The following is a 288,358-nucleotide window of genomic DNA, read 5'->3' on the forward strand; positions in this document are numbered from 1 at the left end:
CAGCAACCATGAGGGACACACTGGGAGAGTGCAAAACCAGAGAAAATGGAGTATTAGTTGGAAAGACAACAATATCAGGGGATGAAAACTAAAGAAAGATCAGGCAGAATGGTAGTCTCTATTTTAAGGAATGAAAGCCAGAACACTCCAAGTATACAAGGACGAGGATGAACTAGACACTGGTGTGAGGATCTTTGGATGTGACCAGTGACTTTAAGCACTTCTATTCCTGAGTTTCCAAAGAAAATCACCTTTAGAAATGGGACAGCTCATACTATAAATCATTTCTTCTTAAGCTCAGCACCCAGCAGCCACCAATCAGTTCTTAAAATCTTGAGTGAAAAATAAACCACAAGGAACAATCTTGTACTCTGAGGGAATGGACAAGCTAATCTAATATATCTTTGTCATCTGTGGTTTCCATGACAGTTGCATAATCAGACATTTATGTAAGTAGAGGTTTCCTCCTTAAATAGCAGCCTATGATCTCATCTGCACCTACGGTATAACCCATTTGGATGGAAACGATGTGCCAGTCATGTGTACAACTAATTTTTTAATGCTTCTCTCTTATTTTTGTTTCTTTATTGTGGAACATAAGCCTGCAGAGTACTGCTCACACATGACTAACTCTTCTTGTTGTGGTCTTCTCGTGGTTTAGAAATAACTACAGTCCCCAGGTCCAATTAATGGCTGGGCTCACACTTGCTCAGCAATTCAATGTGGAAAGTGATGGTGTATTGACAAATCCCAGTGCAGTACCTAAGCCTTGTGATGGTGTATCCACAAACCCCAGCGCAGCCTCCTAGAAACACAGAAGGGTTTGGATTGGAAGGGACCTTGAAAACCATCCAGTTCCAAACCCAGAGGTAGGAACACCTTCCACCAGACCAGGTTCCTCAGAGCCACATTCAACCTGGCTTGGAACATTTCCAGGGATGGGACAGCCACACCTCCTCTGGGCAACCTGTGCCAAGGCCCCACCACCCTCACAGGGAAAAATTTCTTTCTGATATCTAAACTAAACCTTCCCTGTGTCAGTTTGAAGTCATTCTCCCTTGTTCTGCCACTCCAGGCCCTTGTCCATAGTCCCTCTCCCGGTCTCTGACACTGGAAGGGGTTCTAAGGTCTCCCCAGAGCCTTCTCTTTTCCACTCTGAACACCGCCAGCTCTCCCAGCCTGGCCCCAGAGGAGAGGGGCTCCAGACCTGATCATATCTGTGGCCTCCTCTGGATCTGCTTCAGCAGGTCCACAACCTCCTTATGGTGGGGACCCCAGGGACAAATTATTTTGGGTGGGTGATTCAACCGAGTCACCTTCCTTGACCTGCTGGTGAAGCTTCTTGTGATGCACCCAAGACGTGGTTGGCTTTTGGGGTTGCCAGTGCACATTTAGGGTCGTGTCCAGCAGCCCAAGTCCTTTTCACAGCTGCTCTCACAGCAGCTCTCTTCAAGCTGCTCAAACCTAGAGGTTATGGGATGCCCTCAGACCCTGTTGCAGATTTTCCAGGAAGTTGGGATTTCCAAGCCATATTTTTCCCCAAAGGGCTGGGGTGAGGACCACAGGAGAACTCCAGGGATTTGTCTTGGACAATCTCAGGGATGTCTCAGGGTTGGAGGAAAGCTCCCAGGACCACTCTACTCCTGCTGCAGAGACTGCCTGGGGACTCCTCTGAACTCATGCAGAGTATCCTAAAGCAATGCCAAAAATGCAGATCTCTTCTTATATGCCATATTAATTGAAATTAAGAAAAGCAGACCCAGTCCATGAAATCTCACTCCTACTCCCATCTAAGTTCATGTAACAAGAGTGAAGGCAAGCAAAAGTAACTGCACTTAAATCTGCATGCAGAAATTCTCAAAAACATCTAAAAAAAAAAAATCAGCTACCTAGAAGGAGTGACTTTTATCTAAAGGCTGCAGACATCAGCAGGCTAGGGAGCTGATTCCAGTAGGCAAATAGTTCTTAATATGGATGTCCAGGGGTATCAGAAACTCTTCAAAATCTGTCCAGAAGCTGAGAAGTGAGTTGATCCTGAGATGTAAGTGATTCCATTTAGACCATCTTCTTAGTGCTTTTTTGCATCACTCTGCATCAGCCACTGTGCACAAAAATATGCCCCGAAGCAGAGGAAAACAGGCAAGAACAGAAACCTAATCCAATCTGCCAGCCTTCGCAGCACCAAATTTGTAGGACTCTTTCCAGCCTTTGGATGTTGTAGCACCTTCTCTCAAAGATATCACTATTAAAACAACAAGTATCTTGTGCACTATTGTTTCCAACATCAAACAATCAGCAAAAATATCTCCTCTTGCTCTTCAGCCTGATCTCGCTTCTCCCACTGAAGCTGATTTAGTGACAAAGATAGAGAGAAATAGAGTGGATTGGGGTTTACGAATGATTGTCAATTGGATTTTGTGAGCCCAGTGGTATCTCAGAGTAGGTTACAATTTTCCCTGAACCCCCTGCAGCTCCCATTAGCCTCAATAACTGCTCCTAATTTTGGCTAGGACGTTTGCTCAGATTTTTGAAAGAGGGGGGTGTGGGGGGTGTCTTTCCCTGGTGCAGAGAGACTCCTGCCTCCATACAGCAAACATGGGCTTGGTAATCATTTAATTACAGCAAGAATTCGTGCCCTGTCCAGCCAGGCTCTGACACACGTTACGTAACTGGATTGTTAATGCTTTTTATATGTTGGTGGAACTGAAATTAAATGAGGAAATTATTCTCCTGATGCTCAACTCTAATCCCCATCTGTCTGTGTTTTTACTTTTCTGCACTTGCAAAGCTCCCTGATCAAAAGGTCTTGAATAGATTCCAGATTTCCAATTTAGTTCGCTTATGTAACCCAAAATATTACGGCAGTCTTTCCTTGGGGGCGATTAAGCATATATTTTCAGATCCTCCAATTCTCTCTGTTCCAAACGTGCTAAAAGTGGCATAAAGCTTTAGCTCGTTCCATACCATTAGCACCACAAACATTTTTCTTAAGACTTTTTTAGGAAGATAGGAATAGCCAAGAGCTTTACAGGGAAGGAATATATTCTAAAAAAAAAAAAAAGGGGGGGGACTTGTTAAATGTCCCCTATGCCTGAGTGAAAGCAAGCAGAGAGTCTGTACTGAGAGAGCTTTGCAGGGCATATAGAGGGAGACTAGACAGGTGAGGAGGGAGCTACATCTTCAGCCAGGGTAGATTCCTGATTCCAAAAAAACTCAAGAGCTCTCTGGATCCAGACTTTTTCTTTGTCCCATCCAAAGGATAAGCTTCAGGTGGACAACTGAGAATAGATCTGATCCTTCCTCTGGTACTTTGATCATTCCCATCTGAAAACTGACACCAATTTTTTTATCCATTGCTTTTCTTTTCCAGTCCCTCCCCTGGTGCTGGAGCTACATGATCAGCAGCTGGTTTTATTAGTGGAAACGAGGAGGCTCCTTATGTTGGAAAATGAAACTTTTACCCAAATCACCAGCAAATGAACAAAAAGTGCTGCTGTAACAGTTGTGTTTCATTGCCTCTTTGGTTTCTTAGTGCAGAATGGGAGGCAGCACCCCCAGTGCTCGCCTGGATCCTGATCACTGCGATACTGTCACACCAGAGAGAGCAGTGGAGAGAGCACTTGGGACCATTGGTGTTTGGCTCACTGTTCCTAAAGAGATTTTTTTTTTTTTGAATACAGAAAATTGAATAAAGAAAAAGTCTTTATTTACCCACAGCTGATGTGTGTCTGCTCACATGGAGCAGGCAGCAACACATAGGATGGGGCCACCCCTTCTGGCCACAGGCCACTGGTCCTGTGTTTGTGGCAGCTATGGGATGATGGCATCACTATAATAAAGCCTCTATTCTGGCCTTATTATCAAGCAGTGCAAGATAGCCCGGGAGCCCAGTCCTCAGGGACTAACCACGGGATGCCACGGGCTAACCCCCTTAGCAAGCTTGGTGATTATCAGCTCTTCAGTGATTGCAAGCTCTCTTAGGATCTCAGCTCTTGCTTGCTAGGTAGGGTGCCCTTGGCTGAGGCTGCAGCAGACTCGAGAGAGGAGAATGAGAGGCGCTGGCGGTTCCGGAGCGATGGTTTTATTGGGGGAGTCTGTAAAGGGTCCCAGCGACAGCTCTTCCTCTCTCGAATGGGCTAAAGTAGGCCTCTTTTATAGAGTTAGGGGGATCCAAACTTGACCAATAGTAAGGGTTAGGTAACATAGCCTATAGGGTTATAGAGATAAGCTTTGGGGCAGGGCTCAGACAGGAACTTAGGTTGCTGTCTGAGCACATCACAATGCAGCTCTGGGCCTAAAATCTAAATGACACTTTTTCCAAATTTGGATTAGGGAAGCTGTGATTTAAGACAATTGCTGAGTCCCAGAAAATACTATGTTCTGGCTCAGCCAAGGCTTGGAGCCTTTCTGCTTTCCAGGATAATTTGATTTGAGAGTCCAAAGGGTGTCAATCTCCCAGGTTTCAGAGAAACTCAGCACATAAACCAAACAGGTGATCCTGGTGGAAACCCTGCTGATCTCAACCTGACTGGTTTTCTTAAATTCAGTGGCAGATCATCTCTGCTGAATATTTTGACTAAGTGCCAAACCCTACCCTGAATATCTCCAGGCTGAGCTTTTCCTTCAGTAGGGTCCAGTTTTAAATACACCAACACACTTGAAGCCTGAGAGCAGAAAGGGTGTTGGAGAGCCCCCATCAGAGCCAGCCCATCCAGGAAAGGCCTTGGATGTACTCAGCAAAGTGCCTTCTGTCAAATCACAAGAGCCATTTATTATCTGAATTTCAGCAACACCCACAGGCTTCAGGCAGGGACCTGCACTGTGCCTGTATAGCAACATCCAAATATAGAGCAAGACAACAGCACAGCCACAAAGCTTCACTCATTCCAGAGCATCACCCCCCTCCCTGCTCTGACAAAAGCCCTTCCAGTCCCAAACTGGGGAGGAGCTGCTCTTTCTTTTACCAGAAATAGCATATTATAAAGTGTTTGGGTTTTTTCAATCTTTTTAGCAGTGTGACAGATCCACCAGTTCCAGAAAGGCAGGAGGATAATCATCTGCCAGAGCTGCTCAGGTTCCAGGTTTGAGGAATATTTAAGCATATGCTCAAATTCCCTTGTCTCTGGTTAAAGCAAAGCATGTGTTTAAATGCTCTGCTGAGTAGAGGTGGACTTAAGGACATACCTTGCTGTAGGCATGTGCTTAACTATTTTGTAAAATTAAACTGAAGATAATCAAGTGCTTTTGCTGAATCAGGCCCAAGTGCTCTGCAAACCCCCATCCTCTTAAGCAAGGCTGCTTTCAGCAATATTTAATTTGAGAATACACTCAGAAAATATCATTTAAAAATGTTAAAGAGCCAAGAGCTTTAGAGAGTGGAAATAAATAACTAAAAAGATATCTGAGGAAATAATTAAACTGCACAAACCAGGACTGGGCTTTAAAAAAAGAAACTTTGCCTTCTGTCAGTTCAGCATTTGCACATAGATGAGAGATGCTTCAGCTGCAGGGACCTGAATTGTGTTGGATTTTCCCCCCAGTTCATGACACCAACGCTGATACCAAATCAGGCAGATTCAGTCTCACACATTTGCCCTTCAGCCCAGGCCCAAAGGGGGTTATTTTGGAGAGGGTGGGAGAAAACCTGCTGGCAACAGACACACTGTGGGCCAGTCTGTGTGTATGTGTCCCTGGGTGCCAAGGATTCCATCCCAGAGAGGTCCCTGATCAAACATTGCTGCTCTCAGACATAAGCACCCCATGTATAAATAACCCCACATTCCATTTCTCCCTGACCTTGGTGTCTCAGCCCTGCCAAACCAGTTCTGTGCAAATCCAAACTTAAAACAGGCACACCTCTGTCCCAGACAGGCATCCCTGGGGGTTTTGGGCTTCCATCCCAGCTTGGGGTGATGGTGATGTCCCCTACATAGGGAACCAGCCCCCCACCAATGACAACATGGCAGAGTCATCCCCAGATGACTGCAGCTCAATTGGATTTGGCGTCAGCGCCTTTGGGGTGGTTTGCCAGGAGATTTTTCATTGAAAAAGAAGGGGTTTAATGGAAAAGGTTTGATAAAGGGGTTTGCACATTCTCAGATGTCTTAATACAAACCAGCAAAATTTGGGTAGAAATGGAATGGTAGGTAGAAATTTAGACAGAAATTAAATGTAGCTGTGCTTTGCAAAACTTTACCTGTTTTTAAGTGCACCTTTTGAATGCAAAACTCACTGCAGATAGAATTGTTGAAGCTCATAAAACACAGAGATCCTCTCCCCCTCCCCGGACTTCCATCAAGAGGAGATTTCTTGGTTAGACTTAGACTTGCAAGTCTTAGGCCAGATTGGCCCAAGTCAGTTTAGGCTGATTTGGAGCTTGGGTACATAAACTCAGTGACATGAAACAGGAGGAAATGTGGCTGTTCCTGCCTTGGTCCCAGCCTAAAACTACTGACTGAGCCATAGAGTTTTGCACCAAACTCACCCTGAATACACACCCAGGGCATCCCAAATACCAGCCCCACCCCCACCAAATACCTTCCTGAACACACACAGCCTTCTTGTCATTTATGGTTCATGCAGCATTCCTCAATGACTCAAAAATAAAATGTCATTTCTTTAGGACAGTTGCATTTTGTATTAACTCTAGTGGCCCAAATAAACCTCAGGTGTTTGCACATCTGATTTGGGCTTTTTTTCTTGCCATAAAGTGTCCATAACCAGGTGCTTTCCTCAAAGTTTGATTTTGAAATTTTATCAGCTGTGAAAAAGAATGACAAAGAATTCTTTCCTGAGTGATTTGGTATAAATATTTAAAGGGTTTAAAAAAAAATTAGAGTCACCACTGATAGTGCTGAAGCTCACAGTGCCCTGCTGCCCCACTGCTGGAGTGGCATAATCTGTTTTCTACAGGATTTTTTTGCACAGGTGCTTGGGGGAATGCAAATTTTTAGGATTTACTTGATGCCAGCATTCCCAGCCTCGGCTATAAAATTGCCAGCAGCACAAGGTTTTGCAGAAGGCAAGTGAGACATATGTCTCAATAAATAAATAAATATTTATTTATTTAAAATAAATGTCTCAAAAAAAAAAAATATATATTTTTAAAGTTAGTTCCTTCATGCAAACAAGTGGCCCTGTGCTGCCACTTCCCAACATACTCTGCAGTCATTATCCCTTCCTGCTGGGGCTGGTTGTCTCTATGAGCAGCAGAGCAAATGCTTGAGTGCATTTTGACATTTCCCACTGCAGGAAAACCCTATTTTGAAGTCTCAGTGGCGTCTCATGGAAAACCTTTTGAGACATGTGCTGGATGAAGGCAAACTTGCTTATTTTGGGATAATAGATCCATGCTTCAGTGGCTCTTTCTCTACAGGACATGAGCTTAAACATCAAGTCTCTGGTAAACCCACTAGCCATCAGCCCTTCAGCATCCAAATAAATAACAAATGTGTTGGGTAACAACCTTCTGAGTACATGGAGAAGTGAAATAGCCAAAAAATGGCCTTGAGAAGTTGATGGAATTACGGGTTTGTACCTCCAGACCCAAACTGTCAGGCACACGAGGAGCAGGTGTGTAACACAGGGCTGATCCAGGAGCAGGGATAAAGCCAGCTGGGCAAGGTGGGTATCTACACATCCTTCAGGGGGACTGAAATTAAACTCTCACACTAAAGACTGGGGGAAGAGCATATGCCAGTGTTTTCTCCCTCTCAGCTGTTCTTGAAGGCTTAAGAGCTTTGCTTTGGTTTTTAAATGCTTCTTTCAGCATTGACAATGCCCAGGGATGTTTTTTAATTTAAATAAATAAATAATATATTTTTAAAGTTAGTTCCTTCATGCAAACTTTTTAAATTTTATTTTATGCCATTTTTTAAATTTAATTTTTTCTTTTTTAATGAAATGCTCTAAGCACACCAAACTTTTCAGAGTCTGGTTGCTCACAGCCAGTTTTAAGGCTGGGCCTGTTTAAGAAACCAGAGCATTTGGATGAAGCCTGGGTTACTCCCTGTTTATTTGGAGAAGTAGGTTTCAAAACCAGGAATTTTGCAATTCTTTGTCACCATCGGTATAGGGCTGAAGCTGTGCTGTGGTTTTGCTGTACAAGAAGCACCAAATGGATCTGGGTAAACTCCAGAGGGATTTTAAACTCGAAATCATCTTTGTGGGGCTCTGAACTTCCTTATAATTGACAAAAACCTTTGATCCTGATAGCACTGAGCTGCAGCTGGATAAGGAACAGCCAGGGGGGCAGAATGGGTGTGTGCTCTGCAATGTCAAATTCGTTTTAAATAGTGCTATTTGGGATCTCAGAGGGAATTGCAGCTCATCCCAGAAATATTTCCATCATTGGCTCTTCCTGACCACCCTGTGAACCCATGAGATCTGGTAGTTCAGAGGGGTTTGTGCTGGTGCCAAAGCAGAGCAAACTCAGCTCTGTGATACCTTTGGTATCGGGCAGCAATATTTAGGAAAATATTGTCCCTTTTTTTCCCCTCCCTAGGTAGATAATAAAAGATCTACTAAATTGGAAGCTGTGACCATGCTTGCTGACTCAACTATTCTGGTTTTAAAACAGGACCATAATATTAATAATATTACATAAAACAGACAAACAAAATAATTTAATCCAAACTACTATTCAGTGTAACCTTCACTTTAGGGATTTTGCATCATTATTAAAAAGTGCAAAATAGTGATATCCCAGGTCAGACTGTGACTGCTGGAAATAGTGTACAACTGCATTTCAGGTATTTTAAAAATGCTTCCAAAAGTCAATATATAGGATACTGAAACAAGCTATGTAACTTCAGATCAAAAAACTTCCTTTGTTTTCCCTTTTGTCCTTGGTACCAGCACTGTCCCAAAACCACAGCTGTCAATGTGCCATGGGCACCTCTGCATTTCATAGGAGAGGTAACCTCATCACCTGGGGACCTGCCTTGGGAATTCTCTGTTTGAAATGGAGCCCTAAAGTAGTGCAACCCCTTGGGTAAATACAGTTGTGTAAAGTATTTTATTCCTCTCAAGAGTAAGAGAAGCTGCAGCTTCCCTGGGGACTTTTCAGGGATTTCAGCTCTGGATAAGCCCTGTGGATCTGGTTGGATGGAGCAGCACTTCAGTGCCTGAGGAAAATCTGTTATTTCCCGTAGGACCCCTCTAGGAGAAGCTGATCTCCTTCATACACACCTTTTCTATCACTAGAAACCATCAGAGCTGGACAAGAGATATTTGTCACTGGTTACAATGTAGATAAAACAAACAAAACAGATAAAACACCCTCCTATGCAGATAAAACAAATTCCACATTGTCCTTCCCTGCTGCAAAATCAATATGTTGCTAGAAGGTTCTCCACTTTCTCCCCATGCCCACTGCTATTTGCACACAGGGGTTAGCAAGAATAGCTAATATGGAAGAACAACAAACTTTCCCCTTCCTTTCTTCTGGAATTCATTTCCAATGAACTGGCATTTTAAATTTCTTGATAGCAAAGCCTAAAACAAGTATGTCTTCAGTATGGCCTCAGTGCAATCTAAGGGCATTGTAAATCTATCAAAACCTGTCACTTGTAATTTTCTGTGTTCACAGGAAAAAAATATTATCTAGTAAGATAAACTGAATGATTCTCTTTGAACTTTCCCTTTGTTTGAGTTAAACACTCTGGAAGCCACCACTAGTTAACCACGGAAGTTAACCACACTGCAAAACCCATCAGGTTTGCAAGCTTAGATTATTTTTTTTAATAAGCAAGTGTTCCTTGTGATAACTTGAATTATACTTTCTGAATGGTGGGAAAATACACAGTTGTGTCACATCCACCAAAATAAACACACTATTCAGGAAACACAATTAAAATTTAAAAACAGATAATTCTTCTTTGTTTCAGTACTGGAGAACTTCATTTGGGGATTATAAATCCTTTTGAAATGTTCCTTTTTTATGATATCACTCCTATTCATGTTCCTTTTACAGTATTTTCTGAATTGTTTTCAGTGTTTGGATCTGATTAGTTGACTTGAAAAATGTATTTTCCCCCTTCTAGAGTAACATTAGATCTAAAACTCTGTTCTGATGTTATGAAGTAGGTGCTTTTGAGATTGCAGTTTGTGATGCAATTAATCTTGTTTCATTTCCAAGGATAATTGCTATTTCTGCTACAGTAAATCACTCATTTCCACTGACTGGCAAGTCTTGGGGGAGTTGCTGGTTTCTGCTCTCCAGTCCTGCCTGCACAGTCCAAGGCCCAGCACCACAAAACTGGCTTCACATCCCCTGAGCTGTGCAAAAGGAGACCAGAACAGTGAGTCCTCTTCCAGTGCCTCTGCCTTTAGCTTGTACCCTCCAGGCAATTTGCTGCCAACAGAACTTTTTACTCCTTAAAATCTCAGGAATAATGTAAGGTACATATAATTTGATAATTGACAAGGACTGGGGCTTGAATGGGGCTGTGGGAAACAGCTGAGCATCTTCTGCAGAGCTCCCTGCACAGCAGCACCTTTGTTCAGCTTTGAATCTCTTGGATTAAACTTTGCAGCGAAATTTATTTTGATGAGTTTTTTTCCTGTTGCAACAAAAAGCCATGCCAGCTTCAGGAGAAGCCAGCCCACTACGATTGAAGGAGGAAGGAAAATAAACCAAAAACAAAAACAAAAAAAAACCCAAACCAAACCAAACAACCCAAAAAACCCCCCAAACAACAAACAAACAAAAAAAAACCAACCCACCCCCCCCCCCCCCAAAAAAAAGAGCCAAAACAAAACCAAAATAAAACCAAGTGCAAATTGCAAAACATGGCAAGTTTTCCAGGGTGGAATGAGCCCAGATGGATTCTCCCATTCCCTTTGCCAGAAGCAGAAGTGACTCAGAGCTTATGTGTTTCATGGTGGAGGCTCAGCATCCTGCAACTGCCCCAGGAACAAGCCAGGGACAAGAGTGAAGGCAGGTTCAAAAATCAGACACTTTTCAATTACAGGAGACCAAAGAATAGACCCCAAATATCCAAGCTGAAAGACGTGTATAGCGCTTGTTGCTTATTAGAAATGTCTGTGTTTTTCCCAGAAATTTGTCTCCTTGTTTCCTTAGTAACCCCTCTTGATAGAAGTTAAGAAAGAAGTAAATGCACCTGAGCATAGCTTAGCAGTTGGACTGTTCTCCATCCATTGCTGCATCCCTTTCCACCCCCACACAGTGTCTCTAGGAGCATCCATGTTGGCCCCACTGCGCACGGAGTACAGGCTGAATGCTGGAGGAGGAGCTGCACTTGGAGAGCAAGGAACCCACTAGCCAAAAAGTCTTAGCAAAGAACAAAAATAAACCCTCACCAGTCACTTCTTGCAAATGTTGCTCCCAAGGGATGGGGGGGAAAAAATGTGTACTCCAAGATGTACACGAAGGAGCTGCCTACGCTGTTGCGTGGGAAGGGGTTTAATAGGGAGCCGAGAAAGAGCCTGAGCGTAGGAGGAGAAAAGAGCAGATGTTAGCAGTGCCTTTTTGTTTTCCTGGATGGCATGGCAGGCAGGGAAGATGGAAAGAAAAGCTCCCCTTCTGCAGAAATAGAAGCTGAAGGTGGGTAAGCCTTTTTCCACTTGTCCAGGCTGGGCTCAGAGGTGGTTGCAACATCCATAAGAAGAGGATCCAGGGGCTCACTGCCAGCACCACCCACTGATCATCCTGAAGCACCATGAAAAGAAAGAGCCTTGTTGTGAGACACCAGACTTGGAAATTACACCACTGTGCTTATGAAAGCTGGAACAGGTCCCCTTTATCCTCCCCCAGGGACTCTGGAGTTGGAGACAGTCACAGGCTGCCAGGGGCATCTCCCATCAGGAACCTGCTGACAGGTTTCTGAATACACCAAGGATTCCAGTTCCACTACAAAATTTTTTGTGACTTTCTGAAGAATCATCTCTCTCCTCAAAATAGCCTTGTGGCATGCAAGTACATGTAATGTGATGTGTAACACTCCAAGGACAGGAGGGCTGGGTAATTCACCACATCAGACATCCATGTTCCGTTCCCAGACCATGGTATTGCGTTTACTATCTTAAATTTTTATACCAGGCTGTTTGATAATCTGCAATGCAAATTCCAAGTGAGTAACCATGCCTGCTGAGCTACTGGATACACACAAACCCTGCTCCTTGTGTGAGCAGAGAGGTTTCTTCTCAGAAGAAAGGACTTGCAGGTAAGATACAAAGTGCAAAATTAAACCAGAAGAGGAACAAACAGTGTCTACAGGTGCACAGGACAGGAGATTGAGAGGACCAAATGTCTCTACTTACTGTAGATACACTCTGTTACTTGGTTTGCACTGTCATAAGTTTTAAAAGCCCTGAAGTTAATCTCTGGCACTGTGCCGCTCTGAAGATGCCTTCTGTTCAAAAATCTTCTTCTTGGAAGATTTTTTATTCAAATATTTCACAGAATTTGTTCTTCTGTAACTCAGAGAAAGGCTGGGACTACATCGATCCTTCAGAAGTGCCTAGGCTCTGCATGCAGAGGCCATTTCAATGTCCAGTTGACTGCTCTGGGTGTGTTTTTATGTAGTTTTGTTCACTGGCAGAGACTGTACAGACTGCTCACCCCATCTTCCCACATCTCCCCATCTGAGCAGAGCACAGAGGCAAGGGCCCTTTAAAGCCTGCATGAATGAGGCTCTCATAAATTCCATATTTGAGAAACTCTGGCTGTATCCTTTGGTCATAAAAAGAAATTAAAATTGCATGTAACATACTGTACCCTGTAATCCTGCTGCACAAGCCTTGTGCCTGCATAAATCAGCCTCTCATGAATATTGCACTGTACCTGCAACTGCCTGACCTGGGAGTTTAAAAAGGATGAATCAAAGGGAAACAAAGCAACAGTCACAGAAAGGCTTCACAAACAGCACCTGCTTTCTGAGAGCCTTAAAGGTCACCAAAAGCAATCTGAGAAGTGCAGAGATTTCAGGGACCCAATCAAAGCTCTAAAAGGAGGAGAGAGTGGATATTTTGCCTTCTCTCTTGCCACAGTGAAGAAGGCCTTGGAATACACTGCAAATCTTCTGGCAGGAGTTTTGTGGTCATGGAGAGGAACAAGCTGTGGAACACCCAGAGTGTGGTGAGAGGCAAAGAAGAAAAGCGATTTTATAAAACTTGGAGGGGGAGGAGGACTATTATTATTGCTGCTTTTAATGAAGGGATGAGACTATCATTGGGTTAAGAACAATTTATTGCTCAGATAAACATCAGTCTCAGAGGCTGTGAGATCTATAAGAGCAAGCAGTCAGCCATAGCTCAAAGTAGTCACAAGTTCTTTGTTACAAGGCAATATATAACTTTCTAATCCAACAGATAGTTGCCAAAACATTCATTTTGTTTTTCTAATCTATCACCTTTACTTAATTTTCCTGCACTGTGGAAGCTTTTATCTAATGGGCTGCTGTCGCATGTACACCTATATGCTTCTGTTATAACTTCTAAACTCTTCACTTAATCTATGCAATTATGTTACTACATTATAAACCCTTCCGCATCTTATCTAGTACGGTTTCTTACTTACTTAAGGCATATTTTACTTACAACTATAGAAACATAAGTTTATTATTTTTCTGCTTAATGTCTGTGTATTGTATTTTTATATCAATCCAAGCTTCTTCCAAGGCTGTAAATTCAACACTCCTGTGTCTGTGGAAGTTTCTGTTTTTCCATTTCCCACACAGAACCTGAGCTTCAACAGTGCTTTTCTACCAGAAATAAGTCACAAAACTTAGGATTTCAAATTCTGTCTTGGTTAAATATAATGAACTCTCACTCACTCCATGTATTTTTTTTTTAATTCAAAAACTTAAAACAAGAAAAAGTCTATCTTGTCCAGCTCAAAAAACAGACAGCAGCAACAGCTCAGTGACCTAGAAACAACTTCCTCATAGACCTAGAAAACACATCACAGTGCTGAGGGAGAGGTTTTTATGTCTGAAATCTTCAGTAACAGGAAAGAAAAAATTCAGCCAAGACATCCCCCTCTGTTCCCTCCACCTTTCCCAGTTTATTTGCAGTGCAGCAGCTCATGCCTCACAGAATTTGTGCACAGGAACAGTGGCAGGAAAGGAAGTCCATCTTCTCTGAATAGATTCAGAGACCATGGGCTAAAATTGTCACTGCCTGGCCATTAACTTGCTTTGCAACCTTTGCTAAGTTAAGCACTCTGCCTCAGCTTCCCCACTTGGGAATAGTAAAGTTTTGTATTTCAAACTCCATGGTGTCCACCAAGCACCTTATGAGAAGTCACTTGAGCTTTGACCTGTAGAATTTTACGCAGGGCTTTGCACAGATTTGCTGTCTACCACCTTTCCTCCAAACTGTGGATTTTTTCTTCCACAGATGCACCCCCCTTTCAGCTCCTCAGTGCTAGTCTTGTCAGCCAGAAACACAAAATACTTCATGCTCTCTGTTCTTGTGTTTCAAAATCCTACATCTTAAGACACTTGGAAAAGGTTTGTATTGCAGCGAACAAACACCATTAAAGGGTATTGAAAGCTTCTTCCATTGCCATTAATTGAGTGAAGAGAAAATTAGTTCAGCTATAAATAGCTCAGCTTACTCACTGTTTTCTGTTCCTCTTTTGTAAGGTCAAGGCTGCAGCCAAAAGGAGTAGCAGCACATCCCAGAGGAGCATCCCTCTCTTCTGCTTGGATTTAGGTAAAACAGCAAGACAAGGAGTGCATCTCTAATCAATGATCCCAAGGCTACACAATTACATAATAATTAGAGAAATAATTAGTCTCATTTAGGTAAGAAGAGTATTAACAAGCCCACATACAGGCAAATTTACCTTAGCCTAATTAATGAGTATTTTCAAACCAACTTTAGCTAAACTGCCTTTGTTTCTGTTGGATGATGTTTCTGTATCGACTTGGCTTTATCTTTGATTATTTCTGCAGTAAGTAGAGCTTCTACATGAGAAAAGCCAATGAAACAAGCTGTGACACCAAGGTATTTTCTTCACCTTAATTAAGGACTTTCAAACTTGCCTTTATGCAAGCCCTGCTCTTGCATTTGCCGCAGTTGACCCCGTCCCATCTACTGCTTGTTAGAGGTGATAACCTGAATATCCAGGCACTCTGATAGCACTAGATCAAGATACTATAATGATCTGTAAGAATAAGCAGTTTTAGCAACTTGGATCCCAGTGCAGATCTGGTCAGCAGATCTACTCTGCCCCTAGATGTATATAATGGGCACTGCTTTAGAAAGATGCACATTGCTTGACAGAAACAGCAGCCACACCGTGTCCCTTCACCTTTCCTGCTGGATTAGCTTTGCCATAATTTCAGAATTGTCACTGTGTGTTTCAGCCAGTAACATCTTTGATATACAAGTAACATCTTTGGTATACAACAAATCAAATCTACACTAGATGAATATATTTCCTAGTTGCATTAATTAGAAGAGATCTCTGAAATTATACAAGAATGCTCTAAACAGAGCTGTTTGCATGAGGTTATTGCTATCCCCAGGGAATATTCCCCTGATGCTCAAGGATGCACTTAGGTATTTAGCTACTTTTGGGAGATGTTTATTTTGTGCAAGTCACAGCCTCAGTTCCAGACCATGAGCTGCACAATGATGTATTTAGATCTATCTCTAGCCACTGCATGAGACCTAAAATATTTCTTTTCTTCCTTCCTAACTTCCCAACTCTTTGCAACATCATCAATCACAGAACCCTCTTTTCCCATGCTTGCTCAGGGCTATGCAAGTGGGGACTGGAGTCTCTATCCACTGTTCAAAGCAAAAGAAGATTTTCTACAATTGTTGAGTTTTCATGGGAGGCAGTGGGAGTTAAATATCCAGCTTGAAAAATGTATTTGCACTAAGGCAGGTCTGGCAGGTCTTCAAGTGGATCCTGACCTACTCCTAGATATGTTTTCCTACCTAATCTCACATGCAACCATATTTTCCAGGTACAATTATCTACCTGTCACACACAGTGATGTAAAACCCTGAAGAAAGTAAAGCAGGTGATTTCCTTTCCCCAGTCAAGTGTAGCAGAAAGATCAGATTTAATATGAAGCTGGGGGGTGACAAAATGACACAGAAAATGTACAAAAATAGAGCGTAGCCATGCTGGGAGGTAAGCAGGTCTGCTTGTCCCCATCAAGCAACCAGCAGCTCAGACACACCATTCATCTCTGCACAGGCTCTTTATTTCCCCCTAGTCTTTGATTTGGGACTTGGTTTCACTATCATAGAAGATACATTTTTGGGAAAATGTGAATTAGGCAGGTGAATAATTTCCTTCTGCATAGCCTTCAGCCTCCTGTGGTGGCTGCCCAGGCTCTGTACAGAGCCACTAACATTCAGCATCCACCAACTCCTTGAGCCCTCCCAAAGGAATTGGATTGTTCCAGGCTTTTATGATGGAAAAGATATTTTTCCTCAATCCCACCCTTTCAATGGCTGGGGAGCTGCTAGGTGTTGTATCCACAGTCCTGCAGTTACTTATTTTAATCTTGGTACTCTCTTTGAGCATTGCTGGACTCCTACAAAATCAGCACCTAAATGGAAATAAATGCACAATGCTGCAGCTCCCTGCATTCAGAAGAATTCAGTGTAGCCCCCCATGTCCTAAATGCAATTGGATGTTTCACAACGTTTGCATCTAAATTAGGTATTTCCATGCACATTTTTTTCCTCTTAGTCCTGCCTAAATTCAGAGCAACTTCCAAGGAGAAATTCTTCTTGGACCACTCACTAGGGCTTGAACCCTACATCCAAAGCACTTAGACTGAAGATCAGCTGCAGAAAACCGCAGTTTCATAGTTTCACAGCTGAAAACAAGCTCCTGCTTTTACTCTCCCATGTAATTTTGAGTTCAGGATTCCAAGTGCCTTTCTGCACTCAGGTCTGTGAAGACCCATTTGGCATGAATGCCTTGAAGGTTATGGGTAAGACCTCAAACCTGGAAGTGGTTTTCCTCAAAGCTAAGAACGGAAAATTCCTGAAGGTCTTCATGATAAGTTGATAATAAATAATGTAGAATTGTTTAATTTAAACACAAACAACAATTCATAGCATCACTTATTCATCCATAAACCAACAATTCATCCATTATCACAACAATTCATCCATTGCATCACTTGTGATAAAGACATTGTGAAAGTTATCAGATGAAAGTCTGCATGCTAAATCTTTTTAATACTGAAGAGAAATGTAACAATTTACTGTCCATTATGAAACCTGGGCTTCCTAGAAGGAAGGGTAGAAGGGTACCTTGCCTTGCTGCTTCTTCATGTTCTTCAAGATTTAGCATGCAGATTAAAGTCTGCATGCTAAATCTTTTTAATATTGAAGAGAAATGTAACAATTTACTGTCCATTATGAAACCTGGGCTTCCTAGAAGGAAGGGTAGAAGGGTACCTTGCCTTGCTGCTTCTTCATCTTCCCCATGTCTGCCTCTGCCTTTCAAATGAGTGTCATGAATCACAGTCTAATAGCAATGTTTTAAAGAACTACTTTCCTAGGAAGTCAGATGAATCCCAATTACAAGTGAACTCTGTGAATGTGTCAAATATTTAGAGAATAAATTCCAAACCCAGGAATGATCTGCTTCCTTTATCTGCAGACCCTGGGTGTAATGCAGATACTAGCATGCCCAGCATCTCTTGCAGGCCCATGGTGTGAGTTCATGAGAGGAATTAGAAAAATTTACATAGAATCAAAAGTAGATTCAGAAAACCCCACTGACAGCTAATTCTGGCCAGCTAAAAATTCAGTATATCATCTAAATTAGTCACCTAGACTGTGACCGTGTTCACAGGGGTTCTTGGATGAGGGAAGAGACAAGAATGTTGACTCCATGTTCAGAAGGCTTGATTTATTATTTTATGATATATATATATATTACATTATAACTATACTAAAAAGAAAAAGAAGGGAAAGGTTTTCTCAGAAGCTAGCTAAGCTAAGAATAGAAAAGAAAAGAATGGTAACAAAGGCAGCTCTCTCGGACTCTGTCCGAGATAGCTCGGTCCTTGACTGGCCATTAATTATAAACATCCAAGATGGGCCAATCACAGGTGGACCTGTTGCATTCCACAGCAGCAGATAACCATTGTTTACATTCTGTCTCTGAGGCCTCTTAGCTTCTCAGAAGGAAAAATCCAAAAGAAAGGATTTTTAGTGAAAAGATGTCTGCGACACTAGACCTTTGCTTTTGGAAGTTAGCTTTCCTCACAAGGTGCCTTTGAACCACCCCCTCCATCTGAAGTGTAGTACCACCAACCGAAGAGCTGGTTTCAAACCTCTTTAAGACCCATATGAAAAGTCTATGCCCTGCAGCAAATTGGCAGTCAGCACTTATAAAATAAACTCAGATCCAGTATGATTGTTTGCATAGTGTATCGTGACTAAAATTAGCCTTGACTCCATTGCAGGAGGATATCTGAGTTGCCACCGCAGTTTCAGCTTTATTGGCTTTCAGAGAAATTTATAGCATCCAAGGAACACAGACGTGTCTTCTGTGCAGCTCTGCTCCTCTAAGCTGCCACTGGTCTCCCAAACTGCATCTCAAAGATGTCCTACAGCACCAGCAAAAGCTTTGTTCTTCCTCACATGGGAAACCAGAATGTGCTGAAACGTTTGAAAGTCTTTTTTTCAGTATGAAAATGTTTGGGAGATAAATTAGTAAGGAGAAAACGCACTGCAGGTCTATCATGGGTGTAGGAAGGGTAAAACCTCCTTGAGAGTTAATTACCACATGAGACAGAGGTTTCTCAAAGCAGAGGTGGGCTGGAAGGTGCTCTGCAGGAGACATACACCCTGTAAAGCTGGGTTAGGACTGGTAGTTTAACCTTCATAGCTGCTGGATGAAGGTGAGATCCCCAACTTGATTCTCAGCCATCACCCCACAATATCATTGTGTATCAGAGCTTGTGTTCCTCTGTCATAATTTAATACTGTGATTTGGCCAGCCAGAGAGCTCACATGCTCCCTTGGTCTCATTTTATTCTGCAGATGAACAGATGTCCATAGGAGGCCATACTAGCCTACCATGTTAAACCTGAATGATTCAAAAAGTCAGTCATCAGCTAAGTGATAAGCTATTGTGGTTTCTTGGGGTTAGTTTTTTGTTTATTTTTCAGCTTGAGATGTGGCTATAGCTTCTCTCCCCAGAATGCATAAATAATTCATGCAGTTATGAAGTGGAATCACTCAGGACCTGTGTGAAGAGTGCTGCTGGCTCAGATCCCCCTATCACCTACTGAACAAACCCAGGTCAGCTCCCTTCCTTCATCCATCCTCCACCTGGGGTCAGGCCGTGGGTCCTCAGGCCACATTTCACAGAGTTTTGGTTCCTCTATCCCTGCAAGGTCCCAGATACCTTTGAATCCAAGATCACAGCTACCAGAGGCTTGTAGCTTAATATTTGTAGTAAATTCATACCAAAAAAAATTGCTGTAGCAACAATCCAGTTAAGTACTTGTTTTTATATTTTTTATGAATGCAGGCCAGCAACTAATTTCATTTGCTGCTGAGGTGTAGAATTGAAAGGTAATGATTCACCCTTAAAATATACATGTAAAATTGTTTAGTAACTACTCTGATTATAGTAGATATCTTATGGAGGCAGCCCAGAGTAAAAGCTCAGTGATGTACAGTCCTGGCTGGATGCAATTAGGAAGAGAGCAGCCCCATGACATGAAATCTGATGGTATGTTGAACTTCTGACCTATAGGAGAAATCTGATCATCAGCATCCACCTTCTTCATTTCAGCTCTGTTCAGGAAAACAAAAGTCTTCATTCAGCATTCAATTTTCTCCACCCTTCACCACTGGAATTTTTATACGAGCTGAATTAAATATGCCAGACTTTGAGGTAAATGTCCTGAGTGGCTCAGTGATATCCATGGTGCCTTTCTGTTTCTTTAGCCATTGTCATTAAGCCTTGTTCTGTTCTGATGAGGCCCTACAGGAAAGTGAAGTGCTCCTGTGTCCAGCTTCACTGTGCTTTAAGCAGAATAAAATACTTGCTATAGTACTACTGGATTATTTTATGTCTGAACTGGAGACAATCAGTGGGTTTTGCCTACTTTAGCCGCATTCTCTGCTCTGAAGTTACTAAGTATTAACCCTGATGTCCTTATTCAGGATTCCCAACATCCAAGGCAAATTTTGAGGCAGACATAGACTACACAGAGCTTAATGACCATCCAGAGGTGGTGAGTTGGGGTGGAAGCACACAATAACCTGTGGTGTGTCACCACCATTGGGTGACACATCTGCAGTGTGATGTAGAGATAATTAGGCCTTAAAAGACATGGCACCATGGCTGGATGGAGGCCAGCTCAACAGTCCTTATCTCAGCTCCTGCTCAGCTTCAGGCACATTACTCTTTGCTCATCCACAGCTGAGCTCCCTGGGACCCGGGCATGCGTAAGAGGACAAGAGCTCTACCCACCCCTGCTCTGATAAGCTAAAAACAGAATGAAGGTCTAAGTCAACTACACTTAAGCATGTGATAAAATTCTTTGCTAAACTGGGGCCTAAGTCAGTGTGTTCTTAGGGTGGAACTCAAATAGCTGCTCTTGGAGGAGAAAGAACAGGCACACAAATGGAGCAAAGGTTCTCCTGGAGTGATGGGCTGGGGTGAGCGGCAAGAGCCAGAGCAAATGGGGAAACAGCCTGATGCAAATGGAGGAAGGATTGTTGTGACTGGCTGTGTGGCTATGGCTTGGAAGGAGGAATTTCCTCATGGGAATGTTGCCAGGAGGGTGAGGAAATTGCTTGCTTTTCTAAGCTGAAGCAACTAAAGAAGAAGGGGTGAGAGCAAAGGTTATGTGCTGTGGGCAGTGTCACTGAGACACAGCAGGAGTGATGATTTGGGTTGTGGAGTCCAAAATAGCACACTGGCTTCAGACCTCAAAAACTCTGAAAGAGTAAAGTTATAGAGATCTTCATCCCAGATTAATATCTGTGGTAACTGTCGGGGGATAGACTATAAGAAAATAAAGATAGTGTAGAAAGTAATCTTACCCCTAAGGAGTTGCAGCTGTGCCAATTATCAAAGATTAGGAACAGGCCTGAATTTAACAGGCCACAGCTGTAACCAATGAGAAGAAGAGTGCTATAAAAGAATGGGTTGGGTGGTTGAGAAGGGAACTGGATTTTGTTGGCTACTTTGTGAAGAAGAAAGAGTTAGTGCTTAGAGGAGATGCCTATGAGAAAACACCAAAAAGGTATGAAACTTTTGCAATAGACGACAACAATATGGAACCCCCGCAATAAGATGGCAACAGGTGACCATTTGGGAGGTCTAGGACAATGGTTTGTGTAGTTAAGGATAAAAATAACCCAAATTTAAGATACCAGCCCCAGATTTCATGCAAAGTTTTGGAGACCAACTGTTAGCTGAGTCCCTGGAGCACCTCAATGTGCCAAGCTGCTACTGCTGGACTGCCTGTACTCTCTGTTTGTGCTTTCTTTGGGGCTTTTGGGCCACCTAACAGTTCCTTGTTCTAAAATATACTGAAACTTCTTCATTGTGTAATAGGGGAGAGCTTCTGTCCTTCCAAAGGAATTTGTGCAAAAGGCATGGAAGGACTAGAAAGAAATGGTTCAGGTTTTTGTCTCTTTTGGAAAAAAGGTAAACTGCAATATGGGTGGAGGGGACCATAACTTCCCAGGAAAACACTTCAATGCATCAGGAACTACACTCTGAAATTGTTAGAGCTATGTGTGCAAGAACACAGCTTCTCCACTCACAAAGACACTTCAGCCACAGCCAAAAAATCTGTGAAAGACAGAACCAACCAACCTCCCAAAATTGCGTTCCCCCTAAGGGGAGTTTTGGGCACTGTGCTGGCTCACAAGAGGCTTGGAGCTGTGCAGAAAAGTTGTTTCTGGAGATATTCTTACTACACAGAGGGAAAGAAGATTTCATGCCTAAAGGATCTCCTTGATTACATCTCCATTTTGTAGGCACCATCTACAACTGGTTAGAGCCTAAAAGCATCAATTTCTTCTGCTCAGAAGAGACAGCAGCCTCTTTTCTCTTCTTATACGAGAAAAAAAATTGTTTTGAACTGACTCTTCTAGATAAATAGCACTTAAAGTGTAGTGCTCATGATGAATCTCATGTAGGGATTTGCAGTTGCTTTTCATGCCACAGATCACGAATTAATTAAGAAAATCTTGTCTCTTGGAAACTCTTCTATTCACAGTCGCATCAAGTCACTGTAGCAGTAACTTGCATGGAAAAATAACACTAGGGATATTTTTATTTTTAGCTGTCTTAATGAAATATAGCAGATGGAAATGAAGAGGAGAAGCCCATCCTATGTGACTAGCCATCTGTCTGGGGATCAGAAACAAGTGTTTCAAGGATCACAGCTAGAAAATTAGTAGGTAATTAATGTCAGTCCAAGCTACCCTACAACTCTTCACACTCATTATTCTACTCTATAGAGTGACTTTCAAACACTGCCCAGAGCTTACCCAGCTGTGAGGGAAGTGCTCCTATCACCACCCCTGGCTTTAGAGCACTAAACCTTGGGCTGAACACCAGTAGTTCCCTCCCATCCTTCCTGCCCTCTCACACAAAGCTGACAGTGACCACATAAAATCCACACTCCCAACTCCCAAGATCCCAAAGACTATTCCAGTCATTTACCTTTTCCTAAATTTGCCTTTAAGATGTTCCTATCCCACCCTCAGTTCTCCAGCACATCAAGCACTGGGATTTGCACTGGGCATGCCATGGGAACCAGGTTACCAACATGAACATGGGGTAAAGAGCTATTATACAAAACTAGTTTTTGTGTTGGGTTTATTTCTGGCATGTGGCTTTTCCAAGTCCATTGAGTAGCTGGTCTGGAATCTCACTCTCAAAACCCATTCCAATGACTTCTACACACTGCTCTGCTGGAGGAAGCCTGCCTTGTTTAATGACATCCTAAACAGACAATCCCGAGCACTGATAAAGGTCAGGCAGCCTGAGCTTTTGGAGATGAGATACTTGCTCAGTTTTGTCATTGTTATACCCTCTTGGTGCCCACACATGCTGCATTACATCTCTGGGTTGCTTCCCCTTCCTTTCTTGGAAAATCAATGCCTTCTCATGAGAAAGGTTTTGTATTTCACCATTAGAAAGTAACGGCTATTCTTCTTTGGTAACAGGATATTGTTATCAGGCTGTTTTAACTTTGTTTATTACCTCCATTCCTCCGATTGCTACAATTCACTTGATACAGGTTTGGTTATTTTTATGCTTTGATTTAAGAACAGTGTGCTCCAAGGCTGCACTTAAAGAAATGCCCAAGGAGTGGAGTCAAGGGCGTTATCAACTTACTTACTGGACTGAGCTGAGCCCAACACAATGCCTTAGGAAATAACCACTCTTCCTGGAAATCCATGGATAACTGTTAAACTCTACTGTATGGCATCAACATAATTAGTTTTCATAATACCCTGGGCATGCAACATCTGAACATGACATAGCAGTTGGAAATTGTGTTATTCTTCATACAGGGAAAGTGGCCCCACTGACAGAGCTTAAATCTAGGGAATCCTCTTTGTAGACCTACTTGAGTTTTGGCTGTGTCTATTACTTTTATGGCCCTCCCCCCCCCCCCCCCCCCTTCTGAATGAGTAAGCAATCACAGTTTGCTGTCAAATGCCCAATATTTGCAAACATGTTTCAGTCTGCCCTTTCCAAGATTGAAGGTAGATTTATAAGTCATGGAAAGTTTCCCTCCACTCTGCATCAATGCCTTCACCATCTCCCAGATGTAGGAGTCAGGGCTGGGATGGGATTGGGATGTCATTAGAGGGATGCCATCAATCAGCCTGTCCCTTCCCACCTTCCTCTGAAAAAGGAGAAACATTACCTGTAAGGAAATCATTGATATACATCCTAGCTCATCCCACCCGGGCTCATCTACTGAGGTGTAAATTAGCAGAGCAGATGTGAGGGTTGAGTGCATGCTGCCTTTCCAGATGAGCCATCCACCCGGAGCCGTGTCCCTTGTGGGATGGTGGGGCTCACCCTCCTGTGCTCCTGGCTGGTGGGACGTATGAGTGGGTGGTTTCCTTTGATAGAGTTGATCTGCCTAAAAATTTGGAGCTGTAGAGCTTCCCCTCTCTGTAAAGACACCATGAGGATGATCCAGTTAACAGACAAGGGGTTGCTAGAGAGCTGCAAAGGGAGAGCTTATGAGACGTAAAATGCCAATTGGTTTTTAATGAAAAAAGGATCAAGAGATTATCTTAAAAACAAACACAGACGCATGTGCCTTCTGGGCATTCTTTGCTGTGGCCTAGTTTCTGTTTCAGTTGCCTGTGCACATCTGGACATGCACATCTGGAAGCTTCTTCTGCTTTTTTACTGCCTGGAAGCTGAATAGACTCAAGGGCAAGTGTGCAGAGGTACTGCTGCCCAGAGAGAGGTGATCCCTACTTTCCCTTCTTTGCTGCAGTCTTAGCTACACTCTAATGTACATCCAGAAGATTGAATTCCCTGGTACTTTATACCCAAATTAAGGTTTTAGAGACAGCAGGGTTGTTCCAGATGTCTCACCCATTTCTTCTTCTAGAGTTTTGAGCAGCCAGAAGGATCCCCAGAGACCAAGACAAAGGGAATTTCCTCATGAGCTTTACCTAAGCCAAATTCCCCAGCAGCGAACCTGAAAGTCATTTTGGAAAAGCTCTTGGCTCTTTGCTGTGGTTTCTGTTTCAACCCAGGAGCAAGGCTGAGCCTTTTGCAAGGCAGGCAGCTTCCTCTTCTCAAGAGGGCTCTAACAAGGAGGCCAAGCTCAGATCTGGCCACAAATCCTGTCCATGTGGTAGAGTCGCCACACCAGGGCAAAAGCCTGAATCCACTGGTTTGAAGCTATCTGGGGATTTGGGCAGGCGCACACTTGGGGCTCTATGGTGTGCACATCCTCAATTTTCCTTCCAAGGACCATGAGAATCCTTTGCCAGGTCTTACTCTACCTTCTTTTTTCCACCCATTCTGGCCTGTTGTCAGTACTTGTAGCAGCAGAGAACACAGAGCTCATTTCAAAATCCTCCTCTGCTCTCATGGCTGAATTAACCTCTGTTACAATCCAATTTAAACATGAAGAGCAGAGGGAACAAAGCCTCTGTGAATAAAATGGATCAAACCCAGAAAGGTTCAAAATACACCCAAAAAACATGATTAAAACAAAACAAGGTTAGATGTTGGTGCCAAAACTTTGATACATTTAGTTTAACAGTAGAGGATGCAAAGAGAAAAAATGAGAAAAGAAAGAAATAGAGAAAGAAGTGCACAGTGCGGCACTGAGCGGTGAGGCCATGGTGGCAGCAGGGGACCCTCACCATCCAGAAGACCAGATGGAGGGGGGGGCAATGAGACGTCGTTAGGACCCCCAGAAGGGTTAATATGTTTCTACCTAACCCTGGTCACTCTCTCCCTGTCCCCCCAGCCCCCACGCACACTTCTTTCTTTTACTTTCTTTCTCTTTGTCTCTTTTAATATTAAACAAAATATATCAAATTTTGGCACCAACATCTAACCCCGTTTGGTTTTAATCTTTTTTCTTGGGTATATTTCAAACCTTTCTTGGATTGATTTTCTTTATTCGGAGAGGCTTCATTTCCTCTGCTCTTCTCTGTTTAAACTGGATTGTAACGATCTCACAGCTATCCAGGAACTGGTAACCAAGCCTGGTGTCTTCGGGAGCTCAATGACACATGACACAACCATCCTCCCTCTCCACACTGCCATCCTACACAGAAAAACCCAAGCTTTTTCAGGATATATTCAACCTGCAGCTCTATCTCCTGTAGGGATAGGGCTGGGATTTTTCAAATTACACCACTGGGAATTTGTTGCTCAGTTCCAATTGTGTTTCCAGGGATTTGGCAAATAACTCACAGCCTTTTTTAAGGCTCTCGCACAAAACAGCAATGAACTTGAATTTGCAGGTTGTCCACAGAGGCAGACTGCTGGTTCATTATAGCACCAGTTAAATGTTATTTATCTCATTCATTGTCTCATTCTAGTTATTCATTTCCCCTGGAAACTCAAAGAGTTGGACGCATGAGATGGCTGGACAAAGTTCTTTGTTCAACTGTCATTCTCTGTTTAGGAATAATACCTAGAAATATCTTTTCCTGCAGAGTCATAAGCCTCCAGCCAGGGCAAATGACTGCTTATTACAGGAGCTCAGATCCAAAGTTTGCCACTGTTCATGGGGAGCCAGATCCAATGTTTCGGTTTGGCTGATGGTAAAGAAAGGCGAGCAAAGCTGAGTAAATCCAGATCTGACCCACTCCCAGTGTCCATTGCCGGGGACTGGGCTATTTTCATTTCATCTTCAGGGAAGCCCATGGCCTGAGCTGCAAAATCAATTGTGGTGCACCAGAAGGGTTTGAGTAAAAATACATTGCTGTTACTCACACTAAATAAATACATGAAGTAAGACCTGCTGTGGTGAAGAAAGCTGCATCTAAGTCAGGACATTTGAATTGCTGAGCTGCACCCTTGGGATTTGTATCCTGGGTTTGCTGAGGGGCTGTTTCCCCGGGCAGGCAGCCCACATCATTCTGGGCTCCTTGGAAAGCTGCGAGCGTTTCCCGGGCTGTAACATGGCCTAAAGGGCTCCGGTCCCTGCTCTAGGTGATGAACAACACAGCTGCTGGGGGCGCTGAGAGAGGCTGGAGGGGTGCAGACAGCTTGTATCATGCCATTTGATCTGAGGAATCCCAGCCAAGGCACTGGCAAGTCCCGGCAGGATCACTCTGCAGGCTGTAATGGGCAGGGAAAGAGCTCGGATGCAGGAAGTGACCTGGCGCTTTCGGTAGGATGCTCCCACAGTGACAGCACAGCTGATCCCCCCTTCCCAAACCAAATCCTCCCCCTGATCCCTCATCTCACTGCTCAACACAAACACCAATTGCCCTTTGGAGCTGAAGGAAAAGGACAACCAGATTTCTTGCCTCTGTCGATCCTATATCCTGTTCTAGTGTTGGAAGCTCAAGATCCCCATCATTTTTTGAAGCCTGAATGCTGCTGAAGTGCAAATGCTTCCCTGCCTTTATCTTTTAATGATAGTGTTTGAGTACTGTTTTCATTGCATGGTAAGAAACTATGAAGGAAAAAATAAACCACAAGGCAACCCTCAGACTTTTACTCACAAATGGACGGAGGCAGATATAGAAAAGTGACTACGAGCCCTTGCCCAATTTAAAATTACAGAGCAGAAAACTCCATCCTACTCTTCAGCACCGAAGGTCTCTTCTCCAGTAAAGCGTACCTCCTGAGCTGGGGTGTCTCCCAAATGAAAACAAGCTTCAGAGTCATGGTTTTGGACACCATTTCAGTGGGCACATGCATGAATGCTCTTCTGAACCTCTGCCTCCCTAATTACCCCTCAGCTAAATACCTGGCAGCTGCTGGAGCTGACAGCACTGGGGATCCTTATGGAACAGATTGTTCATAACCCCCTTGAAAATAAAAATATAAGCAAGCCAGTTCCTGCTGGTGTTGGTTTTACCTGCCCTTGCCAAAACATCACCTTCAATTTCCAAACTTGCGGCCCTCTTTCTTAGGACCAGGATGATCACTAGGCTTGTTGGGCTAGAGGATCAGGAAATTCAGGCTCTTATCCTTCTACCTCAATATTTGGGAATTTTATTCCATTGTCTATTTTAGTCACACATTAAATAACAGAGGTGGCACATGAAAAAGGGAATAAAAACAATATCCTTATCCAAATACCCTGTGCCTACTGAGGCACCAGGTATGCCATATACTCTGGTGTTTGGGGTTTGGTTGCTGTTCTTCTGGAGCTGGGGGTTGCAGTGAGTGCCCTCAGTCACCCACCCCATCCTGAGTGACAGGCTTGAGCAGCAGTGCCTGCTGCCTGTCAGGACATGCATTTTGATCTTACTCATAGCTCAAGTTTGAAAGGTTTTAGGGAAAAAAGTCTTATGGGGTGAGAGAAAATAATCCAGGAGAAACTTGCTGCTGCTTCAAGCCACAGCTCAGGCATGACCCATCATGAACATAACCCTTTCTTCCTAATCTTTTGTCTAGCCCATGGGCCCAAGTTGAAGGTGTGTTTCCAGCCTAGAGGAGGCATGTGGAGTCAGTGCTCTCCACAGCAGAGCTCCAGATCATCTCACCCACCTGTTTGAGCCTGCTTATCTTATAGAGATTAGGTGTTCAGGGGCATAGGGACATTGTTATTGGCAGTCCTCAGAATGCCTTGCCCAGAGGACCTGATGAACCTTCTCATACTGACTGAATACACACAGAAAGACCTTGCTACTGCCACCCAAATTAGTGAGGGGGAAAGGCAGTGTGTGTATTAAATAATACGTACCAGTACAAAGGACTAATTGTCCTGTTCATGTGAGGGAAAGAAAAAAGTAAAAAGTAGAGAAAAAGGAGCTTTCTAAAAGCTTAAGTAATAGCTCTAAAAGCCTATTACTTTGCTGAGCAGCTGGGCCTCCCACAGTCTGGTTTGAAGTGAATCTCTCACACAAAGACTCTGTGTGCTCAGAGCCCCCACTATCCACAGGCAGATACGTGTGTGTGTGTGTGTGTGTGTGTGTGTGTGTGTGTGTGTGTGTGAGTGCTACACACCACCAGCTCACAGGTTCCAGCTAAGTAGCAGAAATACTCTGCTATTACATTTGGTCGTCGAGTCAGTCAAGGAGAATCCCATGGTCCTGCCTGATGTCCATCCCAGGACTGCAGCCATCCACTATTTGCTACTAAAATCTAAGTTCACAAAGGCCCATGGAAGCATCCAGCTGGTAACACCTCACACCAAAGCCCTAGACTTGGGCTCAGCCCTGGCTGCAGCAGAAACATGCAGCAGGGGGGATACAGCAGAAAAACAGCACTAAATAAACCCAATCTTAGCACCAAGATTGGGATACAGCAATAAGAAAATGAAAATAAAAACCTGCAATAATAAAAAAGAAAAAATGCATGGCAAAAAACAAAGTTCAGATGCTGACATAAAGGTGGTTGGTTTGGACCAGGCTCCCTAAAATTCTCTCTCCTGAAGCTGTGGTGGTTTGACAGGAAATGTGTTTTTTGGGATGCTGTGTTTTTGGCCAATGGATATTCAGACTTTAATATTGGCATTTAACCTGGCCATTGGGACATGGACACGCCTCTGAGAACACGGGGTTAAAAGCAGAGCTCTCCCCTGGGAGGGCTCTCTTGGGTTTCCGGCGGGAAAGAGTTCGGGTCTCTCCCCCGGCCCAGCTGCTGGCTGAGCAGGGGGAGGGGAAAGCCATGTGGCCGGGAGAGGTAGGCCTGAGCCCCGGGGTGGAAGGGTGGAAGAGAGAAAGAGAGAGACACTGGGAGCCATCGGGCAGCCCCCCCGAGAGACACAGAGAGAGAGAGAGAGAGAGCCGCTGCCTGGGACTGTAACCTTGAAACTTGATAAACATGGGCCTGTGCCGGCAGCACGGCTGGGACGGAGAAGAAGAGGGGGTGCAACCGGCCGCTTGTAGGAGCTTTTAACCCCTTTTTGGAGAATGAGAACTTTACAGAACATTGACCTCTCCTAGAAGATAGAGTGGAAGATGAGGAAGGAAATGTGCAAGTGTGAGAGAGGTCTGGGCGAGTGAGGAATAGTGGAAGAGTAGAGAAGAATCCTAGTGGGAAGAGATGATGGAGTGGCTTTTGCTGGACTCTTTTTGTATAGCCATGGACAGAACCATGTTCCTTGTGATACAGAGACTGCAGCTAGGGGGAGGCAATGGCCACAGAACCAAGAGGGTTCAGTGTTGATGCCCCTCGGCCCCAGGGGGTGAAAAAATATGGGGGGGACAGGTGTCCCAAAGGGGAGATTGTGGGGATAGGTGTCCCAAAGGAGAGACTGTGCCTTTTTTGGATTGGGACAGAGCATCCTTAAAAGACAACCCTAGAAGCAGCTCTGGTCCATGTTCAGTGGTGAGAGCACTGGACATGAAACGAAGAGGTCACGACGGCAGATGTACTCCGGGCGGTGCCACGAGTGACACAGAAACACACGAGGCTTCGACTGTGTTTCCAGGAGAAGCCCATGGCACAAGAAGGACTCCTCTCCTCTTGATGAACTGAGGATTGATTGTTTGAAGAGTGGTGCTGGATTAAGAGTTGGTGATTTAAGGAATAGATGTATTGTGTTGGAAATTTGGTGGGGGGAGGAGGAAATGTTTTTCTAAGGTTTTCATTTTCCCTGTGTGTGTTCCTTTTTATCTGTAGTTGTAGTGTAGTTAATAAAGTTTTGTTTTCTTTCTTCCCTAAGTAGGAGCCTGCTTTGCTTATTCCTGGTCACATCTCACAGCAGCTACCAGGGAGAGGGTATCTTCATGGGGGCGCTGGCATTGTGCCAGTGTCAAACCTGACAGAAGCCTATCACATGTCTTGTCCTAGCAGGATTATGGCTTGCACACACCAGCACACGTCAGCTTGTATTCATAGTCCTAAAGTTATACGCTCCACAAATGACAGCAAGATCTGAGATGCTGCTTCCCCCTGGCCCTACCCACCCCTGTTGCTGTTTCAGCTGCCTGTTCCATCCATCATCATCCCATCCCCAGCTCCACCTCAGCATATATTGCAAGACAAGAAATATAATTCAGTTCAGAAGATTCACTTTGAGGTAACCAGCTGTCTTGCACCACCTTGGAAATGTTTCCCATGTCTCAATTAGCAGAGGGAAAATGGCAGCACTGATGGTGGAGGTCTGGAAACCCTTGCTTCACTGCAAAGCAAACTGGATTCACATTGACATAGAGAAGCATCCTCTCGAGGAACAGGCCCTGCAAAGGCTCTCGAAGTGCTGCTATGGACTTGGAGAGGACTCAATTCCTGGTGCTCTTCACCTGCTCACATCCTGATTGCCTGTAGACAGGATTAAGCTGTGACTTCCCTTTGTTTTGCTTTAGGGCTGCAGGCTTGGTTTATTATGGTCAGACAAATAAATAGAGGTTGTGAGTCAGTGCTGTCACTTCTGGATGCTGGCTGGGGGATGTGGTGGTGGCAGTAACACACGTACCGGAGCAATGAGGGTACAGGAGCTGCACACACAAGCCAGAATTAGCTGAATGCTGACGGCACAGACATCCACCAAGACTTTGTGACAATGGCATTTCCAGATTGCTGCTTTACAAGGAAATGTAAAGCATTTTAAGAAGGAAATACCTTGATATTCCATAAAATAACAAGACAGAACACCCCAGCCTGTCAGTCAGGGCCCAGACACGCAGCCCAACAGTTCACGCAGGTCAGTAGGGCTGGTTTAGTTCTCTCCAAAACCCCTTTACTCCTCTCCTCTCTTAAATCCCTCTGATGGCCTTCAGGTGAACTCTTGACCTGCAGAAAGGGAAGGATTATACAGAGGGGATGGGTGATGCTGGTAAACCAGCAAGCAGCAGCTGGGAGAAGCAGCACTGATGGGAGGAAGCCAGACACTGTCTGGGGGTCACTGCTCCAGGGGAGGTTTTCCCTATGGATGTCCATGCTGTGTAGGGATGTCCATAAGCCACAGTTCCTTTCCAGGGAACTGTGTGTGGCTATTTCTGTCCCCCTGGGAGCCCCGGGGTGTTCTTCTTCCAGCCCTGCATTTCCCCCAGGGCCAGGTGTCCTCCTTCTGTCCCATCCAGCTTGCTGGGTCCCTGCCAGAGGCCCTGGTGCCAAGGGAGGGGTGACAACTCCCGTCTCCCTGAATGGAGCTGAGAGGGACAGGGGAGGGACTCAGAGTTATCTGACTCATGCGCCTGTCACCCTGCTGCTCCCTCACCTCTGGATGATCCCACTGTGCTGGGAGGACCACTTTGGTGTGGGATGTGCAGCAGAGACGTGTCTTACCTTGCTGAGACCTCACCAAGCTCACACCTCAGTGCTGCAAACCACAAAACAAGACCCCCAAACCAACACAACACCCCATTTCTGTACACTCAGCTGTGTTTGGAAACAGCTGAGACAGACCCACTATGGGTTGGGTTTCCAGCAGGAGTAGTCATGCCTGAAGTGCAGGTCCTGCCCTGGGATGGGGCTTTGATTTGGGGCTCAGCTGCCACACCTGCAGACCTGGCTGGGTGTCAGCTGCTGGACAACCAGAACTGTGCCTGTCCTCCCACACCAGCAGGTCCTGTTGCCTCGGAGCATCTCATTGCACTGCCTGCAGACAAATATAGTTCCCCAGCTGCTGCCCACCTGGTGCTGGAGACGAGTTTAGGATACAGCAATAAGAAACTGAAAATAAAAGGCTGAAAAGAGAGAGATACAGGGCTCATACCAGAAGTGAGAGTGCTAAAAATAGTGGTGATACAGTCCATCAGTTACAGGACATCATTAAGCACTTGAGTGTCTTTGGGCATCAAGCAACTGCCTCTTCAGCAATAGGAAACTTACAGAGGTTTAACAGGAGAGATGGTGTGTCCCAGGCTCCCAGCACATCCAGGGCTCCCAGCTGAAGACTGCCAAAAATAGAGGATGTATGGACAGTGCTCTGAGGGGCTAATGCCAGGCACCAGTGGGGCATTGCCCCTCTGCTCTGCTCTAGGCTCCACCACACTACTTTCACCCTCAGCCATGGAAATGTGTGGTTTTCCAGGGGATGAAACAACCACTCCTGCTGGGACAGTAAAGGGCAGGGAGGAGCAGCATGGCCACCCCTTGGGGCACAAGCCCACTGCTTGTGGGCTTGTATCTCCAGTAGTTCTCAGGAGCTGCTGGGATATGGATACACCACAAAGATGCAGGAGCAGCTTGTGTGAGGCTCGGGCACATCAGCCAGCATCGCCTTCATGGTAGTTTCGAAGGAGAAGCCACAGCTCTGAGCCATCTTCCAGTCTGGAGATGATCCCTGCTTGCTGGACTGCTTGCTGGACTGCTGGACTTGCTGCTTAAACTAGGCAGCTGCATCTTCCATGGGGAGTTCCCAGCCCCTGAGAGGCTGGTTTGATTGCAATCAAAATCTATCAAAACTCTAGTTGGTGCTCAAGTGACTAAAATGATCAAGGCAAGACACATGGATGTGCCCTTTCCTCATTGATGAAGCCTCAACTCCACCCCTCCCAACACAGTTGTGCAGAGCATGGCAGAGTCCCCCTGGCCAGCAGGGACTGCCCATTCCTGGGGTGCCCCATTTCCCCAAGAAAAGGTGTTTTTGTGCCAGTAAACCTCACCAGGGGATAAGCAAGAGTGGCCCATCAGGTTTCGTTCCCTGCTGCTGTGCCCATCCCAGTGCCTGTGGGTCTAGTGTCTGGCTGAGTGTCCACACCAGTGATATCATGGTCAGCTAAAAGATGCCTCTCAAGTCTATTTATGCTGCTCTTTAGATTCTGTATAGAATATCATGCATGAGATTGAGTGGAAAATGTCTTCTTTAACTCCTCCAGTTACAGCATTCTTTAACTGAGCTACTGTTCCCTAGAAACTTTTGACTCAAGCATTACAACATTGCAATACAGGAGAAATTAATACCACAACAGCCTTTGGCTAATCCCTTTTCTCTTCTGGGACCTGGAAAGCTCAGACTGGAATAAAGAAATTTAAAACCGGTCCAGCTCTAAGAATAAATGGTAGTTAAAACCAGCATGAAATAGGCGAGGATTTTGAAAACAAATGCATGGCTTAATCAAACATGATCCTCAAAGAAGTTAAAGCAACTTTAACACCAGTGCTGCTCCTGCTTGGTGTGTACAGAGTATGTGAAGAGGCTGAAGGATACGGCAGCCAGCAGGGGCTGACACTAAAGCGAACTTCGTGGCACAGACTTGACCACCAGAAGCACAGCACTGTGACTAGGAAGAGGAGACTGATGCCCACTGTGTGGCCATGGCTAAGGGTGCCAGCCCCAAGGGTATCCCATGCACCTGCAGCTGCACAGCTAGACTGTGTTTGAGTCAGAAGAGCTTGAAAGTCATAATTTTATTTTCTCTCATTCTCCCTATTTTTGGCTTCAGATTCTTGGATGTCTCCTGCCTACTCCCCAGATAAGTGACAAGGAGTAGGTTTGAGATAGTAACAATATGAAAATGAGTCAAAGCACAGATTGAGCTGAAAGTTAGCACAAAGGCAGGATAAAAACCTCTCAGCAAAAAATAAGAGCCAGGTAGGCAGAAGATCCTCAGGAAAAGACTGGGGAGCAAGGGAGTACTGCAGGTTCAGTGGGGTCCCCAGTGCCACATGGTTTAGGAAATCTCACAGGGACGGTCACACTTCAGACACACCCTGCTCAGCACTGTCCAGGCTGAACCAAGGAGGCAAAAATCCAGAGAGGAATGGGAATGATCCCAGAATACAGGCTATGAGGAGAGAGAGGGAGATAGCAAATAAACAAACTCCAAGATATTAAAGGCCAATAAGATCTTGCACCCTCCACAGCCATAAAACATGCAGAAATAAAGATGACAAATACTGACACCATTTAAAGGGAGGGCACAATATTGTGTCACTATATGGTGATGTGGCCCTGGCCAAGACCCTCAATTACAGTACACATACACCTGGCAGTGGCTAATTTTTTGTCTACGCCCGTCTTTCTTTCCTCTGGGGACATCCCCTGGCTTCCTGCAGGGTACATCCTCATGGGATGGGGAGCTTTCCTCAGCAAAGAATTTATGTCAAGAAATTATTAGCTGGCTTATTCCAATCACAAAGTATTTTTACATTTTTAACCAGAAGCTATAAAAATCCAGGAAACATGGTGTCATGGTTTGACACTGGCACAATGCCAGTGCCCCCATGAAGATACCTTCTCCCTGGTTTCTGCTGTGAGATGTGACCAGGAATAAGCAAAGCAGGCTCCTACTTAGGGAAAAAAAAAGGAACCAGAACTTTATTAACTACTCTACAACTACAGATAAAAAGGAACACACACACAAGGAAAATGAAAACTTCACAAATGCATTTCCTCCTCCCCCCACCAAATTTCCAACACAATACATTTATTCTTCAAATCACCAACTCTCGGTCCAGCACCACCTTTTAGACAATCAATCCTCAGTTCATCAAGAGGAGAGGAGTCCTTCTTGTGCCATGGGCTTCCCCTGGAAACACAGTCGAAGCCTCGTGTGTTTCTGTGTCACTCGTGGCACCACCCGGAGTACATCTGCCGTTGTGACCTCTTCCTTTTCATGTCCAGTGCTCTCACCACTGAACACGGACCAGAGCTGCTTCTAGGGTTGTCTTTTAAGGATGCTCTGTCCCGATCCAAAAAAGGCACAGTCTCTCCTTTGGGACACCTGTCCCCACAATCTCTCCTTTGGGACACCTGTCCCCCCCATATTTTTTCACCCCCTGGGGCCGAGGGGCATCAACACTGAACCCTCTTGGTTCTGAGGCCATTGCCTCCCCCTAGAATGCAGTCTCTGTATCACAAGGAACATGGTTCTGTCCATGGCTATACAAAAAGAGTCCAGCAAAAGCTACTCCATCATCTCTTCCCACTAGGATTCTTCTCTATTCTTCTACTATCTCTCACTCGCCCAGACCTCTCTCACACTGGCCCATTTCCTTCCTCATCTTCCACTCTATCTTCTAGGAGAGGTCAATGTTCTGTAAAGTTCTCATTCTCCAAAAAGGGGTTAAAAGCTCCTACAAGCGGCCGGCTGAACCCCCCCTCTTCTCCGTCCCAGCCGTGCTGCTGGCAGAGGCCCATGTTTATCAAGCTTCAAGGTTACAGTCCCAGGCAGCGGCTCTCTCTCTCTCTCTCTCTGTGTCTCTCAGGGGGGGCTGCCCGGTAGCTCCCAGTCTCTCTCTCTCTCTCTTCCACCCTTCCACCCCGGGGCTCAGGCCTACCTCTCCCGGCCACATGGCTTTCCCCTCCCCCTGCCCAGCCAGCAGCTGGGCCGGGGGAGAGACCCGAACTCTTTCCCGCCGAAAACCCAAGAGGACCCTCCCAGGGGAGAGCTCTGCTTTTAACTCCGTGTTCTCAGAGGCGTGTCCATGTCCCAATGGCCAGGTTAAATGCCAATATTAAAGTCTGAATATCCATTGGCCAAAAACACAGCATCCCAAAAAACACATTTCCTGTCAAACCACCACACATGGATTTATGGCCTGTAAAGGGTTCAGCTTGAGCTATGACCTATGATCTATGGTTTTATGTAATTTACTACTGGCCTTAGAGTGGACTCCAATTCCAGCACCCCAGTGAGCTCTTTTTGGAGCATTTCTTGATTTGGGCTCTTTTACAGCACAGCTGGGCAGTCAATCAGATATGGGACCTTGGAGGGCAGCTGGGCACTTGCCCCATGGCACAGGAGAGCCAGGAAGTGCCAACTTTCAGTTTCTCCTGAAGACTGTGCCTGTGCCAAGTTGGAAGACCTCACCCCAATCTTGGCTCTTAGTGTTTGCCCTGGAAACAAGGTGTTTGCTGGTAGGACTGCTCCTTTCTCACCCCTCTCCAATTCTTCAGGTGCCAGCAAGTCAAAACCTTTGAAGAGATAAATTGAACAGAGTGGTTGTATCCATGTCTTGGCTTACAGAAGGATCTGCCCCAGGGCTTGGCAATGTTTCTGCTGCGATGCCAGAGCTTGTGGGGGTGACTCTGGAGCATCTCTTCATCACAATCCACTTTGATGCCATTATTACGTTGAAGGCTTCTCAGAAGATTCAGCCCTGGCACAGCCCTATGAAGGAGCAATATATTATCATGGAATATGCTGAGTTGCAAGGGACCCACAAGGATGATCAAAGACCAACTCCTGGTCCTGCACAGGACACCTCAATAATCCCACTATTGTGCCTGAGAGAATTGTCCAAATGCTGCTGGAGCTCTGGCAGTTTTGGGGCTGTGATCACTGCCTTGGAGTAACTTTGTACCCTTGAGAATATGTCTGGGTGATCCATCTCTGGAGGGGAAAGAAGGTTCTGAAGCATTAGTGATTTATTTAGTTTCTGATGAGAAGTGATGAGAGCTGCTCAAGCAGAGTGTGAGATATACCTTAAAAATGGAATCTGTACAAACAAGAAAGGAAATTGCAGCAACTGTGGAGCAAAGGTATTGTGTCTCTTGTCCAAACACCAAAGCTTCCCTGGAGGAAGGTGTGCTGCACACTGTGTGTGCCCTGAGGCTAGTATTTGTGTGTAGAGTAGCTGGAGGACCAAATACTGACAGCCCTGAAGAACCTCAAGATTAGTGCCAGTCTGATCTGCAGTTCTCCCGAACCATGACTTTCTCAGCTGGTTTTTTGCTCTGATTTTTTCTTTTGGGGATCAGTCTGCGAACAGACCTACTTTATAATGGTTAAACACCAGCCCAAAGCAACACTGAGCAGTAAGAAGCACAGTCTAGCTTGGTGTCATGCAACCCAGCTGCTCAAGGCACAAAGAGCCCAGCAAAGTCTGCTTGAATCATAGGAGGAACATGGAAACTGCCACTTCATCAGTAGATAAAGCCCTACCAGTGCTGCCTCCTTCTGAAAACTCTCCTTATGACCTATTCACACTTCCTTCACTTTCTTATTTCTGATTTCAGATCACACCTCACACTGCTTGCAAAACCCAGCTCACAAAACAAGAACAGTTCAATACCCAAGTGCTGCTGCTGTCAGCCCAGAATACTGCTGGTGGCTCAGCAGAGCTTTGTTAATGTCTCTTCATCCCTCCAAAAATTCTCATCCATGCTTCCTTTTGAAGGTTTCCAACCCATTTTTGTGATTTCCAGGCTGAGTGAAGGATGAACCCCCTTTATGCTGCCCCTTTATCTGCTGTCAGCCAAGAGGGACTCCTGTACCTCTAGCCCTTCTGACGGACCAGGCCATTTTGCAGGCATTTCAAAGAGATTTTGACCAGCAGAGCCCTGAGCTTCCTGCAAACCGGGATGGCAGCAGAGCCTGGGCTGGAAGGGTGTGAAGAGCTGCAGCTTCCCAGGATGAGCAGCCCCACAGTGATTATGGTGTAAACTCCACCTCACCCTGTGCCCAGAGTGGCACACCCAGCTCTCTGCTCAGAGCTTGCTGTAGTTCAGCCACAGCTTTGGCCCAGAGGTGACATTTGGGGTTTTATTGCAGATGCAGGTTGCTATGGTGAAATGACTTTCTGAGCACCCTGTAAAGTTCAGAGAAGGATTAAAAATGCTTGCAAAAGCCAGTCATTGATTTGCTGTGCCTGGCTGATGGCAGCTTGTCACCCAAAAAGCAGCAAAGCATTTTCCTCACCCCCTTTGCATAAAACCTTTATTCTGTCTTGGTGTTCTCTAGTGCTGGCACTGCCAGTCAGATGGTGCCGGGATGTTCCTGGTGCCTTCCTTCCCTCTGGAAATGTCCTTCCTCATTTTCTCATCCCACATGCGGAAATCTGTACAGCCCTGGGCAAGACAAGGATGGGTACCTTGTGTCTGGTGCTGAGTTTGCAATGCCGAGGTGGGGGGGTCCTGCACCCCTTGAACCTGTGAGCTTGGGCCTGGCTGAGCTTCTATCCTTCTTCCCTCCTTCCTTCCTTCCTTCCTTCTCAGGAGAAATGAGACAAAAGCACATCTGCACAGGGCAGAAGAGCTTTTTTAACTCCCAAGCACCCACACAGTGTTTATTTGCAAGTGAGTCAACCTGACTCTAATGGGTTTGTGGATGCTGCACAATTCACCTCTCTTATCTCAGGGATTTTCATTAACTTTTGGGCAATTTTGACAAGGATTGAATTTTCCCCACCCACACACACATCCTGCTGTTCTCTCATTGAACGCATCAATTAGCAACCAAAAGAGTCCTCAGCACCTTTTCTCCCCTGGATACAGCCTCCCCCATCAGCCTTTAACAACATTTCCTTGTGCAGTTACCCACCCCAAACCAGGTCTGGCCTGAAAAGACTGAAACACTTCACACCTCATCCAGGTGCTGCTCATCCCACAGATATCCCACAGATATCTCTGTGCTATTCCAAGAGCAGAATCCAAATGCCCCAAGCAAGGATAGAGCCATGTATAGCACCTTCAACCCTACAACAACATCTGCCAGGAGCAACCTGGCAGTGGCAGAACAAGTGTAAAATTTTCTATCATTCTCATTCAGAGTATCCAGAGTATTTCAGAGGTACTCCAGCTGCCTTTGCAAACCAGTGAGCTCCCTGATATCCTGATTTTTAGTCCTGCTAAAAGTTAATGAAAATCCCTGAGATAAGAGAGGTGAATTGTGCAGCATCCACAAACAGACAGCTGCACAATTTTCCATCAGTCCAGTTGTTTCCACAAGGTAGAAGCTGATTCATCCAGCCTGGACACAGCAGGATCCAGGGTGACCTGTGGAACACCCCCCCACACTCCCGCTCCCTCCTGGTGTTGCTTTCAGCCACCACCAGCCCCGACAGCAGGACGTGCTCTCACCCAGGGCAGCACCATCAGCTCTCCTTTTTCCTTGAACTCAAAGCAAACATCAGCCAAATTTAATTTTAAAGGGAGACCCTGAGATCTGTGTCTGCAGACCAGGCTTTGGGAAAGTCTAAGGGTCACACTGGGAGGAAGCGCTGCTATTGCTACCACAAAGGGCCTGGTAGCAGCTCCATCCCTGCCAGCCCTGAGCCAGGGCAGGCCCTCAGGGACACAAGGATATTGATCCCATCTCAGCCCCGTGTGCTGAAAGGTGGAAGTGAAAAGCAGATGTGATGTCTGCGAAAGTTTCCAACATGGTTTTTTGGTTTTTTTCCCCCCTTTTCCTCTTCATTTAAGCTCCAAATCTGAGACAGCCTAAAAGGCATCTGGACACAGCAACATTCAGGAGCAGGAGATGGCAGCACCCCCCAAACATGCCCCAAATCCCTGGACATTGGAGGTAGGTGGTCTGGGGTAGATGCAAGGAGCATCAGCTCTCTCAGCCCTGCAGCCCAATCTGCTGCAGGCTTATGAGTTTAGAACCGCTGTTCCCAGGCAGAGAACAAACGGGGCCTTTAACATCACACCTGCAAACTGGAACAGAACTTCTCTGAAGGCTGGAGAAGCAGCAGGAAGGGGAGTGCTGGGGAGCAGCTGCTCAGGCCTTGCAGTGCCAAGAAACCTCATCTCCCCCACCCTGCCTGGCTCCATCGCAGTGCCCAGCAGGACCTTTGCTATTAAAGGAAAAGCTTTCACTTTCCCAGATGTTAGGTGAATTGGATGGGAGACCCCAGCTCCAGAGCATACAGAGGCAAATCCCAACTGGAGCACTTACAGGGGTGAGGGCAGGGGAGCATCTCCTGAACCGCGAGTGGCTTGGGTTCTTCTGTCCTTCCTTAGACGCAACAGCTTCACCTGGGAGACCTGTTTCAGGGAACCTGAGGCTTGGCTGCTGTAGAAAGGCTAGGAGAAGGGAATGCTCAAGCAGAATGTTTTCTCAGGCTCCACATTTTGTTTGAATTGTAAGAGCACCATCTTGTGTCACAACTCGGACTGCTCCTGCTCCTGGCCACAAGAAGCTCAAGCTGAGTGTAATAAGCACCAATCCACATCTTTTCCCATCAGCTCCCTTCCTGCCATCATCCTGAAGTGTTTTAAAAAGCAGGAAACTATTTGCACTCAAAATACACTTCTTTTTTTAAAGAAGTGTAACCACACAGATTCACAGAGAGTCTTGCAGGTCCTGCCAGGAGCTAGTCCAGGTCCCTGGCCAGAGGCCCCTCACAGCTTGTTCTACAGTAGAATTAAGGGGCACTTGTGCATCAGAGATCACCACAATGGTCAGTACCAGCTCCAGACTGTATTGCACAGACAGGACACTGAAAATGGGAGGTGAAGGCAAAAAGAATCCCAATTTTTGGTTTACTATTTATTCCATTGTAGAAAGAGGGAAATAGTCTCCCTTAGTAAGTTTGAGGTTTAATTTCCAAGCAAAAAAAGTGTTTTTCAATAAAAGCATTGGCAGTGAAAAAGTTTAATAGTGTGTGAATTCTGCCCTGAACACTTCTTGGTGTAGGAGACTGGTACAACTGAGAAAACTTTTTAGAAATCTACCTCAGAAACAGTGAATGCTTTTCCCATGATCCCATGCCCAGTGCAGACAGGTTTGTTATTTCCAATGGCTTCAAACTTCAGTCTCCAAACACCACTTGTAACTCCTTAGCTCAGTTCAGAACTCTATTCTCTTATCTCTCTCAACACCAGATCTGAAAAATTCAATTACTTATGCACAGACCTGAGGGCCTCCAGGGCTGCTGGAAGAGCTGAAACATTTCCAGAGTGAAGATTTATGATGTTGCTTCCCTTTTAATACGGACACAATCTGCTTTAGCACAGTGCAGTGTGTGACCTGCCTGGGAATGGACATGGCCCCAGAACCATCACTGTAAGGAGAGGGAAATGCATCAGGACATATGTTCTGGAGAGGAAAAAAATCTTCCAGAAAAATCCAGTAACTAAGCAAAAATTATGGTGGGTTTGTTAAGCACCAGGTTTATAAAGCTTCAAGGTGGTACAACAGTGGTAACAGGACAATTTGTAGTTCTCATCCATAGATGATTCCAGTGTTTGCACATGCATTTGTGCAAACAAATCTTAAGCATTTTTGTTCTGGAAGTTTTAAACAACTTAACGTGAGCCCTTCACCAGTGCCCAAGGGCAGCAGTAGCACCTGCAGTGACACTCACAGGGAGGGCAGGGGGGTTTTGTGTCCTCAGCACAGCTTTCTGCACCCAGTGTGGCTCCCTCAGTCCCTGGGAATAGCCAGGGGTTCTTAGGGACACTCCTGACATACTGATCAGGACACACAGTTGGGACAAATGTGCTTAGAAAGGGGCAGGTGAGCTGGGAAAACATGAAACCCTGGCTCTGGCCAAGTGTTCTGTTTCTGCAGTCACCATGTCCTCATTATTCTCCCTTAAAAACACATCACTTCCTTTGCTGAGCAGGAAGTAACCAGCAAGCATTTGAGCTTTGAAGAACCTCTGCTAAAACAATTTCATAAATAAATCTCAGTGTCAGCATCTATTTCATCTGTTATAATCTATTTAATCTGAGCTGCATTAAGCAGATTCTCCTCCAGGTTTGTATCTTAATAGAGGCACAGACATCATAGCTTTTCTTCACAGCTTTTGTCTGACCCCACTACGAGAGAGAAGGGTAACACTAGTCCCAGACTGACTCAAACACATCACTGATAATGACAATATTTGGCATTAGTGTAAAATCCCCAAAATTGTGTCTTCTGATAGCACCAAAACTCTGCAAAATTAACATGAGATTACAAAGAACACAATGACCCAATGCATGTTTCATATACATATTTATATATATTTCATGTACAAAGTTACATTCTGAACCTCATGGATTCAATAATAGAAATAAATACTGAAATAACTACACTGCTATATGAGCTCTTCTGCTCACAGAAAAGAAGCCTCAAGTTTTAACAGACAGCAAGTTTAACGCTGTAGAATCCATCTCAGATTACAGAGGCAAGTAAAATTGAGCATAAAGTGTCCAACAGACAAAACTTTCAAAAATTACAGACAATAAAATGTTTAAAATATATGTTTAAAAGATTGAGAAATGTGCATCAACAAAATTAATAAAGGAAACTTAATCTTGTTAGAGGGCAGGAGAGACATTTAGTGTATAGAAAAATGCTTTGAGGTGCAATATAGGTTGTTACAATATGGCATAACCCTGTTAGAAAAGAACATTTAATTTCCCTAAAGAAGACCTGTATTTGAGTTTACCATGTCTTGTTTTACAGAGCGAGGCCTTCACAAGGCCCACCTCAACAGGGCCATTTACAGAGTGCTAAGTCAGGTTTAATCCTTTGGTAACTTTTATAATACTCACATGGAAATAAATATTCAGTTGCACAGCATTTTTTAAAGACATACGTTCTTTAGAACAGTTAGTATATTAAAACAGATTAAACATTTGTTTATTACTAAGGCAGCCTATGATAAAGTGTCTATGCCCTGTCAACTCAATCCTATCTGGTACAGGAAGACCTTCCCAAGGAATCGACAATGCAGCCTCACCCTCACCATGCAAACACCCCTACCCAGGCAAGTCACGTGCTGCATATTTTGTGCTCAAAATGTTTCCAAACTATTAACAAGCTGTAGATATCAAGAGATTAGCTCTTATTTATATGATGCTTTAATCACGAGTGTAATGCATAAACACATTCTTGAGACAGAGTTGAGGGTGTATTGTCATCACAGTCCCTGGGATTTGCGTGCTTTATTCACCTTTCAAAGTGACCATAAGGGGAGTTTATACAGCCCAGCACACTGTGATGGCAACAGGACCCAATTAATCTACTGTACCTTACAACAGGAGATAAAGTTTTTAAATGAGAAATAGAGAGAAGTGCACATGCCTTTATCTACACCCATAGTGCTACAGAGTTCAACTACTGTCTGCTTTAAAACCCTTCCACTTTTGGACAGAAGCAATCCATCATTCTCTGAAATATTTGCAAGAGCTGGCCCACTGAAGTGGCTAAAATGGCACAGTGGGCCAGCTCCATTTGGCAAAAGACCAGGTAGACACTTGCCAGGTTGCACTGCTCCAGCTGGAGCAGTAATGCCACTCAGAGAAAACAGCTTGTCTTTAATAACAAATCAAATCCTACAAAGAACCAAGGAACAGAATTGTGCGCTTTTCTTCTGAGAACATGAGAATGTGACAATCAACCAGTGACTAAAAAACTTTGGAGACTGTGTTTTCTGAAGAGAAAAAGAAATAAATTCAAGAAAATGGCAGGAAATGCAATGAAACGGCACCACTCACAGTGAAGATTCTACACAACTGTAAAAGTTTAGACACCATTTTTCTTAAGACATCCCATCAGTTAATTCAGATGTGTTTCGTGTTCAGTATACATGCCTATAAGTTTAAAATAGGTCTAAGAGTGTTGACTCAGGTTACTTTTGTATAATTGGTATTTGTATAATTTTTAATAAGCTTCCAGACTTTATATTTAAGCCAACGTACTTTAAGAGTGACATTCAAGATGAATACGGAAAGCAAATTATGAACAACATGCTCTCATTGCTTTTGGCATTCTGAAGAGAAAAATACTACTAAGATATTAAACATCTTTAATAAGGATTTTTACTACATAGTTCATGTCCTAAATACATATTTACGAGAGGAACAGCTGTGTACAAAATATGTTGCTTAAAAAGTATTTATAGATATAAATCTAACCAATAGACCTGAATGGAGACTTTCTGGTTTATCAGCTATGATATGCATTTGAAAAAGCTGCCTAAATATATATTTACACAATAGACCTCAGCTAAATGCGTTCATTTTAAAAACTAAGAAAATATATAAACATATGTTTGTCTGATAGACCAGAACTGCTCCTATTGCATAAAAATGTTTAGGCAGTTTTAAAAAAGTGTTTCTATATTTACTCCTCTGAAACTGTTCAGTTCTCTCATAGAATCACATTACTAAATTTCTCTGCTAATCTGAACAGCTCCAGCCTTTTGGGGGTAAATGCTGGATGTATATTAAAACCCCTCAAAACTTTTACTTTCCAGAGACTAAATTAAAGAGCAAATCTGGGTTTTTAAATGTTCTGAAGTACAGAAATCATGAAGTGTTTAACTTAGGTCTGATACTAATGCAGAAATTTCAATGTAAAAGGAAGACCATCTTAAACTCACATTTATGGTTAAAAAAAAGATGATGAGTAGACAGAATGTCAGCCTAAGATTAGTCTCTTGACTTTTGGTAATTTTCTCTGTCCTTGCATTACCGGATAATATTGTTGCTGAATTATTTATTTTTTTAACTAAACTGGGGTATGGAGCCACAAAAAAAAAAAAAGACAATTTGTACCTAATTATGTGGAACTACACTTCCTTTGATGCCTTAGGCATCACCTTTACAATCTCACTTGTGTAGAATGTGGTTTTTTCCCTGTACACTTTCAGTCTTTTCTCATGCTCTAATTGAGGTCTCCAGCCTTCACACACATAGTGCCTTATGAGTTTGAACAGTTAGGCAGAGAAGATCATTCTAAGTGCTTAGGACATAAGGGGTTAAGAAAAGAACAAAACATATCCCCTGATTGAGAATTTTACAGTTATTTTCCAATTTATATCAACCTAAGAATACCCTTTAGAACCAGAGTTGTTCCATGTCAGGGAAATGGAAAAACATGCTCAAAATTGCTCATTACTGAGGGCAGCAGTTGTCAAACTTTAAGGTTCAATAGTGAAAATATTGTTTTATTTAAATATTTTCATTTTAATTCCTATACAGCCTCCTCTTTCCCCCCACAAATTCTGAAGAATGTAACAAATTAAACTGTGTACAGTGTATGAGAAAGATTATCCAGGTTTGAAAACAAAAGCTGAAATATACAGTTTGCTTTAGCCCTCACTAAGTATTTGGATGAGTCCTAGTAATCCATCTTTTAATTTGTCCATTTTTTTCATACCCTGGGAATAACTTTGCTGTTTTACCCAATGCATTATACAGTGAAATGAAGCTCAGTTGGAACAAAGCTGAACTCAAGTGAGACTACCAAAGAAGTGAACACATGAGATTGCTGTGGTACAGTCAAACTGTATCAGCTGCTCACTGTGCTGTGCACACCAGCTGGAGAAACATCTGATTTCCTCACACTGTTCCATTTAACACAGGTGCAGTAAAACAGCACAAGCTAATTCCTGTGTAGCTGAACTATGACAGGTTTCAATATAAAGTTAAACAGCAAAGAAATGCTTCAACATCATGTAGTGAAACAGGTTCACAAAAAAAACAAACAAACAACAAAAAAAAACCATGCAGAAGCATTTTTTTTTTGCTTCCCCCCTCCCCCCCCCACACCATTTTTAAGATCTCCAACTGCATCCTACAAGCTCACTCACTGCCACACATGACTTGCCACACTATCAAGTGACTCCTCTCAGCTTTGGCTACAGAAGGTTCAAGTGGTAGAGCTTCTCCCAGGAGTTCAGATTCTCCTCCTTCATCACCTGGAACAAAACAGCTTTGGTTGAGGCAGCCAATAACCAGAGCAGCATCAACACCACATGCAGCAAGACAAACACTAAAAAGACAGTGTTGCCATATGCTGATATAAAAACATATTAAAGTCTGTGAATGTAAACAGAGTGTGTTGCATAATTATCTCAGAGCCCAGCATTCTGCTGGTGATATTCTTTACTTCTAGCCCAAAAAATAATGGCAGTTTCATAAGTATCCATATTCTACATGTTTCATTACTTATAACCCTTTAATGGAGAGAAACCTAATCTGCAAACTACCAGGCAGACATAGAGATGGTTTTGCCACTACAAAGTGTTCTGGGACAAACCCAAACATGTAAATGCTCTGGGACAAGAACTGTAATTGAGCACGTGTGAGTCAACACAACATTCATGTCTGTGGTCAACCTTTCCCACTCTTTCCTCCTGTTCCAGTTATTCCAGCTGGTCACAACTCTGCCCACCGTGGCAAAGACAGTCTTGAACATATTCTCCATCATTGCTCTTCAAAAAGAAGAGCAGTTTTGTAGCTGCACCTGAACTCTGGGTGACAGCAGCTGACTGGGACCAAAGGTGACACTGAACTGCCCATGGACAGCCAGGACCATCAATCCAGAAGGTCTCTTTAATCACAGGAAACAGGAACTGACCTACACCTTCAGGAAGGTGCCAAATCAAATTTTGGCTGGTGTTCTGGTTAGACTCCTTTGGAGGGCGCTGAGGGAGCTAAACACAGAGTAGCCCCAAAGTTTGCTTGGCTCATGTGGCACTGGCTGGGCTAAGGCAGCACTGGCACTCAGCTCATGGCTTTGCCATCATGCCAAAGGGAGAGCAAAGTGAGCATTTGGAATGTGGCTGTTCCAGCTGCCCTGAGTGACCGCAGCACTTGAGCCCTCACTGCACTGTGGCACAGAACTGTCTCCAGTCCTGCCTCTCACAGGAAATCCAACACAGTCACCCCAGGAAACCTGCTTGTCACTGATTAGTGGGATGACAGTATTTGGAATGGCCTTCTTGGGTTTTCCTTTGTAATGGTTTATGTGGGTTGTTTTGCTGTTTGGTTGGTTTTGAAAGACTACAGACAGATTTAGGCAAAAGGTCAAAAGAAGGTCTAAGGGTTGTGACACCTTTTTATGCACTTTTTGTCAAGGTCTCCAGCTGCAGATTATAAGCACAAAATCACAACAGCTCTCACTTTATTTCCCCAAAGAGTTCAATAAAAAAGAAGATACATGTTTATCCAAGAAATCTTTTATGGGCTAGATCATGCCAAACTGCCATCCAAGAAAAGCAGTGATCAAATAGCAGTGATGGGCATGCACAGTGATCAAATACCAGTGATGGGCATGCAGAGATAAGTGATCTACTTTCCCACTCGAAAATCACTAAATTTTACACTGAGTATTCTCCACTTAACATGACTTGTTTTTAGTCAGTCTGCATATTTAAGTAACTATGGACATGTCTTCCGGCAGTTTGAGACAGAAGATTAACCTGACAAAGAAAGACTGAAAGCATTAACAGGAAGGTGGTACATGACTCCAAAGCAGAGTTTCAAATAAACCTTCTGACACAGTCATTCCTGTTACAGATGAGTGTTGCAGTGTGTCGCCATTTCCTGTTTCAACTATCCAAACCTCCTCAGGTGCTCCAATCTTTCCCCCCGGCCTTTTGCCCTCCTGCCTAAGAGCTGCCCATCAATCTTAACCTTCCAGCAAGGCATCGTGTGATTGGCAGATGCTCCCCAGGCCTGGGCTCATTGGTTTGTCCTAGCATCCACATCCCTTGACCCCTTCCCCTCCTCACACCTGGTTGGCCCTCACCTGTCCCTCCCCTCCCCCTGTCCCCAGGGTTTAAAAGGACACGAGACCATGCGGCCGGGTGTCTGTCTGGGAGCTGCTACCACGTTCAGAGGCCTACCATGCTGAAATAAAACTCTGGATTTAAGCTCTACGGCAGAACCCGCTCCTTTTCTCTTCACCGTCACCTGAACCTTTTCCACCAAAGGTAAACTGAATTCCTATTTTGCCTGGATTTGTTCTGAGCGCCTAGCTGCAGCACCTAGCCAGCCAAAGGTATCTCTGTGGTGAAAACACCACAGCTGCAGCCTTTGTCCCAGCAGCGAGGCCAGACGAAGCCAGGCAGGACACACCCGGAAACATTCGGGGTCTAATATTTAATAGATGAGTAATTAGATGGTTGGCTCTCACAATTAAGGGGCAAATGTTATGTATATGTTAAGAGAAATTTTGTAGATGTATAGTTATGTTACTATAATATGTCGTCCCCCTTGCATTGGGATGGCCTCGGTAGCTGGGGCATTTGGGGAGGGTTGGCTTGTTATTACAATAACACCTGATCTCCAATCAAGATGTAAGAAAGTGAACTCCACCACTAGGATAAGGAGGAAGAAGCTGTCATGACCAGACCGAATCCTTTGTTTGAATGGAATTTATGCATCATGTGTGGGATATATGAATATTCAACGGGCTATTGCTTTTAAGGGTTAATCCTTTGCTAACGGGTGTCCTTTTTCGGGCTTGTGCTGCCCAGAAAAAGGTACCCAGAGTCGGTAACTCTGTTTCTGTTGTCTCATATTGTCCTAATTCAAATTGTCCAAATTATTATTACTCTAATTGTATTACTATTTTTATAACCATTTTATTACTATTAAACTTTTAAAATTTTAAAAACAAGTGATTGGCGTTTTTCACATTAAAGTTTAATAAACCTTTGAAATTTTAAAAGTGAGCATCATTTCTCACATCCCAGAGGTCATGGTTCGTTGGGAGGAGGAGAAGCTGAAGGCGTGTGTCAGAATAAAAATACTTCTACCCCTGCAGTGTATGGTAAAGACTGTATATACTGACCACACAAATGCACTCACTGCAATCACAGCAGCAGTTATTATGTGGTTAATACCCTTTCAGTATGAAGCATGTCTCATTTAAAGCTCAGATTTCTTACCCATCCTGAAGTCAATGTATCCTTCTCCACCGCTTATCACCAACATTGATTTTAAGGGACTCTGGTTCAAGGACTCCTGGGCTTGTTTATCAGCTGTTAGATCTGCTCCACCACTACTCTGAGGGCAAACAACCTGACCTGGGTGGAAAACAGAACACTTTTTTATGCCTTATCTCGGAGTAAAAACTTCTGTGCTTGGTCATTAGATGACAATGCCTAAAGCAGTTGAATGCCTTCTTAACACACAAGTGCTCACTTAGCACAGCACCTTTTTCACAGAAGGAAGCAAAGTCCCTGCTTGTGATCAAGCCCTTTTCCTCCCATTAAACAGGGCTGTACTTAGCAATCAGACAATCCTTGTAATTAAAATACATTGTTTCTGAGAGTATTCTTGCTATCTTTGGCTAAGCACTGTGTTCAACTAAGTGAATGAAGGAAAAAAACAACAAACAAATAAAAAATCCAAACCAAAAAACCACCTCTTTTGAAGGTGGTAACAAAACCTCACCTGGTACTGCAACAAAGAATTTCACAGCATCCCGGTGGCCGTGGAAGCAGAGCTGTGCGTGCGCCATGGAACAGTAGGGGATGAATGTCCCTGGAGTCACTTTGTCACTATGCTCATCTCCATATACACGGATCACACTCCCCGGACGGTTTCCAGAGCCTGCTGCTGATTTATTGGCTGTAAAAGAAGAGGTTGTTTTCTACTTCAAAACACAAATTGCTGGAGTGGTTATTTGGTAAGAAACCTTATGGTACCATCTAAAAGCTAAAGCCAACTTAGATAAAAATGAAACAGGAGGGCAGCAATGCCAATTCAAGACAGAGCTGGAAAGAAAAAGATTGCATGCTTCGTTATTTAAGTACATCAGAAAATGGAGCAGGATTCTTATTAGTCTAGCATAAACACCAGATTTCAATATCCTACTTTTGGGAAAAAATAATTTGTGACTGGACTGTGTCTTTCATAGAAAATAAGTACCTCTAATGTGTTTCAATATGAGCAAATTCCATGTAATTAAACATGTAATTAAAGACAGTTTCATTCCAACTAATCATAATGTATGCCCTTGCCAGCAAAAATTCTCTAGAAACAGCCACCTATGGCCATGAAAGAGCTACTCTATTATCATTCTACATCTACATTTTATTGTGAAGTTTTAAAATACATTAAACCAGAGAAGTACTCATGCTAGACATACAAGCCATCTCCATTCCAAAGACTATCAAAGTAGTAAACGAAACAGTGATTTGTAACAAGACAGCAAATGATGTGGATTAATGACAAAGTTATAAGATGTGATATCACACTGGCTGGAAGAGAAAGTCTATATGAGAGTTCAGCTGCAACAAAGGATGATATGCTAAACTGCTGAGCAGATTGGTGGCCATTTAGCAAACATAAAACTGCTGCAATGCAGTAACTGCAAGTGGAAAAACATTTAGGAACATACAAAGGGTAAATCTATAAGGAGTGGGAAACAGCCTCAAAGTGGCTATTATAAGCCTGAAAGTAGGTTTTGGTTCAGAATCTGCACTTACCCCGCAGCCCCAGTAAACGTCCCTGGTGGAGGATTACAGCTAGTGAGAAAGGAGGAAAGGGGAAATGGATAGGTATGACAGTAGAGGAGAAGGATTAATGAGAACCCACTGCTCATATTTTGGTTTTTGATAAGGTAGAGCTTAAAATTTTAGCTCCTAAAAAAAACAATAGATATTTAATTACCAAAAATTCGATCAAAAGTCACAAAGAACAGCATCTTACTATAGAAGTTCCAGTACAAAGTAGACCACAAAAGCACTGTCACATATTTTTAAGTTTATTATTGATTAGCAACGTTTCCCCTTTCTCTCTTTCCTTGGCAGGAGGCTCCAGAGTAATACAGAATGACTCATGTTTTCAAGTACCCTTTTGGAACATCATCTGCTGCCCTGCTACTAAGACCCAGGGGATTGAGAGATGCCACTGCTTATGCAAGGATGTGACTGCTTTATTACTATTTCTGACCAAAGTTCTCAGCCCCACTATCAGGCTACCCCCAAAAGGCTGTTCTGACCCACAACCAACCAACAGAAATGAAATGCAACTGAACAGCTTTAATAGGGACTTCCGTTCACTCCTGGCTTAAAACAAACTCCTCTGGAAACATTAACTTAATCTTGACACAAATTAAGAGCTATCATTTTTGAAAGCATGATTTAAAGTGTCTCAAAATCCATGACAGGAAGTCTGTCCTTCCTTAGTACATTCATGCAAAAAAAAAAAAAAGACAGTTACTGAATGGATGGACAATGCAATGGAACAACGTGAGAAACAATGCATGTTTGCTGTTCAACAAAGCAGATACAACATGAAGAGTTTTCACTATTAAATCACCCTAAAACTCCACCTGTCAGACCACACTATTTTCTAAGTAACAATAGTACAATGAGGACTATCAGAGGTCTGCATTTTATTTCCTGAAACTTCTGTCCACCTGTTATAACATTAGTCTCAGGCACAAGTGTTGAGGCTTTTTTTTTGTGTTGTTATTTATATGCAATCAATTTACACAGAGATTCTTCCCAAGCTTTACCTATTTAAGATTTGGTTTGCCCTTGAGCTGTTCTTTTCTCCTGAGATTCAACTGCCCTCAATTAGTTTCAGCTTATCACAAGAGTCTGGGGTCTGTTATGAAGCAAAAACCACAATTTACATGATTGGAATGTGACCTGGATGTTAGTGCCCTGTTTGAATGTATTTACAGCTCCTATAACTCTGAACGTGCCCTTTAAAGTAGTCTGTGCTACTTCTGTTCCAGTCCTTTATACGCACTTTGTGATGAATTCTCAAAAATTAAAGCAAATCAAATTGTATTAGCAACAACAACATCAACATCCTCAAATCAAAGAAAAATGGATTTTGTGATCACATGGCAATCAAAAATAACATTAATAAGAAAACTAATGATGTCTCATATAAGCAATAAACATCTATCAATGCTCTTAATGCTTAGAACACCTCTAAGGCTTCAAAGTGTCCCTTTGATTCAAGTCAACTCTGCTCAAATGGCAGTACAGGAGATTCTGGAGATGTGTTATTTTCTCAGGGTAACTGTAATCACATACACAGATATAGGTGCTAAACATCACACAGGCCTGATCTGTTACAAACCTGGCAGTGAAGTTTTCTATCCATTAGCAAGCACCTGAAGGCTGTTTAATACTCTTTTTTTATGCCTACAGCATATTGCACAGTGCTATTCATTGATATTTTACTTACTTTCTGTTAATGGAATGGAGATGATGACACCATTTCCTGTTCCTACCCATAAACGATTACAAGACACCATAAGTGCTGTGATTCTCACAAATGAGAATCCCAGTTTACCAGTACCTAAAAACAAAAGATGCTTTTCATCAAAAATTATGAGCAAGAATAATTTCAGTTCTACAAAAAAGAATCTAAAATCCAGCTCCCAAATCACACAGACAAGTAATTCCCTCCCACTTAAGACAGAAACAAAGTAGAGGAGCACATTTAAGTTGTAAAGATAACCTAGAAGGCTACAACACTGTAATTAAATTGAGAACCTATGTTTCAAAAGTCTAACATTAGCTATGAGAAAGCAAAACAGGTCCTTAATGTTGCACAGTAAAATTTTTTGGGGCTTACCAGCTTTTAAAACAAACAAAAAAGTGAGCTTACAGATATAAGACTGTGGTTTGTAATCAATTTAAATTAATTTCTCATTTGTTAGCAGGATGAGGGGAGCAGAAGGCTGACACCAGCCGTGTGCAATGCACAGCAGTGACTTGTGAAGAATTTTCCCAGAGCCTAATTACCTGTATTTGTTGTGTAAGGTATGTGGTCAAACCGCTCTTATACAGATATTAATGAAAATAATCAGAGAGCTTACTAGGTTCAACAGCAATAAAAATTTCCTATTTTGAGGGGTTTTTTTTTGAAAAATTAGGCAATTCTTCCAGGCAGGTAATGGATTCTTCCCATTTTTAGCTATAAAAAATTGCATCAGTATAGAAAAAGAGAAAGATTGTAGTGTCTCTATTGGTGCCTGCCCAACTCAACCACCACTTTCTTCATTAGTTATGAGTTTTTAAGGACACTTTACACACCAGGTAAGGTCAACAGACTGTAACAGATGACCCATCACCCCCATCATGCTTCACAGACTGACTTAGGCTTCTACTTCCAGATTCAAGTTTGCACAAACTGATTTTAACTGGCCTTTCCACCCACCTTTACCCCAAATCTGCAGTAAGAACTGCTTGATCTCTAGCAGGAAAAGGAAGCTGCAGACAGCAAGAACACACCAGTTTTTCCTGGGAACTTACCAAGCATTTTGCTTACATAGGGCTCAATGTCCACATCCTGCAGGTGCTGGTAGGTGTGGGCGTGGTAGAGGCGCAGGGTGGAGTCCAGGCGGATGGACACCCATACCCCATCCCCTACCCATGCCAGCTGTCTCACTTGGCTCTCCCTCCTTGGGTGGGCATCAAAGGACTTCTGTGAAACATTGGGGTTCAAATGAGAAGGTAAAACAAAGAGAAGAGTAAGAAAGGTTTCTCTGTTACTCTCATATAGTCTGAACTGGCAATTTTCAATCAAGCACAACCCTCTGATTTGCAAGATCACAGACAGTGTTTAGCTCAGTTACAAATAGCATATGATGGTCTAAAATTGCTGATTCCCTTCCCTGAGTGTGATCTCAAAGCGGTAATTTCCTACTCGGTCTTCATTTACACATCTCATCCCAGTCTGCTCCAGCTTGTCTCCCTTGAACCTGGAGCCTTTTTGGTCTGAGATCCTGCTACCACAGCACATAGTACATGTGCCTAAAAATGCCTTTGTTCCTTGTTCATCATGATTGACTTATAAACAACGCCACCATGTGCAAAATACACACTATCCACCAGCAAAACAATCAATTTCACTTTTATATTAACTTCATTTCAGTTTTCCCATATATATTTATAGTCTTCTTCACAAAAACAGGTCATTATTGAGTGACTGATATTTTCAGAAGAGCTGAGCAGCCACCCTCAAAGGCCTGGCCCGTGTCTCAGGCCAATTAGCAGGAGCTGAAGCACTTATATTGCTCAAGGCTTGCAGAAACCTCAGCCACTTTCTGCTCTTGAGATGACAGACTAAACACTGCAGATAAAACACCAGCTCACACACCTTGCATAAATTTTTCTCTAACTGGAACGAGTACATTCCAAATTAACGCTTGCAAATCTCTGCACATGGGTAGAAAACAAAATGAGGCACACCCAGAATAAGCTGGGAGCTGGCCGTACAAGCTCTGCACAAGCACACTTTCCAGTTTCTGGCCAGCCAGAAGTGGAGAACTAAATCTCCCAAAAACTGGTTTCAGTAAGTGAAAACTTTCTCATCATAGCTTTAAGTCTTCCAAAACAACTATTTCATAAAACAAATTTGCTAGGTAGCCTGTTTCTGCACTGATGAAAACAGATGTTTCTGGAGTTACTCGGGAGTCTGAGCTGCAGCACTAAAACACAACATTTAATTTTTTTAATCACCATTGGAACTTACCTCTATTTTCATGGCCTTTGGTTGAACAACATAGATTTTGTTCCTGTAGCCACACCAGACCTTGTCATGTACCACTGTCATGCACCGGATGGAGTGGTGCGGCCGGCCCAGGTCCAAGAGGTGATAGTTTGACAAATCCCACTGACCATCTGCAAAAACAGGAAGAAAAAAAGTAACACAGGAACCTGTGTTTGGTTTAAGGAAAATTTAGAAGTAAAAGTAACTATCTTAGAAGTCCAATTTTTTAAAGCATTGTAATAATCTGGGTAAATCTGTACAAGTTTATGGCTAGGCTCCTCATTAAACAAACAGCAACTAACATCCCAAATGTTATGTTTTTTAAAAAATAAAATCGTACAATGATTCAGGTTAAAAATCCAGCAAAACATTTTTAAATCAGCAGGTTACCCTGTGGTACAGGCTCTGCTTGACTACGACCAGTACCTGTGACAACAAACAGCTTCCCACCAGGCACCTGCTGCTTGGCTGAACATGGAAGTGTTGGCCAGTGCAGATTTTTTTAAAATATGCTGCAAGGTCTTAAAAAAGGCACCTGAAATCTACTAAAAACATACTAAATTTCATCATTCAACACCAATTAAAATTCTTCTGTAGACTGAACTAAGGCCACAGATCATCAATGACATTCACTAGAGAGGCTTAGGTATTGTGAACCATTGCAGTGAGCTTTAAAAAAATAAACAAAACAAAACCACTAAAAACAACTTCATCCCAGCTGCATCTTTTCCAGTATTTGCATTAGTGTTGTGCAACCTTTTAAATTCTTTTAAATGCTGAGCATGAGGATTTAAGCATCACAAGGGAAAGATGAAATTAATAGGGTGGAAAAACAAGCTAATAGATAAGTTTCAGTTGCTCATAGTAAGACCTTCCCCTCCAGGTCCTATTTCTGGAGGCTGAAGAATGGAGCTGGTTCAGGAGGAGTTTGAGCAGAAATTCTGAAGGGATGCTTACAAAATTCTCATTGAAGGACTTGCCCAGAGAAATATTTATCACTAATAAAACAGAAGACATGACTATTGAGCATAATGAAAATGCAAGAGAGATGATAATCAAAGCAGACTTTCATATGGTGTTTCCCTATTTAGCAAATCTATTCCATTCTCCATTTCAGAGTAAGAAAATACTCCATAAATGCACCACAACAGTGCAAAACGAGAACTTGAATCTGCAACTGAAATAACAAGAAATATTTCTCATAACAATCCATAAAAAGGTCAATGGTGAACACATTATCAAAACATTACTTGTAAATGGCACATTTCTTTCCTAACTACTGTTGAAAATTCCCTGGTTCCCAGATGCAACAGAATCCTTACCAACTCCCCGGTGAAAGATCGCAAGCGTCCCATCTGCCAGTGCAACCAAGACTATTCCTTTGACATGTCTGAGGAAAAAGGAGGCACAACAACACAGTCTGTTAGACTGCTCTGCTCAGAAGGCAAGTTTAAAACTAGGTATTAAACATTTCATATTTCAGCATATTTTTACAGTCATTTTTTATTAGCCCCAGTGTTTTGATTTCTACAATATGGCTCAAGAGAAGGGATGTAACAAGGGATCAAAATCCAGTTCAGAGAGATTGAAATACATCTGGTTACAATGCCTGAAGAAAACAGCAAAAATAGCAACCTATAACTGTTTTGCATAGCTACAGCTCATCCTTTGGGCTATGTATTTCCAACAGGTACAAGATTCTTTTTATTTTCCTTACTCCCTAGAAGGTTTCCACTGTCCCTCAAAAGGCATGCAGGCAGTTATAGCAACTGACATTCCCAATATCTGAGGAGGAAATAAAAAACTACTTTGGAAAGTATTTTAACAGAAATTCATTATGATTTACATGACATTCTTTCAGGACTTACACAATACTGAGAATAGAATCTTTAAGTTTAATGGCATGAACACATTTCCTCCACTGGGCCACTGACGAATGAACATACAGGCTGCAAAGACAAATCAGGAGGGATTAAAAGCACTACCAGACAAAAACAACCACAAGCAAAGCCCTTATAAAGTGAAATCCACAATCAAAGGGAAAACAAGTTTTCATCTTCCACTGGAAATTATGTGTACGCTGAAAGGAAGAACTACATGAGCAGCAGAACGGCTTTTTCAGAGGTCTAAAGCATTACAAACTCCCTTGCAGATCCATCTGCAGTAAAAATTACAATACATTTTTCTAGCATACTAAAATATTGAAAATTATGTAATTAACAGACAATAACAATTTCTTTGAATACAAAAAAACCCCAGAACTTCTCTGCAGATAAAGTGTTATCTAATAAAAAAGGACTTGCTAATCACCTACAATACTTCCTTTGAGTTCTGTAATGCCTAAAAACAGCCAAAACCTTGAATGCTTTGCTGCAATCTTGAGATCATCCTGTGCTTAATCTTGACTTGAGACGGTTATCAGGCCTGTAGGCACAAGAAGCAAGTTTAAAGTAATGATTATAAATAAATATAACAAGATTAGCACTTCCTTACCATCCATTCTGTGCTCCAAGCCACATGGTTGGTAAAAGGCTACTCATTTTCTGTGCTTCTTCTCTCACTAGATCTTGCTCGCTTGGCAGAACTGCAACATCCTTATATAACTGTGACTCAGTACTAGAAAAAAACACCAGTTAAAATACATTTAATGAACTGCACAGATTACTCAGGCTATAAGCCAGGTGTTTATTTCACAACTGAGAGTTCCTACACTGCCTTTTGAAGTACACGAGATGTTTAAAAATACAGTAACCACACATGAAAGTACAATACAGATGAAAACCTCAATAACCATGAATTTCTTCAAGTGGACATTTACTTTTACAGGGAAAACTAGGTTCCATTCAAACCTGTCAGTATTATTACCTCTGGGGAAAGGCAGAAGAGAGTCACAAAGCACAGTCTTGTACCAAGACTACTTATATGAACTTCAACACACTTAAAAAGGAAAAAAAGTAGTCATTTTGTCTCCATGCTATGTGCCTACAAACATTATACTTTTTAAAAATACTTTTTAAGAGGTATGAGGCTCGAGACTAGGTACTTAGGCTGATACACTGGAGATGCCTCTGTTGTATGCTGCACTCCCAAGGGATCTGTAAAGACATGCTCTGTGTAGACTCCAGTTTGTGCAATATCAGCTGTGTCTTCTCCTGTCCCTGCATTGACTTCTGTTGCTTCTGTTGCCTCCTCTGCTGTTGGAATGTTCTCATCTACTGAATTATTTTCAGCTGCAATATCTATGAAACAAACAAATTTGAAAAACTTTTAAACAACTGCAATAGAATTTGCTATTGTTTAAAACAGCCAGAACTTGATACTTAAAACTGAAGTGAATAGCTGTTATAGCCAGACAGTTACAATTTCACATCAGAATCAAAAAACATCACATCAGAAACGCCCAAATTTTAGCAGGTGGCACTGTATAAACAAATGTCAAATGCACTTTTAAGTATCAGCCTGATGGCTCAGACGGGCCATTAAATTATTAACTAGGACAGCAGTAAACAAGGCCAACCACCACATATCCATTGACAATCATATCACCATACAGCTCTGTAGGCCATATGACAAAAAAAAGTATGAATGTCTATGAAATAATCACTTACACTTAAATATCTATTAAGACTTGACAAAATCCAAGGTATTTATTTTAGTCACTCTCTGGTAAGATCTGCATTTCAAATACTACATTAAAATCTCTCTCTAGAGCAGGCACAAGAATTCTCTCAAAAGTACCTACAAGAAGCAGCTGCCAATTCCCATTTCATGTCACCTCCACCACTTTCTCAGCTATAATTTACAGAATTTACAGTGAGTTTATGTTATCACAGCTTACACACTGTTAACCTCAGTAGTTGCACCAGCTGCATCTCAAGGTGTTTGGCCAGCCCTGATACACCTGTAGTGTTTATCACATACCTGACTGTTTCTCTGCCACAGGTGAGGCCCCATTGGTGTCATGGGCACCAGGAGTCCCCGTGAGACCCTCAGCAGTGCAGCCCACCACAGTGATTCCCCCCAGCAGGCTGTCAGTCTCAGCAGAGCTGTTACTGGTCATACTGCCACACAGGGAGGATTTGTCCACTTGGCTGGAATCTGCTTCCTGGGACCCTTCTTCTCCTGCAGGGTAGTCTGTTTCTCTTGCCCCTGAAAGAGATTAAACTCAGAATAACACAATATCCTGAGCTGGAAGGGACCCACAAAGATCCCGTCCAACTCCTGGCCTTGCACAGACACCCAGCAATCCCACCCTTTGTCTCAGAGCATTATTCAAATGCTCCTGGAGCTCTGGCAGCCTTGGTGCCATGACCACTGCTCTGGGGAGCCCTTTCAGTGCCCCACCACCCCCTGGGAAAGAATCTTTCCCTGATATACAGCCTAAACCTCCCCTGGCACAACTTCAGGCCATTCCCTTGGACCCTGTCACTGGGTGTTTTTCATAGGGATAAAGCCAAATCACTTCTCTATCTAATAACTAAGCTTCAAACTCAATGAGCTCCCCAGAGATTAAACATGCAGGCAACCCCTATCTACAAGGTTAGTTTCACATAATCAGCAAATGTGGAAGATGCTGTAATGAAGCTCGCAAAACAAAAGCAAGATCAACATATACTGCATTACAATGTCATTCACTCTATTTCAATCGACAGCTTTCCAAATAGATTATTTCAATTTTAGTTATATCTTCCTCTAAAATCAATTTCATAACAGTGCAGGTACACAAGGGCACCTATCTATATCTTTATGAAAAATTTAGGTGCAATAGAGTCTTGGTTCTGGAAGAAAAACTGTTTTTCTCATGTCCAATTCTCTTATATTTTCAAGACTTGAATTACACTCAAATGCAAAAAGGATTCCCTCTGCAGGGAGCTTGCTTATCTTCAAGAGGCTGAAGAAGTCAAAAAAACAACAAACATATTCTTTTTGTGATGTTCACAATTCCATGAAATATCAACACTGTTGCAGTATAGTACATCAAACAAAACAGTTCCCCTTGGCTGCTGACATCTCTCTGATTTTTGGTTCATGCAAGTCAACAGCCAACTAAAGAGTGAAACAGAAGGGTAGAAATGCAATAGTTTAATGTACAACTAACCACTTTCTTATTGCTCTGTTACAGTAACTTTTCATCATACTAAGTAACAAATCTGTGGTTTTTCATTGCGTACAAAAAACTGAGTAAGAATCAGTTAAAAAAGGCAGGAGCTGAACCAGCCCAAGCATTTACCTGGCACACTGGCAATACAAAGCACATGAGAATTGCAAACAATGAAACTGTCCAGAATATTCCCTGGTTGGTTTGCATCAATAATGATAACTTTTGTAGCAGAATGTGTGCTAGTACAGATCCAAACTAGACTGGATAATTCTTCCTGGTGTTTCAGTTCCTTTTGCTGATCCTGAAGGAGAACAAAGGCAGAAATTAACAACAGAAAGGGGGACAAGAATAGAATTACTACATTTGATCTGTAGTGGTCTTACATTTTCACCTACAGAAATATACATAAATATGTAGGAAGTTAAGTATCTTCAATGCCATTGCAAAACTACACGTTACTTGTTCTTTATGTAAATGAAGTATAAATATAGCTCCCTCATATTTCATACTTCTATTAAAATACATAAAATATTATAATTACACTGCATAGTTATACAGTTAGACCAGTATAAAATAAAAACATTATTGACATGCTACCTGCCATACTCAGTATCACCACAGGTTAATATGATATCCCAAAGCACTTGAAAATTTAGACTGTTTTTATGCCCTTAATATGAATTCCCCATTCATGGCAATTAGAACATAAACAGGTCTGTCACAAATGGTTTTTAAAGGAGGCAGCACTGGTATAAGCAGTACGTAATTTTGATGTAAAATTTATTTGCTCCTGAGATTTGCCAGGAAGGGAAGATTCGAAAGTATTTAATAGTTGGACTCAATAGCCCAAACATCATGGGCTAATGACTAACCAAGAAAACTCTATTTGTTACCAATGAACCTGATTAGAAAATACTTCAGTACTCTACAGTAAAGGTGTATAACTATATAATTTATTAAATGTGCCTTGCAGTGACCTTACCTTGAGCTCTTGATCTAGTTTATCTAAGCTACTCTGGGATCCTGTTTGCTGCTTGTTGCCATCTGCATCCACACCAGTCACATCATTGTAGAACACACTGGCACCAACCACAGATCCTCCATCTCGTGTCTTCCCTCCTGACAGGTTCACCCCTACAGCACACCACAGCTTGGGAGAAAAATAAATGTTTCACTTGAATCTCAAACTAAAAAAAGAGAGAGACAAGCACTGTTAAATATGCTAAGTGATATCAACATTATTATATATCCAGAGTCCATTTTAAGTTATTAATTACAATTAAAGTCATATACATTTTACTGAGACAAATTCTTCTTCACTATGTTTAAAAAAAACAACTTATTTGAAAAAGAATGTAATTGAGTCCAAAACAAAAATATTCAAGCTATAGTTTGCCCAAGTCTCTTATCATCACTGGAAACATCCTACCTTCATAGAGGTATCCTTCTCATCCAAAGGTCTCAGGTAAACAGGTACAGGTAAGTTCTTAATCTTATTTTCACCCTGTCCGCCATTTGCCACCTAGGTAAAAAAACAAACAAACAAAAAATTTTACTTTTAAAAGAGGTTTACAATCTTTGGAATCAGTTGCTCAGAATTTATTAAACACAATTAAGAGTTTTGCATTGTTGTCTCCTTTACAAAGATTCTTTACTGCTAACTTCAACCAAAAAAAGCTAGAATCAAACACAAGCTGTGAAATCACACCCTCTTCAAATGTGACAAAACATGAAGCTGTTACCATTATGCTTGAAAACATCATACCTGTTTGTATTTCTGAGGTAGACTCCAGCCAAAAGCCTGCACTCTGCCATCCTCCTTCTGGACATGAGCTTTCACCTGGCGGTACTGCTCCCTCTTCTGCTCCCGGCGTGAGGCTAAACTGGCTTCAGTTCTGGGCAAGAATCAGGATTAAGGAACTTCTTACTTATGCTCTTTAGAATCTTCTTGTGCAATGGGAATTGCTGTTAAACTCAGTAACCAAGATCACTGTGGAAGCACTGGGTTACCAAGGATATCCCTAGGTTTTTTTCACTTATCAAGACCCCTGGTTTCCTGTGGGCTATTTTTAAGGAATTGGGGAAAACCAGGCAAAACCAGAAAGTCTATTGCCAGCATCCTCAAAAGAAATTAACTTGGGTTGTGTAGCTCTACTAGGAGCTTCAAAAGTTGTAACTCACAAGGACATATTGCCAAAACAAAGCACAGGAGAAAAAAATAATTACAGATTCTTGTTAGCCTGACTCTTAAGTGAACCTTAAGTAGCTGTACAGTTATTGCTCAGCTACAGCATTTTCATATAAAAGCGTACGAAGTGTTGTCTCCTGTGCCTAAATGCACTTTCCTGAAAGATAGTGGTATTTACCAAGTAGAATATTTCAGCCAGGTGCTCCAAGTATTCACCCACTGCTGCACATTTCACTCTGCACTATCTTGATGCCTCATGAATCAACACTCACTTCAGGAGATTATACTTCACTTAGCAGCATGCTAGTAATCTCAGAGAACTAAAAGAGTAAACACTTGATAGAGCATATCTACTATAAAACCAAAATGTCTTACTCTTCACTGAGGAATTCAAAGGCTTTAGATTTGTCACTGGGTAATTGAGATAAGGTGCTGCTTCTTTTCTTGACTGATGGAGTAATGTGCGAGGTTGGAGCATTATATTTAACATTGACAGGAGGTTCTGGTTTCTTTGCTGTATTGCTGGATGAACTGAAGAGCCTGCTAAAACTAGAAGAAAAAGACAAGAGTCAAGATTTGCCAGATACATCCAAATTTGACTATGCAGGCAAAACACAGCATATGCCAGCCTGTTCAAGACAGTTATAAGGTAAGAAACTGGAGCCCAACACACTCAGCAAAACTCTCAACGCACAAAACTCGTGTCCATAAGAAAAAATTTTAAAGGATTATTATCCCATTTATCAAATTCAATGGGAACGTCATCTTTAATTAACATCTACAGGGAACCAACAAAATTAAGATGTTAACATCACACCTGGAAGACAGTTCTATGAAGGACATTAGTTCATGCAGACAGCATTTAAAAAAACCCACTATTTTCTATGCAACAAGATAAAACAGTTTTCTGCAAGTCACAACATCAAAAGGATTATTTGACAAACATCTTGTTGAGAAAAATACTGGTTTAGATTTTAAGAGCTTGAAGTCAGAAAGGAGAATGTAACACTCGGTAAGCTGTACTTCACAGAGGGAAAAGAAGCTGAAATAAATGCAACCCCACACATGCTATTCAGGTTTCTACTTTTCATCATAAAAATGAATGTGGAAAAAATGCTCAGAACAAGAATCTTGGTGCATATTCAGCTAGGAAAAAAATTCCAGCACTTTGGTATTTAACTTCACAAAGTGCACAGCCACTCACTACACACTGCAGCTTACAATACATTTTGTCTTCCAGAGCAGTCTTACCGAGTTGGCATGCTGGGCAACAAGAGGAGAAATGTTAAGATATCTTCATCTGCCAAAAAATAATTAGCTAACATACACAAATGTGCCAGCTAATTGGTTAGGGTCTTTATTTATTTCTGCCAGTAAGTTGTGCTTCTATACTTACAATTGCCAAATGCTTGATCTTTTCTTCTCTTGCATGGCTGGATTTTCTCTGGATGCTCTACAAGAAATTAATTCCAAGTTACTAAGTTAGCAACAATTTAAAAAGGAAAAGGAATGGAACAGTGTGAAACTCTTATTTTTAAAAAAAGGATAACATCTTGAAAATAACAAAGCCTTTTTTTTTTCCACACTACTACTTCTTTACTGATCAGAGCACAATACCGAAATTCCCACTACAGGAAATAAAGTTACATAATAAGCTTCATCCACATTTCTTTGCATCCCAAACAAACTGGCAACTTTTCAGACAGAAGAGACAAGTCTGCATAACACTTTGTAATGAAAAAAGCTTGAAGAAAGCAGCAAACCATTTTAAATTATTCTGCCTCCTATTTAATATTTTAACCATTGTTTTTTGTTTTAAAGTCTATTAATCTTCAATACATCAGTAAATAATTGAAAAAGTGTTCCCATAGCCATAGATTAGAGATAGGAGAGGATTTCTACAGCAGACAATAGCTACAGAAGAACAAGCCATGGCTGTTGGAAATGTACATTTTTCCTCCTAAAGGGTCACAGGCATGAGGACAATTGGAACAATTACATGTCACTGCTGTCCATGGCCAGCAGGCAGCACCACAGCCTCTGGTACCTGTGGTCAGGGACAAGGATGAGTTGGTCTGAGGCAGAAAACTTATGTTTTCAAACCATACCTTCCAAACAACTGAATATTCAGGATGCAAACAAGACCAAATCACCATCTTTATTGTTTATATTTAACATGCCTTGCGCAGTTTTAAACTGCTTTATCCTGAACAACCCAAGTCTTTCCAAAGGAATTATGCTCAGTCTGAAGACATTATCCCTATTTTGACAGCACAAGGCATGTGTACACACAGAGTAATTTTTAATGCTCACCACATTAATGTTATTTACAAATACCAACTTTTTTTCTCTGTTTCAGAACAAGCATCCCTTGAAAAAATGTGTGTATTCACATCATATGAAGTAACATATCTTCACTGAGGTCTCACCAAGAACCATTCTGACAAATTATATACCCTTAACTTAAAACCAATGATCCTCATGGGCATGAGGAAAACAAGCAGAAGGCAATGAACCTGCTGACCAGATCACCCAGCATCTAAAAATCACAAGGAGCTCTATCAAAGATTCTATAAAGCCTTTTCACCTTATCATCTCAGTCCATCGGACAGCCTCCTGCAGCTCCATCAGCCTCTCCTTGTACTGGTTCCTCTCCATCAGCACTCGGGCCATTTCCACACGTGTGAAGCGTTTCCGCTGTGCCGTGGGGACATCGCTCTGGGCACACAAGTTAATAAACATGGCAGTGACAAAGGTGCACCACAGGGCCCTGCAGAGCCACCCTCTTGATAACAGCCAGGCTAGGGCACAATTCCAGATTTCAAATAGTTTGGGGCTTTGGAAATCTGGGTTTTACCTTCCTCTCCTCCCATCCTTTGAATGCAATATAATGTGAATGAAAACAGGTCTTCAAAAAAAAGTGTGTGCTAACAGTGGGCAGAGAGGAAAGCAAGACAACTAATCACTGTCAATTTAAGTTTACTTGTGCTCTTTAGATCTTCTGTCATTTCTATACAGGAAGGAACTTCACCACTACTTATTAAGCAGTAAGTTTTAGTAGCACTCACTAAACACATAGACTTCTAATGTCCCATTGACATATGCACACAAAATACACCACACATATACACCTACATCATCATCCTCTTTAGCCTTCTGTCTTGCTTCTTCTGCTTCTGCACGAGCTCTAAAAAGAAAATAAAAAACAGCTGCAATAAATATCACAGTATGGTTTTTCTTCTTTTCCTTTTTTACAACCATGGAATTAAACTTACTTTCTCAGCTCTTCTTCCAGTTCTTTATTCTTCTCTTCAAGCTTTTGCTTTGCTTGTTTTATAGCCTCTAATTCACCTTGTAGCACATCCTTTTCACAGGTCAATTCATCCACCTTTGCTATTAAATCATTCTTCACTACATTCAGTGCATTTCTACACAAACATTGAAAACATATGGTTATAAGGATGGCCATGGTCTCGCAGTTCAGCTTCAGCCTGGTTTTATTTTTAAAGACCTACACATTTCTTACACAGAGCTGCTGTAAAAAGATACAGCTTTCTTAAAGGTCAAATCATCTCCTCCCAAATCTCCAACATTCAAACACATTCACATTCTGTCTATTAGAAAAAAGTACTGATAAATAGTTTGATTTTCCTTTAACAGTGCTCCAGTGGATTTGCCTCTGCACTTAAAGCTGTGCTTCTGACAGGGAGTTGATCTCATCAGGACACAGCACTGCATTTCTTGGAGTCTTACAAGGATAAAAGACTTGTCCTACTAGATCCTTAATTTCTAGAAGACCAACTCAGACAAATGCACCTACAAATTCAAAATACTCACACCTCCATTACTCTGAGAACTGAGAGCACATTTGTATAGTTTCAATTCTGTATCAGGATATTGAAGATATAATGAAATAACAGAAAGTCAGTATTTTTTACATAAACATTCTCACTTACTTTGTCTCCAGCAGCTGAGTGTTTTCCAAAATAAGGTTTTCAACCTCACGCCCCATTCCTTTCCAAAGGAAACAAACACATTAAATTAGCAAATAAAATGGATGTTTTTAGAAAACTTATGTTTTGCCATTGTCTAAAATCAAATTAATTTTACATATGACAAACTTGTCAGAAGAACTGTGAGCTATCTGAAGTTTCAGGTCCAACCTACCTTCTACAATTAGCCTTCCCTCCCATCTTCTCCCAGCCTGACTTCAATTAAAAAAAGCCCGAAGACATTCCTACCTAAGCACAGGCCAGTGCTGCTACTCTGTATATTTAGAAGATGTTACAGTACTAAGTCAAAAAGCAAACACAGCATACGTTGCAGAAGTATTAGACCACAAAATGTTTTTAAAATGCTGAACTGTGTTTTACACCATTATCATCATTGCTTTTTGATCTCTTATAAATTTTTATATACCAAAGTGTATCAGTTATAGACAAAAAACATGCTGAATAAAGTTCAGATTGTGAAAGCCCTGCAGATTTCCCCAGAGCAAATGATACCTTACCAAAGAAATTATGGTCTTTAAAGCCCATGCATTCCATGTAGAGCAAAAACAAGAACAAGAAACATTTCATGTGAGGTGTAGTATGATTGAGGAGAAATAAAATATTAAGACTTAGGAAGTAAGAGCGAATTAAAACAAAGCCACCACCAAAAATCTGAAGTGGGATGTAATGTGATTAGAAGCAGGATTTATACAGAAGACTGATGTGGAAGGATTTAAGTTTGTCACAACCATTTCCATTGGTTAAACCTCTTATAAGAATCAGTAACTCAATAAAAGTCTCTCATTTTCTGTGAAATAATTTAGAAGCACAGTCCTTGGAAGAAATTCTAAGCCATTCAGAAGTTTCCAATTAATATGATCTTATGGAGAAAAGTGAACATAACTTTTCAACATAACTCTAACATAACTAATTCAGTGTTACTTAGATTTCTGGAAATTAATTTCTCACCCTATTTTTTGCATACCTAAGATAATTTTCAGAATTTTAAAAAAGATAGTTTCAGGAGAGAATAATTATTTTGCATTTGCACAGCAAAATAATTATGACACAGATAACAGCAGAAATTATGTTAATTCAAGATTAACATAATGAATGAAAAAGGTATCTTAATGGTGGAGGCTTTTTAAAATACATTAGAAACACAATCTTCTAAGCAACTTTGGCGGCAGAAGACTTTAAAGATATTTGGATAAAGAAGAAAAGGTATCTATAAATAGACATGCAAGTCAAAGTTCTCTCTTTTGACATTTCCCTCTCTGGGTTTTGGATTAAAAGTAAATGATATTTACTGAAGTAACTTAGATCAACCATGGTTAATTTATCAATATCTGGAGAAATCCCCTATACTACAGCCATCAAGAGATTTTATTGAAGCTGCTCTTGCTTTTTAAACACTTTCAATATTCACAGATAAAAGTATGTAGGATCACATCCAACAGGTTTCAGGATCTTTTATAATGCAAGAACAAAAACTACAAAGCCAGAGTGCAACGGCAAAAAAAAAGTCACCAAGCAGGGAAATATGCAGAGAACATACTGTATGAGAGCAGCAGCCAAGAATGCCTAACTGGAGAAGCAACAGATTTCAAAGATTTTTTGAAAAAAGAAGCATACACACCAGAATATTCCCCTGGGTATGCAGCCCAAGAGAAAACAGATTAGAGAATCCTAATTAACTATTTTTAAACAACTCTATACTGACGTTTAATGCTCACTTAGAACAGGTCCAAATGCTTCAAACACACAGATTATCCTGGATGCAGGTGTGGCTTTTCAGATTTTGAACTATGGTTGTTCTCAAAGCAAAATTATGATTCTCAAATAAAATTTTCAGACCAACACATTCTGTATAACAAATGCAGGTATAACCCTAAGGCTTAGTGTGCACACACTGGTGTTTCCAGCAATAGATTTACAGAAAATGGTAATAAACTCACTGACAAACCTTAAATAAGTTATACTAAAAATGATATTTTTTGCCCATGAAAAACAAAGTATTAGGATCAGGATATCCTGACAATAGTTTGATTTCTTTAATCAATTTATCACAGTTAAGGGATGGATGCTGCTCCATGTTAATACCCTCCAGTATCTGTATTTTTGCATACAGAATGCATGATTATTTATCTCTGTGAGAATGGAATGACATCCAAGAGTTTTAGATGGAGTATGTTGCAGTAAGGATGTGGAGAAGAGCCTCACTGCTCAGAGTGACAACAAAGAAAAACCATCTCAGACTGGAGATAGGCTCATTACTCCTAGTAATACCTGCAGAAATGTCACCTGTTTGATATAAAATAAGTTTCTGGAGGAACACTGAACAACCAGAAATACAGATTGCACACAGGAGTTTCAACAGTCCTAACAATCTGTATTTTTGCAGGGTCAGAGGACAGAAGCAAACAAGCTGCTGATTTTCTGCACACAGCTCATTTGGAAAGCACCTGAGAGTAGGATCTGCATTTTATACATTCCATAGTATCGGCTTTCATTATTTCAAAATGAGGCCTGAACAATTACACAGTAAAAATATCTTCCTATATTGTTTATAGAAAGATTATTCTTCTGATGACCTTTTTGATCTTGGTCAACTCAAATTTATTTCAGTCATTTGAAATAAGTGACTGAAATAGTCAGCATAGAAGTAACAGCAAGATGCTTAGGGGGAAGGAGAAATGTGGGTTTTTCCTCCCATATCAATTAACAGTTTGATTCTCAAATTACCACCATTTCATTTGATGCAATTCTCTTTCAAGTTAAAATCTTTAAGGAGGTGATAAAGCCAGGCCACTACAGATCAGGCACGACCTGAATAAAACTACCTAAAACTAGTTCAAGACAAAAATCCTTCCTTGAGAAAAAAATCCTTATGTAAGAGAACATAGAGAGAGAAATGGAGAGTAGTGTAGGAAGTGCCTCAAAAGATTAAGCTCCTTATACAGAGAGAAAGAAGAAATGCTTCTGGTTTTGCATTCCAATGATTACCTTAGGATGCTACTCAAACAATTTTAATGCAAATGATATGTAACAACAAATCCAGCAAGACTAATTAAGCACTTCCTAAAAAGGAAAATTTCTGTATACAGCATCTTTCTTACCCAGTAAATCTGCACCTTCATCCACATCTCCAATTAGGCCAGAACCAGCAGATGACAGCTCTTCAAAGAGTGACTCTGTGTTACGGTCAAATGCTTTGTTCTTGATGCCTTTGGTGGGAGTGCTGGGCAGAGAATTAAACAAGACATGAAGAAGCAGGGAAATAACACTCTCACAATGCAGAAAAGCTTTCTCTGTATTTTTTACCTGTAGTTCATTTGTTCCCTCAAACAAACCCCACAAGCTTTCATTTGACTTACAAGTTCTAGATTCTATTTTCAAATACTGCTTTGCCATCAAGATCTCAAACTTAAAGCAGTTGCTGATACTGAGATGGACAGGATTGTAATAAATCAAAGCATGTCAAGTTTTGGCTTATAGAAATTGAGTTGTGTCAGGACTTACCCCAAATGCCTGAAGAACAGATAGCTCAGCTAAATTGGAAGATATTTAATAGAACAAGAATGCAAGAGAACTGAATAGTAGGAGGTCAAAATATTCCTCCGGTCAGAGAAGGGGCTCCTTTCACACAAAGCTCTTCTTACACCCTTAAGATTCACCATATAGGATAATTTTATCCTTCTCATCAGAAGAATTAAACAAAGACAAGAAAAGGAAAATTCCCATATACAGCATCTTTAAATAACCTTCTAAAATTTGTCTTCTTCCTCAAATCACAACACACAACTTACCTGGAACCCTTATATCCACTGAGATCTTTATCCATATCCAACTCTGGAGTTGACTCAATAATTGCCTGAACTTCAGATTTTTCTTCATTTTCATTTCCCCCTGGGGCAAAGCAAGTGGTACATGCCCATAAACAAAATCATCATGACATATTAACTACATGTAGTAGTTCTTCATCAATCACCAACCTAGGATACTTCTGTACAAAGACTTACCAAAATAATTAAATGAAAAGACCCACAGATTTTGATACTCTAGTGCAGATACTGGAATTTCTAGGTCTCTCCCAAATTTAACACAAGTCATCCAACAGCACTTATTTCCTACTATTTCTGTAACTGAAACCAAGATGTCCAACACTTCACAACTCTATGTGCCTTTTCTACTGCCAAAGAAATGTCTTAAATAACTCTGATTCTGAAGCAAAAAGGACTAAAGTCACCAATAAACAACAGACTTATCTCTGACCAATATTCTGTACTCCTTAAAATATTGAGTAGAAACCCCATTCTCATTTGTGGCACAACAAAAGATAGTTAATAAGTGATCAAATATAAGGTCCATAGTAACCCTACATTAAGAAGTTAAAGCAGCTCACCAGTGCACACATTTCTTGTTTCTTGAGCTACCTGTACTTCAATATTCTTGCTTACATCCAGCTTCTCATTTGACATCTCTGTGTCCTTTGCAAGCCCTTCAACATTTTCCTTTTGAGGGGTTTCAGCAGGCAGCACAGGAACATCTGAAGCAGCTGTGGATGCTGGCGTAGTACATTTGGAGCCTGCTTGGCTAACATCAGAGAGCTCATCCTAGAATTGCACCATTACCAGTAAAAAATTAACATAAAGTTTTATTAGAAGAGTTGGGCATAAACACTAAGGAACAGACAACAAAATCACTGTATTTTATTGAAAATTATGCAAATGCAAAGACAAATGAATAAAAATAATATTTTAAGCCAGTATAGTAATCTTTAGCCTATGACTGTTTCACTCTTGCTAAGACAATTACAGCTACGTAAAAATGCCTTTATTTTTAATAGCAATGTTTGATCTCGGCTGATGATTTTAGTCACTACTTTTCTGTGAAGGCTTCCAGAAAACAGAGCATTCTCATCCTAAGAGTCCTTCTAGCTGCACAATGAACTGCCTAATCATCCCAAAGCTGTTATAAAATTAATGGTTCTGAATATACATAGTACCTTTAAAAGCAGCCACTGAAGAACTGATGCAAATATGGATTTAACTAATATAAAACTGTGGTAATTCATAGAATCATAATCACAGAATGGTTTGGGTTGGGAGGGACCTTAAAGATAATTTTGTTTTAACACCCTGCTGTGGGCAGTGATGCTTTCCACTAGACCAGGTTGCTCCCAGTCCTGTCCAACCTGGCCTTGAACATTTCCATACTTGCAAGCACTTTGCTTAAGTTTTACATGCTTTCCAGTCTGAACTGTGAGCACTGGCTGACAGTGGGAATGGGACCTGGAACTGTGGTAACTACTTGTCCAGTTAGATTTCAGATCAACCAAGCAACATCAGTATACAGTTCCTCCCCAGAAACTGATTCCTGGCAACAATTCACAGTGACACCATGTCAAGACCCATACATATGACATTAATTACAGACTTAGTCCAGCTGCTGGACTCCAGATTGGGACCATCACCCAGACACAGCTGCATCCAGCACTGTGTGGGAGGACAGTGGACTGTGTGTGCAGCCAGAGGCCACTACCTGAATATACCAACAGCCCTTTTTCAGCTCTTCTCTCATCTCCTTCATTCACTGCCATTTACTGCCCATTCATGCCCAGACCCACATCAGATGTCTGATCTATGACTTAAGCAGCACATGACAGTGTACAACAGCCCACTGCAGAGAGGAAAAAAAGTCTGCCTGTTTAGGCCAATAGTTTCTAGCACACACCATTAGAGGAATCTTGTTGGGGAAAATAAAGATGAACTTTGAGGCTGCTGTGTGCAAAATGGAGGCAGGATGGTAACATTTTATCAAAAGTTCTTGTAAAGTTTGTTTGGGAATCACAGATGAAAGAAAGGCTCTTGGACAAGTCTGTGACATTTTTGTCAAGAACAAAACAGGTTTAGATTTTGCAAAGCACAAATTCACTGAATGCCTTTTTGAGGAAGAAATAAAACTGAATTTAAGGTTATTTTAAAATAACACACAGAAGAGACCTGCATGTAGATGTACACTGTCTCACTTGTACCTAGCATAAGATTAGTATGAATTGTAACTTACAGATTTCTCCTTTTGGAACTTACTAAGGCAAAATTTTTATTTGCGTGGGGACAGGGAGGAAAGCAGATATTTATGTATATCAGCATAAATGTAAAGCTTGCATCCTATAGTAACATCTCCACATTGAATTTGCAAATCCTAGAAACAAAAATACAGCACTCATTGCCTATCAATTACTGACAGTTCTCATTGTTTTATAGTAAATTGCAGAATAATCAATTATTAATATTCGGCTTTCTGTCAAAAGTATTCAGAAATACAGACACCTCTAAAGGAATGAAAGAAAAGAAAAGAAAAGAAAAGAAAAAAACACTGCAATTTACCCAACTGCCTTCTGAATGGGTGAAGCTGAGGCATTGGCTAATGGTTCATACTCGAGTGAGCAGATACAGAAGGGAGGAAGTGGTGCCCCTTACCAAGGGCAACCAGAGCTCACACAAACAAGAAATAAAACCTCAGCAGAGTTGCTGGCTCTGTTTAAACACTTCTACATCTTTGTATTCCAAGAGCATCCACTAACTGATGCAGCACACACCATTCACTGACTTTCACACACAAAGCTCAAGGAAAATAGCTTGATAGCACAAGAAAAAACAGGGAATAGAATGGTTCTTTCCCTAAGGGAATTTCAAATCACCCCATATATTTTATATTTCTGACTTTATTATCTATGGTATTTTTTTAGCTTACTCTTGGAACCACACAAATTAAACTATTACAAATGTTTGTTCTAGAACTAAAGAAAAGCAAAAGTAATTTAATAAAATGACACTGAATTAATCAGAATATCTCAAAGACTAAACATTTGAAATTCAGTGCGGTGCTGACTTAGCAAAATTGACTTTTTTCATCATGTTGCCAATAGACACCTCCTTGAAAAAAAAAAGTTTAAAAATTCAATAATTAAATCTGAAGGAGTAACTCATCTGCAGTGCAGTGCAGGAATGAGTAGAAAAGAATGACTGGTACATAAATATGTGTCATCTTACAATGATATCCAGCAATCTCACTATTGTACAAGCTACAGAATAACAGATTTTTTAATCTCTGCCTATCTGCTCCCTGTTTGTGATAGTTTTGGAGGAAATACTGACCATTAAGGAAACGTTCAGGCATGAATGGAAAATAGATGCTAGAAAGCAGCAGAACCTTGTTTGTGCCTTGTACTGAATGTTAAAAATATTCAGAAGAAAACTATTAGAGAAAAAAGTTTCAAATGCTGGTTTTGACTTCAATATATCAGGTTATTCAACAAGTTCAATTCAGAAGTACTTTACATTCATAGCTACAAAGTAAAGATGTTGCTTTGGACTCAAGGAACTTATTCTGAATAAATAGATTTGAACAACTACAGTTTGTGCTATTTTGTGAATTCTCATTTTAGCAGTGCATTATTTTTAGAAGAATTATACCAAGAAGCCTATTTTGACAATATGGATTAGCCAATTTTCTGAGGAGGAAAATGGAATCAGAAGCTTCCCTTTCTACCTCATCTCCATCTACTCTTAGTCATAACTTGTATTTATTGTACATAAGTTATATTTCAGTCAGCTTTCCTAAAATCTGCCAATTCACTAATGCTAATAGCATAAGACAAAGGGAATTGGACATATTCAAGATCCAACCTCCTAACTAGCACTCTTTTTTTAAGTGAAAAATTTTTAGACGCAAACTCACACTGTCACTTTGATATCCCTATAATTAACCACTACTTACTCTTCCCATTATCTCCTTATGACATCTATGATAAATAAATGGATTCCTATTACCTCCAAATAGTTTTGTAGTTCTGATCAGTTAATATTCCTGTGCTAGGCAGGTATTAAGTTCACTTAAGAGGAAACTCCTCTTAGCTATATGCCTTTCCAAAAATAACAGTACATTCCAAAAAACTTCATGAAGAAATATATACTGGGAGGATTTACACATTCTGGAGTTCTTCACCCTGCAGATCCTCCTCCTGCTGTGCTGTGAGTGCACCCTAGACTGCCAGACTTATCACACTCCAACACCACTCCCCCATTCCTCCACTCCTGCAGATTGGTTTATTCCACCCTCTCACAGCTGGAACATAGAACAATTGCAGGAATGATGACCAGGCTACAAGCAAGGGAAATCACGCTCACAGACTAATTTAGGAAAGTTATGTCATTCTTAGCTCTGTGGTCTACTTGCACCATACAGCTGGTAGTAGGCAGAGGCTGCATGAAGAGCACTGCCCATGTAGTAACCAAAGCTTTCCTTCTAAAGCAGCATTAATAAACTTAATTAGACTGTTCCCACTACCTAGTAACATATTTAGTGTGGAAAAACAAGTTGGAACCTTTAGAAAGGGTCCTTAGTCAGAAAGAAAAGACCCACTACTTAAGAGTGGAGAGGAGAACTAATCTGTATTATCACTCATTTGGAAAATGTCCCCAACACTTTGTTTCTTGTACTAAGAAAAGTTCCCTCAAAGTTCACTGGAGTAAGCAATGCATTTGGTTTATACAGAGAAGTTTTAGGGGTCTACCTCCCCTCTTTCAATTTGGTGTTTTTTTGGTTTTTTGCATCCTCCCAAAGATCTACCATCTGTATGGGAGTTTTTCCTGCCACACAAGGCAGCCAGGCTGCACTCACCTTGAGGCTGGTGTGAGACCGTGGCTGGCTCAGCTCGTGGAATTTCCAGTGCTCTGCTGCAGGTGTTTCTGCTACCTCCCTCTGAGCCTCGGGCGTGAGGAGAGCATCTCCTGCAGGTAATGGGAAGATGCCCAGGGATATTGGACGCTCCTTCCTGTTGGAAAGACATGCAGGGCTCATCAGCCATCTCAGATGTCCCACAGTTTATTTGCCTGCAGCCTCTGAAATCAGCAGGGAAGTGGTGAAATTCCAGGTTCAAACATCCAGACACTGCTCCATTAAATGCACAGTGCAGCACACCCAGACTGTGTCACAGCACCCAATAATTCCTCATTTCACAATTGCCAAGTCAATTGCATGGTTTTAAATAGCAGTTATTGATTTACACTACAGCTAAATTTTTATGGAAATGAAACACCTGTTCAATAAAAGTATAAGACAAAAATGTTTCCTTACTTCAGATTGAAAATAGTTTTCAGTAGCCACTATTAAAAAAACCATTTTGCAACTTTTTCTCCAAGATATAACCACATAATTTCTAGAACAGCAAACAGCTAAATCATCAACTGAAACATTTGCAAAATTGTAAACAGTAACCCTCAAGCAACTCTTCTCAAATCATTCGGTATTTTATTCTGAAGATCACAGAAATGGATTTGTGTAAGAGAAAAGAACTGGGTCAGGGAATTATTATCAATGTTACAACTGGCTCAGCTAAAAATTGTGTAGTTTTACCCAAGATCAGTTCCAACACTCTACTTCACCCTAAAGCTACACAAAAGCTTGTGCCAGCAAAGCAAATTATTTCATCCCAAATTTTCACTTCCTCACTCTTTCTTCTTCCTTATGGCAAATAGCATCTGGAAATTCCAAAGGTTTACATAGTAACCCTCAAAAGAAACAAAAAATCAGCAGTTTGCTCAGTGAACAAAAGGATTCATTCTTCCTGCGAGCAAGAGACAAAACCATTGTGTGCAATGCCATTCATAGGATACTGAGGCCAGCCCTGAAAAGGAAAAATATCAGCCAGGCCTAGAACTGAGATAAGCAAAGTGTTTGTTCAGGCAAAACAATGTAATGCAGAAAAAAAAATGACTATAATCAACGAGCACAGCTTTAAGTATAGTAGACGGAGAAGATAAAAGTGTGCACAAATGATGGCATAGTTTTCACATTTTAGCATTATAAAAAGCCAATACACAACCACATGTGCTTTCTTTCACAAGGCCCTTCACAGATTAAACATAATCTAGGCAAAATTAGTATCTACATACAAAATACATGCAAATATATGGCAAGGTGTGCTGAAAAGCAAAAGCTAACATTTTTGGACATATTTTTGATTTTGTTTATTTACTTTGAAGAAAAGTTAGTGAATAAGGGATTTCATTTACCAATTAATCAACAAACTCCCTTTGGTAAATATTATATTGTCAAAATCACAATGTTCAAACAGCAAACAATTTGAATTGCATGAACCTTTCCAGTCCAGGTGTACAAAGATGCTACTTGTCACAAAATCATTTGCACCTAATTCTCACATTGGAGCTATCTTGGTCTTTCAGAAATATTATCCCAAATTAAGTCATTAATTGTGAAGTAGTTTAGCACAACAAAACAGGCAACAAGTAAGTAAAGCAAAATCAGTCTGGGTTACAAAATTCAAAACATCAGATAATGTTCCAGCATCTGCAACTGCTGGAATGAGAAAGCCCACAGTGGATTCCAAGATTTCCCACTATTGTAACAGGTCCTGCTTTGCTTTCGATTTCCCACAAGTCTCACGCATGTGGGGAACAAAAGACAGGCCACAGAAGCTGAGATTATGTCAAAAGAGGGGCTGAGACCATTTCAGTGGATAAAAAGTGTAGGAACAAAAAGGAGGAAGAAAAGCTGCCCTTTAGTGGTTGATAGAGCTGCATTGTGAGAGGCCTGGCTTAATGCAGAGAGTCCAGCACATTTCCATATTGCACATTCCACATGCCACAAAGCTGGTCTGCTTTGCAATCCTCAAAAGAAAGAATATTAAATGGGTACAGTTTAAACAGTTCACACCTGGCATCACTTTTTTTTTCCAGATTAGTTTGAAAAAAAAACTTTATTATAAACATATTTTGATGCGTTAGAACAGAGGTCAGGTGCATTGCAAGGCTGTACAGTAAATGAAGTTTGCAAAAGAGGCTATTTTGGAAATTAAGCTTATCATGTGAGTGTCTGTATTAAAAGAAATTATCCAATTAGACTGAAGCAATTTCAATTTATTTCACTGCTTGTTGAGCAGAAAGCAAAGAACCTCTTCCACCTCCCAAGTGCACAAAAAAAATATCTGAAAATGCCACACTGAGCAAAATGGAAACACATATTTTAAAAGCCTAAACTAATAAGTGATGCATTGAAACATTTGCAGGAGCCTTTAGGAACTTTTAGATGCTCAGTTCTAAAATCTGACTAGTGTTTAAAAATAGAACATTTTTTCCTACAATTACATTCCTTCATCCTGTATTTTTATCTCTTTTTTAAAATTAATTAAGACTAAGAAAGGGAATTTTAATTCATGTAATTCCTGAAGTAAATTAGAAGGGCAGGAAAAAACATAGCTTCCCCAAACCTCTCAAATCCATTAAATACTCTGGGGGAGCAAAAGCACATTAGGAAAAAAAAGTATTTCTCAAACCATTTGACTTGTTTAAAACTTAAAAGTAACTTTTAAGTTACTGAATATGAAGTTCTGGTTTGGTTTTGTTTGGTTTTAGAGTTGGGAAATATTTGTTCTGGGTTTGGGTTCCTCCCCCCCCCCCCCCCTTTTAAACAAACACAGCCTTACCAACTAGGTCAATCTACAGAGTTTCACTTGAAATTTCTTTTATGTCTTCATATTTAAATATTCATTCAAGTTTTTTATTGGCTACTGGTATAAACTGGTATTTTTTTTCAATCTATTGATTGCATTTAATCTTTGGAACAACACTTCTGTGCTCACAGACCCAAGTTAAAAGTATACTATCATACAAAATCTACATGCACCAAGTATTAAGGAGGAAAAAGTCAAATTAGTGACTTCACAACATTAGTGTTCAGAGAACAGTAATTTCCAGCATTTTTCCCATTTAAAATAAAATTTACCATTAAATTACCATTAAAACCACAGGTAAAACATGTCAAGTTTTCAGGCCAGAAAGCTGCATTTTAAAACTTTTCCAGCTGTAATTATAGTATTAAAAGATGCCAAGACTACTTTTGGCCACCATATTCTAAAGCATTTCTGTTTGCTACTGCTCCAGGCACATAGGACAAACAGAACATAAACTGGGGGGGGGACGGGACACAGGACGGACAGACAGCTGGCAACTTGCCATACATGTACTGAAATAGAGGAGAGGGCAACATTTGGCTGAAAAACAGTGAATACACTTTAAGAGCTCTAATGCTTAAATAATGAAAGATTTTTTTCCCCCCACCAACCAATAATCAGATTTCTTGAAAATAACATGATCAATTAATTACTGTGGTTTTAACATCAATTAACTGATCTTACATAAGCTTTTTTATTAAAACAGGTGCAGTTTAATAGTACAAAGCCTTGGACTGCATACATTTATGCTACACAAGATCAGCCAAGTACCTGACAATACACTGAACGTGAGCTTTATCCCTGACATTAACACTGCAGCATTTGCAGCAGGTTATATTAAACTGATGCTAAAGCTTTGCACAGAAGAGATACATAAACTGACCTTAAATAAAAGGCAATGATAAAAATAGACTGTATCTCCATACACAGACACATTTACAACAAAACCTGACACTTCTACATAATTTACTTCTCTAATTTGTCCCTGTTTGAAAAAGCAGGAGAACAGAAAGCAAGGGAGCAGTGAGAGCACACAAAGATGGGGTTCAGTGGGTCGGAGTACCTGAGGATCCTCGGGAGGTTCTGCGTCAGAGCTGGCACCCCAGTGGAAATGGAAAAGTGCACGAGCAGCAGAACCGAGAGCGACACCAGGATGGCTGAGTTAATGACCACCGCCCCGCCAACGAAGCCAAACACAAACAGCAGCATGCAGCCCGGATTCATGGCGCTGCGCTGGCATGGTGGAATGCCGGCTCCAAGAAGGCTACGCAGGGGCCAAGGGGGGATCTTTGTAGGCAAGGTCTGTCATTCGGCCGCCACCACAAAAACAATGCCATCAGCAGCAGCAGCATTCCACTCTTCTGCAGCAGCTCGAAAGCAATGACATCACCACCCTCCTCCCCCCTTGCTGCTCCTCACAGCATCAATGCAGTAGCGCAGAAGCACAGCCAGCCCGAGAGTGCTTCTCCCTCCTTCCATGAGGGGTTCATAGATTCCAAAGCTCCCAAATCTGCATAATCTATTCCCAGCAAGCCCTGAGGACAAGCAGGTATCATGCAGGCACACAAAGACGCAGCTAGACCGCGGCCATGCTGGGACAGTCACTGACATTTTCCCTGCCTGCCCCAATACAAACACTCCAAAAAGCTCAAATTGTTTCAGGCTAATTAATCTACGAAGTATATCTCACTGCTTAGTCGCACAACAGCAAAAGCCGCTTTCTACGGATTTCTACGCTGTTCTCTTACTGCATTCCAATCATACAACAAATCTTTCTGATTCAGCCAAACTGTTGTTGTAGGATTAAAGAACAAAGTCTTGCAAACACAAATGAATTGAATTTTTTTCTCATTTCAGGGTGAGAGCAATAAATAGCTTACCTAATTCTACTGTGTGTTGTCGATTCTAGCTGATCACCCCCTGTTAGCTGATGAAGTTTGGTTCTTTCCAAGTGCTCCATATAATTGTGTATCATCTGTTTAAAAGGACAGAAACAGAAATATTTAGTAACATTTACTTGTACTACAACTGCATAGTTCTTGACCAATATATTCTCCCCCTGTAATGCTAAACAGTAAAAGCGTTTAGAGATATTAAAGAAATAAAGAAGAAAAATTATACAGAGTGTAAAACCACAAACCAGAAGAGAAGTCCATAATAAATTAAAAATATTGGAGAACTTCCTTGTACATTTATGTACAGGAAACTTCCTAAGGGTAAAGAAAGTGCATGCATTATTTCAAACATGAGTTTGGAAAAGAATTACCATGTTCAAATCCATTTTGGAGTCTGAGACCTCTATGTCCAGCAGATATTAGCGTTTTTTACATGATACATATTAGGCACTATAGGCCTTATTGCAAAGTACTGCAAAGGTCAGACAATATGCTCCTCAAATATTAAAGACTCTGAATCTACAGGCTAATAATCAGATTATTTCTGTAGGCAGAAATACGAAGTCCCCACTTTTATTCTTCTAAAACACAAATAAACTTAAGCCTTCTGTATTTTCTGTAAGGGAAGTTTGGTTTTAAATTATCTAGGCTGATATCTCATTAAAAGGACAGAGTGGCTGTGGATTTTTAGCACTCAAGATGAGTTCTGCTTGCTCTTTCTTTCTCACAAGAGACAAGCACAGGCCAGCATGGTATTCCTACAGTCATGACTTGTTTAATGAGCCCCAACTCCCATGGCCAAAGGATGCTGCTCTCAGCGTGTAACTGATCCAGGACATGCATGGGGAGAAGATGAGGTATCACTGCATCATTCCAAGGGCTTCATTTGGACACACATCTCTGAACTTAAAACTGGGAAAGCCTGAGAAGCCTATGTACAATTTGGTATTTTTAGCACTTCCAACATTCACGGTCACAGATGAATAGGGCTAAGAACAATAAAAGAAGAAAAATCACAGGTGTACAGCAGAGGAATTTAATGTACTTTTTTTTCCTGAGACATATTCAGGTCACATCTTAACAGCTTCCTCTAGAAAAAACAAACAAACAAACTACTCTTTAAAACTGTAATTTCTTCTGCTAAAGGCTATACAAACACTTCAGAATAGTGATATTCCAGGCATTTGTACAACCAGTTTATATAATCTTTTCTTTTGGGGGCAGCTGCACACATGAGTACAGAACTCAGCAGGACCTGGAAACCTACATTTATGAGTTACTCTCAAGACAGGTTTGATGTATCCAAGTTTGACCTTCAGATGCCACCAACCTCTGCTAGTTCCAGCTTCTCCTCAAATGCCATTTGCCAGCATTAGCTACATAGGAATAAATATTCTTAGTTTCAGATTTTTCTGATCAAACAAACTGGCTTAAGACATCCTGACTGATGGATATTCTACAAATCAGTAACTTATGTTACGTGCTGGTTACATACAGATGTTGGTTTTCCCAGCATTCACCTGAACTAATAAATATAATTCAGACCAGAAAAAAATATCATGCTATTTTCAGAGAAACATTATATAATAATGTTTAATAATATAACTTGGACTGCTGTCAAAAGCTTACAACATTTGTCCTCCAACAAAATGCAGTGTTTCACCAGACCATCTCATTTGTTTTCTGGTTTTTAATGCTTGCTCACACACAGACACAAACAAAAGGCACAAAAGGACTGAAAGCTCCACCTTCAACCATCCACATTTGTTTTTTTCCATTTTAACAAAGCAGCCAGAACTAGATGTTCTGCTTGTTCCTTTGCATAGTTTTACACAAATTTATTATAATGCAGATAGTTTAGAAATTCGGGGGGGGGGGGGGGGGGGCAAGAGTGTCTAACTTTGAAATGCACATTAGACCATTCCATATTCTGTTCATGTATTCCCTCATCACAGGAGGAAAATGTTACTGACGTGCCTACAAAACCTCCCATTTTCAGCACACCAATTGGTATCTCAAAGTTAAATTTTAAATAGAACAACTGTTTTGTTTTGAGCCAGTGAACAGAAGATGAGTGTCTAGTACCTCTCCAGGGAACTGCTAACACATAAGAAAAAATAATAGGGTCAGTAAAACCCACACAACTTTCATGTTTTGCAAAGGACATGGTTTTGACCTACTCTCTTCCCTCCTCTCAGTCTGTTCTTTTGTTTACTGAAACATCTCATCACATTATCCACAGAGGCTGGAGGGCAAGTCAATTTAAAGGACTGTTCAGTTTCTATTGTTCTGCAGCTGAAAATGAAGCTGATGATAAAGTATGCAAATCTGTAGATCACATACTTCAGCACAATGCATATAAGCTATAGGAACCAAAAAATAAAATTAAAACCAGAATGTGCAATGCTGCATGGCAACTGAAGATTGACAGAATCATAAGGTTCTATGTGCATGTGCTACACATCAATTTCTCCACAGATCCAGGCTATATGTGCCTGTGGTGTCCAAAAAAATCAGAACAGTGGTACCACCATGTAAAGCCCACTCTCTGCCTCAACTCAGGGTCCCAAGGATAAAAGTTCACAATACTGGAATAGTGTCCACAAGGAAAAGAGTTCCTCACCTTCCCTTCCCACGGGATGGGCAGCTCCACAGCTGGTGCTGTAGAGTTATAAGAAATGGTGTGTGAATTCCCAACTTCCACAAACTTAATTTGAAGGTTATAGTAATAAATACTGCAGCTTCTTGAGAAGTAAGCCCACTCTAACCGCTCATCTGCAATAAAACTTTGAAAACTCATTCCAAAACCACTGGGATTTGAACCAGATGGTATTCAAAAATCTTTTCAATCTAAATGACCCTCAAGCCTTGGCATATCCATGAAGTGCCATTCTGATCCAAAAACCTGTAATGAATTAATGCACTAGAATTCTGAGGCCTCAAAATCTGATTAGAAGTTCTGCTGTTTTGAGATTATTCCACTGTTGAAATAAAAAGGTTTTAATATTACTGAAATTTTAAAATAGACTTAAATGGATTGAATTGCTCTCCACTCAGCACAATTTTTACTGAAGTTATGCTGGAGGACTGATGATAAATAATTGACTCTGTCTACCCATCTTCAATACAAGCTCCAGTAAATATTTAGCCATCCATAACCTTTCACTACAGACAATTCGCTCTGCTGCCCATGAAGTCCACAAGTACTTTGAATACAACCAGTTGTTCCTAGGAATACACATCACAAACAGAGAGCACTTCAGCATTGTTGTAATTGAACACATTACTCAATTATGATTAGCTGAGGGAATTAAAGATAAACTCAGAACTTGGAAGCATTACCTCAGTTAACAGCAATTCACAGTTCAGGTGTTAATGATTTTAAGGCACATGTACAAACCAACTACAGCATGCCTTTGAACAAATTACAGAGTGAACATGAAATCAATTCCCTTTGACTGCAATGTCTTTCCACCTCAAAAAAGTACTCAGATTGGTTTCCTCATAGGGCACATGACAAGTTTTACAACTGCAGAAGTGTTACAAGGTTTTTCTACATCTTGAACTTCAGCATTCAGTAAAGACAATGAACATCCTGGCACTCATTTCAATTTCTACCCTTACAAATACAACCACTCCCAGTGTATACAAGCCTGGCACTTGTCACAAACAAATGTGGATATGCCATGTTGGAGATGTTACATCCCCTAGTTCTGGTGTGGGGGCCAGGCTTGAGTGGAAGAAAGCTCAGAAGAAGCCCAGGAAGAAGAAGGCTTCTGATGTGATGAATAGGGCTATTCCGTATCGTAATCCTTTTTGTACGGTAGGGGTGTGGTGGCCTTGGAATGTGCTTTCTCGTACAATGTCACGTCATCATTGGAACATGACAAGAATGGTTGATAGTAGGCCTTAACGAGGTTGAGAGCATCTCCTTTATACCTTCCTTGCTCTTTCACTCCTCCTTCCTTTTTGTGTCACTGCTTTAGCTCCCCCAGACAGGTTTTAGTAATTCTTTGGCTGTCAGACCAGTCTCGGTGCTACAGACCCCACTGTTTATCCTGCAGATCCAGCCAGGCTGGGCACAAGCAAGCTCCTCCCTTTGGGGATGTGCACCCAACTGTGTGTATATAGATCTTTCTCTGTACCAAATAATCTAGATTTATTGAAGTAACATATTTATAGAAACTCCTTGATTCAGTATCAAAGTTCTAGACATCCATGTTTCACCTTTTTTCCTTTCAGTGTTTGTGGTGAGTTTCTCACCTAAGTAAAAGCACCATTCTCACTGGAGAGCTTGATGCATCTTTATCCATGCACAAGATGGTGTTGCTGGCAGATACATTAGTATGTAAAGATGTTACACCCAGGTTTTATAGATCAAGCTGTTAATGCTCAGCATAAGGCTTTAGAAAAACTATTTGCTTGACTTGATATCCAAAGTCTAATCTCACAGACAATGTGACAGCTGCCCATGCTTAGCTATAATTGTAAATAGACAGCTCCACTAGCCTTCTCTTCCTGTCCCCTACCCAGGGACTTGCTAGGGATATGTTTATCCTAATGAACCTGACAAAGTCCACTCCCAATGCCAGAGCTAGGCTCACTGCTCTGTCACATTGTATCAGTGCAGAACACTGAGAAACTTCCATGGCCCAATTATGCTCCATTAAATTAAGCCCATATTCTACGTGTCTGGGAAAGATATCGAACGACCTCAGCCTAGTGTTTCCCAAAGGAGAAAAAGAATAACTTCCTTAAAAAGAGAAAAAAGAGGTTTATTTTGGAAACCTGTGCAGAAAGAGGCCACAAGTATTAGTCAATTCTCCAGGAGATCTCAAGTATTGCTTTCCCTCAGTTTCCCAAATGAATAATAAACATAAAAGCCTTAGCCAAGTCTTTAAAAAGCCAGTGCCATAGTTATGAAGTTATGTCCTTTAGCTCTGCAGAAAAAAGAAAGTAAGATCCTTTACCTCCTACTCACCAGGTAAAACCACCCTGAATGGTTTGCTCTCAAAGAGGCAGCAGCAGCGCATCATCTCAGCAGCAAAGGCAAAAAAGCCCTCACAGCTGCAAAAAGCAGACAGTCCTGCTTTTATCCAGGAACGAAAACAAGCCAGATTCTATTAAACAGAACAGATACAAGAGGCAACTGACAGAATTCCTTTCTAATTCAAAGAGCAAAGACTTGAAGACTTTAATGTTAGACTACCGCAAACCATTCTGCTTTCCAGCATACTGCCCTTGGCTGTGTAATTGCTTCCTTCATCTAGTCCTTTACAGTCCAAGAAAGATGGAAACAAGATTTTGCATAGTTAGGTTCCAGAAGTTCCACCTCAGGAACTCCAGCACACTGTTTTGTCACTCATCTCATCTGAGTGTTAAAGCAGAGTATGATCAGCACAAGATCAAAACCCACTGCGAGCACAGGAAAGACAAGGAACCAGAGCACAGAAGTCAGAACATGTTTAGGCTGTTCCAGCCATTCTGTTCAGACCAAACATTTTATCCTCTTCACTACCTGCTACACCTCACCTTCCAATCTGCCATCTCAACTGCTCAGGTTCTTACACCCTAATTTAAAATCAAGCCAGTTAGCAGGAAGGAGGCTTAATGGGATATCCTGCATTCACACCAGCCAGCCCACTGCCCTCTCCAGAGAGCAGCAAGACAAGACACTGATTTAACAGAAGGATCATGGAGGGTTAAAGCCTGTCCCCAGAGCTCTCCTCATCCAGGGTAGCCCTGCTATCTCTGCAGCTACAGACACTTCATTGCTGGGCAGGCTGGTGCTGGAATTGCAATGCAGACCCTGTTCCTGGCAGGTTGAGCTCCAAGGAGAACTCCCAGCTCTCACGACCACACATACACTGTAGAGAGGAACTGATTCAGCTCTCTGGTTCACATCCCTGGTAGAACTCACCAAGGTGACTCAGCTTCAGTAGGTCTTGGTCCATTAGGATTGAAAATGGGTGACATTCCCTGGGGTGCTGAGCCACCACCTTTGCTGGGCAGTGAACTCTAGCAAAGGCAGCCACAGACAGACAGGGAGGGCTGAAAGGTGGATATTTTGAAGGACATGGATACTGACTCAGGTCAGCAGTTGGAAGAGAAAGACATCCAACTTTGAAATATTCATCAGTGAAGTAAAGAATAAGGGGGGCTGGGAGGTAGAAGGAAACAAATAATGAAGATGGAAGAGAGAAAAATTGTCAGAAATAAAGACTGCACAAAATGTATTTACATTGCATCTTTAACATGACATCTGTCAAATAAGTATCTTAGAGCTAAAATTAAAAAAAAAATCTTTCTAAATGCTCTGTCCATTATTTAGTCAACTGAAAGTAAAATAATTGCTATTTCAGTAAGTATCAAAGATGGATCACTTGTAAGGAAACAGTGAAGTGGACTCAGAAGGAAAGAAGTATCCCTTACTAGTAAAACATGAAAGAAAAAAGTTTAAGAACCAAGTATTTGATAGAAATATTTGATCCAATAAAACTGATAAACCTAAGTGCTGAAAGGAGATTGGATATCTGCCAAAATACCTTGCATTAAAAGAAGAAAGTTACTACACAGATAGAAAGTTTTAGAATTTGTTGGTAGAAAGGGAAGCAGGAAAACACAAAGGGAATGGGGAGTTGGGCATTATTATCAGCCAGTCCTTTCCAGTTCCCAGGGATTTCTGTCCCTGAGTCTCAGACATGCACCAGGATACAACATTAAAATATTGACATGCTCAATCCTTTAAAGAGGTGCATCTTTGCAAGATTCACTCTGATCTGGAAAACAAAGAATCAAGGAAGCAATCATATTGAAAGTGAGGAGTACAGAAAACAGGAGATCTGATTTTAGGAGAACAGGAGGTATTGATATGCCATGGTGCACTATAAAATATTTCTTTATGAAGAAAGGATAGTCACCCCAGTAATAGTAAAGCCCAACGAAACATCTCTCCCTACACCAAAGAAAGCATATTTAAGATGTAAAAGAATAAATTGGAATCAAACCAGGAGAGGCTGTTGTCCATTTTGGAGCAAAACTTATGCAGAACATGACATTCAGACATATCTTGACATGATATGCAGAACATGACATTAGTGTTTCATTGAATTGTGCATTGAATGGTGCCCAATACATTTAATCTTTAATTCTGTGAAACAGGATTCAATAAAAACCTGTCAGTTCTATTGTGACAGAACCCACAGGTTCGAATTACAATAACTGGAACTCTGCAAGCACCCAATACTCTGAAGTACTTCCAGAACAAAAGGAGGCCAAACCTCAGGGGCAGCATTAAGATTTGTCACTTCTAATTTTATTTAGATTTCCAGTTTTCAACAAATGTTGAAAACTATCTAGTTTTCTAGATATTCTAAAGCATTCTAAAGCAGCTACCCAGTAACAAATGTGATTTTTTTAAATGCATATATATTTATAATTTCAGTAAACATATTATTTTTAAGAGCTTCGGAAGTCTTGTCACACAAGTACTACAGACTAGTCACGGTTCCAAGTAATTTTTCAGCTGCTGTCAGTATAAAACACTTAATGTTGCTGAAAGCATTCAAGATAACCAAATCTGACATCTGTATCTGCTTCCCCTTTCCCCACGTGGGTCTTTTGGACTGGGAGCAGTCAGTATGGCATTGATCTCTTTGATAGCAATGATCTAAAACCAGCTCTCTGACCTTCCAAAGGCAAAACAAGGAAAGTAAGGAGAACTGTGCTCAAGTGAGACTCTAGATTAATCAGAATAATTCAAAGGACCTAGTGACCTCCTCACTAAAATATGGATATGACTTAGGCAGTAAAACATCCCTGCATGGCAAATACAACCTCCTAATGAAAACTGAAGCACTGCAAGTCCTGGTTTTGTGCTTTGCACCCAACTTAAACAGTGTGGTTCTTATTTATTTAAATTAACAAATTCAAACTTTTTCTATCTTCATCAGCAAATCCCATTTTCAATAGGTATCCATAAAGTATGGCAGGGAAGTTTTTAATCACAAATCCCAGCAGGCCAGGTTTTGAAAGGATTTTTTCCTTCAATGGTACAAAAAAACCAACACAGAAAATTGACAGAAAGAGTACAAAAATGTAATTTCATTTCTATTTATTTGAAGCCTATTAGTGTATTTTGAAAAATTGCCTCTGAAATATGGAAGAACAAATTCCTTTTGAAAACTTCTCCATATCCGACAAAGCTATAAAAATGACAGATGTGTAATCAAACATTGAGAAATAGTCACTCAGATGTGAATGAGAAAAACTACATCACCAAATGAAGCCTGGTTACAACTCAGGGTACAAACCAAAATATTCAATAATTTTCCCAATTGCTCACAACACAAGTTTTTCCACAGATACACATTTTTACAGATACCCCAAAATCATCTTGATGTAACAACCTACCTCTGTATGTCTTGAATGAAGTGCATTGTATTCCTTCTTGAGTTCTGCCTCCCGCTCCTCAAGTCTGCTAACTGGAAGAAAAAATAAAAATAAAAGAATTAAACTCAGAGTTGTAGTAAGTGAGACTGACTTGTTTGGGACTAAGCAAACAGATCAGAGTATTCCTAGAAGTGAATAGCACAAAGCAGGATAAAGAGTATGTCAGTGGTTATGTTTTTAAGCTCTTATCACTGAGCTTTCTAAGTACAACAACAGCAGCACAATATTGCAATTTGCATTCCCCTAAGGAGCCCAAGTCCTATTTTCCCCTGCTGATTGCTAGGCCAGTGAGAGGGGATTTTTCTGTTCAAGGCCAGCTTACTGCTCACCCCAACCCAGATTGTTTCACATGGAAACTGCGGGAAGAGGCAGAGGCCATGTCACTCAATCCCAGATGAAGCCATGTGCTCCAGCTAAGGTCCTACATCAGTTCCCTAAAACACATCCACACAATTTCCAGAGGTGTTTAACCAGGACAAACATAGGAAAGGTATCTGTTAAAACACGTTCAAGCCCTATGTGGTACAGAAATTAAGGTTTCTGCTGGCATTCACTCACACTTCACTAAGCATTAAAGCAATAGATTTAAAGAGAGAAAACATTTGAATACTTCTGTACGTATTCCAAGAAATTAAAAACAGATCTAGCAGATTTAGGAGAACTTTAAAATGTAAGTTCTTATTAGAGGGAGATGAAACCAACTAAGCAGCTCAGTTCATCTGTGCTGTGTTTCAGCCCAGATGAAACTGAGCAGAAACAAACTGTGATCTCCCAATGCAATTAACTGGCAGAAAAAATAACAGAATTCAGAACCTTCTACACACAACTTATTGTGTCATTCAAACACAAAACATTTTTGCTGCTTAGATGTGAATTCTATCTATTCAGGTATTTTTGAACACAATATTCATGTGACATAAGCACACGTATCAAATTGTGTAACTGAGCTTATTCTACTTGCTATATTTAAATATCCCTGGGAAAGTTCAAACTTATAGTTCCATGTTTCCAGAGAGTCACTGCCAGACACACATTATCTGAAGACAAATGTCAAGACCTTCTCTGCTCTTTGCATACTTTCGTGTTGCCAGCTGGGTCTCCTGAAAATTAATTCTCCATATATCATTTCTTTTTGATCCATATATCTGTATTTTGGCACAGTATTTTATCATAAGTATGTTTTAAAGAAAAAAACTCTTTGCCCAAGTCAAATGAGTGAAAATACATAACTGTCTACTCACTCAAATTTGTATAAACATTCTGCACTACTAATCTAATCATGCTCTTATAAGAACATTTCGCTCCTTGATACAACCTTTTGCAGTCCATCTATAAATATCTGGCCAAAATATTACATCAAATATTATTTATACCATTGCCAGATCTAATGCTTCCATTTCTGCCCTATTATCAAACAGAACAAAAGCTCTTTGGATCAAATAGCAGGGAAGGCACAAGTATCCATAACACGACATAGAGAAAAATTTATTTTACAGACAATGCATGCATCAAAAAACACGTATTTATGCAATGCAGAACACTACTAAACAGAAGAGTTCCATTTATTGTTTTGATGCACAAGATGTTTTAAGTCTCCTTGTACATTTGAAGTGCAGTTTTATGGAAGCCTTTGGTAAAACATTAAGAAGCAAGAGTCAGAACTTATAATTAACAAAGCTATGATATGAAAGACCATATTTTATACACTATCTTTGCCTGATTAACATCCAAGTAATGAGTTATGAGATGCTTAACAGCTGCCCATCAGAAATACTCAGCAGCTCTCATGTGAGCACACTGTGCCCAGGCTGTGTACCACAGATCCCAGAGGATCTCCCTTGAAACCTTTCCACTGTGCTAAACCTTCTTTGGGAAAACAGGAGATCAGAAAGTGCTAACTGTATGACTGATGGACCTTGTATGTGATGAAACCAGCTCCCTCTTCAAGAAACAGTGTCCAAGGATCCTCCCCTGCTGCTTTGCGCTGGGTAGTGAAGTCACAGTTCAATTCAGCTTCGCCCGGAACTCCCACACAAACCAGGGTGATGCACCCAACACTGTTTAGTGAGTTCATGTCTACACAGTGTAGCCAACTCCAGGGATGAATTCTGCAAGTGAATCTGGGAAAGTATTCAATAATACATTTAATGGAGATTAACACTACATCAGGTGTTACCAACACCCTTCTTTGCAGCTGCCCAAAACCAGCCTTCAGGAAATCCAGAAAAGCATTTCCCACTGTTATGGATACAACACACACTTGCACAGAGGTTGAGGTTCCATAAAGAAGCACACCACTTTTTCCATCTGTTAAGAAAGAAAAGCTTTAAATGTTTTTAAACTTTAATGGCCCAGTTATAATAAATAGTTCCTCGAATCAATTCATTGAAGACAAATGTACATGGCTAGTGATGCTGCACAGTCAAGGGGGATATCTCCATGAGATCTGACCACTGTTTTCATTAAGTACAAAGGTTAAAACTATTAAAGGCCCAGAAGATGATATAACTGACATTAAGCACTTTCTTCTGGAAGTCATTTCCAGGTGTGCAACACTGCTAGAGGTAGAAGTTTCAGCCAGAAGAGGATGTACACTAAGTTACATACCCTCAACAGACACCACAACAGTCCTCAGAACTGGTTTTTCCAATACCTGCAGAATGACATATAGCACCAGAAATCTATTCTACCCAAAATATGGGTATGCCTCCCATCAAAATATGATCTTGCAAAAAAAACCAACGGAACACACTTTATTTTTCCAATTAAACATTGTGCAAGAGATCAGATATTCCCCGAGGATCAGAAATCACCACCAACTTGATCACAGAGTCAGAAGAATTTTGAGGAAGACTACCAGATTCTCACCCCAAAAACTTTGAGAAACTTAAGTCCCATCAGCAGTAAGAGGAAACTAAATAGGAGGGCAAAATGCCTTTCACTGGCATCCAGAAACACGTTTTAAACTGAACTGTTGCCAGTTCCATTTTAATACACCAACATACAAAGGAGTGGAACTCTGGCCCTGATAACACCCCAAGAGGAATGGAGTTGGGTACTGGCACTGCCTGCCCCATGCTGAGCCTGCCAAGTGCCAACCAGACATAGTTCGTATCAGACTTAAGCAACAATACAAAAAGTTCCTCTGATATTTCAGTCTCAGACTTTTTTCCACTAAGATGTCAAATTCTTATGGGTGGATGATAAAATTAGTTTGATTATATATATCCTAAAAGCAGAAGTATCCATTGTCTCTGTGCAATGTGTCTTTACAAAGCCATTACAAAGCCTTGTCACATCAAGGAAGACCTTACATTGCAAGATTACATTGTTTAACATAATACATGTGCAAAATGTAACACGCAACAAAAACATTGCACTACTCACTCTTAGAAGCTTATGTTGAATAAATACAAAGGTCTTCAAGCATCATAAGTATGAGCATAAAATGCAAATATTCTAATGCTTTTAGGCTGATGAGAAGGCATCCCCCTGAAACATCTCCACAAACTCAAACCCAAGGTCTAGTGCAAACTTCTCCAGCACTGCCAATGTTCTAACACCTTTAATGACCTGAGATACCAATCTTGATGAAGGTTCTCTCACAGAAAACCAATTAAGCCTAAAAATGGGATATCAAATGTAATAGTAAACGAGAGAAACTCGAGTTTCTGTCTCCTGATAGCATTATGAGGAACTAGGCAGCCAAGCTGCCCACTCTGCCTGTTCGAAAGTCAGAGCTTACCTCCCAAGTCTGATGGCTTTTACCAAGTTTGGAACACCCTTCATCTGTATGTTGTCCTCTGCCTCAAACTCCTGATAAGCCTGAGGGGGAGAAAGAGAAACAGACCTGCTAGAATAGCAAATCCAACCAGTGTGATGCCTTCAAGAGGAATTACAAGTTCTTCCTACACAAGCCAGGACAGAGATTCAGCTAATTAACAAGCCCTTCCTGGCATCAGGATTGTCTGAAGACTCTCCTTGGACAGCTTTCATCTGGCTCTATTCCTTAATACAGGTCCCACACCAAAGTTAAGATATAGATCCAGAAGGACCTTATGACCTCCTAAATAGTTGCCAAAGAACACACACATCACTCGTGGACTGAAAAGGGGACTAAGCTATAAACAAGTGTTTAACCTGGAAGTGGTAAGGCCTGCAAATCAAACCAGCACAGAAAACTAATTTGTAAAACAAGTGAAAAATTCAACCCCTTGACAAGACCAACATGTTCAAGTAGCTCTTACACTGTGAAATACAGTTCTAGATCTCAGTTTAATAAGTAGAGCACTTGAAATTATGAAGATAATTTAGCTGTCAAGAATGCTCTGTTGATAGCAAGTATCAACACATGCAGCAGTAATGGTCTTATCCCTGACACTTCTGGACTGTTCAAGTTGGCACTATGTCTCAGGCACACAAAATCCCTGCAATTTGTTATCAAAAATCCAAAACAAAACTTAAAAAAACCCCAAAACTCTTTAAACATTCTGCTACAACATTTAATATAAAGACAACCACATGCCAGGACATTCCTCACATAGGCTGAAACTCAAACAATCAAAAATACATACCAGAAACTTCTACACAAAATCAAGCCCAAAATTCAACTTCTTGCCCAGTCACTGCAAAAGAGGTGCTTTACTGAGAAAACTTTTGATTGACTGCTTTGCAAACAGTGGGATGCTCCATTTATACATCTGGCTATTGAAGCAACTCCCTGTCTGATAAAATCCACATCAAGTCAGTGTGGACACAGAAGCTTAAGCAGACTGGATTTGTTGTAAAAGCCAGTATAAACTCAAGAATGTAAGATTCTAAAAGAAAAATTTAAAGTAATTTTCTTAAGTTACTGCAGTATTTTGAGCAACAGAATCACTATAACAACCAAACTCCAGCACATAAACTACAATACTCCCTTAATTTAAAAACACACATGAGCAGTTAATTATACACCAGTGAATCTCAAGCTCTTCTCACCACTTTTGCTCAGGTATATTAACAGCGAAGCTTAAAGCAGGCCAATCACTGTTCTAATTTCCTACTCCATTTTATTTTACCCTTGAGTCCTGTAGCTTGGCTCGGTGCCTGCCCTGGAGCCAGCTGTACCCCCCTGCTCCATCTAGTGGGCTGCTGGCTCCCAAAACCACACAGACAGCAGGTCTTTGGGAACAGAGTCGGGAAGCCAGGGAAGGCACAGCGAAATGCACAGTCAGGATGAAAGCCTCCCTTTCCAGCGCACCCTGGTACTCACACTTCTTACAGAAGGATTTTTCAGGTGTAGTGACTGACACCTGAGGGACAGTGTAGCAAAGGGCAGGGGGAATCTGCCTGGTAAATAAACCTGAGATAATGATTGATATCATCAGAGATGAGGAAAATCCACACTGAGAACACACTAGCAAAGAGTTCAGTTCCACACCCGCTAATCAAGAAATACAGGAACCCAAGCCATTCTGTTCCTCCTTTGCTGGAAATCAGATTAGTTTTACTGCTGTCAGCCTGTGAAAATGAAGCAGGAACAATCTAGGCCCCCAGTGAACAAACCTGAACTTTTCAACTTCTTTCCAGGACCTATCGAAAAGCTTTCTTGTATTCCTTGAGATACACACCAGCTGAGCCACCCTAGAAGCAGGATTTACTGACAGAGCTGTTTCACACCAGTTTAGTTATTCACATCACCATCTGTGCAGATACACAAATCAAGTCTCAAAACAACTTTCTGGGAAGTTTCTGTTTCTGTTAAACTTCACAGCTGAAAGTTCACATCAGAGTCTCCCTGTTAACTACAGAGCCACATGAGCTGCATGATATCCCATGTGCAGAGATCTTAGATATTGGATGCCTTCAGATTATCTAAGAGTGGCTGTCTGCCTGGGTGTACATTACAGCAAAGCTGGTGTCCTGAGAGCTCAGAGGAAAATCAGATATCAAATACTATCTGCAGAATATTCACAACAAAACCTGGTCTTGCATCTTCACTTGAAGACAATGAAAGCAGTAGTTCTGTTTAGCTTCTGAGAAAAACAAATGTTTTTAGGTCAGCTTCCAAAGCATTTGTCTCATATACCAAATAAAACGTTCAGCAAGCAATATCTGCAGAGTATCACCTGACATGGAAAATACCATCATCTCAAGAGTTGTGTCACAACATTTACAGCTCCAAAACTCAAGAGTTGTTACTTGGGATTATATTTATTTGGGGTTTGTTTGTTTTGTTAGGTTTCTTTCACAAATGCTGTTTTTCTCCAAATGTAATCTATCTTGCACACAAAGTTCAGGTTTGATAAAGTCAGGTAAGTAGATATATCTGTTTTCTTGTCAAATGCAGTTTGTTATTTTGGTTGTACTTTAGCACTAGGCAGATCCAGAAACGGAGCCAAATCTTTCAAGTCCCATAGCTTACCACCTCCATTAGAAAGCACAGAAAGCACTTCAATCATGCAGACATGGTGTTTTTCAGATTCTCTAATAAATAAGTTACCCCAAGAATGATTCCTCCATAAAGCTTATGCCAAAGCTGTTCCATTCCTGTAGTAAGTCAAAATATACTAGTCATTTTTCATTTCCAAAAGTTTAATTAACTTCTAGCCTGTAATACATAAAGAAAACTGACATTCCCAGAAAGAGGCAAGGAAGGAAACTAAAATAAACCTCTGTAGCCTGCCCGCTCCATCCCCCCCCTCCCCCCCTCCCCGCCCAGAACTCAGTGGAACATCCCATGAGCTCTGAGAAGATCTTATCCCTTCCTGTAACTGGAGACTGAGCACTCTCCCAGCAGTATCATGTGCATTCACAGAGCACTGCTGGACAAATGAGCTGTGTATTGCTATTACAAGTTTTTAACAGCCCTCTGTTTTCCAGGTCCAGGGTTGACATCTCAAATATTTTAATGCTGCAAACAAATTACAAGTAGAACAAAGGGGTCTCACAACAGCAAAGACTTGAAGTACTGTGGAAGTCAGGTATTTTCAAATTCTTCTAAGAAATACTTAAAATTATATCACAGCCTGGCATTGGCCTCAGATACACCACTGCAAAAACAAAATAATGTTATTTACTAAACATCTGGCATTATCATGTTCACAGGTGCCCTCTGCTGCTGAGAAGGAAAAAAATTACATGAATTCTGGGTAAGTCATAAACCCAAAAATAGACATTTGCCAATACTCAGTAAAAGTTTACTATAGACCCACAGCAAGAACTTCTAAAACCTCTGCCTGTACCAACATCATTCCTAAACAAATCCCCAGGAACCTTCTGCTATTTAACTTGCTTGAGCTTCCACATGGCACAGACTCCAAGAGCACAGGCATTGCCTTTTCCCCCTCTCTGTCCAGGTACTGCTGAGAGCCAGGCCACACAAGGGACAGGAGCAACCCAGGAAAAGTTACAGCCAAAAGCAGCTGTGCAAAATGAGATGAAAAGCTGGATCAAAAAAAAAAAAAAAAAAAGCCAAGGAGCTTCATCTGTGCTCTTGATTTGAGCCCATTCCTGCACTCAAATAGAAGCTGCAAATCCTTACACCTCTGCTCTCCTTTAAGCAGTTCTAAAGTTTAATGAACTTATCCCAGAGCGCCACATATTGCACCATTTTTTGCAGCAAACTTGACTTAGGCAACCACCACATCCCATCAAGTATCAGGACTAAGTGCTACCCATTATGCAGGAGTGGTAACTCCAGTGCATCTGCTTCCACCGTTCGGGATTTCATCATCTGCTAGGCTCACAGTCCTTCCAGCAGTGTTTTGCTGTCATCTCCCCCTCTTTCCACCTCCTCCTAAAAAAGAACAGAGCACTTCAAGGTAGTTCACTCATGTGGCAACAACTGTTTCAATTTCTGATGAGGGGAAAAGAAGTCAGTGAACCACATGAATGGGGCAACTGCTTGACACAAAATAACCTCCTGATTTCACTTCAGGAATTTCAAAAGGCAGCTTTATTCTAATCTAAGGGATTGAATACACGGCTAAGGATGCAAGCCCACGGGTAAATTTAAGTGCAAAGAAATACTTTTTTTTCTTTTGATTTAGTATGACAATCACTTAGACTGCACAAACAAATACTTAAAATTCAGGACATAATAACCATAACTTCTTGACTAGCACACAGATTTAAGCACATACAATCAAACAGAACTCAACCATGTGACTTAAGAGCTGCCCCAGCTGACAAGTCTTCACTAAATGCTCAGCACTGCCAGTGTTAAAGAGAATGAGTCAAAACTTTTTAATGGACAAAACTTGTTCTCACAGGCTTTGCTTATTTGAGAAAAAACACACAGAGCACAGGCAGCCTACACGAAGCAAAAAGTCTTGCAGGTAAAGTATGACATAGAACCATGTATTACCTGTTTTCTGTTCTAATCTATTACTCATATCACCAACTGATGTTGTGATCTCACTCTGCACTCCAGACCCAGTTTTTATTTGGTTTCTTGCTCTGTACCAGACATTTGCAACTCCCATTACCAGTGATAACACTGCCACCATTTTGAATGTTGACGTGGTAACACAGTTAGCAATACCAGAGCCTAACTTAGATGCATAGCAGTACTATAGGAAGTAGAAGAGAAAAAGAAATACAGCTAAAAGCCTTGGAGCTGAATTAAAGTGACACATCGGTAATTTGGATTGTACAACATACCAGTTGCCTGGTCTATAAAACAAAACAAGGTAATGCAGTAAGGTTAAGCTGCTTCACGAATATGTACTTGTATGGTTTTCATACCTTAGAAATTTAGATCACTAAAAAAACACAGTTAACTTGCATAATATTCATTAGGTGCTCAACAAATGTGCTTATGTCCCCTTTGATCTTGCTCTGCATCAGCAGCATGACAAATCTTCCCAGCAGCCTTTCATGCTGTCCCAGACAGCTTATCAAGGCCAAGCATAAGCAAACTCAGTTTGACCCAGCCCTACTGTTTCTCCAAATATACAGTTTTGCCATCACAGAAGGTTCTTCTCCAATACAACGATTTTTTTTCTCCCATAAATAGATTTTGGAACTGTCTAAAATCATCACTAGAGCTTTATGTAGTTATGGTAACTGGTTTTAATAACATTACTTCTTACAATAAAAGTAGTTCTAGCAACCCTCAGTGCTTCTACTGGAACAACTGAGTTTCTTAGGAAAATACTTTCATTATTATTTTATATATACACACACATATACACACAATATATAAATAAAACTTTAAAATCATACATATACTTGAAGGCTTCAAAGCAAAAAGAGAATTTCACACCAACACACTCACAGAGCAACATAAAATGTTTTTATCAATACATGGTAAATGTAATTTCTATTAGAGAAACTCCAGGTATGCTGCCACATACATTGTCAGAAATCCAACTAATTTTTTTTTTTTTCATGCAACCACTTTATCCTTTGGATTGTATTAACACAATAAAGCCATGGCCTACAGGACAGGATCTAATCTTGATCCACAATCCTGTTGTCAGTGAGTGAGGTCTCCCATGAACAAGCTGTTTGGGCTGTGTGTTTAGAGCACAGGTCTTCTAGAAACAGTATCTTTGTCACCAAAACAGGCCACTTAACTCCGGCTACAATGTTTTATTTTCCCCTCCTGTGAGGCTCTTAGATACACACACAACACTGTTCCACAAGAATTGCAGGGTTTCAGGTACAATACAATTATCCATTTTAGCCTGACTTCATCTACGAAGAAACAATCCTAGGAAATAATCACACTGGTCTTTACTAGGAAAGATTGCTTGAAGTGCTCCTTCATCCCTGCCCAACAGAATCTGGGAATATTTGAACATGGATAATGAAGCAGGTGATGCCTCTAAGATTTGCCAACAACATTCTGAACTGTCCAAATTTCAGTAAAATTCTGCCCTAGGTGCCACCTACATTCATCTTAACACTCTCAGACTAATACTCCTGCCCCGCTATAGACTTAATCATGCCACTGAAAATTAAATTTTACAGGAAATTTTTCAAGCTTCAGCTGGAAAAGAGCTAACTGTGTTAGGGGCAGGAAATGTAGCTGAGCAGAAATAAAGGAAGAAAGAGTAGTGAAAAGGGGCTACTTTGAAGACTGACACTGCTTTTAGAAACTGGTCATCTCTCAGCCTCATCACAATCTCACTTTACATTCCTGCAGAGTCCAGCAATAAAAGCTAGATATTAACTGATGAACACACCAGTCTCACATCAACAGAAGATGGCTTAGAAGCTTGAAGTATAAAAGTAGAAAAACTGATGATGAAGTTTCATTCAATGACTGTGTGGCTGGATAAGAAGCAGCCCAGCAGAATGGCTAAACTACAATATATGCAACTTCAAGTGTTTCAAGACAACTGATTACTATCATCTTTTCCAAAGTTTCCGGAAGTTTTTTTTCCATTACACAGAACATCTCTAAAAAGGGAAGTGTTCTCCCTAAACTTTTTTTCTATAAAAACTAAACATCTCCTAGAAATAAATCATTTAGCAAAAACTATATAGAAGTTAATGAGAATCACCATCAATGCTCTTCTCCTCCCAGCTGTGCTTCTAAACCTGAAGATTACCTTTATTTTAGCACAGACAACTGTTTAATAGGAAGAAAATATCTTATTTTGTTATCACTAACAAGGAAGTAATCAAAGCATCTTCTAAAAAAGTTGCTAAATGTGAAGAAAGCCCTGTCTAAAAGGTAAGCAATACAAGCAGGATACCAGAAGAATCGATTACAAGTCACAAGCTCGTATCTGACTTGTTTGCCTTAATTCTAAAGAAAACAGACTTGCACAAGAGCTAAATCCAGTTATCTGTCTAAGTACAGGAATCAGAGGGCATATGTATTATCACTTTACAGAACAAAAATTAAAATGCACTAATACACTTAATAGGAGAGCACCATGTTTTTTACTTACTTTGATCAGCATAGTTTTTTGCTTTTAGTTCAAGTTGTCGAGTTTGTGACTCTAATGCTTCCACTCTGGTCTGTAAGTCCTTTTTCTCTTGTTCTTGAGAATCTTCAAACTCAATGAATTTCTAAACAACAACAAAATAGTTAAGTTAGACCAAACAACTAATTACAGGTTTTGCAGCAGGTAGGAAGAAACACAGCAGCCCTTCACAGCCAGGAAGGTCCAAGGTGGTTTCCAAAACTGAATAGATCCATAGGCCACATTTAAACACAAAGAACTATTTCAGTCCCGGTCCATCAGTCAAGCACCCAGTCTAGGTTATACTGTGTAATAACTTGCAACTAAGTGCCAGCTACTCCAGAGAACCTGCTTAGGATTAACATAAATATGAATTATTTCCTTATTGTCTAACTTAATGTACAACAACTGCCAACAGAGCATGTGAACACAGGGAGTCTTGGTATCCTTAGTCTGACTAAGGAACATCAATGAAGTTATTTTCACCCATAAGCCACAAAGGTACACACTGCAACAGGGACACACTAGCAGTAGTGCCAACCAAAATGATTTGATATCTTTTCTATTCCCACCCAATTCTGCTATAAATTCTCATAGTCTTCATCAGATCCTTAATAACCATCTACAATCTGTCAACTGCACAGAAAACTCTGTGCTGATCACCATTTCCTTCTGTTTCCTTGGTTTACCACACTTGTGGTTCCCCATATTCTGGAATTCACTGATGAATGCAACAGTGTTTACATTCTCTAACATAAAAATTACCAACACACCATTATAGCAGCTTTGAAAGCACTTTTTTTTTTTTGCTATTTATCTTACCTAAAAAGTCAAGAAATTCAATATGTATTACTGGCACAAAGAACACTTCTAAAAGCCAAGGATATTTTAGGTCATGTAGTACTCTAAGCTCTGCATTGCAAGGAGAAGACAAGGCCATCAACATAAGTTATGCAGAAGGCTCATAGAACAAGGAGGAGAAGCAGACCAGAAATCTCTGCAAGAAAAAATCCTAAACATCCACGACAGTTAAAGGGGCAAAGGCAGCTGAGGACCACATGGCAGAAAAGGGACAGTGAAGGTAGCAACTTGAAAACAGTAATCTGATTTGAATATTTTTTCCTATGTATTGTTTGGAAAATTTAGTGGGAAAAGTATTTCTAATGGTCATACATCAACTGTTAATGAACTATTACTACATTGTAGCCATTGCACACACATTTTTTACAAAAGCAGAAATTCATAACCTTATGAAAAGGGCTTCAGTTGAACAGGATCATCAGAAGAAGTTCTGACTAAAAAGTACTTCAGATGTAGAAATTAACCAAAACCTATGAAGCGAAACAAGAGTCCCTTTCAGACATGCTCTGCACAGCTATCACAGGACTGGGCATGGTGTTCATATGACTGTGCTTGAAACCAAACCACAACAATTGAGGAAGAGCTGACATAGCCCAGGTAGCTCCGCTTTGGGTGCTGCCATTGAAAAATCCCTCCTCAAATACAGATGTGCAGGAATCTTTCTACCTCCTCCACACGAAGTTAGGGAATATTAATTAACTTTAATTATTTATATTAATATTATTTAATATTAATTAACTTTAATATTAATTAATGTAATTTGAAAACCTCAATTACTAAGTTTGTTTAATTTCTTCTTTGTAGTAACTGATTCAAGACTTTTGCCCATTTAATATTCAAGTCATGTTTGGCCTATTTTTGGCAGACTCCTTTTTCAAAAAGGGCTTCAAAGTTTTACACAAATTTGGCACTGGGGCTAAAGTTACACCAAACACAGGAAGTTTGTTACACTAAACATGGGAAAACATGAAATAAGAATTATAAAACTGTACCATCTTTGTTTAGTTGTTTCTCTGATGATTTCCCAAAAATATGTCATAGCTTGTTAAAGGCCAGGGCAATTATACTCATGAATAACAAACAGCCATTCAGAGCCATTAATGTCATCGTTACTCATGAAACTACAGATAGATACAATTTTGTATTTCCTCTCAAGTTCTTCAACTGTAAGTGGTAAAACTGTTTTTTCCTAAAACGGAAAAAGTTACCTTCCATTAGTTTACCTTCATTTTGTTAAAGTCCAAATTTACATTACTATACTTTAAAGCATTTCTGTAATTACAGCCGAGTATTTTTCCCTCTCCTGCTGTAAACTATACCTGATCAGATCTTGGGATTGAGAACTTTGGACTTTGAATATTTTTATTTGGTTTCATTTCTCCTTCTGGTGATAGTATAATGACAAACACAGCCCCAGCAGATTGATCATCACACCCTAACTAAGCCTGCACAAGTATGACAGAAGAATTAGTGAGATAAACCACCCAGCAGCCAAGGACAGGCTGGCTGAGCACCCATATTAAACTACTTTTTTTTTTTTTTTTCATTTACATTGACAATACACTCAACTACTACTTACCTCCTGCACTGTTTAATGTAAATCCAGCAGTGTATGTAGGAACACGTTAAGCACTCAATAGTCATCCTCTCATTTCAACCCCAGCTACTGGTTATTCAAAACACTGAGGCAGACAAATCTAGTTTTCCCCATTTTAAGTGATGTCCTGTTTGGGCCACAAAGATGTATTTTACAACTCTAATGAGAAGTGTGAGAAGTGAGATTTTGGTATTTTTTTTAAGAGCAAGCTGAAGGACACCAACCTGTCTTTAAAACAATCAGATCAGATTATATAAGATTACAGAAAATACAGCTGGAATGATCCTTAAAAGGCCGTCTTGTTTCCAGGTTCTGATGCTTAGCATTGGATGCCTGGATCCTAATTTTGATTAGGCTATGATGAGGTGTAACACACGATGCGATGCAGAGCTCCTCCTGCATGTGCCTGCTACTGAAACCCAACCTGTAATACCTTCATCAGCCATCTTTGGTAACTCCCATTTAATCCATCCCATTTTCTCCAGGCAGGATCACATGCATCATTTCAGACCTTTGTCCAACACGTTTTTACAGACCTCATATAAAAAGTGTAGAAAGTCCCACACAACTAAACTCAAAAATATTTATGTAATCAATTTTAAACCTACTTGAAAGCTTGCAGATGTTTTTGGAATAAATAAGAACTCAAGACTACACAACAGCCCAGCACATTTGGAGCCCTCTGTCCTACACACAACCACTGAAGCATTCAGTAATACATTATTAGCCAAATGAAACACCTCTTCCTGTATTTCTATCATCTTCTGTCTCTTTACATCTTGACTGGTTTTCCTGTCACAGGACCCAGGTGCAATGCTGGGCATATCTGATGTCAGGGTCCCACCCACTTGGCAATCTTTATTATTCTATGACACGTCCTTCAGCAATGTGTATTGCAACAACGACAGATTCTCAGCCAATGGCAAGTTCTTGGAGCAGAGAGAGAAAAAAAAAAACACCTAAAAAGCCAGTTCAGATGGACTTGGGGGACAGAAAAACATGTGAAAATGAAAACAACCTGATAGCCATAAAATAGAGTGAAAGTTTTCTGTAAAATGCATCTCGGTTTTGTTCCCTCTAATTAAAAATACTTAAACTCTTACTGCACAGTGTTTACTCAACATACAATCCTAACGAAGAAAGTTACCTCTGGGAACAGTAAGAAAAAGCAGACATCAAGTTCATGCTATGACTTAAACCAATTTTAGTAATGGTAAATGCTTTTTCCCAGTTGCCAAAGAGTTCAAAAACAGCTTAATCCCACCAACAGCAGAAAAGCTAAAAGATATCCTAATCTGGCATAGCTAAATGAAGTAGATTTTATCCTCTTTCCAAGTGCACAAAACACATGCCAGCTACAAGTGCAGGCCTGAAACAGCACATTGCTGCAGAAGTAACTCCTATCAGAGTATAAAACAGCAGAAGTACAAATGCTGGTTCCTCTCCCACTTCTTTGGGGCAGGAATTGTTACCTCACAGTCACCAAGTGCAAAGGTAAGAACTGGAAGCAGAACAGCAGAGCAGCTGGTTCCTCCATTCCTTCAGCAATATCAAAAAACCTACCATATTAAAAGTCAGACAAGTGATTTCACAGCAACTGCAAAGATCAAAACTGTACCCAGAGGGTTAAAAAGTAGGCCCAGAACGTCTGTCAGGGTGACTTTAAAAAAAATTATTCCAGAAATCCTGAGGCAACAACTTTTAAGATATTTCTTTAGTAACATGTTTTAAGCACAGGAAATAAAGAAGGCAAATTACAAAAATGGGGTAAGGAGACCCCTACCCAAATAGTAAACTATTTAATGTTCATAAAGATACTGCTGCAAATAAATTTCCTACAACAACAAGCAGAAAGTAAAAGAAGGTGTGTTAATTGCCCAGAGAAACTGTGGCAGCCTCATCCCTGGATGTGCTCAAGAGTAGGCTGGACAGGGCTTGGAGCAACACGGTGTTGCAACGATGTCCCTGCCCGTGGCAGGGGTTGGAGTGATATGAACTTTAAGGTCCCTTCCAACCCAAACCATTGTGTGAAATTATGAATAGATGACAATAAATATGGAACTCAGCAGCTCAATTCTCCATTTTGCTACCACATGACACAGGCAAACTCCAAATGAAGGAAATGTGCTAAGTGAGCAACTTTTTGTCCAAGGAAATGTTAAATTTCTGTTCCCTCCTTTTATTTCAACCATACTGCACCCATCAGGTTATCTCAGCATCGAAAAAATAATTCAACAACCATGCCTGACTAACACACATGCCTCTCCTGAACACACCTAACACTTTCACACCTGTACAGCTCAATGACCTCAGCACATCACAAAAATGACCTTTGTGCTTACCATGAAAATACAGTCTTTGGTCTAACTGCACTTTGGAAAGCATCAGCCAGGTGTCTTGCAGCATGAGGATTGGTTTTTCAACTGCATAAAACCTGTCCTTTCAAGTTAATTTATCATGACACAGAGAAATGGAGATGGCAGTGAAGCACACTACCAAAACAGGCACATACAGTTCCTGAAAAGCTACAACAACAAAATTAACTCCATGTTCTGTTTCGTCACATTGGTACGGTTTCTGTCCTACTGCCCAAGGCCTGTTTTTTGATCTGGCAAATGCTGCCTGTGCTTCAAACCTGATGGATTTTCTCATGAATTAGTTCAGAAAGTATTTATCAATCCCTTCCTATTACTCTCAATATAAACACATTTTCTAAAAGACCCTTTTACATCAGCTTGTGTCAGAAATAGTGTGGCAACTCCAGTCCCCTGACTGGAATCCATAAGGCATCATAAAACCACCATGTGTTTGACAAGGAGGATGAAAGATCTATCAGTCTAAGAGCTGGGGGGACACCATTCATACCACTGTTCTTCATAACAAACTAAGACCTGGAACAATCTGCAGACAACATTTTGCACTCACAAACAAGTATTTGTACAGGGCTAGTGTTTTTTAAATTATGCTTTTACTGTTAATATTGTGTTCACCCTCAGTGCAGTTGTTCTTCTGATTTTTGGAAAATTTAGAAGGCAAGCACGACCAGAGATATTAGCACAGGACAAGAGGTCTGGAAATACACTTTTAAGATGGCTTATTCCATTACAGATAATGCTGCCAATCCAATTTCCTTCAGGAGTTTGGCAAGACAATGAGATGGAGGAAGTTACCCTGCACAGCTGCTTCCTATTGTATTGGTTTATAATATCAGATTAGATAATGCCGCTCAAACTTGTTTATGCTGAAATTATTCTTGGTGCAAACACTAAAATAAAATCATTTAACATCCCAAATCAGAGTCGACATCACTGGAGAGTCCACACCACCTGTTGCTGCCTACAGCTTTATGTACCATCTCTGAAGGGCTTCAGCCTACACACTATGTATTTCCATGTTTTTTGTAACGCGTTGTCACTATTTTTGCAAAAATGGACAACCCGCCTCCCTACGCGGGGAGCATCCCGCGTGGCCGTGACAGCACAACCAGCACACGGTTCCATGTTTGCGCCTCTCCCCACCCGCGGCCCCACCGGCAGCGCAGCGCTCCGCAGAAGTAACCGAGGATCCCTCCGGGACAAGCGGCTCAGGGGACCGCATGCACACGGACCCGCACGGACCCGCACGGACCCGCACGGACCCGCACGGACGGGTCCCGCTGCGGCTTAGCTACACGGACCGCGAGGTACTCCGCGCCCTCCTCATCCTTCTGCCAAGCCGCGTCGCGACCCCAACTCCGGCCGCGCGACCGGACGGGGCAGCCCCGGTACTCGCTCCAGGCGCCGCCCGCTCTGCCCCGGGCAGGCCCAGCGCGGGAGGTGCGGCCGCCCCCACGGAGCCACCCCGGCCCAGCGCCGCGCTCACCTCCTCGGCCTGCTTGCGCAGCGCCTTCTCCCGCTCGTACTGCGTGAGCAGCTGCTCGTTATCGTCCCGCAGCAGCTCCAGCTCCACGCTGGTCTCCTGGCTGTGAGCGCACACCGAGTCCAAGTTCTCCAACACGGCCACCACCAGCGGCATCAGCTCGGCCACCACCTCCTCGTCGTAGCGCCCGATGAGCCGCTCGAACTCACGGTAAATGGAGCCCGCCAGCCCCGACACCCGCTCCGACATCATGGCGGGGCCGGGCCCGCCGGGATCCTCCTGGTACACCACGCCGTCCGCCAGCTCCATGGCGGCAGGGAGTTGTGCGGGGCCTGGCGGGGCCCGGGGGTCCTGCTCGGAGCGGCTCCCTGCGGCGGCGGCGGCGGCGGCGGCGGCGGCGGCGGCAAAGCCTCGGCTGGGCCGGGTGGGGAGCGGCGCGCGTCTCTGACCTCACCCGCCGCGCCGGGCGGAGCCTGCCGGGACGGCAGCGTGGGGCGGAGCTACGGACTACAAGTCAGTGCGGGGGGGTGTGGTCTGCTGGTGATGTCATCGAGAGGCAGGGCCTGTATGAGGCTGTGGCGGTGGCCGCTCGCGGAGCTGGTGTTGCGTTTCGGGAAAATGCGTTCGGGCGGGAGCAGGGTGGCAGCGGGAAGGGCTAGGCTGTCGGAGACACGCCAGGAATCACCGAATCTTGACAAATCACCGAATCGTCAAGATCGCAAGAGACCTTTAAAAGGGCAATAAGGCTGGGGAATGGTCTGGAGCGCACTTACTGTGAGGAGCGGCTGAGGGAGCTGTGGGGAGCTCAGCCTGGAGAAAATGAGGCTCAGGGGACATCTTATCTCTCTCTACAACTCCTTCTGTCAGGAGGGTGCAGCCAGGTGAAGGTCGGGCTCTGCTCTGCCGTGTCCCAGGGAACAAGGCACTGTCGCAGACATCTTTTTATGAAAATCCTTTCCTTAGGATTTTTTCCTCCTGAGAAGCTGAGAGGCCTCAGGAACAAATATAAACAATTATTATCTGCTGCTGTGGAATGTAACGGGTGCATCTGTGATTGCTCTCATGTGCTTGTTTGTAATTAATGGCCAATCACGGCACAGCTGGCTCGGACAGAGAGTCTAGGACAGATGCCTTTGTTATTCATTCTTTTCTATTCTTTGCGTAGCCTTCTGATGAGAAATTTTTTTTCTATTCTTTTAGTATAGTTTTAATGTAATATATATCAAAAAATAATAAATCAAGCCTTCTGAAACATGGAGTCAAATCCTCGTCTCTTCCCTCATCTGAAAACCCCTGTGAACACCATCATAAGGAACAGGACAGGAGGACGCAGCCCTATGCTGTGCCAGGGGAGGTTCAGGTTGGACATTAGGAAGAAATTCTTCACAGAATGAGTGATTGGGCATTGGAATGGGCTACCCGGGGAGGTGTCACCGTCCCTGGAGGTGTTGAAGAAAAGACTGGATGTGGTATGCAATGCCACACTCTGGTTGACAAGGTGATGTTGGGTCAGGTTGGACTGGATGATCTCAAAGGTCTTCTCCAACCTAGTTGATTCTGTGGTTCTGTCACCCACTCTAACCATGCACCTGGCACTACCACTGTAACTTCTAAACCAGTAAACCACATTACGCAGTGCTGGGTATAGATGCCTCTTAAACAGCTCCAGTGTGGTGATTTCAACCCCTGACCACACAAACAGTAAAAGAAAAAAAAAAATCAAATATTTAATCTGAATCTCCCCTATCTCAGCTTAAGGCCATTTTCTTTGGTCTTGTCTCTGCAGGCACAGCAGAAGAGCCCCATCCCCACCTCACCACATGCTCCTGTCAGTAGTTCTAGAGAGCTGTGAGGTCACCCCTGAGCCTCCTCTTCTCGAGACTAAACAAATCCAGCATCATAAGACATATTTTCTAGCCCCTTTATAAGCCTTGTTCCTCTTCTCTGGACACGCTCCAGCCCCTCAATATCCTTTTTAAAGTGAGTGGCCCAAAACTGAACACAACAGTGCCAAGAACAGAGGGACAATCACTTCCCTGGTGCTGCTGGCCACGCTATTCCTGATACAGGCCTAGATACCCCAGGTCACCGGAGTGAATATCAAAGCCCTGGTGCTGTTGGTGGAGCCTCTGGGGCCCCCTGACAGCAGAAGGTTTGGTCCCTTTAGACCCTTACTGTGGGGCCACAGCCCCACAACCCTACTGGAGCTCCCCAACCTGGTCCTTGAGCAAAGACAACCCCACAGACTGGTTTGTCTTTGCTCAAGGCAGAATTAATCCAAACAGTTTTTCCCAGCATACCTCTGATGTGTACATGAGGTACATGTACAAGAGAGGTACATCTCGTGTACATGGTGGGAAATAGGTAGGGAAAAGGTATCCACTGGAACCTTATGTCCATCTGTTGTTCGCAAGGGTTCAGATTGGGCAGGGCCTGCCTGGTTAGTGGAACCTCTGGTATTAACTAACCATGTGGCCTTTGCTAAATGCAGCTCCCAATATTTGAAAGTCCCCCCGCCCAGTGCCTTCAAGGTGGTTTTAAGCAGTCTGTTGCACTGATCAACTTTCCCAGCAGCTGGTGCATGATAGGAATATGGTACCCTCACTCAATGCCATGTTCCCTAGCCCAGGTGTTGATAAGGCTGTCCTTGAAATTAGTCCTGTTGTTGGACTCAAGCCTCTTGGGGATACCATGCCTCCAAAAGACCTGCTTTTAAGACCCAGGATAGTGTTTGGAGCAGTAGCATGAGGCACAGGGTAGGTTTCCAACCATCCAGTGGTGGCCTCTACCATTGTGAGCACATAGCGCTTGCCTTGGCGGGTTTGAGGCAGTGCAATGTAATTGATCTGCCAGGCCTCCCCATACTTATATTTGGACCACCGTCCACCATACCAACAGGGGCTTCACTCGCTTGGCCTGTTTGATCACAGCGCACATCTCACAATCACTGACAACCTGACAGATGCTGTCCATGGTTGGATCCACCCCTTGGTTTCATGCCCACTTATAGGTGGCATCTCTGCTCTGATAGCCTGAGGCATCATGGGCTTATCGAGGTAGGAAAAACTCTCCCTTATGTTGCCAGTCCAAATCTATCTACAACATCTCTATTTTTGCAGCCTGATCTACCTGGTTTGTTGTTTTGCTTCTCCTTGTTAGCCCAACTCTCGGTGACATGGGCATCCACATAGCAGACTTTCCTAGGTAGCTTCTCTACCAGAGCGGCAATGTCTTGCCATTCATCAGCAGCCCAGATAGGTCTTCCTCTATGCTGCCAGTTGTCCCTACAACAAGGGAACCGTTAGTGAAAAGAGCGTAGCGTGTTTCTTCTTGTGGCAGTTGGTTGTATGGTGGAGCTTCCTCAGCATGGGTCACCTGTTCCTGCTCCTCTTTGTCAGTCAGACCAAAATTTTCCTCTGTGGGCCAATTTGTATTTATTTCCAAGATCCCAGGGCTATTCAAGTTTCTAATACGGGCACACTGTGTAATGAGGGCAATCCATTTGCTTCATGTGGTGTCAGTGGTGTGGTGGGTAGAAGGAACCTTTCCTTTAAACATCCACCCTAGTACTGGTAGTCGGGATGCCAGGAGGAGTTGTGCTTCTGAGGCACCTTGGACTTCTTCATAGGCTGCCAGGATTTCCTTCTTTGTGGGTTGTAGTTGGCTTCAGACCCTCTGTAACCTCAGCTCTAGAATCCCAGTGGTCAACTTCGAGTCTCCCCAGGCACCTTCTGCCAAAGGCTCCAGGACAGACCATAGTTCCCAGCTGCAGAATAGAGCACATTCTTCACCTCTGGTCCTGTCCTGACTGGGCCAAGGGCAACTGCATGAGCGATTTCCTGCTTGATCTGGGTGAAGGCTTGTTGCTGTTCAAGACCCCAGTGGAAAGTGTTCTTGCGAGTGACTAGGTACAGAGGGCTCATAATCTGGCTGTACTCAGGGATGTGCATTCTCCAAAAGCATTCCTATGGCACTTAGGAAAGCTTTCATTTCCTTCTTGCTGGCTGGGGGAGAGACATCACTGTGATCTTATTGATGACCTCAGTGGGTATCTGATGCCATCCATCTTGCCACTCCATTCCCAGGAACTGGGTCTCTTGGGCAGGTCCCTTGACTTTACTCTTTTTGATAGCAAAGCTGGCTTCCAGCAGAATCTGAATTATTTTCTCTCTTTTCACAAATACTTCTGCTGCTGTGTTCCACCATGCAGTGATGTCGTCGATATACTGCAGATGTTCTAGAGCCTCACCCTTTTCCAGTGCAGCCTGGATCAGTCCATGGCAGATGGTGGGGCTGTGTTTCCACCCCTGGGGCAGTTGGCTCTAGGTGTACTGCACACCCCTCCAGGTGAAAGCAAACTGAGGCCTGCAGTCTGTTGCCAGAGGAATGGAATAAAATGTGTTGGCAATGTCAATAGTGGGGTACCACTTTGCTGCCTTGGACCCCAGCTCATACTGGAGTTCCAGCATGTCCGGCACAGCAGTGCTCAGCAGTAGAGTAACTTCATTCAAGGCATGATAGTCCACATTCAATCTCCATTCTCTGTTAGGCTTGTGCACAGGCCAAGTGGGACTGTTGAAGGGTGAGTGGGCCTTACTGACCATCCCTTGGCTCTCCAGCTCACAGATCATCTTGTGCGATGGCATCTCAATTCATCCAAAACTGCTAGCGGTGTGCTGTTGAGGTTGCAACTGGGACGTGTTGTTCCTCCACCTTTAGGAGTCCAGGTGCAGAAGGACTCTGTCACAATCCAGGCAAGGTGTTCAATTGCTTAATGTCCTCTGCCTCCACAGCAGCTATTCCAAAAGCCCACCTGAATCCTTTGGGTCTTTTTAATAGCCACTCCAGAGGAAATCTATGCCCAGAATACAAGTGATCTCTGGACCAGTCACAATAGGATGTTTCTGCCACTACTTCCCAGTCGGGTTCACTTCAACTTCCAACAGGGTCAACTGCTGCAACCCCCCTGTCACCTCAGCACTAGAAACAGCTTCTGCCCCCACATGTCCCAATGGGATTAACGTGCAATGTGCTCCAGTATCAACCAAAGCTTCATATTTCTGTGGTTCTGATGTGCCAGGCCATTGGATCCACACATCCCAAAAGATACAATTCTCCCATGCCTCTACCTCTGGCTAGAGGTAGGAGCCCCCCCACACCAAGTAAATTGATTTGCAATTTACCAGGGAAGAAAATCAGCCCTTGGATCACTCTGGATTTAGAAAAGTTTAACTGTCACTTTACCTAGAGGAAGAAATTTTATGTAAAAGCTTAATTCTATTCTGGTTTATACCTTAAAGCACAACAGAAATCAAGATAAAGACTGATGAATAATAGCAGCACTCAGCTAACTGAAGAGTAGGATACCCTGGAGCAACAAAGCATGTCAGAGTGAGGACTCTGGTTACAAGGAGCAAGAGGGACACAGCACAAATTATGAGTTTTGATGAGAACCCCTAATATTCTGGGTGGTACAGACAGAGGCTGTGAGCTGAGACCAGTGTAAAACTGGGGCCAAACCAGCAAAGCTGGAGCTGTGTTAAATTCTCCTGAAGTCTGGAGACATTCACAGTCAGTCCTTTGTCTCAGGCCTGTTTTAAAAATCTTTACTGGGTTTAAGTAATGTGGAAATGGTTTGAGCTCAACAGTTACACTTAGTTCACTCACTGACAACTTTGAAGGTGTTTACTTCTCTCCCATGATCAGTCTATCTTTTTGAAATTATTTGTCTAGACTCTCTACTTCTTCACATTTTAGAAAAACATGTAATTTCTAATGTTATTAAGTGATCTTGGTAAAATTTGCAATCAGCAAAATCTCATTTATACAGTAACAACTTGCTCTGCTAATCATGGATTAATCTCATAAGTGGCAGAGTTGACCCTTATTTAATGAGGTTAAAAGACTTGGCACCGATCACAGAACAGACCTATGGAAAAGCTGGAAGTCATGCTTGCCCACCCAAGGGCAAGTCCTAAGCTTTAATCATTAAATGATGTAGATTTAACAAGACTGTAAATAGATGTCCTATTGCTGCTTTAAACTTGATATTTTTATAAACATCCTGTTTCTAGAGACCTTTCTTCTTTTTTTATGTATTATTTTGCCATAGTGAAGATTACAACATTAGAGTTTGTTTAAGTAGTATGAAACATCTTGAATAAATGTGTATCAAAGCAAGAGAACAAATTGGATTGGCATTGTCAGGAGACTACTCAGAAACTCTAATTTCAAAATAACCTCAAGGAGGACTTGCTAGAATGTATGACACTGATTTTTTAAATATCATCTGTTAAATCAGAGCTCTTGGAAACTGTGATGGAAAAGGACCCTGAATACAAGAAAACAGGTTGGTTGAATAGATGCTTAGGTCAGATCTGGAGTCTCCCACCAGAACTAAAAGTACCACATAGATGTGTGATGGACTGTAGTGAAGAGAAGGGATCCCAAGTAAGGAAATCCATGTTATCAAAAAGCTGAACTTTTCCCTATTAAGCAGCCAAGTCCTGCCCAGAGGGAAGCAAAATCTTCATTGTTTTGCTTTCAAGAACAGCCAAGAAGTGGAGCCCAGGAAGTCCACCTCAGTTTGGAAGCAAAAACAGGACAAGCATGGGTTTCCATCCAGATGCTTTATCCTCAATTCTCTTCAAGGCAATAAAATGCTCAAGGCAAAGCAGCTCATTGTTAGGTAAGCGGTTGAAGGGTCTTTTGACTCAAAGAGCTAATATAGTATAACCAGAAAAAAAAACCAAACAAAATTAATTACCTCATTTAAAGAGGAAATACAAGCAGACCAGTATGATAAGGAGATTTTTATTAAAATAACGTTATGTGCCTTTTGTTAAATAAAAACCGGGATCCAGCAGGCAAGACTAAAATGCTGGAAGGGCTGAGCCCGGCATTCCTGCTCTGAGGGAAGAGGCATTGGGTGGGTGCGGATGTTACCCGGGCGGGGGATCGGGGACAGGGATCGATCCCGAATTCCGCCCCTCGGGAACGGGGCTGTGGGCGGTAACGGCGCCCTGTACGGGCGGGAGGCCGCCCTGTCGCCACGGCAACCGCTGTGCGGGGCCGAGGGGGTGGGGCACGGCTAAACCGGGTGAGAACCCGCGGTGACACGTCTTGACACAGCCACCGGCGCGGGACACGGGCTGCCAGACCCACCGGGGAAACAGCGGGGGACGCGGGCTGTGGGAGACGCCCAGGGAACAGCGGAGTATTCGGGCTCCGACACTCACAGAGGTCATCAGCGGGGGACACTGTTTGCCACAGCCACCGGGCCACCAGCGAGGGACAAGGCTTCAAGATTTGCCAGAGCCACTGGGCCACCAGCGGGTAAGCCGGGTTGCGGGGCAGCGGGAAGAGTCCCTCTGTCCCCGGGCAGTGTCACCGCACCCCCCACGCGGAGCCTCCCCGCAGCCCCTGCATCCCTCACCTGCCCACTCAGGTGTGCTCCAGCATGGGGCTCAGAGCCCCTCTGGTCCTGCTGGTTTCCAGGTGAAAACTCTGTGTGTGTACTAATTTATTAATTTATTGCACGGCACTGGAAGATGGATCTGTGGTGATCATTACCTTCCTTTCTGCTCAGTTTTTCTGATTTCAGTATTTGCTGATTGTTCCTACACTTAGCACCTTTCCACTGCTTCAAACTCACTCCTGCGGCACTTGGGAAAACCTGTGTGCTGTCACTGGTTTGGCCAAGCATTGGAGACCATGGACTACTGACCCTCAGATGCAGCAAATCTAATTACACTTACAGCAGACAGGGCTGGGATGAACTGGGATCTCACAGTCCTGGAATAACAAATTTTATTCCCTCCCTCCTCAGGATCATGGCTGCCATTGAGGAGCGCACCTTCATTGCCATCAAGCCTGATGGGGTCCAGAGGGGGCTGGTGGGGGAGATCATCAAACGCTTTGAGAAGAAAGGATTCAAACTGGTAGCCATGAAATTAATACATGTAAGCTCTGCTCAATTGCTGTGTCTACCTTTTAATATCAGTTGTAGCCTTCAAGTACAGCAGCATGCTATAACAACAAATGTGGCCTCTGTAACATTTAAAACTGAAATTTTGAGAAGTCGTACTTGGGATGTTTTTGGACAAGTTCCAATTCCCAGCTCTGGCTAAATGCTTTAGACATGCTAAGCACACTAATTTTAGTAACCTGATGCCCTTAGTCTGAAGAGAATATTCTTTCAGGTGCCTCCTATGCCAAATAAATAAATATCTTTGAGTATCTTTTACAAATCCCAGGTCACATAAACTGCCTGCATGGACAACAAAAACTTTTCTAAGTTTAGTTGTGGTTAAAGCAAACAGTTCAAATTCATATAGACCAAAAGTACTCCTAGGAAGGTGCTAGAAATACTGAATTTTAAAGTGCATGCAAGTTTCAGGATTACCAATGCTCTGTGGTTTATCTCTGTGATTTCACTATGCTCTTAAGCTATTATTGTAAGCTTTTGTCTCTGTCTGTCTGGTTTTTAACCCAGGCCTCTGAGGACCTTCTGAGGGAACACTACATCGACCTCAAGGACCGGCCATTCTACGATGGCCTGGTGCAGTACATGCACTCGGGACCTGTTGTAGCCATGGTGAGTTCCTGTCAAGGAACACCACACCGCTTGATTGTCTTCCCTGCAATGAGATTGTGTCACCTGTTGAATTCCAGTTTATTTTTTAAAGGATTTTAAAATCTGGATTCAAATACTGTGATTAGGAAGATGTGCTGTTAACTATTTTTCTTTAATCTTTTCTCATAATCTTTCTCTCCTTTGAGTCAGTTTTTTGAGGAAGAGGGCAGGGGCAAAAAGGAATCACAACCAGGACCTTGAGAAACAGTAAACCTGCACAAAAGCCTCACTCTGAAATGCCGTGTAGTAAGCAAGCTGGAAAAGGATAGTGGAAAATTTTAACTTTAGTTCTCCTTTTCTCCTTGATAATGTATTTGTAAAACAGTTGAGGCCTAGCTCTCCCATGAGCAAACAGCTCTGTGAGACTGTTTGACATACTGAGATGGAAAATGGTTCTCTCCCCACCCTTTGTGAGGAGAGGGATTGTACAGAAGGGCAGAAGGGGACCATGTGAGCAGATGCTTCAAGAATCTGACAGAAGAATTGGAGATAAATTTGTCTCACTGTGACAAATATTCAGATGGTGATTTGTGCCATGATGGATAGCCCTGTGTTCTTGTGGATGGTATAATTATCTGCTGCTAAAATTTAATAATCTGAAAGGATTTTTTTTTTTCTTTAAGGTGTGGGAAGGTCTTAATGTGATTAAGACTGGAAGAATCATGCTGGGGGAAACCAATCCATTCGATTCCAAGCCTGGCACTATTCGTGGGGACTTCTGTGTCCAAGTTGGAAAGTAAATTTTAAAACATTTGGTATCACCCAAAAGCACTAAATGCCAAGTGTTATGTCATCATATCTACAGGAACTGTGCTCCATCCTTCTCTGTTTTACACATGGAGCTGCCATTCCCTGTGCCCATGACATATTAGTATCTAAGGATAGGGATCAAGTCATGGTTGTCCTCATTGACATAAATGAGGAGCAAAGCTGGCACTGCCTATGCTGTGTCTTTTCCTACTTTACTGTTATTTAAAGCTTCTGTCCATAGTGGGAATCGCTTCAAAACAAGAAGCTCACTTTACTTTAAGAATTCCTTTTCTCTTTTATTCACCTTTTCTTTTCCTAGGAACATCATTCATGGCAGTGATTCTGTGGAAAGTGCTGAGACAGAGATCAATTTATGGTTCACTCCTGAAGAACTGGTTGATTACAGAAGCTGTACCCATGAGTGGATCTATGATTAACACCCAGCCTGGATCTTCTGATATTCCCATGTCCATGAGCAGCTGCTAGCCTCTAGCTATTCAAAAGAATTCCCTGGTAGAAACCTCAGAAAACAGTGAAATTGCTCTGTTGTGGATGTCAGGGTCAGTGCTTGCTGCTTCTTTGATTTAAAAGTTGTCAAGTTATAGATGGAATTGCACATTTTAAAAGCTGAAACTGAGAGATATGAGATGAAAATGCAGAATAGATAACATATATTTTTCTGAAGCATTTTATAGTCATAGAGGGTATTTTGGTAAACACTAAAAAAAATGGGTAAAAATTTATTTGGTAAATAAATATGCAAATGGCTCAGAGTCAGATGTTAACTTTGCTAAAACATTACAGGACAACTGATAGTGTGTAAATGCATTGATAATATGCCCAAATGCTGAGGATTTACTTAATATTAAGTCAAGTGTGTCCCCATTCCTAAAATGGCTACAGAAAAACAAGCTAATTTCTCTCCCCAGAACATGCTGTGCCCATAAAGAGCTCAACCCTGGCTAAAATGACAACTGGCCTCCACACTGACACTGTTTCAACTCACTCTTTTTTCCTTCCACATGGGATTTAGGTAGTATTTTAAGGACAGATTAACCAGCCAGGCTTGATGAAATGTTCTTTTATGTGAAAAGAAGATTAATGTGAGAATGGATGAGGGAGATTCTACCTTTAGCCACTTCAGTGCAGCAGCTCTCTGACATTGCACAGAGCAATAAGTGGTGTTTGCTTTGCTGGCTGAACAGCTGGTAATTTAGCTGTGTTCTCATTAGTGTAGTTTCCTCAGTAGCTGGAACTTCAAAGCAAATGGTCCTTGGATAAGTTGTTTTAGAACTGACTTCATCACTATTGTTTTGTATTTATTTAATGATGTAAAGAAGTAGAGTCATAATAATGCAGAAGGCGTTTCAGTTTCAACAGCAAAAGTTGTACTGGATGAGGAACTTGGGATTGATATTATGTATTTATTTCTCTGCAACATTTTATTCACTAAGAGCAAGAGTTTCATAGAATCAGTTGCTCAAGCTCCACTATTTTTTCCCCCAGAGTGAGTTCTTGTATCTGAATACTGAACTATGCAGTGAATGTTGAATGGAAGGCTTATGATACCTTATGGTGATATCGAGCTCCTAAAAAGAGATGGCACAAAATAAAACAATCTTTGCTGTTTCTTAAGTGAAATAAAATGCAATCTTAAATATTTTGTCTTTAATTAATGAGTATTAGGAAGTGGAACAAATTGTCTAACTATGAAGCTGTAGGTGAGGCTGTGAGCCCCTCTTCTGAAACTATTCAGTGTTATAGAAGATAAATCATTCGGTTAAAAGAAGTTGGAGGAAAGGGAATACGTGACAAACCTGAGCATGAGATGAGTGGTCTCCAGTTTAATCTTTGCTTGAAAGGTTACTTGAGACGTCTCAATTCTACAAAATAGAGAATTGTGCTTTATCTGGAGGTGTTTGGGTTGTCAGGAAGCTGCTGATTAGTGTTTCTAATATGATGTGACTGGGAAGAGGTGGAAGCCAGCAATCCTGCACGGCTGAGGTACCTGAGCAGGTCCAGTGTGAAACCACTAACTGACCCTGTGAAGACACTAACTGGCCCCTCAATAAGAGACAGTGCAAGGACTGCAGAGGTTATTTCATTGATATGCCAGCTGCAGTGATGGTGTGTGATTATAACTTGCTCAGGCAAAGGTGCTTATCAACTAGGAAAGGGCCAAGCAGTAAACATCATAAAAAGTAACAACACACTCCCTGCTTCATGTTGTGACACGCGTTCAGGGACTGTGAGGTTTTGACACTTGGCAGCTTCATCTTCCCAATGAAATTATCAATAATGTTCCTGTGTTATGGGTTCCACATCACTTTTCTGTGATAAATATGCTTTTAAAGAGCTGTAGCCGTGCTGTGCAGTGCAGCCTGGTTGGCAGGACCAACCCTCAGGCCGCGGGGATACCTGAAAGCAGCCAACCCAGCAAAAAATTAGTAAAAATTTATTTAGTTGTGTTAAACATCCGCCGTCGTTTCAGCGCCTTAAAGGCTTAAGCCACAGTTGCTGCGTCTGTAAATAACCCTCGAGGCGGCGGAGGCGACAGGTGCGGCCAGGACTGGCCAAGAGCCACCCCTCGATCCCTGGGCCCGGAAGCGGCCGCTCTCCTGTCTAGTCCCACCTCATCCCGGCCCGGCCCGGTTCCGCTTGGCGCTGGCGATCCCGCCCCCGAAGCGCCGCCGGCCCGGCGGCTCCTCCTCTGCGCGGGGCGGGGGATCTGCGGCGTGCACGCCTCCTCCTGCGCCTCTTCCTCCGGCGGCAGTAGTGCGGAGGGAATCGGTGGCGGCAGCTCCGGATAGGTGAGTCCGGGCTGGGTCGGGCCCCGCGCTCCAGGGGCATGGGGGGTGCAGGCGGAGGGGCCCGGCGGGGCTGGGCCGGGCTCGGTGGGGCCGGGGGGACATTCCGCGGCGGTGCCGCGTGGCAGGGCGGTACCGCCATGGCCGTCGCCGACCTTGAGGCCGCGCGTCCCCTCACGCCGCGCTCCCGCCCGCAGCACCATGGCGGGGAACGGCGAGCGCACCTTCATCGCCATCAAGCCCGACGGCGTCCAGCGCGGGCTGGTCGGGGAGATTATCAAGCGGTTCGAGCAAAAAGGGTTCCGGCTCGTAGCCATGAAGTTCGTACACGTGAGTGCCCACGCCTTGCCCCCCAGCCCTGTCCGTGCCCTGCCCGAGAAGGGCCCATCACACCCACACCGAGAATCTCCCCTTGCGGCTTCTCCTGGGGCAGAACTGGGATCAAATGGCGGATGTGCTGGAGCGCGCGTCAGGCCCTTCTTCCTCCCCGGCACACGGCTTCTACCCTTTCCAAAACCAGCGAATTTTGCTTCAGAGGTTTAATGCAGCCCGATTGAGAGGTGGAATGGCGTAGGCTGAAAGGTTGTGTTGGGTAACATCACCCCGGGACCCCGTACTCTGCTTATTGCAGAGGCTCACTGCCGTGCAAAGAAATCATATTGACAATTCCCAGCACAGCCACAAAGAATTCCTTTAATATTATAGCAGGAGCTCCCACTGATACACACAATAGCACTGCAGCATTGTTGGTAACATTAATTGTGAATCTAATCACTAACGCCATAGTCTTACACCTGTAACACCTTTTGTTCAATGACATGCAGAAAATGATATTTAAAGTTAAATCTGTCCTTTTGAAGGCCTCTGAAGACCTTCTCAAACAACATTACATTGACCTGAAGGACCGCCCCTTCTTCCCTGGCTTGGTTAAATACATGAACTCTGGACCTGTTGTAGCCATGGTAAGTGACTTCATTTTAGTTTAAGATTACTTTCTTGAATATATTTTTCTTGCTCTAAAAATTATTAAGACTATTCAGAGATAGTGCTGCAGAAATATTTTTTTAAACTACCTTGTTCTGATAGTGGCAAATGAAAAACTTAAGACAGTGAAATTACTATACAGTAAGAAAAGCGCACACATAAAATGGGTATTAAAATGCCCAATGTATAAATGTATAAAGCAAAATTCCTGAAAGCAAATCTTCTGCACCAAAAAATCTGTTTTGGGCAAAAAAAGGTCAGGCACTCTGACACAAAACTTCTGTGTCATTAATTTTTACATTCCTCCCAAAACAAGGTACTTGCTCTAGTAGCATCTCCTGGTGTGATAATGATGGAGAACACACAGCAGGGTGTCTCTGTTCCACCACAACACAAAAGGTTGGGAGTTCACTTTGTACATTAACTCTGAGGCTTGGTAAAGTATCTCCTTCACTGCAGTAACAAGGTTGATAGTCCTTTTTACAATTACTTCCAGTTCATATGTTTTTTTCCCCTGTCACCTTTACAAGCCCAAGACATAATCTAGGCAAGATTAATATCTTTAATGGTAGAACCTTTGTTTCTTTGCAACGTATGGTGGAGCAAAGCTGAACTGTCAGTATTTTGCATAAGCATGGCTTAATAGAATTTTTGTGTTTTTTATCTTAAGGTATGGGAAGGACTCAATGTGGTTAAAACTGGGAGAGTAATGCTGGGGGAAACCAACCCTGCAGACTCCAAGCCTGGCACCATCCGTGGTGATTTCTGCATTCAAGTGGGAAGGTTTGTACCCAGTCTGTTAATTGATAATAACAACTCAACTCCTACTCACTGTTTACCTGCCAACACAAAAACTGTTGGCAGTCTTCTATTCTGGAAAGACAAAATTGGTGGTAGAGACCTTAGTCTGATTGTATTTTATTTGCAGGTCACAGTGCATACCTGCTACATAGGAAAGTGGTACAAAGCTGACTTTGTTTGCAGTCCAGCTCTTCCCCAAAGCAGCATGTAAGCTCAGGCAGGGGCTGTTGCAGAACAGTAGCTCTAGAGTGACCCTGATAGGCATAATTAGCTCTTGGAGGGGTGGGGTGTTGAAACACTCTACCTGAAATAACAGCAGTAGTCTCCCCACTCTAGATGCTTCATCCACATTTTTGCAAACTGAGAACAAGGCTGCTGGAGGTGTATTTTTATAGGGATCAATGTTTGTCTCCTTCCACAGGAACATCATCCATGGCAGCGACTCTGTGGAGAGTGCACAGAAGGAGATCAACCTGTGGTTCAAACCTGCAGAGCTCATTGACTTCAAGCCCTGTGCACACGACTGGATCTATGAGTGATGGGTTCCCACAGTGATTTGTGCCTTCCAACACCTCATCTCATTCCAGCTGCTGCCCTGGGAGCAACCACAGTTATCTTAGTGCTGAAAGTGACTGTCAAATAAATGGGTGTGAACTAATTCCTTGTGGTGCATTTACTTACAACAGACCCCCTGTTCAAATACTCATAAAAGTCATTTTAATCATTCAGAAGCCACTGACATGTGACCCTGGCAGAGCTGTTGGACTCAAGCAGCAGCAAATTTGCAGAGGGAGAGCTGAAGTGAGGCTGGAGCTACTTCCGACACTGCTAGAGGAAAAAAGGGATACCACAAAATTTTCCTCCTTACACAAATATTAATACTAAATGAAAGGAGACTGAGTGCAAAGCTTGCTCTCTGAAATGCTTATTAAATTCACCTTCTCTTATCAAATCCCTTACCTTGTGCTCAGGGCCCCAACACGATTTGTTGTCACACCAACGTACTTAAAATACTCAGATTATTACAGATTGTGGGTATTTTTAATAAGGTTAAGAGTGTAAGCAAAACAATCACTATTCAGAAAAAGACTTTTTATCATTTTTATTTTGTGTAAAAAAGGCAAATTTAGTGAATTATTTTCATCTTGTACACAAAGTTATGATTTTAATGCTTTTCACATCCATGCTGAAAATCCGCAGTCTTGTAAAAATGAAAGTAACATTAATTTTTCCAAAAGCATTTTTTCACTGAGTTATGTACATTGCATGAGAAAGCTTTAAATACTCCCTCACTGACCACACAAATTACCAAGAAAATAAAAGATTAAATTTGTACAGATATTGATCTATATATCAAATACATACAGAAATTATGTAAAAACCCATTTGTTTATTCTTGATTCTTGCCCCAACATTTTCCCAGGGGCCAAAGCTGATGTCTTTTTTGTATAAATGGCTGTGGCTTTTCATTTTAAATATGAAAAAAAATCAAAAGGAAGAAAAAATCAGCTGAAATCACAGTTTTTTAAAATCCCTTCCCAATAAAGGATTGTTACCAAATGTATTAGCACCATCATACAAAGATTGGGGGAGGGTATTCACATCACAGAAAACAACAATAAAAAACCCAAAACAAACACTGAAACCCGTGTTAGCATCCATAGAACAAGGAATCAGTAACTGCTGTAGCTTTCCTCAGATGCAGCAAGGAACAGGTTAAAGAGTTCTACTGAAAATAATGTAATAATCAAAGATCAGCAGAGAGATCTGGAACAAGGACAGCAGCCAAGTCAGGGACAGGGCTTGGGCTGCCTCATGGTCAGAAAAACCTGCTGTGCCCAATGCCAGCATTAGTCCGACCCTATTGAAGGTTTTAGGTGTCCAACATTTGCTGCTTCCTCAGGCAGGTACCACAGCTTGAAAGCCATGAGAAACATCCCAGAGCCACAGGAATGCTTTGCAAAGCCAGGGAGCTGCCACAGGGACACCCCTCAGGTTCTCTGGGGACCACATCCCTGGTAGCACCTTGCTCAGGTTTTCCCTGAGCTGCTCCTCAGCAAGTGAATTCCAGCAGCTCCTTCCGTGGTTTGCTTAGCACAGATGTCACTGTACTTGACAATTACACAACTGAGGCATATTATGAACCCAGAGACACAAAAGGCGTTTCACCGACTGCTGAAGTCACACAGGTACCTGAGAACATAGACCACCTCACAGACTTTAGTGTTTGATGAATAACAGAATATTATAAAGACTGACAGACTTTAGGACAGATTCTTGTAATTCTCCCAACACAGGAAGTGTGTTAAGGACTAATTTTCCCTCTTGACATTTGAAGACCGACTCTGAAATCAGGGATGAGCCGGGGCAATACTCAGTTTAGTGACCGGGCAATGCACCTCACTCATTAACTAGCCCAACCCTCTCTCTACATTATGACACTCTAATTAATGCAACAGTTTTTCTACTGAAGTCAGAAGCTGTTGATGAGAGAAGAAAGCAAGACTGTGAGAACCTTGTTCCAGCTGATGGGACAACCTGCAAATTGTTGCATTAAAAAAAAAAAAAATCAATAGTGCTATACTTACCAAATGAAATCAATGCTTGCAGAGCTGGATTTTACAGCAGATTAAATTGAGAACACAGGAAAACAAGAAAGGCTCAAACTGTCACTACAATGGTCTTTAATCCTAGTTCTCCAATCTAGGCTGTTGTCTATTTTGATGTTCAAAATAAACATCATGGGTGGGTCAGAATCTGAGATAAGCTATTTGAAGACTACCAGGTCCAACAAAGTCCTTTTTATGGCTATTTTAGGGAGCTAAAATGCCTTTACCACCTGAAGTTATAGATTCTTGTAATCAGATTAACAGATTCTGTCAATAGAAGAAGCTGTTGTTAAAAACAGGTCGTAATTTAAGAAATTTTACCAGTAAGGGAGGAAAGAATTCCAGACATTCCTACATTATACAGCACATGCTTTACTTCCTGTAGTAAATACAAAACTTTACATAATTAACCCCCCTTGCATAGAATGAGGTAAACCTGTGTATATCACCAATACTATGTACCCAAAGTTGGAGCAATATGTTAGAAAATAATCAAATTGCTGGTTTTCAACTTTCTATGCACTTTTTTTTTTTAAGCTCAAACAACAATATACAAAAAATGGTCTCCCGGGGCTCTGTGTGTTGATATCCTTAAAACATTTCTTAGGCTGTAGGATACAGATGTTAATAATTTTTGATCAATTTTTTTTTTAAGCCGTAATTTCTGGTCAAGAGTCAGATGATCATTGTACTGCTCTGAAGGGGACCTGTGAAGACCCAGAAGCACTTACAGAACTTATAATTCCTGAGAGTTTAGTTAATGAACCTTACCGGTAAAAGCTAAAGCTCTTGATGCACATTCTTCCAGTCACAGCTCTGCAGGGCTGATCAACCACCTCACTCATCAACTCCATTTACAAAAATGTACAAAAGTTTAAAATATGGAAAGATAAAATCCAAATAATTAAAAGCTCCTGCAAAAATACTTTGTGCTTAAATGCTCATCATTTTCACCCTTTTATGTGACTTTTGCCTTGTAAAAATCTGGAAGTTGACCAGTTGGGGGGCAATGGGATGCTTGACATGAGACAAGAATTCCAGGCAATAGGCAAATCCAGTTTCTGAATTATAGACTAAAACCATGTGATTCTGATACTGTTCTCAACTCCTGTGTTACACTATTGCAGCAAGACATGAATATTGCAGGTTATGCAGGACTGAACTAATTTTTAATCCACAATGTAGGGCTCCTTTCAGGTCACCTGAAACCATGTGGCACATCATCTGAATGATCACAGATAAATATTTAAGATGGTAAAGAAACACTTAGGGCTTTCTTAATGGGGGAAAAAAAAATCACAAGAATACTCACAAGTTCCTTCCCACTACCAAGGGAATCCTTAGTGACTGTCCATCTAAGCTGCTTCTACAGTCAAAATTCAGAGCTACAACTAATCTTCCAATCACAGAATTTTCTGAAGTTCCAGTTTGGTATAGGGCTCTGTAAACATTTGCTGAAGCATTCCAAGACTACAGACATTCATATACAGACAAGAACTTTATAGATCCAATCCAATGCCCACTGCAGTCGGCGGAGACAAGGCTACTGATATTAATGGGCACTGAATCAGCCCCTAAAAAATGTTAAAAAAACAAAAACCTTATATAAAAAAGGGTATTTTAAACTAAATAAAAACATCTTGAAAATGTAAAATCTTCCTCAGGCGATGGCTCCGTTGCACTTGGGGCTACTCACTGAGTAGAGCTTTACAGGACTGTCTTCCGTATATAATTTATGCCTTTAAATCGGGGCTTTAAAGCCTTATTTTCACAATTAAAAAAACAGAGACGTGACCAGTGCAGTTCACAAGAGTCTAACAGTCTCCCAACTTGTACCAAAAAGGTTCATTTGTTATGACAGTTCATTTGTATTTGCAACTGTATCTTCCTCCAACTGCTTCCCACAATCATGCTAAATAAACTTTAATCTTACAAAAAGACTAGAATTTCAGTTCTTGTTAACAATGCACAATAAATCTGAACTTGAAAATATTACAAAATTCTTTCAAAAGCTTCAAATACAACACAAAAGCGTCCTTTGTTTTTGTTTTTAATAAATTGAAAAATCTTTTTCACTAAAATAGTTTCCACGCCCTTCCAAAAAATTCTGAACTGAGTCTAATTAATCTACATTTAGCAAAGCGCCCCAGGCACAGTCACCTGAACTGCACCATCCAAGTGGGAACAGAATCAGTCAAGTCTTGATGAAAGGTTCTTTTCCTATCACCGATGCTGTGCCCCTCACTCCTGGGAGCTGCCTCAGGGTTCCTGTTTGATGTAATAGCTGGCGGAGCCATTGCTTTCCTGGTCAGACGTTCCCTGCAGGAAGCTGTACTCCTCTCCATCCAGCAACTCCTCCTTCAGCTGTAATGAAGTCACTACAAATCAAAAATTCACATTAAACATCTATATAACTTAAAATGACTTAATATTATTGATATTGAGAGCACCCCAGATTCCCCATTTTCTTATATGGTGCATTTTAGCGATGCTTTAATGCTCAGGATCCCACAGAGAACAGACACACTGTGAGCGCAGATGGAACCGTAAGTTGTACTATAATACTAAGAGATTTAAAATTACTTACAATAATATGTTCTCTACCAGATTTTCTCAAGAACTGAGTATTTTAAACCACTTTAACTTTTAAACCACTTTGCTTCCTATTTAGTCATTATGCAAGTGAAAATGAGATTGGAAATGGCCAACAGTTATCCTACAATTCAAATTACTTCACAAACAGTTATTGCAAGCAGTCTATGTGAGACAACAAAACATATTAGCAAAGATTTCTCAATCCATCAAAAAAAATTTAAGATCCCAGAAGGTAAGTTTCATTAAAACAAAACTATTTTCATACTTTTAATCTTCCCTTCTTTTCTCAAAATTAAATAGAAATGAGATTAAGAGAAAGATATGAATAGCAATGTCACAATTACTTTTCCGCTTTCACTAACAAATAGAGATGATTATCAAAATATGAGCACAATGAAAAGAACACTGAAAACAAAACATGTAAACATTCATTAAAGGTGCAGTAGCCACATTAAAGGGTTGATTATACAGAAATAAATTATTCTCTATGACCAAATGAATGAGAAAAGTATCAAAGTTTATAACTATTCAATATATAGTTTATATACCTTGTCAATGTCTCTTGAAATGCAAAAATATGCAGTGAAAAGAAAACACCCCAACCCAGAACCTGCTGCTACTGATAGCCCTGCAGTAATTATAAGCTGTTTGATTATTCTTATATAAACATTCTATGCTGAAACAAGCTCTTGAGCTAAATAAAAATAAAATTTGAAAATTAAGATAGTAGAAGATGTCAAAAGCTGCTGCAGCATAATGGAAGCCCTCCTCATCTTTCTTTAATAGAATCCTCCTCCCACCTACAGAACTCACGATACCTTCCTTATTTTTTTCTCCCAAATACTTTTCCCTGCATCATGCCCAACTCTGTCCAAGATTCCTGATCTCTGGGGGAGCAACAACATACTGTTTAAATAATAAGACACACAACTGGCTACTTGACTATGCTGCAATGCCTCAGGCAAAGGCTATACAGAGGTCAGGGATACAAACCAACCCACCATGCATGTCGTTTCCCTTCTCTCCCCTGAGCAGGAAGCTCCTGCAGGTACAGGAGTAACAGCAGTTGCCATGATTTGTATTGCCTCTGGCTCATTTGAACCAAAGTCTTAACACTTAGATATTTAATGATATCTTACTTCATTTGTTTATGTTATACAGCTTTTAGCTACAATCCTCCATTAGAAGAGCTTAGTTACAGCTGCGCACCAAACTGCTTGAAAGAAGAAAAAGGAAAACTAATTTAAATCGTCCAACTAAACGGAAAGGAATGCAGATTGGGGAAGGTACTTCCTTTTTACATCGTCTCAGTGATTTGCCAGGACACAGAGACACACTGTCTGATGCTATGACATTCAAACCTCCCAAAACCAATACAAATAGAGCAATACGCTCCACAGTTGGGTGAATCTCTGGGAACAGTCTCTTCTTCTGCAAGACTGGCTGTACGTCCTTTTTAAAAATGAAGCAGTCCAACAGGTGAATTTTAGTGCTCAAGAGATCATTTCAGACTGAAAGATGCAAAGTACTCAAAGCACCAGGCATTTGCTAGAGAGCAAAACCACATCGTACAAACCAAGGTGAAGAGCTGAACCTTTCTCCTGTGCTCGCGATGATACAAAAGGGGAAAGAATTGGCTTTGAACCCTTACTGAGATCTCCCATGGACAAGAAGTTTCAGAACAGATGCTGTTTTGTTACTAATCTTCCACTGATTCCATTCAAAGCCATGCAAAACATCCCCTGCACTGTGTCTGCATATGTCCTACAGCTACTGCAATATCTGGCAGAATGATGCTGAGGATATGCATATAGTTAATGAGTTCTGGCCAATCTCAAACGTGCTTTAATTGATTAGATGGTATCAACGTGATGCCTCCTTCCCAGAGACTGAAAAGGTATGGTCTTGCTGGTTTCAATCTATATCTATCTATCTATCTATCTATATACATATATATATCTCTTTGGACAATGACAAGGCTAACCACACCACAAACAAAATTAATTTTGTTGAGCCTTAGCAAAATTCAGTGTTGAAAAGTTCCCCTCAATCATAATCCCCTCAACTGATCACTGAGTATCAGAAAACAAGGAACACAGGTGTTTCATAGGAACTGTGAGATCTCATGATACAGAAATTCAGACTGTGTATGTCTTTGCACTAAGGAAATGCAATGCAGATGTAGATTTAGCACAAAAGAACATTTGGGCAGAAATAGATGCTCCAGAACACTCTCCTGTAAGCAAGGCTTCTCTTTGGCACCAAAGGCTGTTAAACATGGCATGTACACATCAGCAGGAACATGAAGTGAAACTAAAGAGTTCCTTCAGAAGTGTTGAGAGGTGTGCAGAACAGAGTAAGGTTTTCCTCAGGGTCTAAAGGTGGCATTTGGGTTCCTTTTTTCCCAGTCTCTTAATGGATAACACATGGACAAGAGAAACTGCTCTGGATGTATTCCAGTCAGTAGAGGGTGCTGACAGGGCAGCCTGCGCAGCCTAAGACAAGATTAAGGGAGTAATCAAGCAAATCTGAAGCTAAATCTATCAACCTGGCAACTGTCCTGCAGGGAGAACATCATCCAGTCTGTCTGACAGCTCCTATTGCTAAAATATATTTGTTAGCAATAATTTGCTGCATTACATTGCCAGAGATATGAGGAAAAGGGAAGAGAAAAACTACCAGACGCTTGAAGTGCATTTGTATAATGGAAGATTGATTACATTATGTAAACTATACTTAAAGAAGTTCAAAATTTTAATCGACTTCAATATTACCAATTAATTTTTAAGAGTTTTTCTCTGCTCACTCATATAGATGCACAATTACACTGCTTCAAATATATTTTCTTAGTAATCCACAAAATTTCAAATAACATATTCCAAAGATATTTTCCCAAATAACTGCCTTTTTCTGATACAAAGACAAAATTTTTTATTTACAGCATATGGTTATTTTCTCTGCAAAGGATAATACACAATAATGACCTACTTACATCCAATAGTCCCAGATCCACATTACCATTCAGTTTTACAGGGTGCATTTTTTGTATCTTACCAATTCGCAGAGCCCCTCCGGGATTCTCAGTAACCCATACTACATCCTTCTTTCTCTGAAATTCTAAACCAGCTGCAACCACCTTCTGCTACGATTAATTCACTAACATGGTGCATCAGCAAGAATGAAAAGCTCTCTAGCAGAAAAAATTAAACCAACTGAAATTCAAAGGAAAAAAAAGGGAAAAAAGAAAGATTGGATGAGTCAGCACATGACACCCTGGACCTTAGCCTCCCACTCTGCAGTGAAACACTGCTGTGACCAGTTACCTGTTTGGAGGCTGGGATTGAACTCCTGAATTGAATTCCTGGGAGGCTGGAAAGCCTCAGGGGCTGTCTGTGCTGGAAGGGCTCAGTATGGAGGAGGAATCAACTCATCATCTCCAGAGAAGCTCCTCCACACCTCACCTGCCATGGGTGGCCTGGACATACTGACAGGTTTCTTTCCAACAGGTATCTTCCTCTCTAAACATCAAGTCAAACTAAAAGAAATGCTCAAGTTAAACTGCATCAGGCAACTCTGACTGTTCACTGAGAAATGGCTCTGATTGATATTCACCCATTCTCAAAAACCAGGGCCTGTACAATGGCACCATTTAGTTATTACTGGGAATATTGCTCTCAACAGCCACATTGTAGTCCCTGAATTCTACAGGCTATGGGTAGGACTTCAAGGGCATCGCTTAATACCATGACCCAATTATTTCATGCTCTATCAATGAAACACAAATGCTGTGAATTACTTCTGCGGCAGTTACATTGCAGAGTCACACACACTCCTCTGACTGGACACCCAAGATACCTGGCTCAGTTTCAGGCTGCAGTTGTTTCAGTGTGTGTGCCTAAGAGACAGAAGGATGCTTCTGGGGAAATAATCCTCTCCAAAGTTTATCACCGCTAAAAATACACGCTCTTAATTCCCTTAGAATGGTATTTACCATTTTACCCATAAATACAAGTAACTATTTTACTGCATAGCAAAAAAACTTCTAAAATGCCCTCAAATTATTAAACACTGCATTCACGAAAAAGTGTTATTAAAACATTTCCCACACAAATTACCATGTTTCTCCTTTATCTCTAAGATGCTCCTATTCTGTGCTCAAGGCATGCTCTCTGAGGGTACAAGATCTGTATTGAGGGTACAAGATCTGTATTGAGGGTACAAGATCTGTAGCACAAATCCATGCTTTCAGCTACATCAAAACTGTGGCTGCTGATCCTTCAGTCCTATCAGCACTGTCAGACAGCCCTGAAAAGGTAACTGATTATGCATATTCTAAAGATACCACCCTGCTTAAATATTCTTCTTATAAGACAACTTCAGGATAGCCTTATAGAGAGATTAATGAGGCAGAACGGTGTCTACAGAATTCCAACCTTGAAAATCTAGAGGTCAGATTATCATTTCAGTAACCTTATTCTGATATACACACCCAAGAGGAAGCAGACAATACCAGCAAATATTGCACCCTTCATTATTAATTGTCCCAGCATGCTGGCATGTTACTTTTCAAGAAGTCACCTGCATAGCCTTCTGAGCAGCAGGCACCCAGCACAAAACCATACTCACTGAAACAGTGTCAGAAAGGGAATTGGGGGAGATTCTCAAGTATCCCCAAAAACATTCCCGAAGTGTTTATGATGCAATCAGTTCTGCTTCCCAATGAACATGTGCACTCCCAGTGCCCCCAGGAAGGAGGGGACACTGTAGCAGAAATCTGCATCGTTACACACAGCACAAAATGGCTCAATGAAATCCATGACATCCTGGGCTGTGTTGTGAGCACGTGAGAAAAATGTGTTGAAATAACCCTGCTCTGCTAAAACTAACCTAATTTAAGACACAGAGGTTTTGTAAATCATCTGTGGTGACTTTACATGGTACCATAAAAACATCATGGCTACATTATATGGTTTTGTGACTGAAATAATTTACAAAATAACTTTGCATTTTATTTACAAGTCCTGAACAAGAAAAAGCTTCAGAAGACAGTTTTTGTGTTATTTCTGATGACTCAGCACTTCCGTTGCCATAACTTATTTAGGAAAAACCCATATACGAGGCAGCTGGCTCTAACTGTTCATGATGTCATTCTCTCATCTTCTGGTGTTAAGATTTCTTAGAATTGAGCAAACAGTCCAGAACACAATCAGAAGTTTTCTTTGCTTCCACAGGCAACATTTACCTTAGGTTAGTGAGAAGTGAAGAACAAACTTCCCTAGACTAAATTTTCTAAAGCTAGACTAAAGCTTCCTATGGCACTAAGTAAGATAGATTAATTTTCCAGGTTTGGGTCACACTTACTGTAAGACAGGTAGCAGAGGTATTAGGAAAGGGATAAGGTAAGGAGTATGATGGTCTAGAACAGCTTGCTAAACAAAATCTGCACAGACAGTGTAGAATTATTCAAAACCAGGTCTTACACAAAGGTAATTAACCATAAAGCCATATTTCCCTAGCTTAAAGCAACATCATTCACAGCTTTCCCCAGATATTCTCAAATCAGGAGTTTTCCAGTACTCAAATTCTATTGTAAAAATACTGCTTTCTGAAAAGGATCTGGATTTTACTGTTTATTTCCTCCAACATCAAAAAGGAAAACCAGTGCAATGTTTGAGGCACTTAACAGAAGTTCTAAGAACTTCCGAGACACTTGTTCTATCTGTGGCACTCACCAACCAACTTCTTTTCATCCCCAAAGATCAACACAGCACAGGTTGTATTCTCAATGACTGGGGAAGAAGGTTCCAATTGGCCTTAATAGATCCATTCACAAACTCGCCAGGAAGACAAGGTTTTAATTCCTCACATTAGTTTGATACTACAACAAAACACTCTGGAAACAGGACTAAATTAAGCAAGCTAATTTTACATTTTGACAACTTGATTCCAAGGGAACCAATTAATGTGGAAAGTACCTGAACACTGCAGATTCTTAAAAATGTCATTACTGTGTTTTACTGTCACAAGAACAGCAACATACAGCAATGCTGTTCGTTTCTGAAAGTGATATTACAAAAGCTTAATTTACATAGATGCCCAAACCAAAAACCTGGCAAATAAGTAGTTTTTTTGTTTCAAAGAGAAGCCAGTTGGATGATAATTTAAATTTTCTACACCTCATTCTTTCTGATCCCAGTGACTTGGCTCTTATTCCTTCACCTGTGTTACAGAGAGTAGAGGGAAAAGTGTGTTGATACCTAAGTATTTTGTACAAGGCAGTACAACTACCAATACAGTACACAGCAAATATATTATTTAACTGAAATTATGTCAGAACACAAAATTATTTTAACCATTGTCCATCTACCATTAATAGATTATTATTAGCAACATCTACCCTATCACGAGCTATAAAAATGATTATTCTCAATGAAAAAGTTCTTTTTGTGGCATACTGCACCTTTAAGCATAACACCTGTTTAGACATGTGCATAAAACACAAAAATTTCCAAATAGAACAGGGACTTAGGCAGAGACCACAAACTTTTTAAAGCATCAGGTAAAGTGCAAACACAATTTTGTCACCCACTTTTCTTATGTCCTTTGTACTGTTGTGATTTAGCTTTTTTCTTCTGTTTGGATGAACTTGACTGGCTATCTCTTGATGCTGCAAAAATGAAGAATTCAAAATTTATGCTTTTTAAAAAAAAAAACAACCCCACTTTAAAATGTGTCAAAGCTGTTACAGTTTAAGAATTTGTCCTTAGTGACTGAACAAAGACAGAAATTTACTGTGGAAAATCAATTTGCATTAAACTACTTAACAAGAACTCGCTCATTACCCTCTTATTAAAAAACTGTTTTTGAAATGCTTATCATCAGTTATTATCACTTGATCTGACAGGACAAGTTGTGATGTAACAAATTACATACAGCTTCTGCACAGGCTGAGTTCCACTAATTTAGGAGGTGAAACAGACACACTGACAGTCTTAAAGCAATATAAATTCTCAGCGAACTCCTCCAGAACTGACAAGAAGCTTTTTCCTGGCATCAAGTAAGCATCTTCTGGCATTGAAAAATAGTAAAAAACACTCAGAAGTACTTTAGAAATCAAAGTGGGAAAGATTAGAACTGTCAATTAGAACTTCCAGGCATTAGCAAGAATTTTTTCTATTTTTGTTATGTCTAGGGACCTAACTGGAAAAGGTTAGTAAAATGAGTCCCCATTAAATTAATTTTCATTATTGACAAAGCAGGACTCACACTGTGGCGCTGGAGGCTGGAGCTGGTATCCAGTGAGCTGACACCATCCCACTGGATACAGATCTGGGGACTCACAATCCACCCACTGATCATATTCATCTTCCCACCCATCAAAGTGTATCCTCAGAAGCCGGTGAATAATGCGCGTTACTGTGGCCACACACACCAGGCGAGGCTCCATCAGATCTACTGCCTCCAATTTCATGCCAACATGAAACCCATGGTTTGGAACTTCCTGGGGAAACAAAGAAAGCAAACATCAGTAAACAGACATTCATCAAGATAGTTTAATAAGCACAGTGCTGAAACAGGGATTTCAATCCACTTAATATAGAAAAAAAACAAGTATCATTGACGAAGTTTCCTGGACCTCTGCATCTGTTTAACATTTCAGAGATACCAACCTTTGTTTACTCAAACGATTCTTATCTCTAAAAGTTTTAGCTTTTCAAAGCTGTATTTAACAAATGGGTCCATCCCATGCACTATGCAAAAATGTAAGGAAAACACTAATTCCAGTACAAACACGTATAATTTCATTACCTTATTGAAGAGCTTTACTGGTGCAGCTATTGAGTCAGTTTCCCTGAGGTAGTCAAACCATTTAAAAGGGAGTTTTGCATAACCTGTGAATTTTAAACAACATTTTCATATATCAACTGCAAATTTCACGTGTAAGAACAACAGCAAAAATAGCAAATTGAGAGTGTGTTACAGCTAAAAAAACAACAAAAGTCAAACATCAGTAGCAGAAACCTCCACTCTCTGAGCTTTGATCTAAGGGACAAAAAGACACCTAGATATTGCCCATTTGCAACTAACAAGAAGAATGAAGCACTGGGTAATGTAAAAGATATCATTCAGTTAAGATTAATCACTTAAACTGGAAGTTTTTTGTCCATGCAGATTCTTATCTCAACAAATGCCCTACACAAATGACCCAGAACAGATCACGGAATTGAGAACATCCAGTTTCTTCTTCTTGTGGGGAAATAGCTCCACTATTGAAACACTTAAATTGTCAGGAACAGAATGGTAAGAATAAACAAGGATATTTTAAAAGTTTATTAAAGGTAAAAATAGCAGTAATATGTAGTATGGAAAATTAGAGGATTTTTAAAAGCTATTATAAAGGGAAGAAAATCTCTCAAAAAGATAGGTAGCTGCTACTGAATATGCATAAAACACAGGAATATCTTTTCCTTTGAGCCATTTTAACAACTGCTTAAACTAATAATTCTCTAATTCTAGCTGGAGGAACAATAGCCTTGAGGATTTCTCTGCATCAGTGTGCAGTGATGGACAATCTGAAAATCTGCAGTGCAGTGGGCATGGTGTGGGAGCTACAGGAGAGGTCTGCATCTCACCTCTGTGGGGATAGAAGGCTGCCTGCCACTCTCAGTACCCACAGCCCAAAATTCAATCCCATCCCTCAAAATGCCTAAGCATCTTCTACTGATTTTAGCATGGGATGAAGAAGTTTGGGAGGAATAAGCTTTGTAAAGTCCAATGATTTCACAGCAACTGAAGTTATCCACAATACTAAATGCAACTTGAATAAGAGTGCTCATAGTGGCTATGGAATCTATCCATGAATAGGTGCAGCTAGGGAGTTAATTAATAATGGCAATACTGTATCAGTTCTGCATATTAATGTTTTTCTTCTCAATGTAACATTGCTCTGCTACACTAATATATTTGTACTCAAGTTCATCACACACAGGAAATGTGCACATGGGCCTTGTCAGATCAGGCAGAATTAAGAAGCTGTCCATTTTCCAGCCCATAATTTGGAAAGCAAAGTACCCTCCTCATTGGAGCTAAGGAGCTTTGATCACTTCGGTCCTATTAAAATTGCTAATGTGCATTATGCTCTGTATTTTACTGCTAGTAATTACTCTTCCAAATTACTTTTAGATTATTGCACGTGTGATTTATAATCACCTCTCGCTGTTGACACAGGACTTAGGAAAAACTGCAATAAAAGGGAAATGTACATGGAGCTAAAGAATTAGCTTGCTTGATACAAGAAACACTGTAAGTATCATAAATGTGGTAATAACAACATCCACATTTTGAAAGCAGTGTTTCAAGAGTGAAACCAAAAGGCAAGTTTTTTTCCTATTCTGTCTCATCAGTTCCATATATGTATTTCTAAATTGATTGATACCCATTAATATATAAGCATTTTCTCCCATAAAAACTTCTATTGCAAGAGTCCCTGCACCTCAGATTTTTAAGGGATGCTGGTGCCCATGAATTTCTAGGCAATAAATTCACTAAATGAGCTGACTGAAAAAAAACCCTAAATCTGTATAACTGCACTTTCCACACACTCCAGGGTGCCAGAGCTGTCACTGTACCACAACAAAAAACCATGTTGCATTATACTATAGTTATTACCTAGTAAAATATTTCATTAAATACAAGTAGAAGTCTGCAAGAATGAGAATGGAGGGAAAAAGCCATAGAAAATCATTGTAATCTGTCAGCTGTTATATAGCTATGATCCTCTTAAAAAGTACCAGACCAAGGCAAAAAATGGGAAAAGGGAGGCAAAGTCTTCTGTAGACATCTGCTTGTGAACAGAAAGCTTTTCCTCACAGAGGGTTTATTTACTGTACAGTCCTAAAGCTCAAGTTTGTGTATAGTGTCCCAAAATTTGACTTGCCTAGTTGTGAATTAGCCTGAGATTCTTAACAGTGTTCGTTAATTGTTTTGGTGGGCAGCACTTCCTAACCAGTGACACTTTCTGAAGAGCCCTTTTAATGACTCCCACACTTTCCAGTGACTTAGTGGAATCCTCAATTTCTGATAGCAAATGCAAATTATTTCAGCCAATAATCAATCTAACTTTTTCTAAATGAAAAGTTAGTGACCTCTGGTTTAGATTACTTGGAAGTAAAGCTGTTGTATTTATTTCAGACTTGAGAAAGTCCTAAGAAGTGACCTGAATTTTGTAGGCTGAGTTAAGAAACAAAGCATATGGCACATACAGAATCACTGAGCAGTATTAACAATAAAAGGTGTCAGAATGCTACCTGTACCTCTGGGTGGAGTTAGTTCAATCATGTTAATTTCACAGAAACCAACAGGGAAAATAGAAGGGGAAGTGGCATGGTAACAAAACCAATCAGACCCATCTGCTGCTTCTGAGCCATCAATCCCAATCATAAGATAGCCATCTGCTAATACCTTAGTAAAGAGAAACAAAATTTCACATTAAATACCTTCAGCTGGGTGAGAAAGCTAGAAAGAAAGCATGCCATGTTTCAAGAGTGAAAGCAATTCAATAATAATGGAAGCACACTTAGAAGAACATTCAATTATAACAAAAACCCTCCAAATCATATCTGTCTCCAGGACTGTGAATACAACTGTTACATGTACCTTTGATAACTGCAAAGTTATGAGATGAACATTTCCTTTTTCTGATCTCTAGTTTATTTTTCTTGTGAACAACAGCCCTATTTCTAAAGCTTTATAATTCAGTCTATTCTTCAGCTTGCAAGGATATTCAGTACGCCATTACTCAAAATCATAACAATTCTCCTCACTGGAAAGGTTAAACAATTCAGCTAAGCTGCTTTTTACATTTTCTCTTTTAAAGCAGATTTCACATGGATTGGCTCCCTTTCAATCAAACTAAGAAAGAAGGACAGCCTTAAAAATATCTTCATAAACTTCTGCAAGTCAGCAAGATGAGATCTGGTTTTGAACAGTTGCAAAACACTTGGTACAATTAGCAGAATATTTTCCTGCAAATTCCTCTCACAAATACATTCTAACTAAAGGTAAGGCTGAATTTCCAGAGCTTAAAGTCAAACTTATATGAGCACATTTTCAGAGCGGTTGTATATGAACAATTGACAAACATATCCTATTCACTGTGCAAATGAACTCTCCTAATTTTGGTTTTGAGCTTCTTGTTTCAAGCCTGAATAAAGGTTAGGGGAAAAGGATTCCTCTTCACCTCCCTAAAATGCACATTTGCTTTCTTACCTTTCTGATAGTTGCCACACATATTGCTGAAAGGTTTAGGGGGTCTATAGCTTCCAATTTCATTCCTTCTTTAAACCACTCTCCAGCTGCATCAACCTCTTTTACCTAAAGAATCACAGAACAGCAGCAGAAACAAAGAATTTAATGAGCCTGGAACAAAACATATCCCCACACTGCCAAAACAACAGAATGAAATATCTGTTCTACCACCTCTGCTTATATCAAGGAGGTCAGATTGGATAACACAAGCAGAAACACTTGTCCTGGGCCAGAATGTAAATAAGAGTTTCAGGTCTGGTTTACACACAACAGGAACTGAAGGACCTCAATCAACTCTGCAAAGAGTGTTCTAGCTACTCAACTCACCTTCATAAATAAGTGTGGGGGTGCATCAAAATGTCCATCCTGTTTCTTCGTAATATCTACAAGGAATAATAATAATACTATAATATTGTTCAGAAGTTTTGTTCACAGAGCACACAATATGTTTTTCTGAACATATTAACCAATACCACACAATCACTGGTGTTGGGAGGCCCACAGTTTATTAGTAACGCTACCACAAAAATCCAGAGGACATAATCCATCCGTTTTCCTTGCTGACTTCAACCTGAGCTGCCTCTATAAAACAAACATAATTTATGGAAAAAAAACCCCAATATCCAGTATTTACAAGACCATTTGATTATGTCACAAAATTGATGAAAGTATAACATAGAAGCTTTTGCAAAAAATGGGCAGGTTTAAACTACTTTGCACTATGCTATGACAGAAAATTACATTTTTATATAATTACATATAATCATATATATATATATGTGTGTGTGTGTGTGTCTGTCTATTTATAAATGGTTTCAGAGAAAGTTGAAGCATTAGGAAAACTGAAGGCCTTTCCCTGAAGGGAAGCCTTGTGGAATGCTTTACAGAAATTCTGTCTCTTACAAGAGATGCCAGCTCAAAGGAACAGAGAAATAATAAAAAACCCAGACTTTCTTTTTGTTTGTTTAGAAGCCTGAACTATTTCAAATTTCAATTGCTTTTGTGTTTTAGGTAGCAAAGGCCTTCACTGTGTCCCTTCTATCACACTGTCACTTCACTTTCCCAGCCCATTCCCTAATGCCCCCTAAATCATGTAAATACTACAATTATAAAATATTAGACAGTCTTTAAACTTGCCAGTAAATAGAAATTCTGTTTCTACTAGGATACGTGTCCACATTGCATTGTAGAAAGAAGGAGTTAGATGTGAAGAAACTAGGAATTTGTGGAGTAGGGCTGTAACTCCAGGTATCAGCATGAAAAGTGAAGTTTATCATGCTTGAATTGTGCAGTTAAAAGTTTTTCTACTTTTAGTTTGCAGGCCTCTGTTTATCACTGAATCTTCTAAACACTAAAGGTTATTCTGGCTTTTTCACTGCTGTATAATATGTTAATTGTAATTTTAACTGAAATTCCTGAGTGTCATAAAATTGGTAAAATCCCTGGGCCACATTACATAACATTCTCAAGTATCATTATTCAAAGCAGTTTGACTAATTGTATAAAGCAACAGAACTGCTAAAGCCAGACTCCTCCCAGCCAACACCGCCTACAAACCAAACTTACCAGATCTTTTGAACCTGTGTCCTATACTTCGAGACCAGCCAATATGATGAATGAGTGGGCTGTACATATGGCACCAGAAGTCATCAGTTTTGTCCTCACTCTCTTCATACACCAATCTCAGGCGGCCCCCAACAACACTATCCACCACTGCCACCCTTGTCCGGCAGAGGTGCGTCTTGTCCACTACTTCTACCCTCATGGAAGTTTTGAACGGGTACTGCATACTCTCAGACACCTTGAAACAACACAAAACATACATTCTGTAAGAATATTTTCTGTTTTTCCATTTCCTGTCTTTTAAACACAGTATTGACACACTTCATTTAATTGAAGTACTCGTTAATCATCCCAGAGAAATGACACAACTTATTTGTCTTCTATTTCATTGTAACAAAATATTTCAGAAAACTAAGAACAGATCCTACAATGCCTTAATTGTTTCAAGGTCATCCCTTAAGATGAGATAGCATTCTCACATAAGTTCAAGGAATTTTCAATTGACATAATGAAAGCTTGTCCAGTTGTTAACAATGGCTGAAGTTACCTCTAGAAACAACTTTAACACGAAAAACCTCAAGATTTTTTGTTCTTGCTGTGTCATTCACTCAAAATACAGCATTTTAAAAACAGGATTAAAATGCTTTGTTTTAAGGCATGGAAAACAAACCTTCAAGATAATTAAATCTGGCCATTTACAAAAGTATTTCTTCAAAATACACAAAAGAAAGGAAACAGATGTTAATCTGCCCTGTGAAAACAGACTGTATTAAAAAATCAGCATCTGTCACTTGCCATTTTCATTACCACCTCTCCAAAGGACTGAGATCGTGCCAATTTAATTTGGCTTCCAAGTGAGCCAATTTTAAAATCAAAATTAACAACTGCAGAAAGGCATTTTGGTTGGTTTTAAAACATTACATGCAGTGTAAAGCAACAAATTAAGTCTCATATTTCTACTAAGAACTATATACACCATCATCTCACAATATTGGCAAGTAAACTTCCAGCACACTATACAGCAGCTGCCACACCTGAAGGCATGACTAAGACAGAAAGTAACCTAGTCCAGAGCAGGAAAAAACCACTAAGATTTAAAAGTATGATCTTCATTCCTTCTACATCCATGCTATATTAACATATTCTGTTCAGTTTCTTGAAATAGTGCATGAAACAAATAATTCCTGAATTAGAAAAATCAGTTTTAATTTTTCTTAAATATCACAGGGTAACTCACGAGCACATCTGGGTTTTCTGTGGATTTTTTTAAATGGGATATTTTAAAATTAAAATAGACCAACTAGTTTTTACAGACAGCTATTCTTTCTAGAGCAAAGTTTACCAAATACATACTGACAAGTGTGGACAAAACTGGAGAAGGGATTCCAAGGAAAACTGTATCTAAGGGAAGAAACTACTGTACCTCCTTCCCTGCAAGAGGAACTAATGTGCCACTATAAAATATTTCAGTTCTTCACACTGTGCTGCGGTTTTCTTTACAGAACATCACTGATACCGGATCGGCCTTACCTTCTGAGAAAAGTCAGGAGGAAGTGTTTTGGCACCAGTAAGTCGTTTCACTAGAAAAGCTTTCCAGTTTGTGTATTTGTGTTGGATGCCTGTTGCAAATGAAGGGGAAGAAATAATCCACTGATTTTTAATTGTGCCCATTAAAGACTAATATTAGAGTCTGGAATATGTAAAGAAGAAATCCCAGATTACTATTAAAAGGCCTAGATGACAATAATGACAAAAAGCCTCTTTAGAGAATGAATGCTACCCAAGATTAAATTTATAGGCCAGGGTGAACAACTTAATACCAAAGTATAAATAAAATAAGGGCATATTCCCATAACTGATTAGCTAACTGCTGCCACCCCAGTCTTAAAAGTTTTGAGTCACATCAGATGGGCTACTCCAAGAAAAACAGCATCAGTCAAAAGTTAAAATTATTAATTCATAACTGTTGAAAAAGTTATGGCAAAAGAACATTTTGCTATCTGGATCACGAGCAAATTTAGTTTAATAAAGAGACTTTGAAATCAGTAAGACTTCTATTTACATACTGCGAGGAGGAACTAAGGGCTTCCCACTGGTTGCACACCAACCAACTGGGTGGATGTCAGACCCACAGATGTTGCACCAGAAGTCAAGACTTGAATCATTTTCAAATCCTTCATATCTCAGCAGAGCATTGTAGCCTAAAAGAAAGCATTAAAAAAAAATACAAGAATGAAACAAGATTATAAAATGTTTGAATATTTCTTGACCAATCATCACGTACATTATATTGGTTTTCTAAATGTAATTTTTAATAGCAAGTTGGGGTTTTTTGGCACATTTCTGGATGCTATTCATGCACAGAATTGATTACTTTGATAAATGTGCATGTATTATCATGTAAATCAATTTAAATAAGATTAAAATTATTGAATTATAAACCTTTAGAAATTGTACAAAAGAGGAGAAAATTAATTATGCACAGTATCTGCTTTTTCATATCTTAGATCTGTAACCTTGAATTTTTAACTTTTCACCAGTGATTTGTATAATGAGGCTTCTTGACAGCTCTTATACCATGTCTCCTTTCTGCTCTGCACTAGTCTTACTTACCACACTCTGAGGCAATATTAAAAAAATCAAACCAAGGAAAGACATTCTCAAGCATCACAGCAGCCAGTGTAGAACAGTGACAGCACTACAATGTCTAATCTCCAGACACAGCTCTGCCAACCTGACCAGTGTCAGCATTACTCTCACCAGGTGATTGCTGACTAAAGTACTTGATCTCTTCACATAGTTCTTTTGATTATTTTAATGTCAACTGAAACACATTTACCTGCTAATTTTACAATTCCAGCTATCCAGAAGACTTTGGTAGGTAGGCTGCAGTCAGTGTTTGGAACCTCCACTCGCACTCCTTCTGCAATATCACCCCAGCAAGTCCCCATGGGTGCCTGTCAAGGTTGGGGTTAAAAAGTCATCAGCTCACCATGTGAAAATAGTAATTTTTGGTTATCTCAGTGTTCTACAAGCAACTTAAAAAGACAAAACATTGAACGTACATATAACAAACATATGGTTAGAAACCACTGTTTATATGAGAACCTACTTTTGGTTTGATTTGACAACTATGCGTAATACTGCAATTGTATCCAATTATTTCTGTGTACTTACTGAAAAAAACCTATAGCATTCCAAGTTTAAACAGCAGTTAAGCACAAACTGTACATTCCCAAAGGTCCGTTTTATTCTATGATGTTTCAATTGGGAAGAAACTACTGATGTTAGTAAGAATGGTGGAAATCGCTATGCAATTCTACTTGCAAGAAAATCATGGTACCTGTAGCACAGACATCAAAACCTTTAAATTCTGCAAGTCAGGCATGCTGCTGGAAGAATGCCTAAAAACTATTTCTTTATTCTATTCTGATGATTTATTACGGTAGGGTTCATCACCCACTACTTCACATCCTCTCAGAGGAACAGGCTTTCACATCACCTGCAAGTGATCACTCCATGGAGCAGACAAAAAGAACAGAAGGCTCTGAGTGGCACCTTTTTAATGAACATCAGAAGGAAAGGCACAGCAAGATCCCCCACATGGTCCCATGTGAGGAATATGTTAGGAACAAGAAGGAATATCCGCCTGATGAACTCATAAGGGTTTGCAGAAGCTGGAGATAGAAATTACATTTAGTTTGCTATCTCCAGAAGAACATTTTGTTGAACAGAGTATAATGAAATATCAGTCAAAGATGGTATTGTAGATACCAGAAATGCACAGTGCTGAAGAACCTAAATTCTTAACAGTAACTCAACCGAAGTTATATTGGTAACAAGCTACAAAATTTCTCAGTGTGCAATGAACTTGAGACTACCCAGGAGAGAGAGACTCATATTTTGGGTGTTTTATGACATGTCATATCAATTCTGAGCAAGACAAATTCTTACAGTTCAGAGATTACCCAGCTATCACTGGGACAACTGAAGGAGGGATCCTCTGGCTCTGCACCGTGTCTCATTTACAAAGCTCTCTCAAACCCAGAGAACTGAACCACTCAGTGGAAATAGCCTCCAACTGCACAGAAGCTATGAGTGAAGAAATCTGGATTAATCCTGAAAATGACAATATTGGAATTTTGCTGGCAATCAGCAATTGCCATTAGTAGCACTAGAAGCTGAATTTATGTTAAAAAAAGGAAACCTCTCACTAGTTGAACTATTTGAGATTATACAAAACTTAAAACTAGTTTCAACTCTTAAAGGAAATGTAAGTATGCCAGTTTCTATTCCTGAAGCCTGGTCTCTTCATGTTCTGCTATGTCCCATCTACACCAGTCTAGACCACAGAGCTCTCTTCTGCCAACTGACAGGCAGAGAAAAATCCAACTGAAAAGATGATGGCTTATTTTCACACACAAAATATGCATATACAACTTAAGTCCCATCCTGTGATCACTACCCTCTCTAAATTGACATGTGTAGGTTTTTGAATTGAATTGGGGAAATAAACTTTTCAAACTGCATATCTTAGCAAATCTTCTTGCCCGTATAGAGATACAGATGAGGCCAAACAATCCAAAATAAAAGTGCTGACTAATTTCATAATCCACCTGCACTGAACTGAAGTACATTTTATTGTCTGCTCGTCTATTCAGTTGATTCAGAGAGAATAGTATATCAAAACACTTCTCCTGACATCAACTTAAAATGGAAATTTCATTTCCAGAGTGTGGATTGGTATAGACGGAAATAGCAGAAAGTTAAATTTGTCCTTGTCTGTGAAAACATTGGTTCTGCTAGTTCTCCTACACCAATCCATATGGCTCACCCTTTCATGAAGGAAACCATCCTGTGCAGCATCACTGCTGAAATGTCAGACAATTATACTGTCTCGAGGGATGGTTTACAGCACACCTGCTTCACTGCACTATCTTAATCTCCTTCACTCATTAGGGATATTCTTGAAGCAGGACGACCTGGATAAACCAGGGCTGTGACAGCCATCTTCCTTCATCTCTCCTCTGTCTCATCTGATTAATCAATCAGTGTTTGAACAGTGCTTTTAAAAACTCAAAGTGCACTAGAGAAGTGTTAAGTCTTACTTATCTGCTGACTGAAAGGTGACTGCAGTCTGGATTGGCATAGTGTGAACTAGCAGAACCATCATTTACAGGTAAGAACAAATTTACCTTTCAAACTCATGACGAGATCCACGTCACATCACTCCCAAACAAGGAAGAGCTGGTTCCTGGCTTCCTGCTCCGGGACATGACCTGGGAGGGGTCTATCTCTGAGCACCAAGGGCCTTCTCTGCAAGGTAAGGTGCAGTCAGGAAGGAGCCTGTTTGATAGGAGCACCTAAAGGCCAAGTATTCCACATATGCACCTGAATAAAGAGCTCATACGGCTTAAATAAGTGGCTTCTAGAGATTTTGGATGGCATCAACACTGCCATGATTCCAGACTTTAAATCAAGATTTTAATGGCAAATCCTGATGGTGATGCTACCGATTTGAATTGAATTTGATGCTACCATTGGTACCATGGTGATGCTACCTGAATTGTGTAGAATGCTGAATAGTTCCTGAATTGTACAGAATGCTGAAACTTCGTTTGTGAGCAGTGCTCCAACAGTAGGTAATGCCAGAGGAGAAAACATGCAAAAGGGTTTAAACAAAAACCTTCAAAGCAGAACACTGCCACCCAGTGTAACATCCTGGAAATGCTCCCTTAAATCACTGGATATCGTTAAAAAACAGATGAAATCAAGAGAATGAAAGTATTTCGGCTCCAAATAAAATTCAGGTGGAAGAAAGAACTTTAGGAAATATGCCTCTCATTAGCAACACAATGAAAAGAAAAAATTGTTCTTAATTGTGCATAAAATTGTCCAGTAAGTAGCACTGAGAAATAACTCAAACCACTGTAATTTGCTTTCAGTTGTAGGAATGGTTTGAACGAATAAAAGCAACTATAGAAAAGAGGTAGAGGTTTTAGAGGATAAAAAGTGGAATGCAGGTCAACAATGAGCTCACTGTATGTGACTAAACTATAACTCAATATTTGAAACATTAAATTGAGTTTTTCTCCTTGCAGCAGCTATTGCTGTGTGCCTGATTCATGCAATCTGACAAAATAAAAAAAAGAGGCTGCCAAGTGCACAAATGGGAATTCTGGCATTGTCATGGGCTTCCTGTAGGACATAAACAAAAGCAGTTCCCTACTTCAGTTTACTGAACGCTGAAATCATAGGCATGACCAATCTATTGCTACTGAATTTCATTAGTGTTACTCAACACTCAAGTCTGGAATAAATGTAACATGGAAGCACAAAAAGTACATCAAAATACCTTAAAATTAATTTTTATCATAAAGAGAAAGAACTTCGCAAGATTTAGATACTTTAGTTCTAAAATGTAGCTGTTTTAAATTGAAGAAGAAATAACTTCCCAGGAAAAAAACAAAACCAGAAAAACTGATGTGTGAAATCTACATCAGAGCTGAGATACTTAAGTACTCCAGGTTCTTAAAAAAAAGCCAAATCTCACATCTCACAATTCCTTTAAATTTTCTTTAATACTGATCCTAATGTTCCCTATCAAATATCCATACAGATATACCCAGTATAACCAGTAAATTCAATATATTTTACTGAATAATGAATTTAAGGGTAGATATGACATGATTTTACTGTCAACTCAAAATTTTGATCTTGAACAGAATAAGCTTTATATATTCAATCACACACATACAGGTGTATGAAATTCATAATATGGATGGTAAACAAACATCAACTAATACAAACTTTTACAAATCAAAGAAATACAGTATATAGAAACAGCAATAATCTTTCCAGAAAGTCAAAAAGAATACTGTTTAATTATCAATGGAGAGTGGGGCAAAGAGAAGGACCTAACGAAAGAGCACTGACGTGTTTTTCAGATTCTGACTTGTCTAAATAATGTATTTTTCAAAGAAATAATTACATAAAGTTAAATGCAAATCACACCCTAATAACACTAACTCATATCCACCAAAGAAGTAGAAATCTCCAAAGAAAACAGTAGGATTTGCATCTTACTTGTATGAAAAAGGAAAATGAGGACAGAAAAGAAACAACTTTCAGGCTACATGGTGGCACTGCTGCCATTATCTTGTGAAAATTTTTGAGGTACAATGTGACCACGACTGTGGTCTTGGTTCACATTATTGGGGCACTGTGCAGCTGAATGAATGAAGCAGTGAGAAAGGGAGATACAACTGCTTTTAATAAAATGTAATGTTGGAGCATAATTTAAAAGTGATCTGATGACTGTAGCTGTCTCTAATACAGGATGCCACACACCCAGAGACATTCGTAGATCCAATAGCACAGTCCATGTTATCAAACGAGACTTTGAAATCACTTATTACATGTACATAGCTATGAAAGCAAAGTGCAAACATGCTGACTCGAGCATGTGGAATTTGATACAAATTCCCCAAGTTCTCCTAGTGCAAGGCTCTGTCCTGGGCAGTAGCTGAGGCCTCTGAGCATAAAGGGTACTATTCACAGAGTGCCAACTGCCAGGAGCCCTCAACTCCCACTGGTTTATGATCTGAGAGGGCTCAGCAGGAATTCCTGTGCTGAAGTGAAAATATTTCTCTTCTCTCTCATGGACAACTTCCATGAAGAAAAATGTTTGTTTTGATTACAACTTTCAGCACATAATTTAGAGCAAGACAAAAATTTTGTAATACAGTACATTTCAACTTCTCAAATTAAAAAATATGCTGAGAAAACACCTTTTGTCAAAGCTTTTACTTAAGAGACAGAAAGTACTGACAATATTTTAATTGTCAGTCTAATGTCTCATGTCTAGAATTTTATAAACACATTAAAGACAGATGGCACTATTTTCCCCAACCCCTACTTTTCTCAGTCATTAAAGAATGTCTTTTTGTCTGAAACTTTTGAAACTCTAAAACAAAGAAAACCAACTTTTAAAATTTCAGATTTCTAAACAGCCTTAATTTTCCCCCATACTAGACCACCTGGCAGCATGACTGACAGGGAGAATCTGACTAATAATAAAGAAAGAAAACCCCAAATCTAAATATGTAATGAAAAGATCAGTCCAACACAACGGAACAAGCCTGACTTAATCTAAAAAGCCTTTTGTAACTGTTTTCAGTACAGCTTGAGTTGGCTGGTTTGTTACTCTGCAGTATGTGGGATGATTTTGTGACTTGAACATAAGAAAAACAATTCTCAAGTATGTAAGAGCCTTCCTTTTTGTTTATGAGAGTGTATCTATGATGAAAGTAACTGATGGTGTTGAGAATTATTTTAAAGGACAGATAAATTATCTAAAAAGTAGTCATACTTACATCATGAAAAATATTTGGATATTAATGTTTTGAAAAAATGAATTTAAGAACTTCCACAGACTCACTTATACACACAGAGAAGGAAAGCACAAGCTGAGAAATACTCACGTGTTTAAAGCAGGTAACAGGAGCTGCTGTAAAGCTATTACTATTGATGTAGCTACCCCAGCTGAAACCTTCCACAGGGACAGCTGCTAAGGGAAAGTTATTTCAGTTAGGAAGCTGCTCATGAGGCACCAATCTTTCAGTGTTTTTGTTTCAGCTCTGTTTATATGCTGTTACCTGCTTTTGTCTTTGCCTGGTTTTGCAAAGTTGCTTGGTACTGGGCATATGCTGCTAATTTAGCCACTAAGGGCTGTTTTTGTAGAACTTTAGCCTTCTTTGTTGGAGGTTTACCCTAAAAAAAAAACCACAACCCAAGTAAATAACATCTTTCCAAACTCCTGTCAGGAAATTTCCACAGGTCTGCAGCTATCTTTAACAGATTTAAACTAAAATCAGAAGTACACAAAGTATGACACATGTATTATAAAATAAATTTAAAAACCAGTAGTAAGGAGTGTCCAAAAGATGACTTTTGTACTACTATCCCAACTTGAACAGCACTATAGATTCACTGTTGTTTACCTGAAAAAAAGATATCTCTTAAAAGCAGGTCAAAAGGAATAACTTTTAATCTAACTTAATAGCAATGCAATTTCTTGGCATTTGTTGCAATGAATTTGAGACCGGGTATAATGATATTTCTTGATATTTATTTTTCTCTTTTCTTGAATACTACAGACATGCCTGGATGATTACTTGATTAATATTTTAAAGTCAACAGACATATACCTATTTTGAAACTCTATAAAGAAAACCCTCAAACCCAAGAACCTAATCTACAAACATGCAGCCATCTGTACAAATACCCAATTTCACCACCACAGACGACAGAACGGATGTAAAGAAAACGGTGTCTGTACCGCTACCTGAAGCCTGGCCAGAATGCTGGCCTTCTTGGAGTTGGAGGAATAGCTTCTGGAGCACGACACACTGCAGAAGCGCTTGGTTTTAGAGTAAAAAGCATCCCGGACACCAACCATCCCACACATCTCACACGTAGCTAATCAGAAGAAAGAAAAAAAACCTCAAAATATTAAGAGTGTAGTTAAAGTTGCAAAAAAATTCAGAATGTAGAGGACAGAATGAAGGTCCTGGAGGTGGTACCATCAAACAAGTTTCTGAGGGCTTTACCCCAAAGAAAATTGCACAGGAAAAAAAATTTAAAACACCACTACTACTATCAGTGAAACAGCAAGAACCTCAAGTTCACTGGTGAAACAGTGCTTCTTTCTACTCCCTATTAATTTCATCTCCGGTGCAAGTGAATGACCCAGCTAAATTAGCTCAGGCTGATTATTGCTTTTTCACTGTTCTCAAGGAAGCATCTGCTTTGAATCTGGGCTTGCCAATCTTGATTTCCTCTAAACATAGAATACTTCCAACCTGAAATAAAACCAGATTTACTGTTTGATTCATAAATTAGTATATCCCAATTACCCCAGCCCACCAGTGCTTTTTTCTGGCTAGAATCATGTTTCAGAGATGGACACCATCACCCACAGTGTATTTCATGATGAGTAAGACTCAGAGACCAATTAATGCCAGTGAGACAACACCCAAATTCTGCCCAGAGAGAGCTTTACACTAATCACTAGAATTTCACATAAAATATGTTTCCCTGATAACAAAAGAAATCTGCCCTTTCAATTTATTTTCCTAGTATCCTCCAGCTCACAGCTAGTGAGAAGTGAACAGGTATACACTAACAGGTTTTATACAGTAGCAATAATGAAGTTTTCCTAGTATAGGAAGAAATATTTAAACATATTGTACGTGTAACAAAGGGCAGAGAAAAGGTATGCCCTGGCATAGACAGAACACACTGACATTGTCCTCAAAGCTCCGAATAAAACCAATGCACATGAGAACACACACATGTATGTGTAAACACAATACATTTGACAGGAGGGCAGATGTTCGCATACTATTTCTTCCCTGTCAGCAGGATTCAAACCCTCTCTTATTTCAGTTCAGCAGAACCCAAACAATTCCCCTTCTCAAAACCAACCAACCCCAACCCTTTAGCTGCTTTGGTCCCTTTTCAGTTGGGACCGACAACCCAGCACACGCTAAAATCCACCTATATCCAGCTCCTAGCACTCACACAGCACATACTTACCCATGCCAGATTTGCCATCTGGATAAGTATAAACCTGCCCGTTGTTCTTGATAATTGGAAGACTGGATGGCAAAGGAGCAACCTCCTCCTCACTTTCATCTGAACTGGAGCTGCTGCTGGTGTCCTCACTACAACTATCATAACCGTCAAACATCCCGAATGAGTCTCGGTGTTTCCTTTCCACTCGTGAACTATGTTCTGTCTAAAAATTAAAAACAACCAAACAACAAAAAAAACACCAAAGAATAGCAGAATGTTCTGAATGCAAAGATTTCAAAGTCAAGCTTAAAAAGTTTCACAGGCCAGCCTTCAAAAGCAGATCATCTAAGGCACTGCTGTATCAGCACAGACATGAACCTTGTAATGCCAATTTACATGAGCACTGGTATAATCAAAACTGGCCAATTTTGGTGCTGTGATATACAGAAAGAAAAAACCTATCTCATGATCCACTGAGAATACACAGGAGCCATCCCATACATTTAATTTCCTTGGTATCTTTAGAGTTCATTAAGTCTGATGAGTCATACACTGACAGCCACACTGATCTTAAATGCAAATGAGCACATTCCAGATGGCTGCAGCCAATTCCACTAAAATTCATTCATTTGAGAAAGCTGGGCAGAGAAAAGACAGTTCAATCAAGAGGGCCCTTAGACCACAGCAAAAGGAATGAGAGGTTCTCTGCTCTTATTGGCTTGTGGGGTTATCCATAAATCACTCAGCTCCCCTATGAGTCCACGACTTCCATGTGAAGCAGGAACACCTCTCCAGCTCACAGGGCTGTTTAGAGGATTAATACATTAACCATTATGAAGAGCTCAGTTACTATGGCAATAGGGTCTGTACAAATGCTGAAAGAGAGAAAGGTGACTAATTTGCCACTGTCATTTACAAAAAACTTGTTACATAATAGTTTTTCTATAATCAAAAAATCTGAAGTAGGATAAAACCATACAATTCTGTAGAAGGCATGAGAGTTAAGCAATTTCCAGCAAAGACAGTAAAGAAGCAAGAGATTAACTGATGTACTTTTTCTGAGGCACATCCACCATATGCATTTTGATACAGTGACAATTTTCACTTATTAATATCTTACACAGCTCCATTGTAACAAGGCTACTCCTATGTAAGCTGCCCTCATTAAGCTAAAAAAAAATTACAGTTTCATATTATTTCCATAATCTTAGTATCTACTAAGTTTGAGAGGAAATAAAGACAAAAAAATAAATTCTACAATAAAAGCAAAAGTTAGGGGAGTGAAGGAGAGACAAGAAAATAAGAAAAATTAAAAAACCCTTTGGCTCAACTTCCTTTTCCAAGAACTAATTTTCCTTTTTCTGCCATGCTATGCCTTATTATAATATATTCTACTTTGCAATCTAAATAAATCCTATTATGGAAGAATTTCCTAATAGGCACAAGGGAAAACTGATTTCCACACTGACCCAATCCTAACATGCAATTATTAAAAAAAAATCCTCCAAAAATCCAGTAAGCATAAAAGGTTATGCAATAAGGCAAACACTTTAAACACACTTATAGTAGTTCTGAAACAAAACAACCGAGTCAGTGTAATGTTAATTATGAATATACACCCCAGCCAAAAAAAAAATTGTATTAAAACAAACCAAATTTAGGATAGGGCATAACCTGACAACTTCCTCAAGACACTGAAACCAGCCCAAGGGATTGTTAGAGGAAACACTGAGCCACGGCAGACAAAGCTCGGCCTTGACCCGTGCTGGCAGCAGTGTCACCTGTCCCATCTGCCACCAAAATGCATGACAGTGACTTGTTTGTGTGTGCACATGTGTGCAGCTTAAAGCAGAAGATGAGCACAACGTTGCCATGGATACAGTGTCCTGACAACACTGCCAGGAATTTTCAGAGCAGATGATGAAAACTAGTCATCTTCCTCAAGATTTCAGGAACTCCTTAACATCTCACAGTTTTAAAGTTCTCTTGATCACTGTCTCTGCTAAGATATAAATTGCAATTCCATATGAACCATTCCCACCAGTACTACCAGAGCACTATGACGCTTAGAAGGTTTTATGGACAGATACTTGTGGTGTTTCAAAGCCCAGGGAAGGATCTCCCTCTTCATGCCCTTATTCTCTTTAAGACAGCTGGTCTGATTTCACTGAGAGATTAGGGCCTCATCCCATTCCAAGGTGTGATTCTATGGCTTCAGCCCTCTTATGGAGGCTGCAGTACAAGCCTGTCTTAGGATATCCCCTTCCCACTCGAGACTGGAGAACCCTGGACCTATAGGGTGGTAATGATGCCACTCAGAAGGAATTGAAGTGCAGCCCATTCCCAGTCCCACTAATTGCCCATGCCAGCTCTGTTCCCACTGCCAGGGAAGGTCAAAGAAGAACTGGGAAGCTGGAGGCAAGGTGAAGGACCAAAAGCTGAAGCACAGGGCAAGGTGACTACCACAAGAGTGCACGTGGCTTTTTTTGTTGTTCTTTTGCATCACTTCCATTTAGAACGTCAATATTACTGATAAGCTCTCTTTGCCAAAATATCCACAGATGGGAAAGAAAACAGCTTCTCTTTGTAAATAGAAAGTTGGGCACTCAATTAGGAAAAATCATTCTTCAGTTTTATACAACTTCAAAAGTAGCAATCATTAAGTTTTTGAGTTTAACTACACTGTCAAAACAAACCTCATGTATCACCTTTCCATTTATTTAATATTCAGCCAAACTGTTCCAATTCAAAATTATTGAATATCAAATCTGCAATTCAAATCAGCAGTTTTGCTTATCCTTTTAAAATAATACTGTAGTTTTTATGAAACATTTGAATCCCAGCTTTTGCCAGATAATTTATGCAGGACAGTCTTAATGTTAATTTGTAGTTATTACCTGGACTGCAATTGGGGAAACTACTCAAAATGCTTTGTGAGATTTCAAAAAGGCAGGGTTTGCAGGGAAAAAAAACAACAAAATACTTTGTACACAAAAGTAGGTGAAAGTTAGGGAAGATGATATACAAATACCTATGCTGGAATTTTGTTAGAGCAGATCAAAACACTTCTGTTTTGACAATAAACACCACAGAGATTCTTTTTAACCCATGTTGAAACACAGCATTTGTAGGAACAAAGTGAACATGAGGAAGCTTTGATAACCCTTCCTGCAGAATTCAGATGAAGAAAAGGAACTCCAACATCTGGAAGTGAAAAAAGTGGGAGTACTGCTTGAATTCAAAGGTCAAACACACATCCTTTCAAAAAGGACAATGTATACCTCAAACAGAATTATAACCAAGATAAAGCAGCGGCTTTGGTACAGCAGCAGTTTGCAACTTCTGCTGAGTCCTTGCTAATTGGTTCAACCTTTTTCTTTTGAAAATTAAGTACAAAATTTCCCCCTTTCTGATTTTTTAGGGCCTCAGTCTTTTTCCAGGAGCTCTCAACCATTCTCATCAACAGTTCCTGAAGTGCTGGTGGCCTCTAATACACTATGGTGAGCTTCATACCAGGAAATTGGAATCATCTACCTTATGCACACATTCTCTCTCCCTTTGTTGTTATCCTCCTATCTTTGGAAAATGCAAAAGCAGAGCCCAGGAAATGACAGATCAAAGAGCCTCATCTCATCCCTGATGAGGTAAAAGAACAAGCAATGTTGGAAGTCATTTCTAAGCATGTGAAGGACAAGCAATTCTTGATGAGTCCTTTAAGGCTTCACAGACAACAGCAACACCTTGTCTGTCTGAAGCAGCATCTCCCCACAGCAGCTGCAGGTACTTGGATTCAAAAAGAGGCGTGCTAAGAAAAAACCAACTCTTAAATCAACATAAAACCAGCTTCCTACTTTTCAAAGCTGGACTAAGCACTAAAAATCATGCTGAGGAGATTGTCTTTTTCTCAAAACAAAATCTAAACAGTATTCAACTTCTAACAAAACAGGGACTAGCCTCCTGTCTATCCACAGAAACTGCTTGGAGCAGGAGCCTGGCTTGCTATTAAACAGAACCTTGCAGCTGGTTAATGCCAAAAGAGCAGCAGCTTGAGTAACTACTCCACTAACAGCGTCTATCTGTACATTAAGCAGAAGCAATGCACAAACAAAAGAACAAGACAAACTTTCAGGCATTCTGAAAGTTTGGCTAAAGTTTATTTTTCTAATAAGATTGGGAAAGGCTAAGGTTCATTTTCCTAATAAGATTACTGGTTCCTCAACAGAGGTTGAGGTTTTTAGTCAGAGCACTGTGAAATGTATCATGAGCAGCACTAGCAAATTACCCGGTACTATTTGCTCAGGGGGTTTCTTGCATACTTTTCTTTATTGAAGGGATGGGTGGAGAAAGGAACTCTTAAGAACTGCTTTCTTTTTCTGCCCAACTTCCCATTTTCCTGTTCTTCCCCTCCTCCCTGTGAATACTTGACAACAGAGCATTTTTAAGAAATACTCTTAATTAAGCATTACATAAGGCAAATGGTATGAAAAAGAACACAGTTAGGGAAACTGGTTTCCCTGAGAGCAGGAAGGCAACTCTAAACAAATAAGAAAATAACCATTTTCTCACTCTAAACACACATTTTTATATACATATATATACACACACATTGAATTTGATCAATACATTATAGCATACATTCTTTGAGTTTAGTAACTACTCTTACAACACAAAAAAGTGGGCACAAAGGGTGAGCAATCCATGGCAAAACCAGAAACCATTTCATGTTATTTAGACATCAAACACTTACTTAGGAAATAGCTTTAGTGCTTTGATGAAGACTATGCTCAAGCATTGGCAAAATTTATGCAAAAGAGTTTTGAAGGTAAGAACTTGCAAGAAAAGCACCCCATTATTATGTAACCAAAACGATTACCCTCAGGTACGCAGTGCAGCTGGCCACAGGAGGAAGATCCAAAATAGCCACCGAAAAGTTTCAAACCACTCCAAATGATTGTTGTTACTTTTGAATTCTATCTGGGACTTGAACTCAGAATGGAAGCAATTTGGAGTTTGGAGTACAAGAGCTGTAGCTCAGCAAAGGTACACCAGCACTTGAACAGAGCTATTACTTTCCATATTCAGCTCCAACCCTCCCAAACAGGACAGAACTATGGACAGATTGGATCTGAGGCCAAGGTCAACAATGAGGTCACCACAACCTTCAAGCCAAGGGTCTGTCATAAGACAGATTTACTTTAATCACATATCCTGAATGGATCCAAGGGTATTTCCAAGTTAAAATTAAACTTCACGTATAGGCTTTGTTTGCAATAGTTCATTTATGCTTTATGCTACAAACTTAGTTTCAGCTCTGTATGTTAAGGAAACACTACAATAGGACTAATTTATTACAACTCTTTTGAATACAAATTGGCCAAAATAATTTACAGTAGAATAGTAGCTTGTCCCTGTGGAACTGAAGCCTAATTGTGCCTCAGAACAAGACCAAAAAAGAAAATTCAAACATGATACCAATTAAAAGAAAACACACTTTCAGCTTTCATTAAAAACAAACAAAGACACCCAAAACTAAACATCTTGGGATTCTTGGAAATCAGAACCAACCAAACTTACTTTTTTTATATAGCAACTCACCTCTATCTGGAAATGTGCCTTCCACTCTTATTATAAGTAAAATCTCTGCTGGAAAATTACAGAAATGTTTTTTCCTGTCTCTTCATTTGCTATGTATGACAGCATTTTGTCTGAAGCCAGTTTCTGCTGTTTGTCAATGGTTTTGTCCATAGCCTCTTCCCCAGGGGGTTTCACACAAGAGGGGAGACTCTTTCATAAAAAAATATATCACATTAGCAGGAAATTTTGGAGGGGGGGGGTGCGTGCGATGATTAATCTGTGAAATATCTGAGTTTTGATAAAACTGAAAATCTGTTACAAACTCTATTACATTTCTATAAGGCCTTTACAGGAGTAAGGCAAAGGAAGAGGCAAATATTTCACTTTAAACACTGTACTACCATTAAAATTAACAAACAAACAAAACCCCAAGTGAAATAACAAATTTAAATATAAAGAACCCCCAAACCACCACCAACCCAAAATCAAAGACTTCAACACCTAAATTCATTCCACTCAGAGCCAGGTTCAGCAAAGGATCCCACATCCCCACAGTGCTCCAACTTACCTGAGAAATGAAGGAATGCAGTAGTGGTTTGCAGAAGATATGAAAAGCCTTGCAAAATTAAATCAAATTTTAGAAGGTAAGAGAAATGAAAGCCAATGAGAGAGAACTTCTCTGAATGTTACCACTCCTGCCAGGGGCACCTTGCTCTTTAGGGAACAATGAAGAGAATTCTTACTTCCAGTTTGCAATCTTTTAGCATGTGCACAAGCCCACATATTCTCAAGAACAACACCTAAACTGTTCCTGGGAAACAAGATCCCTCTGCATAGTTTCCTACAGCCTACATTACCCACTTCCTCAAAACGATGCCTAGGCTGAAGAAATGAGTAAGGACAATTAACCTGCCAAGTTTTATTACCTTCTTAAGGGAATATATTATTTAGTTCTCATTGAAGGCTCCAGATTAGACTCTCATAGCCTTAGTCCATTCCTTTTAAGTCAAATTCAAACTGTTGAGTACAATAAATAGGTAAATGCAGTTTCTCAAACGTGCAAAATAATTTTAATTTAAAATTCAAGAGATTGCCCTGCAGCTTTCAGTTTTGACTAGCTTTGGATTTGAAAAATTGTAACAGTTGCCAGCCACATTTTAAAATAAATTGCTTTTTCACACACAGAATTTTTTACTATAATCACCATATGCTTTGTAGTAGGACTTCTAATTTTCAAAGCTACACCGGGCAGAAATTGCTACGCTTTCAAACATTTCCAGCAACAACCTGAAAGTGAAACTGGTTTCACGAGTTTACTACTTCTCACAAAAAGAACAGTCACAACATCAGAAGTCATAAAAATTGCACGGAATGGGGGGGAAGTGGCCGCAAAAAATCCAAAACTTTTGAAGTGCTGATAAAAAAGAAAACTCTCCAGCACTGAACATGACTACGCTGGAAAACTCAACTTCAAAAGGTTGGAACTACAGGAGGAAGTTGCTGAAAGCCGGGACTACAGCGGAGCAGGGGGAGAAGCGGATCCAAGTGCGCCCGCGAGAAGCTGAAACTTTTCTCCGAGACAAGAGGAAAGAGAGGCGAAGGACAAAACTCGACCCAGCATAGCCGGGCCGCAACAAAGGGGTACAGCCCTGCCGCCCCCACGTGCCCCGACCAGACTCCCCCGCGAGCAGCAGCGCCTGCCCGGCCCCCGGAGCCCCAGACCTGGGCGGGCACAACCCCTGCACCCCGTGGGGCCGCCCTCGCAACAGCCGGGGCTGTCCCCGACTTTCACCCACACACTGCGAGGCCGCCTCCCCCCCGCGCGGGCACCGGGGATCGCTCAGCTCCTCCCCCCCGGCTTAGCCCGCGCCGCTCCCCGACCAGAGGCTGGGGCTTCCTCGGGGCTGCAGCGGCCGCACCACCCGCGGGCTCCGGTACTCACCAGCTCCTTTGTGTTTTCCATCAGGCCCTCATGGGCAGGAGCCGCCTAGTGCCTCTACCCGCTCGCCCCAGGAGCTCGGGCGCTGCAGGTGCCCGAGGTCGGGGCCGAGCCCAGCGAGCCGGGAATGGGCCGGGCAGTCCAGCCGCTCCGAGCGCCGGGAACCGACCAGGACCGACTGCGGCCGCCGGGACATCAACAACATGGGCGCTCTGCTGCGCAAGCGCGGACACGCCCCCGCCGGGATCGGGCTGCGCGGAGAGGCCACACAGCCATATGCCCCCTCCACCCGGGCGAAATCATTTGTTACCGGGGGTGCGCACTCCGTGCTAAAGCAGGGACCGCGGGGCATAAGAGCAGCCGTGTCCGCAAGCGAGTGGCGGTGCACACGGGATATCTCGGTGAGGGGCCGATGAGCAGCTGGTGAGGGACGAGTGTTGCCTCCCGGGTCGGGGATCGCCCCCCCCCCCCCCCCCCCCCCGCGCTCGCAATGGAGCGGCCCAGCTGGGCCGCGTCACGTGGAACTCGGGATGGGCGGGGAGCTGGGAGCAAAGGGTGGTAAAAAGAGCAGTCACGTGGCCACAGGCCGCCGCCGGGAGCGGGGTCTTGATCACATGGGGCGGGGCGGGGCGGGGCGGGGCGGTGCGGTGTCATGAGCCTATCGCAGACGGGGGCGTGCTCGTGTTCCGGTTCCGGGTCTGGTGCGCTCTGCGTGGTCTGTTGGTGGTTGCGGGGCGGGAAGCGGTAAAAGCATCCAGCATGAAGGTGGCGAAGAAAGTGTCTAAAGCGACCAAAGCGGGTAAAATGACGAAACCCAAGCGGACGGCGAAGCGGCTCCTGGTTGTGGCGAATCAGGCGGCGGCCGCCGAGGCAGCGCGACGCGCCCGCCACCTGAAGGCGCTGAGTTGCGTGTCAGGCGCCGAGCGGGAGCTGGAGGAGCTGGTATTCGGTGATAGCCTCAATGGGCAGGAGGACGAGCTGCTGCGGCGCCTGGCCGGGCCTCGACGGGTACGGCACATCCAGGCCCGACCCGACAGCGGCAGCCCCGCCCGCTCGCTCCCCGGGCTCCTAGCCGTGTCCCCGGTCACACGGTCCGTTTGGTTGTTTTCAGGTTACTGCTGCAGAGGGGAAGGACCTCCAGGAAGAGTCCAGCAATTCGGGGGTGGAAAATGAAGCAAAACGTGACTTACTGCTCAAAAGTCCGGCCTGGGTAGATGAGGACGATGAAGCTGAGGAAAAGTAAGTTCAGGTTAGGTGATGAGAATTATTTGTCGCACTTGGGAGTGCTTGTAAGTGGCCTTGGTTTGAACGATGTTTGTGTTCTGTTTGTTTTTACCCTCTAGCGTTGATATGACCCATAAGTACAGGAAAGATTTAATGAAAAGTGATGCTGAGACAACGCTTACTAAGAAAAAACTAAAGAAAAGACTTGAGGAACAGTAAGTTTCACTAATGTTTTTTTTGGGTGACTATATAGACCATATTGATCTCATGATCATTGCTCTCCAAGGTGGGTGCCAGAAGGATGTTGCCAGACTCTTTTCAGTGGCACCTAGAACAGGACAAGGGGCGGTAACCATAAAGTAAAACACAAAAAGTTCCATCTCAGCGTGAAGAAGAATTTCTTTCCATGGAGATTACCAGAGCACTGGAATAGCTGCCCAAGGAGGCTGTGGAATCTCCCTCTGGAGACATTCCAAACATACCTGGACATCTTCACATGTCACCTACTCCAGGTGACCCTGCTGTAGCAGGGAGTTGGAGTGGATGATCTCCCTAGTGGATGATCTAGCCAACAATTTTGTAAGCAAAAATATATTTATGTGATATTCAAAGTCACTTTTCTCTTTATCCACTGTTCTCATGTGGTCTCTTTAAAGTCAGGGCTTCCTGCAGTATTTGCAGTGTTTTTAAATAGCAAATGATACTAAGAATAGTAAATAAAATGTGCGTTAGCATTGTCTGGACTAGCTTGTTTAGTACTTGTATCAAAGTGCCCAAATTAATTTGTCTTCTAGGGAATTATACAAGAAACAGTGAAATCTTAATTTTTTTTTAATTAAAAAACTTGCACTGTGTTCTGAGTACAAGTAATCCTGCAAAATTCTGACTGTGCTTCTTCTAAGTACTTAAACTCACAGAAGGAAATTACTGTCTCACAAAAGTTATATTTTTTTTCCTCTTTCCTCTTTTTCTCATAAGGTTTCAGCAAGCCATGGGAGGAGTTCCTGCCTGGGCTGATCTAGAAAACAGGAAGAACTCCAAAAGGACTTTGAGTGATAGTAAATATGCCCAGTGCTATTCTGATAAGTGTTTCTGTGATTCCCTATTTAGCTTGCTAGAAGATAATTACTTTTGATATCTTCTCAGTTTGCTTTGTTCCTTCAGTGTGCTTTAATTCATTTCAGTGAGGAATGTGTTGATTTTGCTGTGGGTACTTGTGCTATTAGCTGATTCCACATGCTTTGGTTTAATGAGGTGACAGTGATGAAGATGATGATCTGCTACGCAGGACCGGCAATTTCATAACAAGCTCAGAGTCTCTGCCAAAAGGGATTTTGAAGGTAAAGACAAACCATATCTTTCCACTTCAGTTGGACTTCAGTGTACACTTTGACTCTTGTTGTGTATAAAATTAGTGATTCTGTGAATTTGTTTCTGCAACTTGAAGCTTTAGAGGATAAGTAAAATTGAACAGTTCACATGAAAGCATAAAACAATAAACTGAGGTGTATTGTTTGACATAAGAATTTTCTGTACTCTAAATAGTATCTTGTAGTAGGATTTTAATTTCTGCAGAGGGAGGATGGAATTCTCCCATGACTTTGAAGTGACTGAAATGATCTTTAAGAAGGCAGCCTTAAATGAGTATTTCTCACACTGTCTCCTGCAGCTATCTCAGATGACTCAGAATACAGCTGGTTTTACACTTAGTTTTAATGCAGATAGAAAGGCTGCTGAGTTCAGCCTGTATTTGTACTGGAGCAGCTCCCTGAACAGGCTATGTGTGCTCTCCTCACCTCATGCTGCCAGAACTTCATCACAGGGCTTGAGGTCTTGTAGCATAAAGAGCAAACACCTTTTTATTCAGCATAAGTGATTATTGGGTTTTTTTTAAACTGTCTGGTCTGTGTTGTAGATGAGCACCTGCCTTCCTGCCAACCAGGAACGTTTTGCCAATGGAAAACTGGTGACTGTACAGTTTCATCCTTCAGCTCAAGTGGTGATGACAGCTGGGCATGATCGCTCTGTGTCCCTCTTCCAGGTGAAGAACTTCAGTTTGTATTCTGCTGATGGTCACTAATGTAAAACCTTTTCTTTGAATGTACATTAAATAGCCTGGAATAGTAGACTTTGTTTTCTCTCTTCCTCTGCACATCGTCAGTGGTTACGCAATGTCTGTGGTTACAATGGAAATTCCTTGGTTAAAGGCATCTTGAAAGGAATTTCCACCTGTGACTTCACACCAAGCACATGCAGAGTACTGGCAAACTCTTTGTCTCAGAGTTTTTAGCTGAAGATTTGTGTTTAAAAACATTTGGTTTGAAGGTTTGCAAGGAACAAGTACTAAGGGGATTTTTTGTTCTTAATTTGTTTGGAGACCCTGTAGTGGGGGGAGCAGCCTACTTTGCTTTGAGACTGTAAAAATGCTGTGAAACCATGTTGGGGATGGAGAGGCTATGCTGCAGGAAGAAGGTGTTCATCCTGAGACACTGCCGGGCTCCTCTGAAAACTAAAGATCCTGATTTTACTTAGGATTTCTTAGCATGGCCTAGTGTCACTGAAATGGTCAGACAAGTGGAATGAGATACTCTCACAGAGCTGCAAGAAAACCCAAATCAAAGCATATGTTTCCATTTAGAAAAAGCAGAGTAGAAGTGATTATTTGAAAAGAGTACGGGCAAGATGAGGAAGGGCAAGAGATGTGAGGTCTATCATAAAGGCAGGGAGTGCCTGTTACATGAGGTGAGGAGCTAAGAACCAGATGATTTGTAGGAGAGAGGAGGAATTTAAGGCTTCATGGTGGTGTACCTCTTACTACTTAAGTCTCAGCTGAGAAGTTGGTATCATTTTACTCTGTAAAAGTATTTGATATATTTCTCAATATGACAACCTGGTTTGTTACTTTCTTTTTTGAAGGTGGACGGTATAAGGAACCCAAAAATACAGAGCATCTATTTAGAGAGTTTTCCAATTTATAAGGCTCATTTCAGTGTGGATGGAGAACAAGTTATAGCCACTGGTACTCACCACAGCATGTTCTTTGTGTATGACATGATGGCTGGGAGAATCATCCCTATCCCAAAAGTACGAGGTATGTTTTGCAGCTCTGAGTGGGCACAGTTGAAGCTGTCCCCAATGGAGATGGCACATAAATTTCCTTTAAAACGAAGTGCAGTGGGTTGTTGGAGTTTGTATTTTTAACTTGTCTTCAAGGAAATAAAGTACCTTTAGTGTTAATTGTCTGGGATATTAATTATCACACGTGAGCAAGGTTGAGTTCAGCTTCTCTGTGACAGCATATTGCAGAAATGAAGAGCTGGAGTCAGGTTTTAGTCAAATTCATCCTACCTCTAAATATTGAGGCCAAAGAATAAATTGCACCAATTTCAAGTTTCAAATCTCTTTTTAAAGGTGTGGAGGAAAAATTCCTCAGAAACTTCGAACTGTCTCCAGATGGATCATTTATGCTGCTGATTGGAAATTCAGGTTACCTTCACTTGCTGTCCATGAAGGTACTTTTTCTGCATGGTGTAGCTTTGCTTCCTTGGTGCCTTTTCTCTTTTGAATCTGCTTTTATCTCATCTGCAAGGCAATCTAACTTTCAGCTGAAGGCAAGGTATGATATGTTCTGTGACAGCCCTCAAAAATGTGCTGTGGAATCAACCCACTGCAACTTCAGGGAATTATTTTGGACACTCTGAGACTTTGTTCCCCAGCTCTATGGAACTGGTGGAACTCAGGGCAGTTCCATGGGGTTTTCAGCTTGAAGAAGTCGTGTATCAGTGCTGTATTTCAGCTGCTTGCACAAGCACTGTGCTGGTGAGAGGAATGGAAACAGCATGGGAACAGGCACCTGGGGGTGGAAGAAATATAGGATTGCTTTTATGGGAGTCATACTAGTGCCTGCTACTGTACTCTGTTCACGAATCATACCAAACATTGATTTATAATGCATAGAGCAATCTTTCAGCTGAATTTTAAAATGCCTTATGATGGCAGGTGGATTTGTTTTAAACTTTCACGGGGAAAAATACTTTCAAATAAGAAAGTTCAGTTTTGTATAACTCAGGCCTTTCAGTGAGGGAGCAAACAAGTGTTTGTTGATCCACCTGCAGTTAGAGTCAGGAGCTTGTGCTCTGCTCTGCAGGCACTGACAATGTTGGTGCTGTTCTCTGAATGTCAGGGTAGATAACAAGATTTTTGTGGGACAAGAAACAACTTTTCTGTAGATTTTTAGTAGAATATCTGTCAGCATTGTTCTTCATCCTGCAGACGAAAGAACTGATCAGAACTATGAAAGTGAATGGAAGGTGCACTGCCTCTGCTTTCACCCCAGACAGCAGTAAAATATACAGCTATTCAAGTGAGTATTGCAGCAGCTCTAATAATACCTCCATTTAAATTGCATGAGTTCTTAGAAGTCTTTTATAATTTTAGAAAAATAATTTTAAAAACTTATGCTAGTATCTCTCCTAAAAATACAACCAAGTGATCAATCATTAAAGAATGGAATTAACTATTTTAGCATGCCTTTAATCAGTAGGGGTTTTTTAAAATACCCTATATTTGATAGTTGTAAATTAGCTTTTAGTTGTCATCTAATTAATTTTTTTTTTAGCCAAGTGGACTAACAAAGTGATGTGTATGTAAGTTTTCTCTAATATCTTTCATTCTGCAACCAGAGGAAGGCGAAGTTTTCATTTGGGATGTGAGAAGCCAAAAGAGTCTACACAAATTTGAAGATGAAGGTTCTTTGGAAGGAAAGTGCATTGCTGTTTCAAAAAATAACCAGTATGTGGCATGTGGGTAAGTGTCTGAACTTTGACAGCAACTTGTGCTATCATTTTGGAGCTCTTCAGTGGACCTATGGGTGGCTGGTGAGAGTGTAGGAACGTGGTTTGGTTCTAATAAGAAAAGAGTAGGCATTAATAGATTAATATTCCTTATCTTATGGTAATAATTTACTTTTCTCTTTGTAAATATAAAATACCATAGTACACCTAAAACAATAGGAGTGATACTGGTATTACTATTGCCATGTTTGGGTTCAGCAGTTAATTTTGAAATCACACTGACTAAAATTACAAATTCTCTGACAGCAATGTTGATTCAGGGTCTTCTCCCTTTTCTGGTTCTCTTCCCTGTACTCTAAATTTGGCTTCTGCCGGGCGCCATGTTAGCCTTTCAAAAGGAGGCCTCAACTCAAAGCCACAGGCTGAAACTGTTTCTCCAAATTTACTGAGATGCAGTTTCAGCTAGTGTCTGGATTCCTTTAAATGAGAATAGCAAATAAATAGAGGAGTACAATATATATTTTCCTAGCTCACTGTAGAACTGTAGAAGAGGATTTTAAAGTGAGCTTATGCTACAGTTACTAAAAAAAAAAAAAAACAAAAAAAAACCAAACAAAACCAAAAACCCAACAAAAAAACCCCAAAAAACAGCCAAAAAAATTTGAAGTTACTTCAGAATTTTTTGATATCAAGCTGTCCTTGCTTTGAATTTATCCCGGTAAGAGATGGGCTCATCAAGGCTCTCTACAGTTGAGTCTCTTACTATATAAGAAAAAAGAAAATCCAATCTAGCAAAAACCTAAACTCCTCCACTAGATACTGTTATAAACTCCAAAGGAAAATCAAGCTCCAAACAAAATATTATTGCAGACTCCAGTAAATAATTGGAAATTACATTTTCAGGTGAGTAGTGGCTATAGAAAACAAGACAGTATATACTGGAATGTTACTTTTCAGTATAATATTTGTTCATTTTGTTCTTTAGTTCATCTTCTGGAGTTGTAAATTTATACACTACTGATGCCTGCCTCAAAGAAAACCGTCCTAAACCAGTTAAGGCCATAATGAACCTTGTTACTTCTGCCACCTGCGTGACCTTTAATCCCACCACAGAGATTTTGGCAGTGGCTTCCCGTGACACTGATGAGGCTGTCAAATTGGTATGTTCAGTTTCTTTTTACAATATTTCTTATAAATCTTGCTCAAAATACTGCTGGTGAAATAATAAAACTTACATGAAGGAGATAAGATACTGCAAAAGGTGCTGGACCAACCAGATCAGGACATGGCCAAGACACTCTGCATTTACAAGAGTATAATTTTATTTTCCATAGTAAAGTTGCTTTGAACATAACGTTTTGTAGTTTAGTTTACCTTTTTTACCTTTTTAAAATGCTCTCTAAAATGTCTGGAAGTGTTTGACGCCAGGTTGGACAGGGCTTGGAGCAAGCTGGTCTAGTGGAAGGTGTCCCAGCCCATGGCAGTGGGTTGGAACTGGATGAAAACTCTATGGTCCCTTCTAACCTAACCGGTATGTGATTCAATTTCAGCGCTGTAAATATAGCTCAGCAACAAATATGAGTTTTCAGCAGTTGGTAACTGTAACCATCTTACTATGGGGGTTTTTTGCCAGCCTTATCAAAATTCTGACCAACAGAGGAACTGTTGAATTAATCTGAGGATTTGTAGGCCTGAGAATTGCAATAATTGGTTCCATGATGTGTTCCCTGCTCATTTTCTCCAATAGATTTCTATAGGAAGAGTCTTGTAGGGTAGGAATATAACTGAAAATTTGAACTCAACATTAAGCTTCAATTATAGATTTGTAGTTTAATTTCATTTTTAGTGTTTTTTCCCAACTCTAAATTCTGACCTATTTCTCAATAGGTGCATCTTCCTTCATATACTGTATTCTCAAATTTCCCAGTCTTCAGAAAAAAACAGATTTATCTTACTCAATCTATGGACTTCTCTCCCAGAAGTGGATATTTCTCTGTAGCAAATAACAAAGGCAAAGCTTTGTTATTTAGGTAGGTACTAAGTTAGGTCCATTAATACCAGGTAAAATGCTTATGTTCTGTAAGATGGGGAAGATGACTGTAAATGATAAAGTGATTCCTTGATCTGAATTACACCTGATGAATTGTTGGAGTGTGGAGTTGGCTTTCCCTGCTGGAGAACGACCCTTGATCTTTGTCACATTATGCAATACACCCTGTTTCCATACTTTTTGATTTTGTTCCCCTGCTGGTGTGGTCAGGGGTGAGAAGCAGGGCTAATTTTAAGCAGGAATATTTTTTTTTCAAATCACAACTTCATGGTGCTTGAAAAACTGCTTAATTTTAAGATGAGATTTTAAAGATTTATCAAGACAGGGAAAATTTACAAAAATATTCCTAAATATGAATAAATCTTGTGATTTGTCCTTTATTTGAAATTGAACTGCATATTATAATGGCACTTAAGTTATTCTAGCAGGTGGATGTTTGTTATCTTTTACTACATCTATGTTTCAGATTAGCTGAGGATACTCAGTGACACTGCTGAAGAGCTATTGTTTCTTTGTGTTGTCCCCTCAACAGATTACTGAGAAGTTTTAAATCTCTCAATTTTTTTTTTTCTTTAGGCTGAAACATTATTCATTCTTCTGAAAGAAGATACAGGAGAAAATGAACCAGTAACTGAGGTAAAAACAGCACTAGAACTGTTTACAGTGTTGCCTTGAGGAGCCTCAAAATTTTCATTTTGCTGCCTCCACTTCTTTATAGATGGCAGGAAGAATTTCTTAGCCCTGTGTGATCTGTCCTGCCTGGATCACTCATGGGCTGGAGTAGGACTGGCCTTGTCACTCTCAGCTTTTCTGATAATGCAGCAAGTTGATAGTTCAACTAAAAACCACTGTCAGCTGGACTGAGCTGGTTATATTTAAGTCAAACTCAGCAATGTTGATAAACAGCTGCAGGCTGACAGGGACTAGGCTTGATCCTATTCTGGAGTTTTGTAAGCCCACAGAAGTCTGCATCTTTTCAAATTCCCATTACAGGAATTACTGAAGTGTGAAGCATAGTTTGTGTGCAGATATGATTTTATTGTGTGCTTAAATGTCTTGTTGGGAAACTGGAAAATCTTGTAGCCTTGACAATAATACACTAGATTGACAAAAACTGTGTTAATGAGGGGAGGCTGTACTTATTTAGACTGGAAGCAGCTCTGATTTCTGCATATTAAGCTTGCATAGAATTTTGTGATGGCTTGGTGTTTGGAAAATACTAACAAAATTATCTCTACTGGTCTTTCCCCAGGTTTTGTAACCTGCAGATAAAATGATGCTGACAAAATCAAAGCTTTTTTTGCAATTATTATTATTTTTTCATTTTATATGGAAGCTACAAAATACTAATAGAGTATATGTATTTTTAAATTTGTTGTTTTTAAATAAATGTACCTGGTAAGTTTCCAGGCAACTTGTTTCACCTTATTCCAGTGCTTCGTGTAAGCTCACAAGTAAGATTTTATTGCTTGGCACTCAAGCTTGTGTCTTCCAGAAGTGCTTGAATGTCTTAATTATTATAATGATGTGAAATATTCCAGTGCTGAAACAACTTTTTTGCAAACTGACCTCTGCTCCATGCGTTTAGCAGGAGCTTTTCCATCAGCCTGGTTCAGTTGAGGCTGGGCTGGAAACAGCATTTTGCTGCCTAGAGGAGCCCAGTCCCCTGAGACCCTGTTGATGTTGATGTTGCAGCTTAGCCCAACTTCCCAGCTGTAGCTTCAAGGTGCCCTAAACCAAGAGGTGAAAAAAACCCACCCTGTTTATGCTTTCCTGCCTCCAGTGTCACAGAAACAACTGCATCTAACATGGGTTTAATTTTTAAGGAAAACCCCAGTCTTCTTATGAAAGCAAAGAATCTTGAGTATCACATGATTTTTAAATCAGTGATGAAATTTAAATCAGTGGTGAAAATCCATCAGGATCCCCAAGCTGGGACTGGGCTACAGGGTCTGCTGCTGCTTCTTCATCTGCTGCCAAATCCTGCTCCTCTTCTCTCTTCCTAAAGTGGCTACCTTGTTCTGCTTAAATTCATGAAATAAAGGTTGATTAGGGACCTACTACAGTAAAACCCTGATTTGAGAGTAAATTGTGACTCATGTCTGACCTCTTTCCACAGTGGAATTTTTTGGGAGGCAACAGCACCAGTCAAGATGCTCCAGTAACCAGTACTGAAGTCATTAAGACTTCAGTGAATGTGGCATCCCAGAAGATGTACTCTGAGCATGAGAAAAATTGATTGTATAACCACATCAAAGATTTTGACTATAGGAGCCTATTGGTGAATTCTTGTCATGCTATTTTAAAAAATAAAATACCGTATGTTCAGATATATTAGGTTTTTGAAGTGTTTTTGCCAGTGATTAATTGTGAGATGAGAACTTGAATTCACAAGTCTTGGAAAAAGCAGAGTATGCTCTGGAGGTGTTAAATTGAGTACAGTGTTTAATCTCAACCTGAACTGAAGACTCTAGGATGGAAGAGTGAAATTAAAACATAATCACACTGTTAATATGCACTGATTAAGATGCTTGCTGTAGGATTCTTCTGTTGCAAACAAATCTGGCTGAAGTCTGTCTGGGACTGAATTGCCTCAGACTGGGCCAAGAGACATTCCTGAGACAAAGTCTGAGAAGCAAGTATTTTCTTTATTCAGTGTGTTGGGTGCACAGGGATATCTCCTCCTAACAGCGTGCACACAGGTACATAGCATATTTCAATATATGGTCATACTTTATGCATATTCATAGTTTTCCTTAGAAAAAGTGTGGTTATGCAAATTATTTCTTAGAACTCATGATCATTAGCACACAGGAAATGCAGGTGCAGTGCGTCCTGGTGGTTGCTGAGGAAGGCTCCGCATCCTGCCTCAGTGGTCCCCTGATGCAGGCTGGACGTCTTCATCCCTGTGCCCTTTTCACCTTTCTCCTCTAGACATGAGCAATCTCTCATTAGCTGTTTCAGGGATTTTCTCGCTGGTTCTAGCAAACTGTCCTTCATTTTTGCAAGTTCTGTTCCCTACTTCTCCCCAAGTTTCATCCTGTATCTCTTAGTGCTAAGTTTTGCTACCTTCTATATTGGTTAAAAAGTATTTTACTCTTGCTCAAGTATGCCTAGACACAATGCTTTTAACCCTTTCAGGACTGAGACCTGAATTTCAGAAATCCAGGTGCTGGAAGCGGTTTCTGACTTCACTAGAGCGCAGCTCAGCATCACTTATGGAACACTCGGCTGTTGGATGGTACTGACCAGTTTGTCCTGAGACAGCTCTGCTGATGGGAGAGGGTTTTGTTGTGGTTAGCAAATAATTCTCTTTTATCCTCATCTCTGTATTTTATCATTAAGTAAAGTTTAAGTAGTGTGATTTCATCCATAAAATTATTAGATAATTTCAAATGAAAGATTTCTAAAAAGGTAAATTTTGCCTGTTACCAAATCTCACTGAAGGGCTGCGAAGGATTTTAATGCAGTTTAATCTAATGCTCTCCTGAGACTCTTCTATTTTTTGCACAGTGTGCACTTCTCCAGTGTACCCATCCAGTAATTCAAAGCCATACAGCAAGTGATTGGCAGGTTTGGGATTAGAATTTGGGAATTACTGGGTCCTGGACTTGTTTAGTTTAGCTGAACACAAGGAATTCTTGCTGTTTTTCCAGTTCATCTTGCTGACCTCTGGTTGTAAGAGGTCAAAATTGGATGGAGCAGGGGAGTAAATGGAAAAGGTGTCATAAAACCAAGGTTCTGTTTGCTCTTGTATTACTGGAAATGGCTTCAAATAGTGGCAGAAAGAAAGAAAAGGTTATGAAATAAACACGGGCCAGGAGACCTTTCTCCTTTTTAATGCCTTTATTAAAAATGATCAGCTCACAGGTCTGTGGTCACGCCACTGCTTCTCCCAGGGGTGACACGGAGGAGGAGAAAGAGCGCGGCTTTGTTAACTGGTCTGTGGGCTGTGACTGTGGTCACAAGGGTTTTCAGGATGAAGAAGAGACGAGAATGTTGACTCCATGATCAGAAGGCTTGATTTATTATTTTATGATATATGTTACATTAAGACTATACTAAAAAGCAATAGAAAGGAAAAGTTTCTTCAGCAGCTAGCTAAGCTAAGAATAGAAAAGAATGAATAACAAGGATCTGTGTCTCAGACAGAGCAAGAGCCAGCTCTGCCATGAGTGGTCAAGAAATCCAAACACCCACAGGAGACCAATCACCTGTTGCATTCCACAGCAGCAGATAACCATTGTTTACTTTGGTTGCTGAACTGCAGCTTGTCACAAGGAAAAATCCTAAGAAAGGATTTTTCATGAAAGATGTCTGCGACAGTGGGCAGAGCTGGGGCTTCCATCCTCACCAGAGCTTGAGGAGATTCCCCCTTTTTCTGGTTTAACATTTGTGGTCCTCTGTCTAGCCTACATCTTTAGATTAGGGTGAGGGGTAAAAAGGGTCTTAGCAGATACTAGATTCTGTTCTTCACGTCTAGACATCACTTTGATTAGTCAATTTTGTGTTGGCTTGTTGTTTTTAGGGGTTTTTGGCTAGGTTTGGTGAGGCGCTTCTCCCATTGCATGCTGGATCCGATGTCATTTGCATGCCAACTCGATGTCCCCTCCTCTTCACCGTCTGGGTGCCATCTTCCAGGAAGCAGCAGGGCGATGCCCAGCTAAGGGAGCCGGCCAGCAGCTGCCCCCACATGGCTGGGGGGGCACCCCGCCAGTCCTGGGGCGGGTCCGCACCCCTGGGGCACCCCCGGGGGGCTCCCCTGGCATGGCCAGGACCCACAGCGAGGGAGGGGCGCCCCGCCACTCCCGGAGCACCCTCAGGCTACCTCAGGCTACCCCCGGCATGGGTGGGCCCGCACCGAAAGGTGGGGGCGGCCCACCCCTCCCGGGGCAGGAAGACAGTGGCGGATTGGTTCCAGGCACTATTGAGAACAAGTAAATCAAAAGGAAACTGTTAACAGGAGATTACAACATGAAATTATTAACAATAAATAGTTAGAACTCCAACTTGGCAGCAATTGGTTTAACTTGTGAACTCTGCAACTTTTAAAAATACGGACAACTTTTTACTCATAACAGGCTAAACATTTATTTCTTGCAAAATGTGTGATGCAAGTTGCAAATTTTAAGCTTTGCTGAGTGTTATAAATGATCAATCGTGAGCCAAATTATCAAAAATTGTGAAAAGACTTATTAATCTTTCTGCGTGACCAAATTACGGTCTTCGAAACCACCACAGCCAAAGAGACAGTGTCGAGCCTGGAATCGGCGCTGGGTGAACCTGGATCCCACCTCTATAGCATCGGACCCTACCCTGTTCACGAGAACCGCTTCTTGCGGTTTTATACAGTTTATTGTGCCCGAGGCAAAGGAGTCCCAATTTCTTTTTTAACTCTTCACGTTCATCGTTGTTTCTTTCAGTGTGCAGAGCTGGACAAAGATCGTCTCCAGGTGGATAGTCAGCGTTGATGGGCTCCAGGGAAGCCATGTATTCAGATGTATAGTTCTGGGTTGCTGGCTATCTTGATTGATGTAATCTGCAGGGTGATGATTGCTCTTAGGTGGGTTTCCGATGATACAGGTGATCATCGTCCTGGAACCGTCTATTCTTATGCTAAAGCGTCGATCGTTATCTTAGCCGTGTCCGGGAATTCTTTGGAATCTGAATAGACATCTGGTCTTGGGCCGTATGTGGTCAGAGACACGTTCAGATTTTATAATCTTTATAACATACATTCTTAAATAGCATGAATTATTTCTAACATATATTACAATCCCTCCCCTTTAATATCACCACATTAATTCATGCTCCCTCTATATCCCAAATTGCTACAATCTATTTATTTTCTACTTCTACCCGCCACCTTTGAGGGTCTTTCACAAAGAGAACAAAACTTTATTAAATCATTCCATGCTCTCTCCTTGTGGAATCCCCTGATAATCAGTATTGTTTACACTTGTTTTGACTCCTTTCTCAAACTTTGCCAATACTTCGGCAGCATTGCTCGCATACTTTCTCTCAGCCCGGCTCATGATCTTGGATGTGTTGCTTCCAGAAGCCAACTCCAGGTCCATGGGTACTATTGCTATCTGCATCCCCTGTACCATGAAATTATTCAGTCTAATAAAACAAGGAATTAGACATGGAAGAAATAGGATTCCGGCTACTGAACACAGCACAAAGAATATGATTTTGTTCCACCAGGCCCCATCAAACAATCTGTCCCACCATGATGATTGTAAAATCGAATTTCATTTTTGAACTGGGACATGGGCCACCTTCTTGATCTCGGCTGCCAATTCTCTTATGGCTTCCCCATAATCATCAATTTCAATACAACATTCTGATTCATTGAACTTCCCACACACTCCCCCTTCTTCGGCCAGCAAATAGTCTAAAGCTATTCGATTTTGGTACACAAATGCCCATACCTGGGTGTGCTGCCAACTTAGTAAATCCAGAGCCTCTGAAGTGTGATTTGATACAATTTCTACCACTGCCTGCAGCCTGATCAGCTGGTTCAGTAGATAAATAGGAGTCCTATATCCATAGCCTCCATCTTGAGCCCACGTGGCCGGTCCATAATAATCAATTATTCTCGCAGCTGGCCACTCTTCCTCCCCTCAAGTTTGCCTACCACTTATGACAAGTATCATCATTTTCAGACTTCTCTCCCTCCTCAGGGTCTCGTACAAGGGAGCCCCTAGCAAGTTACTTTTTGTTTGGGGGAAAGTGAAGAAGACTGGCCGGATCATGCCCAACATGCATGATCCCTTCCATCTCGGGAGTAGCTCGCTGTATGCCTTTTTCCCACAAATCCTATAGATTCTATCTGGGCCTTTCCATCTAATGTTCGTTCTCCCTGGGTCTCCCCCGTATTCTCTCTGGCCCTCCAAGGATTGGTAAGGGTTGGCTCCAGGACTTTTGATCCAGGAACGTCCTATCTTTTTGTTCCATTCACAATTTGTTTCATTTTTCCAGCTCCAATACCCCATAGGGGGTTCTGGCTGCCAGACCTTGCCCTTATTGTTCGAATTTATCGTCAGGGTAGTTACACATGGAGTGTATCCCACCATTTTGGTACATTCCTTTCCTTCCCTACTGATGCAGATGGTTCCGATCACCCTTTGATCCAAAATCCATCCCTCAGGTCTCTGTGCCAATTTTGAGACCCTCGGATTGTCCCATTTCAGAAGCTGTTCCGGAGCCAAACCTTCACCTTTCCAAGGCCACTTTTCAGCTGACTTCAGCCCCCTGCAAATCCAGCAATTTGACAACCCCAATTCTGTTGCAATTTCTTGCATTAAATCAATAAATAAGTTTCCATCCGGGGAAGGTAGTTCCCCATCAGCGTATTGTTTTTCAAGCAGTTCATACTGCTCTGCCAAGGTTTTTAATCTCTCTTGCTCTATTCTTTTCTTCCTCAATTCTGACTCCCTTCTTTTCAATTCCTGAGTAAGTTCCCTCATTTTTCCCTCAAGATCCACTCTGTCTTTGTTTTTCGCAAAGCAGACAACCCCATCATATTGCAGGCACACTCTATCATCGTTCGCCTGTGCCAAATCCGATATGATTGGTTCCCTGCTTAGGGTGAATTTATTGTCAAATTTAACATTTCTTCCCACCCAATACATCTTCCCATTCATCACACACATCCCCAGTCTCACATTGTCATAACACAATGGATTCACCTGGTGATATGTACAAAAATTGATTCTGTTTTTCCCCCAACCCACATTGTTCGATTGCATTGGTTGCAAACAGGGATTGACATTATTTCCACGTTCCTTTTCTGTATCTGATGTTGGTGCCTACCTGACTGCCCGTTCTGTGTCCCTGCCTCTGGATCGATACACCAGATCCCTTTGTCCAATTTACATAATTTGACCCTTGTGCCATTCACCCAACAGTACCTGCCAGGCTCCCTGATGCACTCCTCCGGGGCATGGTATGCTGAGGTTTCCCCATCCCTTTGTTCAACCAGGACCACCTGAGTGCATTTATTGCACTCGTCTGCGGAGCTCTCATTTCTGCCTACCATCGGGACCTCAATGTGCAAACTCTGTGTCCCACACATGGCTAGGCTCAGGCCAATCAGGATTCCCAGCCGGCGTACTCCTCTGCCCTTGCCTCCCCCCGCTGGGGTGCCACCAGCGGTGAGGAAGACCATCTTCGCAGCAGCAGGAGTATTCTTCAGGGAATACATTTTCTGACCTTGCCACATACCTCCTTTTGAAGGCACCCCACCGTGAAACCTTGACGGCATCTGAGCTGCATGATGCCTTGATTGATTTCCCACATTCCACATCCAGAATCTCTGCCTTAGACCTGAGCTTTCCACGCACCCCATTCTGAAAAATGTGAAACCACTCCTGGGAGTCCAGTTCAATGATTCCTAAATTTGTGGCTAGGGCTAGAATACGGTCAGTCAGCTCAACCTCCTCTTCCAGACACTGTGTGCACAATCCCTTTGGCCTCTGCCCCCTTCTACAGTGTACAACAAAAGCTCCCTGACAATATTCACACTTAAAATGTATACAAATGGATAGCATACACAGCCAGACAGTATACAAGTTATCCGTTTGCCGTTGGTTATTTACAAGGATGTTGGAGTTTGATTTTCAAGTCACCTGGGGAAGAAGTGACCCTCCACTCAGGTGCTTCCTTCTGGTGTTCGACTTTCTTCACCCTAGACGCATGTGTCCAGCCTTTCTCCACAGTCCAAATGGCCGTATGTGTTGTCAGGAGCACAAGAAAGGGGCCGTCTCAGTGAGGGAAGAGGGGTACATCTTTCCATACTTTCACAAGCACTCTGTCACCTGGTTGAATTTTGTGGATAGCAAATCCCAGAGGGGCACTCTAAGATACTATCCCTTGTTCTCTCAGTTCCTGTAAATTTTTGTTGATCACAACCAAATATGGTTAAATCTGGTTGTCCTCAAGCCTGGGGTGTCCCACTGGCATCCCATGCGTATATGGCATTCCAAATAGCATCTCAAAGGGTGAGAACCCCGTCTCTGAATGAAGCATTGTCCTGATATTAAGCAAGGCTAAAGGTAGGCATTTCAGCCAAAACATCCGAGTTTCTAAGATTAATTTAGACAACTGCACTTTCAAATTCTGATTCATCCTTTCAACCTATTCTGAGCTCTGGGGATGCCATGGAGTGTGGTATTCCCACAGAATGCCTAGTGCCTCTGCCATCTGCTTAATAATTTTTGATGTAAAATGAGTTCCTTGGTCTGAATCAATGTAATTCACCACCCCATATCGGGGCACAATTTCCTCCAGCAATTTTCTGGACACTGTCGGAGCCGTTGCCCATGGACTGGGGAAAGCCTCCACCCAGTGGGTCAATTTGTCCACGATCACCAGCACAAATTTGAACCTTCCCACTTTGGGCAATTCAGTGAAATCAACTTGAATCCTTTCAAATGGTTGGTATGCAATGGGGCGACTCCCCAGGATGGCCTGTCTTGCCGTAGTTTTGTTAATTTTCTGGTAGATCAGGCATCCTTGTACCTCTTGTTTGGCCAATTCGTAAATCCCCCTGCACCCAAAAAATTTCAAAAATTGTTCTGCTATGGCGTGTGCCCCCCAATGCGTTCGCTGGTGCAGTTTCCTCAAAATCCTCCTGGTAAAACCTTTAGAAACTTGTTCTCTCCCATCCGGCAATTTCCACTTACTTTCCTCCAATTTTCCCCCAATCTTCTCATAGCTTTCAATCTCCTTTTGGGAGGGTTGAGGAGGGTCGTCTGGGACCTCGATCCCTTCAATCTCCAGGGTACTTACTGTCATCAGTGCCGCGGTCTTGGTTTCCTGGTCTGCCATATTGTTTCCCCGGGTTTGGAACTGCATCCCTGCCTGGTGTCCCTTTTCGGACAACCGAAATTTCCTCTGGCCCCCTTAGTGCTTTCAAGATTTGCCGGATCAATTCTCCATGCATCAGTCCCTTTCCCCATGTGTTGATCAACCCCCTTTCTTCCCAGATTTTCCCAAAGGTGTGAACCACCCCAAAGGCATACCTAGACTCTGTAAAAATTGTTCCCTTCTTCCCCTTCAGTCCTTTCAAGGCTCTCAGAACTGCATACAGTTCATAAGCCTGTGCCGACCAACCCGCGCTCAAGGGACCTGCTTCAATCACTTTTCCCGTCTGCCCATCCATGACTGTATACCCTGACTTTCTCCTCCCATCAATCACCCTGCTTGACCCATCTACAAACCATTTTTCCCCTCCATCTAATTCCTCCTCCTCCAAATCCTCTCTGATTTTTGTCTGCAACTCAACCACTTCCACACAATTGTGAATGAGTTCCTCCAAAGCTTCCCCAAACAAGAACTGCACAGGGTTTTGCAAGGTTGTTGTCCGCAATTCCAAATCCTGTGAATGAATCAAAATGGCCTCATACTTTAGCAATCTAGCATCCGTGAGCCATTTATCTGCTTTCTGTTGTAGTATGCCCTGCACATTGTGCAATGCAAATACTACCAAAGGTGCCCCAAAGGTTACTTTCTTAGCTTCTTCCACCACCAATGCCACAGCGACAATTGCTTGCAAGCAGGTGGGCCAGCCCCTGCTGACTGGGTCCAAAAGCCTCGACAAGTAACCTTCTGGTTTCCTGACCCCTGCCCAGTCCTGTGCCAGCAACTCCATGTGCTGTGTGATTGCTCACGTCCACAAACAACTGGAATGGCCTCTCACATGCGGGAGGCTCAGCACTGGTGCCACCATGAATGCTTCCTTGGCTCCCCTAAATTAGTCCTCATCTTTTTCTGTCCATATGACTCTGTCTGTGGTGAGTTTCTCATATAGAAACTTCACCTTTTCACGGTACCCTTCAGTCCACTGCCAGCAATATCCCAACAGCCCCAAAAGTTGTCTGACTTCCCTTTTTTGTTTGCGGGGGTGGTAAGGCAATAATGCCTGCCACCCTTTCTGGATTCAATTTCTTTTTTCCCTTGGTTAACCAGTGTCCCAAGTACCTGACCTCGGGCTCTGTGAATTGCAACTTCGACTTCGACACCTTCAACCTCTTTTCCCCTAAAAAGTTCAGAAGTTCAATGGTACTCACAACCTCCTCCCTCGGACCTGCAACCAACAAATCATTTTTGCAATTTTGTCCCCTCCATTGGTACAAAGTGACTCAGCACCTGCTCAAGTGCTTGCCCGAATAAGTTTGGGGAATCAATGAAGCCCTGAGGCAACGATGTCCATCTGAGCTGCTGCTTCCTGTTCATCTCCGGGTCTTCCCACTGAAACGCAATATAATCTCTGCTGTCCTCTGCTAAAGGACAGGTCCAGAAAGCATCTTTCAAATCAATCATGCTGTACCATGTGTCCTCGGGAGAAACGTTATTCAGCAGGGTGTAAGGATTTGAGACTGTGGAGAACAAAGTCTTAGTTCTCTGATTCACAACCCTTAAATCTTGCACTAGCCTGTAGCTACCGTCCATCTTTTTCACAGTCACAATTGGGGTGTTGTGCCAGGACATGCACGGCTCCAACGTTCCTTTCTTCATTAATTCATCAATCACTGGTTTCAATCCCTTCCTCCCTTCCATGGAGATGAGGTACTGTTTGACCCGAATGGGGTCCTCCAGTCTTTCAATTTCAACATGGATTAGCTCTATGTCCAACCTCCTGGCCTCCCCTTGGACATAACAAACCTTTGGATCTATTTTCTCCTCATCCTGGATGGTGAGTTTATACATTCTCACCCTGAGCTGGGAATTTTCCACTGCCAAGCCAATTTCTAGGGCTACCATCAAGTACTGCCCTAGCAAATTAAAGTCCACGTCCCTTATTAATATTTCCTGTACATCTTTTGTTTTCTTTCTCTATCTCAACATCTTTTATGATCAGAACCTTGAAGAGTTCCCCTTTTGCCCTGATTGCCATCATTGTGTCGTTGCTCAGAGAGCACCCTTGCTGTACCTGCTGCACCACAGTTCGTTCTGCCCCAGAATCTACTAAAAACCATATTTCTTGCCTGTGGGGTCCTATTCTTAATTTTATCAAGGGCTCCCTTGGTGTTCCAGACCCCAAACTGAAAAGCCCCTGACACCCCTAATCTTCCTGAAACAATGCCCGGTCCTTGGCTTTGTTGGGACAATTCCTTTGGATGTGTCCCTTTTACTTGCAGTAATAGCACTCAAAGTCATTCTTTTGGTTGGTCGATCCTTTTCCTTGGGAAGGGTTTTGCTTCTTTGCCAATGCCGCTTTTGCCGTGTCTCTGACCTGTTCCTGTTTCTGTGCTTCCCTTACTGCAGCTACCAATACCTTTGCTTGAATCTTCTGTTTTTCTTCGTCTCTTCTTGTGTAGACCTTCTGGGCTTCTCGGAGCAATTCCTGCAATCCCTTGTCCTGCCATCTATCTATCTTTTCTAACTTTTTCTGTATGTCCTCCCAAGATTTTGCCACAAACTGAGTTTTCAACAAAACTACCCCAATCAGAGAGTTGGGATCTGTCCCTGAATGCATTCTCAGGCTCTTTCAGAGCCTCTCCAACCATTCTGTGGGCATTTTGTCCTTTCCCTGGCATTCTCTGAGTACCTTACTCATGTTCTGCCCCTTGGGTACCGCTTCTCTGGTACCTTGAATTATCATGTTTCTTAGATTTATCATTTTCTGCCTCCCCTCCTCCGTCTGGGCACTCCAGGACGGTTTCTGGTTTGGCCACCTCTGGTCCCCACTCTCCCATTGGGATTTCTACGTTCCCAATCCTTGATCGCAGCTTGTCTGATCATCTCCCACTCTTCATTGTTGAACAGCGACCTCAGGATCGCATTGAGATTCTCATAAGTGTAGGTGCTGGTCCCTAGAAACTCATCTAGTCTTTCCGCCACCCCCAAAGGATCATCCATCAATTTTCCCATCTCTTTCTTGAACGCTTTCACATCTCTGGTATCAATTGGTACCTGTACAAAGCCGATAACTCCCGGAGCCATCGGCACCTCCTGGAAAGGAAAGATGCCAGGTTTCTCCTCCTTGTCCTCACTGTCTCTGGTGGTTGCCCTCCTTGTTCGCTGCCTCATTTGATGGGCCAGGGGAGAGCTGACTTTCTTGGGGAAAAATACCTGTTTTTCTTCGGTCTTGGGGAGAGTTGGTGGCAGCGGCTGCTCACATGGGAGCGGAGGTGCTGCTGCCTGCTCACGTGGGAGAGAAGGTGCCACAGCCCGCTCTGGTGGGAGCGGCGGCACTGAGATCTGTCCCTGGGGGATCGCTGCCTCGGGAGGCAACGTGGGTACCTGGGCTGGTGCGAGCTGGGGTGGAGGGACAAGGTAGGGGGGTGGAAGATTGTCCAGGAGTTCCCACTCCTTGCCCTGGTTTGCCGCACATTTGAGAGCTCATACTGGGTATAAACTCGTACAAGCATATCTCCACATTTTGGCATACTCAATTTCCTTGAAATCCTGCAGGCGATGATCAAATACGTGGTCATACAGGGACTCACATGTCCATGCCTCAAAAGTGCCAAACACTGGCCAAACCACGTATTTTCTGATCTCTTTCCCTCCCCACTTTTCCAAGCAAAAATGTATCAGTTTTTCCTTGGTCCTCCCTGCTCTCCTGGGGCTGTCGTCTCAATGTTCTAACATCCATCCCAATGGGCTTTCCCTCAGAATTTCTGGCAGAACCTTCCCGGGACCCTGGGGAGATTTTTCTTGGGGCTTTTTCTGGAACCTGCTTTTTCCCAACCCCATTTTTCCAAAAATCCCACCTGCAAATTTTCTCACCTTGTCTCCTTCGGCTGGGATGCTTGATATGAATCGTGAGTTTTTGTCCGATGTCGATTTCCTGAGCTTGTGAAATGCCACCAGTCTTACTCAGCCACGCAGAGAACCGTTTCACGGACTTTTCGACTGGTCTCAGATTTTCTTACCTGTTCCTCCAGATCAGAAGGCAGACGGGCTCTCAGAATTTTCCAGGACCATCTTTTTTCCCTTTCTGACCCAAACGTGACTGATTCCCCCCTGAACTCCCTACGAGTCCCGGGTCCCATGTGTGTTAAGAAAAAGTGTCCGCTTCCCCCTTGACCGACCACGTCCCTCGTGGGATAGTGGAAATGCGATTGTGGGGTCCACACTCGCTTCGTGATAGAATCATGTCTCACACACACACTCGGTCACACCCTACTCAACCATGCGATACTCAGAGTTCCTTTCCCATATGGATTCTTCGTGCACATTGATTTCCGAGTGGAAAAAGCACCTCGGTCTCAGAGATCCCCTCTGGATTACCGAGTTTCTGAGAGCTGGGCCCGTTTTTATCCCTCTTTGGCTGTGGCTATGGTTTCGGTAATTTTTGATTGGTCTCATGAACTCCCAATCCCGTTCAGACCACTGAAATCAGTGGGGCGCCTTCTGGCTGGGAAGGGGTCCCTGAATTCCAAATTCAAATCACGTCGAGTTGTCACCAGAATTGTTATAAATGATCAATCGTGAGCCAAATTATCAAAAATTGTGAAAAGACTTATTAATCTTTCTGCGTGACTGAATTACAGTCTTCAAAACCACCACAGCCAAAGAGACAGCGTCGAGCCTGGGATCGGCACTGGGTGAACCTGGATCCCACCTCTATAGCATCAGACCCTACCCCGTTCACGAGAACCGCTTCTTGCGGTTTTATACAGTTTATTGTGCCCGAGGCAAAGGAGTCCCAATTTCTTTTTTAACTCTTCACGTTCATCGTTGTTTCTTTCAGTGTGCAGAGCTGGACAAAGATCATCTCCAGGTGGATAGTCAGCGTTGATGGGCTCCAGGGAAGCCATGTATTCAGATGTATAGTTCTGGGTTGCTGGCTATCTTGATTGATGTAATCTGCAGGGTGATGATTGATCTTAGGCGGGTTTCCGATGATACAGGTGATCATCCTCCTGGAACCGTCTATTCTTATGCTAAAGCGTCGATCGTTATCTTAGCCGTGTCCGGGAATTCTTTGGAATCTGAATAGACATCTGGTCTTGGGCCGTATGTGGTCAGAGACACATTCAGATTTTATAATCTTTATAACATACATTCTTAAATAGCATGAATTATTTCTAACATATATTACACTGAGTAACTCCACTGCAGGAAAGTTTAAGCTTTGTACTAAATAACTTAATTCTTGCTGCTGCATATTTATCTTCTGGAAGACACAGCTTATTGCCCCATCAAATATAAAATAGGGAAGACTTGCTCTGAGAAATAAAGGAAACCTCAAGGTACCAGTTGTATTCTGTAGTGGGTTTTGAGCAATGACACTTTCCTGTACTTAGCAGATCGTAAAAGTTGGATGATAAGCTGAAACTACTACCTGTGTGTCTGGAGATACTTATTTGGAAATGTGAATTACTGTAAAGTACACACTTTGCAGTACTCTTGTTCTGAAAAGGTCAGCTCTTTATCGGTTTGCCAAGTGTTAAAAGTACTTAAGCTTCTGACCTATTTAAAATTTCTGTGTTTAATTCTTTTTGTTCCTAGCATGGGTTTCCCCCCCCCCCCAGCATGGCTTTTTGCTCCCCAGCACTGCTAAGCTCCAGTTCTTTTAATAAATTATTTCTCTGCTTTTCCTCTCCTTGGCAAAAAAAATTGTATTGATGTAGCCCATGAAATATTTATCATGGTACCCTTTCCCCTCCAGGCTGTGATCTTGTCTGATTTTGCAAGCTAAAGAGAATTAGGCTGGTTGGTGCTTAGAAAAGGAAACCTCCAAGAACAAAAATCTTGTCTATATGTTAAAGTAACGCTGGGTAGTTAGAAGATTATTAGGTTTGCAACTGTCTGTCTTGAATTTGCTATTTGACCCTGCACCTGTCCAGGAGCTGTGTTTGTGGTGCAGGTTTAGCAAATTCTTGAAGATCTGATTTTTTTTTAAATCTCCCATGTCTCATTCAATATCCAAGATTGCTGCTTTCAAAATTCCTTGGGAAGTTATGGTTCTATAAATCTCTTCCATGTGGAACTGTTTCAACTGCTACATGATTTTTCCAACTGCTTGCTGATCAGACAGCAAATTAAGTTCTCTCTGTGGATGAGCTGAACTCATCTAAGGGCTGTGATAGTCATAGCCAGCCTTGGAAAGGAGCTAGTTTCTTGCCAAGGGATGCCTCTCAAAGTATTAAAAGGTCTTTGGTGCTCCTCTAGATTCCTTTTTTGGCTCTAATTTGTTAGATCTACTGGGAGGATGCAGAATTCTTCTGTGTCAGAATTCTTCTGGTCTGAAATCAGTCCGACCAGTCTCTCTGGGGGTCTCTTGGGTGCCCAAACACCTGCGCTGATTCTCTCACTGAATCCTGCTGTGTTTGTGCTGCATTTCCTTCTGACAAACAGCAGCAGCACTTAATGACACATTGCTGTCTTTGTTTGGATTTCGTCTGTTGAAACTATGGAACAATGATTGGTTTTTTTCCTGGGACAAAGCATGTCTTGGGTACTTGGACGTTTTTGTCCCCTGTTGTGTCACAGAGAGATGGCAATACAGTCAAACATATTCTGGAGTACTAACAGAGGCAGCTGCTCTTTTGTATTTTTTTCCAGTTATTAAACCATAAAAGCATACATCTGATTAAATTGCTTTGAGACCCCTTAACCTGAATGAAATCTTATAAGCTGATAGGCACTTTGAAGTGGCTGCAATATGATATGTTGGTTTTCACAACAGAGATTGAAATGGTACCAGAGATCTGAGTCTTCAAAGTGGCATATTTTGCATGTAAGATTTCCATGGGAGACCTCGTTTTGTGTGTGCAGTATCGAATGCCTTCTTATGCTTAAAACAGCTTGGAGGATGAGTTGAAACATGGGGGAGGTGAAAAAGGTGATGCAGGAGCTTTGGCAGTTCCTCCCCACTGATCTCCTTCTGCCTTGCCAGAGGGTCTGTTTTTTGGCTGTTGTTGGTTTTGGTTTGTGCATTTGTTTTGGGTTTTTGGTTTGGTTTTTTTTTTTTTTTTTTTTGTTTTGTTTTGTTTTGTTTGGATTTGTTTTTTTTTTTTTTTTTTTCTTGCGCTCTATTGTATTTTCAGTCAGTTTTGACTGAATTGGGACTGACTTAAAAAATTCAGCCCAGTAAGATATTTTTAACAGATATACATGTCTGGAATCTGGGAGGGAGTAGAACTTCCTTTGAGTATCTTTGAAGACACTCATTTTATGAAGGCTGAGATATTTCTGTCTGCACATCCTGATACAGTGTAGTGCTTAACTAAGGGTCTGTACCCCACGCTTAAGGGCTTTTTGTACCTTTTTAATCTCTAAGTTTTGAATGCACATTTCAAAGTTATGGAAGAGATAAGGTGTTTTGAATATTTAAAATTCAAAAATAATTGTTAAAAATCTTGTGTAGTCACTCAAAGCTCAGGAATCTGCTGTTCATGAGACTCTCTCAGTAAGTTGCTGAAAAACTATTTGCCCTGCTATACTGGGAGGAAATGCATTAAGAAGTAATTAACTAAGCCATATTTGGGGATTTTTTTTCCCCTATAGTTTCTCTAGATAACACGTTGCAGCAGCAAGAGCTTTTTCTGACTCTAACTGTACTCTGTGGCTGCATTTTCTTTTCTTGGAGAATGTTGTTCTTCATTTATACAAATGTATACCACATGACAGCAGTCACAGCAATGCCTATGTGTGCTCCAGCAGGCTGGGATACCACACAAACTACCTTTTTCTGCACACAGGGATTAATTTCTGGAGAAACCCAGCTCAATTTGTACAAGAAGCAGTTTCTTCACAGATTGGAAGATATGAACTGGATTGTAGAAATAAAAAATTATGCCCTCTGTGCACAGATTCCTTGTGTGATTTCTGCAGAATATTGAACTTGTGCTGCCAAGAGTAATTCATAACAAAATACAAGTATCTGTTTATAGTAAAACCAGGGTGATACCCGATAAAGGGAAATGATTGGCATCTGACTCCATGGCTTTGGAATGCTGAACGCTTGCTTTATTAAAACTATATTATATTACATTATACTATACTATATTAAAGAGATACATACTATACTACATCATACTTCTAACTAGCACTTCTAAAACTCGTGACTGTCAGCCGACTGTCCTAACACCAACACCTGGGTCCAATTGCTCAATGAATCAAAATACCATCACCAGAATCCAATCAAGTGATCACCTTGGGTAAACAATCTTCCAACACATTCTACATGTTCAAAAACACAGGAGCAGCAAATGAGATAAGAATTGTTTTGATCATTCTTTTCTCTGCTTCTCTCCAGTCAGAGGGCATGTGAATACCACATCTGTTGCCCTGTGGGATGGTTGTTACCACACTGTCCTGGCTATACAATGCTTCAGTTCAATAAGGGAAGGCTAGAGGGGAGATTACTACACTATGAGATTAAGTGATTGCAATTTGCAAATGAATGGGTCTTTGATAATAGGAAATTCAAGGTTACATTTAATTAAGGGCACCCAAGAAGCGGTAAGGTACATGCCAAAGCAAAATTACATGGCATCCATGAATATGAGACAAATTCCTGTGAGTTAATTTTGTATGGAACAGCCATTATTGCTCATAAAAATATTTATGTCTATGTTAACATAAACTAGTTTTTCATCTGCATTAATTTGTCTAATGGAGCCAGTCTCCCAAGCAGTTTGTAATAACTACAGTGGAATTAATGGGCTGTCAGTTCTCAGCCCATGTTGTGCTGGAGAATTTCAGATGTGTTCTACACCACATTGAGATGAAGCTATAGAATGAAGTGCTGTGCGCCAATTAACGCTAATTACTCTAAAAGAGTATTATGGACAGCTACTTGGCAAAATTTAAGCAAATCTCCAATGAAGTTTTTTCTCTTGAAGAAAAAAATTGGAACATTGTTTGACAGAACCATCCCCAAATTTGTCTTGGCCTGTAATAACTGGATTAAATGCATTCAAGCATAATTGTGGGAAAGAATAGAGGCTGTATTTGGGATCCTTCAAGTGTGTGTGTTTCACTTGCAGAAAAAGCCAAGACTGAATTCTGTTTCCAGCTGAGTGGAAAAGCCTTTTTTGGTGACTTTTATTCCTGGTTTAAGTGATGTGTGACATCAGCCCTGATAGCAAATGGCTTACTCTGAAGATACTGAGGAATTCAACAATGCACAGATTATAATAGGGTCAATCAAAAGTTTTAAATTTTACAGTTAAACTTCCCAAACAGACATATGTAACTTTGGTGTTAGTCTAAACTCTTGGAGATTTGAAAATCTGTTTGAAATTCAGGACTATAAACCAAACTTGTAGGATGGGGATTATGTCTCTTACTTTCTTCTAGCTTTTGAAAAAATGCTGCAACTTCACACTTCTCACCTTGGAGATTGTGAAGCTGAATCTGTGCTGCTCACATTCCTCAAGGTGTTTGCATAAAAGTCAGGATAGGCACAGACAAAAAAAGATGCAGGTGGCTGTGATCTGAAAAGAAACCAGTGTTTTGTTTAAAACACATCCTTTTGTAATGTCCATTAATGCAATGGCCTTTGTATTTACTGCAGGTGCAATATCTGCTTGATAGTTGTAAGGTAAAGGCTGTATCTAACTCCTGTCAGTGTCCTGGAGCCCAGCAGGACAAAGTTAAAATGTTCCTGTGTTGTTGGATTGCTATCTTCTGTGCCTGCAGCCCCTACAGTGTGAGGCTCCAGAAGGGCTTTGTTAAGCCAAGGATGTAATTTAATTACATTACGTAGTAAATAATACTAAGCTTATCTCAGGGGTAAAATAAATTACCCAAAATGAGTCAGAAATGGGAATTTTAGTGTATTTTCTTGGCTTCTTGTAACCTTTTTAAAAAACCCCACTAGATTAGCTTGTCTCTCTGAAGGCTGTGCCTTGTTCTGCTCTTGCATGCACTCCTGCTATTTTCTTCTCTACTGATTTGCAGTTCTTGGATGATACTGAAGTTATTCCATTGCTTCTCCAATCTGTTGTTCTTCCCCAGATACTTAAAAGTGACTTTGTTGATGAGATTTTTGTGAAGAATACTGGTTCTGTGGGAACTGACACCTCTATTGGTATTTTGTACTAATCTGCTAGCTCTGGCAAGTTTCTGCAAAGATGCTCATCTTACAGATGTTCAGTTTGTAGCAGAAAATTTGGTCTTGAAGAACAATACATAAGTTCTTTGTAAGTACGGATGAAATTGCAATCCGGGAACAAGGAGAAGAGTCCTGTGGGAAAAATAAATGCAATAAAATAGTCTAAAATTTTACAAGGGCCATGTAGAAAAAATTTAGCAAGGGCCTTATAGAAACAACTACCTTTGTTTTAAACTAAATAAATATCCTGCTCTCTGCCTCTCTAGTAATGCTAGAACTGCTTTTAGCTAAGTTTTTTCTAAGGTCCTAACACCTGTCTTCACTCTGTAAGAGATGCATTAAATAAAGACTTTAAGAGATGGAAGAAACTTCTCCCCAAATCACTGAGCAGCAAATACATACACAAAACCTGAAGGAATGGTCTCTGGATTCCATGAGGCCCTGCTTTGTCACTAGGGAGCCTTTGTTCCATATTTTTCCATTGTGTCACAATGGTTTCCAGTGCTCTATGAGGCTGCAACATGAAACAGTGGACATTTGCTTCAATGAGATTCCACAGTATTACAATGGTCTCTGGGTTCCATGAGACCCCTCTTTGTAACAATTGAGACTTGGTCCCATATCACTGAAGGGGTCACCAATTATGACTGAAGGGGTATCAGGGACAGACAAAGGTGGGACAGAGACTCCATCATTAGAAGGCATGAAAAGGCTCTTTATTATTAGAAATCCACAGTTCTTATAGAAAACAATGGTGGACCTAAGACCTGATTGGCATTTAGGAATCTTCTCTCACCTATTGGTCAAGAAAGGACAACTCCTTCTTGTAAACATCTTTGACAAACAGGGATTACCTGCCAGGTGCAGGGATTGAGATAATAATTGTTTTAATTCTTTCTCTGAGCTTTCTCATGGCTTCTCACAGCTTCTCAGGAAAATCCTGGGAGGGCTCTGTTCAGAGGATATGTGATTACCACATCTCACCCTGTCTACTGTAAAAAAAAAGAGCTGCACTTTCAAATCTTCTGCAGGGCCCTTTGCAGAAGGAAGAAAAAAACACAGCTCAAGAGGTTTATCAGTTGCCAATCAAAACCTCGTTCAGAAGCTGATTTAGAATGGCCAAAGAGACTTTCAACATATGTGGTAATCACACATCCTCTGAACAGAGAGATACATAGCTGTGATCTGATTTAGGAGCCTGGAGACCCTCTCTCTGGTCAGGAGGTGCCCCACTGATTTTAGCGGCCTGACAGGATTGGGAACCTCACAGAACCAATCAGATCTCGAAGCAAAGCCAGAGCCACAATCAAAGAGGAGATAAAAATGGGCCCAGAGCTCTCGAGAAATTCGGAGCAATCCAGGGAAGGATCTCCAAAGCCGCGGTGCTTTTCACTCGGAAAATTCTATGTTCATGAAGAGCCCATGCGGGAAAAAAAAATGTAAGTACCACATGGTTGAGTGAAGAGTGGTTGAGCACGTGTGTGAGACATAATATTATCACGAAGCGAGTGCAGACCCCAAGATCGCAGTTCCACTCTCCTGCGAAAGAAGTGGTCAGTCACAGAAGAAACGGACTCATTTCATGCATAATGCCTGAAACTCAGGGAGTTCAAGAGTTCGATCACGAAATAAGATCAAATGGGAAGGGACGTTCTCAAGTGTTTGGGAGCTGGTAAACTTTTTGATCCAAGATTCAGGTAAGAGAGCTTGCTACCAGCTGACAAACTCACAGAACAGTTCTCTGTGAGGCTAAGTAAGCTGGTAAGTTTAAACAGACACTAAGCATAAAACCAGTACCGGATAAAGACATGGGATTCTTTCCAAGGATCCCAGCATCCCAGCAGAAACTTAAAGTAAGAAAAGGTCAGGAAAAGTCGTTTTCCAGAGAAATTGGACAGAAAAAGAGTAAGGCTCAGGGGAAAACCCAGGAAAAGCCTTCAAAGACACAAGGAAAAGTTCTTCCTGAAATTCCAAAAGATAGTCCGTTGAGATAAATGTTAGAACATTGGTAAGGCAACCCCAAGAAGGGGGAGAAATCAAAAGAGAAAATGGTTCATTTTTGCATTGAAAAATGGGGAGGTAGAGAAATCGAGAGGTACTTGGTCTGGCCTGTTTTTTGGCACATTCAAGAAGCAGACTCGCCAAACTTTATATGATCATGTGGCTGGTAAACACCCGCAAGATTTAGAAGAAATGGAATATGCCAGACAGTGAGAGAACACTAGCTCGGGGTTATTCCCGATAAGAACCCGCAGGGGTGCTGCAACTTGGGGCAAAGAATGGGTACCTTTGGATAGCCTCCTGCCTCCCTGTCTAATTCCTCTGCCCCAGCCCATGCAAGCCCAGGTCTCTGTGCCCACAGCGCGGGACCTTCTCAAGCTCAGGCACCTCTGGTGCCTGTACTGCCTCCAGAAGCCTCGCTCTCACAAGAGCAGGCTTCAGCTCCTCAGCTCCCACAGGAGCATTCCCAGCCTCCACCTCCACCAAAGACAGAAGAGAAACAAGAAACAAACCCTCCCCATCGGGGGAACCAGTTCTCACCCAGTCCATCAGACACAATGAAGAATGAGGAAAGTAAGTAATTATGATAGCAAAGATGAGGAAGAGAAACCCAACCTCTTCCCTTTAAGGTAAGTGCCGACTGCTCCAGGAATTATCAGCTTTGTAAACATGCCGATTAATACTGGAGACGTGAGAGCTTTCAAGAAAGAAATGGGGAAACTGATGGATAATCCGTTAGAGGTAGCGGAAAGATTAGATGAATTTCTAGGAACCAGCATCTATATCTACAATGACATGAGTGCCATGTTAAGGTCGTTATTCAATAATGAGGAGAGAGAAATGATAAGACAAGCTTGATCCAAGATTAGGAATATAAGAACCTCCAGGGAGAGTGAGGAGACCAGAGATGGCCTGACCAGAAACCATTGTGGAGCGCCCAGACAGAAGAAGGCATGTGACTGTGTTCACAGGGGTCTTGGGTTGAGGGAAGAGACGAGGATTTGACTCCATGTTTCAGAAGGCTTGATTTATTATTTTATGATATATATTACATTAAAACTATAATAAAAGAATAGAAGAAAGGATTTCATCAGAAGGCTAACTAAGAATAGAATAGGAAAGAATGATAACAAAGGCTTGTGTCTTGTACTCTCTGCCCAAGCCAGCTGGGTTGTTATTCGCCATTAATTAGAAACAACTAACATGGGCCAATCAAAGATACACCTGTTGCATTCCACAGCAGCAGATAATCAATGCTTACATTTTGTTCTTGAAGCCTTTCAGCTTCTCAGGAGGGAAAATCCTAAAGAAAGGATTTTTCATAAAAGATGTCTGCGACAAAGGCAGGCAGAAGATGATAAACCTCATAAATATGGTGATACAAGGTATACAGGAGGCTGTACCAAAAGGGCAAAATATGAGTAAAGTACTCAGAGAATGCCAGGGGAAGGATAAGACACTCACCAAATAGTTGGAAAAGCTGAGAAAAAGCCTTTGAATGTATTCAAGAACGCACCCTGAGTCCCCAGTTGGGGTAGTCCTGGTGAAAACGCAATTTGTAGTGAAATCATGGGTAGACATGAGGAAGAAATTAGAAAAAATAGAAGGCTGGCAGGATAAAGAATTACAGAATTTGCTTAGAGAAGTGCAAAAGGTTTACATGAAGAGGGACAAAGAAAAAGAGAAAATACAAGCAAAGGTGTTAGTATCTGCAGTAAGGGAGGCACAAAAACAGAAACAAGTCCAGGATCCTGTAATGCCAGCACAAAGCCGTCCACCACCGAAGAAACAGAACCCCTCCCAAAGGAAGTACTCAAGCAACTAGAGAAATATCCCAGAGTGCTTATACTACAAACAGAAAGGTCACATTAAGAGAGATTGTAAGAAGAGAATGAAAGATGAAAGATCTTTCAGGAAGATGAGAAGTGTCAGGGGATTTTTAATTTGGGGTCCAGAACATCCAAGGAGCTCTTGATAAAGTTGAAAATAGGACCCCACAAACAAGAGTTAATATTCCTAGCAGATTCTGGAGCTGAGCGAAGCACTGTGCAGCCACCTGGATGCACTATAAACAAAGATACTATGGTGGTAATCAAGGTGAAAGGGGAACCTTTAGAAATAGACTTTTTGGAAATAGACTCTGAAAATAAGTTTTGCCTAGGAAACATGCTACTAGTTGAAGAAGCAGATTATAACTTGCTGAGGAGAAATTTAACAGTAGCACTGGAAATCAGCCTAGTGGTACAAAAATCCCAGCTCAGGGTGAGTTTATACCAACTAACCACCAAGGATGAAGGGAAAATAGACCCAAAGGTCTGGTATACCCAAGGGGAAGCTGGGAAACTAGACATAGAACCAATCCACATCGAAATTGAGAAGCCAGAAGACCTCATTAAGATAAAGCAATATCCCATTCCCATGGAAGGGGAGGTTGAAACTGGTAATAGAAGAACTAGTAAAGAAAAGAACGTTAGAGCTTTGCATGTCCAGACATAATACTCCAATCTTAGCAGTGCAGAAAGCAGACGGTAGCTACAGACTAGTGCAAGATTTAAGGGCTGTAAACAAGAAGACCAAAATGTTGTTTTCCACGGTCTCGAATCCTTACAGCTTGTTAAATAATGTCTCTCCTGAAGACACATGGTATAGTGTGATTGACTTGAAAGATGCCTTTTGGACTTGCCCCCTAGCCAAGATAGCAGAGATTATTTTGCCTTTCAATGGGAAGACCTGGAGACCAACCGAAAGCAGCAGTTCAGATGGACATCTTCGCCTCAGGGGTTCATAGACTCGCCAAATCTGTTGGGCCAGGCACTTGAACAAGTGCTGAGTCACTTTGTACTGTGGAAGGGACAATATTGTTACAGTATGTAGATGACTTATTGATTGCTGGACCTTGAACCAGCGGAAGGGGCAAAATTGTTACAGTATGTAGATGACTTATTGATTTCTGACCTGAGGGAAGAAGACGTAAAGATGAGCACTAAAGCGTTATTAAATTTCTTATGAGACAAAGGGCTAAAAGTGTCAAAGTTGAAACTTCAGTTTACGGAGCCTGAAGTCAAATATTTAGGACATTAGTTAACTAACGGTAAAAAGAAGTTAGATCCTGAAAAGGTGGCAGGGATCATTGCCCTACCTACCTACCCCATGGACAAAAATAGAGGTAAGACAACTACTGAGACTTCTAAGGTATTGCAGGCAGTAGATTGAAGGGTATAGAGAAAAGGTAAAATTTCTGTATGAAAAACTCACCACCAACAAGTTAAAATGGACAAAATGAGATGAAGATAGATTTAAAGACTTAAAAGAAACACTCATGGCAGCACCAGTATTGAGCCTCCCCGACATGAAAAGGCCATTCCAGTTGTTCGTAGATGTCAGCAGTCATACTGCTCACAGAGTATTAACGCAAGATTGAGCCAAGGCCAAGAAACCAGTAGGGTATGTATCTAAGTTTCTAGACCCTGTAGGCAGGGAGTGGCACATTTGTTTGCAAGCAGTTGTGGCAGTGGCATTATTAGTAGAAGAAGCTAAGCAAGTAACCTTTGGGGCCCTGTTGGTAGTTTACGCACCTCATAACATGCGAAGTATACTGCAACAAAAAGCAGACAAATGGCTTTAGGAAGAAAGAGAGCTTATTAAATATTAAGCCCCGAATGTTTCGGGGTGTGTCCTGCCTGGCTTTGTCTGGCCTCGCTGCTGGACCAAAGGTGGCAGCTGTGGCGTTTTTCACCCCAGAGGTGTCTTTGGCTGGCTAGGTGCTGCAGCTGGGCGCTCAGAACAAGTCCAGGCAAAATAGGAACTCAGTTTACCTTTGGTGGAAAAGATTCAGGCAACGGTGAAGAGGAAAGGAGTGGGTTCTGCCGTGTAGCTTAGATCCAGAGTTTATTGTAGCATGGTAGATTTCTGAATCTGGCAACAGCTCCAGACAGATAGACAGAGACAGAACCCGGCCGCATGGTCTCGTGTCCTTTTAAGCCCCGGGGACAGGGGGAGGGGAGGGACAGGTGAGGGCCAACCAGGTGTGAGCAGGGGAAGGGTCAGGGGATGTGGACACTAGGACAAACCAATGAGCCCAGGCCTGGGGGGCATCTGCCAATCACACAACACCTTGCTGGAAGGTGCCAGGCAAGAGGGCAAAAGGGGGAGGGGGAAAGGTTGGCATACTTGAGGGGGATGGGATAAGTGAGACAGGAAATGGCAACACACTGCAACAAGAGCTAATAAACACTCAAGGACAGGGCCTAGTGCATGTAGAAATAATAAAACAGATTTTAGAAGCCATCAAGAAGCCAGAAGAAATTTTGATTGTACACGTGAAAGGGCATCAAGCAAAGATACAGTTTTGAGTCCAAAGGAACAATTTAGCAGATAGAGAGGCCAAGAACGCAGCTCTACTAAAAGTAAGTACCCCAGAGGTCAAAGAACATGAGGCCGTGGAATACCCTCCACACCCTTCCCAGAAAGAAATCGAAGAAGAATATGAAGAAATTAGAAGAAAGAAAGTGGAAATTACTGGACAGGAAGGAATTATTTTCTAAAGATTATACCAGGAAAATTCTAATAAGGTTACATCAACAAAGACACTGGGGGGCCCAGGTCCTTGTGGAACAATTTTTGAAGTTTTTCAGGTGTACAGGAGTTTATGAATTAGCTAAACAAGAAGTACAAGGGTGCCTGATCTGCCAGAAGGTTAACCAAGCCAGGGCATGGCAAGCAATATTGGGAAGCCTCCCATAGCATACTGACCTTTGAAAGAATTCAAGTTGATTTCACTGAATTACCTAAGGTTGGGAGGTATAAATTCCTATTGGTAATAGAAGATAAACTGACACATTGGGTAGAGGCTTTCCCAAGTTCAAGGGCAACAGCTCAAACGATATCCAAGGTCCTTTTAGAAGAAATTGTACCCCTATATGGGGTAGTGAATTACATAGATTCAGATCAGAGAACTCATTTTACCTCAAAAATCATTAAGCAATTAGTGGAGACTTTGGGCATCTGATGGGAATACCACACCCCATGGCATCCTCAGAGCTTGGAACAGGTGAAAAAATGAATCAGATGTTAAAAGCCCAGTCATCAAAATTAGTATTAGAAACTCTGATGTCCTGGCTGAGGTGCCTCCTTCTAGCCTTACTTAACACCAGGACTATGCTACACTCTGAGACAAGGCTCTCACCCTTTGAAATGCTATATGGAATGCCTTATGAACATGGTATGCCAGTGAGACACCTCAGGTTAGAAGACAGTCAAATACAACCCTACTTAATAGCTATAAATAAGAATCTACAAGAACTGAGAAAGCAGAAGATAGTAATGCAGAGCACCCCTCTAGGGCTTGCTATACACTAAATACACGTGGGAGACAAAGTGCTTATAAAAGACTGGAAAGAAGTCACTCTCCTCTCACTGAGAAGGTCCGTTTCTTGTCCTTCTGACAACAGACAGAGCCATTCGAACAGCAGAGAAAGGCTGGACACACGTGTTTCAGGTGAAAAGGTTGAACATCGGGAAGAGATTCCTGAGTGGAAGATCACCTCTTCCCCTGGGGACTAAAAGATAAAACTACATCAACCAAGTAAATGACTGACGGAGATCGGATAAGTTGTATACTGCCTGGTTGTGAATGTTATCTGTTTGTGTACTTTAAATGTGAATACTGTCTGAAGTTTATGTTATACATTGCAGAAGGGGACATTGGCCTAAAGGTTTGTGTATCAAGTGTCTTGAAGATGAGCTAAATCTGACTAACCGTATCTTAATTCTCGCTACTAATTTAGGTATACTAGAATTGGACTTCCAAGATTACTATTACTTATATAAAAACAGAATAAGAAGAAAATTAAACTCTAAGGCTGACATCTTAGAGATCGAGCACCAGAAGTTAAACAAAGTACCCTCCAGCACAGATGCAGTCGAACTATTGAGGTGGGACGCCTTTAAGAGAAAGTATGCAGCTCAGTCCAGGAATAAGACCCCAGAAGAATACTCTTGCTGCTGAGAAGATGGTCTTCCTCGCTACTACTGGCAACCCAGGGGCTGCAGGCAACGGCAGAGGAGTACACCTATGGAGAATCCTGATGGGTCTGAGTCTAGTCTTGTGCAGAATAACCAGTCTGCACACTGAAATCCCGTTTTGCACGAAAGGGCAGAACCATGTAGGCAAGTGTGGGTGATGCACTCAGGTTGTCCCAGAGGGACAAAGAAAGGCAAGAATCTCAGCATACCTAGCCCTGGAAGACTGCAACGATAATGAGTAAAGCAGGTACTGTACTCTAAACAGCACTCAATTTAAATTATGCAAATTAGGCGGAGAGCCAGTATGTTTTGATCTAAAAGCGAAACTTAAAGACATGCAGTCAGAGACATCCAAACATAAAATGCACAAGAAAGACATGGGATGAATATCAGTTCCTATCTGTAACCAATGCAACGGACAGTGTGGGTCGGGGAAAAAATTAAATCAATTTTTGTAGCTTATTACCAGATTAACCAACTGTGTTACGATAATACTCAACTAGAAATGTGTGTAATAGATAGAAAGACATATTGAGTTGAGAATAATTCAAAATATAAAAATAAGCTCTCCCTCGGTAACAAGCCTGTCATCCTGGGCCTCCTTGAGGGAAGTGACGACAGGGTCTGTTGGCAGTATGATAAGACTTTCTGTTTCTCAAAAAACAAGGAAGGGATAGATCCTGAAAGTAAAATAAAACAAGTAGCTCAGGAGTTGAAGAGACAGGAGTTGGAAATGAAGAGAAAGAAGGTAGAGCAAGAAAGACTAAAAACCTTAAGCGAACAATACAACCAACTCGAAAGGCAGCATGCTGACTGGAGATTGCCTGCCCCCAAACCGAAATCTATTCATTGATTTTATCCAAGAAATTGCCACTGAGCAAAAACAAAATTGTGAATACAATGACAAAATTTGTTGAGTTAAAAGCTCCGGAGCTAATCCTTACCAATCCTTGGAAGAATTAATGAGATATTAAAAAGAACCAGAAAATAGAAAGATTAAGTAGAAAGCCCCAAGTAGAATATATTAGATTTGTGGAAAGAAAGCATACAGTGAACTACCCCAAAATCAGAAAGGGTCCTGCACATTAGGAATGATTTGGCCTGTCTTCCTCACTCTCCCTAGAACTAAGAGCATCTTGTTGGGGGGCTCTCCTGTACGAAACTCTGAACAGGGAAAAGAAAACCTTGAAAAAGAAACTCCCTGCCATAGGCTGCAGCCAAACATGGAAAGAAGAGGAGTAGCCTGCCAAAAGAATAATAAAATATTATGGCCCTGCCACATGGGCCCAAGAGAGAAGATAAAAATATAGGACCTCGATTTTATCTACTGAACATATTGATTAGGCTGCAAGCAGTTGTAGAAATAGTATCAAATCACACCTCAGAAGCCCTTGAGCTATTGAGCCAACAGCATTCCCAAAAGCAAGCTTTTGTATACCAAAATAGAATAGCATTAGACTATTTGTTGGCCAAGGAAGGGGGAGTTTGTGGGAAGTTTAATGAGTCTGAGTGTTGTATAGAAATTGACGACTATAGGGAAACCATCAGGGGTCTTGCAGCAGAAATCAAGAAGGTACTCATGTCACAGTTCAAAAGTGGAATTCTATCCTACAGACATCTTGGTAAGATCAACTATTCAAAGGAGCCTAGTAGAAAAAGATGGTATTCTTTATAATGTGTTCAGTAGTGGGAGATATATTCCTACCTTGCCTAATACAGTGTTTTGTTAGGCTGATACACTCTGTGGTACAAGACATGCAAATAGCAGTCATGCCTATAGACCCTGAGCATGCTTGTGAGAACAGTAAAGTATCTAAAGTAATGAATCTGGAAGAAAGAGAACAAGAAAGTAGAGCAGCAGAAGTTCTGGCTAAATTTGAAAAACAAATAAAAAGTGATAGAGTCATTTATAGAATATATCAAGAGGTACCGCAAAGAGAATAGGATGGAAACAGGGAATCTTGAAGAGTCTCAGAGAACAAGAATTTCATTATTTTCCTGTCTTACAGCAGCTGATCTGGGAGCAAAGACTGAAAAATGGTCATAACTTGTCTCCATCTAAAGAAATTCTTGTGCTTAATGATAACAAAAGAATATAGTCTAAAAGCTGGCTGGGATTACCTACAGTGTGGGATTAAAATTTATGGAGGAAGAAAGAAGGATGGCAAGGAACTACCATGAGGAAGGAATGAGGGAAGAGAAATAAAAGTATATTAGTCTGAATAAGTCCCTCTTCTCCTTGTAGAGAATTCTTAGAGGTTAAAGGTAATTTTAGCAAAGATATAGATAGTAGAAAGTATAGAAATTGTAGCAAGAAGCATGAATTAATGTGTTTATATAAAAGGGGAGGGATTATAATATGTGATGTAAGGTAATTCATGCCTGTGTGAAAAATGCATACAATAAAAATTGTAAAATAAATCATACATGTAATAAAAATCCAAAGAGCCTAAAACCATGGAGAGTCCAGAGACAGATTACCACATAGAAGTTGCGAAGCTCCAGGTGGCAGCAGGGAAGAATGCCTTGTTAGCAAGCAAAAAGACGTGGCCAGTGCAGAGATGGGCTTCTCCCAGAACCATCCGGGAACATCCAAAAGCGATCAACACTTGACAAGTATCATCAATCAAGATAACCGAAGTCGTCAAGAATATACATCTGAATACCCGACTTCCCATGACATGATCAACACCCGCCACCTCCCAAGAAACAGCATTGTCCAGCCCTGTACAGTGAAAAGAAATTTCATGTATATGCAGGGTGACAAAAAGAATGGAGGCACCTCTGCCTCAGGCAGAAAAAAACTGTATAAAACCAGCCCCACCAGAGATGGCATTTGTGAATGGAGGGAAGTCTGATGCGATAGAAGTTGGATCTAGGTTCACCCAGCGCCAATCCTGGGCTCGATGCTATTATAAATGATCAATCAAAACCCAAATTATCAAAAAATGCAAAAAGATTTATTTATATTTTTCCGCGACCAAAATATGGTCCTCAAAACCACCACATCCAAAGAGAAAGTGTCGAGCCCAGGATCAGAACTGGATGAACCTGGATCTGACCTCTATCACATCGAATCCCCCGCCCCATTCACGAGAGTCACTTCTAGCGGGGATGTTTTATACAGTTTATTGTGCCTGAGGCGAAGGAGTGCTGGTTTCTCTTGTAACTCTTCACATTCATAGTTGGTTCTTTCACTGTGCAGAGCAGGACAAAGGCCATCTCCTGGTTGATAGCCAGCATTGATTGAATTCCGGGAAGTCGCATATTCACATGTATCTTTCTGGCAAGTTGGCTATCTTGATCGATGTTATCCACAGGGCGATAATCGCTCTTAGGTGGTTTCCGATGGCTCAGGATAATGGTGATCATCGCGCTGGGTGCGTCTATTCTTGGGCTAAATGCCAATCGTTATCTGGTCGACTCCAGGAATTTCGGAGTTTGAATAGACATCTGCCTCTCGGGCTGCTTGGGGTCAGACACTTGTTTGGATTTCATAATCTTTATAAAATACATTCTTTTATAGCATGAATTATTTCTAACATATATTACAACGCTGTCTCTTTGCCTGTTGTCACAGACATCTTTTCATTAAACATCCTTTCTTAGGATTTTTTCCTTCTGAGAAACTGAGAGGCCTCAGAAACAAAATGTAAACAATGGTTATCTGCTGCTGTGGAATGCAACAGGTGGATCTATGATTGGTCTCATGTGGATGTTTGGAATTAATGGCCAATCACAGAACAGCTGGCTCTCTCTGTCCGAGCCACAGACCTTTGTCATTCGTTCCTTTCTATTCTTAGCTTAGCTAGCCCTCTGAGATGAAACCTTTTCTTCTATTCTTTTAGTGTAGTTTTAATGTAATATATATCATAAGATAATAAATCAAGCCTTCTGTAATATGGAGTCAGATCTACGTCTCTTCCCTCATCCTAAGACCCCTGTGACCACCGTCACAGCCTGTGGCTATTGAAGACGTATTTTCGGTTGCTAAAATAGACTCTTTTGCTATTATTATTAATTTGGCTTTCTCGTTGATTATTTATAACACAATTCAGAGATTTAAGAAAACCTCAGTTATTGTTTGCTACCTGCAGTCACCACAGGGGATGTGACCACATCCTCACTAGTCATCACCTAGAGACGCATTTCTAAAGCCCTTCGAGGCAAGACCCCAGGGAACAGAAAAGTGACAAAGCCAACAAGTTTTTCACTTCTGGGAACTGTGTCCCGATTGACTGTGGCGGACCATCCCATTCCATTTCCACCGGCTCTGGCTCTCCCTACATCACTAGCTGTGGCAGGGGTGTTTTTGCACTCACTGGCATTTCCAGCATTCCCTGCCCTGCAGGGACTGGTGGGCTCTCCCCTGCCGCAGGCTGCCCTGCTGTGGCTGCCAGTGGTGCCCACCCCCGCTCTGGACAGAACAGCCAGTGTTCCTTTGTTTCAACTGGCCCCGAGCCAACCACCGCCATTACTGCCCCCAGCTTTGCAACTTGTTGGCTGCAAGAAACCGCTGGAGTGCCTTTGCTGAACTTGGTTCCACTCCACTCAGCTGCAGCAGTGTTTCCTGCTTTGCACATTGCTTGGCTGCGCCTGCCGGCACCATTAGCAGTGGCAGAGACACCACCAGCGCTGCCCCCCCCAGGACCGAGAGAAACTGCTGCAGCACTTTTTCACGCTCCTCTGGCTGTGGCTGCGCTGGCAGCTGGCCCTCCTGTGCCACCACCCGGTTTGTATAGACTGGCCGCACACCATGAAGTGTGGGGGGACTCCCTACAATCCTCGGCGGCTGCTACCGCCGCGATGGCATAAGTTGCTCTCACCACTCCACGAGCTGCCCTTGCAGCGGCTTCGCTCTGTGCCTTACCACCTGCAGTGGCTTTGCTCTACGATTTGCCACCTGCTTCAGAGCCTACATCAACCCAGCCTCCCCTCTGCCTTCTTCAGACTGTCCAAAGCCGTGCTCTTCTGAAATGGGGTCTGGGAGAGCAAAAGGAAGCACCAGCCTGTTCCACAGTGGCGGCACCACTTGACACCTCACTGCCGGTGCTGCCAAGCTGAGAATTCAGAAACTCAGTGACTTTCAAGAGAACAACATTTTTCTGAGACCAACACTCTCTTAGACGAGACCTTTTCTTACTCCATAGGGTTCCCACCGGGCTCATAGGGCCTCACCCTCCCGCTCACATCTGTGGGGCAGGAGGGGTGGTCTCAGAGAATGCTGCCGCTAGTCTCATGCCCAGGGGGTATAAGAGTAAGGCCGCAAATCAGAGAGCTGGGCAACAGTCAATTGTATCATGGGGGAGGGTGGCACAGGAGAGAGCGAAGATCACTTGCTTATCCTGGCAGGCGTGGGCCGTGCCAAAAACCCCAAATATTGGGTAGAACTTCATATTCTGGGGAAAACCTCTCCTTTCCATTTTCCAACATGGACCAGTGGTCCTGGATTGAGTAGGGGGAGGAGGAAGAAATGTTCTGTCAGGGAGTCAGTCCCTTCAGACACTCCTGCAATCCTCCCTCTCTGTTTTGGCATGAAGGGTTAGGGGAAAACAACAGACCAAATATATCTGAGCTCGATGGAGAAATTGCTGCAGCCCACCATAGTCAGGGCTGGGGCCCCTACCCCTGGCCCCTAGCTTCTTGGGCCACTGACATCTGAGAGAAAAAAAAAAAAAAGCATTGTCTTCATAGACATCTCAGAGCACTGGAAAGTCACAAAGCGTGGTTGTATTAAAGGCTGTTGCCATGGCTTTCCAGCATTTTTCTCAAGTGTCTCTGAATTTGGTCAATTCTGCTTATGCAGCAGACACACTCAATTGTTTTGAAAATTTTGGGATGCAATTCAGACCTGAGTTCATTTATATTGCTCGAGTCATTCTTTCAGGACATGACTGCATAGGCCAAAAGCTTTGCATGATTCTTCTATCAAAGCGCACGCACTCTGCAAAAAGCAATTTCAGTGAATGCCAACCAAAGCTTGACCTGCTGCACCTTACTGGCTGGGATAAATCCCAGAGGTCTAGAGGCTTTGCAGCAAACAAATGTTTGTGCAAATGTTGTGGCAAACAAATGTTACTCATCTTGCCAAATTTGGCTGATTTGAGTATGTGCATGTGTTTATCAATACCTTCTTTTCTGCCATGTGGGCATCTACTCACTCTGGGAAATGAGTTTTGACAAGTTGGACTACCAGTCCTTTGACAGACAGAGAATGGTTTGTTACTTATATTAGAATTAGTAACTGATTTCTTAGAATTAAAAGTTATCTCTTGCACAAAAGCCAACAAGACTGAGTACTTACAAAAAAGATGAGATTGCAGAAAATCTTTAGCAGGTGCGGCCAAACAACTGGCAAAGCAGGAAACACCGCTGCAACCAAGTGAAGTGGAACTGAGTTCAGCAAAGGCACTCCGGCGGTTTCTCGCTGCCAAGCAAGTTGCGAAGCTGGGGGCAGCAATGGCGGTGGTCAGCTCGAGGCCAGTTGAAACAAAGGAACACTGGCTGTTCTGTCTGGAGCAGGGGTAGTGCACCGCCGGCAGCCACAGCAGGGCGGCCTGCGGCAGGGGAGAGCCCACCAGTCCCTGCAGGGCAGGGAATGCTGGAAATGCCAGTGAGTGCAAAGGCACCCCTGCCACAGCTAGTGATGTAGGGAGAGCCAGAGCCGGTGGAAATGGAATGGGATGGTCCACCACAGTCAATTGGGACACAGTTCCCAGAGCCATTGCAGGCGAAAAACTTGTTGGCTTTGTCACTTTTCTGTTCCCTGGGGTCTTGCCTCGAAGGGCTTTAGAAATGCGTCTCTAGGTGATAACTAGTGTGGATGCGATCGCATTCTCCCTGAAAACTGCCTCCAATAAACAATTGCCTAGCTCTTCCCAAGTCCCTGGATTAAATGCAGTGCCTACATCCACTGCGAAGATGTGATTTTTGACCCAAAATAAAAGATTGCAAAGTGCTTGCTCAGAGACAGCAAGTCTCAGAGGAGTCATCAGATTCCTCTACACAGAAACAATCATTTGTTCATCTGTGGAGAGTTGGTTCTCCATTTTTAAGGAAAACCCAGTCTGTTCCCATTCCAGCTCTTAGACTAGATGATGTCTGCAGTCCCAAAGGGACAAGTCTTCTCCCAGAAGATGTGGAGATAGATCACAGTTACCTCTCTAGGAGGGCAGAAGGTGTCCAATCTGTCTTGCAGGGAATGCTAGAGGTCAGCCTGAGTTCCTCTGATGGAGAGATCCAGATGGTCTCCAGTTTGTGCCAGACACATGGCTGGGGTCAGTAATAGTCACCCCAGTCTGTCTGTACCCTCAAAGGAGTCAGCAATGTCAGGCTGATGTTCAAACTCCCTTCAGAGGAGTCATGAAAAAACCAAGGCAGAGTGTTCACCCACACAAGGGGTCACCAATTATTACTGAAGGGGTGTCAGGGACAGACAAAGGTGGGACAGAGACTCCATCATTAGAAGGCATGAAAAGGCTCTTTATTATTAGAAATCCACAGTTCTTATAGAAAACAATGGTGGACCTAAGACCTGATTGGCATTTAGGAATCTTCTCTCACCTATTGGTCAAGAAGGGACAACTCCTTCTTGTAAACATCTTTGACAAACAGGGATTACCTGCCAGGTGCAGAGATTGAGATAATTGTTTTAATTCTTTCTCTGAGCTTTCTCATGGCTTTTCACAGCTTCCCAGGAAAATCCTGGGAGAGCTTATATGTCTCTCTGTTCAGAGGATATGTGATTACCACAGTCCCATGAGATCTGTGTCACAATGATCTCCTGGCTTGCATGAAGCCCCACTGTGTTTGCAATTGACAGTTGGTTCCCCAAGATTCAATGGAGTCACTGTGCTCTCCTGTGATTCATGAGGCTGTGCAGTGTCACAATGGACACTTGCTTCCTTGAAGACTGAATATGTCCCAGTGACACCAGGTTTCCATGAGGCCGCACTTTGTCACAATGGGGCCTTGGTTCTATGAGAATCCATTGCCCCACAGTGGTCTCCTGGGTGCCATGAGGCCTTTCTTTGTCACAGTGGAACCTTGCTTGCAGAAGCCTTGGCAATGTCCCAGTGGCATACGGTTTCCATGAGACTCTGCTGTGCCACAACTGACCCTTTGTTCCATGAGATTCCATTGTGACACAGTGCTCTCCTACATCCAATGAGGCCTTGCTCACAATGGCGCCCTGTTTCTACTAGGCCTGGCAATGTTTCTGTGGCCCTTTTGTTCTCTGTGGACCCTTTCTGTCAGAATTTACTCTTGTTTCATGAGATTCCATGTTTCCTCATGAGTTTAAGAGTTGCTTAGCACAGTTCGTATTTTTTTAAGACCACATGTTTTGGGTACAAATTGTTTTCTTTTTTTTTTTAATAGTTTTGTAAATTTCAAGAAGTGTTCTTTCTTTGGACATATAGTAGAACAACTAGCCACTCTGCTGTGGTGGTGCCTTGAAATAAGCTATCTCTGTATGTGCCATGTTTATGACCTAATCATTCCACGTGTGCATCGATGTCTGACTGCCGCTCGCTCTTTCCAGGACAGTGCTGTCATCATAAAATCACTGGTTTATACAAAGCTTTATTATAGAAGGGTCAAGTTAAGCTGCTGTGACCCATTTCCATTGCTGCTAAAGAAATACTGTGCTTTGGGAGTATAAAAAAATTAGCAGTTTCTTTGTTTTAAAGAGCCCAAGAAAATACAGCTCGGGCACAAGACTAATTCATCTGTTTCAGGGAAGAACACTGGGTTACCTGGCATTCCATCCATGTAGAGCTAGAACCTGGCCAGAGCTCGAACTCCACTTGATGGATACCTCTTTACATTTTTGCTGAGCTGTTTTTTCCCCCCCTGTCCTTCTCTGTGCCGGCCGCTCCTGTTGCCACAAGCTGTAACTTCCCTCTGAGAGCAGACATGCAGGAAAGAAACCTCTCCAGGAAGTTCACTGCCAAGTACAAAGTCTCTGTCCGAAGTTTATCCAGTTCACAGTGGCTTAATTCCAGCTCTTCAGACACTTGGCAGCTGTAGTTTTCTTTATCTTCTGAATCATCCATGTAGATAGCAAAACCTTGCTTTGATGCAGCACTGATGATGCAGTTGGGCACTTCATCTTTTCTACATGAAGTGATGGTGTTTTCAAAGCCAGAAAAGCGCTTGATAACAGCAGCACCCTGACCACCAGGCCGCTGCTGCTGCTGCTGCCCGCTCTCTGTCAGCACCCCCAGCACGGCCCAGCCGCCGCTGCTGCGGAGGGTGGCGGGGCAGGACTCCCGCCGCCCCGCATGGCCCTTCTCCCTGGTGCGATGCATCGCCCCAACATCGGTACCGCGCTGCCCGGCTCCGCTTGCCACCAGCCCAAGGAAGGGTCCGGCTGCCCCGCGCCGCCCAGGGTGCCCGCCAGCCCTGTGTAAGCGCAGCCGCTGGAGGCGGCGGCTCTTGGCCGTGGCCAGTTGGGAGCCCGGCAGCTCAACCCCCGGCGTGCCGCCTCGACAGCCCCGCTGGCCGCGGGTCGCCATGGTGACCCCCTCCTTCTGGGGCTCGTCACCCTGCAGCACATGAGGAGAAGGCCCCGTCCAGGCTCCCTCGGAGTCCGAATCAATGGTGGCACCCCCGCCTCCCAGCTAACGGTGGGGCCCTGCGGCCCCGAGATAACGGCGGGGCTCCACGCCTCTGAACCAACGGCCACACGCCGCGCCTCTGAACCAACAGCCGCGTTCCGCGCTTCCTTTAGCAGCCCGTCCCAAAATGACAGCTTTTTCCCCATAGATGGGGTGCCTGGGCTCGGGAGCTGCAAAGAGCACTCCCACGGCTGCGAATCCCCACACTCAGCAAACCCATGATCGTTCGCACCCTGCTGGGGTCCCTCCCACAAGCAGTCCTGGGTGGCCTTCCACTTTCCCTGCTCCCGCAGGACTGGCCGAGCTCTTTTCAGTGCCCGCATGACCCTGCCCCATGATTTTAGAATCTGCCCCGGGCCTGAGGACATAGCCTCCTCCGCTAGGGTCCCAGTACAATTATCCCATACCTCCGGGCGGAAGATATCCTCCGGATGCCTGATCACCCCAGCGCACAGGAGCCTCGACACTGCGAGGATAAAATCTCCCAGCTCACAATCTATGCCCCAATCTCTGTGAATTTTAAAAATGACCTTAGCAAGGGGCTCCATCCTCTCCACTGCTGGCTACCAGCGCGAGACTTCCTCCTTCACCAGGTCCTGGCACGAGACTTCCTCCTTCGCTGAATCGCGACGCAAGACCTCCTCTTCCGCCGGCTGTGACGCGAGCCCTCCTCCTTCTCCAATTTTCTGGCGTGAGACTTCCTCCTTTGCCACCCCGGCGTGAGCCTTCCTCCTTCGTCGGTCCTAGGCGTGAGCCTTCCTCCTTCACCGCCCCGGCGTGAGCCTTCCTCCTTCGTCGGTCCTAGGCGCGAGCCTTCCTCCTTCACCAGGTCCTGGCGCGAGCCCTCCTCCTTCGCCGAATGCCAGTGGGAGACCCTTCCCTCTTGCCAGTCCTATGGGAGCGTCCTCCCCGCCGGAGACAGTCCTGCTGCTCCGGCCGCCGTCCACTCGCCCAGGCGATTCCCACTTCCCGGATTGTTCCCGGGTTTCGGCACCACTTGTTGCCGCCGCTTGGGGCATGGCGTCCCGGGTCGAGGACGGTTCAGTGGCGGCACCTCTGCCACACGGGCCAAGCACATGCATACACCAATGTGGTGGACAGTAACTGGCCTCTATTAACGGTTAGACAAGGTCTTTTATAACAGGGGGTAACGGTCAGTTAACGGTAAAAGGGGAGGGGTTCTGCGTGATCTCGCGATATCTCAAGACCTCGCGATATTTTCCCACATTTCCCCCCCCTTTTATGACCAGTTAAAAACATAAAGCAAAACTGATAGGTAGGAAACGTGTAACTGGCAAGATGCAATTAACTTGAACAATATAACACAACTGCAATAAACTTGTAACTGCAAATGTTTAACAAAAGGAAAGCTAACTATTTCTAACTGGTTTTTTTGGGTTTTTTTTTGTTTTTTTTTTTAAAAAAAAGCAACAAAAACTTGTTTAAAATGTAAGTTGACAAGTCATGGTGCTGGGTGCTGACTGAACCCTATCTTTGAATACTTTGAATATCTTTGTAGGACCTCCTCAGTTTGGTTTTTTTTTTTTGTTTGTTTTAGTTGACCTCCTAGGACCGAATTATTTTTCCCAGAGTCTGCGACCTGTTTGATCTTAAATTAGAGAGGATTTGGAAAGCCCATGTCCGGACTTATGTTCCCTCCAAATCGCCCCTTGATCATTTGACACAGGGAAGAACTCTGGGATACCTGGCATTCCATCCAAGTAGAGCTAGAACCTGGCCAGAGCTCGAACTCTACTTGATGGATACCTCTTTACATTTTTGCTGAGCTGCTTGTTTTTTTTTTTTTTTTTTTTTTTCTGTCCTTCTCTGTGCCGGTCGCTCCCTTAGTTTGGTCATTGAGTTCTCTCACGACCCCGGGATGGTCTGCCATCGGGCTGCTTGATGATTCGTTGCAGACTTTAGGAAGTGGGGCATACAGGTCGCAGGGGTGTCTGAGGATTCAGTCCTGCAAAACAAACTTCATAAATTTCATTAGTTTTTGCCCTGAAGGTCTGGTTTTATTGACTTAAGTGGGCACCATTTGATCGTATTATTTTTCTTAACGGCTGCGTACCCTTGCCCTGTGAGTACCAGCCTCCAACCTGTTTCCCATTCTCCTAAGTCATTTTTAATCATAACTTGTGGGCCTCCTTCTAGTGCCCGGGTGGCCCAGTGCCTCTGGGCAGGACTTTTCATTTCATCTCCCCTGGGGAATTGATTCAAAGCTAGCAGGGCGGTTGCTAGGATGCGTGCTTGGTCTTTTTGTGGGATGGAATTGGTAAACCCTTCTGTTTTCGCAAGCACCTCCAGTTTAGTTTTTAAGGTCTGGTTAGCTCATTCGACAATGGCCTGTCCGGTGCTATTATACAGGATGCCGTGGACTAAAGTTATACCCCACCTTGATGCAAAAGCTCGGACTGATTTTGAAATGAAACTCGGACCATTATCTGTCTTAATTTGCCTCGGGATACCAAGCCATGCCATGGTAGTTAACCAATGCTGGATACCTGCTTTAGAATCTGCCTTTTGGTGTTGCGTGGCCATGATTACTCCACTGTAGGTGTCAACTGTTACTGCAAGCCATGCTTGGGGTTTCAGCAGCTGGCATAATGTAAAATCTGTCTGCCATATTTCGGCGGCCTTGAGGCCCCTGGGGTTGACACCGCTGGACCACAGTGGTGATTTTTGGCAGTAGGGGCATGAGGCGACGATGTGCTTAGCATCGGCGGCTGAGATCCCGCATTTCTTTGCGAGCGCTTTGGCCCGGATATGTAGGAATTCGTGTAGTTGGCGGGCTTCTCTTAGGGTCCACAGCCCTTTTGCGGCGGCGTCTGCCTTGTTGTTGCCAATCTGAAAGAATCCCTTAACTGGACTGTGGCTGTTGATATGGATGATAGACACGGTGCCCTTTTGCCAATAAAGTGCCTCTTCCAGCATTGTCGCCACCGCGGATACTGCCACACCGGGTCCAGCCATGGCTAGACAGAGCTTGGCCACGAATATAGAGTCAGTCACGATGCTAAGGTGTTCCTCCGGGAACAGTCCACGTGCTAGTGCCACGGCGGCTGCTTCGAGTTGTTGGACTGAAAACGAAGGATTTGTTGTTTTAATACAATGCCACCGCTCTCCTGACTGCCATACTACAGCTGCAGTGGAGGTTAGTGAAGACGCATCGGTGAAGACTGTGGGTCCTTCTCGTGGCCGGTCAATTACCTTAGGTGGTAGGTCGACGTTGACGACTGTGAGCAGCTGCGTCCAAGGGGGTTTTGCTGCGTAATGAATTTCTCCCCCGAATCCAGCGAGGGCTATGGCCAGGTACTCTGATGTTATTGATGACTGTGCGGAAAGTTGTTTACAGAAGGGCAGATATATCCTGGCAGGTTCAGTGCCCAAATGTCTCAGGGCGAGTTTTCTGCCTTTCATAACGAGGCTACCAAGGCACTCAACTCCTGGGGAAAAGGCGCACGATGGTTTTCCCAAGAACACCCATTGTATTGGTTGAGCCTTATCAGGGGGTCCTTGGGCCAGCGCTCCTACTCCCCCTTTCTTTGTAAGATGGACATACAAATCGACTGGTGCATTTGAGTCCCACCTGGCGAGCGTGCTCACTGACATCTGACGTTCAATAAAGTCAAGCGAGCTCACTGCCTCTGGCGTCAGCACCTCTTGCTCCCATGGGCTTTTGCCTTTCAGGAGGTCGTTTTTAGGGGATCCATGACCTCAGGAGGGATCAGGATGATGTTACGAAGCCATTGTAGGGATCCCACCAGCTGCTGCATGTCGTGGAGCGTCCTGATGTTTCGGCGAATTTTTATTTGGGGAGGGGTTATATAGGAGTCTGAGATTCCCACCCCTAAAAAGGTCACACATGGTCCCCTCTTTATCTTCGCACTGGCAATTTCGAACCCATTTGCTTTTAAGGTCTCTGAGATCGCAGACACTAGCCGGTCTACCTGGCCCGTCGATGGCGCGGCGATCAGGATGTCATCCATGTACTCTATAATGGTCGCGGTGGGATCATTCTGTCGGACTGGCACTAGTGCTCAGTCCACCATAATTTGGCAAATGGCAGGGGAGTTGACCATTCCCTGGGGCAATACCCGCCATTGGAAGCGCAGGTTGGGCCGCTGGCTGTTCGGGAAGGTGACTGAAAAGGCAAACTGTTCTTTGTCCTCATCATGCATGGGGATGGAAAAGAAGCAGTCTTTGATGTCGAGCACTGCACAGGGTTGTCCTCTGGGCACCATAGAATTCATTGGCAATGAAGTTGGCACAGGGCCCATTGGCTGGATCTTTTTGTTCACCTCCCGTAGGTCATGTAGGAGACGAAAGCCCTCACCAGATCCTTTGGGTATGACAAAGATGGGAGTGTTCCATGGGCTTGTGGAGGGTTCAATGTGGTTTTGCTGTAGCTCCTGGGTAATTAATTCAAGAAGGGCAGTCATTCGAGGCTTAGACAAGGGCCACTGCTCAACCCACACTTGGTCTAGTGATTTCCATCTCAGTTTGATGGGCAATTGTGGGTGTGTAGCAGTGGCCCTTAGAATAAATTTGTCATTTTAACCTCCAACAAGGTCAGGGCATCCCTCCCTAACAAGGGTGGACATTCGGACATCACATATGGGAGAGGGTGATGGTTCTCCCCGGTCCCCTCTCCGTGCAAAGCGTTAGCATGACAAGCTGCGTGCTTTTTTGGGTGCGAGACAGCCCTCCAACCCCGCCTACCATGGGGGCTTCCTCCAACTCCCACTGTGAGAGCCAGTGTATATTGGGAATGACGGTGACATCTGATCCTGTGTCAACCCAAAAAGGGATACAGATAGCAGGGCCATCAGGGTTGTTATTGAGACGGCAGACAGCCCACACTATTAGAGGGTGTCTGCCCACCTTCACAGCGAAGGCTACCCATGGGTCTCGCTCCCACGCCTTCATGGCCAGGGCCACCCAGGGGCCTCGTCCCCAGGGAGCCGTTCTTGGTATTCCCGGGGTGTGGATGGACTGGTCTGGGCCGTTGTCTGGGCTGTGAAGTTGACAGTGGGAGGGGGCAGTGGGTGCGGGAGCTCCATGCCCCATTGGCAATTGGTACATCCGGGCCGCTTCGTGTTCCGAGTGGGAGGGGGCTGTGTGCGGCCCGGGCGCCCCCTCCCCCTCCCGTTTCCATGATCCTTGGGTTTGCATTCCCTAGCGAAATGCCCTCTCCTTCCACATGTCCAGCAGGGCCCCCTGGGCCCCATCTGGCGTGGGGGAACTGCTGTCGGTGGGTATCCTGATTGAGGGCAGTTCACTGCAATATGCCCTGCCTGGCCACACTTAAAACACGCCATCATGTTAGTTATAGCAGTGTGGACAGCTGCCTGAATTGGGGCCAGATGCTCCTCTTTAACGACATGCCTGATCATGTCTGCTAGGGTAGCCCCAGGTGGTAGCGACCGCAAGATGTCCTTTGTGGCAGTATTACACTGCTGGCACAGGCACTCTGCTAGCACAGGGCCCTTTGCCTCCGATGGTAGAGCAGAGGAATCAATTGCTGCCTGGAGGCGGTCCACAAACTGCGTGAATCCTTCGCTCTCACTCTGCTTTATGGTAGACCATGGCGATGGTCTGGCAATAACCTTAGATGCAGAGCGAATAGCCTCTCTGGCAGCACGGGTTGTTGTCATTACCTCATGGGCTCGAAGGCCCTCAGCCTGTGCCTGAGGGGTGATCATAGTTGGGTCCGTGCCCATCAAGCGTTGCAAGCTGGAACCATGCAGTGGATGGTCCACCCCAGTAACCAAAGCCAGCTGCCTTGCACAGTTGTCCTCCCACTCCTATTTAAATACAATCATTCCTGCCCCATCAAAAATTAATCTGCATGTCTGTTTGATATCAAATGGGAGCATGTCATCGCCTCCAAAAACACTGTCGATGAGAGTAGAGACCATGGCTGAATTAATCCCTCTGTACGCAATCGCTTTGACAATTGCCTGTATGTCCTTGGGGTTCACAGGTGTATAGGTTCTTTGGTTTCCACCAGGCCCCCCCACCCGGACGGGAAACGCTAACTTGGCTGAAGGGGCTCACTCGGCACACGCTATTTTTATTCTCCTCCAGTTCGTAAGGGGAGCTTGTTTTTTTTCTTGTTTTCCCTCGACCCAAGCAGGGGGATTGCAACGGCTACCCTTACGTGCTCCCGCTCCCTTTTTGTCTGAGTCCGAATCATCAGAATAAGAGTCAGGGTCAGCAATGGACCACTTGCGGAACCACTCATCCCAGCTCGAGTCCGACTCGGTTCCAGAACTCGACTGGCTGGAGACTTCCGGGCTCCAAGACCCTTTTGTCAGGCTCCGACCCTGCCCCTTCACCTTAGCCCTGTGCCACTCCCTACCTCTAGGCTCGCCCCACCTCCTGCTGGGTGAGGCCAGTGCCCTGTGATGAGATTTCCAACACGTATCCCGAGCGGCATCAGTTCCCCCTCCGTGCCCTTTCCTCCTGTTAAGCCCGCGTGTGTCTGCGCTGTCCTGAAACCCTTCTCCGCCGCTGCCGATCACGCTCGCTTCCGCATCCCCCCTCTTCGGGGGCACGCCACCCCACGGTGCGTAGAGCGGGCGCCCCACCCAAGCTCCCTCAGGGTCCGAATCAATGGCGGCACCCCCGCCTCCCAGCTAACGGCGGGGCCCTGCGGCCCCGAGATAACGGCGGGGCTCCACGCCTCTGAACCAACGGCCGCACCCCGCGCCTCTGAACCAATGGCCGCATTCCGCGCTTCCTTTAGTAGCCCATCCCAAAATGACAGCTTTTTCCCCGTAGATGGGGTGCCTGGGCTCGGGAGCTGCAAAGAGCGCTCCCACGGCTGCGAATCCCCACACTCAGCGGACCCATGATCGTCCACATCCTGCCGGGGCCCCTCCTGCAAGCAGTCCTGGGTGGCCTTCCACTTTCCCTGCTCCCGCAGGACTGGCCGAGCTTTTTTCAGTGCCCGCATGACTCTGCCCCATGATTTTAGACTCTGCCCCGAGCCTGAGGACATAGCCTCCTCTGCTAGGGCCCCAGTACAATCATCCCATACTTCTGGGCGGAAGATGTCCTCCGGATGCCTGATCACCCCAGCGCGCAGGAGCCTCGACACTGCGAGGATAAAATCTCCCGGCTCACAATCTATGCCCCAATCTCTGTGAATTTTAAAAATGACCTTAGCAAGGGGCTCCGCTCTCCACCGCTGGCTATCGACGCGAGACTTCCTCCTTCACCAGGTCCTGGTGCGAGACTTCCTCCTTCGCCGAATCGCGACGCGAGACCTCCTCTTCCGCCAGCTGCGACGGGAGCCCTCCTCCTTCTCCAATTTTCTGGCACGAGCCTTCCTCCTTTGCCACCCCGGCGTGAGCCTTCCTCCTTTGTCGGTCCTAGGCGCGAGCCTTCCTCCTTCACCAGGTCCTGGCGCGAGCCCTCCTCCTTCGCCGAATGCCAGTGGGAGACCCTTCCCTCTTGCCAGTCCTATGGGAGCGTCCTCCCCGCCGGAGACAGTCCTGCTGCTCCGGCCACCGTCCACTCGCCCAGGCGATTCCCACTTCCCGGATTGTTCCCGGGTTTCGGCACCACTTGTTGCCGCCGCTTGGGGCATGGCGTCCCGGGTCGAGGACGGTTCAGTGGCGGCACCTCTGCCACATGGGCCAAGCACATGCATACACCAATGTGGTGGACAGTAACTGGCCTCTATTAACGGTTAGACAAGGTCTTTTATAACAGGGGGTAACGGTCAGTTAACGGTAAAAGGGGAGGGGTTCTGCGTGATCTCGCGATATCTCAAGACCTCGCGATATTTCCCCACACATGAGGCTCTGTGTCACAATGGACACTGGATTCCACAAGAGCTGGCAATGTCCCAGTGGCATCTGTGCCCCATGAGGTCCCATTTGGTCAAAGTAGAGCCTTGGTTCCATGAGATTTCATGTTGTCACAATGGTCTGTTGAGTTCCACAAGGCTGGGCCGTGTCCCAACAGACACTGAGTTCTACCGGCTGACACCTAGGCAACAAGATAATTCTTGAGCTATTAAAAAAGGTGTAGCTATGCAGAAAGAAGGAGTTACTTTGCAACAGTATGTGAATGAATCACTTTCTAAAATCAGCAAATTTAGCAGAACAAGCTAACTGCAGAAAGCTAACCACTGGGTATTTCAGCAATCTTATAGAGCCTGCATAGGAAGCAGGGGTGAAACAACCAGCAGGAGGCTGATGACCACCTCCTGCAGAAACCACACATGTGCCACAAGGACATATGTGATCAGAAAATATGTTGCAATATAACATTGCAATATGAAGGTTAGGAACATATAATGTGCACATTAAGTTTAAAAAGTATAAAAACAAGTACTGTGCAAAGAATGGATGAGTGAGCTTATGGTGGACCTATCCCCCTCACTCCCAGTATCAAATAAACAAATACCTGCTCTACAGGCCCTATGGAGTACTCCATAGGCCCTATGGAGTTTTTTGCTTAGTTTTTAGGCATCCATCTGGGTGGGGGAAATTTGAGGGGACTCCTCCATAGCCCCAGCCCTGCTTCTTGTCCTGGCTGGGCATGCAGTTGCTGGGACACAGGCGTGTCCTGATGCCTCCTCCCTGCCCCACCTCTCCCCCCTCCAGACAAAATTTGGGGCACTTTGTAGCCATTTTGCAAGTGGTGTTAGGCCAGTTCAGAGACGGCAAAGGGACCATTTGTGGGGGCTTTCTAGGGTATCCCTATGTTCACCCCTGCCCCAAATCTCCCCCCTCCTCTGACTCTTCCTGCCCCTCCCATGCTGGTCCCTTCTGTGCCCCCACCAAACCTCCTATGGAGGATGAGAGTCTCCTGTGCAGGAGGTTTTATAGTGACTTCTCTGAGCTAGAGAGAAGTTTGATAAGAGGATCTATGTTTGATAAGAGGATCCATGTTTACCCCTGAAAGAATTTCCTACCAAGGTAGTTGACATAGAAACCAAGAAAGAGAGAAGGATAAATAAGAGAAATCTGCAACTCTTTATTCCAATAAGCACTTTCTTTGTCTCTTCTGACCGAGGAGTAAAGTGTAAACTTATGAGCTTTGTAAGAATGTATAAAAAGCATGCATGCATGCTAAAATAAAAACAGGTTTAAAGCCTTCTGAAAATGGAGTGTTGCTTTGTATTGTGACCATCTCAACTACAACAATTGGTGACTGCCAAGGTGATGGGGTGGGGGGCAGCCAAGAAGGGCTGCCAGCAGTGGGGAGAGCTGTGGCAGTTGGGCTGTGGGACTGTGGGGTGAGGCGCAGCCTGAGACAGGCCCCCAGTGTAGCTTTTGAGAGCAGCAGGGAGATGCTGCCAGTCCAGACGAGATAGATTTTGACACCTGGAATGAAGGTGAGCCACTGAGGACAGCAGGGAGCTCCAGTGAAACATAAAGCAGAGTGGAGAGCTGCTGTAGGTCTGGACCAAACTTTGACACCTGTAATAAAGGTGAGCTACTGGGTGTGGGAGGATAGAATTTAAGAGAATTTTGAAGAAGGCAATCTCACCCCTGAGGAATTGCAGCTGTACTAATCACCAAAGATTAGGAACAGGCCTGCCCTTAATAGGCCACAGCTGTGTCCAATAAGAAGACGAGTGCTACAAAAGAGTTGGAGTTTGTTGGCTATGCTCTGAAGAAGTGGGAGTCAGTGCTGTGAGGAGCTGCACATGAGAAATCACCAAGAAGGTATGGAACTTTTGCAATAAGATGACAACAACTGGAGAACATAATGGAGAGTCGGTTAATAAGGGAAGAGAAACAGGTTTAGAGTTTTGCCGAAGAAGGATTTTCAAGCATTTAATTATGCCCTTTGTGATATGTTTTTGTGGAAAAATCATAGGACTTTGAAACTGATGCCAGTACTGCCCTTAAGTGTCAGAGTATGGAAGACAGAACAAGAAATGGGAGTTGATGTGGAACAGCAGAAAGATGGGATTCAGCTTGAGAATGTGTTTATCCCTGAGGAGTCTTCTGGAGTTGCTTTTGCGGGGATTTCTCCAGGGTCTGTTATCGTGGGAGATGGGCTGGTTGTGCACCTCCATGTGTCTCTGAATGACTGTGCTAAGCCTGTGTGCCTTTCTTTGGCACAGCAATTAATCGAACTGAATACTAAGTTAAAATATGTTACTTCTGCTGAAATGCATTCACAGAAGAGACAAATTGAAGAACAAGCCAAGCTGCTTGTCCCAAGACTCCTGTCCCCCCCCCACCTACGAGTCATCTGTCTCCCCACTCCTTTCTGAACTGAACAGAGGAATGGATTAACTAACTCTGTATTTTTCGTTGCCTGAAAGGCCGGCAATAGGATCTCCTGGAGGAGCCTCTGCCCTTCCCCCTCCCCACCCTGTGCCAAGTGGCTGCTGGCACCCAGGACAGGGTGCTGCAGGTGTAGGGGAGGGATGCGACTGTTCGGGACCCCCCTCAAACACCCTGGGATCCCCCTTGCCCTTGCTGCCCTTTTGGAGGCTGTGCAAGGGAGGGGCAGGAGCTGTGCCCAGAAGCTGGGGTCTGTGGCTGGTGCAGTTAGAGGAACTCCGTGGGGGCAGGGCTGGAGCTATCCTGTGCCATTTCCCTACCCCCTTCGGCTGATGGCTGTCTTAGACCCCTTTCAGGACCTACGAAACTGTTGGGAGATGCTCAGAGCTCTGTTTTGCTGCTCCACCTAGAGGAACCCGGACCCCTCCCTCACCGAGGCCCTGATATGGCCCTATGGCACCCTGGGGCAAATGATTTGAGGGTACATAAATATTTAACAATTAAATGCTTAGTTTAAAAACCTATATCATCAATGTGTGTGCTGTATTGTATTTGATATCTGTATATTATTTAAGGTATTAATGTACATCTAGGTATTATTGATTCTGATTGTGTGGGACAAATTTATGCTCTGGTATCTATTAGTGAACCCCCCGTTACTATGTAAAAAGTAGTCTGTATTGTTCAGCTTGTTCTTTTTGTGAGTTATGTTCCAATTGCAGTGAATTATAGTTGTGGTACAGGAGGTCTTGGATCTACAGGACCACCTCATGTATTTTGGACTCAAAAAGTGACAGATCAATGCCCAGAAAATGAATGTATCATTACAGCCAAGGGACATCATGCAGAGACCATAATAATAACGTTTGATTAACATGGGAGCAGATGTAACTATAATTTCACAACTTCTTTGGCCTCAATTATGGCTCCTCACTCAAGCAACTTTTAGAGTTGTTGGTGTGAAAAACATGTTCAATCTCCTGTGAAAATTTAAACAGAAACAGTTTAATAAAGGACAATAGGAGACAAAGACAGTAAAGCAAAGATTATTCCTAGGTGCATCTTGGCACTCAGTCAAGAGCACACCTTCACCTTTGGGGATACCCCTTAAATACCTTTTCCATTACATCAGCCTGTTGCATAATTATAGACCCTTACGCATATCCATAAACTAGTTAACATTTTCCAGGAACTATTATACATGGCACCTCCTTGGGTCTGCCTTTTTAGAGCATGCGTGTTTCTTGGCTGTGGTTTTGGCTCCTTCTCCTTATCACTTCCAGTTTGGGCCTTGGTCCCATCACAAGCCAATAAACAGGATACTCTTCCCCACGTGGTGGAAGAGCGCTCCTCGTCTTTTATCTTCAGTCCATGCAGGTCCATGTGGGCTTGGGTTCCAGGTGGCCGGATTGGACCCATACAAAGCCCAGAGAACCACGGATTACTGCAGTGATCTGTTTGTAATATGTGACCTTTTAATTTTTATTCTTCATCGTTATTGTCATTTTCTTTTCAGGAGGAATAGAAACAGGGTCTATAACAGAGTGATTTGGCAAATTCCATCCAGGGAAGATGCAGCCGTGCCACAGTCTGGCAGTCGTCTGTCAGGTAAGTGATTCACCTCATTGAAATCCAATATTCAGGCACCACAGCTGTGGGATATTTGCTAATTCTGGCACTTTCCTTGATTTTCTAAATGTTTATTACTTTCTAGAAGTTGCTATTCCATAAAATACTAGAGGTCTGGACTTGATTTGATCATTTAGTTGACTACCTAAACTTACCAGCTCAAAGTTGAGCTTCTGCCCTCTTGTGTAGAATCATGGAATCCTGGAGTGGTTTGTGTGGGAAGGTGTACAAAGCAAAGCAATGCAGAGTCACCAGGCAGGTGCAAAGAACAGCCACTTTATTGCAAAAAACACGCCTTTTTAAGCAGTTAGGCCTTTATCAGTTACATAGTTTTAAATCATAACAAACATAATCCAATCAATCACCATACATCACAATGTGAATATGTAACGGATTTATAACTTGTTTTCCTACCTCTAATTCAGCTAAGTCACTTTCCCATAGCCCTCTTCTACTTAGCTGTAGTAGCAGGTCCTAAGCCATTATTTTACAAAGGTAACAAGGCCCTTAATTTATAAGGTTTTACCTATATGCAACAATTCCCCCTTTCTTTGTTTTTTGTGCGAAGGATTAGTGTCCCCTTGTTGTGTTGTGTTATTATGCTCCCCCGGTTTAAGCTGGAATGTTCTGCTACCCCCTTTTTCTGTATAATGGTTCTGTCTGGAATTCCCCCTCTTTCCCAGTTATCTGTCCATCACCAGTTACCCTAGAAACCCGCGCCCTTTCTGTCACCCCCAAATGCCCCCCTTTTATCCAGAAACTTTGGTGTTATACATGGAATTATTGGGCCGGGGACCGGGGTCCCACCTTTGAGCTCTCTCGGTTGGCTACCCGTCCTGTCTCTCTGAAAAGCCCACGCTCACCGTGGGCCCCCATTCGCTGCCTGTCTGAGCTCTTCCCCCTCCCGTTTCTCCTATATAACACGTGTATTCCCTCCCCTCCCTGCCCTTCGATTTGGCGGCTTCCCCTGGGTGTTACTCCGCGTTCTGGAATAAAACCTGGACTGGCCCCGGTCAAGGGGACGCTCTCCCCATTCCCTGCCTGTGGTCCCGTGCCTTTTTGTCCACCTCTGGCAGAGCTGAACGCCAATCCGGCGCGTCCCTGACGATGGAGCGGCTCCCGTGCGCCGAACCGAGAAACCGCGAATTCCTCCCGCTCCGTCTGCTGGCAGGCGGGAACGGCGGCGCAGGCGGGATTTTTAAAGTCACGGCTACCGCAGATTTTGGCGCCCAGACATTGGGCACGTGTGTATTCTCTTGGCACTCGCGGCGCTGGAAACCCCCTCGCCGAAGAGAACTGCGGGACCCACGTTCCGAGACAAACAGTCTCAATTGGTCGCGAAATCCCCCCGGGGGTGAATTCAGCGGCGTTTTAGCATGCTGTACGCCCCGGGGACGGGACGGCAGCTCCGAAGCACCTCAGGAGTCGTCCCGGGACAGGACACCACTTCAGACGGTTTTTTTCACCCTCGCTGGAATTTCGTGAGTCTTTTTCTCCCCCCTGTCCTTTTAACCCTTTTGTTCCTCGTTGCCCTGGGCGGGCAGAGGCAATTTTCTTCTTTTCTCGGCTGCACAGCCACTCCTTTTTCAGACAGGGGCCAGCGTGGAGTTTTTCTTGATTTCTTTTTCCTTTTCCTGAAGTGGTGTGTGGTTTGAGCTGCTCTTAACATCTCTGCAATGATGGGTGCAAAGCAGTCAGCAGCTCAAAGGAGAGCCTTTATCCAAGTTGGGGATATCCTTGCTGGGGGGGGGGGGGGGGGGGGGTTCATATTCCAAAAAGGGAGTTGAATAAATTAATAAAGTGGCTGTTTTCTCAATTTCCTGAAGTTTCCACTGACCAATTAGATAATTATAGGTTTTGGGATCGTATAATGAAGAAATTACACGACTCTGTAAAAAATGGAGAGACAAAACTGGCAAAAATCAGCTTTTGGTCCTCCCAAGTTAAAACGTTGTTAAAATCAGGTTCTAAATTGAGAAAACAGTCCTCTTCTTCGAATTTGCAACCCAGTTCTCCCTCTAACCCTGATCCTAGCCCTTTTCCCTCCCCTGCCTGTCCTAATACTGGGATTCTGAGAAGAGCAGCTCGCTCCAGCAGGGCGCAGGGTGGTCATCTTTCCCCTGGCTGTTCTCAGAAATCCCAATCCCCCCGCTCTAGGAGTCCTGGCCAGACTCTTAGGGGATCTTTTCCTTCTCCCTTTCTCCCGGTTCCCAAATCCCCAGTTAAAACCTCTCAAGTTCGTTTTCAGCTCCCCTCCCAAGATGGCTCCTGTGGAGTACAAGATGGAGGGGACCACATGGCTTTTCCCACCCTTTTTCCATCTTCTCCCCACAATCCTCTTCGGTCAAAAAAAAACTCCTTTTCTCTTGCCAGACTCCTCCCAACTTCCCTTCCCCCTCCCTCCATCAGCACCTCCCCTTTCTCCTCCCCCTCTCTACCAGCAAACCATGCCCACCAGCTCCTCCCTTGGGGCAGCACCTTCATCATTTGATGCCCCCGCCCAGTCCTTTGACAAGTCCTCCAGCCACTCCCCCTCCCCTCCCCCTTCCGGTTCCCATGCTCCCCCTTCTGGTTCCCATGCTTCGGCATCCGGGGGGGGCGGGGAAGGGACCCGGGATCTGGAGCCGGTTTCCATCCCATCAGTGGCTCTGGTCTCATACCATTCTGAGGGGGCGGGGGGAACCCAAGCCCAATGGACTCCCTTTCCCCACCACCAAATTAAAGAACTCTGCAAGGCCCAAAAGGATTTCTCCCGGGAGAGTGAATACTTCCGGGGGATTCTAAGGGCCACTTTAGCAGGAACGGAAGTCACTCCCTATGACCTCTGAAACCTTTTCTCATGCCTCCTCAACCCTACTGAATATGAGATGTGGGAGGCGGCATGGAGAAGGGAGGTGGTGGGGATCCTTCCCTCTTTGTGGGTGAACCCTCACACAGGGCTCGATCGTAATGGTGAAGGCATCTCGGTCGAACCCCTGTGTGGGGAGAGAGTTTTTGCTGATGGGCAGTTCCAGGCCAGAATCATCCTGCCTGAAGTATTAAGGGAGAGCCGGAGAGCAGCAGAGAGGGCTTTTTTGAGGTTGCCATCGGGGGTGCCCCAAATTCCCTATTTAAAGATCATGCAGCAAGCTGACGAGCCATTCATTCTTTTTGTTGAGAGTCTCCAGAAAGCTATTGAATTGTAGGTGCAGGGGGAGGAGACCAGGAAAGAACTCCTAAAGGAAGTGGCCTCCACCAATGCCAATCCAGCCTGCAGGGATGCTATCTTGAGCCTGCCACTGGACCCTCCTCCAACTCTGCAGCGGATGCTGGAGATCTGCACCCGCAAAGTCTCCTTGGCTTCCGGGGACCTTGACCCAAGGGCCTGACCACCGCCCAGACAGGTCGCTGCTGCTGATACCTGGGATGCCACTCCAGTTGACCCTGCTACTGCTTCCCAGATGAGCCATCCACCCCCATCCAGTACCCCTGGGCCGGTCCACAGGAGGACTTCCCCCTGCCATCTGTGTGGACAGTTAGGGCATTGGATGCCTGACTGCCCCTTGCAGAAGCAGTTTTATGAGTTTAAAAAGGGGCAGGGACTTCGGGGGAACCCCCCGCCAAAAAACTAGGAGCTGAGCGCAGTTCCCCCTTGCGTGCAGAAATAAATAAGGCGGGTTCAACATCATTATGCAGGGAGGGGAAAAAGGGAAAACCGCCTGCCACCTCAACCAAATGTGACTTTTTTTTACCGGACTTGTCATGCTTATCATGCCTCCGACCTATGCCTATTCTAACCACCTTTTCCAAAATTGAAACTTTCAGGCTGCAGCTGACAGAGCCACTCCATCTGAAGGACTCCGATTTTCATCTTGTGACTGTGTGCCCGGAGTGCCCAGGTAACTGGGGACGGATCAACTGTGGGTATGTAGTTGTTGGATGTTGTGGTTTGTGTTTGGTTTGTTCCGTTCTCCCCTCTCCTAGCTTGGCAAGTTGGTCTGGCTCAAACCCCCAGTTATGTCAGTCACGGTTTTCCCCTCCTTCTTTTCCCTCATTATCCCTTATTTGTCCTTGTATCCCCTCCCCAGGCCTTCTGCCAGTCACCGGCACTCCACCCCAAGTTCCAGAATCTTCCAGCTAGGGTGTCGAGTGATTGGCTGGTAGGCCTGGGCTCCTCCCCTGACCTATCCCCATTGATCCACACCACCCATCAGTCTTCAATGTATGCAAATTTTCGTTCTATGATTGGTTTCTTGTGTACCCACCCCTTCCCTGTAAAACCCGGTCCCCGGAGGGGCTCGGGGCTCCTCCTCCGCTCGCCACCTTTGGGTGGCCACCCTGTACTTCCCCTACCCTGGATTAAACCAAGTTAATTCACCCAGCAGAGGAGGGCCGTCTCTTTTCTTCACTCCTGCGGCGTGGTTGCTTCAATATCGGTGACTGTTTCCTCTCACCCCACCCACGGTCGGCACATGCCACTGGCTTCGTGCCAGGGGAGTGCCGGTGTAACTGAAGGTGACTGGACTCTCTAAATCCCTTCAGCCGGGACCCCTTAAAAACAGCCACAGCTTCAGTTGCAGACACAAAATTCACACCATCAGAGGTAAACATTGTCCCGGGTCTCTTGACATCAGACCCGGGACAATTCTCAATGGGGCTGTACTTTTCCGCCCTCCCCTCTTCCTGCCCAAGGGACAGATTATTGCTCAGGCCATTCCAGTGCATGAGCTGACCTGGGTCCCAGGACCGCCCTCTACACCACCTCAAGACGAACATCCTACAGTGGCCTGGGCTCAGATCCTTGGGCAGGAGAAACCAAAAATTACTTGTCAACTCTCGAGGGGAGGAGACCAAATACCCCTTAAGGGTCTTTTGGACACAGGGGCAAATGCGACAATCATTCCTTCTCGGGAATGGCCATCGCATTGGGAATTGTAGGACGTGGCTGGTCATGTCCGTGGTGTTGGGGGTCTTCAATTGGCCAAACAATCAAAGAGCACCGTGCAAATTAAGGGGCCGGATGCGCAATTGTCATCTATACGCCCATTCGTTTTGGATTATACAGAACCCCTGTGGGGGAGGGACCTCCTTGCCCAGTGGGGAGCCCGAATTGACCTACCAGTGGCTCCTCAGGTTTTTCAATTAGCGGTCACTGCTGAGCGCTCTACCTGGAAACTGAATTGGAAATCGGACAAACCAGTACAGGTAGTGCAGTGGCCGCTCAATAAACAAAAATTGAAGGTGCTCAATGAGCTTGTCAAGGAGCAGTTACTTAAAGGCAACCTGGTGGAGACCATGTCAGAGTGGAACTCCCCAGTGTTTGTCATCAAAAAGCCAAACAAAGATAAGTGGCGGCTCCTTCACGACCTCTGACAAATTAATAATATTATTGAAGATATGGGTCCCCTCCAACCCGGGATGCCGTCCCTGACGATGCTCCTTCAAAATTGGAATCTGGCAGTTATAGATATCAAAGATTGTTTTTTCCATATTCCACTTCACCTGGACAACGCCCCGCGTTTTGCGTTCACAGTTCCTGCCATCAATCGTGAGTCCCCAAGCAAGTGCTACCATTGGCGTATTCTTCCTCAGGGGGTTAAGAACAGCCCTGTGATTTGCCAGTGGTATGTCGCTTCCTTGCTGTCCCCCATTCGTGCAGCTGCCGAGGATGCAATAATATATCATTATATGGATGACATCCTTGTTTGTGCTCTGACCGACGACATACTCACACACGCGCTTGACCTGACAATCAATGCATTGATTGCTGCAGGGTTCAAGCTTCAGCAGGACAAGATTCAAAGGATGCCACCCTGGAAGTATCTGGGTTTGGAGATAAATAAGCGGACCATTGTTCCGCAAAAATTGGTTATTCGTACAAATATCAAGACCTTGGCAGATGCCCATCAGCTGTGTGGGTCTTTGAACTGGGTAAGGCCTTGGCTGGGCATTCCTACTGATGTCCTAGCCCCTCTTTTCAATTTATTGAAAGGGGGAGAGGAGCTTAGTTCTCCTAGGGCCCTTACTCCAGAGGCTCACTCAGGCAGCACTGGAAAAAATCCAGCAATCCATTTCGGCCAGGCAGGCCCACAGATACCAACCGGGTCTGCCGTTCAAATTTATCATCTTAGGGAAATTGCCACACCTCCATGGGGTGATTTTTCAATGGGACGATTCTATCAAAGGCAAGGACCGAGGCTCGGAGGACCGCCTCTTGATCATAGAGTGGGTTTTCCTCAGCCACCACAGGTCCAAAAGGATGACATGGCCATCAGAGCTGATGGCAGAATTGATCAGAAAAGCAAGATCGCAGATCAGGGAGTTGGCGGGGTGTGACTTTGAATGCATCCACATTCCAATTAAATTAGAGTTGGGCCAATTCAAAAAGAAAACCTTTGAAGAACTGCTCGAGATTAATGAAATGTTGCAATTTGCACTGGACAGTTACACCGGCCAAATTGCAGTTGATCGGCCGGCCCACAAATTGTTCAATCAAGAATTCTCACTATCATTAAAAAGAATTCAGAGCCGAATCCCTTTGGAGGCACTGACTGTGTTTACCGACACGTCTGGAGCATCCCACAAGTCAGTAATGACTTGGAAGGATCCTCAAACTCAGCGGTGGGAGGCCGATGTTGCCAAGGTGGAAGGTTCTCCACAAGTAGCTGAGTTGGACACTGTCGTCAGGGCCTTCGAGAGGTTCTCTGAACCATTCAGTCTTGTAACTGATTCAGCATATGTCGCTGGTGTAGTGTCCAGAGCTGAAGAAGCAGTTCTTCAAGAGGTATCCAACATTCCCCTATTTAACTTGCTCTCAAAATTGGTAAAACTGATCTCCCACCAAGAGCAACCTTTCTTTGTGATGCATGTCAGGTCACACACTGATCTGCCAGGGTTCATTGCAGAGGGCAATTGAAGAGCTGCTCCCCTGGCTGCTCCTGTTCAGATGGCCCTGCTCCCAGATCTGTTTGGTCAAGCTAAGATCAGCCACCAGCAGTTCCATCAGAACGTCCCTGGCCTGGTTTGTCAGTTCCAGCTCACATGCAAACAGGCCAAGGCGATCGCAGCTACATGTCCCCAGTGCCAGTCCCATCAGCTCCCATCACTCAGCTCCGGAGCTAACCCCCAAGGTCTTTCTAGCTGCAAGGTGTGGCAAATGGATGTTACACATATCCCTTCTTTTGGTCAGTTGAGTTACGTACATGTTTCAGTGGACACTTTCCCCAGGGCAGTCTACGCCTCTGCCCACACAGGTGAGAAGGCAGCTGACGCCGAAAAACATCTTGTGCAAGCGTTTGCTGCCCTGGGCATCCCCAAGGTCATCAAAACCGACAACGGCCCAGCGTACAAGTCCAGGGAACTGCGAAGTTTCCTGCAGCAATGGGGAATAGAGCACAAAACAGGCATCCCCTATTCCCCAACAGGCCAAGCCGTGGTGGAGAGGATTCCCCAGAGCCTTAAGAGGGTTTTAGAGCAACAACATACGGCTGTGAAGGTGGAATCTCCCCATGTCTGTGTCGCAAAAGCACTTTTTACTATCAACTTTCTAAACTGTTCCTTTGAGAATTTAAATCCTCCAATAGTGTGACACTTCGGGCAACACAACCAGCTGCAGCTGAAAGCCAGGCCTCTGGTCCTAGTTAAGGACCCGGAGACCTGGAAAACAGAAGGGCCTTTTGACCTGGTCACCTGGGGGAGGGGATACGCTTGTGTGTCCATCTTAGATGGTACCAAGTGGGTACCATCTAAGTGGGTCAGGCCCTTCTTTCTGAAAAAGGCACCAATGGTTGGAGGCATGGCACAGGTTGAGGAGACTTGTTGGAGGAGGCGGAAACCCTTGACTTTGATGTCCTCTAAGTTTCCCTCTGGGCAGAACCAAAACTTTAAGTTCACCTTTTCACCCTGTTTTCTTTGATGTTTCAGTGACACCCATTAACTGTTCTGTTGCTTCTTTTTATTTTGGTTGCAGTTTTAGTTGCTTGTTCTATAATTTGGAGTCTGATGAAAAGACTGCTGGGTAGGATTGTTCCTACCCTCGAGATAAACCAGGTGGTGGCTCCGGGACTGTACAGCGAAGCAGAAGCTTTGGAATCAGATCAATTGGAGGCCTCCTCAACCGTGGATGACGATCAATGGGCTTCTGCACCTTTCAGCCACCCCTGGTTCAGAGATTCCATCCCGGACTCAGGCTGCCTTAGTCAGACTCAGTTCACCTCATTTTAAGTTTTGGTTTTTTTTTTTTTTAAACAAAAAACGAGGAGATGTTGTGTTGTGTTAATATGCTCCCCCGGTTTAAGCTGGAATGTTCTGCTACCCCCTTTTTCTGTATAATGGTTCTGTCTGGAATTCCCCCTCTTTCCCAGTTATCTGTCCATCACCAGTTACCCTAGAAACCCGCGCCCTTTCTGTCACCCCCAAATGCCCCCCTTTTATCCAGAAACTTTGGTGTTATACATGGAATTATTGGGCCGGGGACCGGGGTCCCACCTTTGAGCTCTCTCGGTTGGCTACCCGTCCTGTCTCTCTGAAAAGCCCACGCTCACCGTGGGCCCCCATTCGCTGCCTGTCTGAGCTCTTCCCCCTCCCGTTTCTCCTATATAACACGTGTATTCCCTCCCCTCCCTGCCCTTCGATTTGGCGGCTTCCCCTGGGTGTTACTCCGCGTTCTGGAATAAAACCTGGACTGGCCCCGGTCAAGGGGACGCTCTCCCCATTCCCTGCCTGTGGTCCCGTGCCTTTTTGTCCACCTCTGGCAGAGCTGAACGCCAATCCGGCGCGTCCCTGACAATGGAGCGGCTCCCGTGCGCCGAACCGAGAAACCGCGAATTCCTCCCGCTCCGTCTGCTGGCAGGCGGGAACGGCGGCGCAGGCGGGATTTTTAAAGTCACGGCTACCTCATTCCCTGATTCCCAAACAGTCTGCACCTCTAAGGTCATTATCTTCTTAAGACTATTGCTGGTCATCTGCTGGACACAGGATAAAATACATGGAATACAGATCGCAATCAATAAAAACTTATCAAATACAACCCAGCCACTGACAAAGGGACCTGCAGCATAGGAAAACAAAAAGATAATGTCCAATGTCCCTAAGAAGTGGAAATAAATGGCTATGTTCCAAATTTCATATGGCTGGAGCTGAGGGGCCATGCTGTTTAGGCAGGCAGGAGTCCATTAGCTGGAAAAGCTGACTTTGACATTACTGAATCTCTTTCTGGAAGCATGGAACAGTGTGACAGCTACAGCTGGTCTGTAAGCTGGACAGTAAAATTGGCCATAACAGACTACAACTCGACTAGCCTAGTTCATTACACTAGAAATAAACAAGTCCCTGGGTAAAACAATGATAGGTTGGATTTGAACTCAAACAGGGGACCCCAGCAGACCCATTCAAGACTGAAGGCAAACATCTAATTGGTTGGTGAGCTGGGTGGTATTAAGACCTCAACCAATCAAATGTTCAAGCATGGGAATTTTGAAGCCCCTATGAAAGAGGGCATTCATCTATAAACTTTGGCTGTTTTCCCATGAACTTGGTGTGTTCAGTCATGTGTCTGTCTCCAAAAGTGTGACAAGAGGTGATCCCGACATGATAGCAGGTGCCATGGGTAGAGCTGGGAGGCAGAGTCCTGGCGGAGGAGAGCAGCATGGACAGCTGCCTAAGAAGAGTAGCGTGGACAGCTACCTAGATCCAGACCCCTGTAAATAGAAAAACACCGCTGGGAGACATAGGAGGATGGGTTTCGGTGGAGAAAAACCCAGTTGTTAAGGTATAGAACCTCCTTTTATGGGAACGGGGTAAAATATGAAGAGCAGGCTTTTTTAGTCTTGCTGATCTGGTCTAAGAACTACGGGTTGGACACAACTGAAGAAGCCACCCTTGATATTAAAATTTGGGAGCGGACTGGGAGATTTATAATTGAGGCAGCTTCCATAGGTGATGAAGCCACCAGAAACATTATAAAGCCCTGGAGGCTTGTTTTCAACTTGGCAAGGCAGTAAAAAGCCAAGCAGGATGCAAGGATGGCAGTGAGGATGCCACAGGCACTGCCCACCAAAACACGCAGCATGGGGCGAAGCAGCAGGAGGCATTGACACCACACCAGGCACATGGGAGGAGAGGACAGGCAAGGCAGCCCCACTGCACTGACTGAGTGGCACTGTGCCATGGCGCTGCGCAGCCCCTGCAGCAGCTCCCCTGTTGGCCTGCACCGAGTGTGCATGTGCGATGAGCCAAACCACTTGTGCCAGAGCCGCACACGCCCCCACACTACACCCTTTGTCACCATAGACACGCTCAGACCACCTCCACCCAAGGCTGATTGGCTTGGCTCTGAAACCACGTCTACAGTCAAGCCTCCACTTGGCACGCCCATGTGCTGCCGTGACTTGTGGGCAGACACTGGAGGTACAACAGTGTGGATACCTGGTAGTCAAACTACCCCCATAGCCGGAAATGCCGGTAGGACACAGGGTCCCAAACTCACAGTGCTGCATGCACCGCTGCTGCCCCAGCCAGGGCTTGGACAGCCACAGAGACACATATCGGCAAAGGACTTGAGAGACACTCACGGAGGGAACCAGGGCCATCACCTTTCTGCCAAACCCTGAGAGGACACCACTGATGTGCTGCTGGTAGCTACGCTCAATGTGGTCACTGCCTGGAGACAGGTGAAGTGAGCAGCAGTCATGAGCAGGGATTTTGAGGGTGTAGTTAAGATTAATGTGCCTATATCAGGTGGTTGGGAGCCTGGGGACATGGCAGTTGAAGCATTCGTGGTGCTGAGAGGCAGCGGAACAGTGCCTGATAAGTACACACCCTTTCAGTGGCTGGTCGTCTCTGAACTGCACCAGCTCACTGCAAAGCATGGACTAGAGTCTCCTGCAGTAGCCAACGTGCTGTGATTTCTAACTGCAGAAGAAGTAACTACTTTTGATATTTAGCAGCTTGTTAAATTTATATACCCCAGTCCAACATATGATACTCGAGTTCACCTGGCGACACAGTGCAGAGGAGCAGGAACTACGAAACTTAAGAATTTCGCAGCAACCTCCACATTTTGGAGCAGGGCTTCCTCAGCTCCTAGGACTACCACCAGTGGGAGAACCACAATTCCAACCATGATTACATCCATTGGTGGTGGCACAAGTAAAAGACTTGGGGATGCAAGCCCTGTTCAAAGTGGCAAACATGGCTAACGCTACCCAAATATATTCAAAGATCAAACAAGGCATCAAAGAACCATATCTGCAATTTATAGAAAGATTGCAGGATGCCATGGAAAAACAAATTGTATACATTGAGGCTAGAAATCAATTAATATTACAACTGGCATGGCACAACGCTAATGAAGATTGCAGAAAAATCAAAGAACTGTTGCCAAATGAAAATCCATCTTTAGATGAAATATTAAATACCTGTGCTAAAGTTGGATCTGAATCCCATAGCATGTCTTTTTTAGCGGATTCTATTGCAGCTGCTGTTAAGACTGCCACCCCATTGCTGCAGATATGGACAACAAGGCCACATCTGAAATTAAACAGTCCCTGCAAGCTCCTTCTACTGGGGACATTTTAAGGACAGAGTGATGTGCAGACAGAAGACTCTTCAACTAACTCAAGTTGAAAAGTGGCATGTTAATTTGCCACATTGGGCACACGGGAGGTAGTCCTCCAAAGACATGTGCAAATTTCCAAAGCTGTAGCTTCTCCATATATCTACAAAGGCTCTACATATTCATAAAGACATCTGAAATGCCTATACATATTGCCACATATAGCAGTATTTCCTGTTCCCGCTTTGTATTATAATGAACTGGATGTGCATTACAGCTGTGCAGTCATCTTCTTTAATTGGGTCAGTGGGCTCTGAAACGAGTCAGTGGGCTTCTGAAGATGAAGGAAGAGGTGTTCCTCATGGTAAATTCTTCACCTTTATCTGGTTACCAGGTCTTCTTGACCCCTTGGTTATGGTCCAAACTCCCTCTTCTGGGCCCAATTATTCTTAGAAGCCAGGTGTATTTATGGTTCCTACCCTTTTACAATACTGCATATAGTATAATGTCTTCGCTTCAATTATCCCCATCTGGTAACAATTAATCTCCTCATTAAGCCCTTAATTAAAATATATGGCCTTCATCTTAGTAACTACATTTCTAACTTAACCCCTTGATTCATTGATTCAAGAGGAATGTAAACATAATAGGGAGCTGCAGCCGATGTGGGAAACGCGGTCGTGTGGCCAGACAATGCAAATCTAGGACTCATACTAATGGACAACTTCTAAAGGATCAGGGAAATGGGAGACTGAATGCAAAAGGGAGACATGCGCTGACACAAGCATCATCTTGCCTTCCTGTGCAAGCTTATGTGACCAACTTACAGGAAAAACTAGAGGATCATCTGGAATGGATGTTTCCACCTGAATCCCAGCAACTATAAGCACATTGAAGGTACATAAAGTCCCTCTCGAGGCCCAGGGGCCCAAAGGGAGAGGATTGACTGCACTGCTGATGGGAAGATCCAGTGCTACTCTACAAGGTATTTTTGTACATCCAGGTGTTATACTCTCTGATTATACAGGACAAATATACACTTCGGTATCAACCTGTACTCTACCTGTAACTATCCCTGTTAAAACCTGAATTGTTCAACTCATCCCCTGTCCCAAAAATGGATTCTAAGGTGCGAGGAGACTGAGGTTTTGGGGCAACAGGAGAGCCCCCAGATGTAGTGGACTCAGGTCCCTAATATGGTTTGTACCATCACAACGCCTCGGGCAAGTCCCTTGCAGATAAAGATCACTGGAATGATCAACACAGGGGCAGACTTTACTATCACTTCTGCCAACATTTGGCTTCCATCATGGCTGACCATGGCTGTGGGATTTGCCATTGCTGGCCTCAGAGGGACCACATAGAGCTTCCTGAGTAGCAGGTCTGTGTTGGTCAGAAATCTGGAGGATCCAACAGCCATGATTCAGCCATATATCACTACTGCACCACTTAACCTGTGGGGGAGGGATGCTCAATCAGCATGGGGAATCTGGGTAGGGATGGATTTTTAACGAGGACCACTGTATTGAAGAGTGTACAATATCCCACCCTAGAACTAAAATGGCTTACAATTTGACTTCTGTGGGTATCACAGTGGTCCATAGAGAAAGAGAAACTGCACACCCTTAAATCCCCAGTAAAAGAACAACTAACTGAAGGACACATAGAACCATCCACAAACCCTTAGAACAGCTCAGCATTTGTTGTAAAAAAGAAGTCTGGTAAATGGAGTATGCTCCATGACTAAAATTAATGCAGTCATGGAAAGCATGGGTGCTTTGCAACCTGGTATGCTATCTCCTACAATGATTCCTGCAATCTGGGATATTCTGATTGTGGATCTAAAAGACTGGTTTTTTGCTATTCCTCTACACCCAGATGATACCCCAAAGTTTGCTTTCACAGTGCCATCCATTGATAATGCTGCAACAGTTGAGCATTATCAATGGAAAGTTTTGCCATAAGGTATGAAAAACAGCCCCACAATTTGTCAATGGTTCGTTGCTCAGGTGTTATCATCCATAAGAGAACAATTTCCAGGGGCATACTGTTACCATTACATAGATGATACCCTAATAGCAATCCTGAAGAATAAAGACTTTTCATCAATTTGGCCAAGCCTCACGCAAGCATTTGAAACATTTGGGCTGCAAGTAGGACCAGAAAAAATGAGACAGCAACCACTCTGGAAATACCTTGGACTCAAAATAATGGATCAGACCATGCAGCCAGAAACAATTTAACTCTCAACCAAAATTCAAACTTTAAACAAAAACTTTTGGGTACCATAAATTGGCTCATATCGCCAACCGGGGGACTATGTACAAATCATGAATGGGACAGGACTACTGAGGAACACGTCTTGAGCTGTTTTGTTTTCCAGCATCAGTCTCATTACATGGTTATGACAATGGGAAGATGCCAGCAACTCACATCCCAGGCAGCAGACCAAGAACTTAATGTTACAACTTACTTAATAAGTTTTTTGACCAACCACACAAAGCAAAAGCATATTGACAGTAGTTCTATCCAACCACTATAAGCACACCTACCTTCTGTTAAAACAATGCTTGCTTATTTCAAATAAAACACCTGCTTGTAAGCCTTAAGATACAATGCACAGAGCTCCATTATTAAATGTAGAACTTCCTAATGTCTCGCTAGATATACTTTTCTGTAGCTAAGGGAGTTATTCTAGACAAGCGTTAATACATAGACCATTGTTCTATTTGTCCTTACTTTTCTACTTCGTATATAATTTTTCTGCTGACAAATCTTAAGGCTACTGCTTAGCTCTAATTGCAGTTCTGCTGTCTCTGAGGCCTGCCTTTTGCAGCTTTCCCAAAACCCTCTAATTTTAAGGATTCCCACTGGCTCAGGCCCCATCTAGAATTGACCACCCCACAACTGGCACCCTTATTTAACATCCTAAAAAATGATCCTGATCTAAATTCTCCCAGAAAATTAACCACAGAGGCAAAAGCCACTCTCAAAATAGTAGAGCAGGCTATCATAAACAGACAAGTCCACTGGATATGCCCAGGGATGTGCATTACTGTATTTATTTTCATCATCAATTTGCACTCTATCATGATTATCAGTCAGTGGGATACTCAGTGGTGTGACCCTTTGCAGGTTTTAGAGTGCATTTTCCTACCACACGAAGTTAAAAAGATGGCACCTATCATCTTTGAGTTGATTGCACAAGTCATCACCAAATGCCATCAGAGATGTTTACAATGAAGTGCAAGAGATTCTTCCAAATTTACTATACCTATGCCACAAGAACAATTTGAATGATGCTTTGCCAACAGCACAGCTTTACAAAGTGCCTTGCAAATTTTTTTGTGGCAGTTTAGTTACCATCTACCAAACCATAACTCACTGCAGCTGAGTGGGACCACTGAATTATCCCGAAAACCACTGAATAGTCGCACACCCCTTAGAGGTGTTTTTAAAGGTGTTACGGTATTCACTGATGGTTCTGGGAAAACAGGAAAAGCCATTGTAATATGGAAAAAGGAAAGTGGATGGCAAACATTGGAAGGCTGTGAGAGTGGATCACCTCAGTTGGTGAAGCTACATGCTGTAGCTACGGCTTTCCAATGTTTTCCCCATATTCCTTTAAATATTTCGGCTGACTCTGCCCACATTGCTAAAATTACACAGAGATTAGACTGAGCCCTGCTAAAAGAAATTGACAATGCACAATTATTTGACCTTCTAAAAACTTTGTGGCATACCATCCAGGCCAGAACTTGCCCTTACTACATCCTACAAATAAGGAGTCACACAAATTTACCAGGTTTTATTGCAGAGGGCAATTCTCGAGCAGATTGCCTAGCTAGTCCTGGTTGGACAACATCACAGCCAGTGTTTCACAATGAGGACCTGGAGAAACATGCCTGGGCAAGGTTTCCAAGTTTACCTTGAAAGGGGATCCAGCTTTTGTAAGCCAAAATGGAAGTACAGTTTAGGTTAGAAACACCTGGGTCCACTGGCATACATCTGACCAGCTAGGGCCAGGGTTTGGCCAAAGCCACGGCCTTAACTGGAAGGGCTCTTTAACACAACCTACAAACAAGCCTCTACTAATAGCAGTTGGGAAAGTTTCTTAAAATTATACGTCTCACAGGTATGTGAAAGTTTGTAAAGCAGCTGGCTTTGTAATTTATCCCTAGTTAAATAGTCAATGGTACCATAAATAAACTGCAAACAACCAAAGGAATGCATATGTGCAACCTCAAAAAATGTCTTATGGATAATGCCTGTTATAAAAAGTCAGTAAATTCACTCTATGATATTAACAACATATTCAGAATCATTAGTACATCAGCAGTAACTGTCCTAAGAAGTCGAGATAATTTTTTCCAGACATCTATGCATACATGACATTAAAGCAAAATAAAAGCAAGAAAGAAAGCACTAAACAGCTTACAGTTAATAACAACCATAATTTGGAATTGTTACTCATTCTTCAGTGCTACCTATAGAAGATAAAACAGCAAAGATTATAATGAACAATTGTGCTAATTGACCAGTACAGAACATTTATACCCATAGAATCTTCTATGAAATTAAGGATCTAATAAACCACATCTTCACATATTTTTACACAACTTATAATCTTATATTCTTAAACAGTTGCTTACCAATTCTTCATCATAATTATTTCAATCACTATAACAAAGGAACTGTATCTTGTAATTTAAATGAGCAGATTTCAACATACTTCATTCAAACTTATCGTCACTCATCTCTATAACAAAAGAATTGTCTTGCAATTTAAACAAGCATATTTCGATAGAACTCAAACTTCAATGAAACTTAACATCACTTAAACATAACAGAAAGTACACTAACAGAACCTCGTTAACACTACTGAAACTGAACAGAAATTGTTCTTAAGTTCTTAATAGAACTTAACAGAACTTAGACTGAGCAACACTTAAACTTAACCTTGCTTAAACTTAACAACACTTAAACTTGACAGAAATTAAACTTAACAGAACTTAAATGTAAGAGAATTCAAATTAACAGAATGTAAACCTAACATCACTCAAATTTAACAACACTTAAGTTTAAGAAAACTTAGCATCACTTAATCACTTAAGCTTTACAGAAACTTTAGCTTAACATCACTTAAATGTAACAGAACTTCAAAGTAATGTACTTAAATCTAACATCACTTAAACTGTACAAATTGAAACGAAACAGAACTGAAAATTAACATCACTTAAATAAAACAAAAGTAAAGTCAGAGTTGAAAGTGTTCCTTTAGAAGTTCTAGATACAACAGAATTTAACTCATTTTGACTCCATCATTACAAGAAAGCTACCAAAAATTTGTCATACAGCAGCTAAACATCAATGACCAATATGCAGGCAAACAACTGATTTGTAACTGAAATAGCATTAACATAGATTTACTGGAGAGAATATAAATGTGTGGCAAATACCATTGTGGTTTTATATAATTTAGTTTAGAGAATAGCTCATGGTAATTGCAAATATTATTGAAAATATTTGTTCACAGTCAGGACTTTTCCGGAGTAAGCATAACTTTGCCAAGGTATTTTAGAGTGCAGGTTTACCCAAAAAAATGACAACAGCAAAGGCTAATTGCCTTTCAAGCGGGTTCAGTTTGTAGATAGTAAGACAGCTTTTCAAGATTGCCTGTACAATAGATTTGAGCTTGGACTATTAAAGGTAATGGGATATAAATATTTAAGGCTAAAACAGCAAAAACCTCATTATATAATACTACCATGAGTCTCGCACATGTAACTTGGTCAATGGGTGTGTAAGACTAACACTTGTATGTAAACAGCTACCAAGTCATAGTTTCAGATTATTCTTACGGAATGAGGTACTGTTTAATGCACTTGTGATCCATCAATGTACTTGAACAGTTTTGATATTAAGACCAATTTCAATTTAAACGTGTCAAGGAAGCATAACTGTGACTGTGATCACAAGGGTTTTCAGGATGAAGAAGAGATGAGAATGTTGACTCCATGATCAGAAGGCTTGATTTATTATTTTATGATATATGTTACATTAAGACTATACTAAAAAGAAATAGAAAGGAAAAGGTTTCTTCAGAAGCTAGCTAAGCTAAGAATAGAAAAGAATGAATAACAAAGATCTGTGTCTCAGACAGAGCAAGAGCCAGCTCTGCCATGAGTGGTCAGGAAATCCCAACATCCACAGGAGACCAATCACAGGTCTACCTGTTGCATTCCACAGCAGCAGATAACCATTGTTTACTTTTGGTTGCTGAAACTGCAGCTTCTCACAAGGAAAAATCCTAAGAAAGGATTTTTCATGAAAGATGTCTGCGACACATAACTACACTTGAATCACTAAATATCTGTACCTATCTGAAATGCTGTCACATGTGTCTTCATGGCAAAAGAGTCACAATAAAATTACCTTATTAGAGCTGTGGGATAAAAAGGCAAGTGAGCAGGCAAAGCTAGCACAATTCTGTCTGCTTTTACAGTGGAGTTTCATGTGCTAATTATATCTAATTCTTGAATAGCTGCTGCAGATAAAGCTCAAGGTTTGTTTTCAAGTGAGCAAAACAATTCCTGATTTATGAGTGGCATGGGCCTCCCCTAGCTAATTGCTTCCTGCAGGTAAATCTTGCAATGTTTTGACACTGGACTTGAAAGTTAACTGCTGTGGTGTAACATTCTCTTCTGTTAATATCCACTCTAAATATTTCCAAGGAGGAGTCTACCAAATTTTCTCAGGTGGGCCCCGTATCTTGCTATTATGAATCTCCCTGTCTACAAACTAAAACATTACCTGCATAGTGATAAATGGTACTCTCAGGGTACTGTCTTGCAAATATTCTACCAGGTACACAAGCTTCTAACTTTGGTGGTAACAGCTAACATCATTATAACTGAGCAAAGAATTGGTATTAATTCAGTGCAATCAGACCTTTAAATCAAGATTCCTGAAAAGGGACTATACATCCCACATGTCAAGTTTTTAACCAGTCATGCAATATATCAGTCTTTCTGTTAAAGGATTTAGACCTTGCTATGCAATTTATATGCAGGAAGACACTACATTCAGACAGCTTTGAATCTCTCCAGTAAACAATCCTGTAAAAATCCACAGCTCACTGAAAGTACAAGGTTAGTTTTAACAGAGTTCCGGTAATGATGTCACAAATATCGCGATGATAGCCCATCTGCATTCTCGTATTTGAGTAAGCAACATCACCTGTTAATTGAATGGCAAGCTCTCCCATACCAATTTCCGCAGTTCTCTCATAAAAGAGTAGCCTAAGGTCTCCATATTTCAATGCATCTTCTTGGCATTCTGACAGCGATGTGCTGTGGCATCAGCAGTCCATGTAGGCCATAAATCCACTGTGATTTATGGTTCCAGGGTTGGATGGGTAGGCTGAGCTAGGATAGTTAGCAAAGGTCAACATCTCACACAGTAGGCTGATGTGACGCATGCCGTGATCCAGGATTCCAAGCTGTCAAGGGCCAACTACCTCTGGGTGAATAGCAGCCACATAGGCCAAAGCGACTAAGGGAGGAGTGGGTAGTGAAGAAGCTGCAGTTGGAAGGGCGGGCACTGGAAGTGCTGCAGCAGCAGAAGCACCCTAGAGAGCAGCCACTGCAGGGTATGCAGAATGCGAAGATGCCTCACTGTGGGAAGCCGGTGCTGGTGGGGCCGGGGAGGGGGCACTGAGGGTGCTGACAAGGGCCTAGAGGGCAGCCGTGGCGGGGGGGACTGGCATAAGGGGTCAGCCATCAAAGGAGCCACTGCAGGGGGAGCTGGCAGCCAAGCAGCTGTTTGTGTGGGAGGCACCATGCAGAGTAGCCTGTAGAGCAGCCATGGCAGGAGGCGAGGGCAGCCTACTCTGATAGGGAGCATCTTTCTTGCTCTGGGCGGAGCATCTCTCACTCTGCGGGCGGGGGGAAGTTCTGCTCCCGGGCTGAGCTCCTGTGGGAGCTTCATTAGTGCCTGTAATATCGCGCACTAAATTGAGGATTGATCCGTCCCTTGGATCTGTTCCATAGATCCATTCCCAGGATCCATGCCCAGGTTTGTTATCAGTATCTTTTCTAGCACTCACTGCTGCAGCTGCACACAGGAGTTTTTAACATCAAGGCCTCTCTCATTTAGGAAAGAGTTATAGGTTCTTTAACCTATAATAAAAGTTGCTCCAATGTGGAGAAAGTGCTGCAGTATCTTTAAGCTGCACTGACACTACCAGGACGCCTCCCCAGTCCCAGGATACTCACAGTCCTGTGGTTCTTTGCCCAGTGAACATCACTGACCTAACCTTAGCAGTTGTGCCAGCATCTTGCTCTCCATTGGATTCTGGCTCACAGATAAAGTCCCCTGTCGTACCAGGCTCTGCTCTCTGCTTGCAGTCTGAGGGCTCTAGGCTTGTAAGGGTCTGCCTTCCCAAGCTGCAGTCCATCTCTTCACTGTGATCCAGTATCCCAGTGTTCTGGGTTTGCAGGGCTTCACTGTCGGCCACAGTCCTCCTCCTCATTGTAATCTTATCTCCTGTCATTTGGGTGCCTGATGTACAAAGCAAAGTGATGCAGAGTCCCTAGGCAGCTGCAAAGGAGAGCCACTTTATTGCAAAAACCAGGCCTTTCTAAGCAGTTAGGCCTTTATCAGTTATAGTTTTAAATCATAACAAACATAATCTAGTCAACCACCATACACCACCATGTGAACACGCGATGGTTATACAACTTGTTTTTCTACCTCTAATTCAGCTGAGTCACTTTCCCATAGCCCTCTTCTACTTAGCTGTAGTAGCAGGCCTAAGCCATTATTTTACAAAGGTAACAAGGCCCTTAATTTATAAGGTTTTACCTATATGCAAGACGAAGGGACCTTAAAGTCCATCCAGTTACAGAGGCAGGCACACCTTCCACTATCCCAGGTTGCTCCAAGCCCCATCCAACCTGGCCTTGAGCACTTCAAGGGATGGGGCAGCCACAGCTTTCTGAGCAGCCTGTGCCAGGGCCTCAGCACCTTCACAGGGAAGAATTTCTGTGGGATCTCAGCACATCATTCCTGATGTTCAGAGATGCCAGGAGAACCCTTGGGGGTCTCGAAAATCCTGGAATGTTGCCAAGAGTGTCTGGTGGCTTGATTTTGATCCATCCACAGAAATAACAAGAGTTTGAGGACAAGAGAATCACTTTAGAGTATAAGGTGTAAAATAGACACATTTAGAAAGTGAAATATAGATTTTAAGGTTTTTTGGGTACAGGGGGGTTATGGAGACAAGATGGAGGGATCAGGGCGTGTCTTGTCCTTCTTCTTCCTTCTTCTTGTCCTCCATCTCCTGTGGTGATGTTGGCATTTGGGGATTGGTTTATGGTGAAGGTGCACTTGCCAACATGGGTGAAAAGCATTGGGAAATAAAGGTAAATATTGTGTACGTAGATATTAGTATAAAAAGACATGACCGCCCCGTGGGTGGTCAGAGAGAGTGCCTGTGACTGCTTGCAGATCAGACCTCTGTTGAGCAGACAGAAAATTTTGTAGATAAGAAATAATAAACAACCTGAAGACCGAAAAGCTGAAGAGTCCAGACTCATCCTTTAAAACGCGTGCCACCCAAGAACCACACTACTCGTGTCGGGGCAGAGACAGACAGCCGGACCCGGCAAATTTCTTCCCAATATCCCATCTATCCTTGCCCTCTGTCAGTGAGAAGCCATTCCCCCTTGTCCTGACACTCCAGGATGACAGGTACTACAAAAGGAAGGTGACAGAGATTGGGACCAGGAGTCTTTCCTCTTGCTTTGCCCAGCTAAATGGGACTTCAGTCTCAATAATCTGAGATGTCATTTGTCTCTGTCCCTCTGGGGAGCCTCTCAGGAACCCTCGGCCAGTCCTGAGTTGGCAGACACCGGGGGCAACCCCAACCCAGCCGACAGCGGGGAGACACTCTCTGTGCCCCAAGGGTACTGAGGGCACCTGGGCTAGTCGCCTTTGCAGCAGAAGAGACATTAGAGACATCGGTAGAAGATAAAGGGCCAACTCTTAGCACGGGTTAATCCAAGGTTTTATTCTAGGAGTCCCGAAGGAGCTCCTGCACCTCAGGGGGCCTCCTGCTGAGAACCCCGGGAGATGTGCCAAGGTTACATTTAAAGGGAGGTGGAAACCGAAAGTAGATAACATTTTACCAACCAATAAGTGACCCTAAGTGATGGGTAGTGGGGGATAGACATTTAGGACAGCGTATGGGGCAAGGCTTGGGGGCCTGACACTTGGCCTCTGGCTAATCACTCGACATCCTGGATCAAAGCTTCTAGATGGGAGGGATGGGATACTGAGTGATTGACAGAGAGCCAGGATGGAGGTTTGGGGATGATCTCATCCAGGGAGAGGGATTACACAGGTAAAGGAAGGGGGGTACAGTCTGGGATAAACCATTTGGGAAAAATATGGGGATACAAAACAAAACTACTTCAAAATATTACAAAGTATAAAAACACACTACAACAGTTATTTACTGTATGAACTCAGTGAGGGCATGTGGCAATACCTGCTGTATTATGGATACTGTATTCCATGTTTATTCCTTTCCTTCCTTTCCTTCTTTTGCTCCCCATTGACTGCAATGGCAGTGAGGGGAAAACCACATACATCAACACAGAGGGGATCCTCCTTCTGGAGCAGCTTCTGGCTGTGGCTGAAATGTCTCTGAGTGGAAGAAAGGAATATATTGACTCACAACTCACTTGGAAGATGTTTTCTAGAGCTCCTGGAGGTTGATTCAGCGGATGTTCCCTTTGGAAACCTCTGATGTTGCTGTTCCTCTCCCATCTCTACCACTCTCTCCCCACAGCTGTCATGTTATTGTCCCTCGGTATAAGGTGATCTCCCTCTCTTTTTGCTACTGGGAGGTAATGGAATCTTCCCAGGCAGCTAGGGACAGTACTAGCTGGATCCTGTGTTCTGCTAATTGACAGAGGTGACTAAAGGACACAGACATCAATAGAAAGAATGGTCTTATTTCCCTAGGAATTGCAAGGCAACACAATGGTAAAATGATACATTTCATAAAACAATCAGCTTACTATGCACTTGCATTTAATGACAAGAAAAAATTAGCAAGGTAATGTGTAGCAGGCCCTGAGCCTGCAAGGGCTCTCTGGTGGGTCAGAAACCTAAGATAGGAAATGCCAAGTCATGGTGACTGGGCTAGAAGCCCCTCTTCCGCCTTTGGACCCCTGCTTATCTCTCTTTAAGACTATCGGTCACTTTCCTTTAATCCTTGCTATTGAACCATTTCCAAAACCCCTGAATCCTATATAAAGAGCTGCTTTTGCCCAGCTTAGGCAGAATAGCTGTCACTCGGAACCTTTGCAGAAGAATCAATAAAGACGCTCCTGTGGAACCCCACACAGACTTCTCCTCTCTCTCCCTGCGTCTGCCTGCCTAGGCACCTAGCAAACTGAAGAGCTGAAATCACAATGAGCTGATAAGCACTAAAGAGCTGATCTCACTTAAGCTTGCTAAGGTTGCCAGCGGCTAAGAACTGCTTGGGAGCTCAGACAGTCTGTCCCGAACAGGGCTGTGCTAGCTGGAACTCGTGTGAGCCTGCTGGGGACAGCCTGAACTCCAGCAAAAGTTCACAATAGTAATGCACCTAATCATTACTATACAAGAAGGAGAAAGAGAATAGTGATTTAGAAAAATATACCACCAATTCCTGAAATACTTTACCATCATCCACAATCTGCAATCACTGGGGAGCCCCATTTCGCAGAGAGGACCTGGAGATCTCTTCCTGGCAATTGGGAAAATCCTACGTGGCAAGTTAACCCATAGGTGAGGTCTCCAAATTTGCCCTGAAAGGGAGTTCAGTTTTTATAGGCCCAAATCAGCAAGTCCAAGCGACCTGTTGATATTTTTAGCACAGAAGCGCCTGGGTCTGATGAGCCTACTTCCTGACCACCTGAGGCCAGGGCTTGACCACAGCTCAGGCATTGGCTGTGAGGGTTTTCCCTAAAATATCATACAAACAGGCCTCTATTACTGTCAATTGGGAAAGTTTCTTAAAATGATACATTTCTTGCAGATAACTACACAAGGTGTAATGAAAGTTTCTAAAACAACTGGTTTGGTTTTAAACAGCTAGCATAAGTGTCTCAGTCATCTATTTTTAGCTAAATAATACTGCTGTTGTTAGTCACATAGTGCACAGGATTCATCTTTAAAGTCAACTCTGTCTTAGGCCTGCTGCTCAGGCCTTAGCATGGCAATCCTGTTAGACCATTCTGAAGGGAATTTGATCTAATCCTTCTGGCCTTTCCTGGAGCAAAGAGTGCTCCCTGTCGCCAGGGAATATTTGGCAAGCAACCAAAAGAGAGGAAGTGAAACGATGTTTGCAGTAGGCACCAGTGTGTCTGTGCTGGCCACATCCAGAGTATTCTTGGTATCATGGAATCGTTCTGGTTGGCAAAGCCCTCAGATCACGGTGCCCAACCATTCCCCCAGTGCTGCCGAGGCCACCACTATTATATGCCCCCAAGTACCACATCCACACAGCTTTAAATCCTTCTGGGGGATAGAGATTCCACCAATACCCCTGGGCAGTCTGTGCTAGGGATGGACAGCCTTGCTGTATTGCGCTAAATAGTTATTTAGCTATTTGCACTGGGTGTTTGGTAACTTGCACTGTTCACATGTTTTGTATCCTATCACCACATGGTCTTCTCTCCCTCTCCCCCCCCCCCCCAGTGTTGGTGGTCTCTTCCTGGTTTGCCTCTCCCCTTGCCCCTCCTCACTTGTATCCCATTGGCTGCTGCCCCCTTCCTCTGCCCCCCTTCCCCTCAGCTCATAATCCTCCCTGGGAGAAAGCCACTCTCTCTCTTCCACCTGGGAAGCCACCTGAACAACTTGGTGTCTTCTATTAATAAAATAGAACCTGGTCCCCAGGTGGAGAAGAGCACTTCTCATCTTTTACGTTTTGTCCTATGTAAGATCGTGTGGGCTGAGGTCCATAGCTAGCCAGATAGGACCCGAACAGCCCATCAAGCATGGATTCTTACACAGCCTTTCTACTAAGAGATTTCCCATTATCCAGCCTAACACCCCCGTGGTATTACATGAAGCCATTTCCTCTTACACATTTAAAATGGTTCCAATTTTTCCATTCTCTTTTCATCACCACGTTGCATTTTCTCCATCTGTTTTTATGTTCCCTAGGGATGTGAGGTGTTGTTTTTTTTTTTTTTTTGTTTGTTTGTTTTTTTTTTTTTTAATTTATATTTATTCCAGTCTTTTGGCAAAGCTCCTGGCTAACTTGTATGGATGAAGTTGTCACTGCAAGGTTCATCCCTTTATTTTTCATGATTTTGCAGGTATGGTCTGTCTGGCAGTGAAGTCCTGGACAACATGGCCTCCATCTGGGACTTTAACACTGACCATCAGACCCATCTACTGGATTAAGCCTGAGTCATGGTAATAGCACTGATTTAATGGATTTTGTTCCTAAATGGGATTAGCCTTTGTCTTCTCCAGGGAACCAGGTTGCTCCATTAACAATCAGTTGTCAGCAACACATCTTGCTGCTGGAATTCTGGGTAATAGCCACTGGCTCCAACTGATGTGGCTGTACAAACACAGGGAGTTAATTGTTTCTCAGTTGCTCCTGATCAACAACTTTGAGGCTCAGTTTAGAATTGTTTAGAAACAGTGCTGATGATTTCCAAGCTCCCAAGAGACCTATCCAGGCAGTTTGGGATTGAAAATAAGACTTAGACTCTGTTAGAGGAAGAAGGTGGTGGTGGTGGCGGCATGAGGTATGTAGGAACCTGTGCAGAGGTACCTGTGTCCAACAGGAAGTTTATAACACCACATTAAATCTGATCTTCTAATCATGCAGGAATTTCTTGGGGTTTGCTGTGTTTCTTGTGTGGTAAGTAATGGGAACAGGTTGAGGCAGGGGCATTAAAAACCCTGGTGATACTGACTAACAGATGGGGCTGTAGAGGCATTAGCCAAGCCTGGGAATGGTACTGAGCCCCTGCCTGCCCTTTCCCAGCTACTGATTGTGGCCAGTGCCATGGCTGTGTACCTCACGGATTACTCTGGAAGGGGGGAGTTCTCCACCAGGCAGAAGCACAGAAGACCAGGTTCCTGCAGATGCTGCTGTGCCTGGCTGATGAGATGAACACCAGCTGGGCTTTATTGCCAAAATAAAACTCACCAGTTTTCTTATAAACCCCAACAATTTGGTCTCAAGGGCTTTGTTGCTCAGTCTCTGCTTACATTCGTTTGGAGGGGCCATGGTGGTGGGTGGCAGGAGTGCACCTGTGTCCTTTTTCCCCTCTTTTCTGTTATGATTGTGGGAAATAACTGGATTTTGGTTGTTTTCCAATGCAGTTTTCTGCAGATCCCAAAAACCCATTGGAGGGGAGATCATTGCTCGTCCTTCCACTACCAAGTGAGAGAAGAGATGGTCATATTCCAGGACCCTTACTTTGGAATGTTTAATGGAATTGGCTAAGTAGCTTATACTTCTGGGGTTTCCACAGTCTGTCCATGGCAGGTCACAGAATCACTAGGTTGGAAGAGACCTTCAAGATCATAGAGTCCAACCTCAACTAAACCGTGGTACCGAGTGCCACATCCAGCCAGTCTTGTTTTTAAACACATCCTGGAATGGTGACTCCACCACCTCCCCAGGCAGACCATTCCAGTACTTCAACACCCTTTCCATAAAAAACGTTTTCCTAATATCCAACCTATATTTCCCTTGGCACAGCTTAAGACTGTGTCTCGTTTTGTCAGTTGCTGCCTGCTAAAAGAGACCAACCCCCACCTGACTACAACCACCTTTCAGGAAGCTGTAGAGAGTGATAAGGTCACTTCTGAGTCTCCTTTTCTCCAGGCTAAACAACCCCAGCTCCCTCAGGTGCTCCTCATAGTTTGTTTTGTTCCAAACCCCTCACCAGCTGGTTGCCCTCCCCTGAATGTGTTCAAGCGTCTCAACATCCTTCCTCAACTGAGGGGCCCATAACCAGACACAGTACTCAAGTACAGTCCAGGCTGTGCTTCAACTTAGTGCCACTCTGAGCCCTCAGTCTGCAGGGAAATTAACATTTTGGGAAGTTCTTACAGCCCTACATAATGGTTTGTGGATTATGATGATTTTCTGGAAGTAGGCTGTCCATCCTGACCTGTTTTCTTCCCTGTCAGACTGTACCTGCAGAAAGGCTGAAGCGAGACCAGGATCTTTAAAATCTATTACTCTCTGTGTCTTCCCGAGGCTGAAGCCATGTTTGCTATCAATGCTGACAGAGCAGGAGATGATAAAGAGTAAAAACTCCTTTTTAATCCCTTGAATCCCAAGACTCTGTATCTGTAAGATGCTCCTTTCTATGTGGCGCCTTGGGGACGCTTCCCAATGCATTGGGCAGAAGAACCTGTTGTGTGTCACCATGGGAACTGCCAGGACATACTGAGCACAGGCAGAGATGTTGGGAAGAGATCTGTCTTTGGGCAGTAGTCACATATTAGGTCAGTGTGGTTCCTTGGGAACACTCCCAGAGGATCATACCCTTCAAGTTTTTCTGGATCCCACCATGGACAGAGGGCAAGTCTTGGTGGCTGCAGTTTGGAACTTGGTGAAATGTAAGTTAAGTTGAAGGGTTTGTCCACTAAGATAGGTGGTGTTTTATAAAAGAAAGCAGAGTGGTATTCCACACAAGGGATTCAGGATTGGTGATGATCCCAGTCCATAAACTTTCTGTTCATTTTCTTTTGGATGCTGCAACCTGTTGGGTTGAGGCAACTGTTCCTTTACATTTCACTTAAATTTTCTGTATTTCATTAAGTCTCCATGGAAATCTGCTTTAGTAAAAAGGACCGTGAGGATATTGATGATGTCACATATTCCTGGGATTCACAGGTGCGTGTTCAGACTAAGGATTGTTTTGGATGGAAGAAGTGGCAACAATCTCCCAGTAATGTCAGTCTGGGTTTTCCTTTTCTCCTAATTCTCCTTGGTTTGGGGGTACAGTGCAGCCCTACACTGTATATCCTTTAAAAGACTTCTTAGGGTGTAAAAAGCTTCTTTCATATTCCGCAATATTTATTTATAACTCGATTAAAGAGAATAATACCATATCAATGTGATTTTATTAAGTTCTGATGCCTTAAGGAGCTGGAACAGAGGCTAGACAGACTTAAGAGGAATAAGGTGGATATTTATTGAAGTGCCTTCAAAGGCCAAAACCTGGCAGTACTGGAGCCACAGGTGTGGCTCTGCGCAGATGGGTTCAAGATAGAAGCAAAAGAGGGCTTGGTCATGAGATCTCACCTTTTCATAAGTTTTAGTCCATTTGCATATAGGAGTTAACTGTCCAATAAGTAGCTTCAAATTATGAACTTTTATCCTCCTTGCTTGCTTGCCCACCCTCCTCTTTTCACATTGTTTATGCTTTGGGCCTGAAGTTTGAAGAGATTGTCCTTGAGTCTCCAGCAAGAATAGGATTTTTTTTTTCTTCACAACCCTGTGAAAAGATCCTAGCAACACTTAATATAAAGCTAAAAGCTGCACACCAAAACAGAACAGAAAAACTTAAAACCTAATGTATCACTTCATTTCAATTGGTTAATTAAAGCAAATCATTGATAAGGGGTTTGAGCATCCCTTGGTTGGAGCTGGCAGCTCTTTTTTATTGTCTCTTCATTCTTTTAATTCCTTTTCATTATTTCTTCAGTGATTACTGAAGAAATTAGGATATACAAGGAGGAGAACGGCATTTTTGCCCTGCTGGACCGGAAAATCCAAGTCTGGTTCCATGGAGAGATTGAGACAGGGAAAGGGAGCTGAGCCTCAAGTAGGGTTTTGGTAGCAGAAATTCAGTGAGGAAGGGAGTGGTTAAAAGCAATGCTGCTGGGTTTGGGTTCTCCCACCCAAAAAAATGATCCTGATTAAAGGGTACTTTAGGAAGCAGCAGAATGTGCTGGGGCTGAGACATGAACTTTCAGGAATTTAGAGATTTTTGAGGAGCTAAGATTTTAGTTAGTTTAGTTAGTTATTGGAGTTAATTAAAATAAATGGCTAGGCCTTGATGAGGTTAAGAGTTAGTAGTTAACTAATAATTGATTGCTTGTCAACACAATGTTTGGTTAGCTGGGTTTATAATGAAGAATATAGAAACTGAAAAATAGCTTTTAGGAACATTAAGACAATTGTAGGCCTCCTCTCTTCTGAAGCCAATTGAGGATGGGAATGGGAGTTCTACCAAGGATTCATTTGTCATATTTGCATTGAAAAGGTAGAAAAGTCAGAAGGAGGAAGACTTCATTTACTTCCTCATTGTGGGACCCCTCCCCATGAAAGGGACCACCGACCTATTTCAAGGAACAAACTACTCATGCTTAATAGCTTTTGAACTAATTACCATACAAATCGGGGAATGGGATGTACCAAAGTTATGAATATGTATTTGTATTTTGGGTATTCAATACTTGTATAAATAAATTGACTCTGTAATCACCTGCAAATTGAGGTGTGTATTTGGGAGGTATCCCACACACTGCCCAGCGTCACAATAAACATACACTTTCTAACTTTAAACTGTTAGAGAGTTTTTGTCCATCACAGTTGGGTATCAGTACTAGATCAATATCCATAGTTTTTAATAAATCAGGGGTTGTGCTGAGACCCCCAAACCCTGGTCAGGCATGCTGGGCAGTGTCAGATCCACAGGATCACTATGGAGGGACGCTGCTGGGACCCCCCAAATCCCAGCCAGGAATTCTGGGCAGTGCCAGACCTTTGGGACACTATGGAGAGGCTTCACTGCTGACCTAGAGAGTTTTCCCATTATTTTCTGTCATGCTCAGTACCTGGCAGCTTATTATAGCTCCACAAGTTGAAGGTCTTATTGGAGTAGTTGGAATCACAGCAGATTGCAGAAAAGACAGTCCAGGAGAGGAAATGAGCTGTTCCACAGACTTACTTTTCCCAATGTGCTTTTAATTTTATGCAGAACCCCTCTCCTTCCCTCAGACCCCATATCCTTTAGCTTTGAGTTTTCTCAAAAAAAAGTTCCCTGCCTACACCAGAAAAAAATATTCCAAATTATTTATGGTACTCTGGGACTCTCTGACCTGGGCTCAGTTGGCCACTGTCTTGGGTTACAATGTAAGATGTAACCCAAAAGTATGTATTCTATTACCATCTATGTACGCTGTTAAGATGGAGGGGCAATGTTCTTTGTCTTTTCCATGAGTCATCCCTGATAACTCCCTCCAGGGGCTATCTTCTGCTAATGGGCCATCAAGCCTCACCCCATGACTTATAGAATTACATCATGCCACTGTGAGATGTTCCACCCAGGGGGAGGAACTGAGCATCCCTGCCTGGATATAGTCTGAGGTTTGGAACACCACAAGCAGCCTTATCCACTGGATTCCGGGAGGACAAGAGCTCGATGAAAACCTCCAGAGAAAGACTAGACCTTTTACAGGATCACCACTTTGACAAAACTACATCCATCACACCAACAGAACTGTAACCACCATTTAATCAGACTGCTACCACCACCCTGACCAACAGGGTTGTATTCTGATTCTGTCTGTTTAAGCCAGTGTTTCTGTACTATTGCCTTTATTTTAATTTTCCTATTAAATTGTAGCTCTGACACGGAATTTCCCGCGGATTTGCTTTCAAACTAGTACAGCCACTTGGAACACTTGGAAAGGAATTCATCATCTCTTGTGCGCGTTGACAAGCTCAACTTGAACATAAATGAAGAAATAAAAAACAAGCCAATCCAAACCCCTTGGAGAGAGTGTGGGTGGTACATGGGCAGGCCCCTGGGACAGGAACACATACTGGGGGCTGCAGTGCTGGCCTTGCCCAGTGGTGGGGGATAGGGGGAAGGGGGAGGGCAGGGGAGGGAGGTGTAGGCTTTCCTGACATCACCCTGGCAGCTCTGCAGGGGGTCATGGTTGTGTGGTTAGGGTGGACCCCCTCCTCAGAAGGGGGTCTGGGGCATATGGGTAGTGGGTGGAGTTGGGGGGGTGGGTGGTGGGTCAGGGTGGGTGGTCTCCTGAGGAGAGTGTTCTGGGGGCTCATTAAGGGGGAGCCCCTCAGGAGGAAGGGTTCTGGGAGAGGGTTAGGGTGGACCCCTCTGCAGGAGGGAAACAGGGGGGGAGGAGAGACTTTCCCAGCTGAAGTATTCACTCTTTATTTCCAGATCACAGGATATTCCAAGATGAAAGGGACCCCCAGGGATCATCAAGTCTGACTCTCAAATAATTTTCCTACCTGGGGATTGAACCCACAATCACTGGCATTCTTAGCATCCTGCTCCAGCCAACTGAGCCAGTCTCAGGGTCATAGAGAATGTTCTATCTGGGATGGGAATGGCTGGCACCAGCAAAGTAATTCCTGTGCAAATACAGCTCTTTCTTTTATGCTAATACTCCTTTAAACACCAGACCCTGGAAAGTCTCTAGGACATAACTGGCTGGCACCTGATGATGACAGCACAGAACTCTTACAATAATGCTGATTTCCTCCCCTCTCCAGCATTTACCTGTGAGAAATACTCACTTGCTGGTAAAGCTGAAATCAGACAAAGTCATCAAAGCAAAACTATATATTCATGTAAATGAGTCAACTGAGTCAGGTGCATCTCACTGGGGAGGAACTTCAGGAATTCTGAGCAGTGACTCTAAAATGCACGAATACCCTTCTTCAACCAGTGGGGTACCTGTCTGTCGCAGACATCTTTTCACTAAAAATCCTTTCTTTCGGATTTTTCCTTCTGAGAAGCTAAGAGGCCTCAGAGACAGAATGTAAACAATGGTTATCTGCTGCTGTGGAATGCAACAGGTCCACCTGTGATTGGCCCATCTTGGATGTTTATAATTAATGGCCAATCAAGGACCAAGCTATCTCGGACAGAGTCCAAGAAAGCTGCCTTTGTTTTCATTCTTTTCTTTTCTATTCTTAGCTTAGTTAGCATCTGAGAAAACCCTGTCCTTCTTTTTAGTATAGTTATAATGTAATATATATATATATCATAAAATAATAAATCAAGCCTTCTGATAATGGAGTCAACATTCTCGTCTCTTCCCTCATCCAAGAACCCCTGTGAACATGGTCACACCTGTCCTTTTCCTCCTTGGCTGGGTGTTAGGAACTGTTCAGGAACTCACATTCTTTCTGACCTCCTACCAGGCTCAAACTGACACCTCATTTCCCCTCCCCTTTCTATCCCTCTAAGTAACTAGCATCCGTTAACTCCCTTTTTCCTCCTCCCTCACACTCAGGAGGCCTAGCCTGGTGCAAGTTACATCTTTGCCTGTGTGGCATAAGTACACATTCTTACAGATGAAACAATCGCTGAAGCAAAACATTATTTTATCTCTCAAATACCCAATGGCTGTGAAAGTGCTTGCGCAACATCCCTTTCCAGGGAGAAATGAGCAAAACAAGTCCTGAGAGGTCACTTGGTCCATGGCAAAAGGGTTTTGGAGAGTGTCAATGGATGGTCCTTGCCTGCAGTGGGGCATTTCCTACATGTGTTTACAGCCCAAAATCATGGGAGATGATGAGGCTGGGGCTGCTTTTTTGAGCCCAGAGCTGAGCAGAGCCCTCAGCAGCTCCCACCCACTGCCAGGAATGTTTCTTTGGTGTTTTCTCCATATGTTCCAGCTGGCCAGGGAGTGTGAGGCAGTAGGAGGCCAGGAGCCACAGAAAACAAACCAGTACCTCTTGTCCTTCTTATTTCCAGGAGATGAACTGTGCCCTGCAGTGTCCTGCCCGTGGCACACAGCATGCAAAACACACATGCTGGGGATGGGAACCCAGTGATGGGCACTGGGATGACTGGGCAGAGCTTGAATAGACATGGATAAAGGTCTGCCTGTAGTTCTTTAATGATGGACTGCTCTGAACAGGCATCTGGAGATGCTTCAACTCAAACGGATCCCACTGACACCCCAAAAATGTAGCATTGGAATCCCTGGGTAGATAGACAGGGACCTTCACCTATCACGTTCCATCCTGGGCTGCACGCATCTCACTGGTCTGGAGTCGGGCTGTGTGAGGATCAGACCAATGAGCTGTCAAGACCCGGGAGTTTTGAACTCCCTATATATAAGAAGGCTCTCAACAATAAAACATGATGAGAGGAACAGCAGGTTTGTCTTTACAAACAAGCTGTGAGTTTGCTGGTAGATAAAGCTAGCACTGGGAGATAAAAGAAACAATGGGAAGGATTCCACTGATTGATGAATGGAAAAAGATATTTGCTTTTACAAATAAACTTTAGGTTTGCTGATAAATGAAATTTGACATTGAAAGATGAAAGAAACAATGGGGAAGAAAAGCCCCTAAATTCCGCAAGAATTAAAAATTAAAAAGGAGGGTTATGCATTAGAGGGAAATCTATAGTATCAGGTGTATCGGGAAGTCTGTACCTCTCAAGTACCTCAGCCAATGGGGAAAGAGAGAAGGGAAATGCGACCAGGAAACTAGGATAAAAAGGAGGCTGCGTCCTCCAAAAAATTTGAAAGATTCCAGGGGAATGCCCCATGGCCTCTCCCTTTATTAGAATAAAGTCAAAGGACTCCTCTGTCTCATTTTTGGACATAAACCTCTGGTGTTTGTGGATTAATTTTCCTAACAATGAGTTTTGTCAGATGGAGCTTTGGTGTGTGTGTGTGTGTGTGTGTGTGGTCCCTGTATCCGACTACTGACCTCAAGGAACATGTGGCTTATAACGTAATACAAAAATACCCCAAGAAACCAACCAGCACCTGAAAATACTTTCCCGATGGTTTTTTTGGAGGGGCTCAGACAGCAATTCCCTATGCTAACCTGCCAGAGCTTCCACACACCCATTAGGTACCCATTAGGTATGTCATACCAACCCCAAATCCCAAGCCAATTAAAGTCAAGGGAATTTTCCCTCACAGAAATTAAATCCCAAACAATAGCCATCAGAGGTGCCTTAAAATAAAAGCTTACAGTTGAATAAAGTTTTGTTTGGATGAATTTTGAAGTTGTTCAGGGACCCAGCCAGAACTGATGGAAAGTTTTAACAAGTGGGTCAGACCTGAGGTAACCTGAAGGCAGGTATGTGCATCCCTCTCTTCAGGGAAAAGAACTTTCAGAGACCATTCCTTAGACTCTGAAATGAAATCAGCTTTCTGAGGGAAAGTGATCCTCACCTGGCCACAGGTGCTGCCTCACCAGGAGGAAGGAGAGCATCTGGTCACTTCTCCAGCTTTAAAATATCAAATGAAGTTTGACCTGAAGGTGGCTGACATCAGCTGCGTTGCAGGGAACTCAGTCAAGTGCCCCATAAGAGACATCAGGGTTTTCTGCAGGACAGGAATTAGAAATAGAAAATTCTGTGGAATATAAACCTGTCCTTTTCATGATCCTATTGAGCTTTCTTGGAACCTTTGCTGTTCCTGACAAACCTGGTGTTAAATAGGCAGTTCTGCATGGGAGCATATATGCTTCATGAGGCTATTCCAGCAGAAATTCAGCATGGACTTCAGGATTATAACTATAATTCATCTAAACTAGCAAAGCTGAACCCCAAATATAGGCACCACACAGAGAACAATCCAGCTGCCAAATGTATAGAATTATAATCACAGCAACCAGCATCACCCAAAGGGATACTCCCAAATCCAAGGGTGTAAGTGCTTGTGTCCTTACTCTGCTGTTAGTGGTACAAATTCTTCTCCTCAGAGCTGGCACTGACTGGGTGGAAACTAAGAGCAGGAGGGGTGAGAGAATAGATTGGCTCCTCATGGAGTCACTGGGAGATGAGGCTAATGGAATCTAATTTAAATCAATTGAAAAAAATTACTTCCTGGGCAGAAGACAGGAGTTAAAGCAGATCCCTCCTGGCCAGGCTGGTGAGCATCATCTGGATCCATTCTGGGGAAAAACACCCTGCCAGGAGCTCTGACTCTTCTTTTCCTGCTAGCTCCTGAGCAGTGTCAGAGCCAACATGAGGGAGTTAAAGAGCAAATAAATCCCAAATCCTACAAAGTGAGTAATCCAAAGAAAGAAATGCATTGTTGTCATGAAAAGCTTAAAAATCTGTAAAAATTCTATTACAACAATGTAATGGGATTCCCAGGGATCGCATTATTGCTCTTGGTTCCATTTTTATGTGGTTTTAGTCCCTCGGCTGGCAGCTTGTAGAACTTCTGCTGGTATTTAGAGGTCAATGAGGGGTGGTTTTGGATTGACCTTCACCTCTTTCTCCACTTTGTGCAAACAAACTTAGGCCAATGCAGTTAAATTCTGTTTGTGCACATGTATGGGAGAGACCCTGGCATCAGGAAGCACTGATTCCCGCAGCTGTGCCATCCAGGATGTGCTGAGCTGACCACAGGGAAAAAGCTGGATTCTGAGTGTGACCCCTCTGCCAACATTCTGCTCTCCAGGCAGGAATTTTTCTCACATTGCAGTCATTCCAGTCATTCTCTTACCATCACAGGGAGCAAGTTTACAACTCCTCACAGGGTTTGTACCTGCCCCCATTGTGGCACAGATCTGCATGCTCTTAGTCCCTTCCCTGCAGGTCACTGGGCACTGACAGATAGAGGGGTCAGCTCAGGACATCCCGTGTCACAGCAATGGGCGCAGATCCTGTGTCCCAGCCAGCCCCAGGCTGGCTTTTTGGACAGGCTCGTGCTCATCTGGGACTGGGGTCTAGCTTTCCATGGCACTCGATTGTGGAACCATTGGGTCTCACCCTGCTCCGGAACTTGGCTTAGACAGAGCAGTTGGTGCCGTTGGCATGGGGCTAGATTGCAGCACTCTCTACAGAGCCTAACAGACAGAGTTCCCACAAGTTTTGCTGAATTATTCCCACTTGTCTGCTGACCAGCTAGGATGGGAAATGGAGTCAGACACCATGAACTCCTATCTGTTATCTAGCTGTGGCTGTCTCTTGGTTGGAAACATTCATGGCCAGGTTGGAGGGTGCTTGGAGCAGCCTGGCCTAGTTGCAGGGCTTGGGAATGAGATGAGATTTAAGGTCCCTCCCAATCCAATACATTCCACGGCTTTATGATATATGTGTATATTTTTATATGCATATGAAAAATATCCTACAACCACCCCCTTAGATCAGTACCCATTCTTACAGAGGTAGAAACTCCCCTCGATATTCAGGAACTCCAGGCTGGAAAGCCAACGGCATCCCAGTAAATTCATCCCACCCAGTGTGGCTGGGGCTTCCCTGTCTGGAGAAGTAATCCCTGCTCTCTGTCCCCAGCAGGGGAAACCCCTCTCAGGATTTCCATGCACTCCAGGATGCACATCCTACAAATGGGCTTTGGCTTTTTGCTGCCCCCTCAGAAGCTCCGATGATCCATCTCGTTGTTGCTCTTCCTGTAGCACCAGACTTGGTGTGTTGGAACCCCGCAAAATGTGTCACAGGAATCAAGATAAACAAGTCCTTGTAAGAACATCTGCTTTAAATACAAATTTTCTGGCCTATTAAATGGGTTTACAGGACAGATATTTTGGGATTTGCAATCCCCATTCCTTGCCTAAGAGCCATGGATACACCACGAGTACAGGAAACACTCAGAAGCATCACTGCCTTAGTCTAGACTTCCAAAGTGGCCTTGGAGGCTGAATTTAAACACCTAAAAAGATCTTTTGTCTTCCTAGGCTGGAAGTGTGACACCTGAAAACAATCATGCACTTCTGCTTTTTAAAGCTTGGGCCCAAAAATAACACACTGCTGTCAAAAAAAGGGAGGCCAAGAATTCAAAATCATTGTTTCGCTGCTGTTTTTGTAATTTGTCCCTTGTTATAGGTGCCTCATCCCCTGCTCACCTCCTCTGTGTGGTTTGGAATACTGGGACCAGCTCTTCAAGGCCCTCTTGAAGATGTCTGTGTCCTCACACAGCACATTAATGCTGGAGATGATTGACACAGAATGCTTATGGGGGATGTATTTCTGCATCAGGCTGGATCTGATATCATTCTCCCAGAGAATGATCTGTGAAATAAGCAAACATAAACCCAGAGCTGTTATTGATTCCTCTGTGAAGTACAAGAGTACACCAAGGTCTGGGTCTGGGGCTGGATGATCCTTAGGACCCTTTCTAAGGCACAACCTGTGTTTTCAGGGCTCAGCCCATCAACCCGCAGGAGCACCATGGCATCATGCAGGGGCCCATCCATGTCCAGCATTTCAGTGTCATCCTCAGTGCTGTACTCTCACTGCATGCTCAGAGTGATGCATGGTCAGGGTCTGGCCTCCTGCTATTTCCAAGGCAGGATAGATATAGTGGCGTGTAGCCTGGCTCTTGACCGCTGGGAGGAGTGAGACCAGAGTCGGTTGTGACTCCCCTTCAGTGACAGCAAGCTGGGAGCACAGGGAGTGGGATTTCCATCAGATTATGAAAATAACAGATTTTCATCACATTTTAGTTTCCTCTGCCAAAACAGAGGTAGGGTCCCAGATGGTAAAAATCAGTGAGCAAAGTGTCTTGAGTTGGTATTCCTGCAGTATAAATCAGTAGTCAGGTATGGTGGGGATCATGATGATGATGCTCCAATTAGAAGCCAATTCATTAGAAATCTGAATCATAGAATGATTTGGGTTGGAAGACATCATCCTTAAACAGCCATTTAAAGATGGACTCTCATTTATTCTTCTGTACAACTTTTTCTAATGCATCATAAGAAAAATTAAATACACAATGTAAAGATACAATTAAATAACTAAAAATACAATATAATTAAATAACTAAATAGAATAATTAATAATAAATTAACAATAATTAAATATAATTAAATAACTAAAAATACAATATAAAGATTCCTTGGTATTTTTCCCAAATCATTCCTGAACCTGAGTTGAGTTGGAGCTCACTGACTACCCTGTCTGATGGTCATGTCGGAAGTATGTCTGCTTGTACCTGAGACATCAAAGACCACCAAAGATGTTCCAAACTACAGGTAATTAGTGAGATTTTCAAGAAGTATTGCCATTGGGAAGACTGGAATCCCTCCTAGGGATCTGTCACAGGTGCTTCTAGAGCAAAGATTCAATCAACAGCATATAAGTTCCCTGAGTGTGGGGGATTATTTTCAGTTATTTTCTCTTTAAAAGCTGCAGATTTAATTATGTAAAATTACTGGATTCTAGGACTAATGGATGCACTGGCAGTCTGTCCTGCCCCTGGCTGTTGGGTTTTCCCAAAGCTCCTGGGAAAACCCAACTGAAAGAGCAGAAGAGCTGGGAATACGGGAAATCGTGGTGCTGGCTGAGCAATGCAACAACATTTCCAATCTTTTCACCTACTGCCTTTGGAGCACAGGGGACACCAAGGTTTAGTCTGGTTTGTTGTTATGCGTACATGCCTGCAGGGAGATAGGAACTGCAGTGGGAACTCTCCTGTCCCCATGGATGCCTCTCCCCTACAAGTCCTCTCACTGACCCAGCACAGGAAGTCCTCCTAGCCACAGATCCTACACAGCTTTTTGTCATTATAGAAGACGATTCCCTTGTCACACCCCACTTCCTAAAGAAAAACTGAAAAGATTGGATATTTGTAGGGCATTCTTCCCTGTGAGTGTGAGGAGGCCCTGGCACAGGTTTTGCAGAGAAGCTGTGGTTATCCCATCCCTGGAAGTGTTCAAGGCCAGGTTGGACATAGCTTGCAGCAACCTGGACTAATGGAAGGTGTTACTGCCCATGGCAGGGAGTGGAATGAGCTCCAGACAATTCTGTGAGGAAATTTCACATCCACAAATCGAGATCCCAAACTATGGACTAAGGTTTAGCAGCTGGTCTGCAGGCCAAACAACTGACCTAACAGAAGAAGAAATTTATAAAATACAAGTGTGTCCACAGCAAGGAAGAAAGCAAGGCCATTGTCATGGAAACTGATAAAATAGACACATAAGAGATACATGCAGTTAGAGGATACGTGCCTTAGTGAACAGCATGCGTGCCTTAATAATTTGCTGTAAACTCTTGCCAATTAATTATTGATGTTAATTGCTTTGCACCAATAAAATACAATAAGTTATTGCTTTGTCCAATGAATATAATGAGCTGTTTTTAACGTAGCTAATGACTTGAGATCACGCTTTGTTAGGGATATAAAACTTAAGAACAACTTGTAAGGAAAAAGAAGAAGAAGCCATTGTTGTCACTACACAAGTGTATGTGTGTCATGTGTCCATCTCTACAGTGACACCAAACCCAGAGGGTTTTCCATGGACATGAGGTAGTGTTGGCTTCTCCAGTAGATTTTCTCAATGTGCCCAACATAAAATACTTGTATCACTTCATAATCACCTTGCACTGGTACTGTAAAAATGGAAAACCAATTTTCTATCTCCAGAGAGAGATTGTCCGGGTCAGGCTGTAAGATCTTAAATTGCACATTTGTCTGGAGGACTGTGAGGTGGGATTCCAGCAGGGGAATGAACCTTGTGTGTGTGTGTATGTGTATGTGCAAACCCAGCATGGGAATGGGCAGGTCTTCACTTGGGAAGACATTTTCTTCATTTCTTGGCAGTTTTTGTCTGGAATATTAAATGAACAGAGAGGGTTTGCAATTGCCACGGGGAAGCAAATTGCTGTTTCTTGTATGTCATCTATGAAGAAAACCATTCCAGGGATCAGCACTGAAAAGGCTGGGAGCTGCTCCTTCACCACACAGTGTCAGCAAAAGAGAGAAAATAATGATAAAACAATTCCTCCTGCTTTTAGTGGGACCAGGGCTAATTCTGCCCAGGAATGAGAAAGGGCATCTCCCTCAGACTCCCAGAGATCTCTCAAAAAGCCAACTGCAGCAGGTATGGGAGGAAAAGCACTTCTGCCTGACCTGCTAGGGGCAGCACACATCCTGCTGCTCCTGGGAACTGGGAACATGTCGGGAGCCATAAGCACCTTCCCCAGGCCAGAAGGTCTTTCCTAAAGCACCACTTCTGAAATGCAAATGGTTATGGAAAAAATGAAGTGGGAATTAATAGTAATAGTAATAATAATAATAATAATAATAATAATAATAATAATAACAATAATAATAATAATAACAAAAACAACATCACAACAACTTTATTAGAAAATCACAATGAAGGGAGGAATAATACTTCATAATACTTCCGAGGGCGCAGGAGGGATGCTCAGCTTTAAACAGGGTTTGAGTGCAGCAGCATCTCCTGGAATTTATAAAGCACAACTCCAGGTATGGGATTACAGGAGCAGTGCAAACTCCTGCTGTCCAATCCCTGCATTTGCCTTCTGCCAGCACTTTCTACCTTCGGCATGTTTGGATGCAAGTGCTCCAGCACTGCTGCCTGGAGATATCAAGAAAATGGTCATTAACTACTTCCCATAGGGCTGACTCTGAGCTCTGGCTTGGGAAAGCATTTGGCACCTCTGGCATTTCAATAAAAACCATTTCCATAATTTTGAAAATATGTTGAATAAACCCATGGTAGACAAATTGACTTTTCTTCAAAAGTATTATGAACACACAATTATTTCTATGCCTGGTCAAACAAACCAGCAGCCAGTTTTCAGGGAGAGATTCCAGACTCTTGTCTCCCTCCCTGGCTGTAAAACACTTGCAGAGGCTTTGGAGTTCATATGAGCTCATGAGGATTTGGATACTCAGGCCTTAATTTAACTTCCATAGATACTAAGGAATTGGAAGTGTCCTAAAGGCACCTTTACTCAAATTTAATTTCAAGCATTCTGCCACTGATGAATTTTGCTGTTCTTTTTTAAAGAACACTCCCTGCTTCCTTAGCCATCTCCATCTAGGACATAAAATAAATGTGGAAAGTTGTTTGGAATGCTCCTTCCAAGTCAAGGAAATTACACCAGTTCTCTTGTATCTCAGTGTGTTTTAAACACAGCCTAGCCCTTCATGGGCTAGACTCTCAAATGCAGTTTCTGAGTTGGAAAGTAATATCAGCTGTGGTCTCATCTTAACTGTACACAAAAACATGGATTTGAGGTTGAATCTGGATGCAGGCATGTTTGAGCCACTTCAGAAAGCTTCAATTCCTGTTTTTCAGTGATTCAGTTCGTGACTGACTGGTGGCAAGGCAAAGAATGGTAGGCAAGGCAAAGCAAAGCAAGAAAGCTCTTGGTAGGGCCAGGCAAGGCAGACATAAGTAAGCAAACAAAGCAAGGGTAGACTAGGAACTCTAGGCATGGTACTGTAAGGCAAGGCAAGGCCTTGCCAAGTGATGCTGAGTGCCTTTCCCTGGGAAGTAAAAGATCTAGTGGCAATGTTGGTAGGGCAGATTTTAAGGTACCATGCTGCGGTGCAGGATTTCTTTGGCCCAACTAGCTCCTGAGACTGTTGGCAAAATTGGGCCACCCCCAGAAAGCTGTTGAATCCAGACTGCAGCTGTAGGGCACAGCTGCTCTATGGCACAGGTACACTGCATCAAGGAGAGGGACAAGGAATAGGGAGAGATCTTCTGTATGTTTTCCAAAGGTATTTATTCCCAGGAGAGTCAGGGACAGAAAGACACTGAACAAAGGCATACATTAACTTATATATGGAGGAAGTCTTAAGGGCTTTAACAATCTTTAACTGATTGGGAGAAACTGGGGGTGGAACACAAGGCAGGGGATATAATGTACAAACCAATGGGGGATTACAGGGGAGGAGAACTACATAAACAAACCAGTGGTGTTATGAACAGGCGAAATGAGGCTCAGATTCTTTAAAAAGCTCAAGCCTGTTTATTAAAAGTTAAAACAACTGAAAATGAGACTCCAGGATAAGCCTGGGGCCTACAGGGAAGTCAGAGATACAAGTAACAAGCTGTGTGCTGCGCAGAGCATTTCCTTGGACACAGGTTCCACAGAAACACCCAAGTGCTGGGCACTTGGGGGCTTTATAGTTTCTTAAAGGTGCAGGATTGGTGTGCTTCCAATCCACTTGTTGATTGATCCATTTTCTCATTGCTGGTTGGTCCATAAGATGGTGCGTTCTTGACCAATCATTCTGGAACATTGGTATCTCATTGGTTGGCTAGTCTGCCAATCATAGTCCATATGGATGTCATCTTTTCATGAGGTAACTTTATAGAAAATTCTCTCACACAGTTCTTACTACCCCCCTCTAGTGGGCACACACTCATACTACAGTACATTTAACTTCATAACTTATTGCTCCATAACTTATTGTATTCATTATGTAAAACAACTCATTATATTAATTAAAGAATTATAACCCCACCTACAAAGCCAACTCATTTATAACAATAGGGCCTCGAAGGATACAAAATTGATAGGGAAGTTTCTAGAGAAAGGGGCAGGCATGGGAAGGGATTGACATTCAATGGGAGGAGGAACTGGGAACAAAAGGGCAGGTCTTCGGGAAGATGGACAACTAGGGCAAAACTAACAATACAGATGGAAAGGAACAATCCATTGAGAATAAAATATGCCATAACAATACAAAAGGTGGTGGTGGGGGGTTGTAAAACTGACTACTAGGACTGAATTACAATGAAAAACACACACTGCAACAGTACCGTGCAGAGGTATAGTCCAGCAAGACATTTCTGTCCTGGCCCCTTCTGTGTAAGCGCCATTGTTGGACATAGTGCTAGACTTGGTATGCAACTTTCAGTTTATAAGTTCCTGGACGAGAATGGCAATGCTTTCTCATGGGAAGGAAAGCACATAGTCCCAGTGTTGGAGGTGCAGAGAAGCAGCGTTGTGCAGCTCAAGGGCAGCAGCAACTTTCTGTCCAGGCATTGGTTTGGAAGCACTGACTCAATTCATACAATCGTAGAGTCAGTATCCATCTTTGAAAGGCAGTCTCCCTCCTGAAAAAATCCATTTGGTATGTGTTTTCCACTTCTCAGAGGCAGCCCTCTTGAAATTCTGCCAGCACACTTCTTTTGGACAATGTAAGCAGCTACACTGAGTCTTGGTGTGCAGCTGATCTAGTGCCCTGGGCAGGTAATGACACCTTTGTATGGGATCAGTCCCTGGATGTTTTGGATTTTGGAGGAGGAGACACCACTTCTTTTGAGATGGGCTTCTAGTTCTTCTCTTTGCCAAAGAAAGCAAGTTTTGATGGGCACTTTGGGTGTTCACAGTGAATGTAAAGTCTTTTCTAAAGGAGTGCCTTCCAAAGGAGTGCCTTTCCTTGGGAAGTAAAAGATATGGTGGCAATGTTGGTAGGGCAGCTGATAAGGTACGTGGGGGAGCTAATCAAGAGCCCTGGGCAGGTAAAGCCCAGTACCAGTATAGGATCAGTCCCTGGATGTTTTGGATTTTGGAGGAGGGGATGCCATTTCTCTTGAGATGGGCTTCTAGTTCCTCTCTTTGGCAAAGAAAGCAAGTTTGGAGGGCACTTTTCCCAATAGGCAGTTGTTTGGGTTAGAGCTGTTGAACTGTCAGTGTGAATGCAGACACTAAACAGTGGAGTTTTTGCCCTTGTAGCTATAGTGTGTGAGCAGTCCCTGGTGCCATTCCATTTTGATCCTGACTCTCTGAGACTGAAGGTTTATGATGATATCTAGAGCTGAGAAGGAAAGTGGTGATAGCAGGGTGTGTGTTTGTGGTTTGATGGGTGCAGTTGAAATTGTAGGCATCAAAGAGCTTTCTCCACCAACAGTTTTGCAAGATGTGTTTTTGGCAGATGTTTTCAAGTTTGTTATCGCACTGTAAGAGGGTGGAAAAGTTTGTTCAGGCAGAGGCATTGGTGTTGCCCTTTGAGTGTGGTGCAAAGAAAAGTATGCAATTGGAAGGGGAAGATCAGTGAAATCTTTTTGTCCTGACACAGTTGATTGGAGAGCAGGGACGTTTCTGACTTGGCTGGGTCCTGGGGGTGGTTTCAAGCTGGGCTCGGTACGTGTCCTTTTTTTGTGAGTCAAAAATGCCATGGTGTGGTTATTTTGACAAGCGCTGACAGTGCTCAGGAAAAAGACAAGAGCTTTTCTAGCCCAGCCCCATTCGTGAGGGAGCAGTGTGGGGGCAAGAGCTCCGCTGTGGAACCTGGCTCTTGGGCACTGACAGAATGTGATCCTGCATGTAGCAGAGAAGGAAGAGGAATCGTTTCATTGTAGGCTGTACAGTTTATCGGTTGCAAAAGAAAAGACAGCTGTAGCACGGCCTCTTCCTTTTAGAACCTTTTCTGTGCAATCAGCTGCTGACCACGTAACTTGCACCCACTGAACTGCATCCAGCTCCCTGGAGATATGCACTTTTCCTCAAGGTCTATGTGCCATCTTGCAGATCCCAAACCCCTTCAAAACCTCCAGCAGTTGCTCATGCTCACTGTAACAGAATGGAAATTTAAGAGGGTAGTAATCCATTTCGGATTTAGATGAAACATGCCACTTTGAATATTAAGTCTGTAGCTTGCTAGCATAGATGAAATATGCTGTTTTAACTTGTTTAGTCTGTTAACTCTGCTGTGCTCGCAAAAACTGCCTCAGCTGAGAAAAGAATGCAAAAGCTAAAAAGGAACATAAGAGGGGCTCCTTGAACTTTGAATCAAAGGCGAAGAGCCAAAGCTGAGTCTGCAAGAGAAGGACAAAGTGACCAGAGAGTTCTCTGTACAAGGACTAATTGCAAGTTGTAAAGTGAAACCAGTAAAATGAATATGCATGAACCTATTGTGAAACTCTATGCATATGTACCAGTTAGGGGGGATAAAAATGGTTTTGGAATTCTCAGGGGTGCACATGTCCTTTAGGGGTAACAATCCCAACATATGTCCAGTGCTGTAATAAACATACTGGCTTCACAATGTTTACAAGTTGTGGAGTTCTTTTTTTCCCCACAAATCATCTCATAGAAAAAGTTCAACAACAAAAAGCCAGTGCTGGCCATAATAGTCTCTTTGTGGTCTGTAAACTAAACTAAACAAAACACATTAGTGATTTGAACGTTCCTTCTCAACTATATGTATATTATCAGCACATTCTCTCAAAGTGGCAGTGTCTGTTGTTACAGTGAAACGTTTCTATCTGCTGTTCTGACTGATAGATGTGCCAGGACAGAAAGCATTTGCCAACCTACCCTCTTTCCTTTCAGTGCAAGCTGACATTAGCAGCACAAATATTTTCAGACACGTTCATTGTCACCATGTCGAAGCAGCTAGAGAGCACATAGATAGAAGTGTCAAGACAGATGTTCTTAAAGTACCTCCTTTACTTAACAGTTTTAAATTGTGCATAAGATAGACCTGCTGTCACAAATTTTCATTCTCATGTCTTCGTTGCAAATGTCCTATAACTACTCTAATAAAAAAAGGCTCTAGAAGTAAAAGCCAGTGCAAGGCTGCACCTTCTGTGTGCCCCACGCAAGTCACATCAAAGTCACTGGTGCACTCTGTCCTTCCCTTCTCTGCTGCATCTACCATTGTGTTCTCTGGATCTTGGAGCCTAAAGGTAGGCACAATTCCACAGAGGGGTTGGAAGAGGCATAGGTAGCAGCACAGGTAGCTCTTCTGAACTTTAATCCTTATGACTGCCACCGTGGGTTCAGTTGGTAGGACAGTGACAGCCACACTCCTTTTACAGCCTGTACGATGCATCCACTAGCCCAGTGCTCTGCAACTTCATTCTTCCCCTCTTTTAAGTGGTCACACTTCTACTCACCCAGAGGCGAATAGCCATCTACTTCTTGCACACATCACTGGGGTGGCAGCGAAGGGCTCCGGTACACTGCTCCTGCCACAAGAACCTTGGGCCAGGCACTTATGTTCCCTACGTTAGGTAGCCCCATATTCTGCATCTTTTGTCATCTGAATTATTATGGAAAGCTTTTTGGTTACATCTTGCACAGAGAAAATATGCCAGTACAACAAGCTTGCCCAGAGCAAACCTCTGAAACTGGTGGAAACTTGTACTTGATCCACATTCAAGGGGCAGTCGTCTCTCCTATACAACATGCAAAGCACTGTAAGATGATGGTGTTCTCTCCACGGTCCTTCTCAGCTCAAAATGCTGGCACACACATTACAGCCTCACATAGACAAAGGATCTCAAGAAATGGCACAGTGCAATGCATGCAACAGACGTTGAAAAGCGGCAAAGCTGTATGCCTCCGCTGAGCTTCAGTTCTGAGCAGATGACAGAAGGAGAAGAATGAAGTGGCAGAGCAGAGGGCTTATGTGAGTGGTGAACCGAATTGCAGCAGTCCAGCAGCAGCAGCACCTTGTTCACAATCAGTCAGCTGCGAATACCCTTACACTGCGAAACATCATCACAAAACATGCCGATCAGCATTTTCGTACATCCTCAGCACTGCAGACTTCTGCCAAACACAAGGTGTCCTTAAAGTTGTCCTTCTCCAAGAAGCTTTCAAACAGTGCACAACACACGGTGCCTCTGTGATCTGCACAGAACTGAAGCTCAGCAAGGGTATTCAGTTTTGTTGCTTTTCAACATCTGTGCTACATACACGCACTCCGACACCCTTTGGGATTTTTGTCTTTGCGAGGCTGTAATGTCTGCGCTGGTTCTTTGAGCTGAAAAGGAGCGGGGAAAGAGCACAGTGATCTGACAGCAGTTTGAAGGCTGTACAGGAAAGAGGAGTGCTCCTTGAATGTGCTGCATTTACAAGTTTCAATGAGAGGTAAGCACCGTGTAAGCCTGTTGTCTTGGCACATTTTCTCCTTGCGGGACATAGTTGGAAAGTTTTCTGCTAAGATTCAGATGACAAGAGACGCAGAATACCGGGCTATGAAGCGCTGAGAAGGTAAGTGCCTGGCCTGAGCATTTTTTGACAAAAGCAGTGTGCTGGAGTGTATCACTGCCACCACAGAGATCTGTGCAAGAAGCTGCTGCCTCTTCACCTCCAGGAGACAGACAGTGTGGCAGCTTCCATGAGGTGAAGGATGAAGCTGGAAAGCAGGCTTGTGTGTGGAGCGTTCAGCCTGCCAGAGGATGGTGGCTGCCACTCACCTGCCTGTAAAATTCACATTAGCATTCATATGGAAGGAATTCCTGGGCAACTTTCCTGTGCTTCTACCTAGTCCTCTTGCAGCCCTCCATGGAAACTCTTGTGCTTCTCATTAGGTTCTGAGATGCAGAGAACTCTATGTCAGCTGCAGCAGAGAAGAGTAGTACAGCGTGCACCAGGATGTTGGATGTCATTTATGTGCTGCAAGGGTGCAGCCCATGGCTGGCTTTTATTTCCACAGCCCATTGCAATGGGAGCAGCTGCTGGAAGGTGTCAGGAGACCTGTAAGAGTGAAAAATGGGACAGCACATCTATCTGAGAAAAAGAGTGCCCAGCAGCAGACTGTTGTGTGCTCTTGCAAAGCTCTTCAGAGAAGGAATGCCTTGCATTGTGCAGAAACCTGCAACAATGAATGTTTAAGGAAGTGCTTTTCTCCACGTTTAGAGATGAGGTCCTATGGCTGCCTGTTACATTTTCAAGAAGCAAGAGCATATGCAGCTGACTGTGCTTGGGAATGAGCAGCTGCTGGATTTTTGCCCGCTGGTACGATGAGCTGGGGAGGAGGGGGCAGAGGGCATAGCGATCTGACAGGAGTTTGCAGGTTGCCTAGGAAAGACAAGTGCCCCTTGAATGCACAGCAAATACAAATTTCAGGGGCAAGGTCCAGGCAAGTGGGCTGTCCTGGCACAGTTTCTCCTTGTGAGGCGGAGTGAAAAGCTTTTTGCTATGATGCAGAAAACAAGAGATGCAGAATATGGGGCGCTCCAAAGGTAATTGCCTGGCCCAAGCGTCTTTCGGCAGAAGCAGCACACCAGAGTGTATTGCTGCCACCACAGAGATCTGTGCGCGAAGAAGCCACTTCTTTGCATCTGGGAGACAGAGAGCATGGCAGCTTCGAAGAGGTGGAGAACGAAGATGCAAAGCACCAGGCTTGTGTGCACAGCATTCAGACTGCTAGAGGACAGTGGCTGCCACTTGCCTGCCTGTTAAATTCACATCAGCATTTATATGGAAGGAGTTTATGGACAACTTTCCTGTGCTTCTACATAATCCTCCTGCAGCCCTCCATGGAAATTCTTGCACTTCCCTTTAGGTTTCGAGATGCAGAGAACTCTATGGCAGCTGCAAAACTGTGAGAGTCTGTCCGAAATATCCCTCATCTGCCTCACGATCGTCATTGGGGAGACCACCGAAAAAACAAAACCCCTAATGTATGCTGACCCTGTAGGGGGCAAGTCAGGTGCCTAAGACTTGAAAGCATTGCTAAGTTATTGTTTTTACAGGTGCATTTGTTATATGCTACACTGAGCTCAAAGGGCACCCTGCCCATTTGCACAATAGCTCTGGAATCCTCCCCACCTCTCGGCCTGGCTGGACTCCTAAGCTTTAGGGTGGTCCCCCTACAAAAGAAGACCCCTCTCGCCTATTCATAACCACTGTGACAGACAAGATGAGATGTGAGAAGCCTCTTCATCAAGAGACCGGGACATGAAACCCCCATGTGAGAAGGCCCCCTCTCACCTTCTTCCAGGGACTGGGACTGAAACCCCCAACCCGGGGGAGGTGTATTGGAGGGGGGGGGGGAAGGAAAGCTGCCCAAAGCAAGATGGATGTTGCAGGCGCAGGCAGTAGACTATGAAAACAATGGCTTTTGCCTGCTGCTGAACATGGACTGTGTGTACCCTTATCCAAACACTATTCTTCTCCCCTGAAGATACAATAAACTACCTTTGTTTCGGTTGCAAAATCCATCCCCCCTTCCCCCATCGAAAAAGAGTATAATTGGAGTCCAGATGAACTGTGCCTCTGAGATCTCCCCAGACGTGGCCTGGTGAATGAGCTCCATCGGCTGGATACCGAAGGACTACGCAGTACTGTGTTTGGTAGCTATATACCCATTTCTCTCTTCCTCCCTCTTTTTCCTTACTTTCTCCTTTTTTCCCTGGTTCCCTCCCCAACACATTTTTGCTGTGGTTATTTCAATAAAGCTGCATTTGTTTTGATTATTACTGCAAATCCCCTGCGCCGTGTCAGTTTTTTGCACCCTGAGATCACCCCATGAACCATCACGAACCCCGTTCGTAAGGATGGATGGTGACAAGAACATAAAGAGAGCAGCAGTGAGTTTGATGTGGTTTGCATAGCGCAAGGGGAAAGGTGCAACCCATGGCTGGCTTTTACTTCTATAGCTTATTGCTACTGGAGCAGCTGCTGAAAAACGTCAGAATTGTGAGAGTAAAAAATGGGATGGCACGTCTAGCTGAGAAGGGGAGTGCCAAGCAGCAGAGTGTTGTGCTGTTTTGGTGTGGTTTTCAGCTTTATTGTTTTTAGTTCTGTACTTCAACATGTTTTAAATGTTCTGTTCCACGTACCCCTACATTATTCCCCAGTTGGTTTCACCCTAAGTTATACCCACCCTCTCTTTCTATCAATCACCCTTGCACCTGCCCCTTTTTCCAGACACTTCGATGTCAATCCCTGTAGTCCTGCCCCTGCAGCTTGTCAGTCTTGGTAATCCTCGCCCCTTTGTCTGGATTCTTCCATGTCAGTTATGTCATTTTACTCGTCTTAATAGTTAGTTACATATGCTCTCCTCCCCTCTCCTTTTCCATTGGTTATATGATAATTTAGTCCCGCCTTATGTCCCTCCCCAGTTGTTAGCCATTAGTTGTTAGGCTGACTCCTCCCCAGAGCCAGCCCCCCCCCCCCCCCCGCCAGCCCCCCCCCCTCCCCCCTCCCCCCTCAACTCCCCTTTATAAGTTAGCGTATGCCTGTACTCCTTGGTCTTCTGTGCCTGCTCCTTCCCAATTTGCTTCTTTGGTACCACCTGCAGTCTCCCCTCGGGAAGGAATAAAAGCAACGTGGAAGCTGTAGCCAGAGAGTTCCTCTCTTTCTCCTTAACCATTCCAGCTCAATGAGGACCCCTTCAGTCTCCCGTTCAGCTGGGACACAAGAAGGGGTTCCTACCAGTGGCCAAACCGCTACCCTCAGCCCTAGCCTGTGGCTCGAGGTGGGGAATGGCCACTCAGTGGTGCATGCCGAGGAAGGGGGTCGGAGCTAGCCAGCAACCAGCATCACCCCCTCTCCCAAGATCAGGAACATGGCGTCATTATGTGTTCTTCCTAAGCGATTTGGAGAAAGAACGCTTTGTGTTCCACAGAAACCTGCTGCAATGAACATTTAAGTGCTTATGTCCATGTTTAGAGATGAGCTCCCACAGCTGCGCATTATATTTTCAAGAAGCAGGAGCATACACAGCTGACTGTGCTTGGGAATGAGCAGCTGCTGGATTTTTGCAATTCCCTTTACTGCGCACAAAAGCCTGGTGCTCTGCTGCCTCATTCTTTGTCTTCTGTGATCTGCACAGACCTGAAGCTCAGCGAGGGTATTCATCTTTGCCACTTTTCAGCATCTGTGCTACATGTATATACTGTGACATCTCTCAGGACCTTTTGGCTTTTCTCAGCCATCAATAAAATCATAAGTTGCCTCCAGTAGTTCTGACACACCTGCATGTAATCTTCCCCACAGCAATTCCCTGTCTCTCTGGAGCTGCTGTGGATAGGGTGACAGATGAGGGAATTCTGCCAACAACAATTTTTTCTCTCTGATTTTGTCTTGCTGACCATTTTGCTGTCTTCTGAGGGGTTTGTGTTTGAGGGCACAGGGGAAGTTGATGCTGATCTGGCTAGGAGAGTCACTGCTTCTCCTTTCACTATGGTAAGAGGAGAAATTTGTATACAGCGGGGATGGGAAGATCTGTAGTTTTTTACTTGGGGCAGTGGAGACTTTTCTTGGGAAAACTCTATGGTCAAGGGGAGCAGAGGAGGCAATTGCCTTTTTTGTAGATCCCTGCAATTTCTTGCTTGGCAAAGGTAGGATCATGTTTCCCTCAGCAGGTGCAGGGTTCTGTCAGTGCTCAAATAAGAACCCAGAGAAAGCAGCTGCCCCTGTGGGATGGAGGACAACAACTCCCTCCCTAATTTATTGTGTGCAGCACAGGACCACAATGGTCAGACCTTAATTACTGTTTGGTGGGGTCTTCTCCTCTTTTCCAGTATATTCATTCCTGTCTTACACACTTCCACTCCCCACATCTCATGTTCCTTCATCATTTTGAAATCTTCACACACTACTGGAGCACAGTTCACCATCTGGAAAGGCTGCCAGGGCTGTATGTCCATAGGAGCATCTGGAGTAAGAGGCTGCATGGTGGCCCAGGACTCCCTCTCCAAGCCACATTCACCTCTGAGGAGAGGGGAACGTTGCTCCCAGCAGCCCTGGAAAGGGGTTGCTGGGAGTCCTTGGCTTGGAGAGCTGAAAGCAGGGCCAGGATGGAGGCAGTAGGTGAGTTCACAGCTGGGAACTGTTCTTTTGGCTTTGCTTTCAGTACTAAAACATTGTGTAACTTCAGGAAGGAGAGTTAAACACAACATAACAAGTGCTGTGTGCTGATCATCCCATTGGACTGCTGCAAAACAAGGCACCAATGCCAGAACTTCCCCAGAGTTTTCCTTCAGCTGCTGGTGTCATCACAGAAAGGCTGAGGTGCTGCTCGCACTGGGTGAGTTTGTGCCAGCCCAGCAATCTCAGTTGAGTTTCTAGTGCAATAAATCACAGCTTCTTCAAAGCATCCTCTCTCCTACCCTTTTCATGCAGTTTTGCTTCCCAGAGGTGCATAGTTCTCCCGTGCTGGGAAATGAGAGTATCCAGCTGCAAAGATTCATTAGCACAAACACCTTCTACCATTAAAAATGTGCCATTGAGTTGGACATGGCAGTCAAGCATGTGATTTTACAAAAATTGGAGCTACAATTTGAAGCAGTTTAGGTTTTTACCACTCAATGAAATGTCCCCTTTAAAGCATTTGTTCTTTGTAGCTGGATAGAAATCCAGTCTCCTCCTGGTCTGCAGTCATTCTTTTGTGTTGGCAGCTGCTCTAATTATGCATAAATTAACCTTAATTAAACCAATTATTGTGTAACTGCACATGCAGACAATACTAATATTGTCTCTTGAAAGGCATAAACCCGCATCAAATCCTTAAATGGAAAGTCAGATTGTAAATTGCTGCAGATTTTTAGCCCTTTGTTCTTCAAATGATTGAACAGGAGTAGTGTCCAAATACCCTGAATGTTCCCAAAACCTTGCTTGAATTAATTTTTTTAATTTTTAATTTTTTTTTAAAATTAATTTTCTTAGCTGCTGAGGCCAAATGATGTTATTTGTTTAGGAAAAGGGAATGATGGAACATCCTTAACTGTAACATTTGTCAGGCTGCTGTAGAGGGTATCAGTATGGTGGGGCCAGGTAGTGACACCAAGTTCCCCTCCTGGAGGATGGGTGATTTTGTGCAAATTGCTGGATTATTTAGCAATTCCTCCTGCCATCTGCCTTGCTGTTTGTCCAGAAAATGTTCCCTAAAGCTGGGGACTTTCCATCATGTTATGCCATAGGCTGCAGCTTGCACCCTGTAAGCAGTAATGCAGCCAACAGATGGTGCTTGCACACACGGCTGCTCCAGGTATCTTCTCAAAATGCCACACAAGCTTTCTGCAATTCGGGATCCAATTTTTATGATTCCTATTTTTAGGGAGCTGCTGCAAAGAGCAAAGATTTTGCCTTGATTTCTCTGGGCCAAATAATTCTATGGGACTGCTGGTGTGTGGGCAGAATTCTTGCCAAAGGGATTTCATATCTTCACTTTGGCCCTTTTAACAAAGTTTGACATAGAGGAAGTAAGTTGGACTATGAAAAATTCCAGGCTCTGCATCACTAATTTGTCCTCCAGTGAAAAAAAAACAACAAAAAACCAGAGACCTTGAGACAGTGTAGCAAGGGAAAAAAATTAAGAACTAGCACTGAATTCAGAATTTCCTGCTGTTTGTAAAATGGGTTTAGTTGGGGGTGGGGGGAGACAGCATTTCAAATGCTTTAATATGTATTGACTTTCTGATGGTTCAGCTTTGTGCTGCTGAATGCTTCCCTTTCTGTAGATAATCAAACAGGCACTAAGCATAGAGCTTTGTGGGAAAATATTCTGCCTTGTGAATACAGTAAATAAAAGCAGAGCTAATTAAGCATGTCAATCATGCCCACATCAATTAGTTGCTAACACGTTCCCTTGGCCACTGGCACTGGCTGCGGTGGGCAGGGGGATTTGCGGGATCCCTGTGCCTGGGGATTTATGGGAACCCTGTGCCTGTGCAAGGTGTCTGCTGTGAGGAAATGCGTGGGAGATGACATGAATAGTGTGGCGGGCTGATGCTGGGATGGTGGTTGGGAGCTGAGGGTGGGATGCAGGGTGGCAGGTGCTGAAGCAGCTCAAGCCAGGGATGGGAACAAAGATTACCCAGACACTGCATGGCTCCATTTACAAAGGTATGTGACCCCATCCATTACTTCCTGAAGCACACTTCTCTGGAATATAATAGTTTGGGATTTGGCCCAGAGTAAATCCAGTAAAAGGATGTAGGTCTGGATTAAAACACACTCTCAGAAGGGACAGGAGCTGCCCCACTTGCTCCTTGCAGTCCAATCTCAGTCCTGCAGCCCTCTGAGATGCCCAGCAAATATGGGGGGACTCAAGAGTGTTTGATGAGACTTTGTTGGAATATTGAACATTTCACAGCAGGCATGGAAGCAAGCTGACTGCACAGTGGAGAAAACAAGCAGGGCTTGGCCTGTCTGGGAGCAGAACTCAGGATAAGTGGCCTGGTGTGACAAAGAGGGAAAGAGGAATGAAAAACCTTTTGCAAATGAGGTAACAAAAAGTGTGTTTTGGCAGCTGGACAGGTCTGTGAAATCCCAGGCAAAATATAGATGGGCTAAAAATTGCTGCCATCCTCAGGGAGAGTGCTAATACAAAATATGCATGCAGAACTAAGATATTTTTTTTTTTCCCTAGGAGCATCTTTTTTTTCTTCCAGGCCATCCATCAACCTGCACTATGTGGCATCCCTGCACATCCCTGGCATGTGCAGGAGGGCCCTGGGGAGGTCCTGTGAGCTGCCTCAGCTCTCCATCTCCCTCACATCCTCAGAAACCCTGCACAGACACAGCAAGACCTTGAAAAGCATCTGAAGGCATCCAACTTGCTTTTCATTAAGGAGAACAGAATGAACACCTGGATGGATCCCAGGGGGGGCACAGGGGTGCCAGCAGAAGGAAGAGCACGTTTTGGGCTCCAGGGCCAGATGAAGGTGCTTCTGGAGAGCAAAGGTTGGGTGGGAAGCCACAGACAGCAGGCTGCGAAACGCCAAATGCTGAGGTATTCCAGATGTTTTCATTTTAAAATTAAATAGAAAATAAAAATTGTCCTCACCTCTTGCAAAATCTGGGGCCATGAGGTTAAAGAGCACATTTTATCACTCCCACCTGTTTGAAAGCAAGAGTCTGCAGGCATCTTCTGAGAGCAGGGCTCACTCTTCTGAATGCACTAAGCTGATCTTTGGTGCACCAGGCCCAGGAATCGCCTGCTTACCAGGACTTGGGTCCAGGCTGTCTTCTGCAGCCAATGCTGTGCCCTCTTCTTCCTGGAAAGCACCTTCTTTGGCTCTGGCAGCAACTCATCCTCCTTCTTGGAGCAAGTCCAATGGGTAGTCACAAACAGGAGTGGCCCCAGCATGAAGGAGGAGGAGGCCTGTGATGAAATTGTTGGGCCATTCCCCTGTCTGACTTCAGTCTGTTCTGCCTGGACACTTCATTTGTTGTTTCACACCTTGCTGGCAGGCCAGGAGAGCTGATGGTTTCTAGGACATGGTGTGAGCACTGGGGACAAACTGCACAACAGCTATGAGTCTAAAATGTATTTTTTCCCCTTGTTTGCCCTCAATGAAGGATTTTTCTATAAAAAACTCTTGGGTACTAATAGACCGTCTGGTAGCAGTGGAAGGAGTAGCAGCGCAATTTCCAGTACCTCTGGACAAATTCAGTTCTATTAAAATTAAATAACCACAGGAGCTTTTTCACCAATTTTTGCCAACTGAAGCTCAGAAGACACAAGGAAATAGTCTCCAGAAGCTTCCTTCAACCACAGATCACAAGAGAAGAGGATCAGCTCTGCAGTGACAAGATCCATGCATCGGTTTGGAATTCAAATGGAGTCAAGTTCATTGCAAATCAAGTTGTCAGGCGGGTCCCCCAGTATTTCCTTCCCTCCCACAGCAGTCTCCACACTGTCATTAATGCAGCCGGCTCTACCCTTCCCACATCCTGCTGAAGTCATTAAAGAAGTGCCAAACATGCCAGCATGGATGTGTCAGCCTCACCCTGCGCCTCCTGGTGCCCTCCAAAAAATTCCTGGTGCCTTCAACAGAATTCTGTGAATGAGCAGAGAAGAGAAGCCTGGGCAAGGTACTGACAGGCTCTTTGATGTTGAGTCCCAGACCCGGAATCTGCAGCCCACATCTACAGCTGAAGGAAATAGCTGAGGAGCAAATGTGTCGCCCAGAGGTACCTGCTCTTCACTGGCAGGTGGCAGCAATGCTCCTCTGGCTATGCCGAGACCTGAAATTCTCCTGTTCTGGAACAGATCTTTTGGGTCACCTTGAGGAAGGTGTTTAATCTCCCCGCGTTTCCATTCCCCAAGTGAAAGACAGCAGAAATAGCAGCACTGCCTTCCTTCCAGCAGAGTAAGCAAGATTGCAAGGTCATGGTAGTCCTGGAAGGACCTCGATGGAAGAGATTCATTTGAATGTATTTGTTGTACATTACTCACTCAGCCCTGAGTTTTAATCTTCTCCTCTCCATCACTGTAACTGAAATTTCTTTGAGCTGTCTCACCACAACTCAGTCCCGGTTGCCTTGTTTGAGTGATTTCTCCAATTTCTCCTTTAGCAGATAATGAGGTTTATGCTACCTCATCCCTCCTCTCAGTCTATCCCAGGAGAGCTGCAAAAGCTCCCCAAGCTCCCCTCCACAGGGAGCACCAGTGGTTTATCTGGGAGCTTGTGCAACTTCTCGGGATAATCCCTCTTCTGTTTTTCCAGTCTAGTGATGTGTGGTTCATAGCCTTTCCCAGACCTGCTGCACTGCCTCATGCTGGGGGGGTTGAAGGGAACCTTTCTACCAAAGCATCAGCAGCCTGCAACTCCTCTTGGCCCCCTTGGGACATTTTGGTCTGGGCAGAGGTGCCTGGGCACCCCTTGTTCATGCAGGTGGGAGCCCTGTGTTTCACAGAGGTGCAGCTGGCAAGCTGGGCGAGCAGCATCATAGAATCAGGGAATGGGTTGGATTGGGTTGGGAGGGACATAAAAGATCATCCAGTTTCAACCCCCATGGACAAAGACACTTTCCCCTATACCAGGTCACTCAGAACCTCATCCAGCCTGGCCTCTAACAATTCCAGGAGTGGAACATCCATAATTTCAGTGCTACATTTGGATTCTTCTTGGTTTGTTAACTTCCAGCTTTTTTAACTGTTTTTTCCCAGCAGGAGTATTTGATGCTCTATTATCAAACAAATCCTGGCTCACGTAGGCAGAAATGTGCAGGAGACATATAATCCCAATTTATTATAGCTTGCTTTACATGATGTTATCGAGAATTGATTGTAATGCTTAGTGGCACTAACAGTGCCTTCCTATCATAATGGCAAAATTTACTGCCAGGAGCACTATTTGTGCAGCAGTTGTGTTAAACCACAAATAATTATATTATATACATTCAATTTGTATCACTACGCATAACACAGCTGTGCCTGCTGCACCATCTCATACTTCATTAATGCTCGAGGCAGAGCAGCCTCTCACATAAGTACCTTTCTTGGCACTTTTCATTGGAGATGATACTCCATTCATTATTCAAGTGTAGATGAAAAATTACATTTCCTGACTATTAAATATATGGAAAGAAAAGTCTCTGCTGTATTGATAAAGAAGAACAAATAAAATTCATTACTCTGAAAAGGTTCACTCTACAAATTTAAGATGCTGTCAGGTTTGGTAAATGTCAAATATGATGACTCTTATTTTCCTGGATTTCTCTGCAAATTTCCAGCAATTCTGTGTCCTTGCCTTGATAAAAAACACTAGCATAGGTTGCCTAGAGAGGCTGTGCATGTTCCATTTCTGGAATCGTTCAAGGCCAAGCTGGATGGAGCTCTGAGCAACCTGGAAGGTGTTCGTGCCATGGCAGCGTGTTGGAACAGTTTGATTATCTTTAAGGTCCCTTCCAACCCAAACTTTTCCATAATTCTATGAGAACGTTCCAGGTAGCCTTCCAAGAGAAGCAGATGGTAACAAATTATATAATGGGGCATTTCACCACAGGAACATGAAGTTTCTTTCACTTTGGAAGTTTTCTGGGTGGGATCTACACCAGCACAATCCTTGTAATTTAATCAAAGCTGCAAAGACACTCTAGAGGAACATGCACACATCTCCTAAAAACCTCAGCAATAAAATAATGCACCTTGACCCACACAGACAGCCCTTGTTTGAGGAGGTCTCCATCCTCATGAAAATAAATCTACCAGGTGTCAAATAGAAGGGATTTTTTTTGAAGCATTTATGGGCACATTACATGACTTATGCCATGCTGTAGGAAGGGATAACAAAGAGGTTATTTGTAAAACAAGGTACCAGGAGGTCAATTGTCACCCCAGCTTGTCGTGGCAAACTCCTGTTTGTGTCAGCCACTGAACAGGGATATTGAAGTCTAACCCCAGTCAAGGATTAAAGGTCAAGTCCACTTAGCCTTGTGAGACAGCTGTATCTGGAGGTTTTGGGATAATTCAACGGCAGCGAGGTATACTTAATAAAGTAAAGAACTTTTTAGCATTTCTAACAAGGAGGAGCATTTTCAGCTTTCAGTACAGGATGAGGTGAGGAGGGCAGAATGCAGATTGGAAATATTTGCACATATGATATTAAAGCACGCATGAATCACCTTTTTGTGAGACAGATACAAAGACACAAGACTTGACCCATCTCTAACTTAGGACATAGCTAAAATATAATCGAGATTTTTAACATATTTTTGAAGAACTCTCTAAAACTAAGGGCAGTTGAAAGGCAGATGAAGTAGCTATTTTATTTTGCAAGCTTCCATGCAAAATTTCCTGCTGATGCTGGCTCAGACAGATGGAGATTTGAGAGGAGGGGAAAGAACAAAGTGCCATAGGGCTTTAATGGATGAGCCTTGAAAGGTTTCTGCAAGCTTCTATTGCAAGGTTTATGAATCCTGTGCTTGTTAACTTCAGTTTTGCTCAGTCTTTTAACCCTGCTTTATCTCCTGTGGTCCAGATGACACATTTATACATCTTTAGAAAATTCAGTGGGATGCTCTTCAAACAACATGTGACTTTGCACCAGCAAGGGCAGAAACTTGATGGTTTTACCTCAATATATAGAAGTTTTTCAATATTGCTATAGAAAGTGATTTTCTGTGAAATGTCTACTGTCCTAGATTGCAAGGCAATGTGTATTCTATTTGCCATCTGTCAGAGGTGTGACAGTGGTCTTCAGTTAATCGAGCGGTTTTCTTTATCTCCTCCACAAACCAGTCCTCCCTCCGGAGAGACATCTGCTGGGCTATTGAATGTCACTGCATGACTGATAAAAATTACAGCATCCCATTGTGAGATGCTCTGCCCAGAGGGAGGAGCCAAGCATTCCTAACTGGATTTAATCTAAGATTTTGGGACACTGGAACAGCCTTTCCACTGGATTCCCAGAGGAGCAGCTGCCTTTTCCACTGGATCTTCAGAGGAAGACTACACCCTTCTACAGGATCAGTGCTCCAACATAACCACATCTGCTACACCAGGAGTACTGCAGCCACCATTCCAATTGGACTGCTGCATCCAACAGGGTGTCAGATCATATTCTGATTTGGTCAGTGTTGTTTTGTATTACTGCATTGTTTATTTTATTTTTTATTTTCTTCCCTAACAAAGAACTGTTATTCCTGCTCCCATATTTCTGCCTTCTTTTAGGAGACACCTGTCTTTTCAAACCAAGACCTCAACTTTGGTTAGATCATGCAAATTTAATGTTGGCTGGTGCTTCTGTAAGATGAAGAGTAAGAATAACTCCTGAATGTTTCATCATTTGTCTCTGCACTGGTCAGAAATGGTAATTTGAGCTCCAAACTGTAGACATTTAGCAAAAAGGAGTTGGACACTCAGAGGATAAAAATATAAAAAAATGCTTTTGAAAGATTTCTCCTTGCTAGTGCTGGTATGTAGACAAGTTGCCTGAAAGGTTATGAAAGGGCACATATTTGGGTTATGCTGCTGAAGCAATTCTTGATTTGCAGTGCATTTAAAATGATAGTGTTTTCTTTATTTACCCTTTTTTTCCCCTTCAGAGAAGAACTGAAAGCCCCATGTTGCTCAAGATCTCTGGTAAAGTGTCCTACAGAAGACAGCCATGGTCCTTATCTACCTCAGGCTTGATGTGCACCAGCATCTTCCCAGCTCCCTCAGGACCTGAGCACTGCCCTAGAAAAGCTGTGAAGGCGAAAGTGTCAGCAAAGGTGCATCAGCCTGGATTCTTCTTCATTTATTTTTCACCTTTATCTTTTGTAATGTCCATAGCTAGCTGGCTTGTCCTCTTTTATGTAATTTGCCCTCCCATGAAAGACCCTAAAAGAGTTTCAAAGCCAGTATTCATTGAATCATTGAATCGTGGAATGGTTTAGGTTGGAAAGGACCTTAAAGATCATCTTGTTCCAATCCCCTGCCATGGACAGGAACACCTTCCCCTAGACCATGTTGCTCCCTGTTCAGCCTGGTCTTGAACACTTCCAGGGATGGATGGGGCAGCCACAGCTTCTCTGGGCAACACCTGTGCCAGTGTTTTTTCTGTAAGCAGTGTGCACTAATTTTGGGAGTGGGAAATGCCTAAATTTCTCTGTGTTCCAGACTAGCACTTGAAAAATTATTTTTTCCCTGACCTGCGGAATTCAGGTCTTCTTTGATTTTTTTTTTTTTTTTTTTTTTTTAATTTTAGGGAGATGGATGGAAATCATATCCTGCTGTTCACCTAACTCTGAAGCTCATGGAAATATTTTACAGCTCCAAGAAAATGAATGTTTACAATTTTTAAAACTACCATTTCTCAAAATTCCCAACTGATTCCTTGGTTCCTTTCTCTGGTGCATCCCTCCAGCAAGAGGAGGGGGAGAGACCAGCCATAAGCAAATGAAGGCCTTTTCCCAGTAGCTCAGATGTCAACTCTCCCTCTGTTTGGCATCCAGAGCAGGCTGTCTGATCTGGACTGAAAGTTGTTTCATCAGACTTGCATTTCAGCCTTGCCACCTGACATGTTATGATAAGCTTTTAACTTTGAAGCAGAAGTGCATGGAAACATGTCGCTGCTTTGGGAGCAGCATGGCACAGGCAGCCAGATCCAGCTCCTGCTTCAGGGGTGTCAGCACCTCTGAGCCCCACACCCATCCCAGCCATGACTCCTGGGGAGGGAATGACCTGGAATGCTTCAAATGGCCTAAGCAGACCTGAGGCAAATGTATGACCTCCAACAAATAAGAGACTGGGAGCTAAGAAGTGAAGCTGGGTGGCATTTTTCAAGAAGTAGGTACTTACAGTTTTCAGGACCTTGGTTTGTAAAACCAAGGCTGTCTAAAAATCCAAAAAGAGGATGTTGGAACTGGAAACTTCCCATTGGGATCAGGTGGTTAACAAGGGCATGGGCTCTGCTGGTTTATCTGTGCCTATTGCTACTGGTGGTGGAGGGGAAATACAAGATAATTCTGGAAAAATTCCCAGAGATGACTCTACACTTCAGAGTAGGACAGTGAGGACAGCTACACTTCAGCTGCTGAGCTGAGTGGCTTCAGCAGGAGCTGCTGCAGACTTCATAGTCTCAATGGCTTGTTCTGTATTTATCCCCTCACTGCTCTCTATCCATTTAGGCACACCTGAGTGATACAAATAAGGGTTTTGACAACAAGCTGTCTCTGCTTCCCCAGCTGCCCTGTGCATTGCTGAGGGCTTTTTGTGGATGTATTGTCCTCTGAGGAAATAGTCACTGCTGACAGAGCTGGTTCCCGGGGCTGCCATGCTGAGCTCATCCCACTCCCTGCCATTGCTTCATCACAAAAAAGGGACTGAGCAGGTGAAAGCAGCCTTTGAACAAGCTCTGTGACTTCAGGGTGTACTTGGGAGATGACCCACCGTGGTCCCTTCCAACCTTCCCCATTCTGTGGTTCTCTGCATTCATGAGCAGAGAACTTTGAAAACCTGCATTACTTCTGAAAACCTGCAATAATGAGTCTGTTTGACATTTTAAACAACCTTTGCCTGGACCTGAGAGTACAACTCCAGTAATTACAGCAGGCCAGTACGGAGGGAAAGCAGTGTGACCCAGCCAGTGTCCTACAGCTGAGACCTCTTCATCCCTTCACCAGAACGGTCTTGCCCATGTCTGACCATAATCTGAGAGTGAGTTGTCACAGGCCAAATCCAGGCCAGGGAGTGAGTGCACTTGGCACAACACTGGGTCACTGGGTGACCCCCAGACAGGGCTCAGCTCCGGGGCATGTTCAGCACAAACGTTTCTGAAGATCACCATGGCTGTGGGGAGCTGTGTACTGCAAACCCTCTATCCGGGTGCAGCGTGAGAAGGGCAGGTTGGTCGTGGCCAAGTTTCAATACCACCCACAGGAAAAATCTCACGGCCTTGTTGCTCTCTGAATTTTCAGGAAAGAAAAAATTCTAAACCCTGCCTGTAGGTAAGGTTTGGCTTTGGAGCTCCTCCTGGGGCAACTCAGAGAATGACTTAGACGGAGTCAGCTCCAGAGCAAGCAGGGCTGATGCCAGCTTGCCTATTGCTGGACCATTTCATGGGCAGAGTAGGCAGATAAGATGTCCAAAAAAGTAACAATTAGCTCAGCTGCCACCATCAGCACTGAGAACTTTGGCTCTCCTGCTCTCCCTGGCCTACTCATGCTGTGTGGGCTTCTTGCTGCTCCTTCCCTCAGGCCCTTGTGAGGGAGGGACAGCTGACACTGCTGGATGGCTTACATGTCCTTGCATCAGGACAACAGCTACTGTTACCCAGGGGAAGAATTCATGCTGACAAAAAGGGGAAAAATTAATTCCTGCTCTCTCAGTGCTCCCAACTCCATCCTGCAGCAATGGCAGCATCATTACAACACTGCTGGCTTCCTCACAGCCACTGAGTTATCTTCAGGTTTAATTGTATTGTGGGCTTTTCTGTGATCCACTTGTTTTAACTGAATATTCCTTGGGTCTGGTTCAATTTTCCACCAACCTCAGTCCCAAGACAGGCCTTCAGTCTTCTAATGAGGTCAAGAAGCTACGGCGAAATTCAAAGCAAATGGTAAAAAAGAAACTGTGGTGACAAGTCAACCACCATTTCAAAGAGCAAGAGCCATCCCTCCCTGGCAGGCTGCCTTTGTCTCCCTGTAATCTGTCCCACAAAGAGGATGGGAGATAACCCAGTGGCAGATCTCTCCCTGGACTGATAAAAGGGGCTTTAATTTACCAGTGTGGTCTTGGCACTGCAGAACAACATTAGAATGATGACACCCCTCATGCTCAATGTGCTTCCAAATCTTATTTATAAACTTGAAAAAAGGTCCTGAGGATTCGTTATCCTTTGGATGAAAAAGAAGACAAACAGCACATATACCTTGGAGTTTCCCTTATTTAATACCCACAGATAGTTTGTCTGATGCACTACCTTCCATCAAAAAAAAAAAAAAAAGTCATTTTCTTGAGGTCAGTCTCTTGTTTTCAGAGGAAAAGAAAAAAGAAAAAGGAAATTATCACCTCTGTAGATGGGAAAGGAGAGGCAGAAAGAGGGCAAGAGAACTGTTCTGTAGAGCTGGAAAAGGATCACATTGCTGATTATCACAGCAGTAATTTTATCACAAGTCCTGTAACTTTGAGGGCAGACTAGCTAATGATTCAATTAACAAGGAAAAAATCCATATTGCTGCTTGAAATGTGCTAGACAAATCTGTCACTCATTTTGTTCTATATCTCTGTACCTACACCAGGAGTCAAGTTTAGAAAATCCTTTTTGTCTACCCATATTCTTTGCATTAAAAGAAACAAAACAAAACACCTTCACTGGCTCTTTCCCTAAGCCTCAGCATTCAAGGCAGTGAAGGATGGACTTTGACATCATTAGCACAGAAAAAAACCCCAACATTTTTTAGTCTCATTCCCTGAAAGAAAACAATTGGCTCTTTATTTAAGGGTGTTCTGCCTTTCTTTTTTATCATATTCTCCTCAAAAACTCCGGCATCCTTTCCCCAGAGTTAACCACGCTTGCTGGAAGCATTGAGCTCTCAGCAGTAATTACATCCCTGAGTGTTGTGTCATTTAGTTTTAAACAGGAAAGCAGGAGACACTGCCTACCGGAAGGAGCAAGTCTTGGGAAAAGCCTTTGGAAAAGGATACATTAAAAAACCCCAAAGACCTGAAATGCCCATCACAGGATCTGAAGCTGTTTTTAAGGGGGGCCCGGCTGAAGGGATTTAGAGAGACCAGCCACCTTCAGTTACACCGGCACTCCCCTGGCACGAAGCCAGAGGCATGTGCCGACCGTGGGTGGGGCGAGAAGAAACAGTCACCGATATTGAAGCAACCGCGCCGCAGGAGTGAAGAAAAGAGACGGCTCTCCTCTGCTGGGTGAAGTAACTTGGTTTAATCCAGGGTAGGGGAAGTACAGGGTGGCCGCCCAAAGGTGGCGAGCGCAGGAGGAGCCCCGAGCCCCTCCGGAGACCGGGTTTTAAAGGGGAGGGGTGGATACATAAGGAACCAATCCTAGAACGAAAATTTGGATACATTGAAAACTGATGGGTGGTGTGGACCAATGGGGATAGGTCAAGGGAGGGGCCCAGGCCTGCCAGCCAATCACTCGACACCCTAGCTGGAAGATTCTGGAACTTGCGGTGGGATGCCGGTGACTGACAGAAGGCCTGGGGAGGGGATACAAAGACAAATAAGGGATAATGAGGGAAAACAAGGAGGAGGAAGCAGTGATCGACACAAACTGGGGATCGAGCCAGACCAATTTGTCCAAGTGGGAGAGGGGAAAACAGAACAAACCAAACACAAACCCCAACAAGGATCCATGGGTGGTTGATGCCCTGGCAATTGGCTGAGAAGGGCTCACCAGTAATTTGTGGGAATGGTCTACTGCTGGGACATATCCATCGACTTCTCCAATAATACCAATTTTAAGAACTCATTAATGGTAGAAATTATTCAAACAGGAGAAAAGACAAACAAAAGTCAACATTTGGTGTGATTTTGATTGGTCAGATTTCAGAAATAGAAAGGAAGGGACTTTGTTAGTGTACAAATCTTCTGCAAAACTTTTTGAGGTCAGAGGGTTCCCTCTCTCTGTCTTCTGCAGGACAACTCACAGGAGAGAAGCAAGGAGCGATTTTTATTTGTGATGCTTTGCATTTAACCATAATGGGAGGTGGTACAAAGTGAGACCTGAAGAATGGTGGCTCTTTGGCAGTGACTGAAGCTCTCTGACAGCTGTTAACCCCTCATCACTGGGGTTTTAAATTGGGCTAGGGAAACAAATGTCTCTGTGCTAATCCTGCTAGCAAGAGAGGCTTACCCTGGGTATCTGTCAGCAGGAACCTGTACCCCCAGGCCTTGGTAGCACTGACTTCTTAGCCAAAGCTTTCTGCTGTGTATGAAGTATCCCATCACAGAATCACAGAATATGATGAGTTGGAAGGGACTCACAGGGATCATCAAATGGCCCACACAGGATCAAACCCACAAACCTGGTTTCTTTAGCACCATGTTCCAACCAGCTGAGACAGTCTCAGGGTCATCACTGAGCCCACGAGCAGAGTAAGATCTTCCCATTGTGCTGCCCAGACCAACTCAAGGGGGTGATGACACAGGCAGCATCAGCTTGCCGAAGTCACCCTGTCATTACTATCAGCCCAGGTATCAGAGCAAGGAGGAGACAGCTCACCCTGTCCTCACCACAGCCCTGTCTCAGGGCTGACTGCCAAAACGGAGCTACGCCATGCATGCCATTGTCTGCATGGCAAAGAGAGGACATGAAAAGCCACTCAGGAAATTTCTATTCCTCCCTGAAGTCTTCCCTGCAAGCCAGGTCATTGGCCACCACTTTGGGAAGACTGCATTTGCTGCCCATCAGATGCTCTGTGTCTTAGAGGAATTTAAATACCCCAGGTGTGTGTTGATCCTGAGCAGAGGGCAGTAAGGAGAAAGGAGGAAGGCTGTGCTGCAGGGCAGGTGGATCCAGGCAAAGCTGATTTGGGGAGCAGGCTTGTCTAACAGCATTTCATTTTCCAGTACTAGAACTGCATGTCAACAGAATTCAAATATCTTCCTATGTCCCAGTGGCCTGCTTGAAAGTGCTATGTCTTTATCAGACCATTGATGGTCCTTCTAAAATGTGAGTCTCACTGTCTGCATGCAAACCTTGTACTTGAAGAACATTCCTAATTAAAGCAGATTGGGCCTTTGGCAAAGAAGGGGCTGCAAAGCATTTCCTAAAGCATTTTCTACTCCAATTTCATTGTGAGGAAATACACCTGAAGGATGATGCCAAGAGTAGGATTGCGACAAATACGAGTTTGGTGGGTCAATTTTGCTTTGAGAGCTTGAGAAACACAGGAGGCTCAAGTGATGATCCCAGAGGGTTTAACACAGAGGTTTCACCCTCCCAGAAATACAAGGGCCTTAAAACCACTGTTAATTTGCTGACACCTTTTATCTTAATCCTTTCAATCCCACCTCTTTTTATTTTCTCCGTAATTGTATTTACAGATATTAAGTGATTAATATTACCATTGATATAAGTATTTCTTACCATTGTTTTAAGTTTTTCTTAAAATTGATTTTAAGAAATTGATTACCATTGATTTAAGTATTTCTTCCTGGGTCTTCTTTGGTTTTGAAATTATTTGAAGTGACAATTTTCTACTGTTTTGTAGTCATTTCTGCATCAGTAGACATGACTACTACCTGCATCCCCTTGATCACCTACTGAAAGAGTTGCACTCAGCAAGGTGTCATGCATGGTAAAAAGACTAGAGTTGCTATAGCACAGAAGAGGAGAAATAGTATTTGTTTAACCCATAGATTGCCAGGTATCCATGACAACATGTCCCATTCCCATCCTTTCCACCTTTGGACTGGTATATGAGCTAACTTGATTTCCTTTGTTATTTGTTTGACTGCTTTTCCATTGCCATCTCTTTGCAAACAGCAGTTTGAATAATTTAATTTTGCACAAACTCCTCCTCCTTCTGCTAATAGATAATCTTATACCATCCAATGCTGAAATATTGCATTCCTCATTTGAGTAGATTGGTCGTCAAGAAGGTAAAGAGCTGTAGCTGTCAGGTTGGTTATTATTTCAAACACAGCTTGTAACCTAAATATCCTATTTAAATTACAAATGGATTCTCTGGTGTGGCAGTGGGGTGTTGGAGTTTTATTTGTTTAAGAAATTTGTTTAAAATGTTGTAATTATTTGTTCCTATTCACCTCTGTTCAGTTTTCCTAATAGTCTCTCCCTAAAGTTGTTTACCATCTATTTTCCTACCTTTCCCCATGTCAGTTCTGGTATTTCCAGATCTTTCCCTGTCCATCCTCCAAACTCTGCCCCTGCAGCTTGTCTGTCATTATTTGCTACACCCATTTATCTAGAAGCTTTGTTGTCAGTTATGATATTTCCCTTCACTCATTGGTATTCACTCTTCCCTTCCCTATTGGTTTTATGTTTATGTATATCCCCCATACTCCTCCTATCTAGCCCTTGATTTGTTGTTAGGCTGTCTCCTCCCGGGAGACAGCCCCTCTTTAAAAATCGCCGTTTTTTTTCTCTGTCTCCCCTTCAAGCTGCTGCACCTGTACCGCTCCCTTCACAGGAAGTAATAATGACAGTTCTGAGATGCAAGCAAGGGGTCTTTCCCTCTTTCCTTTGCCTCAATCTGTCAACATGGGTCTATACTTACCGGCCGCTTCTGTCGGTACGGGACCTCAGCTTGTGGCTGAACCGCTGCCCTCTGCGTGCCGGTGGGGCTGAGGCGGGGAGTGGCCACTCGTGACACGAGCCGAGGGCAAAGGGGGTCAGAGCTCGCTGGCGACTGGCATCATCTCCTCCTCTTGTGACTGGGGCACGGTGTCACTCTGGCACCTCATATTAATTCATAAGCATTGCAAGTGGCTGGTCCATAGTGTGGTATCATTTTCTCTGGTGGCCATTCATCTTTTCCCCATTTTGGGGTGCTCCCTCTAGCCAGGGCTGCATACACTGATTGCTTTCACTAATTAAATCATCATAGATTTTGATTCCTAAGTGATTTCCCTGAACTTGTGGTAGGTCTAATATGCCCCATATAACATTCCTGAGCAGTTTGGAGGTAAGCTGCGATACTCATTTTGGCCGCAATGCCAATGGTGTCTTTTCAAAGCCCATGTTCCGTTAGCAAAGGGGCCTTCCTACCCTCTGTCAGCAATTGGTGGGTCAAAAGACAGCTCGTTTCCTGGCCTTAGCAGTCCTACAACAGTAGTTACCCCACCCGAAGAGTTACAATGTTTTTATTTCCAAGCTCCCCTGCAGGATTCCCAGCTATGTTTACATCTGCAATCTGTTTGCTTGGATTTGGAGAAGAACTCGCTAAAAAGGGCTCAAGTTCTATTCTAGTGTTGACATTTGCACTGATAATCACAAACAACATGTGTTCTGTTTGGGGAACTTTCTCAGAGGCAACTTAAAAATAGGTGGTCCTATTTTTAGGGGTTTTTTTCCCCCCCAAAAAACCCCTTGTCCCCCCCCACTGCTTTACAGCCTTCAAAATCTTTTTGGTAATGATGGTAGGAACACCTCAGCCAGCTACCCTTAGAGAGCTTCACATACATTTGATTGATGTTTGGAACAACTGAAAGGAGGGTAATTGGGAATTCAGGCCCAGTTGTTTAAACCCAAAGATAAAGTCAAATCACAAACGCTTTTTCAAGTAGACACCCCCTGTCCTATTTAGGCAATAAGTGCCTTCATTCAGAAGAATGAAGTCACCATGGACTTCCTTCTCCCCAAATCCTGTCCCATTACGGACCTCACTTAGGTTGTTGAGCCACCATTTAGATTCCACTGAACTAGTCACCCATAGCCACTCTTCAGATCCTTCTGGCCCTCCACAGAGCCAACAAGAGCTAAAGTTAAAAACTTTGGCTGCTTCTTCTCCTAAGGCTGGAAATGGATTCTTCCATTCCTGGCCTAAACTTAGCTGACAAAAGAAAAGTAGAATTAGTAAGGAAAATATTCTAATAGTGTACTCTAATGACCTAGTCTAATTTTCACATTGTCTTCTACACTACCTGTGGCCAGTGAATGCACAGAAACTACCTAAAATAAAGAAAACAATGACAGCAAGTAGTAGTCCCCCAGTGAGTGTAGATTCTAAAGGAAGGATGCTCATACAGACTATTTCAGCAGACAGTCTGTGGCTAGGTACATGTGGCTTGCCCCCATGTCAACGCACTGGCTGCTGCTCCAGACCATTCCTGCAGAGTGTCAGTCAAAGCCTGCTGTCCTTCTTTTCCAGCTGAGATGTCCAAATCTCCGGGGCCTTAGAGACATTGACCAGAGTGTAATGGGTCCATCTGTGTTCAGCTGTCTAGATGGCTGTTTCTCTGGTCAGTAACACTTGGAAAGTTCCACGCCACTTTGCCACCCATGGTACATCTTTCCACTCCTTAAGCAGAACTAAGTCCCCCGGTTGGATGTTATGAAAAGCCAAAGTCCAAAGGCAGGGGCTGTGCCAGCTGAGCCTCCTGTTGAAGGGATTTCACAAGAAACAGCATCCTGGCCACATATTCTTTTAAATATACATAATTTACCTCTACACCCCACTAGGTTGAGAATTACTTGGGTGAAGAATTCCAAACAATAATTCAAGGGAAGAGAACTGATTTTCTCTTCTGTATGTGCTTCATTCTTGCCAAAGCCAATGGAAAAAGCCCTACCCATGGCATCTTGGTGGCTATTGCCAGATTCAAAAGGTGTTTCTTTATTTCTCTCTTCGATTTCTTTCTACCTGACACAAGTTCTGGTGGTGGCACAGGGTATGGAGGATCCATTGTTTTCCTAAAGTAGCCATAACCCCTTGAAGGATCTTTCATATAAAATGAGTTCCCCCGAGTCTGTTGTTTCTACAGTCCTGTATCTTAGAATAATTTGTTCCAAAAATACCTTAATAGGTGATGCTGTAGTTGCTGAAGGAGTTGGGAATGCTTCTGGCCACCTTGTTAGCTGACACACTATTGCCAGAAGATATTTAAGCCTTCCCACTTGGGGCATCTCACTTGGCATTTTTGGAAGGGACATATAGCCTAATGCCTCCCTCCCCTGGCAGCTTTCTTTGTAACCCTGTTAATTGGCTTCAGCACAAATCAAGCAAACTTGAACAGCTGCTTTTGCCAGACTAAAAAGACCCACAGCAAAATACATCTTGAGGAAGGCTTCTGTCAATTCCTCCAGAATTCCAATGACTCCCTTCATGGAGTTGTTCTAATACTTGTATGGCCAAAGCTTCTGATCTCCATTGTTTGCCATCTCTTGTAAACCAATTATTCCAGTTTTTCCTCTTTCCCGCTCTTTTTAATTATCTCCAGCTCCTCTGGTGGAAAAGACAGTTTGTCTGGCAGTGATTGAGTCACTGGGAGCAAAGGGAGGGTCTTTGAGAGTTCTGGCAAAAGTATTCCTCTCTGAGTTTCTTCATCTGCCAGTCAATTGCCTATTGCCTCCTCTGAGTACCTTGCCCAATGTCCCCTAATGTACATAATTGCCCCCCTTTTTGGTAAATTCACTACCTGCAAGAGAGGAGTAATTAAGCTCTCATGCACTAATGTTTTTTCCTCTGCAGGTTAATAAACCTGTTTCCTCCCACAGATTTCTAAATGTGTGTACCACTCCACATGCATTCTTAGAATCAGTACAAATGTTAATTCACAGGCTCTTACAAGCACATACAGCTCTGCAGTCTGACTTGACCACGTGGGCAGCAACATCCTCCCTTCTTCTAATTCCCATCCCTTAATAATAGCGTCTCCTGTAACTTGCTTCCCTTCTACTACCCATGAAGGCTCATTAATGAACACATTTTCTCCCTTAGGCCAGGGGGTGTCTCCTAAATTTTCCCTAGCCCAGGTCTGGAGGTCTATCACGTGAATGCAGTCATGGGTTTCTTCCTGGCCCCCCTCTCCAGGACTGTTCAAAGTCCTTGTTTAACAGGAGGCTGGGTTAAAGCCTTTCCCACTTCTCAATCCTACATCTTTCTCTTCCATTCAATAAGTTTTAGACTGTATTAACCAAGCTCTGGACATCCACTTAGAGATTTTTTTGCTTCACAAAACTTAAATTCTATGTGAGGCTTTCGTAAGTCTCACAAAACATTATCTCGTCATCAATTTTCAGGCTTCAGTTACTACTAAAGCCATAGCTGCACAATTCTGCAGGCAATGAGGCCAGCCTCCTGGCCTCTGGGTTTAATATCTTAGAAAAGTAGGCAACAGGCTGCCAGGTAATCCAGTGTTCCCATGGTAAAATTATTTTAGTATGCTCCTGTTTAACATCCAGATAGAATTCAAATTCTTTTTCTGTGTCCAGAAGGGCTAAGGCAGGAGCTTCAGTTAATAGCAGCATAGGTTCTCTCAGACATTTGACACAAACTTACAATAGGGTTAGTTTCTGTATCACTTTTTACAATGTTGTTTTGCATTCCCCATGTAACCAGCAAATCCCTCTCCAGTAATTTATAATTACAAGTAGGAATAAACAGAAATTTGTGCATTTCAAACCTAACCCCCACATGTGCTAATCCGTGGTTGAAAGAAACATATCCCCACCTCTTTTCCACTTACCCCCTGGAGAATTAAAGGACTTCTTGACAATTTTTCCATTGAAGGCATAACATTCAAAGTGGATTGAGAGGCCCCTGTGTCTACCAGGAAAATACCTCCTTCTGCTCCAGACGCACCCTAAGTGTTATCAAGGGCTCCAGTGTGGTGGGTTCCTGGATATAATGGGAACCCCTGACACCCCTAGTAATCCATCTCCATTCATCGCTGGACTTGATCCTCCTGAGGATCTAGTTGTTTCTGCAGGCAAGCTTGTTTTCAGTGTCCTTGCAGATAGTACACTGATTCCTTCCAAGACGCTTTTTGGGTGGGCTCTCCCCTGCTGAGGAAGGAATGCCTCTGCTCTATCCTGTGGCCAAACTCATCCTTTCTGTCCTGGGGGCCCCCTTGGGCCCTGCAGTGAGTCCCTCCACAGCAGTAAGAACACTGCCATCACCTTTGCCTTTGCCTTTTCCTCAACCCTTCGTGCATACACTTGCTGTAACTTTCTAACCAGTTCATCCAGGAGCTTTATTCTGCCCTTTCTTTAGCCCCCAGCCCCCCTACTGCCTGTGGGTGCTCAGTCTCACACAGCTCAAAATCATTTGTTTCTCCAGTGACTCAAATCAAATCCTTAAAAGAAAATCCTAATCCTACCATGTACAATTTGCATTTCCCAGATATTCTTTGCTCCTCCTCTTTGTGCTCACCCTCTTTGCCATACGCCATATACCAGAGGCAGTCTCTGTCCTGCTATAGTGTCCAAACGTGGCCCCTGCCGGCACACCCAGACGGCACAGCTGGCAGCACCACAGGCAGCTGGGGTGTCTGGCAGCTTCATGGGGCCCAGGATGTCTAGCAGCCTCATGGGGCTCGGGGGCCAATGCTGCCCCTGCCTGGGGGGAGCGGTGGTGGGGTCAGGTACTGCCTGGAGCTGAACCCTGGCTGCCCCACAGCCCCAGCCCTGGCCCGCACCTCCCAATGAGCCCCAAGCCCATGCTCGCAGTCCTGCACTTCCATGCCTGTCCTTCCATTTCCCACCATAAAGAACACCTCTTCACCCTGACTCCTTGTTTTCCCTGTCCTGAAAGCCTGGGATACAAAGAACCTGCAGCTGAATCAGCTGGCAAATTTTGATGATAAATGCCTTCTGCTACTACTTGCCTTAACCATATTCCTCCACATTCCACTTCAACCAATCCTTTCCCAACATACCAACACCATCTGTCCCCTGTTGCTGAGACCCCTTCTCAACTCCCCTTACTGCTCCGCGGGCATGGATTGTCTTTATTTACCTCTGGGAGAATGTGCAAACTACGTCAATATTCTCCCAAGGGATTCTTTGGAGATCTTTCTGGATCGTCATCCCTTTTGCCAGGACCCGTTGCTGGCTTTACAAAACTATGCTACCCACTATGGGTGCCCTCTCAGATTTACTCCCCAAAAATCCCATTGACTGGTGACATTTTCAGTGGTCCTTCCCTGTGGACTCTTCGTGGACCCTCTAGTCTGCTAGTCATCTGTCTTGAGTGGACACTCTTGGGTACTCAACCAATTACCCAGTGTCAGCTGCCACCAAAGGGAACTGATCACCAAAACTGGGTGAGGGGTGCCTTCAGCTCTGCTCACTGCCATGGGATGGTGGAAGGATCCCAGATGAGTGCTCATTTTCTTAGGAAAATTAATCCCTGATGCCAGAGGGTTTTGTCCCAAAAAGCGACAGAGGAGTCCCATAACTTTATTGGAATAAACGGTGAGGCCATGGGGCATTTCCCATGGAGACTTTCAAGTGGTTGGGGGATGTGGCCCCCTAAGTTTGCCCCTGCATCACCCTCTTCTTTGCTCCATTGGCTGGGGTAATCAGACAGTACAGACTTCCCGAATCACCTACTCTATGCCCAACTCTAATATGCACTCTCACTTTTGCTATATAAAAGAAAGAAAAAGAAACTCTTCCTAATTCTGTCAAGTCACTGTTCTCTTGCTCTGGCTTCAGGAATTTAACACAGCTTTGGCTGAGCAACAGTCTGTGTTGATTAGTAACAGTTTTTAGAACTAAGAATCTCTTCTATTACTTCACTAGCCATAAGTGGAACAAAAACCTGACATAATGAATCCTCGTCATAATGATCTTCGGAGCTCAAGAAAAAGGAGAGAGAATAAGATCAAGGCCACTGAATGCAGAAAAGGAGTATTTATTCCTGGGACGTGGGCAATTAGACCTGAGCAGTGGCAACAAACAAAGCAAAGGTGGAAGGAGAAGAACCAAAGGAGACAGACTAGGAGAAGAGCACAAAGAGCAAGAGGCACAGTCAGTTTGGATTTTTCCCCCTAATTTCATAGGGGAAGGGTTCTTTGCCAATGTTAAGGATGAAGAATAGTCTTAAATTAGTTGTACAGGTTTTTGGAGGTTTCTTGTGATATGTGGCAACATCTGTAGTGTGGATGGCATCGTGAGAATATGTGGCTTACTTGGGGCGATGCTACTGGGGTGGATTTCTTTTGTTTATCCTTAACCATGCCAGGAAATCCTTTCTACACATGTTTAATTGGTATCCCAATAAGTAACTTTACTGGTTTTGCAAAATGGGTAGGAGTTGGAGGAAAACAATAGGTGGAAGCAAATAAACCAAGTGTGAAGGATTGCTGGTGTAGCATAGCCAGCAGTGGTACAAAATTGGACATATGCCAAAGGTTGGGGATTAAGGCAAACAGCGAGGGCTTCCAAGCAGCTATAATAACACAATCACAGAATGAAAGTGGACTAGAGCCCCAAGAATTAGATTTATTAGGATCACTACCTGGAAATTATTGCCTGGTTTTTAACCACTTTTTAAACCCACAATCAACTTCTGTGAGCAATGTCCTAGTCCCATGACCCAAAAATAATCATGTTATCCTTAATCCCAATTCTACATGGTATCAGAAAGTAACCCAATATTGCCACAATTGGACTTATCCTGGAAGTGCTGGTGCAAATGCAACTGTAGGAAAGCTTCCACCAGGTGTCTTTTTAATCTGTGGATATAGAGCATGGCCCAAAATTCCAAGTAATTCATTTTTTGGTCCTTGTTACTTAGGAAAACTAACCATATTTGCTGCTAGCATGTGCAAAATGCTGAATCAGACTATTTGGAGGGCGTGACATAGCAAGAGAACTGAAAGAACAATCACAAGCTTAAGACCTGATTGCGACAATTGTGTAGAGTTTTAGGGGCTCCAGCACAAATAATAACATCATTCCTTACTCCAGGTGTTGCTGCTGCTCAAGCTTTGGCAACATTTAATGAGTTGGGATGCTGGATGGTCAAACTAAACATAACTTCAGCTGTTTAAAATGAGATGCTCACTGATGTAGTTACTATTAGACATGGCACACTGCAAAATAGAGCTGCTATAGATTTATTGTTGTTAGCACATGGGCAAGGGTGTGAGGAATTTGAAGGAATGTGTTGTATGAACCTCTCTGACCATTCTGCATCCATTCACAGGAAACTCAAACAACTACAAAATAACATGAAGAAATTGACTGCGAATGACTGGGGTTTGGATGTATGCTTTGAAGGATGAGAAGGAACTGGATGGTTGAAAGATATCGTAAAGGGAGCTTTGTTATTACTAGTAGCCATTATTATATTGCTTTGTGTTATTCCATGCATCATGAAACTGGTGAGCCGCTTGGTAGAAAATACGGTGGAAAGGGTCTGGCTGGTGCAAGAACGAGAAGAAAGGGGAATCGTAGCAATGTATCTGAACAACTTAGACTACAGGGTGCACCCGCCATCCAGCTTGGAACTGTTCTTATCAGAATTTTCTCAGGGCCTTCTGGAATTCATCAAGGTTACTAAGACATAAGCCATGCTAAAATAAGGAAGGAGAAGCTGAGAAACCAAATTCCATGACCACAAGAACTCGATAAAGGGGGGCAGCAAAGCACCTGGACTGTAACTAAACACATCTTCTGAGAGGTGCACGCAGAATGCCTGGACAAGACAAAGGCACCAATAAAAAATACCTGACAAGCGGATGCTGAGAGTAAGAATGTATAAGTGCATCATGTAAACAAGAAACAGCTTCTGCTCAATCATATTGGGCCATTGTCCAGGAGTCCTGAATTTCCCACAAATTATACTCACTAAAAGGGCTCCGATTTTAATGATAGAGTTACTGTCTAGACGATGATTAATGGGAATAGTTCTTTCAAATCCTTCCCTTGCTGACATCAGTAAATTTCATCTTTTCCTGATTGTACTGGTGGCTATACATTAGTTATGAATAGAAGGGAATGAGTTTTAGGGATATGCTGCAAGTAAATAGATTGGTAGCTCTGCTTCCATTTCCATTGTCTAAGAAGAACTCCGATTATTTTGGGACCTTTCATAGACCTCTGTCTAGATTAGCATTTGTCTTTGATTGACCCCAAATTTTAGGCTACTAGGCTTGACCAATGAATGAAAAGGGGAAAGTCACAGAGCTTAGGGGGTTCCTGTGTCTGCAACTTCTCAGTAGTAGGGAGATTTCTGTCCTCAAGTGTGTTACTTCAGCTAGCAGATTATGCTCACTCCAAAAGAAGGTGAAAAGGTTGCTTCCCTTAATGGTCCAATAATTCTTCCTGCTATTTGTGACTCTTTTGTGTAGGAGAGACATTCTGTGCTGTTCTTGTGAGGCAGCAAAGGCTTCCTGATTATAAGGAATATCGGAAGACATCAAGGTTGTCACCATGGAGATGTGATGAAGGAGATAAAGTTAAGAGATACGGACTCTAGCTGGCTCACAGAATGATGTGGCTCCCTGATCACCCACTGAGAACTTTGTTTCTTTCTTGTAACCACTGAGCAGTGAATGTGCATATTAAGTGATTGTAAATATCTTGAAAGAGTATAAAAGCAACACGTATAATAACACGTGTAATAAATCCCTCTTCCACCCTTCTGATGGAGTCATGGTACTTTGTGCTGTGTCATGCTCTATAATGACACGTTTGTATTACTGGATCTTGTATTCCTGGAGTTTGTGACAGAAAGTTGGATTAAATTGCATGCATCTATACTCTTGGGGGAAACAGAGTATTTAGCCAATAGCATCTAGGCTTTTATGAACCTGAGATTGTCTTAATGGACCGGACACTTAAAACACAGTAATTCCTGCTGGATCCAATTCCATTTTTAGGCTCAAAAGAAAATGGTAAACCTGCACCAGTAGGGAGGGACATTTAATTGGACTTTCTCCTTTCTAGAGAGAAACTAATGAAAAAGTTTCACCAGAATCAGAGCAGGCTGTAAAACAAGAAAAGCATCATTGAAAGAGGCCAATCCTATCCTCTTAGTATTGCTAGTTGTGATTGGACATGAATGAAATGTGTCAACTCTGTGTTCCTGGGTATCACATCAGTAATAGGTACTTCAGCTGCTGTACTTCTCTCCTAAAGCTAAGAATAGAGTCCAAACAATTGTGATTCCATGGTCGC

At 43.0% G+C, this 288,358-nt stretch overlaps 5 protein-coding genes across 20 annotated transcripts; 3 read left to right on the forward strand and 2 right to left on the reverse strand.

Moving 5' to 3' along the window:
- Positions 1-42,151: 42,151 nt before the first annotated feature.
- On the reverse strand, positions 42,152-105,192 carry SPAG9 (sperm associated antigen 9). Of its 5 annotated transcripts, XM_066565782.1 has the most exons (30): positions 104,809-105,192; positions 98,475-98,595; positions 87,547-87,617; positions 79,120-79,214; positions 74,389-74,542; positions 70,106-70,316; positions 69,510-69,609; positions 68,820-68,941; positions 65,665-65,722; positions 64,984-65,136; positions 64,844-64,895; positions 64,296-64,426; positions 63,105-63,161; positions 62,084-62,257; positions 61,286-61,415; positions 60,950-61,042; positions 60,503-60,670; positions 59,650-59,821; positions 58,341-58,568; positions 57,463-57,658; positions 56,913-57,035; positions 56,288-56,368; positions 55,742-55,809; positions 54,402-54,550; positions 53,180-53,351; positions 52,107-52,220; positions 50,387-50,425; positions 49,350-49,526; positions 48,842-48,979; positions 42,152-45,862 (listed from the first exon to the last, which is right to left on the reverse strand). In XM_066565782.1, exons 1-30 carry the CDS (start codon positions 105,112-105,114, stop codon positions 45,747-45,749), a joined length of 3,969 nt encoding a protein of 1,322 aa, XP_066421879.1. In that variant the 5' UTR covers positions 105,115-105,192; the 3' UTR covers positions 42,152-45,746. The 5 variants fall into 5 exon arrangements, with proteins under 5 accessions (XP_066421879.1, XP_066421880.1, XP_066421883.1 ...); XM_066565783.1 differs by lacking the exon at positions 50,387-50,425; XM_066565786.1 differs by lacking the exons at positions 98,475-98,595; positions 104,809-105,192 and adding an exon at positions 91,331-91,383.
- Positions 105,193-111,865: 6,673 nt separating this feature from the next.
- LOC136566530 (nucleoside diphosphate kinase-like) lies at positions 111,866-115,848 on the forward strand. The gene is made up of 5 exons (XM_066565712.1): positions 111,866-112,140; positions 112,634-112,766; positions 113,300-113,401; positions 114,064-114,176; positions 114,510-115,848. Exons 2-5 carry the CDS (start codon positions 112,638-112,640, stop codon positions 114,625-114,627), a joined length of 462 nt encoding a protein of 153 aa, XP_066421809.1. The 5' UTR covers positions 111,866-112,140; positions 112,634-112,637; the 3' UTR covers positions 114,628-115,848.
- Positions 115,849-116,867: 1,019 nt separating this feature from the next.
- LOC136566531 (nucleoside diphosphate kinase) lies at positions 116,868-119,440 on the forward strand. The gene is made up of 5 exons (XM_066565713.1): positions 116,868-117,000; positions 117,195-117,327; positions 117,858-117,959; positions 118,652-118,764; positions 119,204-119,440. Exons 2-5 carry the CDS (start codon positions 117,199-117,201, stop codon positions 119,319-119,321), a joined length of 462 nt encoding a protein of 153 aa, XP_066421810.1. The 5' UTR covers positions 116,868-117,000; positions 117,195-117,198; the 3' UTR covers positions 119,322-119,440.
- Positions 119,441-119,869: 429 nt separating this feature from the next.
- MBTD1 (mbt domain containing 1) lies at positions 119,870-155,123 on the reverse strand. 9 transcript variants are annotated; one of them, XR_010785036.1, is made up of 17 exons: positions 154,951-155,123; positions 147,456-147,657; positions 146,197-146,336; positions 145,514-145,628; positions 145,340-145,425; positions 139,696-139,813; positions 138,923-139,057; positions 138,387-138,475; positions 136,860-137,094; positions 135,621-135,676; positions 135,255-135,359; positions 134,294-134,447; positions 131,796-131,878; positions 131,253-131,487; positions 130,576-130,653; positions 122,704-123,769; positions 119,870-120,975 (listed from the first exon to the last, which is right to left on the reverse strand). XR_010785036.1 is itself a non-coding variant. In XM_066565710.1 (17 exons), the coding sequence occupies exons 3-17, from the start codon at positions 147,607-147,609 to the stop codon at positions 123,651-123,653; spliced, it is 1,902 nt and encodes a 633-aa protein (XP_066421807.1). In that variant the 5' UTR covers positions 147,610-147,657; positions 153,030-153,218; positions 154,951-155,123; the 3' UTR covers positions 119,870-123,650. The 9 variants fall into 9 exon arrangements, 7 of the variants coding, with proteins under 7 accessions (XP_066421807.1, XP_066421806.1, XP_066421804.1 ...); XR_010785035.1 differs by having other exon boundaries at positions 119,870-121,320; XM_066565710.1 differs by adding an exon at positions 153,030-153,218 and having other exon boundaries at positions 119,870-123,769.
- A 508-nt stretch (positions 155,124-155,631) lies between these two features.
- On the forward strand, positions 155,632-165,346 carry UTP18 (UTP18 small subunit processome component). 4 transcript variants are annotated; one of them, XR_010785034.1, is made up of 14 exons: positions 155,632-155,955; positions 156,059-156,186; positions 156,291-156,386; positions 157,150-157,229; positions 157,426-157,511; positions 158,087-158,212; positions 159,088-159,262; positions 159,583-159,683; positions 160,444-160,534; positions 160,854-160,977; positions 161,950-162,124; positions 162,852-162,994; positions 163,591-164,412; positions 165,134-165,346. XR_010785034.1 is itself a non-coding variant. In XM_066565694.1 (14 exons), exons 1-13 carry the CDS (start codon positions 155,707-155,709, stop codon positions 163,613-163,615), a joined length of 1,599 nt encoding a protein of 532 aa, XP_066421791.1. In that variant the 5' UTR covers positions 155,632-155,706; the 3' UTR covers positions 163,616-163,650; positions 164,267-165,346. The 4 variants fall into 4 exon arrangements, 3 of the variants coding, with proteins under 3 accessions (XP_066421791.1, XP_066421792.1, XP_066421790.1); XM_066565694.1 differs by having other exon boundaries at positions 163,591-163,650; positions 164,267-165,346; XM_066565695.1 differs by having other exon boundaries at positions 163,591-163,650.
- The last annotated feature ends 123,012 nt before the right edge of the window (positions 165,347-288,358 follow it).

This window comes from Molothrus aeneus, chromosome 25, assembly GCF_037042795.1.
Source record: "Molothrus aeneus isolate 106 chromosome 25, BPBGC_Maene_1.0, whole genome shotgun sequence".
Classification (NCBI taxonomy): Eukaryota; Metazoa; Chordata; class Aves; order Passeriformes; family Icteridae; genus Molothrus; species Molothrus aeneus.

What these genes read in the sequence shown, in the direction of transcription:
- SPAG9 (XM_066565782.1), bottom strand. Translation starts at nt 105,114, where the DNA reads ATGGAGCTGGCGGACGGCGTGGTGTACCAGGAGGATCCCGGCGGGCCC. An exon ending in AGGCTAAAGAGGATGATGAT is followed by an intron (nt 64,427 to 64,843) that starts GTAGGTGTATAT and finishes TTGTGTGCCCAG; the next exon opens with AGCGATGTCCCCACGGCACA. An exon ending in CTCCATTCCATTAACAGAAA is followed by an intron (nt 50,426 to 52,106) that starts GTAAGTAAAATA and finishes CTTTCTCACTAG; the next exon opens with CTGTAATCCTCCACCAGGGA.
- LOC136566530 (XM_066565712.1), top strand. Translation starts at nt 112,638, where the DNA reads ATGGCTGCCATTGAGGAGCGCACCTTCATTGCCATCAAGCCTGATGGG. An exon ending in CGGGACCTGTTGTAGCCATG is followed by an intron (nt 113,402 to 114,063) that starts GTGAGTTCCTGT and finishes TTTTTCTTTAAG; the next exon opens with GTGTGGGAAGGTCTTAATGT. An exon ending in TTCTGTGTCCAAGTTGGAAA is followed by an intron (nt 114,177 to 114,509) that starts GTAAATTTTAAA and finishes TTCTTTTCCTAG; the next exon opens with GAACATCATTCATGGCAGTG.
- LOC136566531 (XM_066565713.1), top strand. Translation starts at nt 117,199, where the DNA reads ATGGCGGGGAACGGCGAGCGCACCTTCATCGCCATCAAGCCCGACGGC. An exon ending in TAGCCATGAAGTTCGTACAC is followed by an intron (nt 117,328 to 117,857) that starts GTGAGTGCCCAC and finishes GTCCTTTTGAAG; the next exon opens with GCCTCTGAAGACCTTCTCAA. An exon ending in CTGGACCTGTTGTAGCCATG is followed by an intron (nt 117,960 to 118,651) that starts GTAAGTGACTTC and finishes TTTTATCTTAAG; the next exon opens with GTATGGGAAGGACTCAATGT.
- MBTD1 (XM_066565704.1), bottom strand. Translation starts at nt 154,971, where the DNA reads ATGGAAAACACAAAGGAGCTG. An exon ending in CCCCACACTTATTTATGAAG is followed by an intron (nt 135,360 to 135,620) that starts GTGAGTTGAGTA and finishes GTGATTCTTTAG; the next exon opens with GTAAAAGAGGTTGATGCAGC. An exon ending in GTGTGGCAACTATCAGAAAG is followed by an intron (nt 134,448 to 135,254) that starts GTAAGAAAGCAA and finishes CTCTTTACTAAG; the next exon opens with GTATTAGCAGATGGCTATCT.
- UTP18 (XM_066565693.1), top strand. Translation starts at nt 155,707, where the DNA reads ATGAAGGTGGCGAAGAAAGTGTCTAAAGCGACCAAAGCGGGTAAAATG. An exon ending in GACGATGAAGCTGAGGAAAA is followed by an intron (nt 156,187 to 156,290) that starts GTAAGTTCAGGT and finishes TTTACCCTCTAG; the next exon opens with CGTTGATATGACCCATAAGT. An exon ending in CTGATGAGGCTGTCAAATTG is followed by an intron (nt 162,125 to 162,851) that starts GTATGTTCAGTT and finishes ATTTCTCAATAG; the next exon opens with GTGCATCTTCCTTCATATAC.